The following is a 213,190-nucleotide window of genomic DNA, read 5'->3' as shown; positions in this document are numbered from 1 at the left end:
CTGAGTGGGGCCAGCGGACAGAGCCCCAGACCGCTCAGCCTGCTGCCAGTCTGGGGCTCTGTCCGCTGGCTCCTGCCAGCCAGGGTCCCGGCCGCTGGCCCCGCTCAGCCAGCTGCCATGCTTGCGATACCACAGCAAGCAGGGAGCCTGTTGAGCTCACCGTCACCATACGTCTCCTTGGTGTTGTTGGCAGACGCGGTACTGCATTGCTCCACAGCAGCAGCTTCTTGCCTTCGCGGCAGATGGTGCAGTAGGACTGATAGCCGTTGTACATCTCCTGGGTGCTCCTGGCAGACCTCGGTGAGGTCGATCGGGGCACCTGGATACACATGGCTATCCTCCTCTTAAAGCACCAAATGGGAGTGACTCCAGGTCATTCTCTTCTTTAAGTTTCGTCTCATGGAGATTCAGTCCTGCCTGGAATATGATGCGAGCTGGAGGCTCGGTCGCACCTACCCAAGCCTGCCCCTTGCTCCCATGGCTCATGAAGCCTGGACAGTAGTAAGGAGTAGTTCAACTTGTGGAATGACAAATCCAGAACGAAGGATTGCACTCTGTGGGCCACGTTAACATTATTTCAGAGTCCTAGATAGCATTTAGTTCCTATAAAAAGGCTTCATGAAAATTTTCCCCTGCCCCTAATAAAAATGTTAATTTATCAGAGCAGCTGAAAGGGTAAGGAACCCGGGACTATAACTTAGAGAGAGCTTCCATATTATTTAATTCATAATTGATATAATTCAAACTAAAATTTCACAGCGCGGTCTGTTCTAAGACTAAAAATGCCGGAGGGGAGTCAGAAAAGGGAACAGGGACCTGTTTCCGCCCAGTTTCAAACAGGAACCTTTCATGTGTTAGGTGAATGTGATAACCACTACACTACAGAAACCCAGCTTGAATGTATCCCTCACGTGGTCCCTATTATACTTTATGTAACATGTGGTTGTGTATTATTAATAGTTTGGTGTGTCACGGGGCTTCTCTTTTTTTGCCAAGGACTTTGCCGAATGCACAGGAATGTTTTCTCTAGCTACAGAAGCTACCTAATGCAATGTCTATATCTATGGCCTTCCTGCTCACAAAGTGGTCATGCCCCCGCCCGAGGCTGGCACAGCGCAGAGTGCATGTGACACAGTGACCTGGCTCGGGAAGGATCGCTAACAAGTTAACTTTGGCTGTTAAGCAAACACAGCAACTCTTTCCTGGCCTCTGCCACTGAATGCCTCCATGCATTAAGCTGTGCCCTATCAGTGCGGGAGGACTGCATGAGCTCGGAAAACATGTCATCACAAGTGCGGTTTTTTCGCCTTCTAATCTGCAATAACCTCAGGGATGGAGATGACAGGAAACATCCTGGGGGGACTGCATGGTCACCTGTGCTGCTGAGTGCTGCTGAGTTTGCCACGCTGGCCAAACAGGAAATGAAATTCAAAAGTTCCTGGGGCTTTTCCTGTGTACCTGGCTAGTGCATCTGAGTTCAAAGTGCTGTCGAGAGCAGTCACAATGGAGCACTCTGGGCTAGCTCCCGGAGGCCAATACTGTTGATTGCATCCACACTACCCCAGATTCGACCAGGCAAAGTCGATCTCAGCACTAATCAATCCCCTTGTTGGGGAGGAGTATAGAAATTGATTTTAAGAGCCCTTTAAGTCGACAAAAATAGCTTCGTTGTGTGGACAGGTGCAGGGTTAAATCGATCTAACGCTGCTAAATTCGACCTAAACTCGTAGTGTAGACCACAGCATTTATTTCCCTTTACTTCTCACATTATTTGTTGCTTTGTTTTTCATAGCCCTGGTCTACATTAGGAGTTGAGGTCGAATTTAGCAGCGTTAAATCGATTTAACCCTGCACCCGTCTGTTAGGATGTAGATATTCAGGCCTGTCTGTAAAGACCTATACTCTAAGAATGTAGGTATATGTTTTTCATTTAGCTAGTAATAGAGGTATACAAGAAAGAATCTGTGTAAGGGCCTTCTCTCACTGTGATGTATACCTCTATTACTAGCTAAATGATAAACATATACCTACATTCTTGGAGTATAGGCCTTTACAGACAGGCCTGAATATCTATATCCTAACACCGTCCACACGACGAAGCCCTTTTTTTCGACTTAAAGGGCTCTTAAAATCGATTTCCTTACTCCACCCCCGACAAGGGGATTAGCGCTGAAATCAGCCTTGCTGGGTTGAATTTGGGGTACCGTGGACACAATTAGACGGTATTGACCTCTGTGAGCTATCCCAGAGTGCTCCATTGTGACCGCTCTGGACAGCACTCTCAACTCAGATGCACTGGCCAGGTAGACAGGAAAAGGCCCGCGAACTTTTGAATTTCAATTTCCTGTTTGGCCAGCATGGCAAGCTGCAGGTGACCATGCAGAGCTCATCAGCAGAGGTGACTATGATGGAGTCCCAGAATCGCAAAAGAGCTCCAGCATGGACTGAACGGGAGGTACGGGATCTGATCGCTGTATGAGGAGAGGAATCCGTGCTATCAGAACTACGTTCCAGTTTTTGAAATGCCAAAACATTTGTCAAAATCTCCCAGGGCATGAAGGACAGAGGCCATAACAGGGACCCGAATCAGTGCCACGTGAAACTTAAGGAGCTGAGGCAAGCCTACCAGAAAACCAGAGAGGCGAACGGCCACTCCGGGTCAGAGCCCAAAACATGCCGCTTCTATGATGAGCTTCATGCCATTTTAGCCACCACTACCCCAGCCATGTTGTTGGACTCCTTCAATGAAGATGGAGGCAACACGGAAGCAGGTTTTGGGGACGAGGAAGATGATGATGATGAGGTTGTAGATCACAGCAAGCAAGCAGAGAAACCGGTTTTTCCAACAGCCAGGAACTGTTTCTCACCCTGGACCTGGAGCCAGTACCTCCTGAACCCACCCAAGGCTGCCTCCTGGACCCACCAGTTGGAGAAGGGACCTCTGGTGAGTGTACCTTTTAAAATACTATACATGGTTTAAAAGCAAGCATGTTTAATGATTTAATTTGCCCTGGCATCTGCGGCTCTCCTGGATGTACTCCCAAAGCCTTTGCAAAAGGTTTCTGGGGAGGGCAGCCTTATTCCATCCACCATGGTAGGACACTTTAACACTCCAGGCCAGTAGCACGTACTTGGGAATCACTGAAGAACAAAGCATTGCAGTGTATGTTTGCTGGCGTTCAAACAACATCCGTTCTTTATCTCTCTGTGTTATCCTCAGGAGAGCGATATCATTCATGGTCACCTGCTTGAAATAGGGTTTTTTTCTTAAGGGGACATTCAGAGGTGCCAGTTCCTGCTGGGCTGTTTGCCTGTGGCTGAACAGAAATGTTCCCCGCTGTTAGCCACGGGGAGGGGGGGGAGAGGGGCTAGCCATGCGCTGCGGGGAGGCAAAATGAGACCTTGGAACGAAAGCACATGTGCTATGTATGTAATGTTGACAGCAAGGTTTACCGTGAAAGAGTGTACCCATTATTCTCTAAAATGTGTCTTTTTAAATACCACTGTCCCTTTTTTTGCTTCACCAGCTGCATGTGTTTCAAGGATCACAGGATCTTCTCCTTCCCAGAGGCTAGCAAAGATTAGAAGGCGAAAAAAAAGCACTCGCAATGAAATGTTCTCTGAGCTCATGCTGTCCTCCCACACTGACAGAGCACAGACGAATGCATGGAGGCAGACAATGTCAGAGTGCAGGAAAGCACAAAATGACCGGAAGGAGAGGTGGCGGGCTGAAGAGAGTAAGTGGCGGGCTGAAGAGAGGGCTGAAGCTGAAAGGTGGCGGCAGCATGATGAGAGGAGGCAGGATTCGATGCTGAGGCTGCTGGAGGATCAAACTAATATGCTCCAGCGTATGGTTGAGCTGCAGAAAAGGCAGCAGGAGCACAGACTGCCACTACAGCCCCTGTGTAACCAACCACCCTCCTCCCCAAGTTCCATAGCCTCCTCAACCAGACGCCCAAAAACACGGTGTGGGGGACCTCCGGCCACCCAGCCACTCAACCCCAGACAATTGCCCAAGCAACAGAAGGCTGATATTCAATAAGTTTTAAACTTTTAAACTTTTAAGGTGCTGTGTGGCCTTGTCCTTCCCTCCTCCACCACCCCTCCTGGTGCTTCTCTCCTCCACCACCCCTCCTGGGCTACCTTGGTAGTTATCCCCCTATTTGTGTGATGAATTAATAAAGAATGCATGAATGTGAAGCAACAATGACTTTATTGCCTCTGCAAGCGGTGAACAAAGGGAGGAGGGGAGGGTGGTTAGCTTACAGGGAAGTAGAGTGAACCAAGGGGCGGGGGGTTTCATCAAGGAGAAACAAAGAGAACTTTCACACCGTAGCCTGGCCAGTCATGAAACTGGTTTTCAAAGCTTCTCTGATGCGCACCGCGCCCTCCTGTGCTCTTCTAACCGCCCTGGTGTCTGGCTGTGCATAACCAGCAGCCAGGCGATTTGCCTCAACCTCCCACCCCGCCATAAACATCTCCCTCTTACTCTCACAGATATTGTGGAGCGCACAGCAAGCAGTAATAACAGTGGGAATATTGGTTTTGCTGAGGTCTAACCGAGTCAGTAAACTGCACCAGCGCGCTTTTAAACGTCCAAATGCACATTCTACCACCATTCTGCACTTGCTCAGCCTGTAGTTGAACAGCTCCTGACTACTGTCCAGGCTGCCTGTGTATGGCTTCATGAGCCATGGCATTAAGGGGTAGGGGCTTTATACTTATCCCCAAGGATAACTATAGGCATTTCAACATTCCCAACGGTTATTTTCTGGTCTGGGAATAAAGTCCATTCCTGCAGCTTTTGAAACAGACCAGAGTTCCTGAAGATGCGAGCGTCATGTACCTTTCCCGGCCATCCCACGCTGATGTTGGTGAAATGTCCCTTGTGATCCACCAGTGCTTGCAGCACTATTGAAAAGTACCCCTTGCAGTTTATGTACTCGCCGACTTGGTGCTCCGGTGCCAAGATAGGGATATGGGTTCCGTCTATGGCCCCACCACAGTTAGGGAATCCCATTGCAGCAAAGCCATCCACTATGACCTGCACATTTCCCAGGGTCACTACCCTTGATATCAGCAGATCTTTGATTGCGTTGGCTACTTGCATCACAGCAGCCCCCACAGTAGATTTGCCCACTCCAAATTGATTTCCGACTGACCGGTAGCTGTCTGGCGTTGCAAGCTTCCACTGGGCTATTGCCGCTCGCTTCTCAACTGTGAGGGCTGCTCTCATCTTGATATTCTTGCGCCTCAGAGCAGAGGAAAACAAGTCACAAAGTTCCATGAAAGTGCCCTTACGCATGTGAAAGTTTCGCAGCCACTGGGAATCGTCCCAGACCTGCAACACTATGCGGTCCCACCCGTCTGTGCTTGTTTCCCGAGCCCAGAATCGGCGTTCCACCGCATGAACCTGCCCCATTAGCACCATGATGCCCACATTTGAGAGAAGTCTGTGTCCATGTCCTCATCACTCTTGTCACCACACTGCTGTCGCCTACTCGCCCGGTTTCACTTTGCCAGGTTCTGGTGCTGCATATACTGCTGGATAACGTGTGTGGTGTTTAACATGCTCCTAATTGCCAAAGTGATCGGAGCGGACTCCATGCTTGCTGTGGTATGGCGTCTGCACAGAAAAAAGGCTTGGAATGATTGTCTGCCGTTGCCCTGATGGAGGGAGGGGTGACTGACGACATGGCTTACAGGGTTGGCTTACAGGGAATTAAAATCAACAAAGGGGGTGGCTTTGCGAGAAACTGAATGGCCCCCTCAAGGAAGGAACTCAAAACCTCAAGGATAGAACTCAAAACTGGGTTTAGCAGGCCGTTGATTTCACGGAGGGAGGGAGGGAGGAGAAAATGAATACAAAACAAATCTCGTCTATTTCTTGTTTTTAGTCACTTCATCTATCTTTATACATCCTGCTGGCAGCAGACTGTGCAGTACGACCGCTAGCCATCGTTATCTCCTGGGTGCTCGGCAGAAGACGGTGCAGTCTGACTGCTGGCCATCATCTTCTGCTGGCTGCTGATTAAAAGACAGTGCACTGCCGGTAGGACCCAATTGTCATGAGACGAAACTTAAAAGGGAAATGACCTGGCTGAGTCACTCTCATGTTTGCCCAGGCGCCCCTGACCTCATCGAGGTTGGTTAATAGAGCACCCAGGACTACATCGACGACCGCTACCAGTCATACTGCACTGTCTGCTGCCAAATGGCAATAAACTGCTGCTGTGTAGCAATGCAGTACTGCGTCTGCCAGCACCCAGGAGACATACGGTGACGGTTAGCTGAACGGGCTCCATGCTTGCCGTGGTATGGCGTCTGCACAGGTAACTCAAGAAAAAAGGCACAAAACAATTGTCTGCCCTTGCTTTCACAGAAGGAGATAGGGAAGGGGGGTGTGAAGATATGTACCCAGAACCACCTGTGAAAATGTTTTAGCCCCATCAGGCACTGGGATTTCTACCCAGAATGCAAATGGACGGTGGAGACTGCGGGAACTGTGGGATTGCTACCCACAGTGCAACGCTCCGGAAGTCGACGGTTGCCTCGGTACTGTGGACGCACTCCGCCAACTACTTAGAACATTTGTGTGGGGACACGCACAATCGACTGTATAAAAACGCTTTCTACAAAACTGACAAAACTCTACAAAACTCTATAAATTTGACCTAATTTCGTAGTGTAGACATACCCATATTCTATGTTTGTGTGAATGTACACTTGAATTACATTTTTGCAGATATAGGTTATGTGATAACATATCATATACTGCTTGTAACTCTCCCCAAACCCCTCTTCCCTCAGAACCCTCTTTTTGTCCCAGCTAACTCATATGTGGATTAGATATCTGTAATGTACTGCCCTCCTTTCTTCCCTATTCCATTTCTAACCTCTAGTAAGCTACCCTGATGCTGTTATTCTGGTTTAGTATTTCAACCAAAATCTTCACTGGTAAATCTTTAGTGGTAAGATCCATTATTCTGCCTATTAAGAAAGCTCTAAGGATTTAAGTAATTGGATACCTAGATACTATTTGTCCACTAACCAGTGGCTTTTATTTTTATATTTTGGCACAAATGACTCACTTCAGGATTCCTGTTTCCTTGATTTCACAAAGCAGATAAGATTATGTAGCTCTGTCACATACAGATCTGTCGGACAGATTAAACTGAAATTGCTGATCACTTATTCAGGGCCCAATTTTGCTCCCAACTAAGTTGATGGTTAAACTCCCAGTGACCTCAGTAAGACTAGGCTAAGATCCTTCCTTGAAAATGTATCCTTATGACTTATTCTAGTTCCTTACTAAATGGCAACTGAATCCTTTTTTATGCCTTTTTAAACCTAGATTTGATATTTTTCAATGCACTGTACTTGGAATCAAGTGTGCAATTTAAGCTATTGTACCTCTAGTTCTTATACTGGAAAGATATTATGATTTCTTGGACACAACTAAGACTTCTTCTCAGGTCACACTCTGAGAATTACTGAAAGTGTATATAAAAATTGGTCTGCTTTTCTTTTTTTGGCTTCCTGAAGCACGTTAGCTTTAGAATGTAGTTTTAAATATAAAATGATATAAACCAAGAGGGATTTATTTAAGCAACTTCATCCATATTATTTGTTTATACTAATTGCTCTGTTCCACCTTATAGGCCCTGGGGGAAACTTCTAGACAACTTTAAAATTACAGTCTCTAAAAGCTCTCCTCCTTAACTGCAAAATTCTCTTTTAGATTAAGAACTGGGGAACTTGATATTTTCATGTCAGTTTTAAGACATTCTGAATTTTATGTCAAATTATATTTTGCTGATACTTTCTCCAATATCCAGTACTGCTTGATCAAACTCGTTAGTAGAAAAATACTTTCTTATTCAGTCTTGCAAAAGGAGGAGATTGGGGCTCCATCTTGTGGGCTTAGATTGTATATCATTTGATTATCAGGTCAGCTATTTAAGTGCCTTTCAAGAACTCGTTCTCACAAAATTTCTTTTTTATTAATCTAATGAAAGTCATAACTCACCACTACACATGCAAAACTTTGGTTTTTTTTATTCAGATGCCAAAATAAATAATCTGAAAATTAATTTGAGAGCTCAGTCCATTACAGCAGGCTGATTTAAAGTTTCATCTCACTTCAGTCAACATACATTTATACTAAAACTCTTTTAATACTTGATTATTTTGACAAATGATGTGAACATGGTGTACTTGTATCTCTGTCTAAAATAAAATTCTAGTCTCAGCCCACTCGCACTCCATATGTTTATGGAAATATGCTTATGAGTGTAAAGGTAATGTAACTGGAATATGCTTTATGCAAAAGGTCTCTTGTAAGGTATCATTACAAAGCTTACAGAGTAACAGCCGTGTTAGTCTGTATTCGCAAAAAGAAAAGGAGTACTTCTGGCACCTTAGAGACTAACCAATTTATTTGAGCATAAGCTTTCGTGAGCTACAGCTCACTTCATCGGATGCATCTTATTTTCTTTTTCTTATTACAAAGCTTATAATCTACTGACATCAGGAATCATAACATTCAAAAACCAGTAAGAGAACACTTCAACATCTCTGGCCACTCAGTAACGCATCATCAAAGATTTACAACCTATCCTGAAAAATGATCCCTCACTCTCACAGATCTTGGGGGACAGACCAGTCCTCACTTACAGACAGCCCCCCAACCTGAAGCAAATACTCTCCAGCAACCACACACCACACAACAAAAACACTAACCCAGGAACCTATCCTTGCAACAAAGCCTGATGCCAACTCTGTCCACATATTTATTCAAGTGACACCATCATAGGACCTAATCACATTAGCCACGCCATCAGGGGCTCGTTCACCTGCACATCTACCAATGTGATATATGCCATCATGTGCCAGCAATGCCCGTCTGCCATGTACATTGGCCAAACCGGACAGTCTCTACGCAAAAGAATAAATGGACAGAAATCTGACATCAGGAATCATAACATTCAAAAACGGGTAGGAGAACACTTCATCCTCTCTGGCCACTCAGTAATCCATGAAAGCTTATGCTCTAATAAATTTGTTAGTCTCTAAGGTGCCACAAGTACTCCTGTTCTTTTTGTGGATACAGACTAACACGGCTGCTACTCTGAAATCTACTGAGTGTGTTCATCCTATCTGTATGAATGTATCATTCTTGTATATGAAGCTAGAAATATGAAGTATTACTCTGAAGTCCCATTATAACTATGCAAAGTGTCGGCCATTAATGGTGGTTTAGAATCTTGATGGCTCCCATTAACCAGGCCAATTGGTTGTAAATGGCTCTGTTTACTTGTAAGCCTTCCTGTGTTTATGTGAATCAGGCCGGAAAGAATGGAGGCTTGGGGTCTCACAGGACATCTGACCATGTCACCTGGTACTGGAATCCATCTTAAACCTGGTGCTTTTCCATTTAGAAGGAGGGGCGGGGACCCAGAGAGACAAAAGATTTCCTCCTTGTGCCAAAGCCATAAAAGAGCTGGAGGGAGGGACAGACAGAACAAAGGGGCTGCCAGTCACGAGAAATCCCCTAGTTACCACCTGAGCTGGAACTAAGAGAACTGTACCGGGGAAAGGATTGGGCCCAGACTAGGAAGGAGCCTAGTCTGTGAAAGAAGATTATTGGAACATCTCTGAGGGTGAGATTTTCCAGTATTCAGTTTCTTAAATATATTAGGCTTAGACTTGCGTGTTTTGTTTTATTTTGCTTGGTAACTTACTTTGTTCTGTCTGTTATTACTTGAAACCACTTAAATCCTACTTTTTACACTTAATAAAATCACTTTTGTTTATTAATTAACCCAGAGTAAGTGATTAACACCTGTGGGAACAAACAGCAGTGCATATCTCTCTATCAGTGCTATAGAGGGCGGACAATTTATGAGTTTACCCTGTATAAGCTTTATACCGAGTAAAATGGATTTATTTGGTGTTTGGATCCCATTGGGAACTGGGTGTCTGGATGCTGGAGATAAGTGACTTGCTGAGCAGTTTTTGGTTAAAGTCTGCAGCTTTGGGGGTGTGGACCAGACCTGGGTCTGTGTTGCAGCAGACTAGTATGTCTGGCTCAACAAGGCAGGGTTCTGGAGTCCTAAGCTGGCAGTGGAAAACGGGCTTAGACGTAATTCCAGCACGTCAGGTGACAGTCCCAAGGGGGTCTCTGTGACCGAACCAGTCACAGGCCCATATTGTCCAGCTGACCTTGGAGAACCAGCTATTGCAGGAGCAAGTCATGCAGTTGCAGGCTGAAAAATGCGGCATTTAAGACATGGCTTGCACAACCCTGTTCCCCGATACCACTGCCAGAATGGTGAGGTGGTAAATCATTAGTGATTCCAGGATTTTATAGTGCCACCTCCTGTTCATGATGCACCCTCAGTTCTATGCTACTGTTCACGCAAAGGTGAGCCTGGTTATCCGCTTGCAGTCAAGGGAAGCATTAGACTGGGCGTCCTCTTTCTTGGAATGTGACAGCCCAGTACTGTTAAACTGGGAGGGCAGAAAGATCAGGGTGAGCCACTAGTGATATTAAAAAAGAAAAAGTTGAAATCAAATCTTCATTCATTAGTCGTATGACATTCCACTGTGGGTTCAAATTCTCTATTCTGTTCTGATCACATGGCAGCCCCGTTGCTGGTAGTGCCTCACTCCACTCAGCTGTCCATGTTTTATAAGATAGGCATCTGTAAATGCTACACAGAGACTGAGTAGAATCCAGAAGTTGCTGTTGTAGATTTGTAAGAATTAAGTCTGTGTACTTTTTCAGCTGGCTTAACAAACATTTCTTTGTCATCTTCACTTAAGGATTCAATGTAAGTGCCTTCATTGGTCAACTTTTGGACTGAAGTCTTTGCATATTCCAGTACATTTTTAATTGATATCTCTCTGATTGATCCAAGTGTAGCTTGTATTGCTGGACAAAGATCTACTACTGTATAGCGGATGCCTGGATGACATTGTTCAATGACCCAAGTGGTTTCAACAGTAGACTTACAAGAGAGAGAATGGTGATTGTCTTCTCTAAACGTAGTAGTAAAAATAGTCCACCAACCTTACTACTTAGATCCGTTCCGTCTTGGTAGATGCTTTCCAAAGCCAGCAATAATGGTTGCAGTAACTTTAAGACAACAGTCAAGGATTGCTCATGAGAAAGCCAGGGGTTTTTCGCAGGTTGGACTAATTTAAACTTCAGTTCCAGAGCATCATCTATTTTTTCCACGATGTTCAGTCTTTTTGGACTCTTCTTGAAAAAAGTCTGTAACAAAGACATTAAATGTATGGCTTTTTAAATGTCTTTTGAAGATTCTGCAGCTCGTACTAGTGCGAGTTGGAGTAGATGTCCTTTGCAGTGTGTATAGGAGAGATTAGGGTTACACTTTTCTCTGAGCAAAGCTTATTCTCCATGTCTTCCAGATAAGTTTGCAGCTCCATCAAATGTATAAGCAGACATCTGTTTGGGGTCCAATTTACAAGCATTTAATTCTTCTAAGATGTGGGTTGTCACAGATGCAGCCAATGTGTCTTCTATAACCTGAACATCTAGAAACGCATCTACTGGCCTACCACTGACATCAGGATAACATATGCAATGATTTAATACTTGATGCCCATTTGCATTGGTGCATTCATCAGCCAGATATGCACATTTTCTGAATGTGGTGAGAGAGTGCTTCACTTTTTCAACTGCTGAGTCTTTCATTGTTGCATCACATGCTTCTAACCAGTCAGCTGAGTTTTTTGCAGAAAGATAGTGAGCATTTGCTAGTCTTGTTTGGAACCAGTGTCCAACTTCAGGGCTAACAAGTGACAATGAACTTAATATTGGCCTCCAGTTTGTAGTGTGTGGTATCTTTTGCTTAAATAGAAAGTATGATACGACAGCCATGTTGTTTATAAGGCTTCCTGCATGTCAGTGCACTCCAGAGACTTGGTATTTTGCAGCTTTTTCACATAGTTTGTCAGCACTGGCTTTGCTGATCAGTTTGGCAAACCAAGCTCCTCCAGTTTTACCAACTGTAGCAGTGGGAAGCTTTCCTTCTTTTTTGCAAGAGGTACACCAGTAACCATCTTTTGTAACATCAATAAATGGGAAAAGTTTGACTGACAAAATCAAGAACTGCCTTTAGATTGTGGAGACACTGTTTCTTTAGTAGATAGCTGTATTTGTGCTTCGGGCTGTTCAGATGTAGATACACCACTAGAACCTTCAGATAACATGTTGGCATATTCTTAGTTCTTGGTATGTTCTTCATCTTGGTTGTCTTTTGAGGCCTTTGAGTGGAAAAACTGTTGGTTTTTGTCTTTTCATTTTGACCTGCAACATATAAAACAGATATGAATAAATTAAATGTTTTGATAGGATAATGAAAATTAAACCTAAACACATAAATTTTAGATTTCTAAAACCAAAAATATTTAAAAAATTAAAAATTAATGTAATTTAAATTGACTTGAAACAATTATAATATAATATAATACAAATGTTTAGTACAGAAACTCCCTGAGAGAATGACCTCTTGAGATAGTGACGATGCAAGATAACAACCTTGGCAAATAATGCATTTTTAAAATCTTGGCGTACTAGGAAACATATATTTATATAAGTGTTCCAGTCACAAATCCAGCATTCTGGAGCAAACTCACTAAAACATACTAAATCAAGTTGTTCCAAGAATGAGAAAGTATATTAATTACTTCTATATATGTATAAACTTTCATATAAAGAAGAGGAGCGAAACTTACTATGGCTGCCCAGTTGCCGTAATCAAGTTTCATATGTTTTCATTGGCAAGGCGATTTGGTGCTAACTCTCAGCCCCACATTTTAAACATTAAAAACTACCAATAAACATTAGCTTTTGAATTTGATGATTTACTGTTGTTTATAAATCATAATTTGAAAATTAGGCCAACCAACATCGCTGAATCGAATGCGCCGTTGTGCTAACAAATGCAGCTGTGTGAAGAAGCTAGACTTTGTTCAGACTTTTCAAAACTACTATGCTTTTTCAGATACAAGTATTTTATCATATATATGCTTTTAAAATATGTATTAATGTTTCAATTTTAATTAAAATTTCCAACCAAGAACTAAATGGATTTTTTTTCCAACTACAAATTTTTTAAAACAATTAGACCTAGTTGGGATGGAGAAGTTCAGGTGGCATGCACACCGTACAGGGAAATCACTGCATGGTAGGGAAGAGACTCATTCTTGCAAAGAAAGTGGGAAGCACAGAGAAATACTGGGACTATTGAATCTGTGATGCTGTATGGAATACGGGTGACCATTTATAATATTATTGATACCAATATTACAAAATTCAAGGAACCTTATACGAGATATGCCATGTAAGGTATCAGTGGAAAAGGTATGATATTGCTAAATATAATAAGCTTGTTTATATGTACGTATCATTTTTGTATCATGAGTTATAAATACATGTGGTATATTGATATCTCAAACTTGTGTTGTGTATCTGGGTGATACCGTCAGACAGATTGGCATCAGCACTACCCAGCCCGCTTGATGGCCCATCAAGGACAATCAGCTGTACAATGAACCCATTGAAAGAAGCCAGGGGCTACACCTGTGAGTCAGCATAACATATAGGGACATGCCTATGGACAAGGTGTGATGAGAGAATTTTGCCTCAGTTGCCCAGAATACCTTATTGAGCTCTGAATGGGGAAAATCTGCAGAAAAGCCTTGGAAGGGGTTTAAATTTGCTGAAACTATAAAAATTGCTTAAATGAACATAAAAGGAGTGGTGATGGTGTCAGGACCCTTTGATATACTTAAAACAGTAATTAGTTTTAAGAATAAGGCTTTAATGAAATAAAAATTACTAATAGTTTAAATTAGAAAATACAGTAATGGCAGCCATAGGATTATGTAATATAGTAGAAAATCCCATAGTAATACATGGCAGTTCATAGAAAGGAATAGGGATGATGCAATCTAGACAAGCATTACATCACTTCCACTGGGGAATGACTCAGCAAAATTCCATAGAAATACACTGTAGCTCATAGAAACCAATGGGACCTCCAGATAGAAAATGGCTAGAGTTCATCTAAAGGTCAGCTGAAAACCCCCATTGGAATGCATTGAGCCCATAGAAGTATATGGGACAGGGGAGTAGCTTTCTATACAAGTGACTAATTAGCATACACTAATTAATCATTAACATATGCTAATATCTGGAAGCTGGCTGAGGTGGAAAGTCACCTCAGTACACATGACATAAAATAGAATATGCAAATCCTTAAAAACTGATTGGCTGAATTACAATAATAAATTAATAGTTAATGAGCTAAAACTATATAAAGGCAGTAATTGGCAGGCTAAAGTATTAAGTGTTAATCAATATATTGTTCTATGTATTTAAATTGATACATTGTTATAAAGTATGGTGTTAACTGAATAATTGTATTGTTATATTGTTGTATGTGATAGTTAAAATTGTCATTGTAGTACTGTCTTTATTTCTTGTGCCGCTTCCTTTATATTGTGTCTGTAACTTTTACTGTTTGATTTTTGCCTCTCTCTCTTCTTTTATTGTAATCCTTCACTTCTAAATAAATTTTGTTGTTGAAGAATTTACTGCTTCCTGCCTATTCTTGATCAGAGGGCTGTATCCACGTCCTTCAAGGGGAAAGTTAGTTGGCCTTGCTCAGCGGCTTTTCTCTGGAAGGTCCATAGGGCAGGTCACAACCTTAATATCAGAATAAAGGGTTTAAATTAAAAGCAAATCTTCTGGGTACAAGGGGCCTCCAAATAATTTTCCATGCCCGTGTGCTGTGAGCTTGCATTTGGGACAAGGAATGTACAATTTACATGGCAGAGTCAGATAATCTAAAAAGGCAACTGCATCACCTCCATTTCATCTTCAGTCCCGCTTCTTTCCTCTGGAGAAACTTCTTTCCAAACTGAAGCTCTGAACAAAGGACTGATAGACCCATCTAAGCTTTCCACGTGTTCCAGACAGACTTTACAAGACAGCAAACTCACCAATGCTGCAAACAACCTGACATGGACTCTGAAGTCATATGTATGTATCTGATTGCTTTGCCAATATAACACCTCTCCTCTCGTTTTCTTTTCTTTTTAAATAAATCTTTGATTTTAGAAACTAAAGGACTGGCTGGCGGTGCGGTATTTTGAGTAAGATCCGGACAAGTAGCGATCTGGTCACGTGGATGGCCCCTAAGGGGTCAGCGAAGAACATTGTGTTTAGCGACTGGAGTTTTAAGTAACTTCTCACTTTACTGGACTAGGTGCTGATTGGGAGCCAGAGACTGGAATACAAAAGACGGGGCTGTATGAGGGAGCGGCTAGCGGCGGGGGCAGGGGGTCCCGCTACCTCCTCCCCTCGGCCCACGAAGCAAACCGGCTGCCCGAGGTGCTGCGCTAAGTGGCTGGTGGCGATGTGGGGCCGCGGCCCCTCGTGCACGTCCCCCATGTGGAGCAGTCTCGAGGCTCGCGCCGCGCTCTCCCCCACCGGCCACAGCTCCCCTTGAGCGGCGGGAAACCAGCACTTCCGCTCTCCAACAAGCCCAGCAGTCGCCCTAGCAACAGGGGAGACATCGAGGCGGGGCTTCCTCTCAGGCCGCCAATCGAACGGGACAAAATCCGGTACCGACGCCCTGGTGACGTAGGCAAACGGCGCTTCTCACTGTGTACGAATCGGAGGGCGCTTGTGGCCTCTATGGGGGCGGCCCAGAGATCGAACCCGGAAGCAAAGGCGCCAGTGGCAGCGTCAGGCGGTGTCGTGGTTCGGTTCGGGAGCGCGTCTGAGGCGGGAACGCGGTGAGTGAGCGGAGTGGGGCTGAGCCTTCCCCGCAGCGCGCCACAGGGTGGGTTCCAGAAACGCGCACTTTGCTCAGGGGAGAAGGCAGATTTCTTCAAAGTGATACACAGAGCGAGTGTTTCTGAGGAGGGAAAGCGACAAAAAAAATCTTCCCAGTCAGGTTCTTTGTAGCCGAGTAATAGTAGGTGGGAATTAATGTTTGATGAAGTCCAGTTCTGTGTAAAAAAAACTGTACTGAATCTCTTTGTATTGTAAAACATTAATCGGCAAAACGGAAATAAATTAGCTGCTTGAGAGTTTTGTAAGTGTCCTTGGCAATCTCATAATATGTGTATGTGCTCCTAGTACTATAGCCTGTATATGAGTTGGTTTCTTTTAAGTGTTTTTAATGAGACATTACATTTTTGCAAGTTGGCATGGCATTCTCCCTTTCTTGCCACAGAGAAGACATCGGTGCTTTGACAGGAGGTTTTTTTGTATTGCTACATGAGATGAACTTTAGTCTGAGATTGTGCGGTGCTGTGATACCTCAGTGCTCACGGTAGTGTAGTAAAGGAAGAATATTCATAGAGGGTTCGTATACACGGGAAATCCTGTTGTCAGTTGAAAGAAGGCTAGCTGGATATTTTTTCTCAGTAGATATATCAATAACAGACAGAAGAGGGTTGCGAGTGTAAAGTTCTCTCCCATTGCCCCAAGGTTCCAATCTCAGCTTAAGTATAGGTGTTTTGAATGTTTGCTTTGGAAATAACTCAAGACCTTGGCCTAGTTTTAATTTAAAGATGAGTTAGACAACTAAAGAATGAATATAAAAATCTGTGTTCACTAAAACCATTACAATTCCTTTCTTAACAGTATCCCTATGAATGGACATCACCTGAGTCTTCCTACAGAAATTTTAAATCACTTGGATTGATTTGTAGTTGCAAACATGAGTGGCTCCAAACCTGATATTCTCTGGGCTCCACACCATGTTGATAGATTTGTTGTATGTGACTCAGAACTGAGCCTCTATCACATTGAGTCTGCTGTGAGTTCAGAACTCAAAGCAGGATCTTTGCGATTATCAGAAGAAACTACAGCTACATTATTGTCAATAAATTCAGACACGCCATACATGAAATGTGTGGCCTGGTATCCTAAATATGATCCTGAATGTCTTCTAGCCGTTGGACAAGCAAATGGTCGAGTTGTCCTTACCAGTCTGGGCCAGGATCACAACTCAAAGTCCAAAGAGTTGATAGGAAAAGAATTTGTTCCAAAACATGCACGGCAATGTAATACCTTAGCGTGGAATCCATTGGACAGCAATTGGCTTGCTGCTGGCCTAGATAAACATCGGGCTGACTTTTCAGTATTGATCTGGGATATAAGTAGCAAATACACCACAGAGAGTGCAGTTGCCACAGAGAAAGTGAGACTTTCAGCTGGAGATACTGAAGCTGGGCTGGTAGTGACGAAGCCGCTTTATGAATTAGGACAAAATGATGCTTGTCTTTCTCTTTGCTGGCTTCCACGGGACCAGAAACTTCTTTTAGCTGGAATGCACCGAAACTTGGCTATCTTTGACCTTAGAAATACAAGCCAAAAAATGTTTGTAAATACCAAGGCGGTTCAGGGAGTGACTGTAGACCCATACTTTCATGATCGTGTGGCTTCCTTCTATGAAGGTCAGGTTGCCATATGGGATCTCAGAAAATTTGAAAAGCCTGTTTTGACTCTGACAGAGCAACCAAAGCCCCTAACAAAAGTAGCTTGGTGTCCAACAAGAACTGGACTGCTAGCTACTTTAACTAGGGATAGTAATATTATTAGATTGTATGATATGCAGCATACTCCCACACCTATTGGAGATGAAACTGAACCTACAATAATTGAACGAAGTGTGCAGCCATGTGAAAATTATATTGCTTCCTTTGCATGGCATCCCACAAGTCAAAATCGAATGGTAGTTGTGACTCCCAACAGAACTATGTCTGACTTCACAGTTTTTGAAAGGATTTCTCTGGCATGGAGTCCAGTTACATCTCTTATGTGGGCTTGTGGCCGACACTTGTACGAATGCACAGAGGAAGGAAAGGCTAGTTCCTTTGAAAAAGACATAGCAACCAAAATGCGTCTCAGGGCTCTATCCAGGTATGGCCTTGATACTGAGCAGGTCTGGAGAAACCATCTTCTAGCTGGAAATGAAGATTCTCAGCTGAAGTCACTTTGGTACACTCTGCACTATATCCTTTAAAATGTAAAGCAATGTAAAATAAGAAAAGTTGTAAAGCACCTTATATACAGATCTGTGTCTATGTAGACCATGTTTATTTCATATTCAAAGTGTAAAGAGCTTATAATGTAAATACTTTCTGAATATTAAACATAGGAGTTGAAATTCTACTTTTCCAAATCCCAGGGGAAAAAATAATGGAGGAAAAAACATATCCTAGTATTTTTCTTTCCAGACATCTGTTTATGGCCTTCTTCTCACCAAGACATTTCAAAATACACTTACAGAGGTAGTCCAGTATCCATTTGCAAGATCAGGGTAGTGTTTACATTAAATATGGTGGGTTTTTTTTTTTTTTGTAAATGTATTTTAGGAAATGTTTCATTGTTGCAAGTGAAGGATCTACTTTTCAGGCTGTATTGTAAGGAGGAACTAATGTTTGTAAAGAACTTTAAAGATTAAAAGTATGTAAGTGCTAAAAATTTTGTTTTTATGCATGATTGCATAGGACTCCAAAAATCTACCTGAATAGTTCCAAACCATTTAGACACTTTTCCTGATTTATGGCCTAGTCACATTTACAAACCTGGAGGCAGAGTTAAATATGTCAGAACGTAGAAGTATCCCCTCCTCCCCTTCCCCCTCCCCTCCCCCCCCCCCCTTGCTTAGTGAAAACTTGGTCCATTTCATGCTATATCCCTGGCTACCATTTGGGTGAAAAGCAAAACACATCTGTGGACAGACTGTAAAAAGCAGTCACCTTTTGCTCCCTGCACACTTTCACTAAGGGCTTGTCTACATGGGAAAATTTACCAGCATAGTTATACCATTATAATTATACCTGTAAATTTCCCCATGTAGATAAGTCCTAATATTTACAGGCTATGGACTTGTCTACACATATAGTTATTCAGGAACAGCTCTTCCAGAATATTTCTTCTTTCTGTTTAGCTACATCCATTTTCAGAGTGAGTTAAGATAAACAGGAACAAGGCACTTTTGGGATAGGAGTGTCTACACATGGACTTATTCAGCAATAATTTCATGTATAGAAAAGCCCTAAATGTTGAGGTCTCTGACACTTTTGGATGTTGGGTAGGCACTTAAGGGGAGAATCCATTAAGTTTCTTGTTGAAGAGACTTGACCTTTCTCTTTTCACCCTTTCCCCAAGTTGAGTCCCTTTTAGATTGTTGCTTATGTAGACTGTACCTGCCCTTCATTTTAGTGGGGACTGCTATTCAGAACCCTAGTGAGTGAGCTGGTGCTAGCAAACGCATAAACAAATTAGCAAGTAAGGAAATCTTTGACAGCAGTGCATGGTACCATTTTCTTTATCATGTTATTTTTATGAAAAATTAGTAGTTCATTTTGCTTACAATGTTCTATTAGTGTGGTGATCTGTGGGTGAGCATCCTATTGTGGAGAGGCTGGTACGTAAGACTAGTTGTATAGAAGCACATTTGAAAAAATGGGGTCTTTCTCCTGTAATTAAACATGAAGACTTTTTTTCATATTTCCTATACGTGTGAATACTTATGAAGCAATATACTGAAGATATGGATCAGAAGCTTACAGGAAACAAAGGGTCCTTAGTTTATGCAGGCATTAAATCAATTGTGAAGTCATCTTTGGGTAAGAACATTACTACTTTGATAATTATACTGTAGCATGTTTACAAAAACTTAGGGGAGGCCAGTATGGTTTTTGTCACGTACAAAATTGTTAACTTGTTAGAACGCACGTTCAATTAAATGGAAAAAATGAATATGCAGAAAGATGATGCAGAAGCACAAGAAAACATTCGTTTCTAATTGGCTCTTGGATAAATAATTTGAAACTAAACATATTTTTTCCTGCAATAGCACCCAGGATTTCTGGTTTGCTTTGAAAGTCTGTTAATGTAGTGCAAGATGGGTTTCAACTTATTTGAAAGGTCTTGATTTATTTTAAACGTTGCTTATCCTGATGTTATATAAAAGCTTGAAAATGATTAATTCTTTTTCTGTAACCATTGGACAATATAGTTTTTTTTTTTTTTCTGTATAAGAATGCAGCAGCAGCCATATAGACTTTGTGCTGGATACTTCTTTGTATATGTCATATATAATCAGTGATGTAAACAAAAATACTGAGTAAATCCTCCATGTGTGTGAAAGAGAGGTGTGTGTATATTAAAAAAAAAAAACTAAATCACCCTCTTATCTACATGCCGTGTGCTTGCTTAGCTGAATAAAAAGATGTTTCACTTATCTCAGTCTTGCTTCAAGGAGCTTTTAGAAGGTGTGGCTAAGCCCCTTGAAGCAAGAATCTTGTCTTTTTGTTCTGGGAGGCACCTGGAATGTGTTTGGCTGCTGAGAGAAATAATGAACCCTAGAATACTAGTAATAACAGAAGCATGTACTGTTCTGTCACCTCATTCCTTTTTAAGCTTAATTTTTGCTTTTCTAAATCTGAAAATTTTGTTACAAAGTTCATAGGAGCAATGAAGTTTCCAGAATGTTGTGTTGGTAAGAAGACTTGATTGGAAATAAATATCAGTTTGATGTACATGCTAAGAAGCCATGTATTTACAACAAATTCTATTCTATACTAATGCTAAAACAAAGGTTTAGTAAATGTTCTTTTGTAAAACTAACTTTGTTTTCAATGAAGCTTGAAATTAAAATGTTGCAAATTCTGTCTGTCAAATGATTTAAATTGTCTTCCCTCTTAGGAACAACAGAGAATCTGAGGCATAGCAGGAGTGGGTCCGATAGGCAGGCAGATATTATTCAGTATCTAAGTGAGGAGAGGTCTTTGGCCTTGCAGCTCTGTGGGTGGATAAAGAAGGGAACTGATTTAGATGTGGAACCCTTTCTAAATTCTTTGGAACAAGAAGGAGACTGGGAGAGAGCTGCTGCTGTTGCACTTTTCAACTTGGACATACGGCGAGCAATACAGATCCTAAATAAAGGAGCTTCTTCTGAAAAAGGTATTTTGTACCTTCTGATTTTTATTTTTTATTTTTTTGGTTGTGGATATTTTGCCTTAATATTACTAGATCAGTTTTCCCTTCCATAGAAACCCCATCAGGGCATTAATGGCAGCAAGTGAACACACCCACCCTTGATACAACAACCACTTAATTCAGGAGGGTTGGATTGGGCCCCATGTTAGTTTTTAACAAGTTCTAATCTGTCACTCCCTTCTTTAATGCATCATTGGTCTTAGTCTCTGAAAAGAGCAAGGGATGATCTCATGCCCTGTACAAAATATACCCACTAGAACCCTAGAAATGCTGATATCTGGTCAAAAACCCAAGACCAATCTTTTATGGAGGTGTTTCAGTTTTATATTACGTAAATGGATTGCTTTTCATTAGTTTTTAACGTTTAGTGATGCAGGGAGTGAGGAAGGCATGTCTGAATGTTGGCATATGTGGGCTATTTCAGATTATTGTAAAGTTCTTATTGGACAAGTTCTTCTAAATTTTTATCCCTATACTTGGTGGTTTTTGTTAATCAGGTGATCTGAACCTCAACGTAGTAGCAATGGCTTTATCAGGATATACAGATGAGAAGAACTCCCTTTGGAGAGAAATGTGCAGCACTCTAAGATTACAATTAAACAACCCCTACTTGTGTGCCATGTTTGCTTTTCTGACAAGTGAATCTGGTTCATATGATGGAGTTCTGGTAAGCAAATTTTTGCCACACTAAACCTCCTTTAAATGAATATATACAGAGGCCTATACATGAATTCTTTGAATTTAATTCAAACTAGAATTTATTATTGTTTACGTCCTCCTGATGCTTGTCGTTTTCTCGTGAATATTTCCTTTAAAAAATCGTAAAATATTCATGAATAATCTATAAAAGATGGAATAAAATTCTAGCTAAAAATGTCAGTTCTCTCGTCATAGTAAAACTTAAAGTTCATTTAGGTTTTTTTCTGTAATCGTAAACTCGTTGTAAAACTATACAAAACTACATGAATAACCCTTTAAAATTATAGTTGGGGTCGTCTCTCTTTCAAACACTAAAAGACAATGTTAAGAAAATACTTAACCAGGTATGAAAGCAAATGAGTGAGAAGATGGCAAAAGGGGGGAGGGAAGGGAAAGTAGAGAAGAGGAATAAATTCATCAAATTTCCTCCCATGTTTTTCCTGAAGTGAGCATTCCAATTCACTCAATTGTCGTCTTTGTTGTTTTTTAAAATTTGCTAGAAAATGGATGTTTTTTAAATATTTAAAAGAAAGCATAAGTAAGGTAGTCAGTCTTCTGGAAAAACAAATCAAAATGTCTTAAAACAGCTGGCATAGTAGAATAGGGTAATCCTATGCATAGCGCCCTACCAAATTCACAGCCATGAAAAATGCATCACGGATCGTGAAATCTGGTCTCCTCCCGTGAAATCTGGTCTGTTGTGTGCTCTTGCCCTATACTGTACAGATAAAAGGAAGGATAATAAATGGTAATTTTTTAAATAAAAGGTATACTTGAAACTAAAGAGTCTTGAGTTTTTTCCCAGTGGTGGTTTTTTTTTTTTTTTTTTTTTTTAATAGGTAAAGACAGGTTGGGATTTCCAATGAAAGATATTCTCTTTGCTGTCCTGAAAATCTCAGGACCTAAGAGTGACAGCAGGATTTTTAAAAGAAGCATCTGAGCGTAGATACTCCATTAGAATGAAGCTCAAAGAGAATGATTTGATTGTGGCCAGAGCTTTGTAACAGAAGAAAAAAAGCAGAAAGCAAATAGTTGCCTTGACAGATGTTAGTTTGTCAAATGTATTAAAGAGAAAGCTGTATTCTGTATTTTCTGTGTTACAATTTTACCTTATAATTAGGGCTGTCAAGCAATTCAAAAAATTAATTGCAATCTGACTGTTGTTAATAGAATACTGTTTAAATATTTTGGGATGTTTTCTACATTTTCAAATATATTGATTTCAATTGCAACAATACAAAGTGTACAGTGCTCACTTTATATTTTTGATTAAATATATTTGTGCTGTAAAAACAAAATAAATAGTATTTTTCAGTGCAATCTCTATCATGAACGTTGAAATTACAAATGTAGAATTATGTACATAATATAACTACATTCAAAAATAAAACAAAGTCCACTCAGTCCTACTTCTTGTTCAGCCAATCATTCAGACAAACAAGTTTGCAGGAGATAGTGCTGCCCCTTCTTGTTCACAGTGTCACCTGAAAGTGAGAAGGCATTCTTATGGCATTATTGTGGCTGGCGTCGCAAGATTTTTAAATGCCAGATGCGCTAAAATATTAATATGTCCCTTCATGGTTCAACCACCATTCCAGAGTACATGCTTCATGCTGATGACGAGTTCTGCTCGAGAACAATCCAAAGCAGTGCAGACCGATGCAAGTTCATTTTCATCATTGGAGTCAGATGCCACCAGCAGAAGGCCGATTTTTTTTTTTTTTTTTTTTTTTTTTGGTGGTGGTGGTGGTGGTGGTTAACGTTCTGTAGTTTCCGCATCGGAGTGTTTCTTTTACGACTTTTGAAAGCATGCTCCACACCTCTTCCCTCTCAGATTTTAGAAGGGACTTCAGATTCTTAAACCTTGGGTCAAATGCTGTAGCTATCTTTAGAAATCTCACATTGGTTCCTTCTTTGTGTTTAGTGTTCTAAAGAAAGTGTTCTTAAAATGAACATGTGCTGAGTCATCATCTGAGACTACTATAATATGAAATATATGGCAGATAAAATAGAGCAGGATTCATTTTTTTTTTTTAGTTTATCGCGTGAGTTAACTGCGATTAATCGACAGCCCTACTTGTAATGTGTGACTGTAGAAAGCAATTGTATGGTTATCCTCTGATTGTGTGGCTAGTATTGATACCTTCGCAATTGTTCTCTGAACCTGTCTAGGAGATAAACTTGGTTTAACTGTTCGGTGTTCCACAGAATGCTTATAGGTTAATGTGAACTGTTAAGAGTTCTAACTTTAGGTTTTTGGTCTGTATGGATGAAAGATTAGAGGAGCTGTAAGATAATTGAATATTTGTACCCTTAAGCCAACAGCTAGAAAGAGATCTATCTTGTTTAAATAGACTGTAAGTTCTTTGGGGCAGAGTCTCTTACCCTGTTTGTTCAGTGTCCAGTACAATGGGCACTAGTCTCATTTGAGGTCTCTAGTGCTACTATAATACCAATAATAAAAAGAATTATTGAGGTTTATTTTAATGTCTTTAATTTTTTTTTTCAAGAAAGACCATTTTAATATCACTGTCTACTTTTCCTCTTCACCTCACCATCCCCTCCTATCTTTCTTCTCTCACTAGCACATGTTTTCCAGCCTTCTCCTTTTTTCACCCTGCATGTATCCCTGCTGCTTGGATGTATTCTCCACTATACATGCTGGAAGCACTATGGACCAGCACTGTGACTTGCCAGCTTTCCTTAGACTGAAGTGCAACTTATTGGGTCTCAGAGTAACAGCCGTGTTAGTCTGTATTCGCAAAAAGAAAAGGAGTACTTGTGGCACCTTAGAGACTAACCAATTTATTTGAGCATAAGCTTTCGTGAGCTGCATCCGATGAAGTGAGCTGTAGCTCACGAAAGCTTATGCTCAAATAAATTGGTTAGTCTCTAAGGTGCCACAAGTACTCCTTTTCTTATTGGGTCTGACTCTCTTGCCATTGTGGTAGATTGCCCTGGTAATGGTTTTGTGACTAAGTCCAAGCATAAAAAGGCACCTGGTACTTAACATCACAATATGAGGACGCCTCTTATTCATGTGCATAATGAAATTCATGGTATTAGTTATACAATAAGTCTAGTGTTCTGTTTAGAAGCAATGAGTGATTTGGAAATTTTGAGCTTGTTTTACCATATATGTCTGTCTTTCCCCACAGTATGAGAATAAGGTAGCAGTACGAGACAGAGTGGCATTTGCTTGTAAATTCCTCAATGATGCACAGGTGAGTGTGATTTGAATATTCGCATAAGCTGATATGCCATCCTGTATTTTTAATCAGAACCTTTTTATAGAAAATTCTGAAAGTGTGAATAATGGAAGTAATGATACAATATGTTCCTTTCCTGAAAAAGGAATAAATTATCAGATTATACCTTCAGTCTGATTTCCAGTTGTGATAATTAGGGTCAATATTAATACTTTCACTATTTTATAGCATGTTACTATGTTAATAGTTGTATGGTATTAACGGTATATGTATCCTATTAGAAATACTTGAAGATGAGCAGATGTTGGACAGCATAATTCTGAAATACTATGAAATTTGTATATAAATTTAGATATGCTAATATTCTATATCAGGGATTATAACAAATATCTTTACTAGCAGCCTTATAATTATAGGCTCTTATTCCACAACTGATTCTGCATAGGTGATTGCCCATTTACTTCAGTGGAGCTTCATGCTGACACAGAGTTCTGCTTGCATGGTGTCAGTGGCTGGATCAGGACCAAACAGCGTAGAGGAAGTTTTTACAATCTGTCTCTTGGTTGCCCTTTCTTCTTTGTCTGGCTCACATACACATACGTGGTCAGGTTAGCAAACAAAAAATAAGCATCCTTCAATTAGTGATCTTATCTAGGCATGTGCATTTGTTCAATCTGTTTTCAAGGGAAATGTTGGTTAAACACTCTTTTACATGCCTGTAACAAACTAATCTGATTAAGCTACACAAAATGTTTCTTTGCTGTTTAAATGCTCCTTAAATTGTTGTCTAATTGTGAAGACGCTCTTTCAAAGAGTGTGTGTTAATCTCTAAGACTTGACTTCAGAGCATGTGTTGTACCGGTAGAACAGCAAACACTTATATTCCAGATTAAGTTAAGAAAAATCAAATAGGTTGTTTGACAGTAGGAAAGTGTGTTTTTAAATTACTGAAACAGTTGCTCATCTTTTGTTTTCCCACCATGTGAGGAAACTTGAGTACGTTTGCCAGGATCTTGACTTTGATGCAATGAAGTGGATGTTTCTGTATTTTACACTCATTTTTCTGCATAAATTCCAGCAGATACCTCTTTAGTTGAAATAATCTCTTAGGGAGAAAATTTAATAAAAAAGTTGAAGTGTTGGCATGTGCTAAATTGGTCACATTAAAAGGTCATGAGCAGAAAATGAAGGGGGAAATCCTTTATTTTTGTAGCTGAATAGATTCATTGAAAAGCTGACAAATGAATTGAAAGATGCTGGGAACTTGGAAGGAATTCTGCTGACAGGACTGACAAAAGATGGAGTGGACTTAATGGAAAGTTATGTTGATAGAACCGGGGATGTCCAGACAGCAAGCTATTGTATGCTCCAGGTTAGTATTTCTCTCCTGAAATAATTTCAGGTTACTCCATTATTCTTCAGCACTATAGTAATATATCTTATATAGCGAACTGAAAAGTGCTTCTTAGCATGTATTAAAAAATGAGATGATAGACTGTACATGGTGTAATCTACTTTACTTTCAGTGTTTCATTTGGCACCTTAGAAGCAGAGGTTCTCATTGCTCTTTCTGAGGCAAGACATGGAATACTCCTTTCCTCTTCCACTAGCTGGGCTGGGCACACCTAGCTATGGTCTGATACTGATTGAGCTCCCAAGCAGGATCCAGGGATGTTGCTCTGGTAAATGTACCAGAACTGGTGGCAGAGGAAGTTGGATTCTTACCATGTCTTTGCGTCTGGATTGTGTTTGGCAGAGTTGCTGTCACCACCACCATTGACTTTTTTTCATACTTACCTTTTGGATAGTGAGTTTAGTCTTCTGATGTCTGGTCTACTTTTAAAGCCCTGAGGGTCTGGGTTGTTAAGGGATATCAGAGTGCAAGTGTTTTCAACCTGATAAGAAGACTTAAGCTTGGGGTAAGTATCTGATACACTTTTCAAGCTCTGCACCAGTGTATGTGACTGAATGTATCCTATCATATCATTACACCCCTTCTGCTTTGCTGTGTTCTAAATTTTTGTCCATCCTGATCCGGTACACATGCTAGCTCCCTCTCCCCTTCAGATCTCTCCTCAATTCTGCCTTTTCCCATGTTCCCTCCCTTGTATAATACACACAATGAAAATACCAGTTAAAAAAACCCACCCAACATTGTGTACCATGTTACTATAGCAACTGCGTGAAAGCACAGCTTTTTCACACACTTGTTTTTACATGCTCCTCCCCATCCTGATGTTATACCTCCGTGTCCTGTCTGTCTTATTTGCTTAAATTGCAAGCTCTTTTGAGTGGGGCTCATGTTTGTGTAAAGTGCTATGCACTGCAAAGCACTATGTAGAAATGTAAACAATAAAACTTTGTTAATCATCTGTGAATTAAAATATTGAATATTTGGACAATATGCATATCATGCTTGGTACATTTATAAGATACATGGGTTTCTGAACAGTACTAAAGTGTATATATTGCATTATAGTTCATGTTTGCTGAATTTTTATTTAATAGATAATTTTGAATGTTTGTTTTTCCTTTAGTCATAATACATTGTATTGCTTCAGATATCTTTTACCACATCATATGAAACCCTCTGAAGAAATAAGTTGTATTGTGTAGAGATGTAAAATATTTAAGTTAACTGATAAGTATTAGTCTTTCTGTTAATATATTGCAGTTAGTGCTTAAAACAAATTAGTGGCAGCCCCAGACCCTGACTCCCATCGTGTTAATGATTAAATGGTTAACCAATATAATTTGAATAGTTTGAACGGGTACTTTTAAAAACAATATTTAAATCCCTAGTATTGTGTATGTTGGTGGTTTATTTCATGCTTTAGGGTTCTCCGTCCGATGTACTTAAGGATGAGAAGGTTCAATACTGGATTGAGAACTACAGGAATTTGTTGGATGCTTGGAGGTTCTGGCATAAACGAGCAGAATTTGACATCCATAGGAGTAAGCTGGATCCCAGTTCAAAACCTTTAGCACAGGTAAACATGAATTTTATATTTTTGTGAGCATTTAATAAGGTAAAAAGTTAGTCCTTCAGCACCTCATCCATCGGTTTTCCTTTCCCACGTTCATCACAGCATCCACTCAGACCTAGCACAGCCTTATGTGCCTTCAGTAGGCCCAGTCCTTCCAACCTTTTCTAAATGATTTGGGACCTTCTTGGACCCAGGGATCCTGTCCATTTGCTGGGGAAGAAGGCTCTGAGGCCTTTTAAAACCAGGCTGTTTATCTAAAATTCCTGTCTTTCTGTTGGTCCCTGGAAAACCGAGTGTGAACTGTGTGTGTGTGTGTGTGTGTCTACGTGTACGCCTCTCTAGAGGGTAGCTTCAAAGGGCTGACAACGGAGGAGTTGCATTAGCATCCCTACGAGAGAGGGTACATACTGTTACAGTAACACATACACAATTGCCTTTTTAATGCAATGTACCCCAAAAGTATTCAATTAGTATTTGATAAGGTTTAACTTAATTCATAAGATTTGTTCAGGATATTGTCGGTCTGTCACACATGCACAGAGAAATGAGGCACGTGCTCATTGTTAGCTACATCTTGGCCTCCACCTGCAGAAAGGGAGGCCTGGTTTAAGGCCATGCTGAAAATGTTGCTGCAAGAGCCTGTTAAATATACCTAGGGCAGGCAGGGTGGTGGTGGTCTGACAAAAAGCTGCAATCTTGATTTGTTAGATGATGGAAAATAGTACTGAAAAAATCCAGTTTCCCCTTACGAAACAGTGGAAATAAGCTGTCAAGTCTTTTATTAAAGTAAGCTCGTTTTTGTTCAGTGTTTGTCTTGTTTTTTTTAAGCAGGTGTTTATATAATTATTTTTATAAGTAGAGTAAAAACATGCCTTTCAACAACTTTGATTTCCAGCACTTTCTATGGTGAAAGCAGGTTCCTTCATCCTTCGCTAAAAAGAATCATTCAAACTGCAGCAGCCCATTGAGCTCTACACTTTGTCCCGTTCACTGTAAGAAAATACTGACCGATACGGTGACAAATATTGATTAAAATGTGCCTGGTTGTTTTGTGTTTTTTTTTTTTGGTGTTTAAGATATAAAATACCTTAGATGGCTAAAGACACAAGAATCAATTTTTCCTTAAAATAGTGTCCTGTAGAGTCCTACAGCCTTGTATCTCTAAAGATTCTAAACTTTGTTATCTGTTTACCTTCGTGTTCTGTTTAGAACCTCAGATAGGCACTCCTGTGTATATTTTACAAATGCAAATAAATAGGTTGCTGTTATTGACTTAAGGTGTTTTTGTTTTTTATTCTGTAGCTGGTTGCGAACTGTCTATTTTGGATGAGATTTTTGCTTTTTATCTTAAATCACAAAGCAAAAACATCTCAATTCATGAATATAACTGGATTATTGGTTGTACCCTATTGCAAGTATCTCATTCCTATTATTAGTTTTGGCTCTTGTCTGTGGTTTTTTTGTAGGTATTTGTGAGTTGCAATTTCTGTGGGAAATCAATCTCTTATAGCTGTTCAGCCATTCCTCATCAGGGCCGAGGTTTTAGTCAATATGGAGTAAGTGGCTCACCAACCAAGTCAAAGGTTACAAGCTGTCCTGGTTGTCGGAAACCCCTTCCTCGCTGTGCACTTTGCCTAATAAATATGGGGACTCCAGTTTCCAGCTGCCCTGGTATGGCACAATTTTAAGAAACTCCTTTTTAATCTTAAAATGCAGTACTATTTAAAGGCACATAATTAGTGGCTCCTGTTTAATGACATTGCATTTGTAACTCTTTCTAGTCTTACAATTATTTTGAAAAACTTCTCTCACTGAGTGAAAGATTCACTGGTTCAAATCCCACCCAGTTCAATGATGAGATCCCTGATTAGTTGTTTGATGTCTGACAGTATGGAAATGAGTTGTTCCTGACCTTTTGCCTGTAAGGTACCAACTCCCTCAGTAAACATGGAGGTTATCCTCTCACTGCTAGAGAGTAGGCTCTCCCAAGTAGATGAGGTACTTTCTGCATTGTAGCCCAGCGCTCTTCTCTTGCTGCTACTGCCCAAGAAGATGTATGTATCCTATGGCTCAAGACTTCAGTCTTCTGGAGTCTATTCACACATGGGAGAAGTGTGAATTTAGTAGTCGGAACACAGGACAGGGAAGAACTAAGAATTCCTGATTTCTAATCCTGACTCTACCGTTTTCCTTTATGAATTTGGGCAAGTGACTTGACCTCTCTGCTTCAGTAAAATGAGAATAAAACTTAGTTACGTACTTCACAGGATTGTTGGGATTAATTTGATGTTTGTAAAGTGATCTCAAGATGGAAATATACTATAGAATTGCTAAGAATTTCATGCTATAAACAAAAAGTAGGTAAAATAATACAATAACACCATTTACTAAAGTTGTAAATTACTTGTTGACATAAGTGTAGGGTGAAAAACAAAGGCAATGGCTGCCAGTTAAAGCCATTAAATATATCTAAGAGAATATGCACTTCTTACTTTAAGTGTGGAGACTTATTACATGTACCTTAGAAAGTTTAGCCAACTGTTTCCATTTTACTGCAACATGAAACGTGAATAAGATTAATCCATGCCTTGAAATTAAAATTTAAAAAGCACTTTACATTTCCAAAATGTAATTATAATAAAACTTTTTTCCTCTTCCCTGTGACAGCGATGTGTCCTTGATCATGTCCCCTTTTGACCCTGCAACTCCCTCTTGGTGCTTGCAATCTCTCACTCACCTGGTAGTGAGAACAAGATACACCCGACCCCAGCTTGTGGGGGCTCGTTAACTTTTTTTAACACAGAGTACAAAAACCTCATTGTTAGTTCCTCAAGTCCACCCCTACTTCTGGTGCTGTGGTTAATTATGACAAATGTCTTTTCCCAAGTTCAGGGGTCAACAGCCACTCTTCCTGGAGCAGAGTTGTAGCTCAAATGGCTCTCTTCTTTAAATCAAGAGTCCACAGCTTTCCTGTTGCTGGGTTGTATTTCAAAACAGGTTCACTCTCCTTAGGTCAGGTTTCAGAGTAGTAGCCGTGTTCGTCTGTATCCACAAAAAGAAAAGGAGGACTTGTGGCACCTTAGACTAACCAATTTATTTGAGCATAAGCTTTCGTGAGCTACAGCTTACTTCATTGGATGCATTCAGTGGAAAATACAGTGGGGAGATTTATATACACAGAGAACATGAAACAATGGGTGTTACCATACACACTGTAATGAGAGTGATCAGGTAAGGTGAGCTATTGCTGGGGGGCGGAGGAGGGGGATTTGTGTCCATTTATTCTTTTACGTAGAGACTGTCCAGTTTGGCCAATGTACATGGCAGAGGGGCGTTGCTGGCACATGATGGCATATATCACATTGATAGATGTGCAGATGAACGAGCCTCTGATAGTGTGGCTGATGTGAGTAGGCCCTATGATGGTGTCCCCTGAATAGATATGTGGACACGGTTGGAAACGGGCTTTGTTGCAAGGATAGGTTCCTGGGTTAGTGGTTCTGTTGTGTGGTGTGTAGTTGCTGGTGAGTATTTGCTTCAGGTTGGGGGGCTGTCTGTAAGCAAGGACTGGCCTGTCTCCCAAGATCTGTGAGAGTGATGGGTCATCCTTCAGGATAGGTTGTAGATCCTTGATGCGTTGGAGAGGTTTTAGTTGGGGGCTGAAGGTGATGGCTAGTGGCGTTCTGTTGTTTTCTTTGTTGGGTCGGTCCTGTAGTAGGTAACTTCTGGGTACTCTTCTGACTCTGTCAGTCTGTTTTCTTCACTTCAGCAGGTGGGTATTGTAGTTGTAAGAACGCTTGATAGAGATCTTGTAGGTGTTTGTCTCTGTCTGAGGGGTTGGAGCAAATGCGTTTGTATTGTAGAGCTTGGCTGTAGACAATGGATCGTGTGGTGAGGCTCATTCACCTGCACATCTACCAATGTGATGTGCCAGCAATGCCCCTCTGCCATGTACATTGGCCAAACTGGACAGTCTCTACGTAAAAGAATAAATGGACACAAATCAGATGTCAAGAATTACAACATTCAAAAATCAGTCGGAGAACACTTCAATCTCTTTGTTCACTCGATTACAGACCTAAAAGTGGCAATTCTTCAATAAAAAAAAACTTCAAAAACAGACTCCGAAAGACTGCTGAATTGGAATTAATTTGCAAACTGGATACAATTAACTTAGGCTTGAATAAAGATTGGGAGTGGATGTGTCATTACACAAAGTAAAACTATTTCCCCATGTTTATTTCCCTCCCCCATCTGTTCCTCAGACATTCTTGTCAACTGCTGGAAATGGCCCACCTTGATTATCACTACAAAAGGTGTGTCTCCCCCCCCCCAACCCGGTAATAGCTCACCTTACCTGATCACTCTCGTTATAGTGTGTATGGTAACGCCCATTGTTTCATGTTCTTTGTGTATATAAATCTCCCCACTGTATTTTTCCACTGAATGCATCTGATGAAGTAAGCTGTAGCTCACAAAAGCTTATGCTCAAATAAATTTGTTAGTCTCTAAGGTGCCACAGGTACTCCTTTTCTTTCTCCTTAGGTCAGGAATTCCCCACTGTTGTCCTGGAACTGGGGTAGAGTTCAGTCTAGCTTCTCCCCAGCTGGCCCCTCTTTACTCAGTCCTTTCACTTGTCACCTTGGAGAGGTTAGCAGGCAAGCAGCTCTCCTGCTAGTCTCTGGGAGCACCTCTCTCCAAGAGCACCCTTCTCCAACCGAGCTCTGGTAGCCTCCTGTCAGGTTCAGGGGCTCATTAGTCGCCAACCACACCCCCATGGCAGTTAATTGCTTACAGATGGGCTCTTTCTCCTTAAAGAAGCCTGTCATGGATAGACTGGGTTCTGACTCCCCATAAGGGCCAGCCACCCTGTGATGCTCCCCCATACGTGTAATATCTGTTGCAAAAATTTTATTGCTAACTAGCCAACTAATATGTCCTCAGCTGTGCTGTCATGAGGTTTATTTCATAGCTGTAATATCCTTGAGTCTTACTGGTTAAATTCTATACAAGTTGTGTTGAAGCTCTCTCACTAACAATGCTTATAGTTCAGTATTGTGATATTACAGACAGGGAGTATAGTATTGTGTTGTCATACACACATCTTTTCCAACTGTTTCACCAGCTTATTTTAAGATTTCTTTATTGCAGTTGTTTCCATTTATAGCTTATTGATATGTTACTATGAGGTTCTGGAGTAACACACTTCCAAAGCAGAAAAGAAATCCTCACAATGAAATAGGTAACATTAGAAAATGTAGCAGTTATTGCAAAAGAAATAGTGTGAAATGAAGCTATTAATAGGCAAGAAATTACTGAGACAGTAAGAGCTAAAACAGTAGCTTAGCAATAAAATTCTATTGCTTGTTTTATTCTTCCTGTTATATTAGCAAAATTAATAAACAAGTGAAAATGTTAATTACCTCTGTTAGGGGTGGAAGTGATTGTTATAAAATCTCAAAATAGAAATGTATTGCAAATACTCTCATATCTTCTGGCTTCTCAGTAGGTTTCATAAGATCTCAGTAGCTTTGGGAGTACCAAAAAGTCATGTCAAATACACACATGGTAACACTAATATTTTAAAATATTTGTGCTCAAATGAGAAATACCATATTAGTTAGTTATTTAATAAATTATTCTAATTTTCATTTATTTTGGGGTGATAACTTTTTCTTAATCTATCAGTGTATTTCTGGTTCCAAATCAAGCTCCTAATTTGAATTTTAAGTTCTTTAATACTCCAGTATAGCACAGATATTGACTGAAAGTTTCTTACCTATCCATAGGAGTATCAAAGTCAGATGAAAAGGTGGATCTTAGCAAGGACAAGAAATTAGCCCAGTTCAACAACTGGTTTACATGGTGCCATAACTGCAGGCATGGTGGTCATGCTGGACACATGCTCAGCTGGTTCAGGTAAACTGACACAATTAAACATGTAGGCTCTCACATAAATTATGTCTAATGTGCCATATCAGACACATACTTCCTTGGCTGTAGTCTTTATTATATATTGTATTTACTTGTCTGGTATTACATAAAATATAATTTAAGGCATATGCACAAGTGAACGAAGCTTGAGTTTGAGATTTCAGCTTTAACTCTGCATCTCCTGATTTTTGAATCCTTCATCTCCAAGTATTAATATTGCATTAACGCTAGCTTTTGCGTGGAATGTATATGTCAGCAGAGCCAAATTTCTGCTATCATCCCACAGTGGAGAGTCTGAGCATTTGCTTGAGATTCAAGACAGTTGTGTGTGATTACAAGACACAATATAAACAGTAATGGCCAGTCGTCCAATTAACCCCTCTGCCATTGTGCTGAAAGCCATGACCTACCTAGAAACTGCTGTAAACGTGAACAAACTTTCTCTTTTCCTTGACTGCCTTGGCATACTGGTACTGCTTGATGGTTTTATTTGGAAAGATGTAGGGGAGATCTGTCCTGACATAGGAATCAAAGAAATGGAGAATTCCTGTGGGGGACAACCATTGTTAGGGGTGTTCCAACAGAAAGGGAAGCAGACTGCCCGTGGAAGCAGTCTGACAGAGTGGAGAACTTGCCAATTGGACAAAAGGCTGCTGTTTATCATGGTACTGGGGGTCAGTATTGCTTTGGATCTAGGACAGTGTGTTAATTTCACAAATGTAAATAGTGATTTCACTTTGACAGTCCTGAGGTTTTGTCTTGTCGTTGTTTGTGGTGTGTTTTTTTTTTTTTTTTTTTTTTTTTAATAATTTTGATGTACTGTGTTGAAAACATATTCCTTTCTATTTTCTCACGTTATGTTGTGAGGACAGTTGTCAAATGTCAGGTTCATTGGACTTGTATTCTGACAGTTTAGCAGCATAGCTAGGATTAGTTTCTAGGTTGCCTCATGATTTATTGCAAGATGTAGCATGTTGCCCATTAACTATTCTGTGTCATGCACAGTAAGTAGCTTTTTATCCCATTAAACTGTAGGATTTATTAAATTAGGGTCTCCTCTCTCTAGATGTCATGTTATGCCTCCTGCAGCTGGTGCCTACTGCTGGGGATATTTGAGCCCAATTTGTCACACTATATTAAACTCCCTGTCTTGAATTTAAACTTTGAATGTCACAATTTTACATATGAGAGAGAGCATTTTCAAAGATGTAGACAGAACAAGAGAGAGAGTGTCATTTTAATTTTATCTACTTCAGGTTGACAGTGTGAAACTTACTTTCTGAGCTTCTATGTCCTTTCTGCCTATATTTTCATATAGTTAAAAGGGCCGATCTTCTGCTTTCAGATAACTTATTGCTGATTTATCCTGTATGCTTTATTACTATTTTCAAATTATGTTCAGCTATTGATTTCTCTTTGGTCATGTTGCTGCACAGATTTACATTTTGGGACATACAGGACTGAGATTACAAAGCTGTTCCTTTTACAGTGTTATAATTCCCAGTTGTTTTTTTTTCTCATCCAGGGACCATACTGAGTGTCCAGTTTCTGCGTGTTCATGTAAATGTATGCAGCTGGATACTACAGGGAATCTCATCCCAGCAGAGACTGTTCAGCCATAAAACAACCGAGTTTCAAAATGTGGAGCTAACAGATGTCCTTCACAGCCTAAATACATACCTCAGAACAAGTAACTCATGACTCACCCATAGTAGAAAAATAAATCCTTCTGTTCGATCAGCAATTTTGGTGTGTAAAATAGTTTAGATGTGCTTCATAGAGCCAGGCGTTGCTGGAATGAGCCTTTCAAGTGTGCCATGTGGACTATAGTTAGTGGGTTGAAGCAGATCCTTTTAGAAATACTTCCGCAGGCTTTGTTGAAATTCAAAGCACCCTTCAAGAAGATTTTTCAGAGTAACACTGAACAATCCTTGAATCTGCCATCCAAGATGAGCCAGTGTTGCATGCTGGTTTTAGTATGAGTTCTGGGCTTTCAAAATAGATAATTGAAGACTGTTGTTGAGAAAATCCTGAGTTATGCTGTAGCTTTCTATTTTCATTCATCGCTGCTCATTATATGCAAAGGAAAGAATTTCAAAGAAAAGTATCAAGAGTCCAGCTATTAAAACATTTAATTTCCCCCTATGGATTTTTCTTGAAGGAAAAGTTGCATTCATGTAATTTTTTTTCTGTATTAACATTTTGTTAATACTAAGACTATTTCAGTGCAAGTTTAGCTACATATCTTGCTGTTTTGAATGTAAAATCTTTCATTCAAGTTTTTTCCTAACAAGAAACAGTTTGAAGAATTATTTCATAAAAAGCGGAATATCCACTTCAAAACGGAATACAAATAAATCCTGATTTTTTTTTTTAATGAAGGACTCTGTGTGCATGCAAAATATTATCAAAACTGGCATTTTGTAAAAATTAATCAGATTCAATTCAAATTATGATAACCTGAAGATTTGAATATTCAGTGTTTACCTGCTCTTGTGAAATGCACCAATTCAAATTATGCTACAGATTACCAGTGGACATTGGCCCTCCTCATAAAATTGCACAATTTTTAAAGTTTCTGGTCAAGAGCAGTTTCATAACCTGTTGCTAGTCAGGAATAAAATTTCTTAGTGGAGCACTGAGTGTCATTTGGCCACACTATACTTGGCTCTAGTGAGTGTTTGTCCTTAATTTTTTATAAACAACAAAATTCACACATTTAGAAGAAACTGCTTTAAGGTATGTGACAATAACATCAGTTTATTTGGTGTGTGTGTGTGTGTGTGTGTGGTTTTTTTTTAACTGGTGAATAAAAATTGATACTTAACACTTATGTATCGTCACTCAAAAAAACCCCAAATGTTAGAAGATGGAACACTAGCAATAAATGCTATCTTATTGCCAGTATTGTGAAAAATTTGGTCTTTAAAAAATAGAACATACTGTAAGATACAACTGGTTACCAGCATTCCACTGTATTGGCAATAAAGTAGAAGCCAAATGTAAATTATGTATATGATGCATCACCAGCGACAGTGGGTTTTTTTTCCTGATTAAACCAATTTAATGTTTTAATACATTTATTACTTTACCCTACCCTAAAATTGTTATCTAATTGGTAGTCTTATTTTTAAACTAAATTGTAAAAGGTACTTGATATTTGATTATTTGTACAAAGGCTTACTTGGAAGAGGAAAAATTTTTGTCTTATTAGCAGGAAATATTTATTTCTAGCTACCCATTTATATTTTGCACGCTTTGTTTTGATGTTGTCAGGGGTTTCTGCCAGTCTGAAATATATGCCATTTAATAAATGTAATTTTGAAGTTAATGCATAAGGTATTGTTCTAATGATATAGTGCAGGCAATGTAATATTTAGGCTTCAGTTTCACAGGAATCTGGATTTTTCGAATGTCAAGAATTTTTTATTTTGAATTCTCCCCCTCCCCCCCCCCCCCCGAATATTCAGTATGTACAACAGCATGACTACTTATTGTCATCTTTCCCTCATGTAAAAGTGTTCTCATTTTGAATTGTCAGATCCTATTATCATGAAATTAGAAGCTTACTTTGATTTTCTTCGTGTCTTTAAATCCTGAGAGTTAAGAATGTTTGTTTGTATATTCTGATACAGCATAAGCACATGTAGTCCGTGCTCAAGCTTTCAGGTAGATACATTATATTTTAACACTCCTTTCAGTATAACACGAGAAGTGTAATGTCTTCAACATTTTAAACTTGTTAATCCATTATCACTGTTTTCTCCTGTGCTGGTTTTAAAATAATAAAGTTGTAGTTTGTCTGTCTGATTTGCTGCTTTAACCTGAATTGCTTCTTTGTGGTTTTTATTTTCATGGTCTCTTAGCATTCTACTGATGCCACAGTCCATGAAGGTAGAAGTACAGTAAAGAATAAATGTACATGCAATTTCTGTTAATGAAATGTTTTTTCAATATTTTTGGTTTATTTAGGTTTCTATACTGGATTCATATCCATTTGATACCAAATGGGAATATTTATATCTCACTAGAAATTCCTATAATTAACATGGGATGGGATTGCAATTTGTGTGGAGTCTGTGACAACAATGATACTCAAATAGGGAGGGAAAAATCTTTGCCTCAGTCCTCAGAAAAAGACACTAAATACAGGAGCCGGGGAGGGAAGATGCAAAGAAACAGTTTGCAATGCCACATCTGGGTGGCCATTCCTATCCCTGGCATACTTTAGAGTGGCCTCAATGCTGGCTATAGCTCAAAGTGCCAGCCAGTACAGTGTGCTCTGCCTAGGCCCCTTCTCTCCCACAGCCATATACCTTCAGCTAATTGTGCGTAACTATAACAAGGCTGCTGTTCTACCAGATGTTTTGCTGTGGTTACAGCTTTAGTGGTTACTCTTCCTGAGGTTGGAAACAGCGGTGTCTGATTATTTGTTTGTATTTATCATATGATTTTGGAAATATAAATGGTTGCTGCTATTACCTAACCCCCTCTGTTTCTGCCATTTTCTTTCTAGGCCTCCTTTTTATGTATATAAACATTGAACACACACATCTTTAATGTTTATAAGTGGACACTAACAAAATCTAAACAGGTAGTATAAAATGGCTTTTAAAAATAGCAGACAAGGTTTTGAATCTGCAAACGGGTTTGCCTGGAATGCTTTTGAATGGTGTGTGGCTGGTATATATAACTTACAACAGGCATATATTCCTAAATTCTGCGCACCTAAATTGTCAATTAAATACATTTTACCCATGAACTGGTGTCACATCGATTTTATAACAGATTTGATTGACAAGTAAGTTTCATCTCTAGGCTCTAACTGTCAAAGCTGTGGATAGCAAATGTTTTTGGCTGACAGTTTTGACAGTAGTAGTAGTAGTGTTTCATCCTTTGAAGATAAATACAGAATTCATTATGTCTTTTTAGAGTGCCTTAGTCCCTTCACAGAAATAAAACAGGTCCCTGACCCTGCAAACACTTGCACCTACTTAACTTTTAGTCTCATAAATAGTCCCATTAAAAACTTATTCATGTGGAGTCAAACAGTTGGCAGAAACCACAAGGCCTAAATGATGGTTTGACAAGACAACGGAGGCTATAATGTATATATGTACAGTGAAGGACATGTTACAAAACTGAGTATGTGATAACTCACTTTAGGTTTCCACAGTATGCATCCGATGAAGCGAGCTGTAGCTCACGAAAGCTCATGCTCAGATAAATTGGTTAGTCTCTAAGGTGCCACAAGTCCTCCTTTTCTTTTTGCGAATACAGACTAACATGGCTGTTACTCTGAAACCTGTCACTTTAGGTAGACACCAAACTGTTAATATTAAGCAATAAAACTTTCCTACAAAAATGCCATTCCTTACTGGTGCTCTATCAATCCTGGCTGCTAATTACAAGTTCTAAGTTGAAAAGTAAAGACTAGATCCTCCCTCTGCTTTTTGGGTGAGCTAGAGCTGGGAGGATAAACATCAGCAGGCTGTTCCTCTCCCTTCTTCCAGAACCTCCTCCCAGTACAGTAGCGGTGACTGACACTTTATGCAATATCCTGAATGAATGTTGTTGAATTAAATTAATACATTCAGGGTCCCTTGTATTAAAAATGCAGTTGTATATGTTATTGTGGAATTGAAGATTATTTCTATGGGAAGGGTAAATAGGAGAACAGCAGGGGCTGATTAGGCAAATTCACTCAGTTTGTAACATCCCCAGAGCAACCACCCTCCTGGAGAGGTAGGCATATACTAGTTCAGTCTGGATTCAGACAAAGCAAGGGTTTTTGGATAAATAGTCTGGGTTTAAACTGGCTCATGGCTACCTTCCTGATCAACAGAGAGCCCCAATCCTTAGGGGAGGGTTGGAAGGACTGGGACTGCCAGAATTCATGTTAGGGTTTGGGTTAATTCTGGTAGGCTTAAAAGCCAATGCATATGCTAATATTTTTAATGTTACTGGTGGGGGAATTCTGTGCCACTGTGCACATGCAGAATTCATGTGGCATGCAGAATTTGTATTTTCTGCTCCTCCCCCTCCCCCCCCCAAAAAAAAAACTGCCAGAAAGGTGCTGTAATTCCCCATTTTGCCCATGAGGGGCCACAGTGGAGCCAGAACAGAGAGCAGCTCCCAGCAGGAGCAGTCCCAGCTGCAGCTAGGGAAGAGAAAGATACTGTCTTCCTCACAACACCCTTCCTGTGGGGCCAGATCAGAGGCATGGGATATGGGGACACAGGGGTCTGCTGGAGGGTCACAGATGGGTTCAGAAGGGCTAGTGAGGGGGACAGACTGGGACAGGAGCTGAATAGGAGTGCAGGTGCACAGACACATGAGGGGAGTGGGTCTGCCTCTTCCGTGCACTATTTGAACACAAGGGTAGAATCCCAGAATTCAGCTGTTACATTTCAGGGCAACTGTACCTGTATTTCCCCTCCATGATTCAGCAAGGGTACCTACTCTCAGGTTTCAGCTCTCCAGCCATTTTCTTTTTGGGGGGAGATCTAGGTCTCTCCCTTCTGAGCAGGACATTTCCAGGCTGAACAAATCTCTGCCTTCACTTTGTATTTCCCAGCACAGAGAAGTTGCTCAAAGACATCTGCTTGCTTTCTCTTCATATAAATTACCACACAGCACTTCCTATGCAAGCCTATTTTATTCTTAAGGTAAAAAGCATTACAGAGAAAAATCTTATACTCATGGAGGAATTTTGCACCAAAAAAAAAATTGACAAATTAGAAATTCTGCACGCTATTTTTAAACTGTATTTTATTTGTCAAAATAACATATAATCATGATTTTCAATTATTTTGGTAATTTATTTCAAAATACCTGTCAGCAAGTATGTCTGTAACAATACAGACGACAAAAGAGATTCAGGAAATGTTTTTGACAAATTCTTTCCTATGCATATTAATAAACTCAGTTGTGACATTACACCCCATATTCTTCATAAATTGATATGAATGGCATAATTAAGATATACTTTATTAAAGATGGCTCATGTAAGATATCACTGGAAAGGTTATGATTTACTGAATGTGTTTATCCAATTTGTATGCATGTATCATTTCTGTATCTGACAGTAGGAATATTGACTATGTAACAATTACAATTACAGCGTGGACTTGGGGAAATGCCCACCAGACAGTAAGCAATCAGACTTAATGGGCCATTTGAAAAAGACAATGAGTCTTGGAAGATGTGGATCTCCCATCTGCCTGGAGTTCCCTCCTGTGGACATTGCAAATAAACCTGGTTTCATAGTTGCTTTGACACTGCAATGTCAGGTGATACAAAACACCACCTTGAACACTGCTGGTACTTTTTCTCTGTAGGAGGATGGGGATCAAACAAAGGTTTTCCCGCCTTAGGTAAGTCCTTTAAGGCTGGGAAGGGGGTTAATCTGGACTCTCCTCCATTGCCTACCCAAGAAGAAGGATTGCTGAAAGTATCTGAAGGGACAAAGGAACTAATCTGAGAGGAAAGGCAGGGGTGAGTCCAGACTGAGATGGGTCCAGTCTGTAAGAAGAAATAACTGGAACTCTAAGCTACAGAAATTCTACAACTTGCCTAAAACAACATTTAGGGTGAGAAATTACTTCTTGAAACCAGTCTCTAAGATCTGAAGCTTTGTATTTGCTTTATTTGCTCAGTAATCTGTTCTGTTTGCTATCCCTTATCTGCCTTTTATAGTTAATAAATTTGTTTATTATTAAACCCCCAGATTGTGCAATTTCTAATGGGGGGAGGGGGCAGGATGTTGTGAATATCTCTCCTCACATTGACAGAGAGGGTAAATTTTTATGAGCTTGCGCTGTGCAGATCTTTCTATACAGAGCAAAACAGTATTATTTTGGGTTTATTTCCCAAAGGGGGTGTGCACGTGAGGGCTGGGTGAATCCTCTTACACAAATCTGACTGCAGTCTGTGTCTGCAGCTCGGTGTGTGCTGGAAAGGGGCTTGAAAGCCTGGCACAGTAACCCAGTGCAAGGAAAACCCAGGCTGGCACGGCTGGAGGGCTGAGTGGCACTCCAGCACATCAGGTGGCACCCCAGAAGTGGATCCAAACCGTCACAGTGGCATAGTCAGCAGGAAAATGTGCACAGCTTATTGTTCTGAGACACTGGTGGTGATTTAAGTGAGTTTTAAGTGTGTTGATTGGAGAATAGACAAAGTGGTTACTGGTTTGTAATTTTTTGTTTGCTTATTTCGGGTAAGGGAAGTAGGGACAAGAAAAAGTGAAGCCACCAAAAAGTTGGAGCTCCACAGGTTGCAAGTAGGAGAGAGAGAGAGAGAATTAAAACAGATGGATGTTCAGCCTTTTACCTGATTTCTTCTACTTTAATTTCCGAGAACCATGGAACTGAGATAGCTGGAGGCTGTGGGTGTGCAAGTGCTCCATGCACCTGGAGTTGGAGAATTCTTGCAAGCAGTGTTTGTTGGTCTGTGCTTGTACCCTTGCTCTCATGCCCCATACCAAGGGCATAAAGGGCAGAGCAGACTGACTACCTCTAGTTCCTTCTCTACTGCAAATCCAGGAATAATGCAAAGCAGAAGGGAAGGAGGGCAGGTAGTGGAATACAGATAGGGACCATACATCTGGAAAACCCTCCAGTTACTATAAGGTAAGTAACTTATTCTTCTTTGAGTGCTAGTCCCCACATGTATTTGTGTGTGACTGACAAGCAGTATTCAAATAGGAGGAGGGTGCAAGGATGCAGATTGCAGAGCCCTCTGAAGGACTGCTGTCCTAAAAGATACATCAGTGGAGGTGTCCTGTATTAGAGAATACTGTGATGGAACACCACATATCTGCCTTGCAAATGTCAAGTAGAGGTACTTCCTAAAGAGATGCTACTGATGTCATTTGTGTTCTTGTAGAATGAGACCTTATCCCATAAAGGGGAGGAAGATATGACAGCTGGTGGTAGAGCAGGATACAGTCTGAGATCCATTTACAGATCTGGGAAGATGCAGCTTGACCTTGGAATTCGGCTCTGGAGAGAAACAGTCTCAGAGATTTTCTGATTGATTTTGTCCTCGTACACATTAAGGCTGAAAGGGACCATCATGATCATCCAGTCTGACCTCATACACATCGCAGGCCACAGAACCTTGCCTACCCACTCCTTCGTAGGTGAAGAACCAAGGCTCGTCACATGTTGAGGGAACTAAGTCTCCTCATCTCTTAAGATCAACGTGGTTTCATCAAAAACAGGTAAGTGGATTGACTCAAGTGGAACTCTGAAAGTACCTTGGGGTGAACTTCTAATGTAGTTGTAATGAGACTTTGTCTTTATAGAATATAGTGCATGGCAGATCCACCATTAGGGCTCCAAGCTCACCTGTCCTTCTGGCTGAGGTGATGGCCACAAGGAATTCGACTTTTATCAGTAAGTGATACAGGGAACATATGGCTAGGTGTTTAAAGGAAGGCTTAATGAGTGCTAAAAGTACAAGGTTTATGTCCCAGTGAGGGGTAGGCTTCCTTACTAGTAGGAAGGTTCTGATTAGACCTTTCAAGAATCTGTCAGTCAATGGGTGAGTGAAAACTGACTAACCATCTGACAGTAGATGGCAGCAGGCGGATTCAAACAGAACTGAGAGAGCTCAGCCATTTTGAGAGAGAGAAAGAAGATAGCAAATATTTCCCTTATTCTGGACTGACTCAGAAGTTACATGTTTCAGTTGAGCCCACATGGAAAAACACTTCCACTTGGTTGAACAGCATTTCTTAATGGCCTCTTTTTTTTTTTTTTTTTGCTGTTAAAGATGGTACAGCTTAAGAGCAGGAGTGTTCCTGGGTAAACACCCATCAAAAACCAAGCCATGAGATGAAGTGCTTCAGGGTTGGGATTTTGATCCTTCCATTCTCCCGAGTTAAGATATCGGGAAAGGACTGGATGTTGATCAGAAGATATTAGAAGATTTGTAAACCAAAATTCTCTGGGCCAATTGGAGGTAAGGAGAATGACTTCTGCCCTGTCCTGTCAAATTTTCTGTAGGATGCAAGGCAGGACTAGTAGAGGAGGAAAGGCATATGTCAGATGTCCTGACCAGGGGAGAAGAGCATTGCCCTGAAATTATAGAGTCGGAGCTCCTCTGGAACAGTAGATATTGCATTTCCTGTTTTTGTTTTGGAAGCAAACAGCTCCTAGATGGGGGGTCCCCACTGAGAGAACATACTGTTCACTGCCAAATCACACAGCTCCCACTTGTGATTGATGCTGAAATGCCTGCTGAGGGTGTCTGCAAACACATTCTGAGTTCCTGGAAGGTAAACTACCAACAAGGTGATTCGATTCCTGATACACTAATTCCATAGGGTGACTGCTTCTACACACAGTGGGGTCTTGACCTTCCTTGTTTGTTGATGAAAAAGATGGTACTTTTATTGTTTGACAAAATCAGATAAATTGCTGAAAGGCCTTGCAAGCTTCTCAGACTGCTTGAAGTTCCAGAAGATTGATGTGCATCCTTGTCCTCTTGGGGAGTCCAAGTGCACGGGAGGCAGCTGTAATAACTTTTGTCCAGTGTGGGAATAGGAAGGGAGTGCACGTACATACTTGATGGAGATCCTTCTACCACATTAGAGATAATGTTCCTCTGGAAGAAACTGTCAGTATGATAGTCATGATGTGTTTGGTTGATAAATACACTATTTGGAGCCATGCCTGTAGGCAATGTAAGCTGAATCTGGTGAATGGGGTAACATAAGTGCATGAAACCACATGACCCAGAAGGGAAAGACAAGTCTTGACTGGTGTTTGAGAGACCAGGTTACACGTAACAATCATGTCACTGATGGTGCTAAACTAGTCCTGTGGTAGATAAGCTAGGATAACATAGATAAACATAGTAAGAGGACCAAAAAAGTGCCACTGTGGCTAAGTAAAAGAAGCAGTGGGAGGCAAAAAAGCATCCTTTAAAAAGTGGAACTTAAACTGTAGTGAGGAAAATAAAAAGGAGCATAAACTTTGGCCAATGAAGTATAAAGATATAATTCAGAAGGCCAAAAAAGAATTTGGCTAGTTGTTCTTCAAGACTCAAAAAGTAATAGCAAAATTTTTTTAAGTACATAAGAAGCAGGAAGCCTGCTAAACAACCAGTGGGGCCACTGGATGATCGAGCTGTTCTTATCAGGAAGTTCCTGAGGAGGGTGGCATGGCCTAATGGGAGCACTCTGAATTGGAAGTGGTTGGGGCCTGCCATGAATCTGAGCAAATACCTGCGGCCAGTGTGAATGTCCATGTGAAGGTATGCACCATTCATATAGAGTGCGGTAATCCAAATGTTCTTTTCTAGGGATGGGAATTATTGATGTCAATGTGAACATGCAAAATTTCAGCTGGCAAATAAAGCATTTGAAATTGTGGAGATCGATAGTGGGTTTCCAACCATCCTTCTTTTTGGGTACGAGGAAGTACACTGAGTAAAAAGCCTGTTCCCTGGTGTTGGAGAGGAACATGCTCTATTGCTCTTTGCTGAAAGGGGGACTCCACCTCCTGCCTGAGAATCCTCTCATGAGAATGGTCCCTGGAAAAAGGATAGTTTTGAAGGAGGTAGGGAAATATTCTATTGCATAGTCAGATTGGATATCTAATACCCATTTGTCCATTGCCACTGCACTCCAGTTGTGCAAAAAGAGTGCTGAACAACCTCCAAAGGATATGTGGGGATCAAGTAGTGGTGGCATAATTTAAAATCTCTTTTATATTGGAGATGGTGTTGAGATTGTTGTCACGTTCCAGGGTGCAATCCAGACCAGTGAGAGGTTGTGTCACCACCTGCCCTGTAACCCTGGGTTCCTCACAATGCTTTGCCGTTGTAGCTCCCAACCTGGGCCACTCACAAGCAGCCTAACAGCATGCAGGTCACACCCTGAGGGTTGGTGTATAGCTAGAGTCCTGGCCCACCGGCTCTGACGTCAGCAGCCTGTCAGCAATGCTCTAGTCACACGCTGGCTTCCACCAGCCTTGCTTACTATTTGGAGGGAGGGCCAACATATACACAATCCCAGATTTTCCCAAAAACGTGTTTGCTGCACTGTCCATCCCGCTCCTGGGCAGTTCAGTTAAAATAGAAAACTGTTGAATATTGACCTCTTACAGGGGCAACGGACCTCTAACATCTGGAGTTTACCAGTTTAAACTGAACTCTGGATTAGTTTTGATTTAAAAATAAAACAAATCTACTGAACTACGAAGAGGTAGATTTTCAGTGAGTACAAGTATAAGGTGTTAAAGTCAGAAATGGCTACAAGAGAAATAAAGATAAAAAGCTGTCTAGTAGTTAAAACTTAAAACTAGACCTGTTTCAAGGTAAAATCCTTACCACATGTTCCCATGTGACTGATTTCTGTTACCAATCTGCCTGAGGCGTCAGTTGATCAGGTTCAGGCTACAGGATTGACATAACATACCAGATGACATAACACACCAAGTGTCTAAATGAGCAGGGTTGCTCAAGTTAGGCAGAACTGTAATGGTCACCTTCAAAGCAGACTTAAAGGGGGTGTTCCCTATTTTCCTGATGAGAGTCTGTAGATATGGATTCCCTTTCACCAGTCACACTTCATGGCAGGAAACCCACTTCATGTTTGGAATTATCCATTTTTATTTATGGCTTCATTACTTGAGACAAGATCTTTGGAATATGCCTCAAAAGTTTAAAATAGAGTTAGGAAAACGTCCATTTCACATTCTATGCATTTACTATGAAGGCACCAATTGCAGCTCTATAGTTAAGGTTTGCACTAAAAATCTGTTTGGAATAGCCTCAGCACCAATAGTCTCTTTGATCTGTTTTCCAAGCATCTAATCTTCTCTTCAGATTAGCAGGTCTGAGTTAAGGTTATTTGGGTGCTGGAACTGTACACATCCATACCTGAATGTGTTTAGATTTTCTTTAAGTTTAACCTCAAGTCTGAATTTTCTGGGTTCATAATACTTGGTTGGGGATATTATGTCAACTTTGTAATGTACTTTACCCTATATTAGTTATGTACTAAACTTTAATTTTGTTATAAATTTGTCCGAATACAAATTGTGACAGGGCCGGGCCAGATGGCTACAGGAGAGTAACAGAAGGCAGATATATTAGCCCCAGGTGACCTTTACATGAAATGGACTAAATTAGTAAATGGAACACATTTCCACCTCCCCCACCCTTATATAGTTAACTGTTTGCAGGTAGCTTGTTAAACTGTTGAGTGGTTACAGAGTAGCACACTTACAGCCATGGCTATGTAAGTTATTATTTTTAAGAAACAGGAGTGCCCTAGCAAAAATGTGTAAATTCATTTGCAAGGCATGTTTACTGTTTGCATTTCCTGATGGGGTGGGGTGAGCCAAGTCAATGGTGGCATATAATCCACCATTAAGAACATAAGAGTGGCCATACTGGTTGGACCAAAGGTCCATCTAGCCCAGTATCCGGTCTTCCAACAGTGGACAATGCCAGGTGCTTCAGAGGGAATGAGCAGAACAGGTAATCATTAAGTGATCCATCCCCTGCCGCCCATTCCCAGCTTCTGGCAAACAGAGGCTAGGGACACCATCCCTGCCCATCCTGGCTAATAGCCATTGATGAACCTATCCTCCGTGAATTTATCGAACCCTTTTTTTGAACCCTGTTATAGTCTTGGCCTTCACAACATCCTCTGGAACGAGTTCCACAAGTTCACTGTGCGCTGTGTGAAAAAATACTTCCTTTTGTTTGTTTTAAACCGGCTGCCTATTAATTTCATTTGGTGACCCCAGTTTTTGGGTAATGAGAAGGAGTAAATAACACTTTGACAGGGTCGGGCCAGATGGCTATAGGAGAATAATAGAAGGCATATATATTAGCCCCAGGCTAAGTAGGTCCCTTTCCCCTGGGTAAGGTAACAGGGAAGCTTCCAGAACAATCAGGAACCTTCTGGAGACAATTAAGACAGGCTGATTAGAACACCTGCAGCCAATCAAGAAGCTGCTAGAATCAATTAAGGCAGGCTAATCAGGGCACCTGGGTTTTAAAAAGGAGCTCACTTCAGTTTGTGGTGTGCATGTGAGGAGCTGGGAGCAAGAGGCACTAGGAGCTGAGAGTGAGAACGCGGACTGTTGGAGGATTGAGGTGTACAAGCATTATCAGACACCAGGAGGAAGGTCCTATGGTGAGGATAAAGAAGGTGTTGGGAGGAGGCCATGGGGAAGTAGCCCAGGGAGTTGTAGCTGTCACACAGCTGTTCCAGGAGGCACTCTAGACAGCTGCATTCCACAGGGCCCAGGGTTGGAACCCGGAGTAGAGGGCGGGCCCTGGTTCCCCCCAAATCCTCCCAACTCCTGGTCAGACACAAGAGGAGTTGACCTGGAATGTGGGTTCAGAAAAACGGACAAGCTGAGGGCTGCCGTGAAGCTCCAAGGCGAGCAAATCCGCCAATAAGCACAAGACCCACCAAGGTAGGGGAGGAACTTTGGCACAAAATATATAAAGGAACTTGAGAGGAATTCGGAAGCAGTATAATACACATCCTGTATTCTTTAAACTGTCATGCAAGTTTAACAAAGTAGAAATACATATTTTCTAAATGGAAAAGGACACGTTAGCAACTGGAATACCTGCAGAATGTCTACTAGCTAAATTGTAAAAGAAGGGTGATAATTGTATCTTCAAAGAAACTTGAAGTTCTGTATGTTTTTATGCATGAAATTTGAGAAATGGTATTTTTCTCATTTCAGCGAACAATGCTCACCTGCACCACCCTATCAAAAAAAATGAACACATTCATCTAAATGATGGATAGTCAGCTCATTAATCATTCATACTTTTTCAATGTTCCAAATGATAGTGGCTTCAATAGATTATAGAAGACATCAGTATCATTACTGAAATTGATTTTGCCATGGTGAGTCTGAACTAGAAGTGGTTAGCATTTTAATAAGGCATTGACAGGTCCTTTTAAAAAAAAAAATAAAAGCACTACAAAGTCACAGTATGTAGTGCCCGTCTAGGACCATGACATTAAATAGGCATAGTTTAAAAAAAACCAAAAATCTGCCTATACTGAGTACTACAGAGACAAGAGGGATGAAGTAATATCTTTTCTTGGACCAACTTCTGTTGGAGAGAGACGAGATGTTGCTCAGGGCTGGAATTTAGGGTGGGTGTTTTATATTCTGTGCTGCGCGTGGCTTATTTCATCATTCCATGGGATTGCTACTAGTTCCTCCATTTATTGTGATTTTAAATCATTACTGAAATACCAAAGAACACGAGAGAACGAGAAAAGGCATCTTACACTTCTAATTAAATAAATTCTATGCAGTGGAATGCTAGTTTTGTTTTCATTGCTCAGTGAGGGAAGGGACAAAGCTAAGAAGAGGTATAGAGAAGGGGAACTAAGAAAATATGGTGAGACAATAGAGCGGGAGTAGGGTTACTTAGTCTGGAAAGTAGTAAACCAAAGGTGCTTGGTTGAAGTACTTAAAATCACAAAGGGTATAGGAAAAACAGGTAAGTCTTTTTTAACCCCTCCACATAATACAAGTAGAAGGGGCAGTCAGTGAAATTAAAAATCAGTAAACTTAAATCTCATAACAAAGTACTTCTCTATACACAATTTATAGTCTTCAGCACATGATATTCACTGCAACTGAAAGTTGCTGAGATACTATGCCTGGATTATAAAAAGGAACTAGTGGTGTCTCTAATGGTTAAAGCAGGAAACTAGGATTCAGAACTCAGTGACTTTTCCTAAATCTGTTGCTGATTCATTGTTGTTTACAGTGTTGTTGTGGCCATGTTGGTCCTAGAATATGAAAGACAAGATAGTTGAGATAATAGCTTTTATTAGTCCAATAAAAGCTTATACCTTGCCTACCTTATCTCATTGATTCATTGTGATTTTATGTAATCTTAGCTTCTGTGCCTCCATTTACCCATACATATAGTGGCTATATCATACTTAACTATCTCAGTTATATTTATATGTTACTTATATATGCAAGATGCTTTACAGGGCCAATAAAGCACAGTGTCAGACCCCCAAAAATTATACTTTAATTTGAGACAATACAAGAAGACGAAGGATGAGGGTTACAAAAGCATCAGGTGTGAATATGAATGTGTGTACAGTACCTTGGAAAGGAAGATGTAAAGTAACTATTAAATATGATTGATTACTGTCCACTTCAGCAGTTTGTTTTAAGACTGCTACTTATAGTCACTGTAGGAGTACCTTCCATGTAAAATCAACAAAAGCAGCCAAATCCCTAATGGACAACTCTCTCTAGAACTTCTCCCTTGTTGGGATAAAAACTCTGCATGAGGTTGATTCTATTAACTTTAAGGTTGATTATTTTTTTTAGGCAGAAAGGATGAACTACTGCTAAAGTTTATAGCTATACAAAACAGGATAAAAGTAAATCTGAAAATTCAGGGAATAAGATGACCATTTAAAAGAGTCAGGAATTTTTTCAACCAATTTTTCCTCCCCTCGATAATGCTCTCCAATAATCAAGGAAGTGTACATGAAGAGGCAAGAGGGCAGGTGATTCTCCATGCTCAATTCATGGCACGATTTTCAGATGCCAAAAGGTCCAGTTATTAGCAACAGTTGCAATGAATTTTGTATATCAACAATTTTTCTTCTAGAAACTAGATTAAGACCAAATATTTCATCTAAAACAAACAAACATGTTTATCTGACCTAGGCATGATTCAAAACAAAAACAAGGTAGCAGTGAAAGGCTCCGTATCAGTTATCTAATGTCCAAGGTGTCAGTCCTCTCCCAAAAACGGTGATCTCACTACTAGATTAGTGGTCGTCTTCATAATCCCTAAAATATTAATTGCATTTAGTAACAAACTATTTGAATCTATAAAATATTTTGAGCCACTAAAGTATTATTTGATCATAATGCTGAAGAGAACATTATCCACATACCTCAACTGCAATGTTTACTTTTCCCTACTGTTGGCTAAATGTGTGACAAACCAATCCAAGTAACATACAAGTTGCGATTTGGTATCCTAAGGAAGATTTAGTTCCATGGCTGAGGCATGCAGCCACACCCAGCTCTCAGGAAAGTGTATTTCTGTACTAAAGTAGCCAAGGCAACAGTGGTTCCCTGTATTGTGTATGAAATGCGGTCATCATATAGCAGTGGCAGGTGCCATTTACTTTGTTCAGTATTTTAGTTCTGCATACCTGTTCTCATGTAAAGTGTACTGAAAGATCAGACTTTTGCATTATCTGTTCAGATGTCTTTATCTATTGCTGTAGTACAGTATACACATATATAACAAAGATCCGCTCCCAAGCTTTGCAGATAATATAAGAAACAGGACTCTCAGATGCCCACAGAAAGAAATACAGTAGTGAAGGCAAGAATATCAGAGATTTCTTTTGCACTCTTGAAAGTGGTTGACAAAAAGTTGCTGGACACTAAAGAGCTACAGCAATGAGAGTGGTAGAGCCAGCTTTTCTGCATTGCCCTAGATGGCTGATCCCTGACCTAGAAGAACCATCTCAGGGATTGAAAACAGTTTACTGTCCATTCTAGGGATGTAAAAGTTTAATTAACGGAGAAGCTTGATGCTTATCATCTGTTTCTATTAACGATTAAACTCCGCCCGGGATCAAGGCTGCCGCCCCGCGCAAAACCCTGGGCCGGCAGCTGGGACCCCAGGATGTCGGGTGCGGGGCCAGCAGCAGAGCCCCACCTAAAATGTGGGGGTGCTGCAGCACACTCCTAGTTCCCTGGTTAAACGTTTAACAGAGAATTTTAATTAGTTACGCGGTTAATGTTATTTACATCCCTAGTCCATTCATTCCTTGATCTCTCTGTTAAGAGTCTCTCCAATTGTATTAACTGAAGTAGTTTGAGGTGGCCCTTGTCCACTAGGGATTGTGTTACCCTGGATTTGAGGCTGGGGGGGGGGGGGTACCCCAGAACGTGATCAAGCTAATTTCAACCATATTATGCGCATTCAGCCACCATGGATTAATAAAATAGAACACCACATAGTTAAGGATTAATTTGAGTAAACAGGCTGTTGAAGGCCAAGTCAAATATAGCTGCCAGTTTCTGCCAAGCAGAATGGGAGGAGGGGAGAGAAAAAGTCAACAATTGAGACAAAGAAAGTAAGTGGATGGAGAACCTTGAATTTTGGCGCCTTTGATATAGAAGTATTATTATAAGATTGTTAGGAATGTTTGTTGTTACGTAGTTAATCACTTTTCCTAACTTTTGATAATTTAGTAGGTGTTACTATGACTTATGTGTTTTTAGAAGTTAGTTATAAAAGATTAAGTGTATTTTGGAGCAGTCCTCTGAAGCCATCTTAAGAGAGATTTTTCCTGACACCTTTTCTCCCTGGCAGGTGAACAACTGGCCACTGCGAACTTGCTGTTTAAAATCTGGAATGGTATTGGGTAATTAGTTAAATATTTAGGATGTTCTAAACCTATTGCTCATGTCTGTGTGTGCTTAAAGCTAATAAACTGCAGTTTTAGATAGAGCATGCTTACTTGCATTAATCTTTCATCAGATGGAATTGCTGTGTTCCTGATGATTTATACTTGACACCTTATGGAGTGAAACAGTAAAGTTACTTCTGCTGTGGGTTCTGAAAAGCCTGGGTAACAACTGAACCAGGATGGATTCATTTCTCACAGGTGACTTAAGAACTCTCAGATGGCAGTAACTTTGATTGCTGATTTGGGCTGGATTTGAACTAGCAGTCTACAGGTGAAGAGAGTGTTCAGTCTTATCTCAGTGAGCTACTCTCTCCAGATACATAATTTTAATTAAAATTAACAGCACAGCTTCTGATGATTACTATATGGTTTGAAGATTCAAACCGAGTGACTAGCCCCTGAAAAAGCAGCAGCTGTCTTTGAAAACAAATTTTTTTACCTAAAATGAAAATACTGCAAAATGTTTAAACATACCTCTTGCAGGTGGGAAGTAGCCATAAAAATTGGCAAATTTTAATCTGTATAGAGCACTAAAAAATTAGTAAAGGTTGCATACGAAATATTATTCATCACAGACACACTTTAACAAGGTTTGTTAACCAAAACGAGAAGTCTCTGAAGCAATGAATTAGGGAGCAGACTATACAAAGTGTCAGATTTTTTCCCTTTGAGACTTTGTTCCTGAAAGCATGCTAACTTAAAAGCTCTGAAGACTGTTGATTCACAAAACATATAGGTAGTGGCAGTGCAAACCTTTCCTACCCATGTTAGTCTCAGGGCCACCTTTAGCAATTAAAATAATACAGTCTCATATCTTTTCAGTCCTTGATGCTTGTGATTAGATTGCCAACAAGAGTGCAAGCTGTGGTAGGTTTAACTCCTTTGGAAATTAGCAAAGACAACTAGAAACACTATTTTAAAAATTGTTTATCAACACAGTTATTAGGTATCTTATAGGTGCTCTGACTGGTTTGTGTTGGAGAGTTAAATTACATTACATTACATTACATGAGGCAGCAGCTGAACGTGATTTATTTAGTTATCACTAAGAAATGGTTGTTAAAAATAGACAAGTCTTAGCATTTAATTCAAGTCAGGTTTGAGGCTTTATTGCCAAGCTAAGGAAAGTGACTTTCCAAGACTTAAGAACTCGAATCCAAGCTTACATAATCTAAGTTTAAAGATACTGTTTAAAGGTACAGCCCATAGAATGTCTTAGCAGGAAATGTCTATTTAAAATTAAGTATTGTACAGAACACCTGATACATGCGGTATGGGGGGAAGCATACAGAAACTTAAACACCGATTTTTTTTCTTTTAAAAACAAACCAATTTGCTTACTAAAACATTCCTCTGGATACACAAATATTACATATATATATAAAAAATGCCTCAAAAACAGTCAAAATAATATTTTACTGAAAAGATCTCAATTCCAACAAAACTGCGTTTTTTTCATTGGCTGCACTTAGGATTGTTAGTAAAGACGCAAGTACGAAATAAAAGTCAGTAGTACCTTGCCATGGTGTCCAGTTCAAATTACAGTTGGCTAACAGACATCTCTTGAGCACCTCCACTAGAAATAATTTCAGCCTCCTTGCTCAACAATAAGATTACACCATGCAGTTATTGTTTACTCTGAAGTTGGAAGGTGTGTGCCAAGAAGTGTCAATTATTCCTTGTAACACCAAATGGGAAGTACTCAGGAAATTCATGGATAATTTTCAGTGCTTCATTGTAAAGCGCAAGATCTGAAAGAGGGACAGAAAATATTAAGACATTGTGACAAATGGATTAAAATGCTAACTAGCCCAGTATTCTCTACTTTCACATTACGGAGTTTGAGGAAGTTCTTCCTCATCGTTCAGCTGAGTCTCACAATTTGTAGGCCTCTTTAGCTATAATTTCCATTGACAGGTGAAAACAAGTATTTAGAAGAGGTTGTAGTCCAGAGTGCATGTTAGTACTTAGATGATGGGAACCAAAAGGTAATTCCTTAGCAGCTATGCTGGTACTCCATGGTTTGGAAGAATATTGTATTCTTCTTGCTAACCTTCAGAACCTTGTATTATGAAAGTGGGTGCTATTGTTTATCCACTTTCTCTACAACATCTGTTTATTTACCTGCCTCATATTGCTTCTTGGGTCTCCTCTCAAAACTATGTTTTTTGTTTTTCTTTTTAAGAGCTCTCTTCTCTTGGGAAATCCTTGTCATTTCTGTTGCCCTCTCTCTGCCTGATCTATTTCTTTAGAGAGTTGGGGGATGTGTGACCAAATGTAATTCTTCTGATGTTATTCACAATCCTCTAGTCTTCACTAACCTATGTTATCCATAAATTTTGCTACCTCAATATTCACCCTTCTATCAAGTCATTTATTTACTGCCACCAAACCCAATACAGGGTGGGGGCCCTCTTAGGCTCCTTCCAAGTCCAATGATACAGACCAACACATGAACCATATAGTCCTGCTGTCTCTCAAATTTCTAATCCATGAGAAAAATCTCATTATCTGACTACTGTTTCTTGACTAGCCTCTTGTGAAGGACTTTACCAAAGGCTTTCAAAAAACAAAAATAAAAACCAACAAATACAAGTCTATTGATTTTCCTTTATCAACCAACTGGAGACATTCTCTTTCTGAAAGCCATGCAGGTTTATACTTATGTCATAAGTATCTAGGTGTTTTATAATTAAGAAGTAATCTTTGTAAATTCCTTTGTCCTTCAGCCTCACTTCCCCACACCATCAAAACACTATCCAATGAATGGAGGATTGAGAGATAGTACTCTGTGTACACATAGCAGGTGTGCTCTGTGCTCAGAAACCAATGACAGGAGCAGTACAAATGATCTACATAAGAATACTCTTTTTGGCTTGAACCAACTCTTGCATAGGGATATTAACATTACTGTATTTTTATCTTTCTGCTTTCTTTTGTGTTTAAGGTTCTGTAATTAAGACAGGTTATTTATGTAGCCTCCATGTCTAAGGACTTTTAGGGCTTTTTAGCAACTTTCTTGTTTAGGTTCTAATTAGCTTTCTCTAACTTCCTTTCTGCACCCAAAGTTCAATACCACAGTACTGCAGTTTGGTATGATCTTTCCTCTGAGGATGTTGCATGTAATTGCATTATGGTCACTAACTCTGGAACAAAGTTCTGGCACTGCATGGAAGCCTCTATATCAGTAGCAGAGATTTCTGGAAGCAGCTTGTGAACGTGTAGAAAGAGCTCCACTCATCATACTGGCAACTCCCAGACGGACCTGACTTATGAGAAAGTTTTAGCAGACATGCCCCTTCCTTCACTGAGGAAATGTTTATAATCTAAAAAGTTATGTACAGTTGTAAGGCTTATCTTTTACTTACCAAAAGCGCTTTTATCTTCTCTGAACTGGACATATGACATGCACATGATGGTTGCCTGATTTGTAACTCTTCCCACTACTTCAATGACACCAGAGAGCTCTTCATCTAACTAGTGAACACATAGAAATTAAATAGTCACCAGATTAGGGTTTACTATTTTCTGCATGTCACTAGTTACACACACAGCTGCAGTTTAGGAGACAATGTTTGTTACTATAATTTGTCTGTTCCATTTCACACAATACAGTACTACTGAAAAATGAGTCTACAACCTAATTCGTTATTTAAAAGATCTACAGCTTTATAACCAAGAAAGGATTTAGTATTGTCTGGAACACACATAGATTAGCAGCAACCCATAGGAATCTTGGGGGGGTTGTGTCCTTTTCAGTACATCTAGCTCATACTGCAGGCTGGTGCAAGGGGCACGTAGGTGCCATGCTTACCACAGGTGCAGCAGGAGAAGAGTTTTTGTACTCTGAGTGCGCTGCTACAGTTGCGACAGGCTTTTGCCCAGACTGCGAAAGGAGTGCTCTTCACGTGTTTCAGCCATAGGTGCCTATGCAGGAGTCACAATGTAGACCCTATGTTTAGGCACCTAAAAATTAGTAGCTTCAGCCCAGGTAATGAAGATTAAAAATATAAAAACGAAAATCATCATAAAAATTGTCAATCCAAAGGTAAGTGCTTTCTTAAGCTATTTCATTATTTCTGAACATCTAGAATTTATTTCCAACCTACCAATGAATCGCCAATGAAAACAGGACTTTTTTTCCAGAAGGATAGATTACCTTAGGGGCCTCTCTTTATATATGGTTTCAGAGTAACAGCCGTGTTAGTCTGTATTCGCAAAAAGAAAAGGAGTACTTGTGGCACCTTAGAGACTAACCAATTTATTTGAGCATAAGCTTTCATGAGCTACAGCTCACTTCATCGGATGCATACTGTGGAAATTGCAGAAGACATTATAATATAAACAGACACCATGAAACAATACCTCCTCCCACCGCACTCTCCTGGGGAGTTCTAGTACACTAGGGAATAATGGAATCTGTCAAAGGTAATATATGAGAGTGTTTATATAAAACATATATGGCCCTACCAAATTCGTGGCCATGAAAAATGTGTGATGGACCATGAAATCTGTATAGTATAGGGTAAAAAGCACACAAGACCAGATTTCACGGGGAGACCAACATTTCTCAAATTGGGGATCCTGACCCAAAAGGGAGTTGGGGGAATGTTGCAAGGTTGGGGGGGCGGGGGCGGCATGGTATTGCCATCCTTACTTCTGTGCTGCCTTCAGAGCTGGGTGGTCAGAGAGTGACTGAGGGCCCAGCTCTGCAGGCAGCTGTGCAGAAGTAAGAGTGGCAATAACATACCATACCATGCCATCCTTATTTCTGCGCTGCTGCTGGTGGCAGCTCTGCCTTCAGAGCTGGGCTCCCAGCCAGCAGTCATCACTCTCAAGCGAATGGTTTCCAAAAAGCAGCAGGCCTCAGCTCCCTCTAGGCATTTATTGCCTTTTCAGTACATGATCGGGGGAAAGAAAAAAAAGTTAGGACAGGTAATGGTAACTTCCAAAACGACACTTAAACTTACAGGCTCGCTCAGTTCAACAGTTGTATTTTTTCCTTCTCCATCCGAAAGGATGAAAAGTTTCCCAGATGGGTGAATCTACAAAAAGATTATTAAGTCTTTAAGTACATATCTTCAAACTATCAAAGCAAATTTCTTCTAAATTATAACTGGATTCTGTACTGTACATATCACACATTCAAGAACAGTAAAAGTGTGTAAATTTAATTATTCCCCGTGGCAGCTTAAAAATATTTTTAAAATCAAAATTCTTACTTTTTACCACCAGTTTACTTTTTTTTTTTCCTTTCTGTCAGAATGGCCAACTAAAAAGCATCACTTATTTTTAGCTACTTTCAGGCTATATCTACACTATGAGTTAGGGCAGCGGTTCTCAAACTAGGGCCGCTGCCTGTTCAGGGAAAGCCCCTGGCAGGCCGGGTCGGTTTGTTTACCTTCCGCGTCCACAGGTTCGGCCAATCGCGGCTCCCACTGGCCACGGTTTGCCACTCCAGGCCAATGGGGGCTGTGGGAAGCAGCGCAGGCCGAGGGATGTTCTGGTTGCCCTTCCTGCAGCCCCCGCTGGCCTGGAGCCGCAAACTGCAGCCAGTGGGAGCCGCGATCGGCCAAACCTGAGGACGTGGCAAGTAAACAAACCGGCCCAGTCCGCCAGGGGCTTTCCCTGAACAAGCTTCAGCTCTAGTTTGAAAGCCACTGAATTACGATGTGATTCCCCTGATTGTGTACACGTACTCATGCTAATTCTTATCAAGCTAGCACAAGCATAAACAGCAGTGTAGCCATGGTAATATGAGTAATGACAGCAGAGGCATAGCTGAGTTGTGCTGAGTACATACCCAACGGTTTCAGGCAGGTTTGTACTCAGCACAGCTCAGCCATGCTTCTGCTATTGCAACCACTGCTACTGTGGCTACACTGCCATTTATACTCACGCTAGCATAATGAGAGCTAATGCAAGTATGTGTACATGAGGAGAGGAATCACACACAACTAGCTTGTAGTGTAGACATAGCCTCATTTCTTAAAAAGTACAGTGCTTGTGTTGCAAACGTAACGGAACATTATTTTTAAAAGTATGGTAGTCACTAAACTTTTTTTTTTTTAAAAAGTCAAAGTTAGGCTCTGTAAAACCCTTTTAAACAAAATCAAAATGATGACCGATATAACAGAATAGCTTTAGATCCATATGTAGCAAACAGTTCGTTGTTAATGTAAGAAATGTAAGAGATGTTTTTGCTTTATTTACAAAATTGTTATAATAAGGCCATCTAACAGTACTAAATAATTTTTATTGTCTTTGCTAAAAAAGTGACCTTTTAAATGCTAATTAAGAATTGGAAATTTTTCATTTTTCACCTTATATATTCATTGAAAACCACCAGTAGTGATCACATTTTCTAACTTTAAGAAAAACCCCCAACTCATGTTGAAACATAAGCTATCCATTCTTAGATCTTTTTGTTTCTGTATGAAACATGCCTTATGTTTTAAAAACACAATACAAGGATCGTGCTCTGAAGGTCAGCACACCTGGGTTCTATCCAACCAACAAGGTAATAAATACCAGAGTGGAGAGGGTGCCACTGAGAACTTCAGACACAGCCTGATGTTCAACTTTTATCAGCTGCTGAGTGCCTCCACTAACCTTAAAAAGTCAGACTATTTGATTTAAAAAGAAAACAAAAAAAAACAAAAAAAACCTAAACACAGATGACAGTCCCTAACATTACTACAACTAAAAATATTAAAGTATTCCCCCCCCCCCCTTTCCCCTCACCCTGTGCACTGAACTTCTTTCATTGCTTCTTTATAGACAGGTTTCACACAGCACCAGGGGAGAGTGTCATTTTAATAAGCAACTACATCTTCCAGTAAGACAACAAAAGTTAGCAAGGGGTTATGGTGTAGTCATGGAAGTTTTCATGGCAATCAGGTCATTCATCTGTGACTGACCCCTACCCTTTCTGGATGGAGTAAAGGATATCTAAGCAGGGTGGATAAAAAGCAATGTTTTAAATTTTTCATGTTGACCTGGCTGACATAGTCGATTCAATTTTTGTTTTTTAAATATTTCCATTTAACTATTTTAGTTAAAAACAATTTTAACAAAAACAAACCTGATTTTAAGAAACTTGAATGTTTAACTAAATTCAAAAATTCATATGCTTGTTTTGCTAAAATACGTTTGCTGTTGAATATATAACGTTGTTGTTGTTTTAGTTAAATGAAACAATTTAAATGTCTGTCTGGTGATGTTCTCCTCCTAATACAGCATGGCAAGAAAATCCTCCAAATATTAATGATTAACCTGTTGAATTGGAGATAGTTCACCTCCCAATGACTTCATAAATATCTGTTTCAATTACCTTCAGTAAATGAAATAGCCAAACAATCATTCTTTTTTTTGATATAGCTGTAAAACTAATCTAAAAAGTTTTCAAAATAAATCACTTTAAAAATGTATAGTGCATACCTTCTAAAAATGAAACCTACATTTATCTCTGAGTTGTGAAGAATATGTATTATGTTATAACAACCACCAAGAATGCACTTTTGTGTAGAAATCCATGATTAAACAGAGTCGTCCTGACTAAAACAAAACCAAGGAGTCCTTGTGGCACCTAACCCATGAAAGCTTATGCCCAAATAAATTTGTTAGTTTCTCAGGTGCCACAAGGACTTCTCGTTGTTTTTGCTGATACAGATTAACACAGCCACCACTCTGTCTTCCTGACTAGTGATTTAAATCAAATCCACCCTCTATATAAGACCACACTTACAGATTTTAAAACTTCCTTTGATGAACCAAATGTTTCACCTATCCTCAAACATGCAATATTTGACTTATACTAAAGAAACCTTCAGTCATGAACTATCCTCCAGCATACAACATCCCTTTTCTAAACAAGCTAATTTAGAAGCTGGGGAAAAAACAGTTTCAAACACTAGCTGTCAGCATCCTGAACCTGTCAGGCTTCAAAGCAGGGCATACAAGAGACACAGCACTTGTTGCACTGGTGGAGGACTTCTTGTGTCCATATTCAAAGGAAGCACATTCATACTTGTCATGTTTGACATCTTTGGGCCACTTCATATGGCTGATCACCAGATACTTCTGCTTGACTCCAAAAAATTACAGGGGTTGGGGATAGACCAGAAATTCCCTGAAATGGCTCAAGTCTTTCCTTTCAGAGTTAAATCTGAAGAATTGCCAATAACAACTTCTCCTCCACAGTGTTTGATTTTATATGAAGCCTTTGGACGAGCTAAGGCGACAATGCAGGCTGAAGTGCCAACAATATGCAGACTATGCTCAAGTTGACATCGCATTTACATCAAACTTAAAAACAGCATCTCCTTCCAGTTCTCTCAATGCTTAGACCAAGTCAGTCTCCGGATGAAGAGCAGCCGGCTAAACATGAACCCAGGCTAAACCAATTTGATGCTGATAGGAAGAAAGAAGTACTTCAGAACCAATCTCTTCAATAAATACTCCCATTATCAAAGGTCCTTGATTATTAAGTTGGTCCACAGCATGGGGTCCTTTGAACAGCTCCATGAATTTGGATACCCAAATAGCTAGAGCAGCAAAAAAATACTAACTTTCATCTGTGACTGGCCAGAAGATTATGCCTTGTCTTTTTGAGACCAGCATTCATGACTTCCAGTCTTGGTTACTGTAAATTATACCTACGAATGAAGCCAAATGCTAAATCTGACTGGTACAAAAATGCAGTAGCCTGTCTGCCTAGCTAGGAATACATCACCTGGCTCCTAGCTCTCTATCTCCAGTTAAAAGTCCAGTCTGGATATTCAAAGCCCTCCAGGAGTCTGACCCTCTTTACCTACGGGATTGTTTCTCCCTCCACAACCTCCCTCAATAAAACCTTGTCTACATTTAAAAGTTTTCGCACTTTAATTATTATGGTATAGTTCAAGTGGCAACTCCCACCCCCAGCATAGATGCATTTATACCAGTGATAGTACTTCCACCTTATCACAATTTGGTGAAGCAAACCAAGCTACACTAGTATAAAATACTTTACACTGGTTTAAATGTCTATGCTAGGGCGCTGACTGGCAAAACTATGTTGGTAAAAACACCCAGCTTACCACCATAGTTCTCCAAGTAAAAAATTATGTCAAGATCAAGCTTAGCATAACACTGAAAGCAAACAAGCCACATGGGGTACTTGTGGCACCATAGAGACTAACAAATTTATTTGAGCATAAGCTTTCGTGAACTACAGCTCACTTCATCGGATGCATTCAGTGGAGCCACAAGGAGAGACTCATTCTTGGAGAGAGAGCAGGAGAACAGAGAAACACTGACATTGTTATTTCTATTTGGGTATACTTAACAGATGCAACAGCATGGGACTGTGTAAATATCGTAGCACTAGGCAGATACAATTTGAACTACCTGCAATTCATTTTTAAAGACACACTAGATCCGAATTTGCTGCTGTCCCCTTACCCACGGTAAAGCGGCGCAGCCAGCCGGGAGAGGAGCCACAGGCAGCGGGCGGGTAAGCGGTGCAGAGCACAGCGCTGGCGCGGGGGAGGCCGCGCGGCTGGTGCTGCCGTGCGGGGTCCCCGGGGGTGGAGATGCGGCACGGAGCTACACCGGGCGCTGGGTCTGCGACACCCCGGGCCAGGCCCGGTGCTGCCTAGCTCTGAGGTGTGGGTCCCCAGCAAGGGCTGTGGGGGGACCCATAGGCGCCCCCTCCCGCCCAGCGAAGCCGAACCTGCGATGGAGAGGAGCCGCGCAGCCCGGAGCCTCACACTGCCCTCGAGCAGAGTCCAGCAGCGGCCGATAGCTCCTCAGAGCCTGGACCCCGGGGACACGCAGGGAGGCAGCGGGCTCCAAACCCTCCGGCCTGAGGAGTCAGAGGACCCGGGCAGGGAGCGGCTAGCGGCGGGGGCAGAGCCTGTGTAAAGTCGGGGGTCCCGTTACCTTCTCCACTCGGCCCACGAAGCAAACCGGCTGCCCGAGGTGCTGCGCTAAGTGGCTGGTGGCGATGCGGGGCCGCGGCCCCTCGTGCACGTCCCCCATGTGGAGCGGTCCCGAGGCTCGCGCCGCGCTCTCCCCCACCGGCCACAGCTCCCCTTGAGCGGCGGGAAACCAGCACTTCCGCTCTCCGAGCCCGGCAATCGCCCTGGCAACAGGGGCGGCATCGGGGCGGGGCTTCCTCTCAGGCCGCCAATCGAACGGGACAAAATCCGGTACCGACGCCCTAGTGACGTGGTAAACGGCGCTTCTCACTGCGTACGAATCGGAGGGCGCTTGTGGCTTTTTTGTCGGGAGTGAGGATCAGGTGGGGGCGGCTCGGAGATTGAACCCGGAAGCGGAGGCGCCAGTGGCAGCGTCAGGCGGTGCTGTGGTTCGGTTCGGGAGCGAGTCTGAGGCGGGAACGCGGTGAGTGAGCGGAGTGGGGCTGAGGGGGAGCCGCTTGGGGTCGCCCCTGCCCCACACCCTGGAGTGCTGAGTGCGCAGAGGTGCTAGGGGGTGACTGGTCTCGTCTCCTCCTGCTCTATCCTGGCTGATAGCCATTGATGCATCTATCCTCCATGAATTCATCTAGTGTTTTTTTTTTTTTAACCTTGTTATAGTCTTGGCCTTCACAACACCCTCTGGCAAGGAGTTCCACATGTTGACTGCGTGTTGTGTTGAAAAATACTTCCTTTTGTTTGTTTTAAACCTGCTGCCTGTTGATTTCATTTGGTGGCCCCCTAGTTCTTGTGTTATGAGGAGGAGTAAATTACACTTTCTTATTTACTTTCTCCACACCTGTCATGATTTTATAGACCTCTATCATATCCCCCCCTTAGTTGTTTCTTTTCCAAGCTGAAAATACCAGTTTCTGTAATCTCTCTTCATATGGAAGCTGTTCCATACCCCTGATCGTTTTAGTCGCTCTTCTGTACCTTTTCCGACTCCAATATATCTGCACGCAGTATTCAAGATGTGAAGATACCATGGATTTGTATAGAGGCAATGTGATATTTTCTGTCTTATTATCTATCCCTTTCTTAATTATTCCCAACATTCTCTTTGCTTTTTTGACTGGCGCTGCACATTGAGTGGATGTTTTCACTTGAAATTATTTCAGTATAGCTTAAGTTGCTCGGAGGTGTGAATAAGACCCCCTCCGAGCCATGTAAGTTATACCAACCTAAGCGCTGGTGTAGACAGTGCCATGTTGATGGGAGAGCTTCTCTCTCCAACCTAGCTCCTGCCACTTATGGGGGCTGGAGTTAAGGTCTTGTCTACACTACTGCAGTTAGTCAACCTAAGTTATGCTACTGCACCTTAGATTGACTCACTGTGGTGTCTACACTGTGCTGCATCTCCCATCAACTTATCTTACTCCTCTCGTTTGGGCAGAATACTGGAGTTGACCGGAGAGCGCTCTGCGGTGATTTAGTGGGTCTTCACTAGACCCGCTAAATCAATCCCCGCTGCACAGATTGCTGCAGTGTTGATCCCTGGTAAGTGTAGACATGCCTTAAATCAGCGGTTCTCAAACTGTGGGTTGGGACCCAGTTTTAATGTGGTTGCCAGGGCTGGCTTAGACTTGCTGGGGCCTGAGGGCTTCAGTCCTGGGTGGTGTGGCTCAGGTTAAAGGCCCTCTGCCTGGGGCTGAAGCCCTTGGGCTTCAGCTTTGAGCCTCCTACCTGGGGTGGTGGGGTCAGGCTTTGGCCCCCACATCTAGGGTGGTGGGATTTGGGTGGGCTCAGGCTTCAGCCCCACAGGTCATGTACATTTGTTATAAGGGGGTCATGGTGCAATGAAGTTTGAGAACCCCTGGACGTTGCTGCAGCTGCGCCAATGTCGCACTTCTAGTGTAGATGTAGCCTCTATATCCAGCCAGAAGGAAGCCTTTGAACCTAGGGTTCATATGGTGCTTACCAGACATTTGCGGTTTCTTTGCCAGAGCCCCCTGTTGGGCAGGGCTCTTACTGTTGTTCCTTCACAGTGGTGCAGTAAATTTGACTCCAGTGGTGTAATGTCACAAGGGGGTGAAAGTTCAGGCACCTAAACAAGTGTGGCCTGAGCACCCAAGGCACCAAAGCTCCCACTGTTGAGAGCGCTTTCCTGTCTGGAGTGTAGTGCCTCACCTGGATTTGGAAGTGTGAATTGATAAAGGCTGTTGGTGGATAAGGCCGAAAGTGGAATTAGATCTTCAGAGACAAACTTTACTCCCTACTGATGGAGATAAGTTGGTTCATTCTGTGAAGACATTATTTTAAAGGATAAGGGCTAACCACTTTAAAAACATAAACTGCTTTTTTCTTTTACATTTTGAGGTTTTCTAATTTAAGAGGGGAAATCAATGGTCAGTATGGACCTCCAAAGGCCAGCTCTGTGAGCTGCTCCCCATACTGTACTCTAAAAGTGGCTTTCTGCAGTGCTTCGGTCTCTTTTACCCAAGGAGTGTGGCTGCTATTCTCAGGGTCTGTGGGTGCAATTGGCTTTTCCTGCTGCCTCACCCATTGGGGACACCCAGTGCCAGGTCTCTTTTCCCCTTCATTGTCCAGTGTGCAAAATTGGGCCTGCCCCTTCACCTTGACTGACTTTTCTCCCACTGTAGTCAACCTTCCACCATCACTGAAGTTGTCCTTGTAGTTGCTAAGGATCCTTGTTCCATGTTAATTCTAGTCAGCATTTCTTTCTGCCTCTGACACCATCAACCATCCAATTCTCCTTGAGTTCTTCTCCTACTTGAGACTTTGAGTGTTCTTTCCTTGCTCATCTCTGAGCTTGTTGACTGCTACTTTCTGTTGGTGCTCCCCAGGGGCTTTGGTCCCCCATCCTTTTGTGTGTCTGCACGCCTGAGTATCTTCATCCGCTCCTTTGCACTCCCATCTTTGTTGATGATCTGCCTTTCTACCCCTGACATTTTCTTGTCTGTCCATGACTGCGTCTCTCATATCACACTGACATATCTTTGCTAAACTCGCCCTTGACTATCCTTTCCAGCACTCAGACTTACGATCTTATTTGTCTGTGAACCTGCCATTTCCTCAAATCCAGGCTCTCATCAGATCTTGTCCTTATTTGGTCTTCTGTTTTCTATGACACTTCTATACTCTGCTGCATTTGTACCCATCTCCATGTGCCAAATTTCTGATTTCAGACAGTGATTCTTTCTCACTTGGACTACAGTGATTTCTTCATTTCCAGCCTCTAGCTACCTACTCTCCAATCTATCAGATATGCTACAGACAAAGTTGTTTTTCTTTGTCCATGTTCTCCATCCTTACACTAGTTCCATGTCTCTTACCAAATTCAAACTACTTGTTCTTTTAAGGTATTTGTCGCAGGATACAAATGCAGCACAGGTACGCAGGGCATCAGGTTTGGGGGTATCAAAGTGGAGATTTAGCATCCCTCGTGGCTTGCCTCCTTTGTGGCCACAGCTTCCCTAGCCCCCAAAGCAGTGCAGTCCAGTGGCCAGAATCAGTGCAGTCTCCCTTTGGTGCAGGGCGGCACGGCCAAGTGGTTAATGTCAGTACAGCAGTGCTACTGCATAGTTTGCCCCTCCGGGCATCAGGGCCCTAGGGAACTGGTGCTTCCACAACCAGTCTCAGTCACCCGGTACCTTGGTCCTGCTCCCTGGGTCACTTCCTACCTTTCTTTCCAAGGCTGGGAGTCTCGTAACCTCCACTGTCTCTCCTCCATCGTCGTTGGCGGTCAGCTGAGGTGGTCTGTTGGAGCCTCAGCGCACGTGGCTTCTGGGTCCTGGAGCTCTAGCAGTCTCCTTCTAAAAGCCTGCAATACACATCTGCTTTTGTTGGAGCTGGAGCATGTCCAGTAGGGGCGAGGGGATGTGGCTTCCTTGGCCGACAGAGCATGGTTAACCCCTTCGGAACCATTGTGGGTTAGGCACACCCTGTCACCGTATTCTTGTTTTTCTTAGTGTACTTGAACTTTCAGAAAGCCTTTGACAAGGACCTTCACCAAAGACTCTTATCCTATGACTACTTACTTTGGTTAAGAGGGAAGGTTCTTTCATGGATCAGTAACTGGTTAAAAGACAGGAAACAAAACATAGGAATAAGTGGTCAGTTTGCAGAATGGAGAGAAGTAAATAGCTGGGGTCTCCCAAAGATCTTTACTGGGGCCAGTGCTGTTCAACATATTCATAAATTATCTGGAAAAGAGGGGTAAACAGTGAGGTGGCAGAGGTTTCAGACAATACAGAATTACTGAAGATAGTTAATGCCAAAGCAGACTGCAAAGCGTTACTCACCAAATTGGATGACTGGGCAACAAAATGGCCGATGAAATTCAACGTTGATAAATGCAGAGTAATGCACACTGGAAAACATAATCCCAACTCTACGTACAAAATATGGGATCTAAATTAGCTATTACCGCTCAAGAAAGAGATCTTGGAATCATTGTGGATAGTTCTCTGAAAACATCTGCTCAGTGTGGACCGGCAATCGAAAAAGCTAACCGAATGTTAGGAGCCAAGAAGAGGGTAGATAGCAACAAGGCAGTAAATATCATAATGCTACTATATAAATCCATTGTACACCCACACCTTGAATATTGCATGCAAAAGTTCTTGTTGTCTCATTTAAAAAAAAAAAAAAAGATATAGTGAATGGCAACAAAAATGATTAGGGGGTATGATCAGCTTCCATATGAGGAGAGATTTAAAAAGACTGGGACTGTTCAGCTTGGAAGAGAGAATTATTGGGGGATTTGATACCCTATATAAAATCATGAATGGTGTGGAGAAAGGGAATGAGGAAATGTTATTTACCCTTTCACATAACACAAGAATCAGGAGTCACCCACTGAAATGAACAGGCAGGAGGTTTAAATCAAACTTCAGGAAGTACTTCTTCACACAAGGCATAGTCAACCTCTGCAACTTGTTGCTAGGGAATGTTGTGAAGACCAAAAGTATAACTGGGTTCAAGAAATAATTCAGTTCATAGAGGATGGCATGTCAATAGCTATTAGCCAAGATGGTCAGGGATTCAATAGATATGTAAAATATTAAATGGTTAAACAGTAAGCATTAGTCTTTCCAGTTAATCCACCTCAACCACTAACCCCTGCCCTGGGCAGGCCAGCCGGAGTGGCCCCAGCCACTTACCTATAAACCTAATATCTATATCTATATGTACTTGCCTATAGTTTACAATTCAAGGCTATATTTTACCATGCTGGCAGCAGTATTCCAGAAAGTGAATGATTATGCTTTATGTAAAATGTTTCATGATCTGTATTATGGTTACATCTAATAATTCAGAAATAACTGAAAACAATGATTTGGGCTGACAAAATGAGAGAGATGGAGGCCTTTAACTAGGTGATCAGAGCAGCAGAATTCAACTAAAGACCATCTTCACCCAACATCTTAGATATTTATGTGCATGGCAGTCACCTAACAGTGTGACAGAGAATCAAATCGACTCTGTAATGATACAGTAACTCTGGAGATATAGTACAAGTGTACAAAGACTTTACTGAGTGCAGATTGAGGCATGCAGATTGAGGCTAGCAGCTGATCATCTGACCCACAAACACAAAAAACTAAAACTTAAAAAGATGTGGCATTTGACAGGTCCACTGCCTTTAGATTTGTCCAGAATCAACTACAATTATATAACTTCTGTTGAGAATGCGTTTGAGGCATTGGCACAGTGAAAGAAGAGAACAACCTCAACGAATTTTGGAATAAAATGAAAACTTATGCTTGAAACCACCAGAGTACATGTTCTGAAAAGTCAGTGTTGGATCACACACCATGGTTAACTGAAAAGATGTTTGACCTGGCAGGAAGACAGTGCAGAGGGAAAGAGAATGGTTTGAAGATGGAAGAACGTAGGAGAGGCTATAAGAAACTGATCAGACAGATTCAAAGGCAGACTGGATGAGATAAGTGAATATATAAGGGCAAAGTGGATGACCCTTGAGAACTGTAAAGAAAGTAACCATAAAAAAAAGTTATGCTCACAGTGGTAAGAGTTTTTCTAAAAGGTTTTCCCTGCAAGCAAACATAATAAAAGATCTTGATGAGAGTCCTCACTGAGAATGATGTTGAACGGAGGTGGAGAAATTAACACTGTAATCAGTAAGCTTCAGAAAAGCCACTCATAATAGAGTACAACAGAAGAGAGTACGAAGCTAGAGTCATCAAACCTGTGAGAGTGGTGCTTGCTATTATGAAAATGAAGCTTGGAAAGCACCAGGGACAGATAACGTGCACACAGTATTGTTAAAAGTGATTGAGGAACACCAATACTGATCTTGTGTGGAAAATTTGTAATTATGGATGACTAGAAATTGGCTGGAGGACTGGATGGAGGGAATTTTACTGACATTTCCAACGCAGAGAGATGTAAGAGTACGATAGTTGGGTGACTATCCCCATGATGCACATGAGCAAAGTTCTGCTCTTCTTAATCCAGGATCGCATTAAACGAAAGCAGAACTAAGGCACACATGACAGATCATGAATATCTGTCATATCACCTAAAAATGTAGAGTACAGTCAGACATTGATTCTTTGTTTCATTGACTAATCAAAAGCATTTGATACCATTCAACATGACGACTATCTTTGTAGGATTCTGGCTGGCAAGGATTCCAAAGCATTCTATTGAATTCACTGCCGTCTCTGCCAACAGACTAGAATGTGAACAGTAGGTGACAGTAAGTGGTTTTCCATTGCTGCCCAATGTGTGAGACAAATTTTGGCCCAAGCCTCTTTAACCTATATGTAGAATTTATTCTGAGACAAGGCTTGGGAAGTTTTGACAAAGTGGAAGGAGCTGGGATTTCCATTGGTGAACATCACTTAACCAAGCTCAGATATGCTGATAACACAATACTCTTTGCTACAACCCCTGATGCAATGCAACAAATGTTGGGATCTGTAAAAACCAGTTAGTGAGGAATATGGACTATTCCCAACTGAATACAACTGGACTGAAACAAAATAGTTGTGTCAATGTACATGCAACAAAAAGAGGACTTAAGCTGAAATCATGATTAATGGACCAGTTGTAGATGAATTTAGTTATCTGGGATCATATATAGCCAAACAAGGCAGCTGTTCCAAAGAAATTGGAAGAAGGGTAGGGTGGTTTGCTCAGCCATGGCCTCATTTGTGGAAAAACCTTGGCATCTTAAAGTACAAAGGTACAACTGGTGAAATACATAATTTTTTTCCATAGCGATTTATGAATGTGTATGGTGGGAAGCTGATGTTACTGACAAGAAGAAAATTGAAGCATTTGAAATGTGGTGCTGATGGAAGAAAAGACAAATGCCTGTGTTAGAAATATTGGAGAGAAGCAGAGCATTTATGTTGGAAATCAACTGATGCAAACTTATTTACTCTGGTCACATTAGGCATAGACATGGAAATAGCCTTGAGAAAATTATGTAAAGAAATGATGGAGGGTCTTCATAGTGCAGGATAATCAGTGAGGAGGTGGATGGATGATGTGTGGCAGATCACTAGGAAGATCAGCTGTTGAATGTTCAAAGTTAACAATGGATTGTGAAAGCTTTAGAAAATTCTGCTATATCACCAATATTCGAACATGAATACCTATATTTGGTTAATAATTCAATAACAGCGGAATTAGGCAGTTCCTATATGGTGAATAACTAGCACTTGTTCAATAAATCATCTAGGAAACTAGCCAGAGCATACAGACTTTGCTAATGCTACTGAAAAATGTTGTAGAAGTTGGAAAGAACACCTAAAAATAATTAACTCAGTATTTCCTTCAAACACTTGTTTTGGTAGTCCCCCCACTAAACTTTCACTTGTTCCACCACTGTATGTTCTTTTCCAAAGATGTTCCCAAATTTAACTTTATCTAAAGTAATAGAATGAAAACCTATATACCTGGGATTAGAGGAGAAGAACCTAATCAATCCAACTTCTTTATAGACTGTTTTATTGTAAGTTTGAAAAATGGCGAAACTGTATTCAATGGAAAGTAGAGCAATTTAGGCAGAAAGGAAAAGCAAAGTAGATAATGCAACACCTTTTCAGTGGACCACAAAATAACTTGAACATGTACATACAAGCTTTTGGGATCCCAAATGTGTCTTGCATGTCAAAGGACTATGCTTTAATAGTTTTGCACACAACTTCTTACAATAAATGGAGAATTGAAGCCACATGTTAATAAACTCTTAATTTTGGTTTTTTCCATAAAATTAAGAAAATATACTAAAAGGGAAATCTGTTTAGATTTACTATTGTAACTGTTGAAGACATACTAGATGGTGATTCACAGCCATTGAACTTAATTGCCCAGCTATATTGGAAGAAGCTCAGGAGACACCTGGATGTGGTTTAATTATGCTGCAGTTTTTATTAGCTGTTTGCATAAAATGTGGTACAGTCATTTTGCAAAGGCTGGTGGAACTTGCAGTCTCTTGCTTTCCATTACACAGTGTCCTTCTATAGTAAGTGCACCAAAATTGCTGCTTATCATGGGTGGTGGGGGAGTTCATACTTTTATTGGAATCCCACCTTCCAGAAGGGGGAAAAAACCACATTTTTATTGGATTCCTACTTCTGAACATGGAATAAATTATACATATAACTTGATTTCAACGGTTCTGTGCTGTAAGTGTATGCTGTTTATTAGTCATGTAGACAGCATTTGAATTGATACTGTATATATCTTTTTGTTTTGTTAGCTGGTAGCTTGATTAAAAATGAAATTAAGAAAGACAGATTGCATCTACACTTCTTTTCACAAAAGATGCGAGAGAACATTTTAAATATTTGGACGGCAGAAAAGGTTACTTTTTTTTTTTCCTTCTGTCAAAAAAATCTCCTAAACCAGGCTGTTCCTCAGAACAAAGTAAATTGGGATGATAAGGAGGGAGAGCTTGTGGACATTGTTCAAATGAATGTCATCCTGAGATGACTTCTAGTTTGGGTTGAAAACTTTGGAAAAGTGAGGGGTTTTTTTTCCCCTCATGAACCTTTTGTTCTGTGTCATGAAATCATTTTTGATAGTGTTTTCATAGCACATTAAGCTTCAGGCAATGTATTAGTTAGATAAAAGTTGATGAGATGACCAAAGGGTACATTATAATGAATAGAGATGTGAAGAGCTGTCCAGGATTCAGTTCTGTATATGACTATAGTGGCTATTCAAAATTGCTGAGATTGTACTGGTTGGAAATTGCAAAGCTGGGATGGTAATTTGGGTATCACCTGTTGCTGTGCAAATCATTTATTCCACTACTAGCATGTCTAGCTGGCTTGTTTTTAAATGGGACAAACTGGCCAAGAATGGTCAGTCTATGTTTTCTTTTGGTGAGACAATAACCATGCTAGGCTTGCTTGCTTAGTTTCTTAACAAAATGTACACTAGCCTAACTAAGAATTACCAGTCATCTGCTATTCACCATATTTGAAAATTATATTTAGAAGCTGCTGGAAAAGGTACACCGGTACTTTACTGTTCTCTAGGAATGTAAGCTCTGAAAAACTGAAACTTTGTATTGTGAATACCTAGTGTATGTTTTCAAAAATTCATAACTTGGGGCCCAGTTGTGCAAACACGTGTAACTTTCATGACGGTAATTCAGTTGACTTCAATAGAGATATCTGTGCGAATGAAGTAATATGTGTAAGTTTCTATGGGATTGGGCCATTGGTTAACTTGCAGCAAAATTTGTTCCAACTTGGTGACAAGTATACTTGCTGTATTTCAAGTTTCAAAGTTCAGCTAGTTTTGGATTAACTCTGTCTGGGTCTGGTGAGTTAGGGAGGGCATAGCAATTTTTCATTGGCAAAATGGGCGTGAGAGAATGTGAAAACATGCATCAAAAACAGTCAAAGGGATTTCCTTCAACTTTATGAAGGAAAAGTAAAACATGGAAACTTGCAGAAAAATTGTCTGTTTGGACTGAGAGTTATTAGTGAGGGAAGGTGAATAATTTTGTACCTCTATCTGTAGTGTTGACTTTCTCAACAAAGTATTTCAATCCATTCGACACAAGGAAATCTGATTTTTCAAATCTAGAGATACATTTTCAGAGTTAATATATATATAATGTACTATCTTTTTGGTAATTTTTCTAAGCTAAATTGTATTGTTCATACTTATTTAACAATGTTTTCCTGTTAGAGAGAGGCTTGGAGAAAAGAAGATATGTTCAACTTTTTCCGAAAAAGCCAGGACTCTAAGAAGGTGCCATTGCCAGAAATAGAAGCAGATGGATTTGTTCTTGTGGGTAAGTGATACTATAAAACAGTATTGCATTAAAGTGTTTTAACAATATTACTTCTGTCAATTTGGTAAGTTTTAATTTTTACATGAGAACAGAATGAGGAACAGAAATTGGTCCATGATGGATATGAAATAAGTCAAAACACTGAACATGTGCACACAATTCTATTTCTTTAAACAAGCTTGTAGTTGTTGCTTTCATTTCATATATTTATATATATATATATATATATATATATTCATATATTGTAATAAAGAGAAACATGGGTACTTTAAGCTAAATACTAAAGCTCTTAGCTGGTTGCTCGATGAAAGAGGAAAAATAAGAACGCTCTGTTGCTGAAAAACATGAATAACTTCAGCACTTTCTTTGCCGATCAAAAGGGAGAACTACTCTTCTTAAGCACTTATTTGTTATAAACTCAGTTGCTACCAAAGTTTTCCACATATTAACTAGGAAATGCCTGCGTGTTACATATGTTATTTACAGTCACATATGAAATGTAGGTCTTCTCTCTCAGAATCTGGCACTTTGGTGAAAATTTAAGCAGTTAGTAATGATTTAGTTTCCTAAAATGTCAGTTGTTATAAATGAGACTTTTCCAGAAATTAAAATGGAATTCTGCTCATTTTAATCTATGAATTTGTCAAACTTTTTTTTTTAATCAAGTCTTTCATGGTCGTGTAAGAGGGATGAAATGTGAAGAAAATCAAGATTTTTATTACCCTTGTATTGCAAATGATTTTTTATTTCTTATTGCAATTAATTCCATCCTCGTGTAAATCTGTCATTATAAATATTCTGATGCCCTCATTATCCTGATTTACTGATTTGTTCTTGCCAGAGGTCTTCCACCTCTCTATTTGAGGCTGACTTTTTCCTACTAATTCTCAGTATTTGTTACTGTGGATGTATTTAAGAGTTTCTTCCACTTGTGCTGATGCTAACCTTTTCAGAGAGGTTCACTGTGGAGGTAATGGGTCTTTTCACTGGAACAATTAGGAAATTTCATAACAGAAGAAATTTTTTAACAGAAGTGTTAAGTAGTAGCTTCTGGAACAACTGTTTTCCTGCATACCAATAGGTGCCCCAACTACTTACAAGTTATTAGGGCAAGTCTGATTTCAAGGATTTAATTTTTACTTTTGTAATATTCTGTTTAACAGTTGCCTCTCAGTAAGCTTACTTGATCTGCTACAGCCCTGTATCCACGAACTCCAGTTTTGGTAGCTAAATCTATTAACTCTGGCACCTGCATTTAAAAAAAGAAAAAAAATCTCTTCAAAAGCTTGTGAAAAGCACTTCAGAAGTAATGACTATATTGTTTGAGGCAGTCCCAGAGCCAGTGCTGGAATGCCAGGCTTGAAGAGTTGTAGGCAGAAGTGTCTTGCGTATCACACAAATCCTGGTGGTGACTGTAATTTTTGTTCAGTGTTTTGTTTTAAACTAACACAGTTGTTAACCTTGCAAATTACTTCAAAATAGATTGCCATATAATTATTCCTTTCCCTTGTAAAGGAATGTCCAGTAGTGCTGACAGTGGAAGGTATCATTCCCTTATAGACGGAAGCAGTTACAAAACTCTCAAATTCAGGGGAATGTGTCTCAGGAAGGACTGCCTTCTTCAGGAAGTCGTTAGCAGTGCTGTCTCCATTTATCCCAGAGCAGCAGCAGTTTAAAAAACTTTAGCTACCTCTGTGGTTTTAATTTGGTGGGGTTTTTTTCTTAATTTTTTTTTTCCAGATTTGGTAGTAAAGTACTTCAGAGTTTACAGAACCTTAACACCTGGTGTCTTTTTTTTAAAATTTTTTTATCAGTGCAGTCTGGATTTTAATGAAGGTATACAAGTGTAAATAACTCAAGAAATGAAGTCTCTTTCCAACTCCTTAGCCAACGGAGGAAGGATAGTTCTTTCAGTACTGGGGAAAAAGGAGGAAGAGCCCCAGGGCAAATGTGATACTGTGGTCAGGAGAGTTTCTGTCGCCATAAGTCTTCAGCTAAATTCTGTAGATGGTGAAAATTCAGTCATCCTCATACAGTACTTCTGAATGGGGCTTTAAAAGGAAAGGATGATTCCCAGTACACAAATTTATAGAGGAAATTATTAATTCTTCTTTGTGCTAAGGTCCACAGATCTGTTGCAACAGATTACTTAGTCTGTTTGCGAGTTGGAGACAGAAACAGACTTGTCAGTTGCTGGCTGCAAGGGAATGCCCCACCTTCTGAAGTTCCCCTCCAGTCTTCTCTGCTTCCATAGTGGCGAGTGGCTCAGCAATTCTTCTCTGTTGCATAGCTTTTCTGAGAGAAATTCTAAACTTGATTTCAAATTTTTAGACTAACGCTTTGGCTCTGTGTCTGTCTCGGAGCTGAGTTTGGCTCTCATCTGCAGGGTTTTTGCTGAGGTTCAATTGCCCTGATAAGGGATTTTTACAGAAGATGAAGAGTGCCCCAGAAGAAATAGGTGGGTGCAGGATTCTAGTCAGTGCTACAAAGGAATGAGTGCCAACATAGCATAAGCTTTCATCATGCTGATTTGGGTTCAGGGAAAACCAGTTACTGGGAATCACCAAATAAACCCCACCCCCTTCCCTCATTCCTGTTCCTATTCCCTCTCCTCTCCTCTCACCATGCTTTCCTAAAGGCCAAACAAAGTTAAAAAATTGTGGGTGAATGTATACACATGGATATAATTAGACTTCTTGTTGGGTAGTAATTGAGAGTTTCCATCTCTCAGTTTTGCCCATTACATTACCTCTCTAGAGGTGAGCACCTTCCACAGGTAGTTGTGGATGTGAGATTTGTTAGCTAGCAAGTTAAAGAAGTCCTCAACACTCCTTCCCATGAGGCACATTGCTGTATGCATCACAAAAACACAATTGGCTTGTGGCTATCTCTGGAGAAAGAGAGTGAGAAGTCTATTCTGACCATGTGTCTGTGGAATTAAAAAAAAAAAAAAAGTATATTGCTGCATGTTGTCTTGTGCTAAGAACACCACCCTTGCATATACACTTCTATATTGTGGTGATCTCTCACAATAAAATTGTTAAATGAACACTGAAGGCTCACAGTAAAGAGTGGTAAGTGATAAAATAAGTGTTTTGGAAGCTGTTTTATACCAGTAGTTCTATTCTCCCTGTTTGTAACACAAGAACAAGGGAATATTCGATTAAACAGAATGGTGGCAAATTCAAAACTAATAAAGGACATTCTTTTTCATATAATGCATAATCAGGAACGTGGAATTCATTTCTGCAGCATGGTAAGGCCAAGAATTTACCAAGATCCAAAGAGGGATTAGATATGTATTGAATAACAAGAATATCCAGAGTTATAATAGTTAATGTTTCCAAATCTTGGAAGAGAGAACTTCCTGTTTTTAGGCTTTAAGCCAATCTCTGTTAGGGATGAGATCTTTGTTTGGGACAAAGGGTGTAACACATTATCCCTCATCTGCCAACTGTGGTTGTATCTTGTGCAGGATACTGGGCTGGGTGGACCATGAGTAAGGCTAAGATTTTTGTCTAGGTAAAGTCACGGATAGGTCATGGGGCAATAAACAAAAATATACAGACCCCGTACCTATCCGTGACTTTACTAAAAGTAACCGGGGGTAGGGCTAAATAGGGGGCAGGAATGGAGTCCCATGGGTTGGGGGGGAACTGACAAGCCAAGACCCCCGCCATGGCTGGGGACACAGCCCCAGCTCCAGCGGTGGGCGTGGCCACCGGGGGGGGGTGGCGCAGCCACAGGGGGGCACACAGCCCCGTGCTCCGGAGCTGTCCGCAGCTGCAGGACAGGGGTGTGCAGCCCCAGCTGCAGCCTGCTAAGCCCTGGCTGCAGCCAAGAGGGGGCGCATGGCCCTGGCTGCAGCCCCCAGCGGAAGCTGCATGGCTGGGGCACAGCAGGGAGAGCAGCCACAGGGCACACAGCCCCCGCTCTAGAGCTGGCCACAGGTGCGGGACAGGGGTGCACAGCCTGGCTGCAGTTCCTCCCCACCCGCTGAAAACCACAGAGCAGGGGCTGCAGAGTCCTGATTCCAGCCCCAGTTGCAGCAGGGTGGAGGCACACAATCCTGCCGCCAGCCCCCACTTCCGCTGCTGACAGCTGAAGCGGAAGAGGTCACTGAGGTTTGGTAAAGTCACGAAATCCATGACTGCCATGATCTCTGTAACTAAATCATAGCCTTAACTGTGAGTCTGATTCACTATGGTAATTCCTATGTTAAAGGTCAAATGTAGTTCACTTCAGTCATTGATATCCTAGCATACAGCAACTGGTTTGTCTACAATGGTGTACAGCAGATTGCAATTCTCAAAAAAACTAAATATTCAGTTTTGTTGCAGAAAACATTTTAAAATCTCTTGAATCCACTGAAGTTCTTCCATATGAAGGAAAAAATACAACATGAGTCAGTTTTCTGTCCAGAAAATATTGACTTTGTCCTTAGAAAAAGCTAAGTATTTTTTCCTCACCTTTATTTTCCTACAGAGTATTCTAGATCTACAAGTGCCTGAGGTATTGTGTGCAGTGAAAGGAAGAACTGGATACACTACAAATTGGAATTAGTGGGGCTGTGTAGCTTTCCTTTAAAAATAGAGAATAATTAGGGCCTGGTGTAAATCATGATTGACTTTTTTAATATTAATTTTTTATAAGATTCATAATAGTGTAAAGGGCAAAGCATTGAATTTCACAGAGTTTTCATGGAATGAATTTTACAGGTTAATATACTCCCAGGACAGAATGAGTTTAGTAGACTAAATTTAGCTGTAAAATTCATTGTGTTGTGTAGTTGAGTTGTGTTGTGTTGCATGCACGCAGCAGTCTACTCTTCCACAAAAATGTGCAAACAGTACTGTAAGCTAAGGTAATCTTTTGCATTAAAGACTTTGTAGACATTTTTAAATAGTGTTGGTTTTTTTTGTTTTTTTTTTTGTTTGAGAAGATCACAGTTTGGGGGCATTTTCATGACTTCCATGCCGTCTCTGAAATCAAGATTTATACAAAGCTAGACGTGTAATATATGCCTTGCAACATTAAAGACCCAAAACGATGAAGGCAATTGGAAAGTGACGGAAGTAGATTTTGTTTAAAAAGTTTTGTAAGCTATTCTGTAGTGTTTGGTTGAAACCACCAATATGTAATGGGACCCTATTTCCCAGATATTGTGTTTATTTTGATCAGAATTTGCCAATGAGAAGAAATACATGCATTTTAAATATCCTTTTGTTCAAACAAATGTATTCTGAAAAGTAAAAGTCCAAAAAAAAATTACTTCTATTCTAGTAATAGTTCTAGTACAACAGCATAACTGATCATTTCACAATATTTGTACAATTGGATTTATTAGTGCAACTTTGTTTTTACTTGGAAGATCAATGGTGTGGTGAGAAGTGTTAGCTCTTGATGCTGTTGCTTGTTTTCTGGGACTTGCTAATATATGTGCAGAAGAACCGTGTCAATATTGACAATATTTTCTCTCTTGAAGGGGCTCTGAATGGTGCTAATAAGCAAGCGTTAGCGGTACTGGTTTATTGTATTTTAAGAAAAAGTATATCAAACACACTAGGCAGGATGACAGTTGGGCATGTGCTTCTCTCATCCAAAGTCCCTTGTGACTTTCCCCATAATGAAGCTGCAACATCCATTGTGTGTTTCTTGTTTCTACCACTGCCCTCCCCAAAAAAGCAAATGGCTACTTCATCTCCATAAAATTGTTTTATAATAAAATGAGTGGTGTAGTCTACAAAATAAAAAGCACTATCTGAATAGTACACCATTAAGTAAAAGCCTGTGCCCATGCAAAGTCTGGTCAAAATTTTTGACAATAGAAGTTTTTTAATCTCTTGATGTGTAATTCACGATACTAAGCTACTAGTCCTGTTAGGTGTCTAATACTACAGTCCGAGTTTACTGAGCAAGGAGGAGGGAACAGGCCCAGGAAAATAACAACCGTCTCCTCTGTATTTCTAGTCGCATAAGGAGGTAATGGCTACCTCTTCATTCAGTAATGAAGTCAAAGTAATCCTCTTGGGTACTTGTTTCACACAAAAACAAACTGCAGTTTGCACTTGTATCACTAGGTGGTGGTTTTTCCTTGCATTCTGCTGCTGCTGTAAAAAATCAGTGGAGTACAGTACAGTAATTATAGTATACCATTTTTATTAGACTTTAGGTTATAATCATAACTTCAAACATTTTGTACCGTTAAATTTATCACTGCAGTGGCACTTTAATAGTAAAAAATGAAATCTGAAATGTTGATAGTTATTATCTAGATGTTGGCTTGTAATTCCTTTCAAGAGAGATCTGTTGAGGGTCATGAGACCTACATAACACAAAGGAATGAATTTGCATATTTTTATAGCAGAAAATAACAGAATGCAACAATATGAATAATTGGGAGCACAAGCTTCATGCTATATTAATACTGTTGAAAAGCATGTGTTGATTGTACTCTTAAAATCAGTTTTTTTGGTTGAGTGAACTTGGTCAGCATCTCTTATGTAGATTAAAGGAATTAGGTTACAGAACAACATAAATTCATTATGTTTTGCAGTATAAGCAGGTGTATTTCTTAAAAGCAGTATATAAGTACTGTTTTTTCTTTCTAGATTTGATACAGCACGGGAAATAGAGATCTACATTTCAGTGTAACTCGGATGTGTTTGACTTTTTTAATGTCTGTGATCAGAACATACCACTTCATTGGCTGTGGAATGCACACTAGGAAAATTTCTTGTATATCTTTAGGGTGGTATTTAAAAGAAAAAAAAAATTCTCCGCAGTCAAAATTCAAACCCTAAAAGCTTTTTAGCTCATTAATATACATGACTAAGTAATATTTTTCTAGTCCCCCTGCCTCTTACTTTCTAGGGTTTGATCTGTCAGGTCATATTGCGACATACCTTGTAGCACGCATGCTTCATAATTGTTTTTTAGCTTTAAAATGTTAATGTGCATAATCAAGTTCATTTGACATGTCTGTAGTAGCTCCTATTGATTTTAACATAATATAAACAATATATTGTAAAGAACAGCTGTTGTTTATAGTGCTGGGTGGACTAGATGTAGCTGTTAGCCCTTAATCCTAATTCTTTAAAAAAAGATACCAGAATATTAACTGTAACAACCAGGACTCCTATTTTTAACTGCTTGTGATTTTAATTTCAGAAGAATGTAATGTAACATGTTGGAACCCAAGAGAATAAGTTGTTTTAGGACTTTCAGGCAAACATATGTACTTTCCTTTCACTGTCCCTTTTGAAAAGTCTCCTTGGTCCGTCCAGTGTAATAAACATTTTAACATGTTGTTCAAAATATTTGTTAAGCATTGTAGATGCTACAAACATTTTCCAGAATTGAGTTATTACAGAATGCATCTTTATGGATGTTTCAATATAGAAATTCTCCAACATGAAAATTCTCTAAACATTGCTTAGTTGACATGCCCACACTTGAGCATGGGAGTATTTGACATTGCTCTACTAAGTCTTGTAAATAAGGAGTGATGAAAGTAAAACATGTTGAAAAACTGTTTTGATAACTATTCAAAAATAAATGATAAAGAATTCCTTGGTCATAATGACAAGTATTCTGCAACATTGATTGTTATACACTTTATGTATTTTTATTTCTTAGTTCTGATTGTTTGTTTGTTTTTTTCACTTCTGCTTATAGTGTTCAAATGGTCTCTCAGCAGCTATATTCTGCTAGCCTTGCTCACGTTCAGTAGTATCTTACTCCCCAAGTAATATCATCTAGCTCATATGTGGCACTTATCAGTGCATCTCAAAGCATTATAGAAAGGATGTAAGAAGTAGTCCTGTTTATTTACAGTGAAAATGAGACTAGTAGAATTTAGACTAATGAAAGTGTAATGTTTTTATGTGGGTTTTTTTGTTTATATTTTCGGGGTGGGGCATGGGTGGAGAAGGGATAAATATAGTCTGTAATATTTTTTCCATTAAATGTATGGTCCACTGAATCTCAGTGGCACTATATAAACTTGTTTTGATTATAGAACAAGTGTATTTTGGCCTAAAATACCATGAGCCCACTTGTCCTGTATAAAATGAATCTTTGATTTAATTATTCATACTCTAAAAACATGGTCATTTTCTTCAAGTATATACACCATGAAGGTGTAAGTAACATTCTGTGATTCACTAATGCTATAACTTATTAGCATTCAGCTCAGCTATTGTATAGCATTATTTCAGAGTATCATTCATAACATTTAGGATAAGTGTACATTAAATGGTGGCGTGTAGAGTGCAGACACTAAGCCCAGCTAGCGTGCATATAAATGACAATGTAGATGGTGAGGCACTGCTTGGGCAGGTTGAGTAGAGTGCCCTCCACACCTATATGGGAGCTCCCACTGCTATTTTTAGTCTCTGGCTGCCTGCTCACTACTGGAGCCTTTCCCCACCACGGGAAGGACTATGGTGAAAGACTATGGCAGTTGGGAAAGTCTCTAGCTGAGAGGAGGCAGTGGAGACAGGCTCTGGCAGGGAGGAGCTGCCAGAGCCTTTCTTCATTGCCTCCTGCCAGAGCCTTGATTGCCCCATGTAGCTTGTCATAAATATAAAGGGAGGGGTAACCACCTTTCTGTATACAGTGCTATAAAATCCCTCCTGGCCAGAGGCAACATCCTGTTACCTGTAAAGGGTTAAGAAGCTCAGCTAGCTTGGCTAGCACCTGACCCAAAGGACCAATAAGGAGACAGATACTTTCAAATCTTGGGGAGGGGAAGAGTTGTGTTTGTGCTCTTTGTTTACGTAGTTCTCTCTTGGGACTGAGAGAGGCCAGACAGAAATCCATCTTCTCCAACCCATCCTAATCCAAGTCTTCAATATTGCAACCAGTATAGGTAAGCCAGGCAAGACAGATTAGTTTATCTTTTGTTTTATGTGAATTTTCCCTGTGTTAAGAGGGAAGTTTATTCCTGTTTTCTGTAACTTTAAGGTTTTGCCCAGAGGGGGATTGTGTTTTTGAATCTGAATACCCTGTAAAGTATTTTCCATCCTGATTTTATAGAGAGGATTCTTTTACCTTTTCTTTAATTAAAATTCTTCTTTTTAAGAACCTGATTGATTTTTCATTGTTCTTAAGATCCAAGGGTTTGGGTCTGTGTTCACCTGTACAAATTGGTAAGGATTATTATCAAGCCTTCCCCAGGAGAGGGGGTGTAGGGATTCGGGGGATATTTTGGGGGAAGACATCTCCAAGTGGTCTCTTTCCCTGTTCTTTGCCTTGTCCTTGAACAGTATGCTGCCACCACCAAGCGTTTTAAACAAAGTTTGTACCTTGGGGAAGTTTTTAACCTAAGCTGGTAAGAATAAGCTTAGGGGGTCTTTCATGCGGGTTCCCACATCTGTACCCTAGAGTTCAGATTGGGGGAAGGAACCCTGACATAGCTATATACCTAAAAGAAGCCTGTTTTTGGGAGGGGGGAACATGCTGAGCATCCGCCCTCTAAAAATCAAGCTCATTTCAGGAGTCTGGGCACCCAAAATCCCTAATGCCTTTTATATAAAATATTGGGCTTACTTTTTTCTAATCTGTAAAATGTGTTATTTTAACAGCTAGCCTTGTTTGCGGTCATTATTTTCCTTGTATGCTAGCCAAAATCGTTCCATCTAAGCTTGAAGAAAAAGCACCAACAGGGAAGATGTGCTATCCAGTCAGTCATTCTCTTTGGTGATTGCTACTATAGTACATTCCTAGTGGTTGTCAAAGATGTGACTTTTCTGGTCTTCCCTCGCACACTTGTTTCAGTTTAATTGATATTATTTCTAACTCCTTGGGCTCCTAACAACAGCACTCCAAAATACTGAAGTCAGTTCTAAAATCAGTCTCTTATTCAACCCCTTTCTTCCAACAGAGGATAAATATTCACTCGTTCTGGGAAATGTATTGACCTAGTCTGGCTAAGGGAGACGTATACTGTATCCTTTATCTACCATCTTGTGAAATGACCACCATGTAGCACTTTACGGTTTTATGTGTCTTTTAGCAAGTAAGCTTGCCAGCTATTACTAAAGATTTTGTCTTCTGGAAAAGGAATGGCAGGGAAAGGAAAATTGAATGAATACACCAACTTTGTATGAAAGCAGTGGTCGATACAAAGACTACACACTTCCCCAAGCATACAAAAACAAAAAATTTGAAAGTTTATCAATAGGTACCTTCTTATACTCCATCTTCAGGAGTATCACCTGGTACCATAGAACACTCATGATAAACTTAACTCTGCCCGTTGTTAGGGGGCTTATTCCTTCACTCTCCCACTTCCCTGGTCCTTCTCGCATGAACAGAGAGCAACAATACCCGAAGTCCGAAGGTGCAAACAATTCGATGTTTATTGGGGTGAACTTCCAGCAAGCTTAAATACAAGTTCCTTTTTCCTTAGTATCCTCCTTCCCAGCTCTGACACCACAGAGCCTTACACCTGTGTCCCTGTTCCCATTTCTCCCTTTAGCCAAACAGGATTCCAGTTTCCCCACTCCCATTCCCTGTTCCCATCTCCCCCTTTAGCAAAACATGGTTCCAATTTCCTTACCCCTATTCCCTGTTCCCATTTTCCCCACACACACCCACCCAGGCCCACTCACTTCCTCATTGACTACAGATTATATAGTAAAACTTCAGTTCTGCTTAGCTATACCTTAACCAATCATTTTCCTGAAATTTAACTAACCAATCCTAATATATTGTAACATGGTTATGTAACCAATTATATCCCACCACCTTAATTAGTTTGCACCCAGCAAAATTAATTATACAGCAGACAGGAACAATCACAGAACCAGACAGAGATTATACAGACAAACAATAACAAAGTGGGAACTATAATGACAAAACAATACAGAAGTGAGGATTTCACATCCCAGTATTGATAAGTGAGTTCTTGCCAGACAGGATGCTGTTTCCTTTTACATTTTCTAGGCACTTCCCTTTCTCTGGAGGTGGTAGGCATTATCAGGACAGGATTGTATTCCTAACAGCCCAATAGCACCTTCTTTCAATGTGACTAGTTTGGAATGTGAGGATGTGACCGGTCCCTTCCTAGCTTATGGCTGCCTCTGCTGCTTAGCCAAAGGTCTTAGCCTAAGCACAGGGCCTCAGACTGTCACAGTAAGAGAAGGCCCTTACACCAGCAGACAGTGATTTTGATTCTTTCTTTTATACTTCTAGAACTAGCCAAGTGATAAGAATACCCCTAAATTCTTTTGTTCTAAACGCACCCCTTTCTAGAGTGTCCCTTCCACTCCCCGAATTTAGTAGTTGAAGGATGTTTGGTATAATTGTTGTTTGTGTAGGGGGAGCATGGTTGTTTGTGTAGGGGGAGCATGATTGTATGTAGAAGATGGTTAAAAGGGGTGATGTAAGGCTGGCATCCCTCAGTTAAGGTTGTAGTTTGTGGTTTGCCTTAGTTGTAATGGAAAAGTGTGGTTGTGGGTGGAAGAATAGAGGCTAAGTACTAGTAAAGGGCATATCTTTCATTTTCTTGCTTTTGTGGGGGCAGTGTCAGGTTTGTACATGCTTGTGGGTAGGGGTGGAGGTAACCCTATTATCAGAAACCTTGTGTATTCATTTTCCTTAAGGATTTTAGTTCTTAATTGGGGATGGGAATTACATAAACGGGTGGACCTCTGGGCATAGAAGAGTAGCTGCTAATGGAGATTTATTTTATCCATCTGTAATGGTGTATGAGTCCTTCTCCGTTGTAGGATAGAACACACTTTGGGGTGGGGATTTTTTTTGTCTCTATATAATGCCTAGAACAGTAGTGACTGTGGCTCCTAAACACTATTGCAATACAAATAATAAATACCCTGGTAGCATTGCACTTGATGGAGAAGATCTTATGCACATGTGACCTGTATCAACCAAACAAACTTTTGTGAGCTTAGCCCCGATCAAACTGCCTTGTATGCACAATGCATGAACTTTCAGTTATAACATGAAAAATGGCTGAAAAATTACCTTGTATCAATGTTTTAAAACCTCTTCCCACTGCATCAAATCTTCTCAGGATTCACCTCCCTCTCCCCACCCCCACCCCACGTTTTATGCAGATAGACAATGCATTCAAGAGATATTGGTCAACGATAAAAATAGGACTGCCAAAGAAAAACTGCAGTTTGAACCCAAGTTCAAAGATATATTAAAACTTTAATGAGAAACTGAACAAAAACAACACAGAAAATTCAAAAGACATAAAAGCTAACCTTGGGTAAAATTTCATACCAACTGAAAACTTGTTTCTTTCTGAAAGTGAATATATACCCCATTTTGGAACACAACCTTAACTTCAGGTAGCTGTGTTAGTCTGTATTAGCAAAAAAAACGAGGAGTACTTGTGGCACCTTCGTAGGTGTCTCCTTACTGAGATGTTTTGAGGGGGAGGAACAAGGTGGGAATGAAGAAGTTTTGATTTAGTGATGCATTAGCATAGCTAATGCCTGCTGCTTTCTGTCATATAATTTTAAAAATATTGGAATAAGCTGGTACATGCCTTTTCATCAGAAAAAAATGTTTTTAAGGGTGTGAGGGATGTTGCTACAGTTCATGAAAACAGTTCTGTTAATCCTATCATTTAGGTGAGGTACATTCAACCTAAGAAATAAAACTCTTTACAAATTGAGTAACGTAATAGATTAAATCATGCTTTATTTTAAAGGAAGTGGTATCTTCAGTCAGAGGTGATGCGTTGAGGGGGATCCACGTGGGGTCATGTCTTCTTCCCCCCCCCCCCCCCCCCCCCCGGATTTGCCTACCACTTAGCAATGGTTAAATGTTCCGAGGGGACCTATCCAGAGGGCCATTGCGCGTGGGCATGGGCAAGGCCTTGGGCCACCTCTCACTGGGATGCCCAGCAGCAAAAAGGTAGCGGTTCCCCCTGGCAGCAGCACTCATTGTATGCCCATGCAGGACTGGGAGGAAAGAAGCAACAGGATGGCTGGCTGTGGGCTGAGCCCCTACCCCCTCAATACATGGGGCTGCTTCTCCTTCTCTCCTGCCGGAGTCCCAGCACTTCGCGGACTGCTGTGGGGTGAATGCCATGTGCCTGTTCCTAGGGCAGAGGCTGCTCTCCCATTCCTATAGCAGGGGGTCTACCCAGGGGAAACTGCTCCCCTCACACTGCAGCAGGGCTTTCCCTGTCTTCCATTTAGCAACCGCTTTGATCCAGAGGTGATGTGTGGGGCAGTCACGTATCACCCCCCCAGCTTTTAAATTGTGCCCCCCACCCTCAGTCAACAGTTATGTGTCGCCTCTGTCTTCAGTTGAAAACACTGATTTTTATTTGCTTCATCAAATCCTAGTCTTGGTTTACTGTCCTATGAACCACATATTTTGAGGATCCAGTAATCTTGCTGACAATACAGTATATCTAACCAGTACTTCATGCAATGTTAAGTTTTTTAAGTAGCAACATGACACTTTTCATAGAATAGATTTTTCGTCAATAGTACTAAATTTTCTTTTGTGGTCTTTTGCATTAATTTTACACTTCCTAAATGGATAAATTTCCTTCAAGGAAAAAAAACATCATGAAAAATGGTTGAGGATAATATTTTCTTTTAAACTTATTTTTGACTATTCAATGGATTCTAAATATCTTTTTTTTTTTTTTTTGAGGGGAAAAAAAAACAAACCCCGTTTTGCTGCTGAGAAGTGTGTGTTGGAGAGGGGAGCCATTAGTTCTGAGGGACATAGACGAAAGTTGTTTTAGTCTCATGCTCCCTCTGTGACAATTGGCACATACCAGTCCTAGAGGGGGCTGCTATCATTGACAACACTGCTTCATAGGAGAGGATCTGGGTCCCTTTTTTATTACAAAGAAGGATAACATTGGAAGGCACATCTTAATTCTGGGTTTTTAAGATTGCTACAAATCACAAATACTTGAAAGTTTATTAAAATGTCATCTTAGTATTGTCAAAGCTTCAGCAACGAAACAGTCAAGTGAATTTAACTCCAGAGTTCAAGTATTGTCTTGGTAAGTCTACCATAAACCTACCACATGTAACAGGGTTTTGTTGGCGCTTTTTTTTTTTTTTTTTTTTTTGGCCCCTTTATTCTCTCCATGTCCTACCTACATTTTACATATAAATCTATGTAGTTTAAAAGAGAGGGAGGGAAAAGTGCATTTTTAAAAAATTGCACATTTGTTCCTCTTTCTGGAATTGAAAGAATTTTTCTACAGAACTAGTCTCCAGATTCCTTTTGTCCATTAAATAAGTTATTAAGCATGCCCAAACTGACTGAAGTGATTGTTTTGTTTTGTTTTCTTTCAGGTGTACATTATATACACAGTTTTTTTTAAATGTCTAGTCTAGAGCAAGAAACCATTGCTCTTCAAACTGCTTGACTCTAGTGGCTGTGATATATACAGTTGCTGATAGTGACTCCAGGAAATAGAAAGGACCGAAGAGATCCAGAGTAAAGAGAGAGCTTGCTTTCTGTGTATCCTCATTGTGAAGATTCATTTTTAGTACTTTGAATGTATTGAGCATCTCTTCCACTTAAGTTAGGAAGTACTGTGATATATTTCTTAAAGAAGTCATGCTTCCAATTAAGGATTTCTCTGTGCATTTTACATCCATTGACTTTAGCCTCAAAAGACACCTTATATCAGCCATGTGAGGTAGGTAAGCGTTCTATTTTACAAATAAGGAAATTGAATTACAGATTAACTGACTTGTCTGAAGGCACCCATGAAATGTGCCAGAGCTGACTCCCACTGCTGTGTCTTTGAACACCAAATCACTTTTCTTTCTGGTTCTACTTAACTCTGTCTTCATAGGTGGTTGTCAGGACTGCTGGAATACTTGTCTTATACCAGCACAAGTTGTGGCAGAATTTAGTGTTAGCTATTTTAATGGGCATCAGTGTAGATTTTCAGAACTAGAGCTCTCATTTTAAGGCTAAAGTCAATGGATGTAAAATGCACAGAGAAATCCTTAATTGGAAGCATGACTTCTTTAAGAAATATATCACAGTACTTCCTAACCTAAGTGGAAGAGATACTCAATACATTCAAAGTACTAAAAATGAATCTTCACACTGAGGATACACAGAAAGCAAGCTCTCTCTTTACTCTGGATCTCTTCGGTCCTTTCTATTTCCTGGAGTCACGATCAGCAACTGTAAGATTTAAAAGGTGGGGGGGGGGAGAATCAAGAATAGACAGTGTCATAGTGCTAAAAAAGTAGGTCAATAACTGTGGTGATTGAAGAAATTACAAATAAACCAAGAAGAATTTAAGGGTAAAGGGACTAGATAGAGAGAGAAGACCTGGGATACAGATAGCAATGGGCCACTTCTAGAGAAAACAGGAACAGAGACTATCCACTGTGAACGCAGGAAATTGAACAGAGCTATTAGAATTAGTCAAGCAGGCACCTGAATAATATGATAGAGTTTCTCAGAAACTTAAGAACGGCCATACTGGGTCAGACCAAAGGTCCATCTAGCCCAGTATCCTGTCTTCTGACAGTGGCCAATGCCAGGTGCCCCAGAGGGAATGAACAGAACAGGTAATCATCAAGAGATCCATCCCTTGTCGCCCATTCCCAGTTCATGGCAAACAGAGACTAGGGACGCCATCCCTGCCCATCCTGGCAATAGCCATTGATGGACCTATCCTCCATGAACTTACCTAGTTCTTTTTTTGAACCCTGTTATAGTCTTGGTGTTCCACAGGTTGACTGTATGTTGTGTGGAAAAAAATACTTCCTTTTATTTGTTTTAAACATGTTGCCTATTAATTTCATTTGGTGACCTGTAGTTCTTATGTGAAGGAGTAAATAACACTTCCTTATTTACTTTCTCCACACCAGTCATGATTTTAACCTCATTCATATCCCCCTCCTTAGTCGTCTCTTTTCAAAGATGGAAAAATCCCAGTCTTATTAATCTCTTCTCATATGGCTCTTATATATTGCACCCAGAAATAAACTGAAACTCAGAGTAGACCCTGAGACTCTCAGTCCCTCTGAGAAATGGTGCTAATGCTGAATTGTAGATGTGTGAAGGTGACAAGGATAACTTGACAAATTCTCATCTAATTAGAAAGGCTTTGTCATAAAAAACCAAGCATGGATGAGAGCAAAAGCACCCTTGGCTAATGCTGCTTTCTTGTATAAAAGCAGCCTGGGTTTGGTACCTAAGACAAGTTGTGTATTTATGTAATGCAGGCAAATTCCATTTATAGGAGATAGCTATGAATCCTGCAGTCGTGTTTACTCCTTCTAGGAGTTTAGCAACCTTAATTCCATATTAAAAAAGTTTTGTGCTTTTTGAATTTTTATTTCTTGGAAACAGATTCTGATTTTATTTTTTATTTTATTTATATTTATACTTTTGTAGTCTGGTGCCAAGAAACTTGGTGGGGTGGCTGGGATGGCACTGGGGACAGAAGTTGAGCGCCTAGATATGTTCACAGCAATTTATATTGCTTCATGTTTCTGGACTGTCTGTGCACTGAACAAGTCTCCTACTTATATCAGAGCCGTGGTTAGGCTGCTGTAAATTTATGCTAGTTTTTGGGTCTCTGTGTTTAGAGAGAGAAGAATATTGTGTAGTCGTGCATCAAAGCAAAAGATAACTTACAGGTTACCTAATCTGCAGTCACATCTTTACATTTCCTTCATGGTAATATCTCAGATTTTAAAGGAAACAATAAATCCGGGTAAATTCTTAGACCTTCTAAATCCCTCTGCAAAAATATTCTGCTGTGACTACAGTTTTGGCTTAATTAAAAGTCAAAGCAAAATTTCAGTTTAATTTATCATTTTTATGTTGCTATGAGTTTGCCTGGGTTTTGGTAGTATATTATTTTAAGCTATACCAATTGAATACAGTGTGAAAATTTTGCTTTAAAATATCTGAGTTTAATCTTTTGGACACTTTTTTTTTTTTTTGTGCAGGGACATATTTTGCAAATATATATGGTTGTTGACAATTGAAACAATTTCAAGGTCAGATCTTGATAAAACTTCCCTTCTCCAAAGTAAACTCCTCAACATAAGTGAAGAAATTGTTGGGAGAAAACAGCTTGTATGTGTTTTAATTTCTGCATTACTGTGAATTCAAAGTTGATTAAATCTATTCTATACACTGCAATATGCATCTCAATGCTTAAAATGAAAACCAAAAACCATAGTATTGAATTTAGTATGACTGAACCATTCCAGATAATTCAGGAAAATACCTTTTAACTTCCCTGTATTCTGAACTTTCTAATCTACATTATTTTTTGATGACCAGTCTTTCTGGAAGGGCACTTAAAAACAACAAAGCATGTGGTGAGTGGCTAAACTTAAAACCAGGAAATGCAAAGTTACACTACATACCATCTCCACAACACAACCTTAATTGTGGCCTCTAACTGGCTATTGGGAATGGGTCAATACAGGTGACGCAAATGTTATAGGATGTAGTGAAAACTAAACTTTATATTCTATGCAACAAATCCAAAGTACTGCCAGTGGCTGTAGTGGCTCAGGCATTGTACTGAAGAAATAAATGTCCCTCTTGTCCAAGATAAATCAGATTTATTAAATTCACAGATATTTAGAGTGGTATGAAATTTAAGCATCCTCAGTAGTGAACACACAAGATATAAGGTTTCTGCATTTAATGTGTGGGATATTTAAAATTATCACCCTTATTTATTTTTTCATTTTAGTAGAAGTTGATCAGATGTGAACTAAAAGGAATTTTGCAATACCATAATTCATTAAACATGTAACTCAGGTGAACTATTGGATAAAAGCTCCATATAGATGATGTGGTACTTGAAGATCACATCTAGTCAATCGGTGCATTTTACACACTTTTACAAGATGAATAATTCTGGTACTTAGTAAAAAGTAAATCTTAGAGGGATAGGATGCAGTGATGCATAACTCATACCATCAGGGGGTAGCCAGGTTAGTCTGTGCCACCAGACTCCTTATAACTCATACTACTTCTGAAAGGAGAAACTTTTAAAGAAAAGAAAAATATAGTCATATAGAATATGGATTGTTCTCTTTTTGATGTTTTTATAACTTTTCTCCCTGAATAGCCTTCTTCTGATTCTTATTTTTACATTTCTCTATAAAATGTTTCTCATATGGTATGTTTTTTTTGTTTGTTTTTTGTTTTTAAAGAAGTTTTTGTGTATTAAGAAGAAAGCATGAAGTTTATTTTTGGGGAAGAGGTTAAGAAATACACTGAATAGAACACATGCCTGTCATCAGTTCATTTTATCATTCTTTCCCTGTTGCTTGGAATAAAACTTTCTTAAATATGAACATGTGGGTCAGTTGAGCATGTGCTCTTTTATTGGTATACCAGTGTTTTAATTTTTCTTGTGTGTGGGCAACACATGTTAGTTTATATAACTTTGAACTTGTGTAGAGCACTTTTTCTTCTCCATACTACTTTGTGTTGAATTCAGGCTCTTGTCATGGTATTCCTGTCATTAGATTAATATTCCTGCTTCTCCTTTTCCATGTGATTATAGGCGGAGTACTATCTGATTGGGAGCAGCATTATTCGTATATTCATGCTATATGCAGGATGCAAAGGGTATCTAGAGAGGTGCTGTCTCCCAAGAAAAATACTGGATTGCCACACCAGACCATGAATCCAATTAAATCTCAGAATATCACACAGCCTCTATATACGGAACAGGTGTACCATGGTTAGTGGCACTGCAAGCTTTCTCTCCCCCCTCCACCTGTGTGCGTGCTCCACCTGATCTAGATTAACACCTTTCTCTGTAGAAATGAAAGATTGAAGTCTCCAGAACCAGTTAGCCAATGTGCTGAAACTTTCAAGCTTTGTTCCTTCAGTAGAAAGACAAAAGATGATAGTAACAGTTGGAATTGTGTTTTAAAACATTTCCTGGATAGTTATGGCATGGGACTTAAATTCTGTGTGCTGTAGTTTGCTCAGATTCAACCTGTGCTAAAGCATGATAGGAGAGAGCTATATCTGTCCTAGGTAATCTCTGTTTCACACCCTGGAGGCACATTGCTACAAAAATCGCATTGTAATGGATTTGTGGGGTTTAGCATTAACAAGAATTGGCAAATTTATCCATGCTTTCCATGAAAATTTCTTTTCTTTGAGTAATAAGGTCCCTGGTTCATCCATAATAGAAGCGAAAATTAACATCCAAAGATTTGTCTTGGCAGTAGATGGATTTTACCATGCTCTGCAATAGGAGAAATTGGTGGGGTTGTTTGTTTTTTTTTTCCTTTAAAAATCCGTAATACAATCTGTAATTAAGAAAATAGTTTGGAATTATCCTTAGAATAGAAACTCTCACCTGGAGGGAACTTCAGGAGGCAGGACATTTCCTAGCCCCCAGGACTGACCGGTCTAGTTCTGCTCCCAAGCTGCAATGGATCTGTTGGCCCTCATTACCGAACTGAAAATTTTCAGGTTTGCACCAATACATTTTTCTATTACTATCATAGTCTGTAAAAGGATGAGAGGTTTTTATTGCTGTATTGTAATGAGGACACTTTAAAAGTTATTGACATTAGGGCTTTGGCTGCATCCATTTTGCTCCTAATACGTAAGTTATTACATGCTGAAAATAGACAGCTAGTGTCAGTCCAGAAATTTGGTCAGTTTTCTTCCCTCCCCCGCCCTATTTAAAAAATAAAACAAAACATGACAGGCTAACTAGAGTTTATGTGAGTGGAGAAATCTACTAGTTTAGAAAATTGAGATATTCTGAAGTTCAATAATATTTAGGGCTATAGCTGGTAGCTTAAAATACTATATATTATTATTATTATTTATTTTTTAAAATTCCATTCTTGGTTGTTAAATTTGGTGGGTTGGGTAGGTTTCAGATTTTTGTATATTTGACTTTATCAGTAAATGTGTCTGGCTGTGGCTGGAGAAGGCTTACTGAAATTTGATTGGGCATGTGGGAGATCCTGAAAGATATTTCTTATTTTTTCATCTCTTGCTAAACAAATTTTCTTTCAGACAAATGGCGTGGGCATACTGTAGTGAAGATATTGTACAATACATATTTAAGAGCTTGATTAACAGTAATTGAAACCTAACCTGTATACTGCAGAATCGTAGAAATGTAGGATTGGAAGGGACCTCAGTAGGTCAACTAGTCCAGTGCCTCTCAACCTTTCCAGACTACTATATCCATTTCAAGAGTCTGATTTGTCTTGCATATCCCCAGTTTCACCTCACTTAAAAATACTTACTTACAAAATCAGACATAAAAATACCAAAGTATCACAGCACACTGTTACTGAAAAATTGCTTACTCTCTCCTCTTTATCTTTAATTATAAAATAAATCAATTGGAATATAAACCTTGTACTTACATTTCAGAGTATAGTATATAGGGCAGTATAAACAAGTCATTGTATGAAATTTTAGTTTGTACTGACTTCGCTACTGCTTTTTACATAGTCTGTTTGTAAAACTAGACAAATAACTAGATGAGTTGATATACCCCTTGGAAGACCTCCTGAGTATCCCCATTGAGAACCACTGATCTAGTGGTTGTGCTGAGGCAGGACTAAGTATGATCTAGTGTTTTTCAAAGTTTGGGTTGCGACCCACTACTGGGTCGCGGTGTGTAAGGCACTGGGTCGCTCCGGTCAGCACTGCTGACGGTGACGTTAAAATTCACATTGGTGGTGCTGCCCAGCTAAGGCAGGCTAGTGCCTACCTGTTCCGACACCACACTGTACCCTGGAAGTGGCCAGCAGCGGGTCTGGCTTCTGGGTAGGGGGGCCACAGAGCTCCACATGCTGCCCCTGCCCCGAGCACCAGCTCCGCGCTACCATTGGCTGGTTCCCAGCCAATGGGAGCTGGTGGGGGCCCGCTGCCCGCAAGCGAGAGCCAGGCGGAGCCGCTTGCGTGCCTCCGCCTAGAAGCCAGACCTGCTGCTGGTCGGGGCACAGTGCGGTTCGTGCTGCCAGGACGGGCAGGAAGCCTGCCTCCGCACAGGGCTGCGTCGCTGACCGGGAGCCGCCAGAAGTAAGTCAGCACCCCAATCCTCTGCCCCAGCCCTGAGCCCCCCAGAACCTGGAGCCCCTTCCTGCACCCCAAACACCTCATCCCCAGCCCCAACCCAGAGCCCTGACCCCCTCCCTCACGCCAACCCCCTGCCCAGCCCAGAGCTCCCTCCCAGACCCTGAACCCTGCATTCCCAGTCCCACCCCGCAGCCCTCAGCCCTGCACCACAATCCTCTGCCCCGGCCCTGAGCCTCTCCCAAACCCCTCATCCCCAGCTCCATTGGGTCATAGGCATCAACAATTTTTTTTTTTTTTTTAAACCGGATCCCCAGGAAAAGAAAGTTTTTGAAAACGACTGATCTAGTTGTTCGTCTAACCTGTTCTTAAAAACTTCCAATGACAGAGATTCCACTGCTTTCCTAGGTAATTTGTTACAGTGCTTTAATTACCCTTACAGTTAGGAAGTTTTTCCTAATGTGTAACCTAAATCTTCCTTGCTGCAATTTTAAGCGCCATTACTTCTTGTCCTGCCCTCGGTGGATAAGGAGAATAATTTATAACAACCTTTTACATACTTCAAGACTTTTATCGTGTCCCTCCTCAGCCTTCTCTTCTTGACACTAAACATACCTAATTTTTTCCATCTTTCCTCATAGATCATATTTTCTATAATTATTTTTGTTGCTCTCCTCTGGACTTTCTCCAATTTGTCCCATTTTCCCAAAGTGTGGTGCCCAGAACTGGACACACTATTCCCGTTGAGGCTTTCAGTGCTGAGGAGAGTGATAAAATTACCTCTTGTGTCTTGTTTACAATACTCCTGCTAATATAGGTTTGTGTGGTGAGTTTTTTTCTGTAGTACTTCTTCCTATGCAGTCATTTCCCATTTTGTATTTGTGCAATTGATTATTCTTTCCTAAGTGTAGTACTTCGCATTGTCCTTCTTGAATTTCACCGTGTTTATTTCAGACCACTTCACCAGTTTGTCAGAATCATTTTGAATTTTAAACCTATCCTCCCAACTGTTTGCAACCCTACCAATTTGGTATCGCCCGCAAACTTTGAAAGTATACTCTCCGTGTCATTATCCAAATCATTTACATTCTGTACTCTTAAAAAGAAAAGGAGTACTTGTGGCACCTTAGAGACTAACCAATTTATTTGAGCATAAGCTTTCGTGAGCTACAGCTCACTTCATCGGATGCATACTGTGGAAAGTGTAGAAGATCTCTTTTATATACACACAAAGCATGAAAAAATACCTCCCCCCACCCCACTCTCCTGCTGGTAATAGCTTATCTAAAGTGATCACTCTCTTTACAATGTGTATGATAATCAAGTTGGGCCATTTCCAGCACAAATCCAGAATCAGACTTCAAATATTTTATGTAGATTCAAATGAAAATTTCATCCACTTTCTCCAAAGATTTCCTTACTATGAAATATCATATAAGCTTTTTGGGGCTGAATACAGGAGGAAGAGTGACAAAATACTTGATTGATCATCCCCTAGCTTTTAACTTCAGAATGTTGCTGTCTTACAACCTGATCTCTTACAATTTTACAACTATTCTGCAGATTTAAACTTCAATCAATTTGGAACCTATGTTTTTCAATATTGATAAATGGCTGAACACAAAGTGGCTCTCAACTACTTTTCAAATTCATCCCTTTTGTGCTTGGTAGGTTCAAGACCTAAAGATGCAGTAAACTTAATTTGGGTTGGTCTGGATGGATACTTCTTACTAGATTAACATTATTGTCATGAAGCGTGCCAGTTGAGAAGGTGCCTCCTGAGAAACGGACACTTGGGATCTGGACTTGCATCACCTGATGTCAGATAGAGCAAACATCCACTCAGAAAGTGGTAACCTTCTGCTTGGAAAATGGTGACCAAGAAAGGAAAATAAAACAAAAAATTCTTGCACCAGTATTAATCTCTGATATACAAAAACATTTTATAGTTTAATGGTGTTTGAAAAGATAAGAAAAAACCCACTTATTAGACCAACAGTTCTATAACCAAATAGATTTTTGTGCCAGGACTGGGAAGTTTTCACAAGATGACTGTAAGGCTTATGCAGAATATATGAATAAGTAGATTATAACTTTCTGCTGTTGTCACCTTTGTAAGTTTATTGTTAACAGTTTCTTCATGGTTTGTAGTTGTACACAAATGCTAGCATATATGATAAGGCTGTGAGTCTGTCACGGATTCCGTGACTTCTGCAGCAGCCCGGGCGGCTGGCCTGGTGGCTGCCTGAGCAGCTCAGGCAGCTCCTGGGTCAGCTGCATGGGATGCTGCTGGGGCAGTCTCAGGTCACTTCACCTCCTCCCCCCCACTGCTTCCCCAGCAGCAGTGGTGGTCGTGGGCTGCTACAACACCCAGCAGCAGCAGGAGTCTTAGGACACTGTGCCCCCACTTCCATCCCAGCAGCAGCGGGGGGCTCTGCCCTCCCTTCCCCCAAGAGTACCCACCACGCCACTAGGCTGCCCCCTGCCTCACAGCACCGAAGGTTTAGTCAAGGGTATATAGTGCAGGTAATGGACAGGTCACGGGCCCTGAATTTTTGTTCACTGCCTGTGACCTGTCCATGATTTTTAGTCACAAGTATTTTTAGTAAAATGTAGCCTTATCTGACTCTTAATTGTTAATCTCAAATGTGTGTTATATTTTTTTTGTTTTCAAATGCAGTAGAATGGAAAATTTAGAGATAATGTACATTTCTTGGTCAAAAAACTTCCATGGGAAACATTGCTATTTTTCATCACAATTTCAAAATTTTTGAAAATTTCCAATTAGTTTTATTAATAATCTAGGTTACATAGGAGGACATTACTTTAGGCAGTGGTGAGATCAGCGGGATTGATTTTAAATCAAAGAAATTTAAAGAACTGATTTTAATCATAGAATCATAGAATATCGGGGTTGGAAGGGACCTCAGGAGGGCATCTAGTCCGACCCCCTGCTCAAAGCAGGACCAATCCCCAACTAAATCATCCCAGCCAGGGCTTTGTCAAGCCTAAACCTATCATGATTTAAATCCGCAAGCAGAAAACCATTATTTAAATTATCAGTGTTAATTGTTTTGCATTTGTACTTTAGCTATTTTTTCTAATTTTTTTTCATTGGTTGGTAACCATCAAAACATGCTTATATACGAGCATCAAGTGCTTATATACGAATGCACAAAGCCTTGGAAACAAGCAGGGAGAACTGGAGGTCCTGGTGATGTCAGGGAATTATGACGTGATTGGAATAACAGAGACTTGGTGGGATAACTCGCATGACTGGAGTACTGTCATGGATGGTTATAAACTGTTCAGGAAGGACAGGCAGGGCAGAAAATGTCCAGTTTTGGGCCCCACACTACAAGAAGGATGTGGATAAATTGGAGAGAGTCCAGCGAAGGGCAACAAAAATGATTAGGGGTCTGGAACACATGACTTATGAGGAGAGGCTGAGGGAACTGGGATTGTTTAGTCTGCAGAAGAGAAGAATGAGGGGGGATTTGATAGCTGCTTTCAACTACCTGAGAGGTGGTTCCAAAGAGGATGGTTCTAGACTATTCTCAGTGGTAGAAGATGACAGGACAAGGAGTAATGGTCTCAAGTTGCAGTGGGGGAGGTTTAGGTTGGATATTAGGAAAAACTTTTTCACTAGGAAGGTGGTGAAACACTGGAATGCGTTACCTAGGGAGGTGGTAGAATCTCCTTCCTTAGAAGTTTTTAAGGTCAGGCTTGACAAAGCCCTGGCTGGGATGATTTAATTGGGGATTGGTCCTGCTTTAAGCAGGGGGTTGGACTAGATGACCTCCTGAGGTCCCTTCCAACCCTGATATTCTATGCTGATTTGGAACTAATTATAACCTTTGTTTAATTTGGTGTTTCTCCTTACAAACCAGGAGAATACACTAGATCTATACACATTCATTTAAACAATTATATAGCTTAACTTACATTTATTGAGATTTAATTTTTACCTTTTTTTTCATGTTAGTAAAAGATGAATATGCATTTCTTATTTATTAGAACAGTGGCTCTCAACCTGTGGTCTGAAGACCATCATCAGTCCTGACCATGGGAACACCCTGAGCTCTGGGGAAGACAGAAAGTTTACATCTCCCCAAGTACCTTTTCCACAGACTCATTTTTGGTCCAACCCTACTGAGACATCATGATTTCAGAGAAAGAAACCTCCTTGAATAGGAGGGAGTATTCCCCTATTTCATCTAGCTGGAGCATTTCTTCTATGGTACCGACAGCTCTGATGGTTAAATGGGAACCTACCTTCTCTACTGCCAATTTAGAGACTCCAGATAGAACATCACCTGGTAACCATCACAAGGAGGCTTGCCCAGGCAGAGGCACCTGAAGGTCTGTTGTCTGTCATTATGACTATCCGGGGAACCAATGGTACCCAGTGCCATCGTGTTCCCCTCTACCTTCATACTGGCATTGTATGGGATCCTTACTTGGGACACCCTGGATCTGTGCATGAATGCCACCTACCCTCTCCTAGCAGACACCAACTAGCTCCATCGAAGTATGAGGGAGAAGAAATTGAGCCAGGCCTGCTGGGACCAATGGATGTATCCTCCTCACCAGATGAGGTGGTTGCCCCACCTTCCCCACCCGATGACTACAGGAAGTATCAAGAGCTCCTGAAGAGGGTGGTGACTGAGTTCCAGATCCAACTCAGGGAGGTACAGGATAGTCAGACTAGGCTCCTGAACATTCTGCAACCTTCTGGTCCAGGTTGGGTGGTCCTTCCTGTGAATGAGGCCATTATGGAACCAAGCAGGGTAGTTTGGCATACTCCCTGCATCCCCAAAAAGGGCTGATAAGCATTATTTTTTACCAGTGAAGGGAGTGGAGTTTCTGTTGACACATCCAGCATACACTTTTCTGATGGTGCAGGCAGCCACTGGGAAGTCCTAGGTTTCAGCATTTGATGGCAACACCCACTGATAATGGTACTAAACAGCTGGACTTCATAGGGAAGAAGATATCTTTTTATCTACCAACCGTCAGTTTTGAATTGCCAACTACTAGGCTTTGTTAGCAAAGTATGATTTCACCAGTTGATTCGCATTCTTGGACTTTAAGAACAAGCTCCCTCAGAAGGACAGCACCTGATTCCAAGTCTTTATCGAAGGCAAATTGGTAGCTAAAACATCTCTTTAGGCTGCAGTTGATGCCACTGACATTGCTTCATGACAGTTGCTGTAACTGTTCCTCTTTAAGAACAGGTCTTGGTTTCACTGTGTTTCTTTTGATAGGATATTGCAGAACTGTGTTCCTCTAGTGATGCCATCTTACATTGTCCCCTAAACTTTTGGTGTCTCCCTCATTCACTTCACTCACAACTGAGGGGCAATAACAATAGACAAGTGGGTGCTCGAGATCATTCACTCTGGCTACATGATCAAGTCACAAGGAGTTCTCCATCAGGAGGTGGACACTCTTCAGTGAGGGGCTATAGAGCATGTGCCATCTCAACATCAAGGGGAAGGTTTCTACTCCTCATGTTTCTTAGTTCCCAAGAAAAACAGAGGATGGAGACCAATCCTCAATTTATATCAACTTAATTTCTTTATTTGAAAATCAGAATTCTACATTGTCTCATGGGCCACAGGTTGCCCACCATTGATTTATGCCAGACAGGGTAATCCGCTGGCGGGCCACGAGACAGTTTGTTTACATTGACCATCCACAGGCATGACCACAGAGCATAGACTAATCAGAGTGACTTTAGACTCAACCACAGCAAGGGCTTTACTTCCCTATGGAAAGATTCCATGCTCTGAACAAGTCACCCTCAGACCAGTCTGTCTTTCCCTATTAGTCTGCATGGCCTCCCCTACTTACATAATGCTATTTAGCATGCTCCTCCTCTGTTGTCTACAGGCCTTTTTCTGGTGTTTACTCACCAAGCAGAGAAAACATGAATACCAGGGTAACAATTCCCACCAAGGTTACAGCTTCTCTTGTTTTGGGGGATGAACCCAGAACAAGTGCATGTGAGAGTCTTTCTTTTACACCCACATCTGACACAACTGTTATCATGGATGCATCCCTCTTAGGATGGAGAGCCAACATAGACAATCACACCACACAAAGCGCTTGGACTCCTTGGGAGCCAAGGATGCATATCAGCCTGCTAGAATTGAGAGCAGTCCATCTAGCCAGCAGTGCATTCCTTTCATGCATTCAGTCCTGCCATTTCCAGATACTAGAGACACATGGTGCGAGAGGTAATATCTTTTTTTTTTTTTTTTTTTTTTTTTGGACCAACTTCTGTTGGTGTGAGAGAAGATTTCGAGCTTACACCGACCTGAAGAAGAGCTCTGTGTAAGCTTGAAATCTTCTGTCACACCTACAGAAGTTAGTCCAGTGAAAGGTATTGTCTCACCCACCTTGTCTCTCTCATAATCCTAGGACTGACACAACCACAACATCACTGCATATCTAGATAAGACCGATATCTGTTTTCTCCATAAATAAACAGGGTGGAGCAAAATCCTTTCTCTGCAGTAGCAGTCAGCTTATGGAACTGGTGCATGAGAAACACACCGCACTCTCAGCAACATACCTACCAGGTGTTCAGAACTCTTTGGTAGACAATCTTAACAGACACTTTCTCACAGATGTGAGACACCCAATTCTGTTCTGAACAAGAGCTTCAGCCAATGGTGAACAACATCCTGGGACCAGTTCACTTCCCAAATGAACAAGATGTTTCCCTTGTCCTTCTCTAGAGTATCTCTGGGCCGGGACTCCGGTCGTGATGCCCTTCTGCTGCCCTCGACACATTACTTCAGGCTTGCTAGTCCTCCCATCCCACTGATACCATAAGTTATACGTATGACTCAGAACAACAAAGGTCAGGTCATTCTCATCCTGCCCAGCTGGCCCAGGTGACTTTGGTTTTTAGATTTTCTGTGAATGCCAACCTGACCTTTCATCAGCATACAACCCTTTCTTGAGTCACTAAATCTAGAGAGCAGCCTGACCAGACATCCCAATCCAGGCCCTCTTCATCTCATGGCCTGGTATTTGGATGGGCTTTAGACCCAAAGCATTCCTGTTCAGAGGCTGCTAAATCTATTCTCACTCAGAGCAGAAAGAACTCTACCAGAAAATGCTATCTGGCCAAATAGAGGTGTTTCTTAACATGGATGGTATAGAATAAATTATCCCTAATTCAACAGGAATTCCTCTTATTTTAGACTACCTCCTCACCTTCAAGATGTCAGGTGTTTCAGTAATGCTGCAAGGTGGATCCGCAGCAACAGTCAGCACCTTCCATCCTCCAGTTGAAGGTATGCTGTTTTTACTCATCCAATGACCATTGAATTCCTGAAGGTCCTTACTAGAATTTTCCCACTGGTGGTGAAACCAACAATGCATTGGGCTCTTAATCTTGTTCTTTCAATACTTATCAGTCTGCCCTTGAACTGTTAGCCACCTGCTCCATGTCCTGCCTTTCCATCACACCAGTTCCAATTATTTTTGGTCATTTATTTCAAAATACCTGTCAGCGAGTATACCTGTAACAATAAAGACAGCAAAAAAAATTCAGGAAATGTTTTTTGACAAATAGACTGCTTACTAGGCATATTAATACAGAACTCTGAGTAGTAATTAATTTTAAACTACGCTACAGAACCGTATTTCCTGCGCCCCTCAGAAGCAGTGTAAAGGCTTGGGGGAGTCTGGGGTAATGGATGAGCTAAGGGAATGGGAAGTAATTGCTGGGAAGGGGCCTGGGTGTGAACTTGGAGGGTTGTTGGGTATGGGTGGAGGAAGTATGAAGCAGGGTTTTTTTTGGAGGGGGGCACAAGGGGTTGTTAGGGAGCTTCCCCCATGCAGGCCCTGGCTGACCCCTAGCCTCTCCCATTCAGTCAAGCACATCTGCCCCTGTCCCAGATGTTCCTGCACCCCCATATGACCTTGCACTCCCTGTCCACATGTATCTCTGTGCCCCCACCCAGCCACTCCCCTGTCCCTGTGTGTCCCAGTATCCCCTCTTCCGGTCCCCAGATGTCTGTGGCCTCACCCAGCCACTCCCCTGCCCCAATGTAGCTCTGCATTCCCTCCCCAGTCACCATGTGGCCCTACCCCTCCCTCCTCTCTGTGGCCTTGTGCCTCTACTCCCATTCAGTCCCTACCCCCGTCTGTCCTCCCACACTAGCCCTTATGAGCCCCTGTCTGACTCCCTTCCCCCCACCCCCCAGTACCCCACACTGTCCGTCTCCCCTTAGCCCCTGTCTCCTGACCTGGCCTGACAGGGACTGTGAAGAAGGCAGGCTCATTCTCTTCCCTTGCTGGCCTGGAGCTGCTGCTGTTTTCTATCACCACAGCGTCCTCTGGTGGGCAAAAGGTAGAACTTCAGAAGTTATTTTCTGCTGGAAGCTGCTGCTGTTCTTGCTCCACAGCACCCTCTGGTGGTCAAAATGTGGAACTGCAGCAACATTTCAGCAGAAGCTTTTTTTCTGTGCAAAAATTTTAAAATATGCACAGCTCATTAATTATGTGCACATGCAGTAGCGCAGAATTCCCCCAGGAGTAACCTCCACATCTGATTTTCTCACACCTCATTTGTATTCCTAGACTGGATGAGGAGAATTAGCTTTCCTGGTTTTTCAACTCCAGTTGGCTTCTTAACTTTGAACTAGTCATTCAACTCAAGTAGTTGAATAAACTGAAATGAAGAACATATTCTCTCTGCACCTGCAGAAGAGGCTGCTACTGTCAAAAGCTGCTTTAGCACTTCAGGGCACTCTGGTTTCAGGTGCTAGCTAGTGACTTCAATGACTTCAGCGGTTTGACTTTCTTTAATATCTGGAAGCTAACGTGTACTGCTTAATATTATTTTTTATTTAAATTAAATTATTTTAATAGGTTATGATTTTAGGCCTTAACAAAGTTGTCGGTTTCAAATTTTAATTTTTCACGATAAACTTGTATTTAATTTAAATTAAATTAAAAAATCCAGTTTAAATTTTAAAACTGATTTTTTTTTTATCCACAGTTGTTTTATACAAGTGAGGTTACTTCTTTTCACACAGTATGCATTGACAAAGTTCTGTATCTGAACTTTCAAGAGTGTGTGTGTGTGTGTGTGTGTGAGAGAGAGGGAAAAAATGAATATGTGAATGGACACAGATGCAACCTTACTGCTGGCATTTCCTTACCTTTAGAGTGTTTGACTTTTCACCTTAATATTCATAATGTAGTTTTTATATAATTTGCTAAGTTTTTAAAAAAGCAAACTGAAAAAACAGCAATTCCATGATGTGGAACCATACTAATTCCCACATAAGTCATTAGCACGGCTGGGGACCTTTAGATCCACAGCATGGTGCTCTACCGTTTGAACTAATTGCGTAACTGGTGGTGGTAATGTATCCTGTTTGTGGACCAACCACTACAGGGGGAGGAAAAAACCAAACATTTTTGCCAGTTGGATTCACAAATATTAGACTGTAGAACAGAGGTGGGCAAACTTTTTTGCCTGAGGGCCACATCTGGGTATGGAAATTGTATGGAGGGCCATGAATGCTCACACAATTGGAGTTTGGGTGCAGGAGTGGGAGAGGGCTCTGGCTGGGGGTGTGGGCTCTGGGGTGGGGCAGAAATCAGGGGATGAGGGCTCCAGATGGGTGGAGGCTCTTGGGTGGGGCTGGGGATGAGGGGTTTGGGGTGCAGGAGGGTGCTCCAGGCTGGGACTGAGGAGTTCTGAGGACGGGAGGGGGATCAGGGCTGGGGCAGGGGGTTGGAGTGCAGGCTCTGGGTGGCGGCTTACCTCAACCAGCTCCTGGAAGCAGCAGCTTGTTCCCCTTCTGGCTGCTGCGCAGCCAGGCGGCTCTGTTGCCTGCTGCCCCGTCCGCAGGTGCTGCCCCTGCAGCTTTCATTGGCTGTGATTCCCGGCCAATAGGAGCTGTGGGTGTGGCACTTGGAGTGGTGGCAGCGTGTGGAGCTGAGCCCCCTGGCTGTCTCTCTGCATAGGAGGTGGAGGGGGGATATGCTGCTGCTTCTGGGAGCCGCGCAAAGCGGCCCCAGACCCTGCTTCCCATCTGGAGCGCCGGAGCTGGGCAAGCTTCAGACCCCTCTCCCCAGCGGGAGCTCGAGGGCTGAATTAAAACATCTGGGGGGCCGGAGATGGCCTGCGGGCCGTAATTTATCCACCCTTGCTGTAGAAGAATGTTGGGACTCATGACTCCTGGGTTCAGTTTGAGGTTTTAGAGAGGAATGTTCTCAGGTAGCTATACATCCTTTCCCCTTTTCATTCCAGTCAAGCAGCTTCCTCTTTATCCTCCATGTTGCCTGGCTGTTAGTAGTGGGGTAATGGAGAGTACAGAAGAGACAGTCTCCCTGGTCTCCGTGATGGTGCTTCATGCCACTGGCAGCCAGGATGAGAAACTGTGGGGAAAAGTCTTGCTTGACCCTTGCAACATTGGGATAGAGAATGCTCAGTTGATCAGTGGGAATGGTATATGTGCGGTCTGGTCAGACCTGTAAGGATGGAGTATGCTCAGTGCAAATAGAGGCTGGCAGCATTACTCTCTAAAGATTCAAACAAATCTCTACTGAGCATATGCAAACGGAGATTTTTCATAAGTTTATAACATGGCCAGATTTGAGCAGGTTTTCATGGGGATGACAAAAGGCAGCAGCTCCCTGATGGTAAGAGAATACCTTTATGTAATTTCAAGTCCCTGCTTCAGCACATGGAGGCACTATAGCTCATCAATGAACTTTTTGTAAGTATTTTTTTAATTTGTGCAAAACAGTGCATCTCTCTAGATCTCATTTTATGAAGCAGCTGAAATGTTTTTACTGAAACTTTCAAAAAAACCCTCCTACTGAGGCAGACACCTGGCATGGAAAATTTCAGCCTCAACAGTTGAAATTTGGCTAAGCTTTATAAGCAAGTGAAAACAGGGTCTTATAGTGGAAAGTGTTAAGATGCTCTAACGTACATATATGTGTGTGTGTAAGTAATATTAAAAACAAGCACGCAGGTTGTTTTAACAAGACTAAGATGACTAGTCCAGTCATTGTTGGATTGGAGATGTACCTTTCTAAAAAATAGTAATTAATGAATGGGTTTTTCTATAGTTACTAAAACACTGTTACGCATGCCTGTGCATGAATTCGGTACGTGAGAGAGATAAGAGCCTTAGACCTTTTGTTTCTTTTTCATAACTGTCATTTTTGCTGCTGTTTTTGCTTATCTTTATCTCATATGTTAAGGTTATGTTAGTGTTGCTTCCTTTTAAGTCTGCTAATGTTGGTAGATAAACTGAAATGGAGGTTGGGAATATAATCTTCATTAGTATTTGCCTTATCACATGGAATGCGAAACCTAACTTTATTGTGCCTAGTATAGTATAGCTGGCAGAGTCTTACTGTCATGCTTCAGCAGTAATAAAAATAATAGTGAATTACACTTGCAAGGAGATGAGTGCTACTAGCTGATGTGTTTTATTTGTATAATAGATCTTGTCATTTGTAAAACAGAATTAAGTTAATTTTTTAAAAAATAATCTCTAATTCACTTATCCTTTTTAATGTTCTCCTATGTACGTCCATAAAAGGTCCAATAAAATCTACATTTAACGGAAATGACAAAGATTAAGATGTCATTGAAAGCAGAAATTAAGACTTCTCAGAGAATCACTACTGGAATATTTAAATATTCAAGAATATGCAAACACTGTACTTGAGGGATTAGTTGCCTGTTTTGCTATAACCTGGAACTGAACCTTACTATTTCTGTACATTTTAGTAGTAGCAATTTTAAGAATTACTGTTAATAAAACACACAATTGCAAAATACCATGCATATATGGGGGGGAGGGAAACGAAGTTTGAGTTATGTTTTGAGTGTGTAATGGCAGCATTGGTTTCATGGACTTGATATAGGACAGTGGCTCAGTAAAGCTAACACTATTGTAATCTAGTTTGCTGGTCTGATTGTATTTCAGTGTCTTATGTTCCACTACAGTAGAACCAGCAGGCAAAACTAGAGAGGAAACTTAAACCAGGATCCTGCAGTAAACTGTGCACAGATGGATCCCTGTGTTCATGTGGAATCCATTGACTTCATTAGGGTTCTGTACAGGTGCAAGTATCTGTCCATGCACCGAATAGGGCAAGATCTTCCCCTTTGTTGCAAGATTTTAAAAGTATCACAGTTTGGACAAGTGACTAATAGTGAGGTGGTGAATCTGGAGAGAGTTTTGATTCCTTCATAAAACAATATGGGGGCTGAAAAATCCTCCTGAGTCATCTAGTCCAATTCCTTGACTTATATGGTAGATTAAAGTGGTTTAGAATGTGAATAATTAGCAATAGCTTGTGTGCAGATTTTTTTACGATAGATTTTTAAAAAACTTGTTTAGTGTTAATTTTTTAACAAATTTGCTAATAATTCAACTATGGGCATTTAATTATGATTAAAAACAAAAAAACTTTCATTAATGCAGAGTTAAGGGTGCCCCGTGGTATCTCATGGTCCTCTAGAATGTCAAATTCAGCTATTCTCAAACCTCTGAAAACCAGGAAATATAGACTGTTAATAACCCCTTAGTCTTGCTGCTCATTCATATTTCATTCTCTTTCGCTAAAGCTCACATGGAGTTCTAAACATAATCATGAATAACTTCTGCAGTGTAACGCCCCTTCCCCCAAAGGGGCAATGGGTGCTGTGCACTAACGAATATAAGTCCTAAGCACCTGAGGAGGTTTTGGGAGGATTAGAGCCATAGTTTGAGCGCCAGGTGTACACAAAAAAGTCAGAAGAACCAAGTGATTTTGTAAAATGCTTTTTGCTTCTTGGGAACTCCTGGCTCAAATGAGCCCAGATTTGGACCACTAATCCCTACCCTGCGCTCCCATGAGGCGCAGCATATTTCGAGACAATCCAAGTCAGCATGTGGATTTTAGAGCACTTAGAATAGTCCTCTTTTAAAGAGTAAGTGACTCTCAATGTTCACTTTAGCAGGGCTTCTGCTCTACTATAATGTAATTTTAACTCTGATGCAGAATTAATTCCAAAACCACTTAGTCATCTGTAAGAGTTGTGCACACCTGTTTAAAACACACTTGTTGTTACCATTCTTCTTTATTAACTTGCACATTTATTTAAAAGTATAAGTTAAAGCACCCAGTAAAGAAAACTGAGCAAGAATTTAATTCTTACAAGTAAATGCATAACTGCAGTAGATTAGAAAATGAATGAAAAAGAAAACTCAGATTAATGTAAATGTTCCTTAAATGCCAGGAAAGATGCTTTCTTTGTCTAAGGATATAACGCATATGTTTTAGTTTTTTAATGTATTATTTGTGTTGCAGTGTAAACAGGGGACTTTTTGGGAAACCTGATGAGAGCTGCTGTGTGTTTATTTTGCAGGCCATTCTTTATTTTTTTTAATTGATATTCTGCCTGGTTAATTTTGATTTGATTATGGTAGTGAGAACAACTGTGGGATGTGCTAATTTATATGGACTTCTGTCTTTAATATTTGTGAGTCTACAGCACTGGATAGGGTTTTTTTCTTAATATTAAGTGAAAATAATTATCATTCCTTAAATAAAACTTTTTCTTTTGAGGTGACATATATGGAATGTGCTACTTTAATGAATCCGTATAAATCTCTGGGCTTCAGTCCAGTCTTGCTTTCTGAAATCTGGAATTTGAATGCTCTGTTCATAAATCTTTCAAGGGGGAACATCCACATGCCAGCTGAAAATAATTTCAGGCAGCGTTATTTCCCTTGTATCATCACCATTCAATATTTAGAAATGGTGTTTATCTAAACACCATTTCTATATTATTGTATGCATTGTTGTTGTAGCCATGTTGCTCCTAGGATATTAGAGACGCAAGATGGATGAGGTATTATCTTTTATTGGACCAGTTGCTGCTCATGACAGACAAACTTTTGAGCTTACACAGAGGCTAGACCTGAAGAAAAGCTCTTCAGATATTACTTCACCCACCTGGTCTCTCTAATATCCTAGGACCAACACAGCTACAACAGTACTGCATACAACAGTGGAAGATCCAGACTTTGCCATCTGAAATGGAAACTCCACAACATAAAGAAAAAGGAAGCAAAACTTAACAGCAACATCTACTTCCCGAGCAAATGGAAGAAGCAAAACAGCATCCCCAGAGGTCTCACCATCTGTAACTCTCTGGCTATTACACGCATATCTAGACCTGAATAAGAGCTCTGTGTAAGCTCGAAAGCTTGTCTCTCTCACCAACAGAAGTTGGTCTAATAGAAGATACTACCTTATCCAGCTTCTCTCTAGTAATCAGTTATTGTGATTTCCTTTTTTGTTTTTGAAAACCTGACAAAATTGTTAGCTCATTACGAAATATAAAACAGTATATGTGAAAGATGCATGCTTTAAGAAATTTTTTAAGTAGCTTGCATTGTTCAGAAGCTTAACTGAATATGCAATGTCCTTTCATGGCATAGGTCAAACAATAAATCTTGATGTTTATTTTGTGTCAAAGTTTTGTAAACATATGGCCAGTTCATAACCATTTTTCTTTATAGTTTCAATTACGGCACTATCACTATCCACAGAATTGATGGCATATTAAATTACTCCCAGAAGTAGACCAAATAAATTACAGTTTAATGCAATAGTGTGGGGCATAGTGTAGGAGTGATTACACCTTACATGAGTACTCCTGCTGGGTAGTCAATAGAAGCATTGACATTGGATTACTTTGACAGCCCAGTCCTGAAATCCTTACTTAAGTAAAACACCTGTTCAGGATTTTGTGTCTTATAACAAAGAACATTGTCTGTGGTGGAAACAGTCCATTAGAGAGAAATAGAGGTAAAAAATAACAACCTGAATTATTTCTCTCAATGGACATTGTTATATTAGAGCCCTAAGCAGGACTGTTGCCTGAATGGTAGTTTTCTAAAGGTAGTAAATAGATTCAGAAAATGTGTTGCAAAATCTTTATTACAATAATTGCATTCCTCTTCCCCTCTCCTTAACCCTGTTTGTAATAAAAGCTATTTGTCAACCTTCACTTCAGCAGGATTGCTCATGGTAGTCAGTGCTATACTTGCTATTATTATTGTTTAACATTTGTATAGTGATAATGCCTAGAGGCCAGCCAAGTCAGGGCACCGTTGTGCTAGTGTGAGACAGGGAGTCCCTCAGTGCCCAGTGGCTGAGGGACTACTGCACCATACCATAACTCACATCAGGCCTGTCACACTCATTGCCCCAATACATTCTGTCATAATCTGTATCTCAAAGGGATCGTGTAAGGTATCGTATGCAAACTAGTAATACATTAGTCATTAATATTGTGTGATTTTTGTAAGGGTGGTGTATGAAGAATTATAGATGTGCTGAAAATATGTTCTTAAAGGGTATCTTGCAAACAGTGCATAAGCTCAGCTTGTCCTAAACAAAGGAATGTTGTGCCTGTTTTCCTGCAATGTAAATGGAGCCAGGTAATACCTCAGAGGACAGTGGAAAAATACATTGACATATAAGGTAAACTCAGCTATCAAGCTAACCAGTGAGGGAGGAGAAGACCGCTTAACAATCATGTCAGGGGATGAAGCCTTCCTGACTCTTGAAACAGAGACAAAAGGAAACAGAAACAAAAGGAGAAAGCCATTTTAGCATCCATCACATAAGGGACAAAGGGGAAGGAGCACCTTTTGAGCTAATGAAAAGTAGCTCCTCTTGGCCTAAAACCCTCTGAGATGTTTATTTGTTTTTTATACGATAAACAGGAGCCAAAAAAGCATTTTGTGCCCCCCCCCCCCCACACACACATACACTTTTCAGGTGACATTTAACCTGCTGCTTCTTGCACCTACCTAGTCATCTTCCCTTGTGCTCCTGTATTGTGGAGATTTTTAGATAATATTTTCTGAGGTTTAAAAGTGATTTAAGGCATTAAAGCAGTTTGTCAGTCTCAGATTAAATTACTAAAGCCTTAAATTTAAATTGCACAATGCTAATGCTGCCTTTTCTCCATACACATTACAACAGAGACTCTAATTCATGTTCACAGGTTCTCAGTGTGAGAAAAGGTTTCTTATCTTTCCAGTGTCAGCACGTTGCCGTGCCTCAGTTTCCCTGCTGGTACATAGTTTCCCCCACTTCTGGGTTGTTTGCTTTGTAATGCCCTTGTATATAAGTTTGTAAAAAATTCTTCGAATTTTTAAAAATATTTTCAAAGCAGATAGTCGTTATGCAATTTTTAGTTCAAAGTCTGTCTGTCTTCTAATTGAACATGTATAAAAATGGAGGTATTGAGTGTTCATGTTCGCCAGCATTCTGACGTAACCATGCTCATATATTATCCTATGCCATATCTTCCCTCTACCTCTCAAAGGAACACTGTTGGATGGAATTGCAGTGGCAGCCTTAATTGTATGCCATTTATGTAATCATCAGGCCACCTCTGCCTCCTTTATTATCTTTATCCGGTTTGGAAGGTTGTACTTCAGAACCATCTCCTGGTTTTCTGGTCCATTAGCAGGGGGAGTCCTACTTTGTTTTCATGCTTTTGTTTAATGTAACGTAGGTGTGGTGTTAATAAAAATGGCTTAAATCAGTTTCGTATTATTTTTATCTACACTTCCAATATGCACTCATTTGCCTTTCTGTAGTTAACAAATCCTTTGTATATCCACCCACACAGGACTCTAGTCAGAGCTTCCTCCTTCCCTCCTCCCCCTTTTCCTCACCCAGGTGAAACAACAACAAAAAACAAGACTCCAGTTCATCTTTCAGCAATCTAGCAGCATATTCTCTTACAGAACCATAGACTATCAGGGTTGGAAGGGACCTGAGGAGGTCATCTAGTCCAACCCCCTGCTCAAAGCAGTACCAATCCCCAACTTCTCCCAGATATGTGTATTCCTCCACAAATTATAATCTTTCCTCCCTGTTTTTCCTGGCATTTTACCATGGAAACAAGCCTGGATCCCTCTTTCTTCCTTCTCACTTTTGTAAGAACTTTTTTCCTAGTCTCAGGAATTCCAGATACCTCGTCTCCAGCCCCATATTTTTAATAAAACAAGAAATGTACAATGAATATAAAGATTAGCAGAGAATAAGATAAGTAGAATTAATAGACTCCAGCCTTATTCATATATTTTTATTAAATACATTGAAGTTGATCACTTGTTAATTTTTCTGTATATATTCAACTGTAAATAATTTATTTTTATTGTGCACCCTACTCCATGATATTGAATGACCATTTTGTGTGTAACACAATTCTGGTACTTATTCTCCCTATCATGTTGAACTTGTTTTTAACCAAACTAGTTGAAGTAATATCGTGAATTAATTGGGACTAATGCCCATGGGATGATATTTTATGTCACTAATGGGACCCACATGCAGTATGCATTAAAATACCTGTTTTTACACTTGAAAACAAGTTAGAAAGTTGTGCATATTTAAGTGTCAGCCCAGTTTAATTTTTCATGCTTCATACCAACATGCAGTACTGCATGTATGCTTGTTAAATGTATGTGAATAATTGGCTTGGAAACAACACAATCATATCTGCTCTGTTAGGTTAAGACAATATGAGCACAAATGCACATTCTTACAAATAAGCTGCCCTAAACTACAAAGTGGAAAAATAAATGTAGTGTGAAATGTTATGTAAAACGCAGGCACAGCATAATTAGCAAAGGACAGTAGAAATGCTATTTGTTAAGACCTGAATAGTAACAGTCAATTAATTTCTCACAATGGGAAACAGCAAAGTAGTTAACAAAGGAACATAATCTGTCAACTACAGTGTGAAGACTATACAAAGAATCACAAAACTGAAGCAATTCATGGAGTATAATCCATGAATTAAAAACCTACACAACAGTAGAGGTGACTGTTGGTTTATACTGCTTTGCAACTGACTGAGTCATTTACAAACACATCTCATGTCTTAGTGAAGTACTTAGTGAAGCATAATAACAATGCATTACATCCATTTTGGCCAGTGTTCTATGTGGGCTGTTATGAGGTTAGATGAGTATATTATACATATTTGCATATATAGAAAAAAAGTAGTTAGAAATTGTCTAATTTTTTTAAAATATGAGACTGTTCATTTAAAAAGAAAACAAGGGAGATTTTCCATCTGTGTGATAGTACAATCTCTTAGGATATGTGTATGCTAAAGATTTTTAACTTGAGTTAACTGATTTGTGAACTTGAGTTCATGCTAGTCTGGATGCTCCAGGAATGTTTGTTCCCGGATTCACATCTTTTTGGAAACTCTTTGAAGCCTTCTCTTCTCACAAAAATTGAAGTTTTGTGGATGAAAGTGTTAAGGGTACAGATGTGGGGACCTGCATGAAAACCTCCTAAACTTATTTTTACCAGCTTAGGTTAAAACTTCCCCAAGGTACAAAACTATTTTCCTTTTTCCCTTGGACTTTATTGCTGCCACCACCAAGCGTCTAACAGATAGATATATAACCAGGAAAGAGCCCGCTTGGAAATGTCTTTCCCCCCAAAATCCTCCCCAAACCCACACCCCCTTTCCTGGGGAAGGCTTGATAAAAATGCTCACCAATTTGCATAGGTGAACACAGACCCAAACCCTTGGATCTTAAGAACAATAAAAAAAGCAATCAGGTTCTTAAAAGAAGAATTTTAATAGAAGAAAAAGTAAAAGAATCACCTCTGTAAAATCAGGATGGTAAATACTTTACAGGGTAATCGGATTCAAAACCTAGAGAATCCCTCTAGGCAAAACCTTAAGTTACAAAAAGACACAAAAACAGGTATATACATTCCATTCAGCACAGCCATTTAAATAAAACAGAATCTAACGCATATCTAGCTAGATGACTTACTAAGTTCTAAGACGCCATTCCTGTTCTGTTCCCAGCAAAAGCACACAGACAGACAGAGTTTGTTTCTCCCCCCCTCCAGCTTTGAAAGCATCTTGTCTCCTCATTGGTCATTTTGGTCAGGTGCCAGCGAGCCTAGCTTCTTAACCCTTTACAGGTGAAAGGGTTTTTCCTCTGGCCAGGAGGGATTTTAAAGGGTTTACCCTTCCTTTTATATTTATGACACGCCCCCCAAATCACAGATAGGGTAAAACGCTGGCTGTTATTTCTTCCTGCAGCTCTAGAAGGAAACAGAGTTAATAAGACACATGCACCTGTAAATATACTACCAAGTATATAAAGACTAACAATATTTTCCGCATCTCAAGGATGATTTTAACCAGTTGATTCTGGGAAACTTTCATGGGAGAGTGCATCAGCCACTTTGTAGAAGTTCCTGAGATGTGTTGGATGTCGAAATCAAAATCTTGGAGAGCTAAACTCCACCGAAGAAGATTTTGTTATTACCCGTGGCGGTATGAAGCCACCGTAGCGCAGCATGGTCGGTTTGCAGGTGGAAACGCCGTCCCCAAACATATGGGTGTAGCTTTTCCAGAGCATAGACAATGGCGTAACATTCTTTTTCACTGACTGACCAGTTGCTTTCCCTCTCAGACAGCTTCTTGCTGAGAGACACTACAGGGTGGAATTCTTGATCCGGTCCTTCCTGCATTAAAACTGCTTCTACACCACGCTCGGATGCATCTGTGGTTACTAGGAACGGTTTGTCAAAGTCTGGGGCCCTTAGTACAGGGTCAGACATGAGTGTCACTTTAAGCTGGTTAAAGGCCTTCTGACACTCTTCAGTCCACTGAACGGCATTTGGCTGTTTCTTTTTGGTTAGGTCTGTCAGTGGGGCGGCGATTTGGCTGTATTGCGGTACAAATGGCCTGTAATATCCGGCCAAGCTCCCTAAGAAGGATTGAACCTGTTTCTTTGACTTTGGGACAGGCCACTTTTGGATAGCCTCCACTTTGGCCTGTAGGGGGTTGATAGTTCCTTGACCCACCTGGTGTCCAAGGTAAGTCACTCTGTTTAGGGCTGTTTGACACTTCTTAGCCTTAACCGTTAGTCCTGCCTCTCTTATGCGCTCGAAGAGTTTTTGTAGATGTTCCAGGTGTTCTGCCCAGGAATCCGAAAATATGGCCACATCGTCAAGGTAGACGACTGCATATTCTCCTAATCCCTCTAGGAGACCATCTACAAGTTTTTGGAAGGTGGCGGGTGCATTCCGCAGCCTGAAAGGGAGTACATTAAATTCATACAGCCCAACGTGTGGTGAAGGCTGACCTTTCCTTGGCGGATTCATCTAGCGGTACCGCCATACCCCTTGGTTAAGTCCAAGGTAGAAACGAACTGGGCCCGTCCCAGTTTCTCTCATAGTTCATCTGTGCATGGCACTGGATAGTTGTCTGGGCGAGTTACAGCGTTTAGCTTACAGTAGTCCATGCAAAAACGTATCTCCCCATCTGGTTTGGGAAATAGAACCACTGGAGATGTCCATGCACTGCCAGAGGGGCGGATTACACCCATCTGTAACATATCCTGGATCTCCCGTTCTATAGCAGTTTTAGCTTGAGGAGACACCCGGTAAGGTTGGGTTCTAATTTGGGTGAGCATTACCTGTGTCAATGGCGTGGTATGCCCGTTCAGTCAGTCCTGGGGTGGCTGAGAACGTTGGCGTATAGCTAGTGCACAGCACCTGGATCTGCTGTCGTTGCATACGCCCAAGGGTCATGGAGAGGTTCGCCTCTTCCACGCCACCAGCACTTTTCCCTTCATAGTAGACACCTTCAGGCCACTCAGCGTCATCTCCTCCCTGGGCTGTAAACTGACAAACCTTTAATTCTCTGGAATAAAAAGGCTTTAGAGAATTAATATGGTACACCTTAGGCTTTCGGTTGGAGGTGGGGAAGGCTATGAGATAATTAACAGCTCCCAGGCGCTCCTGGACCGTGAATGGCCCTTCCCACGATGCTTCCATTTTATGGGCCAGGAACGCCTTTAAGACAATGACCTGGTCTCCTACTTTAAAGGAACTCTCTCTGGCATGTTTATCATACCAGGCTTTTTGCTCTCTTTGAGCATCCTGTAGGTTTTCTTTAGCAAGGGCTAGAGAGGTTCGGAGGATGTTGTGTAGGTTGGTTACAAAGTCCAGAATGTTAGTTCCTGGAGAAGGTGTAAACCCCTCCCATTGCTGCTTCACCAACTGTAATGGCCCCTTAACCTCACGGCCATATACAAGTTCAAATGGTGAAAACCCTAAACTGGGATGTGGTACAGCTCTGTAGGCAAAGAGCAACTGCTGAAAAACACTAGGTCCCAATCATTGGAGTGCTTATTTACGAATTTACATATCATAGCCCCCGAAGTTCCATTAAACTTCTCCACCATGCTATTTGTTTGATGGTGGTAAGGAGTGGCAACGAAGTGATTTACCCCATGAGCTTCCCAAAGGCTTTCCATAGTTCCTGCCAGGAAATTAGCTCCTGCATCTGTGAGGATGTCAGAGTTACCCTGGCAAAAATGTCTGTTAGTGTCTGGCACACACTTTTAGCCCTGGTGTTGCTTAGAGCTACTGCTTCCGGCCATCGGGTGGCAAAATCCATGAAAGTCAGTATGTACTGCTTTCCTCTGGGTGTCTTTTTTTGGAAAAGGACCCAGAATATCCACAGCTACTCGCTGAAATGGAACTTCAGTGATGGGGAGTGGCTGGAGAGGGGCTTTGACCTGGTCTTGGGGTTTTCCCACTCTTTGGCATACCTCACAAGACCGGACATAGGCAGAAACATCCTTGCCCATTCCCTCCCACTGGAATGACCTCCCCAAACGGTCTTTGGTCCTCTTCACCCCAGCATGGCCACTAGGATGATTGTGGGCTAAGCTCAAGAGATTGACCGGTACTTAGTTGGAACTACCAACTGTCTCTGAGGATGCCAGTCTTCCTGGTGTCCACCAGAAAGAGTTTCCTTGTATAAAAGTCCACTTTCTACAACAAACCTTGATCAATTAGAAGAGCTGAGCGGCAGTGGGTTGCTCCGTGCTGCCGTCCAAGCTCTCTGGAGGCTTTCATCTGCTTCCTGTTCGGCCTGGAACTGTTCCCTTGATGCTGGAGACATCAGTTCCTCATTGGATTGTGGACCTATGCTTGGTCCCTCTGGAAGCAATGTAGGGGATGGGGCTGTTTCTGTTGACTGTGAACCGCTCTCCGCTGGGGCACTATGTTGGGGTTCAGGCTCTGGCTGAGCCTCTTGTGTAGGGTTATCGGCTGCTGCTAGTTCAGGTTCGGTGGGGCGCTCTGGTGTTGGGGTTGCAAGTACTGGATTCAGTGCTGGCAAGGGGTCTGGTGCTAGTTGTTCCGCCGGTTCTGGTTCTGGGACTGGCTCTGTGTGGGTCTCTGGGACTGGATCTACTACTGCTGTTGCAGACATTGGCCTGGGGTCCGGGTCCATCACCTCTGACCAGGTCCTGGTAGAAGTTTCCGGAACAGAGCTAGGCGTGACAGCTTGTTTAGCCTGGCTGCGGGTGACCATTCCCACCCTCTTGGCTAGCTTCACATGATTGGCCAAGTCTTCCCCCAACAGCATGGGGATGGGATAATCATCATAGACTGCAAAAGTCCACGTTCCTGACCAGCCCTTGTACTGGACCGGCAACTTGGCTGTAGGCAAATTGAAAGAGTTGGACTTGAAGGGTTGAATCGTCACTTGGATCTCTGGGTCGATTAAATTGGGGTCCACTAAGGAAGCATGGATAGCTGACACTTGCGCTCCGGTGTCCCTCCACGCGGTGACCTTCTTTCCACCCACACTCACAGTTTCCCTCCGCTCCGAGGGTATCTGGGAGGTATCTGGGCCTGAGGACCTCTGGTGTGATTCCGGTGCAATGAACTGTAATCTGTTGGGGTTCTTGGGGCAGTTGGCCTTTACATGCCCCGGCTCGTTACATTTAAAACATCGTCCAGCTAACGGGTCACTGGGGTGAGGTGGGTTGCTGGAGAATGGTGTGGCGGGACAATAAGCTGTCCGGAGGGTTCCTTTGGGGGCAGCTCAAGGCCCCAACTACCCCCCGTAGTAGGGTGTGGTCTGAGGTTGTCCCTTCTGGTATCCGTTCCAACTGCTACCAGTTTTTTTCTTTTCTGCCACCTCCACCCATTTGGCTCCAATCTCCCCCGCCTCGATTACAGTTTTGGGCTTTCCATCTAGGATGTACCTTTCTATTTCCTCAGGAACACCCTCTAAGAACTGCTCCATTTGCATTAGGAAGGGCAAATCTTCCGGAGATTTAACACTTGCTCCTGATATCCAGGCATCCCAATGTTTCACAGTGTGGTAGGCATGTTGGGTAAATGACACGTCTGGTTTCCACATTAGGGCTCTGAACCGCCGACGGGAATGCTCGGGTGTTAGCCCCATTCTGACTCTCGCCTTGGTTTTAAACAGTTCATACTTGTTCATGTGTTCCTTAGGCATTTCAGCCGCCACCTCAGCTAAGGGTCCACTGAGCTGCAGCCTCAGCTCTACCATGTACTGGTCTGTAGAGATGCTGTACCCAAGGCAGGCCCTTTCAAAGTTTTCTAAGAAGGCCTCGGTATCATCACCTGCTTTGTAGGTGGGGAACTTTCTGGGGTGAGAAGTGGTACCTGGAGAAGGATTGCTAGGGTTTTTTGGTATATTCTGCTGAGCCTTTGCCTTCTCCACCTCCAGTGCATGCTTCCTCTCTTTTTCCTTCTCCTCCAGTTCTTTGTCCCTTGCCTCCATTTCTCTCCTGTGGGCAGCCTCCATTTCTTTTTCTTTGGCCGCTTGTGCATCCATCTCCATCTGTCTGAGTTCTACCCATCTTTCATGTTCCTTTTGTCTTTCCTCAGCCTCAAATCTGGCTAATTTCAGCTTCTGTTGAACAGTGCAGTCTGTCCTCGTAACCTCTCTGTTTTTAGCTAGCTTTACACCCGAGAGTTAGGAAGAAAAAAAAAACCAAAACTTGGCTTGTAAAATTTTGCTGTGCTGTCCAGATACCTATGTTCTCTGATAGTGATTTTCAGCTTACAGAAAAATCCTTAAAAAAAAAACTTAACACTTTGTCTCCAGGTAAATAGGCAGAAAACCCCTCTATTTGCTCTTAGGTAAAAAAAACACTTCTTCAGGTCTGTGAAGACTTATGAATTTCCCTGCAGGAGGTTAACTACCCTGCCTTTAGGTAGAGAAAACTCCAGCTCACAAAAGACAATCCCCTTTTGTCTCTGCTCTGGCCCCAAACCAGAGAAAAAACACCCTCTAACTGCTTTCAGCTTAAAACCTGCTTTCCAGAAGCCCAAAGGGGGAAAAAAAAATTCCTTTTAAAAACTGTGCTTCTGGTTCAAAAAATCTCAAATTGATCTCAAAATGATTTCAAGTTAATCCCACTGCTCTACCACCATGTCAAGGTTCCTTCCCCACTCTGAACTCTAGGGTACAGATGTGGGGACCTGCATGAAAACCTCCTAAGCTTATTTTTACCAGCTTAGTTTTGTACCTTGGGGAAGTTTTAACCTATTTTCCTTTTTCCCTTGGACTTTATTGCTGCCACCACCAAGCGTCTAACAGATATATAACCGGGAAAGAGCCCGCTTGGAAACGTCTTTCCCCCCAAAATCCTCCCCAAACCCTACACCCCTTTCCTGGGGAAGGCTTGACAATAATCCTCACCAATTGGTACAGGTGAACACAGACCCAAACCCTTGGATCTTAAGAACAATAAAAAAAGCAATCAGGTTCTTAAAAGAAGAATTTTAATAGAAGAAAAAGTAAAAGAATCACCTCTGTAAAATCAGGATGGTAAATACTTTACAGGGTAATCAGATTCAAAACCTAGAGAATCCCTCTAGGCAGAACCTTAAGTTACAAAAAGACGCAAAAACAGGAATATACATTCCTTTCAGCACAGCTATTTTATCAGCCATTTAACGCATATCTAGCTAGATTACTTACTAAGTTCTAAGACCCCGTTCCTGTTCTGTTCCCGGCAAAAGCATCACACAGACAGACAGACAGAGAGTTTTTCTCCCTCCCTCCAGCTTTTGAAAGTATCTTGTCTCCTCATTGGTCATTTTGGTCAGGAGCCAGCGAGGTTATCCTAGCTTCTTAACCCTTTACAGGTGAAAGGGTTTTTCCTCTGGCCAGGAGGGATTTTAAAGGTGTTTACCCTTCCCTTTATATTTATGACATTCTTTGAAGAAGGAACAGCCTTCTCGTGTCACAAAAATTGAAGTTTTGTGGATGAAAGTGTTAAATGTAAAAATCAGTGTTTAAACTTTGATCATAGTAATTTTGTGTAATAAAAGAAACAGCAACATTAAAAAAACAAGTATCAGTTTTAAGGGACAATCCTGGAGGTTAAAAAGACATGTCCAATTATGCATGTCATGGCACATAATGTAGAGAATGAAATCCTAGTCTTGAATATTCATGGAACAACCTATATCTCTGTTCCACACTAACCACAGGGTCCCAGTTGTGCCATTTTATAGTTAGTAAGCAAGGAGACACTGAACACTTCCACCTTCCTTTCTTCTAAGTTTGGTGGCTGTAATCTTTTCCATGGGATTTTTAAAGGCATACATTTTCATGCATATTTTCGCTCTCATCACATACATTTTAGATAATTTCAGTTCACAGCTGTGTGCTATTTGCTCGAGTCAAATTGAAATACTCAAGTAGGCTAGTCAATGGCTCGTGTGGATGGTTACCACCTTGTAGAGCAGTTACCAGAGCTACAGTGAAATATAACAACAAAGGTAAAAGCCTTTTACTTTCCCGGAGGAAGAATCAGAAACACATGAGACAAACAAACGAGAAACTATCTAGTGTCAAAAGTAGTGTTGCCAACACAAATGGCCTGTGCTTGGGTGGCTTTGCACTTTCAGCTCTTTCTAGACATCTTGTCTAAAGGTCTTTTGGATGGATGGAGATATATATCTCCATAGTGCTGCATTATCTTCCTGCATCTACAATGGACCTGATCTTGCACCTTTAAAGTTAACGAGTTGAATGGGAACAGGATCAAGCCAAAAGACAGGATATCCATGCCTTATATATCACTGTTGTTACGGGTAGTGTGGGGGAAGAATGGGGACAAAAATACATTCATCTGATTTTTTTTTCTTTTCTAGTTTTGAATCTTCTAATGCAGGGTTCTCAAACTGTGGGTCGGGACCCCATTTTAATGGGGTCGCCAGGGCTGGCTTAGACTTGCCTAGAACAATGGGGCCCAGCGCTAGAGTAGAGTAGTACACAGTCCTTTCACCTAAGAGCTTACAATCTAAGCAGACAGGACCGACACAGGGAGGGTGAAGAACACACAGAGTGCACAATGTGATGCCAGCAAACGGCAGCAAATGTTAGTTCCGCAATGAATTTTTTTAAGGTGGTTTTAAGGAGGGGATCAGCTAAGTGGGAAGGGAGAGGGACAGGGCAGGAGAAAAGAGGGTTGTAGGGGTATGCGTGAGTGAAGCTGAGGTAAGAGACTATTGGGGGGGGTTGGGGGAACGCGTTGGAACAAGTAGCCAAGCCTTGATCTGGTGCATTCTACATGCTGTGACCTGGGCCTGTTAGTGAACGACAAGAAATCTACCCTTGTACCAGTGCAACGAATAGAGTTCATTGGGGTGGTCTTCGATTCCAGGCGGGCAAGGGCATTCCTTCAGGAGGCCTGCTTCCGAGCCATGTCGGACATAATCTCCTGTGTAAGGGACCACCTGCTCACGACCACCCTCACTTGCCTAAGGTTGCTAGGTCACATCGCTGCCTGTACTTAACTTCTGGCCACTGCAGGCGTGGTTGGCGTCAGTCTACATCCCCAACAGGCACAACCTGGAAGTTGTAGTCAAGGTGCCAGACCACATCCGGTCATCACTGGTGTGGTGGTTGGACCCCACATCGGTGTTGCAGGGAGTCCACTTCATGGCTCTACCCCCGTCGCTAACTCTGGTGTCTAATGCCTTGGACCTGAGCTGGGGAGCCCACCCGGGCGAGCTCAGTACACAAGACCGCTGGTCGGAGGTCGACGCTCCCTCCACATAAATCTCAGGGAGCTCAGGGCAGTTCATCTGGCCTGTCAGATGAACCTTTTCGGTCCCACTTGCAAGGCACTATAAGCGCTGACTCTGTGGGTGCCCCAGGGCTGGAGAACCCATGGAAAAAAATTAGCGGGTGCTTAGCACCCACTGGCAACCAGCTCCTCCCCTCCCCCCACCAGTGGTTGCCGGTGGCCCAGGCAGTCAACTCCTCCCCATCCCTCCCAGTGCCTCCTGACCACCGCAATCAGCTGTTTTGCAGTGTGCAGGAGGCTCTGAGAGGAAGGGTGAGGAGCAGGAATGGGGTGCACTTCGGGAAGGGGGTGAAACTGGGCAGGAAGAGGCAAGGTGGGGTGGGGCCTTGGGCGGTGCGGGAAGAGGCTTGATGGGGTGGGTAGGGGCGGAGTGGGGGTTTGAGCAGGAGGAAGCTGGTGCCTGTGACTGCCACAATGTTTTATATCAACAAACAGGGTGGGGCCAGGTCATCAGCCCTCTGCCAGGAAGCCCTCCAGCCCTGGGACTTCTGTGTGCAGCATGCCATTCATCTCTTGGCAGCGCACCTCCCTGGAATCGGGAACATATTGGCAAATCGCCTCAGCAGAGCCTTCTCGTCTCACCATGAATGGTCACTCCACCCCGAGGTGGTCAACAAGATCTTCCAAAGATGGGTGTCTCCCCAGGTAGACTTGTTCGTGTCTCATCAGAACAGGAAGTGTCACCTGTTCTGCTCATTTCGGGGAGTCAATAGGGGCTCCTTGTGGATGCCTTCCTACTTCCATAGTTGGGGGCTCTGATGTATGCTTTCCTGCCGGTGCCATTGCTTCACAGAGTCCTTATGAAGTTCAAGCAGGATAGGGCCAGGGTTATCGTGATAGTCTCGCCTTGGCCTCGCCAGCACTGGTTAAGCATCCTGATGGACCTGTTGGTGACGACCCCAATGCAGCTGCCCTTCTGGCTGGATCTCCTGTTGCAGAATCACGGCAGGCTCCTGCACCCGAATCTGGTAGCGCAGCAACTCACAGTTTGGTTGCTCCATGATTAACTACTGATGACCAGGAGTGCTCGGCCCAAGTCCAGCAGGTCCTACTGAGTAATAGAAAGCCCTCCACTGGAGCGACCTACCTGGCCAGATGAAAATGATTCATGTGTTGGGCCTCAGCCCAAGAGGTTAGACCTGAACAGGCCTTGCTTACCTTATGGACTACCTTATGCATCTCAAGCTCCAGGCTTGTCCGTTTCATAAATTAAGGTCCACTTGGCTGCTATGTCAACCTTTCATCCTCTGTTCAGGGCAGGGCAGGTCGGTCGTCGCTCAGAACATGACGGTCCGGTTCTTAAAAGGTCTGGAGCGGCTCTACCCCCAAGTTCGGGACCCAGTCCCTCCATGGGACCTGAATCTGGTGCTCGAGTGGCCATGAAAGCCCCCTTCAAGCCCTTGGCATGCTGTTCCCTTCTTCTGCTCTCCTGGAAGGTGGTGTTCGTGGTGACAACTTCTGCCCAAAGGGTCTCTGAGATTAGGGCACTTACATTGGATCTGCCCTATACAGTGTTCTTCACGGACGAGGTCCAGCTGCAGCTGCATCCAGCTTTCCTGCCTAAGGTGGTTTTGTAATTTCACACGAGACAGGACATATTCTTCAGTCTTCTTCCCAGAACCTCATAAGTCTGAGGAAGAACATATGTTGCACTCCCTTGATGTCAGGAGAGCGCTAGCCTTCTACATTGAGAGGACCAACCCATTTCACAGGTTGACGCAGTTGTTTGTTGTGGTAGCAAAGAGGATGAAAGGTCATCCAGTGTCCACCCAGAGACTTTCATCACCGCCTGTGTCCAATTCTGCTATGATCACCTCCACCGGCGATTGTAGCTGCCCACTCAAATAGAGCGCAAACCTCGGCGGCAGCCTTCCTAAGCCACGTGCCAATTCCTGATATATGCAGGGCTGCCACCTCGTTGCCCATCCATATGTTCACGTCTCACTATGTGCTTACCCAGCAAGCCCGAGACGACGCTGGCTTTGGTAGAGCAGTGTTACAAGCTGCACATCTGTGAACTCTGAGCCAGCCTCCAGGGATACTGCTTGTGAGTCACATAGAATGGAATCGACATGAGCAAGCACTTGAAGAAAAAAGAGTTACCTACCTTTCATAACTGTTGTTCTGCGAGATGTGTTGCTCATGTCCATTCCACTACCCTCTGTTGGAATTGCCAGCAATAAGGAACTGAGAGGGCGTAGGGCCGGCGGCTCCTGATATACCAATGCAAGAGCGTGGCACTCAAAGTGGCGCCACAGCTGACCCTAGGGATACCGCTAACGCAAAAGTCTCCGACAACTGTGCATGTGGGCGTCAACACACCTAGAATAGAATGGATATGAGCAACACATCTCGAAGTATAGCAGTTACAAAAGGCAGATAACTGTTTTATATTTTAGGTCTTCCGCAGCAGAGAAGATGGCCCGATCCTTAGAACTGATGTAATTTTGTTGTACGTTATCTGTGCTTTGATTGCACAGTTCTTAAATGCATAACTCCCTGCTCCCTTCCCCGCCACCGCCCCCATCTTAATGAGCAGAAGAGCAGTAGGAACATCTCTTTACCAGATCTTTTGTAATAATTCAGGAAATTATTAAATGAAATAGTAGCTAAATTACATTGTGTGTGCATGTGCAATGCACCTGTTTTTAGTTGTGTGGTTTTTGAGTTTGAGAAAAGTAATACAGAATCCACTGAACATAAACAAAATGGATGTTTTTTTTATGTTTTCAAAATCTCCTAACCTATTTCAGCAAAGCATTTGACGGTACTTCTCTATTTCTTAGTTACTTCTCAATACGGTCTATTTCTGTGTCAGAAATCAACTTTTAAAGCTGTAGAGCTATTTAAGGAAACTGTCAGTTTTTAGATGGTTAAAAACTAAAGGGTGGGATTTTCCAAAGCACCTAAGTTTTAAATATCTAGGTGATTTTGAAAATCTACTCCGTTTATATATATATATATTATACACACACAGTATAAAATGACTGACCTCCAATACCAAAAAAAAGGACCTTTGTGACTTGAGTACTTGAATATTAAGTTGGATACATTTTGTTTTAGTTGAGTGTAATGTTGTATACTTTGTCCACTCATTACATTTTTCTTCTTGTGTGAAGGGAGGAAGGATAATTTATGAGTAACGCAGAGAGTGACCTCGTATATTTAACTTCAAAGGTTTGCCACTTAGGAATGACTGCACAACACACAACTTGCAAAAATAAACAACTTGTAGAAATAAAAGTAAAAGCCATGCAACTCCAGGGGAAAAAAACTTTGTATAATGTGAAATGAGAGGGAGATGCCATGCAGTGCTTATATTTCTAGAGTTATACTAGGAGAATTCAGTAATTTTACTGCTATTAGATGAGTAACAGTGGGAGACATAAAGCACTAATGAGACTTCAGCGTGGGGAGCAGCATTGTTGTTGAGGGAGAGAGTGTAATAGAAACTGGCCATGGTGTAGAGAAAGTGAGAGACAGATGAAGGGGAAACTGAGAAGAGAAGACAGTAATCAGAGAAGTAGATAACTAACAGCCACAAGAGATGACTTGTTTGGTTACGAACAGTGCCCATCATCAAAGACGAGTAGTACTGCCTTTAGGAAAAGCCAGTTGATTAGTGAGAAGTGGTAGGAGTGATGGGGTATGACCTTTCTGAAGGTTGATTCCTTTTTTTTTTTTTTTTTTTTTTTTGGTCCCCATCATTGATAGGACAAAGTCCCCAATTAAAAAAAGCCTAAATGGACTCTAGTAGTGCTATATATGGTATGTTCTCTACTTTGTTAAATAATGTTATGTTCCTGGAATTTAAAAAATTGAGATTACAATTTCAATTACATTGGCAGAATTTGCTGTCCTTTAATGTGAAGTTCGGTGACCTTAAAATAGGGTGTGGGTGTTTGCATAACTTCCTTTGGATTTAGAGTACTTACACATAGATGGCTCACTGACTAAATGTTTTACTAGTTAAAAGGAATCCTGCAGCCAGTTAAAGAGTGAGTCTATGGACTAAGGTCATAATTTTGTTCTCTTATTACCCCAAGCCTTATCCCCAATCTCATTTTTGTTGTTATGAAAGTGTTGAGTGACTGACCGCATGCTTGGCTCTTTCCAATGCTGTGAACATATCCTGGTCAAGATTCCATCTTCGTAAGTTTACAAACATACTTGTATATTGAGCTACAAAAAACCCCCTGCTTTTTCCATATCTGGCTTGGTGGTTCTTCAAGTGGCCTGATCGTCTTGTGAATAGCGTCCATTGGGGCCTTTCACCCTTTCTCTTCATCCCCTCATGGAGAGGTCTGAGGCTATAAAAGGGGAGTAGCCCAACATGCCCTTCTGAGCCTTTCACTGATTTGAGAAGTTTTAACAAAAGACTCCGAAATAATGGGGAAAGTGTTGAGAAGCATGAATATGCAGAGGCTATTTTCTAACAACTCCAGTTAATGATAAATAACCATTCTCTTTCAGCATCCTCTACGTATTAATTTAGCATGCAGTACAACAACAGGGAGGTACACTGAGGAGGCACAAATGAATAAGGGCAGCAGAGCTGCCAAAATTATGTGCTCTGGATGCCATGTCAACAGCATATTAGAAGTGACCACACCTCTTTTCTCCTGAATAAAGACTCAGAGAAATTTGGCGAAAGAATGTACAGAATTGCAAGCAACAGCTATGCATGAATGTCTTCATCACAGATTGATGCAATGTGAAGACATACTATGGAAGCTGCCTTAGGCCTGGTTGAGAACACTTAGACAACTGTGGTTGATTGCCCATCAAGTCAAAGAGTTGTGAAACATAGTCTGATCATTTGGACCCCCTATATGCCCCAAATGTCCGGGGAACTCATTGGATAGGTTTGAGTCCCACATAGAGAGGAATGGGAGAAAGGTGTGAATTCCCCAGTTGACACGGCTCCCCAGAATATGACTGTTTGGCAGGCTTCCTGCATCTGAGGTACGTATTTAAAAAAAAACAAACAAAAAAACTGGAAGAACAAAAGGCATGCAAAAGGTGATTCAAATAGAAAAGTAGAAAATTTTATTATATGTTGTCATATACTGTTTCACATGCTAACATTTTGAAAATTAAATATTATTAAGTACTGAACAGTTGAATATGCATGTTTGTGTATAAGTGTTATACTCACTAATGTTTTGGGGGGCAGAGGGCTCACAATAAAAACCTGCACTGGACCCCATCTTTCTGTTTCCCCACCACTGCCTCTCTCTCTGAGTTTCCAACTGATTATTGCTTTAGGCTGTAAACTTGGGGCTTCAACCATACAACACGGAATACACTGGTGTTAATAACAAACCAGGGGATGGGGTAGGGATTTAGATAATTATACAGTATCTTGTCACAGAACTTCTTTTACTATATTTGTCATTACTTCAGTCTAATTGCATTAGCTTCAGTAGTGTTAAGACAAACTATCACCTCATGAAATTATGGTCCTCTCTCAAATGGTCCAACATAGAAATATTTTTGTAAAGTTATAAGGGATTTTTATAATGGAAAATTACATTCTGACATTTGAATTTGTGAGACTGTTGTACTTTGTCAAATAACCGATGCCAGCATTATATGTATTCAAATTAGAGTAAAAGGCAAAGTGCAGATTATTGAGAAAAAAGTCTTCCATATGCTTTAAATAACCATGTTTAACAATAAATTTGAATTCTGGACCCTTTTAAAAAAAAAATCAAAATGAGACTGTAGGATTCCTTCCCCACTCTGAACTCTAGGGTACAGATGTGGAGACCCGCATGAAAGGCCACCTAAGCTTATTTTTACCATCTTAGGTTAAAAACTTTCTTGAGGCACAAACTTCAACTTGTCTTTGAACAGTATGCTGCCACCATCAAGTGATTTAGACAAAGAACAGGGAAAGGACCACTTGGAGTTCCTATTTCCCCAAAATATTCCCCCAAGCCCTTACCCCCCCTTTCCTGTGGAGGCTTGAGAATAAACAAGATGAGCACAGACCAGCCTTGGATTTTTAACACCCAGAAAACCCAATCAGATTCTTAAAAAACAGAACTTTATTAGAAGAACAAAAAAAGATAAGGGAATAACTCTGTAAGATCAGAATGGAAGATAATCTTACAGGCAGTCAGATTCAAAACCTAGAGAATCCCTCTAGGCAAAATCTTAAAGTTTCAAAAAGACACAAAAACAGGAATACACATTTCCTCCAGCACAGCGAATTTCACAAGCCAAAACAAAGAAAACCTAACACATTTTCTCTCTAGATTACTTACTAACTTTACAGGAGTTGGAGGGCTTGCATCCTTGATGTGTTCCCGGCAAAGGTATCACACAGACAGACAAAAGCCTTTTCTCCCGCTCCAGATTTGAAAGTATCTTGTCCCCTCATTGGTCATTTTGGGTCAGGTGCCAGCCAGGTTATCTGAGCTTCTTAACCCTTTACAGGTAAAAGGACTTTGCCTCTGGCCAGGAGGGATTTTATAGCACTGTATATAGAAAAGTGGTTATCCTTCCCTTTATATTTATGACAGAGACCATTTTGTAATATAGCATCAATAAGGAGAGGATGGGACCCTGAAAAGCAGAATTTTTCCTCATAAACAACGAATGCTTTACAGTGGTTAGGTATTCCTTCAGAATTTACTTCATATGAAAGCTCATCAAAGTATCCAATTGACTCAGCCTGGGTATTTTGTCTCAGTGGAAGTTGAATCCAAAGACATTTTATCTTGTTGAAATACTTTCTGCCAGCTCTGCTTATTTCTGACTTACCATCTAGACTTCAGCATGTCGTGCCTTGTACTTTGTTAACAAATCCCTATAAATCTGAAATAGATGAGATTTCAGAAAAAGTATTTTGTGTCCTTGTGACATCCAAGATAAAATTTCTTCAGACCCCACATCTGATTATTATATGTGATACATTTTGGTGTTCCAGTAGGTATATTGAGCTTTACCAATTTTCAGTATTAATTTCTTCCCTGTGTCTGAAGCAAGTCAGCAAAATACATTGCTTTCATTGATAGTTATTTCATGAAGAACTTATTTTTTGAATCTTGACCTCATTTTAAATGCTCTTTATAAGCTTCCTTTCTGAGCCTTTAAGGAATGTCACCTGACTTTTCTTACTAATATTGCTCTAATGCCTGGATCTCATATGTGAGTTAATTGGAAATTCTTATCAAATGGAAAAAAAAATCTGAAAAGGCTATTTCCTAATACTGTGCAATGCTTAAAGCTAAAGAGAGCTTGTTTAATTTACATCCTTCACTTGTACTCAAAATCTTCACTTGTACTCAAAATCTCCAGGGGGAGAGGGATATGAGTAAAAAACAGCTATTACGATATTAAAGTATAAAGTGATATCTTAACCTTTTCCTTCCCCTCAAATCAAAAGTGTCCAACCTCCAAAAGAACAGTTCCTCCTGTATAAAAATTGTCATTGATTACAGAGAGAGAGAATTCGGATCAGATGAGTCTTTAAATCAAAATCTAGATTATAGATGTACACGTGTGTATAGATTTTTCTACTGTTCATGAATTAAAGGATTCTTCTTCGAGTGGTGGTCCCTATTGCATTCAACTGAGAGTTATGTGCCTGAGCCTGGAGCTTTTGAAAGTAGTACAGTTGGATGGTCTGCACATGCATCCCTGCATTGCTTTGTGGTTTTGGCCACAGGTGTCTCAAGTTCCTTCTCACCTTCGCATGGTTTGAGTTGCAGCTTCTACTATCCTCTTGTTCTTGGTGACTCATTTTCCAAATCTTTTAGAAAACCTGTTTTTATAATTGTTGATAGTTAAGATTGTATTGTTTTGTTCTAAATTTTCTAGTTTCAAGTTGTTTTTATAGGATTAAGGGCTTGGGATTCTGCTTCAGCGGTTTTCCTTCCAAACACTGCCCTTGCTTGTTTTCCATTAGTGACAAGCACCAGCACTGTTTATACTGCTTGGGGGAATTCCACATCATGTCTAGGTGCAGTATCTGCCTCCCCTCCCTGCCCGTACATGAGAAAACTGTGCTCTCCGTCTCAAGAAGCACCTCACAGAGGATGCCATGGGACTGGCATCAGATCCTGGCCGGGGAACCCGCCCCCCGTACATTAGCCTAAGCAAGTGAAGAGCTGTCCTCCTACCGCAGAGCCTCCATCAGGTTCCGCACCATCAGGACCCTGCACCAGGGCCTAGCCATGGGCCAAAGAAGCATACGCATAAGAATGGCAGTAAGTCTTCCAAGTCCAAGAAGGACTTGGCACCCTCCACAAGTTCCAGCCACGAAGGAACTACATGTTCCAAGGCCCACAAGAGTGAGAAAAGGCTGCACCGATCACCAGATCCATCGGTACTGAACACAGATCCTGGTACTCTGCCTACTTCGGCTCCACCAGGGTACTGTGAACAGTCAGTCCCAAGACAAATGCTTCTACCAGTACCAATCCTGCTAGCAAACCAGATACCAATGACCCCAGGGAGATTCAGAATTGCTCTGGGTCCCCACAAGCTGTTTGCATTGTAAGGACTGAGGTCGCCATGAGCCCCAATCCACTCACCCACTCAGAGGGCTCCCTCTCCTTCTATGTTCCTGCCACCCCCCATTCCGGTGGGTCCACCATTCATGGAGGTCTCTTATTCCTCCGATTTCGATGACATGAATGTTCAACACAGCCCACTGCTCCCATTCCAGAAGCACAACTACTGCAAGGTTCCGACCGCACTGTGACAGTTCCCCACCTTGCCTTACCTGCAGAGCTGGTACCCGGCCCCCTGGACACATGCTCAACAACAGCAGGATCAACCGGGTTAGTCATACTGGAGCTTATGGCCACAGTAGTCACTTCTGGAATGGTCCTGCTTGGTTCAGGAGGAGTCCCCCACGTCACCACCCGCAATCCTCGTCAGGTAGATGCTCAGACATAGCATTAGATATTCACCCATCAGCCCATCTCTGACTGATCCGGAGAGGCTCCCATCATCTTTCCCAGATATGGACGTCTCATCAACCCTTTCTTCTCCCCCAGGTGACTATCACCAGTTCCAGGAGCTGCTGTAGAGAATAACCAACACTCTTGAGATCCCATTAGAGGAGGTACAGAAGTGTCAACACCAGCTACTTGACATCTGACACACATCAGTACCAGGGAGGTTGACACTCCCAATCAACGATGCCATCTTTCTACTGGCATGCACTAAATGGCACACCTCGGCCATATGCATACCCACGCCGAAAGGAGCTGAGAAGAGGTTCTGCGTGTTCCTCCCCTCTCTTCCCCCAGGGGTCAGAGTTTCTATTCTCTCATCCTCCATCCAACTCAGTAATCGTCCAGGCGGCATCAGAGCTGTCCAAGCAACACCTGCGCTCCACCTCAACAGATAGGGAGGGCAAGAGACTGGACCTCTTGGACAGAAAGGTCTTCTCCTTGCTGCACTCCAATTCCATATCTCCAACTACTTATCCTTGATGGCCAAGTTTTGACTTTATCAACTATGGATAGATGGCTGGGTTCACCAGCAGTTACCTCTTCAAGACTGCAACCAGTTCCAGGCAGTTTTAAAGCAAGGCACGCTGCTTTCCAGGTCCATGCTTCAAGCTGCAGTGTGTTCAATAGGCATGGTTTCGCATTTGATGGCAACAGGAATTGTCCTGAGTAGGGAATCCTGGTTACACTCCTCAGGTTTCCCCAGGGATGTGGAGAACACAATTGAGGATCTTCCCTTTGACGAATCACGTCTTCAGCCAGAAGATGGATGATTCTCTGTACTCCCTGAAGGACTGCAGAGCCACATTAAGATCTTTGGGCATTCATACACCAGCACCAAAGAGAGTTTTTTCCACGCACCACCATCACAATGCTACAGAGCCCCACAAGTTTACCATCAACATAGCTATGAATCTCCTCAAAAATGCCGTAAGGCAGCATTTCTCAAATGCAGCCACCAGGGGCTTTTCTTGCAGCCACAGCCTCCTGGGTGGTGATATGGGGGCGGGGAGTAACCCTCCCCCAGGGCCTCCAGTAGGGGCTGGTCTCTGTCCCCTGGAGCCACAAACACTGTAGGAGCAGGCAGGCAGCGTGAGTTCCTCACCTATCTGGGGACAGTGGGGCTCGGGCTTCAGGCTTAAGCCCTGGGATGGTGAGCAACAGACTCTGGCCGTGTGGAAGCAGGCTCCATCCCCCAGCCGCAGGGATCTAGGCTCCGGACTCACCCCCTGCACATCACCCCGACCCTCGTTGCTGCCTCCAGTCCCCATCTGTGCACCAGGGCCCCAGGCTCTCGCTCTAGGCTCACCTCTCCCATCTCCCCTGACTCCCATCTATCCCCCTATCACGCTTTGGCCCTCCTACCCCCCTCTCCTCCAGGGCTTAATTTGTCCCACAGCTTTCCAGGGCTGAGTAAGTCTGCTGTGAAAAGTGATATTAACAAATATACAAAATGTCACTTTTCACTGCAGACTTACTAGCTAGCAAGTCTTTATTTAAAAAAAAAAAAAAAAAAAGCAACCCTTCCCCTAAAAAGCAAGACAAAAAAAAGCATCTGCTCAAGGTTATTTGACATGGGACAGATTCCAGACACTGCGAGAAACGGTAACTTTGACTGCCACACCCTTCGATCTCGGCCAGGACCTGCCTTTCCCTCTTGGGGCACATGGCGGCATGCACATATGTCATGCCCTTCACTCAACTATACCTGCATTGTCTACAACTATGACTATAAAGAGTCTACTCCTTTATGCACCAACCTATGCCCATCTTGCTCAGCATCCCGCCAAAAGTTCTCTTCACTAAAATGGCGGACAGACCCATTACAAATCTGCTCAGGGATGATCTTCCTTCCATCCTTGCTGAGTGTGAGGATCATAATGGATGTGTCTGTCATGAACTAAGGCACCCACATGGGAGACCACATGATACAAGGCACCTGGACCCCACAAGAGACAAGGATGCACATAAACATATTGGAACTCTGGTCACTGTGCAGAGCTTGCTGCATGTTCCTACCCAGCCATTCATAGCCGTCATGTCCTCATCATATCAGACAATACAACCAGGGTCTACTACACAAAAAAAAAAAAGATGACATGAGGTCCCGAGCCCTGTGTGCAGAAACAATATGCCTATGGGAATGGTGCATTGCACATCATATCCTTTTGACAGCAGCCTACCTACCAGGGAACCAGAATGTAATTGCTGATCCTCTCAGCAGGAACTTTGCAACCTGCCATGAATAGGAGTTGTATGACATGGTAATCAGGGACATCTTTGGTCAATGAGGGACCCCAATAAGAGACCTTTTCACACCCCACACCAACACCAAATACACCCAGTATTGCTCAAGGGGAAGACTTGAGGCTCACTTGCAGGGTGACACTCTGGTCGTTGACCAGTCAGACCGATGAACTACTCTTCTCCCTCAACCCCCATGCACTTAGACTATTTCCTCTATCTAAAGAAATTTGGGACTTGCCCTCCGCTCCATCAATGTGCACGCAGTTGCCATTAGCACTTTCCACCCTCCAGTGGAAGGCCATTTTATTTTTACCGACCCCTTGACTGTCCGTTCTGGAAATACCCACCCATTCAGCCTACCACTCCCAAGTGAGACCTCAGCCTAATTCTCACCTCATTAATAAATGCTCCATTTGAACTTCTAGCCTCCTGCTCTCTGTCCCTACCCTCCATGAAATTTGCTTTCCTCGTTGCCATTACATCAGTAAGGAGGATTGGTGAACTGGGAATCATGATGACTAATTCCCCTTTCACCACCTTTCATAAAGACACAGTCTCATTATGGCTGCACCCCAAGTTCCTACCAAAGGTGGTTTCCCCATTCCACCTCAATCCATACATTCTGCCTCCTTCCTCACGCCTCACAGCTCTAATGAGGAACGATGACTTCACTCGCTAGATGTTTGCAGATCTTCTATCTAGAACGGACAAAGCTGTTCCAGAAATCTCCCAGACTATTCATAGCCATAGCAGAGAGAAGTAGAGGACAAGCCATTTCTACCCAGAAGATCATTAAATGGGTCTCAAGATGCATTATGTGCTGCTACCAATTGTCGGGAATATCCCCACCAGATGGGATTTGGGCCCACTCCAAAGCTGCACTCCACAACATGCCCTTTGCAAACATATGCAAGGTGACCATGTGGAGTTCAGTACACATCTTTTCCTCACACTGTGCCCTAGTGCATGATTCCATGACAGATGCCTCATTCGGAGTCGCAGTCTTCCGATCCACAGTCCTGTCATTCTCCTTGCACTCTCCTCCTACATAGGTACTACTTGTTAATCACCCTCAGTGGATTACAGTAGGGACCATCACTCGAAGAAGAAAATGAAGTTACTTACCTATAACCGGAAGTTCTTTGAGATGTGTGGTCCCTATCTGTATTCCAAACTCACGCTCCTACCCCTCTGCTATGGGTCTGATAGGTCTGTGGTGGAGAAGACACTGGAGACACCAGCAGCCCAGCCCACCCCACCCTTTATCGTATCAGGCAAAACCATGAGGCAATGCAGGGACGCATGCACGGACTGCCAAACAGTACTTCTGTCAAAAGTTCTGACTCGGGGTGCATGGTGCATGCACACAATCCTCCTTGGAATACAGATAGGAACCACATATCTCAAAGAACTTCTGGTTACAAGTAAGTGACCTCGTTTTATCACACTTGAAAATGTTTACATGGACAGTAGCCCCATCAGTGATTGAAAGTGGTCTTAAATGGTGATTTGCTAGTAAAACTGTGTATTGGACTATTTGAAAAAAAATATTTTCTCAGATGCCAGAATGAGAAATGACAAAATGGCCAATGGTAGTCTGAAGAATTCAGCAGAATTTCTACTTGTAGCCAACGTGGGAAGCAATGACAATATGAATATCAAGAGACTTGTAAAATAAGGGATGATTTGAGGAAGAATTTGGGAAGAGACCTAAACAGAGATTTGACAAATATGATTTTTCCAGAGATATTTTCAGTGCCATGGGCAAAGAGAAAAAACTAATGCTGGAAACCAATTGATGTGATGATGGGGTAGAAGAGAGGTGATTTCTTGAATACCTCTGAGTTGGAAACTACTGTACCAGATACTGGACTCAGAGGAAATTCAACTACACAGACATCCATTGGGTGACATACAGTTGAACATGCATCATGAATATTTTTAAACTTTACAGAGGAAATTTTCTTAATACAGAAAGTAGAAAATTAAACCAGAGAAGATGCTCGATCTCCTCATCCTATCATCTGCTCTCTGTTCCTCCCCTGTCTCCTCTCCTTCTCCCCCTTGCCTTCCTCTACCCCACTAAAAGAGAGGAAGTAATCTGCACTAGTCATATACTGGAAACAGATTACTTTCTATAGAAAGCCAGTGAAGCTGCATTGGCTGGCATATTTGGGGAGTGGAGGAGTCAAGGCTCTGTCAAGTAGCAGCCAAGCAGAGGCTGCTCCTCTGCTCCACTGAGAAACTTCTGCAGAAAGAAATATTTCCATCCCAACTGATCATTCATGTTTGGTTTCTGAATACACAGAACTGAAAATACAGTGCATTCTTGGTAAAATAGGTAGCTTGTACAGAAAGAATAAAAGTTTACATTAAATTACCAGAAGAATACTAACAACCTAAACTTTGAAAGGCGAATTACAGGTTCATGTAACTCCTCTTTTGTTGTCTCTCTTGGCTTCAGATTCCTGGTATAGAGTCTGTATTTTTTTACCTTCTTTTTCAAAAAAATAAAATAGAGTTTTACATGTGCTGGGGGAGAACCATTTTTTTCTCTCTTCACCAGTACTTGAGGTATATAAATAAAATATAGAAACCAGTAAATGTAAAACTGAAATGTTAACTCTTGTTGCTAGAACTAAACTTTCCCATACATAAGTACTTTGTGCAAAATAACGGTAATTAACGTGAAAATTCTATACTGAGATTGCTCTGACGCATAAGAAAGGTGAAACCAGTAGAAGTGTTTTTTGAATTTCTTAAAGGAAGGCTTTAAATCAACTGTCTCAAGACATGAACTTAATTTTGTGTAAGAGAGTTTTGAGAGCAGCATAATGACACCATTCATGTCATTAAAGTTAGGTCAGCACTTCTGTTGTCAATCCTGTTTTTCAGGGGTTCAGAACTTTTCCATAAAAGTTGATTGAGGTTGAAACTTTTGAGTATAAGGTTTCAATGTGGCAGCAATGTTGCTTTTTTTTTTTTTTTTTTTTTTTTTTTTACTAATTTAAATAAATTTGTGGTTTTAAGTTATATAGGTGAAAAGAAATTGAAAGTTTATATATTCTAACATGTTTTTGTTTTTTTACATCAAAGCAGTTTAAGATTAAAAGTGAAATTAAGCAAATAATTCCTATTATCATGTATAATGAGGTTTTTCAATTGACTTCTTTGTATACATAATAGTTTTTTCTCTGACAAAATATTTTGATATATATTTTCCAAATGAACATTAAAGTTAATAGATATCAAATGTTGGTGAGAGGATAATGTATTATTCAGTAAATTCAGCTGCATAAATGGAAAAAAACAAATATGCACTGATGGACTGAATTTACCCAATGGTACATGAGGAAGCAGCTCTCTTGAAGTTAAGGTACCTATTCCTTCTTACATGGCAGGCTGTGTTTGGAAATTTGTACTAGTGCGTGGCAAACCACTTTGACACAATTGACTGTAATGGTTACCAAGAGAGTTATTTGCAGATAATAAAGATTTATGTAAGAAAGTAAAATATTTAGAATAAATGTTTTTGATTGTATCAATATTACAGCAGGATGGAAAGTGGTTCAGATCTGACACTATCATCTCATAGTGCCAGTAGACCTGATCCAACTCCTACTGAAGTCAGTGAAAAGACTCTCATTTACTTCAGTGGGAGTTGGATTGGGCTTATTGTCAGTTTATAGGGTGGCTTCAGCAGAAGAGTCCGGAAATGTTAAATTAAATTAAAAGTATTGGTTTCAAAATGGACTTCACATTGTACATAGAATTACATCTTGCTTCTTGACATATTATCTGTCCCAAACACTTTGCTGAGCAAACTAAGTACTGATCTTTCAGTTCCTTCAGAACTCACTTTTAGACTGTTTAAAGGATTATGGTAGTTCAAAATTTAAAACATACTGGTCAGTAATGGGGTGCAAAATCAAGAATGAAAAAAAAGACTAACTTTGGCAGTTAAGTGGAAAAAAGGGTCTAATGCCAAAAATGGCACACTTAACGTTCCAAGGCAATGTGTAAGCAACCTGGTATTCATCATCCATCTCAAATGTCACTATTATGGTAGATGAAGGGGAGAAATTAATGATATGAATACTGAGAAAATAATTACTTTTAATGGGCATCATCCTGCAAGGAACTTAACACTTTCTCAGACTGTCATGGGAGATGAAGGCATTCAGTGGCTTGCAGGACTAGGCTCTAAATTTTGGGTTATAGTTGATATTAGTTTAGAGAAAAAAAAAAACAAATCTTTCCACTATGTTAAAATGAAAAGTGTTTCTGCTACATAAAAATATTTCTGGTCGCTACTACCCTTTTTATTTATTTTTTTCTCTCTGATTACATATTTAGTTGTAATTTTGTTATAGCCATTCATACTGTTCTTAGAATATAGAAATTAATCCCGTTGTGAAGGGTTTCCTGATAATACATTGCCTTGCTCCACAAGAAGGTGGTAATAGGATAATGAAGATCCACTATGAGAATCATTATTCCTCTAAAATGGCAGAAATCAGTTTTAAGAAAAAAAATTTTTCCAGTAGATTGTGACTTTTTTTATGTTTCATGCCTTTCTGTTCTACTGTTGATGCATTATTAGTAAATGCATCTGCACATCAGTGCTGCCACAGGTCATAATGAAATTATTTTATATGAAATAAAATACATACAAAAGTAATTCATTCCAGATTTTACTAAATATGGCTCCAGTCCTGCAAAGATTTAAACATATCCGCACATTGTAGAGCAGTCCCACAGAAGTCAATGTGTGAAGTTAAGCACGTGTGTAAGTCTCTACAGAATTGGAGCCTATGCTTGGGACAAAACACTGAATAATTAAGAAATTGCAAAAAAAAAAATAATTTGTGAGATACTACATACTAATAGTAAGATTTTCATGAGTTCTCCTATAAGCCAACACAATCATACTTTTCAGTTAGTCAAAGACTAAGCTGCTAAATAGTAGCCTGTTTTAAATTAGCCAGTATAGTTTCTGTCTAGTACATCTGGTAAGTTAATATAAACGGTCACTATGAGTATCCTGCAGGGACCTGTTTTTGCATGCATACAGGAACGTTTATGTAGAAATAAAAGGCTGTGAATCAAAAGAAAACACTTGTTTCCAGTATACTGCAGACTTTTTAAAAAAATGGCTTTGAAAAATTGAAAGTATTGTGGTTTGTTTTTATTGTGGAACCTATCAGGGAGAACAATTTACAGTCAGTGCCATTCTTCACAGCTGAATGGAGAAGAGGTGCTTGCTTAGTGAAATAGAGCAGCTGCACTAGTTTTAGCTCGGCTCACAAAAACATTTGCTCTTTAATCAAGAAGTTCAGATTTTGTGGTATAGTTTGTTTTCATGATGGAAGGTAGTCAGTTGGGCCGTGCAAGACAGCTGTAGTATAATTGAGAGAGTATGTGAAAAAAAATTTAAATACTTTAAAATAAATTTAGTTCTGAAAAGCAGAATATTCACTAAAACTATGTAAACGAATTCTTAAAACAATTAGATGTAACATGAAAAGTTTATATATTTAGCTTATTAGTGATCATTTGCTGTTGTCACAGATGTTGTGCTGTGATGGTAAAATAATTTTTATAGAGGTCTGTTTATCTTGAACACTTTTTCAGGACAGCAGTTTATTACAAATGTTTTTGATAATCCAGTATTTTGGGAAATTGATTAACATGTTTCAATTTCCCCAAAATATGTAATTACAAAAATATTGGAAGTCTGTTTTTCTCCTTTTTTTTTTTTTTAAATCACTTGGGATACAAACAGCAATGTTTGTCTGAGCTAAGAATAGAAATACCTTGATTCACATCACAAATCACAATCCAGAAAGTGCTGTCTGGATGTTTTAAAGGGTTGTCTTGGTTTTTTAAAAAAAATTTATGGTCAAAGCTAATAACTATTCTGAATTTGGAGCTGTATGCCTCATGCTGAACTCTGCAATCTTTATATGCATGACAGATTTGCTGGGTCCACTGTTGATCTCTATAGGTTAGAACAGCAGTTCTCAAACTGCAGGTCGGGACCCCAAAGTGGGTCACAACCCCATTTTAAAGTGGTTGCCAGGGCTGGCTTAGAATTGCTGGGGCCCAGGGCTGAAGCCCAAGCCCTACCACCTGCCTGACTTTAATCCTCCCAGTGTTGTGTAGTAATTTTTGTTGTCAGAAGGGGGTCCTGGAGCAATGAAGTTGGAGAACCCCTAGGTTAGAATGTTACACTCTTCCTAGACCAGCTCTGCCACTTCAGTTCTCTTGCTGACCGCTACATATTGCTCTTCTTTCTGCTGCTAGCAGCCATGAATCCAGGTTAATTGAAAGAATTTCCCTCAAGGAGTTCCTGAAGATACCAGTTCCTTGGACATGCTTTACCATGCTATTATGAAAGAATTTTCTTTGTTTTTAGCACTGTCCTGTCTTATCTTCCTCATAAGTGTAGTTCCAACATGGCTTTGACAATGATTTAGGGGAGATTTCAGGGAACAGAGGAATATAAGAGGGTAAACTCACAGCACTGGTATTAATGTATCCCTACTACTATGACTTTTCTGGTCCACTGAGTGCTATCTACCCATTAGTATAGGTGTCAGAGTTTGTGGGAATAGTAATCACTTGAGGCAGATGAGAGAAGATCTGACAAATGATGTACAGTTTTGTGGAGAGCAGGTTGGAAGTGTGATATTCACCCCTGTATTAAGATGCAGAATTTAGATGAGAACAGCCTGATCACAGATTAATATAAGTAAGACATATCTAAGTCACGTGGGTTGAGATGAGAGAGAAATTCTGTTCCCTGATTGGACTTCTGGGCTGAGGGACTCATTGGGAGGATTGATAGTGCTGGGTTATAATTTCAAACTGATCACACATGGCAGATGTCAGTTGGGGGTATGCCAGATTGTCCTCTGCATTCTCTTCTATGGTTCACTACTTCAGATACCAGCTCTGTTAGATGTGCTCTTCTGAGATCTACGTATTATGACCTAAAAAGTGAAAGAACTCTGCTTGTAGCTACAAAGGGGTAGCCATGTTAGTCTGGATCTGTAAAAGCAGCAAAGAGGCCTGTGGCACCTTATAGATTAACAGACATATTGGAGCATGAGCTTTCGTGGGTGAATACCCGCTTCGTCGGATGCAGCCGATGAAGTGGGTATTCACCCATGAAAGCTCATGCTCCAATATGTCTGTTAGTCTATAAGGTGCCACAGGCCTCTTTGCTGCTTGTAGCTGCTTGTAGCTGCTTGTAGCATCAGGAGAGTTTAAATAATTAGGAGTTGACACCAATTAGGAGTTGAGACCCCTCATATTTCTATCACAAAAGGCATGGGAAAGTGAGGCCAGAGAAGATCAGTGGCCAGATAGCAACATAGTGGTAGATATTTCTGATCTTTTAGTGTTTCCTGAGCTTTTAACTCATGATTCTGGGACGGTGTAAGCGGAGACCCTAATCTATGGTTTATTCTTTCAGTACACAATTGGTTGTGACTAAGACTATAGGCCAGTGGGCTGATCTACCATGCAAGGAAGGTGAAATCGTGCTCCAAGCAATTGCACAATTCCATTTCCTTTTCTCAGGGTTTTCTGTATTAATTTATAAACAAAAAATCAAAACAAACCAAAGCAACCTAAAACAACCTCACAGGGTCTTGTCTTAGCCCTTCTTCCACAGCTTCACAACTTTTCCCATCTGAAGTTTCTCCCTAGCCAGCTCCTGTTCCATTCAGGAGTCCCTGCAGGTCTTCCACCTGACAGATGCAGAGTACCCCAAACAAGTCCCTCCCTGCCCTTAAATCTGTCCTGTCTTCTCTGTTTCCCAAGAGTCAGTAAGCCATATATGCGGTTTTCACACCCTCCTGTCCAGTCACCATCTTTGGATGGATGGATACCAGTCCATTGTGTGTCCATTAACAGCTGGATCCCACATGCTTCTAAGCCCACCTGGGTCTGGGTAATGACTGGTTACTGTTCCTAGCTCTGGATCTCTCAGGCATGCTCCCAAGTGCAGATCCCCTGTCTGACATCTTTCTTGGGCAGTGGGATTCCCACTGTTTTATTGCCTTACACTCTGGAACTAGTACCACACCCCTTCCAATCCCTCAGTTGCTTAGATAATTTCCCCAGAGTCTAGCTAGCAGTGGGAGCTCTCTGGTAAACCCTTTGGGACAACAAGGAACCCAAGTTTAGCAAAATAATTTCTTAACCATGAAGCACAGTAGAGGGTTACAGATCTTTGAAAAACAGCAAATTATGAACACACCTCCCCATGTCCCCCACAAGTCCGATCTCAAACCCTCCGGAGAATCCTGAGTTTGGTCAGCATTCTTATGCTATGTAGCCCTTCCTGTCTTCTTTAGCTTGGTCTTCTTGCATGTGGCAGTAGTCACCTCTTCCTTTGAAAAACAAACAAACCTTGTCTCCTTTTTGCCCATGTGCTTCCTCTGGGAGAGTTCCAGTCTCCATTTCTGCCCATCAACTTCTGTGTAGAGAGTCATTCAAAATCAATGGCTTCAGTGGTAAAAGACCCCTTATTCCAGTAGGGGAGAGTCATTCAACATTATGGCCTTTGATTGCTCTGTTATAGCCGTGATGGGTTCCCCCCGGGATGCCAGCTGGAACTGGGGTACCACTGAGCCCTCTGACTCACCAGCCTGGGCTCCGTCTCAGCACTGTGCTGCTGTGACAAGCTATAGACCACTCTTGGTCCTACGCTTCCACCAGCATTCACAGATTCAGGGACACACCCAGCTGCAGTTATATAACGGGTTTCAGAGTAACAGCCGTGTTAGTCTGTATTCGCAAAAAGAAAAGGAGTACTTGTGGCACCTTAGAGACTAACCAATTTATTTGAGCATAAGCTTTCGTGAGCTACAGCATCCGATGAAGTGAGCTACAGCATCCGATGAAGTGAGCTGTAGCTCATGAAAGCTTATGCTCAAATAAATTGGTTAGTCTCTAAGGTGCCACAAGTACTTCTTTTCTTTTAGTTATATAACACTGACCAGCCACTGCATGAACCAACAGTAGAGAGACTACAGCCAAAATAACCCACAGCCTAGGACCCCGGGCTGTACTATTCTGCCCTGATGGAAACCACAACCAGTGTGAATTTATTACTCAGTTCACCTCTCCCTCAATGTGGAGAAGAATATGCACAATAAACTTGTGTTAAATGAAGCTGAGATTTTCCACAGACACTTCAGTCAAAGGCACACTGGGTTAGATTAAAACATAAAACAAGTTTATTAACTACAAAAAGATAGATTAAATGATTATAAGTGATAAACAGATCAAAACAGATTACCTAGTAAATAAATAAAACCGCAAACTAAGCCTATAATACTAGAAAGATTGGATATGAATTAGCAGTTTCTTACCCTGACTGATGATACAAGCAGGCCTGCAGATTCTCAAGGCACAAGCTGCATTTGCTTTGCAGCTTGGGATCTCCATCCCCGTTCAAAGTCCTTTTCTTTCGGAGCTTCTGTCAGGTGTTCAGTTGTGGGGGAAGGAAGAACCCCAGATGATGTCACTCCCTGCCTTATATAGTTTCTCCATATGGCAGGAACCCTTTGTTTCAAACTTGGTTTCCAGACTGGTTTGTGGAAAAATACAGGTACCCAAAATGGGGATCAGTGTCATGTGGTCTGGTCACATGCCCTTGCACGCCATACTGAGTCATAGCAGCCATTACTTACAGGCTGTCTGGAGCGTTCTCAGGAAGGCTCACCAGGTGGGGGATAAGCTTCTTCTAAGGCCCGTTGTTTCCCAACCAGCTGTCTAGACTAGAAGCATCTTGCCTAGTGGATGTGACCTAGGTATAATTACATTTGAAATACATATACATAGTCAATATTCTTAACTTTAGATACAAAAATGATACATGCACACAAATAAGATAATCATATTCAGCAAATCATTACCTTTCCCTTTATATTTATGACATAAGGTATCACTGGAAAAGTTAACACCTTTAAATCCCTCCTGGCCAGAGGAAATCTCCTCTCACCTGTAAAGGGTTAAGAAGCTAAAGGTAACCTCGCTGGCACCTGACCAAAATGACCAATGAGGAGACAAGATACTTTCAAAGCTGGAGCTGGGGGGAACAAAGGGTTCTCTCTGTCTGTGTGTTGCTTTTGCTGGGACCAGAGCAGGAATGCAGGTCAGAACTCCTGTAAAAAGTCAGTAAGCAATCTAGTTAGATATGCGTTAGATTCTGATTTGTTTAAATGGCTGATAAAATAAGTTGTGCTGAATGGAATGTATATTCCTGTTTTTGTGTCTTTTGTAACTTAAGGTTTAGCCGAGAGGGATTCTCTGTGTTTTGAATCTGATTACCCTATAAGGTATTTACCATCCTGATTTTACAGAAGTGATTCTTTTACCTTTTTTTTTTAATTAAAATTCTTCTATTAAGAACCTGATTGCTTTTTCATTGTTCTTAAGATCCAAGGTTTTGGGTCTGTGTTCACCTATGCAAATTGGTGAGGATTTTTATCAAGCCTTCCCCAGGAAAGGGGGTGTAGAGCTTGGGGGGAATTTTGGGGGAAAGATGTTTCCAAGTGGGCTCTTTCCCTGTTATATTTGTTAGACGCTTGGTGGTGGCAGCAATAAGGTCCAGGGACAAAAGGTAAAATAGTTTGTACCTTGGGGAAGTTTTAACCTAAGCTGGTAAAAATAAGCTTAGGGGGGGTTTCATGCAGGTCCCCACATCTGTACCCTAGAGTTCAGAGTGGGGAAGGAACCTTGACACCTTATATGACCCATCTTGTACAAAATGTGTCATAATCTTGCCATAATTATATCATAATCATGCAACTATGAAGAGTATCTGGCGCAATGTCACAATATCTTCTCAGACATAGTCTTTCTACTTGATATTAAGTCTCCACTTGATATTAAGTCTCCAAACTAGATGTTCTAATCCAGAGACACTCAACCTTTCCATGCATCCAATGAAGTGGATATTCACCCACAAAAGCTTATGCTCCAATACGTCTATTAGTCTATAAGGTGCCACAGGACTCTTTGCCGCTTTTACAGATCCAGACTAACACGGCTACCCCTCTGATACTCAACCTTTCCAGACTACTATTCCCCTTTCAGGAGTCTGATTTTTCTTGCATACCCCAAGTTTCACCTCACTTAAAAACTACTTGCTTACAAAATCAGACATAAAAATAGAAAAGTGGTACAGCCACTATTATTGAAATATTGCTTAGTTTCTCATTTTGACCATAGAATTATAAGAGAAAGATCAATTGGAATATAAATATTGTACTTATATTTCAGTGTATAGTATATAGAGCAGTATAAACAAGTCATTGTCTGTATTAAATTTTAGTTTGTACTGACTTCGCTAGTACTTTTTTATGTAGCCTGTTGTAACACTAGGTAACTATCTAGATGAGTTGATGTATCCTCAGGGGTATGGGTACCCCTGGTAGAGAACCACTGCTCTAATCCATAAAGGAGGTTGGCAACTAGACTAGACCGGTCCCTTCTCACCCTATGGTTCTATGATTCTATGGTCATACCCCAAAATGAAAGTTACAGTATAAACTAGAGCCCTTGAACAAAAATCATACTCGCAACACGAGATGGAGTTCACAATTGGGCACAGACCTATCCATCTATCACAGTAATTTCTTCTGGGGAACATGACTAGAAGTTGGCATGTGACCTAGAACTTCGGGTTCCAGTTTTAAAGGACCATAACAGGTGGACTAGAATATGCACATGCACCCCAGGTCTCAATATCATTTTACATAGACCTCCATCTTTCAGTTGTGGACATGATGCCCAACGTAGCTTGTACTACAGAGACATGATTGGATGGCAGTTTTTGGCCTATTTTGACGATCCTTTGTCCAGCTAGATACTAAGTTCAGAATAAAGGAAGGGAGATGTGTATGACCATGCTTTCTCCTTCTGGTCTTACTTGTAAAAGGTGCCCACTCTACAGATATTCATTTGAGTGTATCCGTTTCTATCTGTGTAGGTATCTTTTATAGTACTCCTCTTTGCACTGAAGGTCATCTCCTCTTTCCGTTTCTTTTCTTTTCTTTTTTCTTTCCTTCTGTTGTGGTCTGCTCTCAGACCCAAATGAAATGGTACTCCCAGGTAAACTGATTGCTTTGATCAAGAGGAACACTTTGCTTATAGTGACCCTTACAGTAGGCTTCTGGAAGACCTGAAACAATTTTTTCAAAATTAATGTTCTTTCTTAAAGTGCAAATGGTTGGCCCTTTTAGGGTTGAGATCTGTCTCACTGTGGTAGTGGTTGTGGGTTTGACTAAGTGTATTGCAGTTTCTTGATATTACCAAATATACTTAGGAGGATGACTAAGAATACGAGAATTCAGAAGCTTTGTGGAGTAATGGAATGTTCAGTTTTGGGATGCAGGGCTCTTTGAGATTTGAGAAACTTAGAAACTTTTCTGTCAACTGCTGTACTGGGTAATGTGAACAGTAAAACAGAATTGCAACTGTTTAATCTCATTTTGTACAAATTGGCCAGGAGCACTTCTCTAAAGTTAGCTGTTTCATTTGGTAGTGTAGCTTTAATTGTTTAAACAGGCTGATGAATCAGTATCAAAAATATCATTGTGGTAAACGTTATAGTGTAGTGCAGATTCTATTTTTATGTTTTTATTTTGTAACATGATAGGTGTGGCTAAAACAATGGCCATCTAGCCACATACAAAATAAACAACAAAGAGTTTGTTAAACTTGTTTTGTTTAAAATGTTAGTAATAAAATATGATATTGTTTAAGATAACGATCAAGCAATGTATTTATGGTATCGTCCTATAACATCTTGCAGAGAAAATGAAAAGAGAGAAGAATCACAAGCAAAGGTTTAAGGTTGAAGAACTGTAATCAGGGGCTTAGTGTGTTTGATCTTCTGACATATTTATAGGAACAAAGAGAGCGTTGGGGGCTGGGGGGAAGAAACAATCTATAAAGATTCTACATTATATGAATTTACTAAAACTCAGTCTGAATTCCCGGTACTACCATCTCTGTAGTTTCAATGCTATTAATGACTGAGAGAAGGAAGTGAACAATGTTAAGTGTCCCACAAGATAGCAAGGAGAAAAATACTAGTTTGCTCCCAAATGAACAACCAAAATTTAAAGCTGTCAGTTGTTCCTTGCATTTAAGGAATGAACTGGAAACTCCAAACCTCCCATGCATTTCTATTAAAAGTTAAATACCACGAAATAGACGATGGTCTGAATGTTTCTTCCAGTGCACTCACTTGAAGCAGTGAAATACTTTAATTCATATCATGCATTTCCTCTATCCTTCAGTTGCATGCAAGTGAATTGTCTGTCAACATCAGTTTTGGTTACGGATTACAGATCCACAGTATTAATTCCTGATGTGGTGTATGGCATGAGATGTGATGTATAGTATAAGATCCTCTGATTTACTATATAATAATGTCATATGCAAACCAATAGCATATTTCATGGCTCTAAACTATGAAACCACCTAATCTTTCACTTTTTGAGAGCATAAGGAAATAAATTGTTGAATGTTATGGTGGTAGAATTTTCTTTAAAAATAATGTTTTTGTTTAAATGAGTGCAAATCCCTGCATGGTTAAACATAAATTAGTTTAAAAACTGGTAGTGTCCTGTTTACTTTGTACTTGTAATTTACTAACACAGATTAAATCAGTATAAACCAAGTTTAAGTGTACTTTAAGACTGTCCATATACAATGTTGTGTTGGTTTAATTGAACTGGTTTAAAATCAAACCTTGAAATTATTGCAACTAAAATCAGGCCTAATTTAAATATATAGAAGAAGACTTTCTTCCAGAGACCAGGTTTAGAGATGACAGAGAAACAATCTTTCTATCCTGTGAAAAGGCTCATATTTTGGAGAAAAAACATTTGTACCAAATTGTGATGAAAAGTCTTTTTTTTTTTTTTTTTTAATTGGACCTTCCATCTTTAGGGAAAACCAAAACAGAAATCTTTTGGCTTCCTCCTTGGGCTGCTCAGGGAGTCCTGGCTAACTGGCATTTCACCAGATGGGCTGCCAGGGAACTGGCCAGCCTGGGAGCCTGTGAAGCTGGCCAGCCAGCCTGCCAAGCAGCCCCTAGAATCTGGGAGCCCGAGGTCCATAGCATCCTGCCAGCTGGTCATCTTAGGACCACCGCAGTCTGGAGAGGGGAGGAGCAGAGCCTGGCAGCCAGGAGCCTGCCTAGTGGTTGCCCACAGGCAGGCTGCCAGGGAGTTTGGGAGCCCTCGCTTTGGCTGCTGAGGAGCTGCAGATCCTGCTGAACTAGAAGCCCTGTAAACCCAGTCTGCTGAAGAGCCATGGAGCCCGAGAGCCCTGTCTCCCTGCTAGCTCATCAGATGGGCTATGAAACAGCCAGGAGTCTGAAAGCCCTAGGAGCTTCTACTCAGTTTCAGCCCGCCAGGTACTTTGTAGAGGAACTTGGACTCTCCAATAGCCTGCCAGGCATTCTGCCCAACAGCCTGGGAGCCAGGAAATTGGAGGCTCCCATGCGTCCCAGGAGTGTGGAGCCTGGATGCTCAGGCTTTTCAGCAAAGCATGCTGCTGAGGAGCTAGGAGCTTGGAAGCCTTGTCAGTCTGGGAAGGTAGGATAGGTGAACTGGCAGGAAATTAGGCAGATTTCCTCATAAGTTTAATTGAAATCAGCACATTCCAGCAATGTTTTGATTTTGATGAATTGGCATTTTCTGACTGAAAGCATTCCATCAGAAAATTTCCAACTGACTCTGCTCAGGTTCTTTGTGGTCATTACACTTCATTGTAATATAAGTGTTTGATGATTTGCAGTTATGATAGTTTTTCATTTTGTCCACAAATGATGCAAGTAATAAAGCTTTTGGTGGTTGTAACTTTGCTATATCTGTTTATGCAGTATCCAAACAATCCATAAATGCATTTGTTTTGTAGTATGAACTCTGTGTTGCTAAAGCTATGAATAAATACAACTCATATTTTGTGGTATTTTTGTTTCACATTTACACAGCTGAAAAGGTGCCTGTATTTCACATAAATACATGGATTTTTAGTGTACTAGCCTTCTAAATGAAAGATTATGATCATTCACCTTGATTTTCTGCCTAAATTATAGCTTGTCTATGGTAATGGTGTAGTTGCAGAGAAATTATTATAAATTTTCCTTGATTCTGTTAAGAAGCACCTGCTTGTTTTTATCATTGTATGATTTCCATTAAAATGATCAGCAGATTTGCGTAAAATCCCAATATTTAAATGTCAGAGTTTTTTCTAAGGAAGTCGTACTGTTATATTTCAAAGTATAACAAGAAAATAAAAAGAATGAATCAACAGTTAGCAAGTTTCTTATGTATCAAAGTGAGAAATATTCTCTAATTCTACTAAATGTTTTTTTTAAAAACTCTTAGATTATAAAATTAAATTGATATAAATTTATTTACATGTTGTTTGTTAGAAGATAAAAGTAAATCAGGAGTTCCCTAGTTCAGAGTCTCCTTTACAAAACTGGCCTTAAAGTGAAGTTCTTAGAAATATTAAACCATTTTAAAGCACAAAATTAGTGAAAATAACACTAATCCCAGTTAATCCACATTATTGACCAATTTGCTCTTTTAAAAAAATGTAGCCCTTAATCTTTCGTTGTGTGGAGCTGGTTATGCAGGAAAGACGTCTGATCCAGAGATTAGCTATTCTGTTGGTTTTGGATGTTGTTTTCACTGTTTCTGACGACAGGTTGGACACACACGTTTAATTTGTGTGAAAAACTGGCTATTTTCCCCTATTTTCATCACCAGAATTAAAGTACATCAGGTCACTAAAGTTAGTAAGTGTATTACTACTGTTAATTTTATTGTGGAGACCAAGGCTAGTGTTTGTTAGCTGTTGAAATATATATATTTTTTGATACTGTGGAAAGGTTATTTATGCCCTCTCACTGTCTAGTAAAATTGTCTTTGGTTCTGAATTCCTTTTTTCATATGTTGTCATTGTGTAATGGTTTCATGTTACTGTATACCATTTAGGACATACAGGAGTTTTCAGGAGATTATTATTGGGGGAAGAAGTAAATTAGATTATTGTTCATTACTGTGTGTTAGAAGAAAATAACCTGCTTTTCCTTAGGGTTCTAAACATGGGAGTAACATTTGATATTCCCACAAAGAAAGTCGTGATGGAATGCAAATGCTGCAATGGGTGCAACATAAACCTTCCATTAGAATCTTAGATCTCTGGATTCACCACTGCAATCCTATGATTTTGAAAGAGGCTGCTATTTAGAGAGAGATTGTATTAAGTTATAGGTAAGGAGGGACACAAAATTTCTTGATCTACAAGTATTAGTAATTCTTGCCTGGGAATTGTAGACAACAGACCTGGTTTACAGGCTGTATTGGATCAGTTTTTAAATTGCTTTTTCCAAAGCTTATTGGGTTATTTTTTTTGTGGGGTGTGTATGGAGAGGTAGCTGTAGGGTAGAAGAGTTCTTTTCAAATTACAGTTGATAATTACTGTGGAGAGAGAGTTTTTATACAGTTATTTCGTATAAAAATATTGCCTAACTATTTAGAAGATTCATTCTTCATTCTCATCCCTCAGTTTGATTGAATTATGCTGTTGTACATTCTTCTCCTACTTCCAGATATATCATTATGTTGTTAATTTTAAAATGTCTAAAAATTATCTATCATACTTTCATGTAGTTGCTTAACTTTTTCCTTTAATCTATTAATACACAATCAAATGCAGATCTGTGCAAGTATCTCCTTGTGGTGGTGCAAAGCCGCCCCAGCTTGTTGGTCTGATGAATGTACAAGTGGTCAGTGAGAGCTTTAAAAAAGACCTGGCTAGGGTGTCTAAATAGATAGCTGATTCTACCAAAGTTGTATCCCTTCTTAGTTTCATTAGTCCATGTTCTTTCCCATGTTTTGTGCAATGTTTACAACACGCACATCCATTTTTCCCTTTTGTTCTTTTTTTTTTTTTTTTTTTTTTTTTTTTTCAGAACATGGGTCAACCTAGGGAACCACAAACAGGTGTTAGGTGGTCGCTACTATCTTTTCCTTCCCATACTCCTAAAAGAAGTGTCCTGGAGGCCCTGATTTGGAAAAGGTTGAGAACCACTACTTTAGGTTTTCTTGTCTGGGGGAAGGGGGGTACGTGTGTGGTGGTGTGTTTTTTTTTTTTTAATTACAAAAAAAAACCTTCCTCTCTTAGTTTGTCTTTCCTTTAAACTCATTGCTGTTCCTTCTTGCTGTTTTTTTTTTCTTTCTCTTTCTTATTTTCCTGCTTCTTTGATGCTATCTAATCCACAAACAAGCTAAGCACTTCATAATTTGTAACACAGGCAAGGAAAGTGTTTTTAAAATGCATTGTAATTTATGTCTAACTTCATAATAATTCACACTTATGTAGCTCCTTTCATATGAAAATTTCAAAATACTTTATAAATATAACATTTTTAGAACATTATTGTTTGATAGGTAACTCATTTTTGTGCACATTTACAGAAAACAGCAGAGAAAGGTTAAATGATTGGCCTAGGTAACAAAGTGACTCATAACAGAACCAAGGATAGAAACCAAGAATTCTGATCTTCGATGGTACAAGAATTCTGATCTGATCAGATGGTACTACGAAAGTACCATCCCATCCGTATGAAAATGTATACTGTAGTGATTTAATTTTTGATAAGAATATCATGATTGTGAGCCTCAGAATTCCCACTTTCAGAGTTCAGTCACAAACTGAACTGTATATTTGTTTACAGATATTGCCATCCATAAATATTATGTCAGTGAGGCTTTGAGAGCCTTTCCATGTGTATATGTCATTGTCCTTTGGATTCAGTTTTAGGTTGAACTTTAAAATGAAATTTTTGAGAATTACTCATTGTATATTGGGGGAGACAGCAATTTGCACAGATGGAGAGAGAGATCCAAAAGATGTGAACAGTAAGTTTTTCTGCTGCATTAGGATTAAATTCAGTTTAGTGCAGAGTTGGCAAAGTCCATGCTGTCTCAGCTGGTGATAATATACAAAAATGTAGTTTCTGTGGAATAGAAATCTTGCTGGTTGATCAGTTGATTTGTCTTGCAGTTGAATTAATCACCTAGAAAGTGACTTCATAAAAGCAAAAAATCTGTACTGTTGAATTTTGTAGAAATTGTTGTCTTGTGGTGACACAGAGTTGTATGATGATAACCTATATTCTTTGCTGAACATCTGTGCCTTGTAAACTAAGATAGGGCTGTAGAACTCTCTAATTTAAAACAATATTGAATTAGAGAAAATGAGAAATCACAAAATGGTAAAACTAAAAAGTAAATAGAAGGGGATATTGTTCACAGATAATACTCTGTTGTTGTCATTTCTCCTACTGGAAGACAGTAAGAGTAAAGCATTGAGTCCCATTCTTCCCATCAACTTTTCCCCCTTACCTGGAATTGAGGCAAAGGGTTTTTGTGATGATGAGCTCAGTATATCAGCCCCTCCTCTCTTCTGTGAGATACTGTATTGCCAAAGCAGAATGAGAGACTAGAGAGGCCAAAACAGTGTCGCCCTTCATGAAAGGTGAGGAGGATCCCTGAGTGCTATTTTTTAAAAAAACATATTGCCAGTGAGAAATAGTCATCATGTAACCCTCTCTCCAACCCTCTGGAAAAAAAAGTAGAGATGATTGACAGGTGAAGAGGGCTTACCTTAAAGTGCTGCATGTAGTGCCTTTTGCCCAAAGGGGGTATTCTGCACAGACAGAAGGTCCAGCTGATGAGACTTAATGGTGTGTGGGGAAGTCCATATGATAACCTTACACATTTCTACAACGGATGCCTCAGTCCTTACTGCCCAGGAACCAGAGAATGCTTCTAGAGGAATGATCCCTGACAATAAGATTGATCATAGGTTAGACAAATGCTTAGACTGTATATCAGTGGGGGTCTTAGAAATTGCTTTTCCATATTGGTGATTATCCAACAGACAAATAACTTTCCTAAACTCCTGAGAACGAGATGGAAAAAATAAACAAACAAAACCTTGAGTTCAGACCCAGATAATTCAGTTGCCTGTTCTAAAGGGTTGGGATAGAAGGTCAGCGTAACAATAAAACTCAGTACTCAGTTTAGGAATAATTTAGGTGTAATTTAACCTTACAGTATCTGGAAAAACTGCATATATGGTGGCAAGATAATAAGGTGCCTCAATTCTCCATCCATTGGGCTGAAGTTATTAACTCTAGTAAGGTGAACTTCAGAGTGAGCAGTTTTAAAGAGACCTGACCTTTTGATTCAACGAGCTGTGCTAAAGTACTGGAAGAAGAAGGGAGCGATTCAGTTGAGGAGCAACTGGTTAAAATAAGGTTCTGTGCAGTAATAAGAAGTAACCATAAGTAGCACTCATAAGCTAATTAAGTTTAACTTCTATGGGGGGTGGAAGAGGATACCAAAGAAACCCATACAGTAGCATATAACTTCAAAAGGAGAACTACACAAAAATGAGGAAACGAGTTAAACGGAAATTAAAGGGAACAGTCACAATAGTGAAATACCAGCAAACTGCATTTTAAAAATGCCATAACAGAGGTTCAAACTATATGTATAACGCCCAAATTTAAAAAAAACAGTAAGAGGACCAAAAATGAGTAGAAGAGGTGGTTAGAGACAAAAAGACATCCTTTAAAAATTGGAAGTCAAATACTATAGAGGAAGATATAAAGGAGCATAAACTCTGGCGAATCAAATGTGAAAATATAGTTAGCCAAATAAGAATTTGAGGAGCAACTAGCAAAAGACACGCAATCTAATAGCAAAAAAAATAAAAATATAAGTACTGTACGTCAGAAGCAGGAAGACTTCCAAACAATTAGTGGGACCACTGGACAGTCGAGGTGCAAAAGGATTACTCAAGGAAGACAAGACCATTGCAGAGAAGCTAAGTGAATTCTCTGTATCAGTCTTCACTGAATAGGATGTGAGGGAAATTCCCACACCTGAGCCATTCTTTTTAGGTAACAGATCTGTGACAATGTGTTCCAGCTAATCCCCATCCCTCTGCCAATTTCCCACCATCCCTGGCCACTTCTGCTGCCCCCAAGCCAGGCTCCAGTCCTCCGCAGCTCAGCCCAGCTCTGCTCCCCAGCGGTCCTGTTACCTGCTCTACCCCTTACCCCCAGCCATCCCTACCTACCTCTGCCCCACCCCCGGTGCAGCTGGCCTGACTCACCCTCCCCTAGCCCCAGCACTGTCTGGCGGGATGACAGGAGCCAGACAGGATCTTTAAATTATTTTTTAACAAACCACAGGAGTCCACGTGCATGTCAAATCGCCCCGCCTGCATATTACCATGCACAGGCACGCAGGCGACGTAGCAGCTGGAGCCAAATTCCAATCACCATTCAAGCTTTCCGATTGGCTGGGCCTGGGGGCAGGCCAGGGGCGGGAGCCAATAAAAAAAAAAAAGCAACAACAACAAGCCCAAAAACTAGCCAACACGCAAAGAGTTACAAAGGGATCTCACCAAACTGGGTAACAAAATGGCAGATGAAATTCAGTGTTGATAAATGCAAAGTAATGCACATTGGGAAAACATCATCCCCAACTAAACATACAAAATGATGTGCTCTAAATTAGCTGTTACCACTCAAGAAATAGATCTTGGAGTCATTTCGGATAGTGCTCTGATATGGCCCAATATCTAAACAAATACTTTGCCTCAGTCTTTAAGGCTAAAGAGGATCTTAGGGATAATGGTAGCATGACAAATGGGAATGAGGATATAGAGGTAGATATTATCATATCCGAGGTAGAAGCCAAACTCAAACAGCTTAATGGGACTAAATCGGGGGGCCCAGATAATCTTCATCCAAGAATATTAAAGGAATTGGCACCCAAAATTGCAAGCCCATTAGCAATAATTTTTAATGAGTCTGTAAACTCAGGGGTTGTACCGTATGATTGGAGAATTACTAACATAGTTCCGATTTTTAAGAAAGGGAAAAAAGGTGATCCGGGTAACCATAGGCCTGTTAGTTTGACATCTGTAGTATGCAAGGTCTTGGAAAAAATTTTGAAGGAGAAAGTAGTTAAGGACATTGAGGTCAGTGGTAAATGGGACAAAATACAACATGGTTTTACAAAAGGTAGATTGTGCCAAACCAACCTGATCTCCTTCTTTGAGAAAGTAACAGATTTTTTAGACAAAGGAAACAGTGGATCTAATTTACCTAGATTTCAGTAAGGCGTTTGATACCGTGCCACATGGGGAATTATTAGTTAAATTGGAAAAGATGGGGATCAATATGAAAATTGAAAGGTGGATAAAGAATTGGTTAAAGGGGAGACTACAACAGGCCATACTGAAAGGTGAACTGTCAGGCTGGAGGGAGGTTACCAGTGGAGTTCCTCAAGGATCGGTTTTGGGACCAATTCTATTTAACCTTTTTATTACTGACCTCGGCACAAAAAGTGAGTGTGCTAATAAAGTTTGCAGATGATACAAAGCTGGGAGGTATTGCCAATTTAGAGGAGGACAGGGGTATCCTACAGGAGGATCTGGATGACCTTGTAAACTGGAGTAATAGTAATAGGATGAAATTTAATAGTGAGAAGTGTAAGGTCGTGCATTTAGGGATTAATAACAAGAATTTTAGTTATAAGCTGGGGACGCATCAATTAGAAGTAACTGAGGAGGAGAAGGACCTTGGAGTATTGGTTGATCATAGGATGACTATGAGCCGCCAATGTGATTTGGCTGTAAAAAAAGCTAATGCGGTCTTGGGATGCATCAGGAGAGGTATTTCCAGTAGGGATAAGGGGGCTTTAGTACCGTTATACAAGGCACTGGTGAGACCTCACCTGGAATACTGTGTGCAGTTCTGGTCTCCCATGTTTAAGAAGGATGAATTTAAACTGGAACAGGTACAGAGAAGGGCTACTAGGATGATCCGAGGAATGGAAAACTTGTCTTATGAAAGGAGACTTAAGGAGCTTGGCTTGTTTAGCCTAACTAAAAGAAGGTTGAGGGGAGATATTATTGCTCTCTATAAATATATAAAAGGGATTAATACCGGAGAAGGAGAGGAATTATTTAAGCTCAGTACCAATGTGGACACAAGAACTAATGGATATAAACTGGCCACCAGGAAGTTTAGACTTGAAATTAGACAAAGGTTTCTAACCATCAGAGGAGTGTAGTTCTGGAACAGCCTTCCAAGGGAAGCAGTGGGGGCAAAAGATCTATCTGGATTTAAGATTAAACTCGATAAGTTTATGGAGGAGATGGTATGATGGGATAACATGGTTTTGGTAATTAAATATGGTAAATAGGCCTAATGGCCTGTGATGGGATGTTAGATGGGGTGGGATCTGAGTTACCCAGGAAAGAATCTTCTGTAGTATCTGGCTGGTGAATCTTGCCCATATGCTCAGGGTTTAGCTGATCGCCATATATGGGGTCGGGAAGGAATTTTCCTCCAGGGCAGACTGAAAGAGGCCCTGGAGGTTTTTCGCCTTCCTCTGTAGCATGGGGCACGGGTCACTTGCTGGAGGATTCTCTGCTCCTTGAAGCCTTTAAACCATGATTTGAGGACTTCAATAGCTCAGACATAGGTGAGAGGTTTTTCGCAGAAGTGGGTGGGTGAAATTCTGTGGCCTGCGTTGTGCAGGAGGTCAGACTAGATGATCATAATGGTCCCTTCTGACCTTAGTATCTATGAAAACGTCTGCTCAATGTGCCGTGGTAGTCCAAAAAATTAACACAACGTTAGGAGCCATTAGGAAAGGGACAGATAATAAGACAGAAAATATCATGATGCCACTATACAAATCCCTGATATGCCCACACCTTAAATACCGTGAGCAGTTCTGGTTGTCACATCTCAAAATAGATATATTATAATTGGAAGCAGCACAGAGAAGGGCAATAAAAATGAATAGGGGAATGGAACAGTTTCCAAAAGAAGAGAGAATAATAAGACTGGGACTTTTCAACTTGGAAAAGAGACAACTAACGGAGGAAATGATGGCAGACTATAAAATCATGAATGGTGTGGAAAAAGTGAATAAGGAAGTGTTCATGTAACACGTGAACCAGGAGTCACCCAATGAAATTAATAGGCAGCAGGTTTAAAACAAACATAAGGAAGTACTACTTCACACAATACACAATCAACCTGTGGAACTCCTTTCCAGGAGATGTTGTGAAGGCCAAAAGTACAACTGAGTTTAAAAAAAGAATTAGATAAGTTCATTCAGGATAGGTCCATCAATGGTTATTAGCTCAGATGGTCAGGGACGCAACCCCATGCTCTGGGTGTCCCCAAAATCTCTAACTGCTTGAAGCTGGGACTTGACTACAAGGGATAGATCACTTGATAAATTGCCTTTTTTGTTCATTCCTTCTGAAGCATCTGTCACTGGCCACTGTTGAAAGACTGGATACAAGGCTAGATATACCATTGGTCTGAGCCAGTATGGCTATTCTTATGTTCATATGCTATTTAGATAATTGGGAGTATACGGGATAATCTGACTAAAATAATTTTTGCACCTTTCCAAATTATCTGCTCACCACTATTTTATATTGTTTGTTAAAATTATTATTTGTACTTTTGCTACTCAAGATCAATTCAAGTTCATGGTCTTTAGAATTTTACTATGATTTTGCCTGCTACAGCTGTGGCATCCACCACATCTTTTTGAAGACAACTGTCTGGTGCATGCTTTTTAACTGCGTATGTGATGTGCTTAAGCTCCAGATCCCCACTTTGCTGCTGCCTCTCAAAGGCTGACAGCATTTTTGCTTTTTCCAGAATGGCTCTGCTGGAATATTCCCAGAACACTGTAAAACAAGGGTTCTAGATTTTTTCATAGTTTGGGTCTCATCTTAATGTGTTATCTCACAGACCACCACCAATTATGATTGTGTGGACTGCTTCCCAAAATGCATGTGTATATGGTTTTTTCCTTGAATTCAAGCTGGAAAATATAAATGTGGAAATAACATATGTAGACTTAATTCTCCCTTGTACAGTGAATCATATAATTAGAGATTAGTACTCCAGAAATTGATTTACTAGTTTGTGTGGAAAATGGAAAACCTTACACTAAAATAAATTTCTTTTTTTGCTTTGATAGGTGATACAATTAATGAACAGAGAAGAGCATCTAAAGATAAAAATTCATTTCCTGAGACAGGACCTACATACAATCAACCTGTTCAGGTAAGAGAGACTACATTTCCTTAATGACAGGTTTCAGAGTAACAGCCGTGTTAGTCTGTATTCGCAAAAAGAAAAGGAGTACTTGTGGCACCTTAGAGACTAACCAATTTATTTGAGCATAAGCTTTCGTGAGAACCTTAGATTGATATAAAGAAAAGGAGTATTTTCCACTGCATGCATCCGATGAAGTGAGCTGTAGCTCACGAAAGCTTATGCTCAAATAAATTGGTTAGTCTCTAAGGTGCCACAAGTACTCCTTTTCTTTTTGTGGATACAGACTAACACGGCTGCTACTCTGAAACCTTAGACTGATAGAGAAAGGCTTGAATGCAACAGCGCTATTACAGTTGTGTTTCTCTACCATACTGACTTTTCTTTGACGCTCAGCAGGACCTCAGTTTATTTAGATTAAAAAATTCAATCACATCTATGCCTTTGTCTGCAAAGCCAGACCAAAATCTACTACCTAATATCCTTAGAAATCTCTGGAATAGCAGCAGTTTATTCAATAATCTTCTGCTAAGAAATGTCACCAAAGACACTTAAGGAAATGTAAAAAGAAAAGGAGTACTTGTGGCACCTTAGAGACTAACCAATTTATTTGAGCATAAGCTTTCGTGAGCTACAGCTCACTTCATCGGATGCATGCAGTGGAAAATACTCCTTTTCTTTCTATCAATCTAAGGTTCTTATATAGCCTGCATTAGCATAGCATCTGAGTGCTGCTTAATCTGAAATGTTTGTATCCTCACAAAGGAGTTGTAAAGTAATAGTCCAATTTACAGATGGAGAACTGAGGCACAGAGAAAGTGACTTGATCGTGGTCACACATGAATTGCCAAAGTAGGGAATTGTACCTGAGTCTCCCAAATTCCAGGCTAACACCCAAACCATTGAACTATCTGTGACCAGGGGTGCCTGGGGCAGCCCTCACTAGAAATGCCAAGGGCAGGCTGCGAAAGGGAAAGCAGATACCCACCAGTTTTGGAAGTAACACTGAAGTTAAACTCCCCCAACCAGTCACAACTGCACTTCTGATCTCCCACACTGGTTATCAAGAAGCAAAAAAGAAATCACACAGCCCCCTTTACCCCCCATTGCATTTCAGTCTCTGGCTTCCAATCAGCACCTAGATCCAGTACAGTGAGAAGTTATTTTAAACTCTGTTCACATATACAAAATGTTCTTCTGATCCCAAAGGGTCAGCCACATTACCAGGTCACTATAGGTTTGGATCTTACCCAAAATGCAACATTGTCAGCCAATTCTTTAGTGTCTAAAATTAAAGGTTTATTATAAAGAAAAAAGAAAGAACAAGAAGAGAGATGCTAAATGGTAAAGCAGTCACATACATACAAAAACTTCAAAGTCCATATATCTGGTTCCTAGCAGTACTGGTGAGTTTGCTGGCTCGAAAGTCCCTCTGGAACACATCCACAGCTTGGATGGGTCATTCAGTCCTTTGTTCAGAGCTTCAGTTTGTAGCAAAGTTCCTCCAGAGGTAAGAAGCAGGATTGAAGACAAAACGGAGAAGATGCAGCTGCCTTTTATAGTCTTTTGCCATGTGGCCTGTGCTTCCTTTGTTTCAAACACAAGCTGCCCAACATATGGCTGTAAAGCCTTAGAGTTCTGTCCATAGGCATGCCCCTGCATGCCTTGCTGAGTCATAAGGTGTATCTGCCTTCCCTCAATGGGTCAGTTGTATAGTTGATGGTCCTCAGTGGGCCAGCAAGCAGGGTAGGCAGAGCTGATGGCCAAACTATCTGGGGGTGTCACCCAGAAGCATAGTACAAGTTTGAAATACAGACATACATACATATCTTTAACACATAATACAAAGGTGATACAAACACATAAATGAGATGATCATATCTGGCAAATTATAACATTTTTGCAGATACCTTACATGGCCTATCTGGCATAACTTATTACAATTTTAAAATATTGATATTCATAATATCCTCAAGTGTCCCCCAGATTCCATACAGCACCACACCATCCTCTTCTCTAAAATCAGAGAAGAAAGTTCTTCCTATAACTTTAAAAAGTAAAGCTCTTTTCTCCAAAATCCCTATTTCAGAAGACTTCCACACATGCAGCCATTGTCCTATCCACAAATTTGACAAGAACTCCCTTAATCCTACACCAGAGGGTTTGTAACTTTGAGCTAACTGAAACTTTCTAGTATTCTCAGTCTTCCAAATCACATGAAGGTCAAGGAGAAGGTGTTTTCTGTTAGGATGACAACGTTCATTTTGGAAACTGAGATCTGGTTAGAGGTGGTCTCCCTTCATCCACTTAAAGGAAATATCATCTGGTATTCTTGACCGGAAGGAGTTGAGCCTTTGGTGACCAATAGGGCCTACTGGTCCATAGGGATGTGGTAGATTCAGCCCTTGAGGATCCCTTGAACTAAATGTCCAAAGTGAAACCACTACGAATTTTACAGCATCACACCAACAGTAGTGAATAGATGGCTGACAAGGGCGAGGGATCCTGAATGAACCTTAGAGTCTGTCTCAGATGGCAGTGAGGATGATTCTGGGAGCACCTGGATCACATGGTATGATAGTGTAAGATGTGAAAAGGGGATGCAATAGCAAGTTGCCTCCTAAAAGCTGCAGAAGACGGTATTGACAAAGCCATTAAAATGGAGGTACAGATAGGTCTAGCACCAAAAAAAAATTGACTTTGGATAAAAGGAGTAGACAGTACCTAAATAATTGATGCCCTGGCATGACCCTCCAGTGCCAGGGAGACTGAGGCTAAGGCACTGGACACTGAGTGAAAAGCTGTGAGCTTCTGACTCAATAGACTGGCCTGAATGTTAACTTCTCCAGACAATCTGTACTAAGTGATAATACCCACCATGACCACCTGCAAGCTCACCATTGTGACTGAAGATTCCTACTTTTCAATGAGAGGATCTTTTGTTGTCTGCGGCTTTGCAAATCCTAGAAAGTGCTATGCTAGAATTCACAGCAATGAAAGTCAGTACTGGTCCTTATGTCCAAAAACTTATTCTTAAGCATGGCAAATTTAAAGGAATAAATATTTCTCAGTCCTTAAAAGCAAAGTGTGATCAAATAAAATTTTATCTCTGTTTTGTAACTGTCGTTGAATATCTGGGTGCTAGCTTCACCAGGCTGAAGCAACCATTTTTTGAATGGTTTCGATGTCCCGACTCCACATGGTAGGTAAATGATTTAAAAAATAAATCATCCTACTAGATAGTGGACAGATTGACAATTTGCTAAACTACGTAAGTGTTGAGTGAGAAAGAAAAGAGGAATGTTTTGCATCAGTGGTACATCTAAAAGTTTATGTAAGTACCACCAAATCCTCAACAAATGATAGTGCAAGTAAAGGTTTAACAAAGCTTTCACATTATATAGCCCTTGATGCAAATATTGTTTTCATTGTCCTAAATCCCACAATGATAGAATGTGAGTTTTTCAAAATGAACTTAATCAAAACAAACTCGCCCCCACATATACAGCAAAGCACACTCCAGGACATTATGCATTATAAGTGAATGGCCCAAGTGTAGATGTTTTCCAGCCCCAGCTGGTTATATGGTACTGACTTGAAGATGGACCCAGAGCACCATGTATTTTATGAACCCAGTCACAGCGTGAACACTTGACAGCAACAGCAGGCAACACTAGCGAAGGACTAATCTAGTACAGCTTGGTATGATCAGTTTTTTATTTCAAACCTATTAGACATTATACATGGTATTAGGTATTGAAGCTTTTTACTTGAATTTGAAATAAATTATTATGTCATAATAGTTCTGACTCTGTCTCAGACTGTTGGTAGCAGTGGAAATTTAATCTATACAATAGTGAAGACTAAACAAAATATTTAAGATCAAGTAAGGTTTACATAAGCAAAAATAATAAAATAAAAATGAGAAATTCTAGGACAGTAATCAAGAACAAGAAGAATGCAGAGAACTCTAACAGGTTTTGTTTTTTGGTTTTTTTTTTTTTTGTCAATCAAATTTGAAATCTTAGCCACATGTAGACAAGTAATCAGAAGATCTTTCCCACTAACTTTGTCAGCTGTGGAATATGAAAGTGTGTCAGTTGTCATTTTAGCTAACACATTAAGAATTGAATCAGAGACCCCTAGAACTGAAAGCCTGAGCATCTAAAGTTTAAGCTGAACAAATGAGCTCTATAGAGAAGAGCTGTAACAGACTCGTATCCTCTGTGATTGGTCATAAATTTTCAGCCCTTACCTGTTTTCCCAGCTTGAAAAGAATGTTACTACTAATAATTACATGGAGACCTAGCTAAGACTGTGATATTGTGTTCAGCATGCACTCCAGTATTGATTTTGAAAGGGAACAATTTAGGAAAGTTTAAATATGGGTCTCTGGTAATGGTATGGTACAAGTTGTAAATATGTTGGTGTAATGAATTATGATGAGTTAAGTTAGGCATTGAAACAGAAGCAATTACAGATAAACAAGATGAACCTATCCATATGTCATGTTAATGCATTTGCACCCCAAAAATGTTGTACATGGTATGCACACAAGCACTTCAATTTTCCCCCTCAAAAATAAATGATGTTTTTCTAAACATGAACCTACTCTGCATAGTCCCATCGTTTTACATATATGCAGTACCACAATGAAATGGCAGGTTTCAGAGTAACAACCGTGTTAGTCTGTATTCGCAAAAAGAAAAGGAGTACTTGTGGCACCTTAGAGACTAACCAATTTATTTGAGCATGAGCTTTCGTGAGCTACAGCTCACTTCATCGGATGCATACTGTGGAAAATTAAAAATCTTAAATGAATCCACATGTTCCATAGAGAGTTAGGATAAAGTATGGGCCAGATCAGACGAGAAACATTCACATAAAGAATTTGACACATCAGAAAAGGGAAGACAAACAGTGACAAGTTTTTAAAGTGCTTGTACACAAATGCTAGAAGTCTAAATAATAAGATGGGTAAATTAGAGTGCCTTGTGTTAAAGTAGGATATTGATATAATAGGCATCACAGAAACCTGGTGGAGTGAGGACAATCAATGGGACACAGTCATTCCGGGATACAAAATATTATAGGAAAGACAGAACAGGTCGTGCGGGGATGGGGGTAGAGTGGCACTATATGTGAAAGAAAATGTAGACTCAAATGAAATAAAAATCTTAAATGAATCCACATGTTCCATAGAGTCTCTATGAATAGTAATTCCATGCTCTAATAAGAATATAACAGTAGAGATCTATTATCGACCATCTGACCAGAACAGTGATAGTGACAATGAAATGCTAAGGGAGATTAGAGAGGCTATCAAAATAAAGAACTCAGTCATAGTGGGGGATTTCAATTATTTCAAGGATTTCACCTCAGGATGAAATGCAGAGACAAAATTTCTCGATACTTTAAAAGACTGCTTCTTGGAGCAGCTGTTACAGGAACCCACAAGGCGAGAGGCAGCTCTCGATCTAGTCCTGAGTGGAGCGCAGGATCTGGTCCAAGAGGTAACTATAACAGGACCGCTTGGAAATAGTGACCATAATATAGCAACATTTAACATTCTTGTGGTGGGAAGAACACCTCAACAGCCCAACACTGTGGCATTTAATTTCAGAAAGGAGAACTATGCAAAAATGAGGAGGTTAGTAAAGCAGAAATTAAAAGGTACAGTGACTAGAGTGAAATCCCTGCAAGCTGCATGGACACTTTTCAAAGACACAATAATAGAGGCTCAAATTAAAAAACACAGTAAAAGAACTAAAAAAGAGCCACCGTGGCTTAACAACCATGTAAAAGAAGAAGTGAGAGATAAAAGGCATCTTTTAAAAAGTGGAAGTCAAATCCTAGTGAGGTAAATAGAAAGGAGCATAAACACTGCCAAATTAAATGTAAAAATGTAATAAGAAAAGCCAAAAAGGAGTTTGAAGAACAGCTAACCAAAATCTCAAAAGGTAATAACAAAATGTTTTTTAAGTACATCAGAAGCAGGAAGCCTTCTAAATAATCAGTGGGGCCCCTGGACGATCGAGATACAAAAGGAGCACTTAAAGACAATAAAGTCATCGCAGAGAAACTAAATGAATTCTTTGCTTCAGTCTTCACGGCTGAGGATGTTAGGGAGATTCCCAAACCTGAGCCGTCTTTTGTAGGTGACAAATCTGAGGAATTGTAACAGATTGAAGTGTCACTAGAGGTGGTTTTGGAATTAATTGAGAAACTTAACAGTAACAAGTTCACCTTTCAGTGAATTCTTACTCCCTCTCTATTAAAACAATGGAATCTTACTTCCTGAGTGTACACATCTGCCCTGGCTTGATTATTCTCTCTGCAATTTGCTCATTGGAATGTTCTTCATCTCCCTTTATGCTATAGATGCTATCTGTATGATCTATTGTGATGTATATAGTTTATCTGTGTATTTTAAGTGCACATTTTTATTTAGTTTGGCCATTGGAGGAAGAGGGAGTTGTCTTTAAACGAAAACATAGTCCGGCTCTTGTCAATGGTCAGAATAAAACCAAATAGAATGGTCCCATCTCAGGTTAGGATTCTCTGTGACAACTGACAAAGAAAAGCAGTGTATAAAACTGTATGTATTTGAAATATCTGTTATCTTTTAACATAATTTCTACTAGACAAGGGTTGGACTCTATATACCTCATTGTTGGGCTCTATTTCTGATCTCAGAGTCATGCAAATCGTCTGAGCATGATGTTGGGAAAATTACCTTTAGCATGAAATTCATCCCTGTGAAGAAGGGCAGCCCGAGACCTATGCATCACTTTAGTTCCTAAATGGAACAACACATATTAAAGGTGAAATTCATCTTTTTTGCAGGGATCCCTCAAAACAGGGTTTAAGTGGAACTTATGTGCCAACAATCACCACAGTATCTGAGTTTCTAGGTCAAATGCACAATGTTGTCACCATTGGAGAAGATTCAGTAAATTATGGCTGGGATGTGAGAAAACAGACGTTCCTGAAGTTTGACAATGGCTGACAACATAGCTCTTCATAAACGATGTAAAATGTACTTTTGATCTTGCATTGTTTCAAAGTGTTTTACGTGTTCAGAGGAAGAAGGGGAGAAGTTTCCACAATTAAATATTGGATTTTACTTGGGGAGTAAATCTTTTATTTTATTTTTAAATATTAAGGCGTAGAGATGTTCAAAGTGTTTGTCACATGGAAACATCATGTTGGGGGTGCCTAAATCATAACTGGCTACATGCATGCAAATTAAGATATGGAATTGGTGTCCATAAATTAGGCGCATGCAGATATTTGCACCCATGTAATTGAGTATTTGGCCATTCACCAAACAGTTTTTAAAACCTCAATATACTAAAACAAACACAAGAATAATGCACACATTTCAATTCCTATGGAAGGAAGATGGATAATTTTGGATATCAGTAAACTGGGATTCCAATCTTGCGGGCACATATATGTATGTATGTGTGTGTGTGTGTGTGTGTTTTCATTTGTAATTCAAGGAGAAATCACAAGGATATAAAAAAAACACAATAAAACTATTAGGGCTGTCGATTAATCTCAGTTTTAATCACACTGTTAAGCAATAGAATACCAAATGAAAGTTATTAAATACCTTTAGATGTTTTTCTACATTTTCAAATATATTGATTTAAATTACAATATAGAATGCAAAGTGTATAATGCTCACTTTATATTTTTATTTTTATTACAAATATATGCACTCTAAAATGATAAAAGAAATAGTATTTTTCAATTCACCTCATACAAATACTGTAGTGCAATCTTTTTATCATGAAAGTGCAACTTGCAAATGTAGATTTTTTTTTTTGTTACATAACTGCACTCAAAAACAAAACAGTGTAAAACTTTAGAGCTTCCAAGTTCACCCAGTCCTACTTCTTGTTCAGCCAATCGTGAAGACAAACAAGTTTGTTTACATTTACCGGACATAATGCTGCCTGCTTATTATTTACAATGTCGCCTGAAAGTGAGAACAGGCATTCACAGTGCACTTTTGTAGCTGGCACTGCAAGGTATTTACGTGCCAGGTATGCTAAACATTCATATGCCCCTTCGTGCTTTGGCCACCATTCTAGAGGATATGCTTCTATGATGATGACACTCACTAAAAAAATAATGCATGAATTAAATTTGTGACTGAACTCCTTGGAGGGAGAATTGTATGTCTCCTGCTGTTTTACCCACATTCTGCCATATATTTCATGTTATAGCAATCTTGTATGATGACCCAGCACACATTTGTTTTAAGAAAATTTTCACTGCAGATTTGACAAAATGCAAAAAAGGTACCAATGTGAGATTTCTAAAGATAGCTACAGCACTCGACCCAAGGTTTAAGAATCTGAAGTGCCATCCAAAATCTGAGGACGAGGTATGGAGCATGCTTTCAGAGATCTTAAAAGAGCAATACTCGGATGCGGAAACTATAGAACCCGAACCACCAAAAAAGAAAATCAACCTTTTGCTGGTGGCATCTGACTCAGATGATGAAAATGAACATGTGTCGGGCCGCACTTCTCTGGATGTTATCGAGCAGCATCTGTCATCAGCATGGACGCATGTCTTCTGGAATGGTGGTTGAAGCATGAAGGGACATATGAATCTTTAGGGCATTTGACACGTACATATCTTGTGACGCTGGCTACAACAGTGCCATGTGAACGTCTGGTCTCATTTTCAGGTGATATTATAAACAAGAAGCGGGCAACATCATCTCCGGTAAATGTAACCAACTTTGTTTGTCTGATCTATTGGTTGAAGTAGGACTGAGTCGACTTGTAGGCGCTAAAGTTTTACATTGTTTTCTTTTTGAATGAAGGTTGTTGTTTTTTACATAATTCTACATTTGTAAATTCAACTTTCATGATGAAGAGATTGCATTACAGTACTTGCAATGGGGGAATTGAAAAATACTATGTTTTTTACAGTGCAAATGTTTATAATAAACAATAAATAAAAACTGCACTATACACTTAGTATTCTGTGTTGTAATTGAAATCAATATATTTGAAAATGTAAAAAACATCCAAAAATATTTAAATAAATGGTATTCTGTTACTGTTTAACAGCGCAATTAATCGTGTGATTAATCGTGATTGTTTTTAATCGTTTGACAGCCCTAAAAACTATACAATTGTTGTATTTAACTTTGTACTGCAGATTGCCATCTTATATACTTAATGTGTTGTTAGTGAGAGACACAATATTACACAACTGGTTTACTCGTGCATTAATAGTAGCACACGAATTCGAAGAATATTCTGCAAAGATATTGCAATTTATTTAAAGCTATTTGTCAGTTAAACCACAATGGGCATCAAATATTTGTTGTGCATAATTGACCAGGAGTGTTCAGTTGTTTTAAAGGAATCAAAGCCTTATTTTCTCATTGCAAACTGGCTTTTATTTTTAAACACAATCTGATTTAGAATTTAAAATATGTGGGCTTTGTAATTGGGGAACAGGGAAAATGGTGATCAAAAATAATTTTCATGTCATTTTCCATAGGTAACTTGCTTATTCAGATGAGAAACTATGAAAAGTTTGGTTCTTGAAGCAAATACCTTCTTCAGTATTCTCCATTAATTTTGTCTTTTTTGCTTTTCCTTCTCCTCTTAGATATTACTGGATTTGTTTCTCTGTGTGTGTCTTTCTAAATCATGAGGGAAACCAGCTGGGTGAGGTAATATCTTTTATTGGATCAGCTTCTGTTGGTGAAAGAGACAAGCTTTTGAGCTCCACAGAGCTATCCTTCAGATCTTGTTTCTCTCACTAGCAGAGGTTGGTCCAACAAAAGATATTACCTAACCGCCACATCTCTGTCAGATCCTGGGAACACTATGGTGCAACACTGCAAATTCCTAAATCATGTCAGTTAAATGATATTCACTTTACATAGTTCTTGCTTAACTTAATATAAAACTTAATTGCATAGTGCATAAGTGAGAGCTAAATAAAAACAACCATCTTGATAACTATTTTCTGTCCTTTTCAACATATCACAAGGAAACTTGTTTAGATTTCAGCAATTCCCAGTCTCCACTATTCTGAAGTGGCATAACACTATGTAAAATGCAGCCAGAGGAATTTCAAGTATACGGACATGACTCTGCAAGGTACTGAGCACTCTGGTTCCAATTCATCCTGTGTAGTCTCACTGAAGTCACTTCAGTGGGACTATTCACATACCTCAAGTTGAACACATTCCTAAATGCTGTGCTTTGGATAAGGGCCAGAGTTCTCAGAATTTTTCAGGACTGAACCCATAAAATAATCTTGGCTTCTGAAACATGAAGCTTCTAGTTTAGTTGCAATATTACAGTGATAGGAAATACCATGGTTTTATCAGTTTTCACAGTACTTCAGTTTGTAGCTTTTGCATTTTTATTACACAATTTGTCAATATTCAGTCTTAACTTATTTTCATTAGGATTCTAAAATTAAGATTATAATGCATCCTAGCATCAGCATTGTTGTTAGACGATTTAGATACATTAATAGTATTTTGAAGCTTTGGTAATATTTTCCTTTAATTTCATGTAGTTCACCATTCCATTGGCAGGGAAAGGTAGTAAAATTATATTTTTTGCCCCTCTTTGACAACTATGTTAGTATATACTTGTGGAGAATAAAATATTATTTAACAGATGGTATGGTTGTCAATTAGGATTTATAAAGATTACTCTCTGTCTGTGGTGTTGAGGACACCCTGGGGTTAAATTGATACAAGAAACAAAAGAGATATTTATAGTAATAACTTTGGTTCTTCGTATCTCCCTACTGTCATCTTGTAAAGCTGCTCATGTCTTGTTTAATATTGCACTTCTTATTGATGACCAATATGCCCTCTTTACCCAACAGATGTCATCACATTTAATAGGCAGAAGCTGTAGTAACAGTAATTGTATTAAAATAAACTACTAAAAGTTAAGCTATGTTGGGTTTGTAAATTAAAGGAATTTTGCTTATTAATTTTATACTGTTTGTTCTGGTGATTCCACGTTCGTGGTCCTCATACTCCCCTCAAATACTTAGTGGCTATTCCCCTGTGTCTGGAGAGCTTCTTGTACGTTTTTATGGGGAGAGGGGAGGGGAATGAGTCCCTCGGGATTGCTTAATCCCTAGTTATCCAATTTATATGTTGTGTTAGACATTTTTAATTATTTACCTTTGTAAGATACTTATAATCATAATTATGACTAGGTACCACAATTCATGTGGAAGACTATGGTATGGCTCAATGGAACTTCCTTGGAGTATTTGGTACAGCAGACTATGGAAATGGCAGAGACAAAAAGCCTCTCTGATCTGGAACAAGTGGAAAACTGTCTGTCTAGTTTTGTGTGTCAAGTGCTGGTAATGCAATGTGCAACATTTCTGGGAACATATGCTATCACTAGGAAAACTTCTGCAAAACAAGACAGTATTATAAAAAACATATTTAGCTGAGCTCTTTGTCAGCTCTGTGATCTTCCAGGATTCTGAGACTTCTGTAAACAGTGCTTGCTTATCTGGCTTAAACAAATCTGGCTTAAACTAAATCATAAACAAATATGATTTAGTTTCTGCTGGATGTCATGAGACCCAAAAAGGACAAAGTGAGATTTTTGTTGTTAACGTCCATTTTATTTGGATCTTAAGGGTAATAGCAATGTTGTTTAAGTTGATAGACTTTCACATTTGCTTGAGCTGGTCAACTTTTTAATCATTTGTTTGACTTAAACTCAGAAGCTGGACAGTGCTATCATTCTCTCTCCTGTTTGTTTTTAGCAATGAGACTGGGCTGTCAGATTGCCCAAATGATATATCCAAGTTTGGCTGTCTGGATTATCTTTTTAATGAGTTAATGACAAAAACAAGAGCTATTGCCTGTAGGATCTAGGTGTCTAGATTCAGCCATTCAATTCTTAGCCTACTTTTTTGGAAGCTCTATTATACGAGTAAGGATAAAGGATTATGTTCTCACCAATGTATAAACATTCACATACTTGGGCAGCACCATCAGCCAGGACAGTGGAACAAGCCAGGACATCCAGAACAAAATCAATAAAGCCAGGAACATCTTCAGGAGCTTAAATACAGTCTGGAAATCATCAACGTACAAAACCAAACTCAAGATTTATCAGTGCTACGTACTTTCAACATTACTTTATAGTGCAGAATGTTGGGGAATAAGAAAGTATGACATGTCCAAACTATCTTCATTCCATACAACCTGCCTCAGGAAAAATCCTCCGTATCTTTTGGCCCAGAACAATCTCAAACCAAGATCTATTAACACAGTGCAGCCAAGAGATATGAGCACCATCATTGCCAGGAGGCATTGGAGATGGATTGGCCATGTGCTTTGGATGGAAACTGATTCCATCACCAGAGTAGCAGTAAAATGGACACCTGAAGGAAAGGGAAAACAAGGCTACTTGAAAACAATATGGCAAAGAGCTGTTGAAACTGAGCTGAAAAACCTGGGGCACAGCTGGGGAACCATTGAAAGACTTGCCAGAATCAGACAGGAGTGGAGGAGCTTCGTCGCTGCCCTAAACGCCAGAGGCATAATGGGAACATGATGATGATTATACAGCCTATTTCTATGGTTAAACTTTAAGATGAAAGTCCTAGGCTGGACGTGCTGTAACATTTTAATAATAGACATCTGTTCCGTTTAAATACGTTGTTTACCATCTGAGGACTACTGTCTGATGTCCTTCTTTGTTTTGCCCCATTGTAGACAACTGTAATGGCTTCTTTGCTACTACCCATACAAACACAATTAATTGACTTAAGATGATAGAAAGTAGTGTGCTTGGATTCTGTCTGGTACAAGCATGATTGAGCATATAATGGAATTCTGTTTCTGGCTAGGTTACACTACTAGCTAGTCATATGCCATATTAACTTTTAGGGCTTCTCTTGACCTACAAAGTCCTTCAGAATGTTGGTCCAAATTGTCTATTCTTTGGTTATTCCTTACACCACAAACTACATGCTGAAGTCATCTGCTATTAGAATGGGCTGAATTGGGCCTACCTGCTGCAGCTCAGTGAGCTAGTATTTTTCTTTGGATGGTATCATGTTGTGAATCGGAATCACAGCTTTCTTTTTAAAATTATAGGGCCTGATCATAAGATGCTGTAAATTGGCATATTGCCATTGCCTTCAATGAAGCCTTGCTGATTTACACCAGCTGAGGATTTGTCCCGCTGTCTTTTTTTTTGTATGGTTGTGAGAATAGCTTTCAAAATATGAGGCGAATGTAAGCCAATGCAGTCATGTGTCTATCATTCTGCTGCCAGTCTTCTACTATATCTTTGAGAGGTAAGAACTCGTGTTTGTTCCTATGTAGTATTAACTATTAATCTTAATGATAATTTAAATATGTGCCTTATTACCTATTTTACTGTTGATCAAACTATGCAAGAAAGAGGGACATTCATATTATGAAGATCAACAAAATCTATTGACCAATCAATTGATCTTAGGAAAGTAAAACCATTTATTTTTTTCAGTCTGACATGGATGTTAGACTGCTTATTTCACTAGTAACAACACATGCTACACTGTTGCCTCAGTCAGTTAGCAACCCTTCTCTGAAGCTCCTTATGTAGTGATGTAAAGCATGCTACCATCCATTAAGTATTTTATGGGAAGCAACATAGTCTAAGAGAGAGGGCACCGGATTGGCAGTCAGGAGATCTGTGTTTGTATTTTGGTTTCATCACTGACCTGCTCTGTGTCCCTAGTGAGGTGAAGTGACTTGCCTATCTATAAAATGAAGATAATGACAATTCTCCTTTTTGCAAAGCTCTTGTGTTCTGCATAAATGTGAAATATTATTATTATTATTATTTATTATTTATATCAAAATTTAAGATTCACTTGTTTATCCTTTGCTTCCAGTCATTCGATTGACTGCAGACTGTGTTAAACTTTTGGACTCTTTCCTGGAAGGGTCTTGAGCGCCCTTTATCTAGTTAGGTGATTTATAAATTGAAACTGTATAAAAAGGAAAAGAGAAGCATGTCAGAGAGAGACTGACACTAATTACTTCACCAGTGGTTATGCCACTGGACCTGTGAGACCGCTCCAGAGTTGATATTCCGGGATAGGTTTGAGCCATGGGGGACTATTGGACTGCACTACTACTTAGAGGAGACAAATGGTTTTTTTTTTTATTGTTTTGGCTGGTACACTGTGCCTATCAACGTATTTCTATGTGTATATATTAAACACACACAGTAGTAATTAACCTGATAGGTAGCTGTCATCAAAGAGTGTTCAGTTCTCTGACAAAACAGGTATTGTGAAGGCTGAATTTGAACAGCGGAATAGATGTGCTAAAAATGATGAACAAAAGTTCTAGAATATTACATTCAAAGGTTCAAACATATCTTGCCCACTTCATTCCCAAGTGCATCCGCACAAATGACCCACTATGAATCTAAATAGTTATATAACTATGCAAATTACTGTGCATGCTTATTTGTAGTTATTGAGCACCCAAATTATTAATGTATAATTCTACAAATTTGATCCAGAACCTTCTCTGCCTTTTGCCATCTCTTTGGAAACTTCCAGTTAAATTAATCACCAAATAGGATTAATTCCTCATTATCAGTAGTTTCTTTTTTCTCCAAAATATGGATTGTAGTATTCCTCACCTTTGAGATGCAACCTAGTAGTGCTGGCTCACTGTCCTGCTACAGATCAGTCAGGTTGTTACCCATCCTGATTTTGTGAGTGAATCTTGAAAGTCCCCGCAAGGCTTTCCAAATGTTTCAACTGTCTTGAAATACCATACATGCTGTTACTATCATCACAGCCTGATGTCATGATACAACGTCGTGTTACAATGACCTTTGCAATATGACACATCTGCATAAAATGGTGACTGAAAGACAACCCTAAACAGAAATTGAACAACAGAATCACAATGTTTACTTCAGTTTTCCCTCAACTGGCAGCAGAAGGAAGCAGCACTGCTCATTCCACTGCATCAGGAAGGAAAAGGCAATTCAGTGAGAACTTGACATGTTTCAATCCAAAACATCCATATGGTGTTGGTAAACCAGGAGTATGAGTTTTCTACTCTTGTATGCAGTCTGTTGCTGTCAGAAACCCAGCCCAGCCAACATGCTGTTTCTGCAGCTCTGCCAGGAAAAAAGAAAAAGTTGATATGACTGTGTATCAGTCTACAGTCTGTCAAAAAGTCTTATAAGAACACCATCAAAGTTCTGAGTCTAGTCAGAGTTGTAAAGGACTTTGTATTGTGTGGAACTTTTCACACTTTAACACTTCTTTGTTAGATGAAGGAGTAATTTTCAAGTAACTTTTTGGTTTATTTTAATGACCACATTATTAGAAATTGAATGCAAGATATTTTAATGTTTAATAAATATTGTATTTATATTTTCTGGATAAAATAAACGTCAGTGCCACAGGGGAAAAGATGCTTCTGTTCTCTCTCCATGGTTCAGTAGTCTACATTTCAAATTAGAGAACCAGTAGGCTGAGAGAGATACCTATAGGTTGAGCAACTGATTTATTCTAATCCCGTGTTCATTAATTATTTCCAAAATCACCGTATTTGTACTCCTTTGGCTCCTAAGTCTAAATTGTAAAGCCTGTGAACAACGGTCTTTATATTGAAAATGTTTGATTGTTAATCTTACAGTTTGGCTTCTGGGAGTCTGTTTGCTGCAGGTATGCTGTATTCTCCCTCCGTTTACCTATACATAGGGTAGGGAGGAAATGGAACAGGTTTCTACCTGGTTGACTTGGCAATGTGTGAGCGTTCTTTGTTTTATTTCATCTAAGTAGTCGCCCTGTGTATGCTTGCAGTTAACTAACAGCATGTGCCCTTTTCAGTTTACACAATGAGAATTCCTCCAATCCTTACTCACATTTGCTGTCTCATTGACTCCAGTGGGATTATGCACATGAGTAAGGGCTGCAAGATCAGGTCTCTATTTAGCAGGATACAGACTATATCTAGACAAATGTAAGCTTTTTGTTACATATGGCTTGCCCCAGCACTCACTGGTCTTTACAGAAATGCTGATACCAGTTTAAAAGGATAGCTTTTTTGGTTGTTTTTCTACTCTTATTTAAAATGGATTTTTCTCTTCTGTGGTAGCTTTTTAGCATTGACTCTAGTCTCACTGATGAAAATCTCCCAACACACACACGTACTCAAATTCTCTTTTATATATCTCCCCTCTGGTATTATTTTATAGTAATAGTCTTGAAAATACATGCATTAGTGCCAAGTAAAATAATCAAAACGTTGTAGTCTCACACTATCTCATAAACATCCTGATTAGTTTGAAATAACGTGTATTTTTAATAAAGTAATGGCAGGTCATGTTGTTTTATAACTCCTTGCTTCACAAGCAGAGCAAAAACAAAACAAAAAACCAACCCACCCCACGCCTACCCCCAACATAGTATTGGTCTGTAGAATTCATCTGCCAACAAAATTATGCTTGGCAATGGACTACAGGTCAGATTTTCAAAGGTATTTAGGTGCCTATAGGTATTTCAAAAACATCTAGACACCTAACTCTCATTGACTTCAAAAAGTTTAATTTTCCTTTTGTCATATTCCAAAATGGCTGAAATGTTTGATCAAACATCCAAAATATTCACCTTCAGACAGAAATCAAGCTTAGAAAATTTCATCCCTAAAGTTTAGTTCTGGAAAGTTATGAGCAAATGAAAACTGAGAGCTATAAAGAAAATGTGTGAAAAATCTGAACAATGCCTTCAAATATTACAAGAATGTAGAGTCATGTGCTTTGCTCAGAAATAATAACTGGCAGTTTTCTTAATGCTTTTCACTTCAGCAAATATTTTGTATGTCTTGAATTGGAAAAAGTAGAAACCTCAATTTGTGGGGGTTAATCTCTTAAAGCTAATCGATAAAGGAATCTATAACTCCAGTCCTTAGGTGGTACTTGCAAGTTGTCTCTATTCAATACTAGCTCATGTGACACAGACTTAATCTCTAAGGAGTATCTTTGTGGTATCCTTAAGATATAGCCTTTTAGGATTGAGGTTTGAAGGTGCTCAACTAATCAAATTTCAGAAGTGTCTAAGCCTGCAACCAGCCAACAGATGTCATGACAGCTCTATACCCTTGTATTTTGGATTTAAAACTGCTAAATGAAATCCTAGCTTAAAACATTTAGAAAAGCATCTCTCTATTCATGTTCCCTCTTCAGAGAACTATTTAATGATTTCCAGACTGACTGGAAGTATTGTCAGGAAAATGGCGTTATAGTAGGTAATCTTCTTTTCTAATAGAAAAAAATATCTAAAGAAGGTCTGGAAAATGGTTGTTTTTCTGATGTAACCATAAGATAACTAAGCTGCTTTTTCCTCCTTTTTGTCCTTTCTGAACATATTTAGTTTTCCTTGGAAACTTATTTTCATCCATAGTTCATAGACTGGAGATGATTGTTCACTGAATATCTCTTGAGGAAGCCTTTCCTTGATTCAAAGGAGTCAACATAGTCTGTAAATCACTCCAAGCTTATAAGCACTTTGGAAAAGTCCAAGACACTTTTCCTGTTTCCTCTAACTTTATCTTTGTTCTTGATAGAGATATTACAAATTTTACCAATATGTCTGTGACTGTCAGTGTAATGAGCGATTTCTGATAGTCACATTCCACAGTGAGAGACCCAAATAGATGTTGTTCATTAGTTTATAATTTGCTGTCTAGATTAGATCATTCAGGAGAAATTTTGTTCTTTTCTTGAAACCATAACTTCTAACCTCTAGTTTAAGCTGACTTTCCACGTGGTACAGTTGCTAAAGGATTTGTTGATTTTTTTTTTAATTAATTTTTTCTCCACCCCCTATCTTAAATCATTTTAACTAAAAGATTTTCCTCTTACTGTATTGTGAAATTGTTTTTACTTACATAGTTCTTTTCTCAAATAATCAGCCTTCTTTTTCTGTACAGTCCAAATACAGAACTTTTTACTGTCCAGTGGAATGAAGGTGAGAATTCTGGATACATAACTCTTTAGCTCCCCTTTCCAATAACTGGACATAGAATAGATTTACAGTTTCAGAGAAGATTTTCTGCTTTTCCTGCCACAACAGTTAGTGCTATGTTGTAGCTTCAGCACAGATTAGGAAGGGGAGATTGAAAGGGTGGGTGAAACTCCAGTTATTCCAAGTGGACAGATCTGCTCTCTTGTGGTGGTGATTCACCTTCCGAAAAGCCACTTGGCATAGGCCATTGGTTGGAACAATGCGGTTAAGTAAGCACCATTTTTTTGATACACAGTATTCTCTTGAACAGATATAGCCACTGGATGCCAATATATCACACTTGGATGCTGTTGATAAATTCACCAATAAAATCTAATAGAAAATTCTGTTCTTCTTCGAGTGCTTGTTCATGTCAGTTCCAATCAGGTGTGTGTGTGTGCATGCGCGCACGGCAGCCAGAAGATTTTTCCCATAGCAGCATCCATTGGGTCGGCCAGGGCGCTCCCTGGTGTTGTGTCTTCCTGGCATTCAGTATAAAGCCCTGCCGACCCACTACCCCTCGGTTCCTTCTTACCGCCAGTGACGGTTAGCTGGAACATCCCATAGCTCTTGCTTTCACAAGAGCCTCTATCTGTGTCATTTGTTTATAGTTCTGTAGTTAGTAGTAGTTTACAGTTAGTTTAGAGTGTGTTGGGGTTCTCCCCCCCCCCCCCGACTCCCTGGAGCCGTGGTATGCCACGGTCCCCAGTGTTCAAAAAGTGTGAGGTCTGCGCCAAGCAGAATCTGCCGCAGGTTTCACCCCAGAACTTTGAAAGAGAGGAAGCAGTGGCTCAAAGTTCTGCTCACTGACAGCGACACCGATGCCTATAGTGGCGCCAACAGCGCCACCTACAGCCCCGGCATGGGTGTCATCTCTCCTAGCACCAAGGGGCATGGCACTGTTTGGGTTGTCACCAGCCCGGGATCCCCACGATTCGCAGGACCCCTTGGGTGCTGACAGAATGGAACAGCCACCCTTTTCAGGGGCTTCTTCCTCTGCTTCGCCAGATGAGGCGCTGGCGGGCACTGCTATAGCCTCAGCCCTCGGAGACAACAGGGTGTTGCAGCAGTTGCTGTGGCGAGTTGCCCAGGGCTTGGGTATTCAGGAGGTAGTGGAGGACACAGATCCCGTGGTGGATATCCTCGCCCCCTCCAGACCTGCACTCATTGCCCTGCCACTTACCAAGACCATATCGGACATGACCAAAACTTTATGGCAGACCCCATCTTCGTTGCCCCCCACAGCTAAGCACAACAGAAGATGCTATTTTGTGCCATCTAGGGGCTATGAGCATCTGTACTCGCACCTGCCGCCTGATTCCCTTGTCGTGGACACTGCCAATCAGTGTGAGCAGCAAGGCTACCAGGGACCATCCCCCAAGAACAGGGAGGCGAAAAGACTCCTCCTTTTTGGGAGGAAGGTCTATTCTACAGATGGGTTGCAGCTTCACATTTCAAATCAGCAGGCCATTGTTGGCCTTGGTCAAGGAGGGTGAGCTCATTTTCCGAGCTTCCCTGCAGGCTGCTCTGGATGGAGCTGATCCAGCCGTGAGGGTGATGGCTATGGGGGTGGCCAAGAGAAGGGGCTCCTGATCTCCTTTACGAGGTCCAACAGACAATATAGGACTTTCCCTTTGAGGGTGTGACTCTGTTTTCCAAAAAGACAGACAAAAGGCTTCACAGCCTGAAGGACTCAAGAGACACCCTCAAGTCCTTGGGCCTTCACATTCTCGCCATGCAGGAGAAACAATTTAGGCTGCAATCTTTGCTATGGTTCTACCAACAACAGAACCAGCAGGACGGTTCCAGGAGGAAGAATAGGAGCTGCAGGAAGAGGCCACACCCATCCTCAGGCAAGGGCTTTGGTCAATCCAAACCACCTTTGGGCCCGAAACAGTCCTTTTGAAGGTGCGATCGAGGACGGTATACCAGTGCAAGGACTGGATCCACGCTGCCCTTACCTTTTTGTCCCGATTATCCCCTTTCTACCCTGCTTGGTCCTGCATCACATTGGACCGTTGGGTGCTCCACACAGTAGACGGAATATTCCATCCAATTCTGTGGTCTATCCCACCCTTTCACCCCCCCTTCCCTATCCCTCTTTAGGAACCCCTCTCACGAGCAACTCCTTGTACAGGAGGTGCACTTGCTTCTATCGCTAGGGGCCATGGAAGAGGTTCCTCAGGAGCAGAAGGGCAAGGGCTTCTGTTCCTGGTGTTTCCCAATACCAAAAGCCAAAGGCAGGCTCAGGCCCATCCTAGACCTGCGGGAGCTCAACAAGTTCATGAAGAAACTCAAGTTCCGCATGATCTTCGGCCTCCATCATCCCTTCCTTGGATCCAGGGAACTGGTATGCTGCCCTTAATTTGAAGGACGCATATTTTCATATTGCAATCATTCCATCCCACAGAAGGTACCTCAGGTTTGTGGTGAACAACAACCACTATCAGTTCACAGTCCTCCTGTTCGGCCTGTCAGCAGCACCTTGAGTGTTCACCAGGTGCATGGCAGTCATGGCTGCGTTCCTGTGCAGGCGGCAGATACAGGTATTCCCATACCTCGACGTCTGGCTCATCAAGGGCTGCTCCAGGGCTCAAGTGGAGGCACAAGTTGACTTCATAAGAACGAAGTTCAACAAACTGGGCCTTCTCTTGAATGTGGCGAAATCTACACTGTCCCTGGTTCAGTGGATAGAATTTATAGGGGTGGTGCTCTAAACAGGCCAGGGCATATTTCCCAGAAGTATGACATCATTTGATATCTCAGGCAGTTCACCACCACCACCACAGCAAGGAATTGCCTGAAACTTCTAGGACACATGGCCGGTTGTACCTATGTAGTGCAGCATGCCAGACTCAGATTTCTACCTCTTCAGTTGTGGCTAGCGTCAGTGTATCAGCCAGTCCAGGACAGCTTGGACAGGATTGTGACCCTGCCTCGCCAGGTCCTCAACTCCCTCCAGTGGTGTCTTGACCCTCATGTACTGTGTGCAGGGGTCCCCTTCACCAGCCCTCAGCTGTCTCTCTCGCTAGTGATGGATGCGTCAGCACTGGGCTGGGGAGCACATCTGGGAGATCTCAGAACTCGAGGCCTCTGATCTCGGGAGGAGTTCACTCTCCACATCAGTGTCAAGGAGCTGAGAGCAGTGCGCCTAGCATGCCAGACTTTCTGAACCCACAGAACAGGGAAATGTGCGTCAGTAATGACAGACAACACCACGGCGACGTTCTATATCAACAAACAGGAGGGTGCACGCTCCACTCCCCTGTGCCAGGAAGCCGTCATGTTGTGGGACTTCTGCGTAGAACATTCAATGCACCTGAAAGCATTGTACCTCCCCGGGGTACAGAACGAGTTGGCGGACTATCTCAGCAGGTCATTCCACGGCAACGAGCTGTCCTTATGCTAGGGCGTCGTGAACTCAAACTTCCACCTGTGGGGCTTTCCCCAGATAGACCTGTTCGCCACACGATGCAACAAGAAGTGTCAGCAGTTTTGTTCCTTCCTGAATCACAGCCCAGCCTCTATCGCAGATGCGTTTCTCCTCCCATGGGGAGGCCATTTCCTATACATGTTTCCGTCCATTCCGCTCATTGACAAGTACTGTTCCAAATACAAAGGGAACAAGCCTCAGTGATATTGACAGCTTCAGCTTGACCTCGCCAGCACTGGTACACATTGCTCCTGGAAATGCCCATGGAAGCCCCAGCCACCTTGCCGCTGTTCCTGGACTTATTGACCCAGGATCAGGGGCATCTCCAGCACCTGGACCTCGAGTCGCTACAGCTCACAGCATGAAGCTCGATGGCTGAACCCGATGGAGCTTTCCTGAAAGCCCTCCACCAGGGCTACCTACCTGGCCAAGTGGAAGAGATTCTCAATCTGGTTGACGCAACATGGTTCATCACCCACCCTCTCCTCTCTACCGCATATATTCGACACAGGGGTTCCCTTTGTACAGAACCCTCCAACAATGATGATAACTACGGATGCTTCCCTACTAGGTTGGGGGACATACTTAAACACCCATACTGTCCAGAGCTGTTGGTCCTGGGTGCAGTTTCTCCTTCATATAAATCTACTGGAGCAACTATTAGTTTGCAATGCATGCTCCCCTTTTCTACCAATGATCAAGCAAAAACCATAAAGATCCTCACAGACAACATCACCTGCATGTTCTATCTAAACCAACAAGGGGTGGGGTCACACTCACACTCCCTGTGCACAGAGATCGTGCTACTTTGGACCTGGTGCATCAGTCACAACATCGACACCTCAGCCGCATATTTACTACGATGCGAGAACACTGCTGGGCAGATGCATTAAGCAGAAAATTTTCCCAGGACCACAAGTGGGAAATGGACCCTCGAGTACCAAGGAATATATTCAAACAGTGCGGGTTTTCAGTCATAAACCCCTTTGTGGTGGCACAAAACACCAAATGTCCTCAGTTCTATTCCAGAGCAGGATTGGGTCCACAATCGTTGGGCAGTGCCTTTCTCATCAGATGGGATGCACCTTTGCTCTACGCCTTCCCCCGACCCCTCTTCTATCACAAGTGATATACAAAATCAAAATGGACAATTCCAGTCATCCTAATTACCCCCACGTGGCCCCAGCAACCATGGTTTCCTTACCTTCCAAATAAGTCTGTGTGTCCACCATGCACTCTCCCTTTTCTGCCTCATCTCCTCGCACAAGATGCGGATCAGGTTCAGCATCCCAACCTCACAAGACTTCATCTCAAAGCATGGCTTCTCCATGGCCCCAAGAAGCTGAAATGACCTGCTTACAGGAAGTAGAAGACAGTCTGTTAATTAGTCGTAGACCAACTGCACGACAGACAAACTTACAAAAATGAAGACGATTCACTCGTGCTGCCAAAATAAACAAATCACAGCTGTCTCATCTCCCCTACCTGGCGTACTGGACTATGTATTAGAACTCAAGAAATCGGGCTTCTCCACAAGCTCCATTAGAGTACACCTTGCAGCCATCACAATGTTCCATCATAAGGTGGATGAGTTATCCATTTTTGCTCACCCAATCACCACGCGTTTTCTTAAGGGCCTTTGTAACATACACCCAGAAATACAACCCCCTACACCAGTGTGGGACCTTAATCTAGTGCAGCCTTATCAGACCACTGTTTGAACCATTGGTGACATGCTCATTACTCTACCTTTCCATGAAGGTAGCCTTTCTTCTCACCATCACATCTGCCTGATGGGTGGGGGAGCTAGCTGCCTTCATGGTACATCCACCATGCATGCCATTTTTCAAAAATAAAGTTACCTTGAAACCACATCCCAAGTTCTGACCAAAGATTCCATCATCATTCCACCTGAACCAACTCACCCATCTCCTGTCATTCTTCCCAGAACCCCATGGGAATAAACGAGAAGCGGTACTCCACAAAAGGCCTTTCAAAAGTCACCGAAATTATTCATCTCCATCACAGAACACTGATAAGGTGAAGCGTCTCTAGGGACTGTCAAAATGGATCTCCAGATGCATCCACTTCTTCTACCACCACCAAGAACTGCAACGCCCATGAAGTTACATGCACACTCCACTGAAACCCTACCTGCCTTGTTAGCATTCCTCAACAATGTCCACATTATGGACATCTGCAAAGCAGCAATCTGGGCGTCAGCCCACACATTCACACAGCATTATGAATTGGAACAACATTAATCCTCAGATGCTATATTTGGATTTACCATCTTATCATCAGCCACAAATACAATTCCAAAGATCCCTCCTTCCACTGAGGGACACTGCTATACAGTCACCTAAAGTGGAGCACCCACAGGGACACTCCTCAAAGAAGAAGAGAGGGTTACTCACCTGGTGCAAAAAGAAAAGGAGTACTTGTGGCACCTTAGAGACTAACAAATTTATTTGAGCATAAGATTTCGTGAGCTACAGCTCACTTCATCGGTATGCATCCGATGAAGTGAGCTGTAGTTCACGAAAACTCATGCTCAGATAAATTTGTTAGTCTGTAAGGTGCCACAAGTACTCCTTTTCTTTTTGCGAACACAGACTAACGTGGCTGCTACTCTGAAACTTGTCACCAGGTGCAGTTACTGAGGTTCCTCAAGATGGTTGTCTCGGTAGGTGCTCCACTACCCTCCCTCCTCCCCCCTACTTTGGAGTTTCTGCTGGGAGCTTTGCGATAGAGAAGGAACCAAGAGGGGGTTGGCCACATGGTGCTATGTAATCACCTCAGGCAGTGCGAGATAGGGGCAGCGCATGCACGACCTAACCGGGCACTACTACTACTACAAATCTCTGATTACAAGTGCCGGGGCGCATGAACACCGAAAGTGGAGCACCCACAGGGACAACCATCTCGAAGAACCTCAGTTACTGCACCAGGTGAGTAACCCTCTCTTAACTTTCTTTACTGGAAACACCTCCCCTAATGCATCCTAGGATTGCATTAGCCTTTTTCACAGTCGCATCACATTTAGCAGCTTATAGTCATCCCGTGGTCGATCAGTACAGCTCTGTCTTTCTGCTCCTCGTTTGTTTCCAACTGGTAAATCCCCAGCTTACAGCAAAAATTCTTGTTAATAATCCTTAAATGCATAACCTTTGCACTTTGCATTTTTAAATTCCTTCCCATTTCTATTACTCCAGATTTCAAGGTTGTCCGCATTTTCTTGTATTATATTCTGGTCCTCCTTATTGGCAATATCTTCCAACTTTGTATCATCAACACATTTTTTTAAGCACTTTTTGTGCCAAAATCATTAATAAAAATGTAAAATAAGATTGGACCCAATACTGATCCTTGAACTCCACTGGTAACTTGCCTCCACCCTGAGAGTTCACCTTTCAGTATGACGTTTTGAAATCTCCCCTTTAACCAGTTCCTTACCCACCTTTCAATTCATGCATTAATTCCTACCTTTTCCAATTCAACTAGTAACTTCTTATATAGAACTGTATGAAATACTTTACTGAAATCTAGATAGAACAGATCTACTGCATTTCCTTTCTCAAGAAAATCTGCTATCTTCTCAAAGAAAGAGATTGGGTTGGTCTGGCATGAGCTACATTTTTTAAAACTATATTGTATTTTATCCCAATTAGCATTTACAGAATGCTAATTAATTAGCTGTAGTTTCCTGGATCACTTTTTTTTCCTTTCTTAAATATTGGTACTTGTCAAGGTTCCTTCCCCACTCTGAACTCTAGGGTATAGATGTGGGGACCTGCATGAAAGACCCCCTAAGCTTATTCTTACTAGCTTAGGTTAAAAACTTCCCCAAGGTACAAACTTTGCCTTGTCCTTGAACCCTATGCTGCCACCATCAAGCATGTTAAACAAAGAACAGGGAAAGAGCCCATTGGAGATGTCTTCCCCCAAAATATTCCCCCCAAGCCCTACACCCACTTTCCTGGAGAAGGCTTGATAAAAATCCTCACCAATTTGTACTGGTGAACGCAGACCCAAACCCTTGGATCTTAAGAACAATGAAAAATCAATCAGGTTCTTAAAAGAATAATTCTAATTAAAGAAAAGGCAAAAGAATCCCCCCTCCCCCCCAGCTTCGAAAGTATCTTGTCTCCTCATTGGTCATTTTGGTCAGGTGCCAGCGAGGTTATCTTAGCTTCTTCACCCTTTACAGGTGAAAGGGTTTTGCCTGTGGCCAGGAGGGATTTTATAGCACTGTATACAGAAAGGTGGTTACCCTTCCCTTTATTTTTATCACAGTACTATATTTGCAATTCTCCAGGAATAGGATACAACCCCCAAGATTACAGACTCATTAAAAGTCCTTGCTATTTGGTTTGCAATTTCGTGTGAAAGTTCCCTTAATATTCTTGGAGATTATCGGAAGCCCCCAGGTTGTTCCCTTTAAGATGTATACGAGTTTGGCTTCCGCCTCAGATGTGGTAATTTCTACTTCCATATCCTTGTTCCCATTAGCCACCCTGCCACTGCACCCAAATTCCTTATTAAAAACGGAGGCAAAGTAGTTGTATAGATGTTGGGCCATACCCAGATTATCTTTAATTTCCATCCTACCCTCGGTACTTAGGGATCCCACTTCTTCTTTCCTTGTTTTCTTTGTATTTATATGGCTACAGAGCCATTTACTGTTGGTTTTAATTTCCTTTGCAAGGTCCAACTCTGCTTGGCTTTAGGCAGTTCTCATTTTATCCTTATGCTTTCTGACGTTGAATAGGTCTCTTTCCTTATTGATCCATCCTATCTTCCGTTCCTTGTTAGCTCTCTGCTTTCTCTTAATAACCTCTTTGAGATTTTTGTTCATCCAGTTTGGTTTTCAATCCTTCTCTACGTGTTTTTTCCCCTCCCTTGTTCGTGGTGTAGGCTCCAGATAATTTCTGCAACTTTGCTTAAAATAATACCAAGCCTCTCCCACATTCAGATCCTTGCGTTCTTCAATCCAGTCCGCTTCTCTAATTCCCTTAATTTTTTTAAGTTTCCCTATTTGAAATCAAGGCCCCTAGTTGCAAACTTATTTTGTTTATCCTTCCATTTAGTTAAAACTGAGGTTAACTCATGATCATCAAACCAAAGTTGTCCTCTGCAACCAATACTTCTATGAGGTTCTCCCTACTTATCCATTTCTGATTTAGGCAAGTCTTGGGTATCACCTCTTGTCGGTCTGGTGACTACTTGATCAAGAAATCTATTGAATATCAGATCCAGGGATATCTGGACCCCCTACCATTATTAGTTGCATTTATCCTCCAATCTATATCTGGGAAGTTAAAGTCTCCCATAATCACACAATTTCCTGCTAGTAGTATTTATTTAATTAAAAAATATTAAAGAGGTCTGTACCCATATCCAAATAGGATCCTGGGGTTCTGTAGCAGACCCCAAGCACTATCTCAGTGGAGCCTCTGTTACCATTCTCCCCCAAACAGATTCCATTTTATCCATTTCACTACTTCTTATTTTTTGTCTGCCTTGTCATTAGTATACAATGCTGCTCCACCACCACCAGTCCTCTGTCCGTGAATGCCTCCCAGTGGTCAAACATCCCAAAGCCCTTCTTATAGCACCATTGCCAGAGCCACCAATTGATCATTATAGTCTTATCTCATCTTCACTCTCCTCCTCTAGGGACAGGGAGAATCCCATTGAAGATCACCTGAGCCTCCATTTCTTTAGGCATCTTCCCCAGCCTGGTGTAGTCTTCCTTGTTGCTTCCCAGCAAGAATCTAGCAGGATCATTTGTTTCTGCATGAAACACGAAGGACAATCAGAAAAGGAGTACTTGTGGCACCTTAGAGACTAACAATCAGTGATTCTTTCCTGCTCCCCTTAGGATCCTCTTCAGCATCAGGTCCACGTTGCATATCTTAGCTCCTGGAAGAAAACACACCCTTCTATCCTCCAAATCAGGTGACAAGCTTGTCTGTTCTTCTAAGTAGGGAGTTCCCAATTACGTAGACCTGTCTCTTCCTCGTGTTCATGCAATTCTCGGGCCTGTTCTTTCTGGCTGCATGTCTTCTTGTCTTCTGTTCTCACTTAGAATCTTCTGTGAGTCATCCTCTATCTTCCTGGGTTTCCAAACTCTACCTATCTCCATTGTTTCTTCCCTCTTCTTGTAGGACTCACTGCTTTTCTCTTCTTCCTTTCCTTCCCATCTTTTCTTACTGCCTGCCTCTCTCCTTCATTTTGCAACTCAGCAAATTTCTTCCTCAGCTCTATTTCTCCTTCACTAGCGGGTCTTTTCCTCTGCCTTGTTCTTATAGACACATGCTTCCATGGACCATTTTCTTCATCCAGCAGTCTTACCCTCACAGTTTTCTTATCCAGCATTCATCGCAAGTCTTGGGTTTTCCCTTCAGTTGCCTCTTTCCTTTCTTCCATCTGCTCAAATCTTCTTCTAAATTCAGGTATAATTTCTAGCTGCATCTCCATACCTCAGATTTTCTCTTCCATCAGTTCTAGCAGGTGGCACCTCATTCGGATGAAGCACTTGTCAGGTACCGCTCTAGAATAATGTACATCCCATAGCTTCCACAATCCAGTCATCTTCAGTGTCTCTTCCATTCTTCGGGTCACTACCACTGCTGCCTCTGTAGCTGTCATAGTTTTCCCTCCTAAACTCCTGACATGAAAAAACACAACACACATCCTCCCGCAAACACCTCTGAAAACAGGCCAGTGACATTGACCACAAACATTCTTTCCTCTAAACAGTTATGAAAGGATAAAGCACCTGGTCTTGACAGTATTGCATCAGAATTGTTAGAGTGGAAATCCAGATTTCGTTCACTGTCTTCAGAGCATTGTCTTAAGTTTGAGAAACCAGTCACATTCCAGAAGATTGGAAAAAGGGATGCATCATCCTTTTTTTTTTTTTTTTTTTTTTTTTTAAGGAGACCATTCATCATGCTCCAATTATAGGTGAATGATGCTGCTATCTGTCCCAAGGAAGATGTTTATGTTTATACTACTGAACCAAGTGAAGCACTGTCTCATTTTTGGGTTGAGAGCTAACCAGTGTGGTTTCTGCACTGGTCACTTACAGAATTTTATTGAAAAACGATTAGAGCAGCAAAAGGAGGAAGGTAACATCGCATTTATGGATTTTATGGCCGCTTTTTACTCAGTGCATCAATCAGCACTGTGGATACTGCTACCCCTAGTATGGGGTGCCTGAGAACTTAATGTGCCTAGTGGAGGAAATGTTCCATGGTACATTTAGGTGTGTGCAGGTGTAGCACCTGCCTGCACATCACAGAAACTGTCTCTGATTCTATTGGTAGTGTATCCACCATGCTATTTATTTTAGTTCCCTCCATCGACACGTTTACAGTCCTGTGCAACAGTACTATTTTACAGTGTCAAGTGTGCTTTAGGCCTTCTTCTCTGGACCTCAGAGGAGCAGAGGTCTTTTCTTCCCTGAAGCCTCTGTGAGACTGGGCTCAGCTAGCCCTGTTACTTTCCCCCTTGGCGCTTCCTTCCTGTGTCTTTTCATCAGTCTTGAGGTGAGTGGCTAATTGGCTCATTAGCTCACCAAGCCCACCAGCCTGATTAGCTAATTACCTTTCATTACCCCAGTCAGCTTTATCTGGGGAAACTAATTGGTGTCAGAGTGATCAGAGTGCAGGCTCACCTGTTAACTCCCTGCACTGTGCCAAAGAGGTTCAACAGTTGTATTACAGACTGGTTTTCAGTAGAATCAGGAATATGCCAGAGATGTTTTCTCTGACCTACATTATTTAATGTTCTAATAAACTCTCTGATGACAAAGCTGACTGAGGCCAAAGTAGGAGTTGTGACATTTAAATATTCATCTTTAGAGAATCTTGAGTATTCAGATGATATTGTCTTACTTGGAGAGACTACTGACCCACTACACCTATTGCTGGAAGAGCTGCAAAAAACTGCAGAACCTAGGGCACTTAAGATCAAAGGTGATAGAAAAAATGCTATGCGTGCCTCCTATAAAATAGGAACAAATGACCTGCAAACTCTGCCTGTAGATAGCAATGATATTGAATGGGTAAATAGTTTTATCTGTCTGAGGAGTAGTTGGTTGACAGCTGGAGATTCAAAGCAGTCAAATGTCGGATCAGTCTTGTGTCAGTGTTGTTTCAGCATCTTCAAAGGCCTTTGTTCAGGTGGCAGCATGTCTGTGTGACAACTAAGATATGAGTGTTCAAAGTCGTAGTGATGACAACTCTGTTATATGGAACAGAAATGTGGCTGTTAAAAACAGTGGAGGAGAGGAAACTGAACAGTTTTTGGTGTCAGAAGTTGCGGTGTATTCTTAACATTAGTTGGTTTGACTTTGTCATCAACAAGGTGATACTTAGATGATCCTGGGAAGTTGTTGTCTTGCATCGGTTGAGAACAATATAACTGCAATGGTGAGGTCAAGTCCAACATGCAGAAGAAGATACACTTTTATAGAAGGTTTATAGAGTTGAGATGGAAAGAAGTAGAGCATGAGGTAAACCGAATTTGCAAATGCATTTTTTGAGGGATTTAAGAAATCTAAATCCTCCTATTCTGATTCTTGCAGAAGGAAGACTTGCAAGGGATTGTGCAAGATGGAGATCCATTCTGTGCACCACCATGGCTCTAGCATAGCCATGTGAATCTGCCGCTGCAGATCTTTAAATTTAATTTGGAATGGATTTATTTTGTTTTCTTTTTATGCCCTTAATTTTAATTGTTAGCATTCCTCACGGGGGGTTGCCTTATAGTTTTGTCTCTCCCTCTAAGTTGCAGCAAGGACTGAGACTTTTGTGTCTGTTATATTATGGATTTATGTTGCCATTTTTAATAATGTTTTTGGTGTAAATCCCAGACATGATGGCATGAATCCTAAAACAGTATCTATCAGTACCTATCAAATAATCTTATGATATCATCTGCCTTTCTTTTGGCCTCATGCAGCTCAAATTCTCAAAATTTTGATTCATATAACCAAATAGATATCAGATAATGCTGAATATACTTACTTTTCAAAAAGATCTAATATTGCTTGATGGGCTGTTCTTATACTAAACAACATCATGAACCCAAATTGATCAGGAGTCAGCCAGTTAGATCTGTCAGAACGTGGTGGCTACTCGTTATATAAAACTGGCATATTTCTGGGTACTAAATAGTCTCAAGCCTCTATTTTTTTAAATTGCCTAAATAATTGAAAATGAAATAGAAATCAAATTAACCACTATGTGTCTTAGGCATCTAACATTTCAGGCCTCTCATTTTGACCAACAAACTGATCACACCTTCTTTCATATTTAATATTTATCTAAATTGGGGAGGGCCAAATCAGTGGCGGAACTGGAAATAGAACCCAAATCTCTTGACCCACCTAAGCCACAATTCCTCTTACTTGAAGAATGTTTGTTTGATCATATGCCTATTCCCTCATTGTACACTCTGGTGTTCAGATGTCAACGCCAAGTAGAGGATTTATTCTAACTCCAAAGGTTATTCAGTTCAAACATCTGTGAAACAGATGTTAGTTGAGGTGCAATAGAATTTGTTTGGTGGAATATTGAAGACTTCTCTGTGTTGGTCATTCTCTTCCAACTCCCTTTATGTTGCCACTTGCTGCACCTTTTCTCCCAGCACACACTTGTACTTTGTGTTGCATCTCTCCCCTTTTATGACATCACTCTTTCACACTCCTCCTTGCATTGCCTCTCTTACCTGTATATGGCTAACCTTTTTGCATTTTAATTCAGAGTAATTTAAATTGTGGTTCTAATCTACAGTGACTAAACACAGTAACATGGGAAGGTTCCATTTTTATTTTATCTTATTGATTCCATAACAGATTTGCTGAGTTTACAAATGAAATGTTTCTTCAAACCTCCTGAATCTTCATATTGGCAATTATGCATTACAGGGAAAGGACCCAGTTTAGCTCTGATTCCAGCTCGAGTGTACAGGACTGGTAGGTAAAAGGAAAACATCTTTTTTATGTTTAAAATGAGTAAATATGGCATAGAATCAGTGAGATTCCCTAAGCGTGGAACCTCGTGATGCTATGGATTTACACAGTGCTTTATGAAAAGGAGCTCTTCTTTTCCTTTTGCGTATACAGACTAACACGGCTGCTACTCTGAAAACAGTGCATTATGATATTTTCTGTGTTATTATTTGTCCCTTTCCTAATGGTTCCTAACATTGTGTAAGCTTTTTTGACTGTTGCTGCACATTGAGTGGATGTTTTCAGAGAACTATTCACAATAACTCCAAGATCTCTTTCTTGTGTAGTAACAACTAATTTAGACACCATCATTTTGTATGTGTAGTTGGGATTATGTTTTCCAATGTGCATTACTTTGCATTTATCAGTATTGAAGTTCGTCTCCTATTTTGTTGCCCAGTTACCCAGTTTTGTGAGATCTTTTTGTAACTCTTTGAAGTCTGCTTTGGACTTAACTATTTTGAGTAATTTTTTACTCTATGCAAACTTTGCCCCTCAGCTTTTTCCAGGTTATTTATGAATGTGTTGAATAAACCTAAATTCATCATCTGAACACGTTTGTCTCATCTGTGCGTTGACACTCTGCAGTTCTGCCTGTGAAAATGGCCTTGCATGTGGAACTGAAAGCATTTCAGAGAATATCATGGAGGTCCTAGTATATAGTCTCTTACCTAGCAGCCTAAATTTGGCCTTCAGGACCTCTCTCCTATCTTTCTATATGTCACTGGCAACTGGCTCTTCCTCAACCCTATACATAAGTCTGTCTAGATGTCTTGAGAGGTCCGCAACCTTTGCACCCATTTGGTAATTCATTATGCGGTTCTCCCAGTCATCACAAACCCAACTATCTGTATTTCTGTAATAAATCCCCCATTACTTTTACCTGTCTCTTCCTAATATCAAGGGTCCAGTCCCCCCAGAGAGGTATCCTTAGTGTGAGAGGATACCATGACATCATCTGGAAGGAGGGTCCCAACTATGGGATTGTTTTCCTCTGCTCCAGTTTGACAGTCTCCTTCCCTGAGACTTTCATCCTCCCCAGCAGCACAGAGGCTGTCAGATTGGGGGTGGGACCACTCTGCTGTGTCCCAGAAAGTTTGTTTGTGTACATTTCTGTCTCCCTTAGCTGCTCTAGTTCAGCCTCTCTGGTCTGAAGGGCCCATACAGTGTCTCTGAGGGCCATGAGCTGCTTGCACTGAATGCACTTATATGCTACCTGACCACATACACGCTGCATTCAGTGTAATAAACTGGATAGCCGCCATTCTGCTGCTCGACTTCTTCCTGCATTATTTATACTCTTGCAGTGGTTTTTGTTGTATATATTTGCTCCGTGTGTGTTTTGTTGTTTTTTGGCAGGGGAACCATTATTGGCCTAAGCTTAAAGAATGTTTATTGGGTGTATCTGTCTCTCACACTCCCTCTCTAAACTTGCCTGCAAAACTCCCCTGTTTTGCTTACTCCTTTGGTTGCTTATGAGCTGGCTTTTTAAACCCCTGTTCTCCCTAAGTTACACCCAACCCCTTGTTAAGTTAAATAGCATGAATATCTATGTAATATGGAAATACCTGACAAGGTGGATTTGGTGAATGAAAATTGTGGGGATTGGGAGTATGGTGGAAATGGGGGTTTAAGAGTAAAATACTGCCAATTTATTTTCCTCCTAATCCAACCACTGGTTGAAGTAAATTTGCAGTCCTTTTTTATTTTTTTTAAATCTTGCACTAACATTTCCAGTGCTACCAATTTGCACCTTTCACAGGCATGAAATTTATTACATGGAAGAGGGGATATGTAATTGTCTTTCTGTGTACCACATGCCTGTATATTTTCATCTTATTTTAAACTAATTTCAGCACATAATGTTCTAATTTGCATTGTAAATTGAATTCATCCACTTTGTGGGCCAATTAGGATGTAAACAGGTGTTCTTAACAGTATAGTCTTCCAAACAAACGTAAGAGTCTAGTGATTTCTAATTATCATGTAGGTCATAGGATCAGGACAGCAAATGGGGGGGCTCATTTTTCCTTAGAAAGGTGAGAAAAAAATGTTATCTGAAGACCCGTTATAACCAAACTCTTACAATACCACCTTTTCCTAACCTCCATTTACTGTGCTCTGACTCAGATCTGTGCTTGCCAGCATGAGGCTGATGTAATGCAAGCAGATACCAGCACCTCTAAAAAAGCTCAAATAGGATAGTTATCTGGAGAGATAAAGTGACTGTGATGCTTGTGCAGGGTACAGTTTAAAGATAAACATGCCTTTTTATTTAGATGTTAGAAATTAAAGGTACAGATACCTGGTCTTTTATTGCTCCTTTTCTAAATTAAACTGAATTGTTAAACTAGTCTGCTTCCTTCTGATAATCAAAGTTCTCAGAAAAGAAAGTGTCTATATAGGCAGGATAGTTTTATTTCAGTATGAATTCTTTTATCATACAGAGCTTGGAAATCCACTTTCCTGTTTGCTCTCAGCAAGTAGGAAGCTTTCCCTGTGAGATAAACTGCCGTATAATCTAAGTTTCCTTTTATAAAAAAAATGTTGCTGGCCTTGATAATTGCAAAGATAACCATCCAAACTTGAATGGAGTATAAACCAGTGCAAGAATGTCTTCCTGAGCTTGCAGATATACAGCTCCATTGTCTCAGCTGTTCCTTGCAGCTTTGGAAACCTTCAGCAGAGTTAAAATTGTTACTCTTTTTTTATCCATTTTCACTGCTGTCACTTAGATCCCGGAGGCAAAAGTAAAGAAACTGACCAGGACCCTGTCTGTTTCATTCTGCTAATCCTTTTCAAAACTATAAGCAACTGCGCAAGCAAGTACTGGAGCTACTCACAAGAATGCAGAACTCAGAAAGGGAGGCTGGGGATGGGATGAAGAATAAAAGAAGCACATCCATTGTAGCATCTAGAACGGGGTTCTCAAACTGGGCGTCGGGACCCCTCAAGAGGTTGTGAGGTTATTACATGGGGGGTTGCGAGCTGTCAGCCTCCACCCCAAATCGTGCTTTGACTCCAACATTTATAATGATGTTAAATATATAAAAAAGTGTTTTTAACTTATTGGGGGGGGGGGTCACACTCAGAGGCTTGCTATGTGAAAAGAGTCACCAGTACAAAAGTTTTGAGAACCACTGATCTAGAAAGCAGAGGGAAGAGTTGAGTAGCAGACACACACAAAACCCATATTGCAACGGGCTGGCTGAGGATCTGTTAGACTAGCAGAAACCCAACCATACACATATTCTGTTGACAGGAGGCTCTAGAATGTATATGAAGAGAGAGAATATTCCTTCTTTTCAAGGAGATAGGGCCTTCAACTTTGACACCAGAGGCTGGTATGAAAGAGGGAGACCACAACCTGAGTTCAAAGGTAGCCACCTAGAGTGAATCCCAGCAGCTGGGTGGGAGGTTCTTTTTTCACCTGGGCATTGCCTATTGACAGTGGAACACCATCTTTTGTATCTATTCTGGCTACTAAGTTTGTTCACCTGGATATTAGATATCTTGTAAAATTTCCAAACCCAAGGTGAGTGGTAATATGAATTCTGTGATTGTGGATTTTGTGCAGTAGATCCTAAGCTTTAAATTTCTAGCCTTTATCATTGTAAAGAAAGCCTTCCAAATGCAAACCAAATGTAAATGATGGACTACTGCCTTCCTTATTCTGAAACAGTAGTTCTGAGAGGTCAGCATTTCCTTATTAATCTCAGAAGTGTGATGACTCTAAAACCTAATGAATTGTAAATGTTAATGTTAACTCTTTCACTGCAGATCATTTTAGTAGACAGTTATCTAATGTTTCTTTATCCATCATTACTAGATGAGAGGCATCTATTTGCTATCAGATTGCTTTCAAGACATCTCCAGTCCTGCCCACAAGGGGAAAATGCCACCCCTCCCCTTCCCCTTGCCAAAAGACTCAACTGCCTCTTATGATTTCCCTGGAACCAAAATCCCAAACTATCCCCTGCCAAGCAGCCACAACCCTTAGCTTCTCCACAAGAACTATAGTTACGTGTAGTTGACACAGAAATCTAGCATTGCTCATCTTAGCTTTATGATTCCCTTTAAAGTTAATGGGAGTCATGCATCTAAAAACTTGTCCAACTTTTTGAAAATTTATGTTCACGCTGATCGTAGAATTTTACAGTAGAACTTTAAGGAAGCTTAGTAATAAAAATATTCTTTGGGTTTTTCTGTATTTGCATTTACTTGTATATGAGAGTGGTTTAAAGGAGTAAACACGGGGCTGGGAATCGGGAATTTCTGAGTTCTGTTCCATGCTCTGCCATTATTCCCTAACTGGATTTGAACAAGTCACTTAACATCTCTATGTATGTTTGCTCTTTTATAGAATGGAGATACAGTAATCACTTACCTCGCAGAGATGCTGTGAATTATTAATCAAATGTGTGTACAGTGCTTGAAAGATATAAATAGCAATATAATATTTATCTCCTGTAGAGTATTTTTCATCCATAGATCTGAAGTGCTTTACAAAGGAAGGAGGGTTTAGTGTCTGTTTTAAATATGGCAAAACTATAGGATAGAGCAGTGGTTTTCAAACTTTTCAAGTGGTCCGCAAAAAAAAAAAAAAAAAATTGCTGAGGGTCTCAGAGGACCACTTAATGATCTTTCCAAATGTTGTTTGTACTGTTAGCTAACTATTGCAAAGTGTTTTGGATAAAAGCGCTATATTAAAAAAAAGCTTAATAATAATTAATTTTTTTTTGTTTTACAAATAAAAGCACACAACTAATATTTTAATATCAGTAGTCTTACCTTTCTAATGTGGTGGATGTCCCCTCTCTCCCCCGCCACAGCAGCCCCAGAGCTGGGGCTGGGGCTGGGAAAGAGAGGAGGTCTCTTCTTCTCTCCCCCCACCATGGCAGCCCCTGAGCTGGGGCTGGGAATGAAGGTTGTCTCTCCCCTGCAGCCCCAGCCCTGGAGCTGGGAAAAGTCACCTCTTTCTCTGGCCGCCACAACCCCGCATGTCCTAAATTCTCCCCACCCCCTCTTCTCACCCTACTTCCCCCCTCCCACCTACCCCATATTCCCCCCAAGGCCACCACCTCACCTTACAAGTGCTTCTTCTCCAGGGTCCAGGCACCTAATTAGTGGAGCCACACCAGCGCAGCTGCACTAATTAGGTGGGTGGCCCTTCATTCTCTCATGTGCGGCTTCCCAGGTGCGCACCTTAGAGGGAACTATCCGTGGACCACCTGAATGGAGCTCGTGGACCACAGTTTGAGAACCTTTGGGATAGAGATTGTGATTTATCCAATGTCACACAGCAGCTCAGGACTCAAATCTCCCCTAATCCAGTACCCTATCTAATGGACTATATAATTTGTTTAATTTGCATAGCAGGATTTTGAAGTAAACTGCCCAGCTTTTTCTTTTTAGCAGTGCTTGTTCAATAATCTCCGATGGTTACATTGTGCAAAAACTGTGTTTTTTCTTGTTACATGCACTATCACTTTATGTGGTAATTACAGGCACACCCAACCAGTTGAGCAATTTCAGTTTCAAATTAGAAGTATACATTGGTATATTTGTCAATCAGTGTTCACAATTGTATAGTAGGATTATGTGGCCAGAAAAACTGCCATTATTCATTCAGAAAAATCCTTACAGCCTTGGCTAAACTAAGCTTGACTCAAAGAATTGTCATGTTATGCATTAAGAATTTCAATTGTAGTCTACTCCAACCAAACACCACTACTGCATATTATAAATAGGTCACAGTGTTTTCAAGTGTGAAGCTTAGACTTCATAATCTGTATTGTCTAAATTATTGTTCCTTTGTTTTCTTTAGCCAAATACAGAAAAACATTCACATTTGACTGTGGTGGGTGCTGAGGAGGGAAATGAGACAAGTCAACGTTTGGAAAACAATCATTTCATGTCAGAGCTCCTCAATGATGTACCCTTCACCCTAGCAGCCCATGTGCTAGCAGTACAGAACACCTCTAATGGCCTTCCAGACCAGCTGCTCTCCTACAACATCAATGATAATTTATCAAGATTTTGGTATGATTTTACACTTGAAAATTCAGTGCTTTGTGATTTGTAATATGTCTTTATCTTTCTGTCCCTTTGAATGTGCACCTTGACAACTTGAAGATAATTACACAAATATTTTGTTTTGTAACTTAACTGCTTAAATGTTCTTGTGGTATGCCATCTATATAACACGTGCATAAAAACTAAAATAATTAAGGAATAAAACACAGTATGAGATTTTAACATATCATCTTACATTACACTTAAGTAACTAATCTGAAATGCTGAATTTGTTGTTAAAATAGTCAAGCAGAACTATTAGTTTTGCTTAATCCTGTGTAAGAGATCCATCTGTTAATACATTAATTGGTGACTGTCAATAAGTGGACTGTAAATGCACACATTTCATTATTCTTACCTCTGATGTCATGGACTTATGCAGCATTTGATATTTTACTCTGATGCCACAAATGCAAAGCCTATTGTGCATATTTCTTTTTAGACTATCTTTGCTTTTTCCAGGAATGGAAATGTATGCTGATTGTAAATAAAATCATGCTATTTTGCATTATAATAGGCAACCGATGCTCCAGTCTCAAATGCCACTTTTTAAACTTCTGAAGAAAGTTTACAGGTTTAACTTTGTTAGTATGATTGAGTAGATTTTACCACACTCAAAATGCAAAGCTAGTCAGCTTCTCCTTTTTCCAGTAGACCTTGCTGTTCATCTTACCATGTCACTTCGGTGTCTCTCTCTCTCTCTCTCTCTCTCTCTGTCTTTCTCAAGAGTTTTCTCTCTAACTGCCCTGCATTTGCTGTTTTTTCTCATTGCCACATGTGTTCCTGGTTTATGCCTAGATCAGTTTTTCCTTTTTAACCTTTGTGCCCCCAAAGAAGGAAATCTCAGGATATGTACTTTTAATGGTCATACCCTTGTTTTTTTAATTGTGGCCCAAAGATACAGATGGCAGTGTTTAACTACTACAAAACATTATATTGTTCCATACCTAAACATTCATTTCAAGCCTTTTATATGCATATTTTATTATAGCTAAAACCTAACTAAATTGCTGTTGCCCAATGAATTGCTCACTGAAGTCTTTTGTGATGTGTGTGAATAATTTTCTGTGCCATATGCAAGATAAAATTTGTTTTGACTATCAGTAAAAAGTATACATACTGTGCCAACTGTAAGTGGGTATTTTCATAAGAAATGTGTGACATATGATATTTAAAAACATACATACAGATTTTCAGATTTATGTGCTTTTAAGATGTTTGGGATAATAAATACCACAAATGATAGAGAAGCTATGTTGTAATTACATTTTGATTTGTTAAAATGATCCTGTTTTCTCAGATTTTTTTCTGGAAAACCTATGCATTTCATTAGTTTGTTTGCAGTCTATATCTGTTAAGTTTATAAATATGCTTTGAGCTACCTGTTTTCAGGGAAAGTATCCATATTGCACTTAAATAAAAGCTGTGATTACATAATATGTTAACATGGGGGGGGGCTTTCTTTTTAAACATATAAGAGAATGCCATTATTATCTAATGCTTATATATATATTACTGTCAGGATTCTCCCAACAATAGGGGGGATACTGAATAAGTTTAGATAACCAAGAGAATTTTCAGTGTCACTAATAAATATATGGGATATGACCCTCTTTTTTTTTTTTTTTTAAACAAAATGGAGTTTCACATAAGGGACATTATTCATAATCTAGTTTATACTATATTTTCTGTGTTTGTGCCCATAGAGTGCAGTGGCACATCTGGCATTGAGGACGCTGTATTCCGAGGTTACCTTTTGTGATCCAAGAAGTGCTAAGATTTTGCACAGAGGGAAAACAGATTTTTAATAAGTTGGTTAGAACCTATTTCTGTGCTGAATTCCCTGGCTAGTGGGGATGTTAATTAAGTTCTGGTTTTCAGTGCTAAACTCAATTCTCATGTTTCTTTTGCATTTAACCTTTAAACTTTTACCTATTTTGAAAATGGCATATTCCTGTTCAGATTGTTTTTCATCCCATAACTGATATTTGTCCCCAGCTCAGCCATTCCAAGAGCAGAATTGCAAAACAGAGATGAGTGTCCAACAAACCCACAGAACTGGTTCTTTCCACATGAGTAGACTTGTAAATATACTTCTTCCACTCGCCTATAAGATATTTTATTAAATTAAAACATACCTTACTAGAATCCTGCTCTCAAATGCTCACAGACCAGTAAGCCTCTATATGCATAGGAAAAGAGCAAATGAGCACAGGAGAGGAAAGTACACAACCACGACATGAAATACAGTTAGTAGGTCAAACATTTCACCTACAGCCATAACAGTATCTCTTTGGAAGGGTAAAATTTACATACAACAAACCTGCTAGCAATATTCCTCATCATTACCCTCTCTCTAAAAAGCCTAAGGGCTCAAATCACTCTCTTGCTTGACGTGATCCATAAAGAGCGTATACAGAATCCTAATGGTATCCAGATAGTCAAAGTGAATTTTCCCAGTGGGAGATGGAAAATACACCCCCCAAAAAATCTATTAGGAAATAATTCAATTTATGTCCATTAGCTCCTGAGCACTTGTCCACTACTAACATTATGACAACATTACATCATTAGAAAATTAAAGGCTTTAGAATATAGCCATTCAAACCTTAGTCTGAAGAGAGTGATACGTATTTATGTATGTGTTTAATGACCATATGTGTTAAATGGTTAGTAGATGGATGTATATACATTGGAATACATTTGTATTTGTCACTGGTTTGTCAATTTAACAAATACCGAACTGTTTATACAGTGTGGCTTGAATATTTATTTGGCCATAAATGAAGAAATTTAATTTAAAGCAGCATACGAAAATAATCATTTTAATCATTTCTAAGCGGAGATGGTTAATATTAACATTTTAAGTGTCATAAGGTATCATAGTTGCTCTGTTACACGTTCAGTATAAAAAATTCTGGAACAATTCAAAATGATGTTTTCTGTGTATTATGTATCTGAGACAATTTTTTGATAGCTTTGAAGTTTTTCAGTTACAGTACAAAATTGAGTTGTCATCTCAAAAGCTAATGTTTATAGACATTTAGGGTCTGATCCTGTTTCATTGGAGAAAATGGAAGCTTTGCCATTCACTTCAGTAGGTGCAGTAACAGGCCTTTATTTTTTAATAAACAGTTTACCCAGACAGAGTCCCTTTTGGTTTTTTCAGGAGAGGCTTTAAGTGTCATCTATGGTTAACAAAACCTCATTTTGCAAGGGATGTCCTCTATAATGTGTGATGGCTTCCTTATGAATATTTTGTTTAAATCAAACTTAACAAAACATCTTTTATTTCGTCTGAAAAAGATGACTAAATCTTCGGAAAGGCCTAATTTTAAAATGCAGAAGAAAGAGCAAAGTCCACATGTTCAGTGGTAAATCAAAGAATAATTGCATCCAGAACAGCCCGACAGCAGGCTGATCATGAACCAGCCCCTACAAACAGCTCTTTAGCGACAAGCAAAACCAGAAATGGAACTAGATAATAGGATGTACAAGAAATCTGCCAAGGAGACAGCCATAGACACAGTTGCTGCTATTTCCTGGAAAGTACAATCTGAAGCTTGACATCTCAGTGCTGCAGTTTCCAAGTTTACACTTTGTGTGACTACAGGTGTAGGCTTTGGTCCTGGAACAAATATAAAAGGAAGAAGGTAACGAGCATATACAAGAGCATAATTACTGGTGTTTCAAACTCATATACAATTTATATAGAGTTTATTTTTTAACTTCATGGATCCCAGGCAAATTGATGAAGAAAATGTAAATTCTTAAAAGAGCTACAAGGTTTTTATCCAGGAGGACTGTGCTGTTTGCACAAAAGACTAGAATGTATATCAGAGAAACAACTTTTTATGAATTAAACCATCTGATCATCATGCTTTGGGCTTTTTCTTCTCTCTACACCTAGTAGGGGGAAGAATCAGACCTGAAACTATGGGGGTATAAGTCCTTTTCTTCATAGGAAGCTACAGATTGTTCCACCCATTTAACAGCAACAAAGCAATTCCAAATTCCTAGGGTTTTTTTGGCAGGAGTGGGGGAAAGTTCCTGCCCCCTCCTGCACCTGAGCATTGCCAGATATTGTATTATTACATTAGCAAGGTAGCAAAATTTAAAAAATAACTTTAAGTTCTTGAGATATTGACCAAACTATTGAAGAGGAACTTCCCCCTTTATAAACCATTTCAAAGGAAGGTTCTTCTAGCATGCTTTAGCAGGGACAAAGGCTTAACAGGGATAAGCAAAGGACTACAAAAATCAAAGCATGTTCAATGCCTCTCCAGTCCTGTATCTATCCTAGGTCCTTAGGCTGAACATTCTGAAGGTACATGTGGCAACTTTGAATAGTATACTAGAATTAGGCAGGCAGGGTCTGATTTACTCTTGTTAATATATAAAAAGATTCCTTGAAGTGGCTGAGTTTGTCTTCTTCCTTATTTCCCCACTATTTCCACCATTAATCTTACATGTTCCTTACCTGGTGATTAAGTCTGGTAACTATCCCCTTCCTTTGAATCACCTCTGAAGAATTTCAGAATTGAGGACCTTGTCAGTGAGCCACAACTCAGCATCTTTCACAGTGACAAGGTCTCCTTCAGGACTGAGACCCATCCCAGCCTTCATTCCTCCAAAAGATCCATTTGCACAGACCCCACGTTACTGTTTTGCCTTTCTTTTGTCTGAATCTAAAACAAAGAAGAAAGATGTGAACTTTATGGGGAAGCAAATATGCATATCGGAAGGGGGGCAAATTCTCTGTTCAGATTCCCTTTGTACTGCCAGTCAGTTATAGGGATGATGTTTCTAAATTATTGATATTCAAAATGAAGATGTGTGTTTCAGAAGCAGACAAGGTCAGAGGCAAATCTGGTCCTCCAGGAATTACAGTTCATTCAGCCAGGTCACTGGCTATTTCTGGGGCACAGAGATCTCATGAAATCTTTGTCGGTATTTGTAAGGCTGCTCTTCTGCTCACACTTATGTGAGGCTAAAGGCAAAACAGCATTTTCATTCTTCTACACTTTCATGTCTGACAGTCCTACTGAAGAAGCAGTGAGATCCAAAGCACTACCAAATAGATGATGGCCTCTGTGGACACAACTTTTGTTAGAAGAACTCTGCAATGGGCAGTGCCTTCAGTAGTATAGTCCCTTATCCAGATTTACTCTACCAAAAACAACTGGTTTGCTCTGAATTTTTCTCTCCTTTAGAGCTTCACTAATTCTTAAATCCTTTAGTGGGAGTGTCTGAAACTTCTAATTTCGTTTCTCCTACTGTCGTGTCTGAGAATCTACCTTACTTTAGTTATGGGTTCTGGGATATCCTTAGATATATTTATTATTTTTTTCCATTCACTCACTTTCAGGATATTAAAATGTTGTTTGGTTCTTTACAAATAGTTATGAATTAATTCCATGTTTAACAGTTAATAAGTGTTGTTACAGCTTTGAGAGCAAGGCTTTCTCCTGCACCTTTTGTTCTGTCCTTTAGCTGCACGGGAAAGGAGGATGCACAGTAGGAGTGTCAGACGATAGGAGAAAAGAAATTAAAGATAAGACACAATTTTCATTGCATATCATTTTGCTGTAGAAGACCTAACTAACCAAAACTGAAATGTACAAATGAAATGAAGTGCAGTCAGACAGAACGTGGCATATGGGAAGTTAAAGTCAGAAAATAATTGGGGCATTTGTCCCCTCCTCATTCTGTGAACAAGATCTTGAAGGCTTTTTCAAAGAGAAAATTAGCAATATCAGCTATAGCCTCCCTTCTATCATCCTCCTGTTCACTATACCAAAACTGCTCTTGCCACAGTTTCTGTCTAGACCTTCAGGACAGGGACAGTTTCTTTATGTATTTGCACCATACCTAGCACAAAGAGCTCCTGATCCTGGCTAGGGCCTCTGGGCAGTACTGTAATGTAAATAATAGGAGAGTCATGGAGTTAACATTTAATTGATTGCATACATCCTGTCAACATCTGAAAGCAGAGTTTTTGGTTATTTTGTTTTTATCTTTAGCCTTCTCTATTGCAGGCCTGTGGTCTGAACGCTTTCAACATACCAAAACATGAAGGTAAATATTCTAATAAGGTTTACTACTTACCCGTCAAATAGTATGAGGGAGTAGCTCAAAGATAGTTAGATTTTCCTTAACCCTGGTACATAGTAGACACAAATCTGACAGATTCTTTCAGAGAAGCAAAGGCTTATGGGCAGCCCAGAATTGTGTTGTTTTTTTTTTTTTAAATAAACAAGCAGTTGTGAAGATTTCAGTATGTAGTCTAGCTTATGTGGACAAATTGGAAAGACCTTTCCTAGTTCTACAACAAAATGCAGCATCCGGTGGTGTCAGTGGAAGTTGTGATATCCCCAGAACGAGGCAGTAGTTGTAGTGCAGAGAAAAGAGGGCTTAGTTCAGCCAGCCAGTTCAATTCAGTTTTATCTTTGTTGCAAAGATAAAATAAACTCTTGAGATCAAAGATCTTACTTGCAAGGATGTCCTGTTAAGTCAGTTGACACATACACATCAGTATTAAGACATAAAAGAAACTGCTTATAAGTAAGCAACAAATATATGAACCTCAGTAATTAACATCTCACATGCAACTATTTGTAGAAATCATCATTACACATTCAGTGCATCCATTCAAACTCAAATGTTTATATAGCAGTTTGTAAAGGTCAGTTCTGGGCATTCGTCTAAATCCACTGGAAAAGAATTCCAAAAAAGATGAAGTACAGCATTCAAAGAATCTTAGCCTAGACAGACCAAGCAAAAAGGCCTCCAGAAGTGGTATGGAAAATATTTTATTTAAAGAGACAGGTGTTTTATTAGAAATAAAGAATTGTAAAAGGTGCATAAAGTAGATATAAGGTCATGTACTAGGGTCCTCGTAAGAGACTATTACCCACCCAGTTATTATTTCTGCTGGACTAGCTATTGCATGATCATTTTAACAAGAATAATCCCACTGGTCCTTTCCCTCAAGCAAGTTGCACAATATGTGATGCTTTTGGTTTGTGCCATACTTTCCTTCCTTTCAGCTGCCATTATGAGCTACTAATGTATCAGCATAAATTGTTGTTCTCGCCCAAAGATTTGAGACAGTTTTGGTTGCCCCACTAACTTTTTAGATAGACTTTTTCCCGCAAAGGTTTAATATTTAACTTGCTGGCTAAGTGGTACTGTGGATCTTTCTATTGTTACTTGTTTTGCTTTTTCTCTCTTCCATAATGTCAAAATATAGTTCACCCTTGTTCGATCTTACCTTCCGTTAAATTAATATTGCTTAATGTTAAACTACATATAGCCTCCTTTTTAAATGGTAGTGTGGAGTAGATTTAAATATTATAAAAAGGAAAGCCAGATTTTTAAAACACGATGTCATTTTACTCTTATGTAATTTTACAGAATAATTTATAGATGTCAGATTCTGATGTTACTCATGTAATTTAGACTAGAATCTGGCCCACGTTTTTAATCCTGTATCTGTATTATTTAATTTTAATGTTCTGGGAGGGGGGGGAATTGTGGCAACAGATGTGGCATTAAGGAAGGAATTTAAAATACCTTCCTAGATTTTGTGTTTCTGGAGTTAGAATAACTGGGAGAAAAATCCTCCCTCACACTATAGGCATTTCTGTATTTTATTTTATGTTGCATGTACTGTGCAATAGATGCATCCATTTTTCCCACAGATAAAGTAAACAAAGTAACAGATTTATGGAGACTAAAAGTGATTTTTAAAAGTTGCGATCACCTTTTTTTTCCCCCCAATGTGAGAATAATAGATGTTACTGTTGGTTAGTAAAATTGCCATTTTGAGTATAGACCTTAAATGCTTTATACCACTAAAAAGTAATAAAAGCTGTCATTAGACATAAGAATTTCAACAAAAATAATCTCCATAATTTAAAAAGAAAGTTTTAAATCTTTATTACTTCTATATACATGATTAAAATATTACGTTAGATGAGCAAAGGTGATCAATGAGCTTTTTTAATTAAAAGAATACCTAGTGAAACTATTTCTACCCTCGTTAAATTTACCACCACAATAACTTAATCTGACTAGAAATTTCCCTAGCTGTTAATTTGTACATACCTAAAAACAACTCTAGGAATAAAACCTTTGCTCACCCAAAATTGTCTTTTTGCTCTAAATTATTTCCATTCACACTTATGAAGCAATCTAAATTATTTCCATTCACACTTATGAAGCAATCAGTAGTTCTTGTACAGTTTTTTTTTAAATTATTTCTTATATGCAACATTCAGCCTATCCAGTCTTTGCATCTTCAGTAGGGTAACTAGCATAAGAAGAGTAGCTACTGTAAGGTGCAATCCTGCATTCTCAGGGAAAGGCACTGGGGAATCTAAATAGAACTTTTGCATTTCTACCTTTTGGGCTTCTGTGAAATTAACGGTGCCCCCTAATTCAGTGTTCTTCTCTATCATCTTCATGGGCAACAATTTTAGCCACAGGTTTTCTCCTCTATGTTGGTGGCAGACCACATGGCAGATCCTCAGATGGTAAAAACTGTCGTGGCTCCACTGAAATAACTGACAAGTTACACCAGCTGAGGCTCTCTCCTCATACCTGTTGCCTTGGCTAGGGCATAAGATTTTGCCTTCTAAGCCTTTCCCAGATTACTCTGCCTAAGGAGTGTGAACAGCAGGCTACAGACTTCCATCATGAAGCTTTTTCAGTCACCCCTGCTCTTATTTTAACTTTAACTACCTTATTTCAGTTGGGACTTCAGTTCCATTAAAGAGAATCAGCAAACTTATTCCTTGGAGCTTTGGAAAAGATGTTTTACTAAGGCATTCTCCTGTTGCCAATCTTGCTCCTGGGCCAAATATGTCTATGAAGGAGACAAGGGGGAGAAACAAGGACAGGAAATGCAGTGTGTGCTCAGTTCACCTACACCTGTCACAGAAAGCTGGCTTGTCTACTTGCCAAGATCTCCAGTAGCAGGGAGGAGAGTCCAGATCACATAGGAGAGCTGATTCTTACAAAGCAATGCTGGGGAAGGATTCTCTCAGTGTCTAAAAGGGGTCTGTGAATCCACCCTCCGTTTGGCATATGAAGGTGGCATAATGGGAGTTTCCCAGTAGGTCCATAACACCCAGCCAGCTGCTCCAGAGATTTTCCATTGTACCAAAGAACAAGAGATTCCAAAGTTGGAAGCAGCAGCACCTCACTAATCAGACAGTAATTCCAGTGGAGGGTGAGTTCTTGCCTAGAGATCCTGCAGATAGGAAGATAATTGTGTCTCTGGGCAGACGATGAGGTAATTGCATCAGCTCCTTTTGGCCTCCACTGCATTATTGTGTTTGAAATAGCTGTCATGGTTTGGACAAACTGACAGTCTCCCTCCCCAATTTACAATAAAAATGAAGGCAATGATGAAAAATATCTTCTTTGAAGCATCATTTGCAACAGATATATCCCTGGACTCTGAAGTTAGTGACTTATTCACTGGCCTCCAAACCAGTAGCCCACTGTGTTTGAGAGACCATTCAAAACTGATATCTGGGCAAGAAACCCTATAAGACTACCACAGCGATCTGGATCAATGTTTGAATCATGAGCCCATACAAGGCAAAAGTAGCAGCTCCACACAACAACATCACAGCTCATTAAACTGGGGGATCTGAAACATCATTAGCAGCAATGTCAAATGCTTTGCATGAAAACAAATGGAAGGCAGCAACTTGACTTTCTGTCCACATGTCTGAGACACTGCAAAGTAGGTATCCTGTGGATTCAGCATCTGTCAGGAGAGTCAAGTAGTGGTAGCTCCATAATCCCTTGGCTGCTTCTGCGCTGTCATTATTGTACATAACTATTGATCCTATCCTTTTCTGACCCAGATATGGCCTTTAGTGCTGTGAACATGTCATTGTTAGAATGATGGGACATGAAGGGAACAGAGAGGAGAGAATATTTTTTACCTGAGAATTTTCTTGCTTAGACCCTCCATATCCTAGAATCAGATTCCCACAGAGAATTATTTCTGAATAGTTGTAGAATTAATGTCCATGTCTTCAGGCCTGTTATTGATAATGAAAGGCCCTATTAGAAATGGAAATTAGTTTAATTTATAATTAAGTATTTTGATAAGAAGTTTAGTATTTTGTACACTTGAAAACTACAATTCTGGGAAAGCATGGTGGGATGCTCTTCTGCCCTCAATAGGGTAAAAGGCCTGGTCTGTTGCCAGCTACCTAGAAGGGAGGAGAAAATCAGTCAAACACTGTTCCAAGAAAATAAATTCTCAAATAAAACAAATTTTCCATTTATTCATGCTATACACTCAAAGTGCAGTGGACAACACTAAAAGGTGGAATGGTTTGGAGGAAGACTAATTCCTAATGATCTACATCTCTGAAATGGACTCATATGAAAGAGATTTGCATTACTGTGTGTAACTGAAAGACAATAAAACCAACCAACTAGTATTTGCAGTTTAGTGTCCGGATTTTTTTTTCAAAGATGCTGAGCGCTCACAAGTCCCATTTATGTGACTAGAGCTGGGTTTGCTCAGTATTTTCTGAAAATCATGTAAAAGGTTCCTGCATCTTTTTTTCACTCTAGAGGAGATCTTTTGAGATAGAGGAGCAACTCCAAAAGGGCAAAACATTCTAGCTCAAATTTTGACTTCAGCAGATTTGCTCCAAATTTACACTTGTTTAACTGAGGACAGAATTTGGCACCAAATGTTTAGATCTCTTGCCGTTGACTAAAGTAGTTAAATTAACATTTCTAAAAGAATTTCTCATTTTAAAGACAATACCTCTTAGTATGGGTGCTTTATAAAAATGTGTAATATTGATTTTATACTGAAAAAAGGTTGACCTCACGAAAATGCAAAAAAATGCAAAACTATCAATTTATGCCAGTGTGTGGAGCAGGGACACTTCTCTACCAAGGAATGAAGTTGATCACTGAGGGGTAAATTCTGCCACCTTTACTAACATTCTGTAATAGTTTGTTCTTCTTCCTGCACCACTGAAATCAATGGGACTACTCAGAGTGAGTAAAAGTTGCAGAATCTGGCCAGGGATACAGTGCTCACTAATTAATGGCAGGACTAGGAGCACTGCCTATTATTAAGGTTTTTGGTTGCACTTTTCCCCTCACCTTCTTATCTATGCACTCCCTATCCATGGCCCCACAAAGTCATGGGACCTCCTGGTCAGCCTCCTCCTGGCCCTGGCTAAAATGGCCATCTATAAAACCAGGGAGAGGAGGTTGGTCAGTGGGGTCTCCTGTGACTGTGGGGCCTATTTCCGATCGTCCGCTCACGCATCCGGGCAGAGTTCCTCTGGGTGGCGTCCACTGGCTCCCTTGACGCCTTTGAGGAGCAGTGGGTGCTGTCCAGGGTTCTCTGCTTGGTGTCCCCGTCAGGTTCCCTTTGTTTGACCCTTTGACCTCACTCCTGTCCCTGTTATTTCATTAGTTGTCCCCCGGAATCACTTGACTTCCAGGTCCTGTGGATCCTCTCCTTAGGCAGATGGGGGGTCCTTTAGCAGTGGGCGGGCTTCTGCCCACCCACTTCCTGGATCCCAATAGGATTAAGGTTGCCCAACACTTCCCATTATAAAACCCTGTTTTCAGTTGCTTATTACATTGCCAAACTTTAACCATTTGGGCTGAAGTTTTCCATGATAAGTATTTGTCTTAGGCTGAATGTGTTGGAAAATTCAGCCAAAATGGTTCCACTATTTCCAAGAATGAAGCTAGGAGAAAAGTACATAGTTTTGCCCATTTAAAAAAAATTCTGATTACCATTTCTTTAAAAAGCTCTCGTCTCCCCCTCTCCCTCCCCCCCCCCCCCATTTTGGAACAGGGATTTAAAATTTGTCAGGATGGCAGCCTTTGTGTCAGGGATGTGGCTTCTGCTGTCCCCATGACAATCTGCCCAAATTTTGCTTAATTGTAAGCTTTTGAAAAATCACAATTTGCACATGGTCAGTAGAGACTTAAATTTTTACAACTAAATTCCTTGAAGATTCCATGTGTATAACTATGCACCAGCCCAGGGCTGAGCAGGACTTTTTCTGCAACTGCAGTTTTGGGCTGCCACAGGCCTTGCCATATCTGGGTTTGAGCATCTGAACTTAGGGAAGGAATGCTCTTTCCTGTTTTCTGAGTAGCCCCCTCGTAGGCCCATGCAGCACAGAGGATGAAGCTGCCTGATCTAAATGCAGAGAATACAAGAGCCAGATGTGCAGGTGAGAGGAAGGAGTAGACTAGAGGGGGAGGCAGAAATTAAGATTAGAGACTGATGAGCGGAAAGGGAGGAGAGACAGAGACTGATTGGGAAAGGAGATTGGGACGAAAACCAGTGGGGCAGGGGTAGGAGGTAAGGGAGAGGCATGGGTGGGGATGGAGAATTGTGACTGACTGGGCAAAAAAATTGGAACAAGGAGCCCAGGAAGGGATATTGGGACAGGGAGCCAGTGGAATGGGGAAATGTAGAGGTCAATTGGAAGTGAAGGCAGGGAGGAGAGAAATCAAATAAGAAGTCTGGAGAGGGGGGACCTAGGCCTGGCTGGCAAGGAGCTGGGGAATGTGGGGAGGAGAGAGATGGGAATGGTTGGGCAGTGGGATTGAGAATGTAGACAGGTGACACTGGGAGTGGGATGAGAAGCCCGAGGAGTGGAGACTGGGACTGGCTAGGTGAGGAGAAGGAGGCTGGAAAGAGGAGACCGACATGGGGGAAAGATGAATCTGGGACAACTACAGGTTGGAGGGGGGCAGGGAAGAAGGGTCACAGCTGTGGGAATGGACAGAAGAATCTGTGTCCACTAGGGAACATTCCCCTCCATAGCCTGCTGTTAGTAAGTATTTGTGAAACACACTAGCAAAGTGTCCCATCCCCCTCTAGTGCTGCTCCACATAGAGGATGACAACCTGCTACTGCTGTCAGTCACTCAAGTCTGTACAACTGCTCTTAATGGTTCCAACCCTGCCTATGATTCATGTGGGTGTCAATATGATGCCGCATGATGGAATATCTCTTTTTTGTTTGTTTTTTATAAAAACTGAAAAATTACATACAAATAAATTACATTAAAAAGATTATTAAGGTTGCAAAGTCAAGTAGTCAAAAGTTAGGAAATGTCAGAATTATGGTTGCCTGTGCAACCATAATTTGCCCCCCTTGTGCAAATGAATTATGATGCAGTCTTTAATCATATGATTCACATACTGTTTTTTCAGGACCCCTGCCTCATTCATTGCACAGAATGGACGGTGTTCACTTAATGAACACTTTTTTTCTCCTAATTGTTCAGTGTGTAGCTCCCATGCCTTGTTTACTGCATATTAGTCCAACTATTCAATGTGGGAATCTCTCCAATGACTTTAGTGGTCTTTGGATTAGGCCCATTTAAGAAATCACTGAGCAATCCCACAAGAACAATAATAATTATAGGGGTCATGAGAAGGTGTGTGGGGTTGTAGACAACGATAAAATACTTTTAAAAAATCATCCTCTCAAATAAAACAAATGGAAGGGTGTAAGAGAAGGGAAGGATAAAAAGAGAAATTCTGCAAAAGAAGTATGCATAAATTGTAAGCTCCTTGGGGCAAGGACTGTCTTTTTGTTCTGTTCGTACAGTGCCTAGCACAATGGGGTCCTGGCCCATGATGGGGGCTCCTGGGTGCTATGGAAATACAAATAATAATAATTATAGTCAAAAATATCTTCAGAAAACAAAAGTTTCCTAGTGTTGCTTAAAAATGAAGAATGGACGGAGGCTGTTGCTATGGTCAGGCAAGTTCTGCATGCTGGGGGTCACCATGATAACAGTGCAATGGCCTTAATATTTCTGGCAAACAGTGGAAACTCTGAATAGTGTAAGAAATACCCCTCAGCAGGAGGCTCAAGAAGGAGACTTCGCATCTATCCAGGGCCAACCCCATGAAGCACTTTAAAAGTCAGGAAGACCAATTTAAAAATCAATCTGCCGCTTAAAAGGCCAACAAGTAAGAGAGGGCAGGATAGGTGTAATATAACCACAGTCGCTTAACCCACTGACCAAATGTGCAACAGCATTCTGTACAAGTGGCAAATGATGGAGAAGCACTATTCAAAAACCTGTGGGGAAGGCATTAAAATAATCAAGGCACATGGTCCCACAGACACATGTTGCTGTTACGAGACTGTCAAAAGATAATAAGGGTATTGCCTGGGAAAGTGAAAAACTCAGACCTCATCCAGCATGTCTTTCTATGGAAAGGGTGTGGCTGAAGTTGATGCCACGATTCTTTCCCTGGTTCACTACTTTAGAACATTTCCCATAATGTATTGATGCTTCTCAGCCTGAGGATACTTGGAAGATAGGATCAAACTTCGAGAGATGCTGAATGCTAATTTTATGTCATCACCAGTTAACACTTGTCCCCCAGGTAAGGAAGAACAGATATGACAGGGCAATAACCCCATTAAAGCTATTCCAGAACACTGTCTAGGTCTTCCAAGGTATTCCAGACCCCATCTCATTCCTTGTATTATTCCATACTATTTACAGATCTACAAAATAACTCCAATAACTTGCCTTGAAATAACTCCTAATCTCTAAATAGTTCACCTTTATACTCGCAACTAGAGCTGAATGGGAACCAGATTTTCTGTTTCACAGGAAATCCTATAAATTTAAAGAAAGTTTCCATTCTGGAACAAAACAAAAAGTTCAAAATTTCCCACAAAACAAAATTAATTAGGATGGATAGAAATGTTTTGTTTCAGTCAAATCAAAACACTTTGTTCCACCTTTGACATCTTAAATTTTTTATAAAAGAAATTTCTGTACAAAAAGTCATTTTGAAACAAACGTTGAAATATTCCCTTCCATTAATATGAAAATGCCATTGAACTGACATAATTGAAATGCTTCATGTCTTCTTTTTTTTTACAATGGAAATTTGTCTAAATCAACACACTTTCAATTTATTGGCATTTTCATATGGAAAAATGTTGTTGGAAAATTCCTGACTGGCTCTACTCACACCATGTTTACGCCTTCATTTGAAAGAACCCACTGAACATGTTCAAAGAGAAAAGCACCTATACAACTTAAAACTTTCTCCAGGCTTTTCCTAATTCTCAACTCAGGTACTGTCAAATTCAGGGTAGCTGCTACATCTACAGACACTCAGAAGGAATTTTCACTCAGATGACAAAAGGGATGCTCTTGACTAGGTATGGCAGCACCTGCTTTCTTTTTTCCAGGCCACTTGGGACACAGGTAACACATTGCATAGCAGAACCTATTAAGAGTTTCAGTTCACTGTATTTCAGTTAGTTGTAACCTTACCCTTTCATTCTCCTTCTATTGCCCTTTAAAACAGATTCATACTCTACATATTGTAAATTTCCATGTTGTACCGAACAAACAATGCTATTAATGGCTGTGCAACCACCAGTAGGAAAGTACTGTAAAGTATATTTTAACTTCAGGAAATAGGACTGATTTCACAGTAGATGCTAAGTGTTGCCTGTATCACTCTCACCTGTGTTTCTCTAGCTCTTCACCAGGAAACTTTTAGAAAACAACATATAGGCTATGGAAATTTTTTTTTAAATAGTGTTCTCTTTTGGAACATTAATCTCTATGCTTACTAGGCCTCTCAAGTTTTGGCTTAGTTCCTGTATAATTAAACCTTTCAGCTCAGTTAATTCTGTGAAGGACAAGTTGAATAAGCCTGTGAGCATAAACAGATTGGTGGAAGGAATTTTTCTCCAGCATACAACATTGAACGATTGCTAATGGTGTATTCTGTGTGTGTAATGGGTGAGGAGAATGTGTGCATTTCTCTCAAATATCACTGACCCTTGCCAGAGGCAAGATACTGACTTGATGGATCAAGTCCATGTTCCTAAGCCCATGTTTTTTTATATTCGCTGTCTTCCTATCATAGATCTTTTCAGAGCTGGCTTCCTGTGTTGTGGTTCTTGGGACTTCTAAGGGCACCATCAACTGGAAATTCATGGTGGGTACTACATCTACAGGGCCTCACTAGAATGATTTTTTCACAGGGAAGGTGAAAGAGAGATGAATTATGCTCTTGATTAGATAAGAGAGCAGCTGCTTTTTCTTTTCTAGGCCAGTCAGTTTCTAAAAATGAACTAAGGCCCAGAGCCATAACACGGCTGATACTCTGAAAGGTACTTCGGAAGCTAAGTCCCACTTTTAGGCACCACTGTGATCCACAAAACCCCACTCAGCTGCCACCTAACCCTGTAGTCGCCTAAACTTACTTGACATCTAAATTTCCATTGTTAAAGTTCCTTAAGTGCCCTTGTTTCTGCTTCTGGGCATGCACGATGCTGCCTAATGCTGGATATTTGGACACATATCTCGCATCCAAAGCCCAGAATGATCCACATACCAGGGGAAGATAAGCAAAGGAGTGCCTATCTCACCTATCGGGCCCTATTGGGTGGGTGTGCTTAGCACCGCCTACGAACTGGGTCTGATTCAAAATCTGGCAGCAGGAGGAGGGGTGGAGGTGCCCACTTATAAATTTTAGTCCAGTGGCTAGAGCTATCACTTGGGATGTAGGAGGTTCAATAACCCTCTCTGCCTGAGGAGGAGAAGGGAGACCCCCTGTTCAAATCCTACCTCTCAAGGGAGTGCTCTAATTATTGAGCTGTGGGCTATTCTGATGTGGGCCTTCCGCAACCTCTTCTGTTGAAGCAGTTCCACTATGTATAAGTACTTAGAGCCAAAGAGAGTGTGAGAATGATGCTGTAGCCTGGTGGGTAGGAGACCCAGTATCCAGTTCCCCTGCTCCAGACACTCTTTATTTATTTATTTATTTATTTATTCACAGTGCAATTGCTTCAACAGAAGAGACTGAGGGAGACCCATATTTAGACTATCTTGTAGGGCACTCTGGTGGGGATTGGGAGACCCCTGTACAAGTTCTTTCTCCCCAGGGAGGGGGAACTGAACCTGTGTATTTTCACATCCCAGGTGATTGCTCTAACCACTGGGCTAAAAGTTATAAGGTGGACACCACCTCCTCTGACTACTGTATGTGGAGTTAGACAGGCACCTAACCTGTTCTCACAAGAAATTACTTAGATGATTAAGCCACGTGACTCCAGGAGAAGGGATCTGGTTGTGGATTGATAGCAAAGATAGATGCCTCCTTGCAGCCCAGACTTAAGCATCTAACTTCATGAGAGGGGCAGGGCTTAGGACATGCCCTCTTATCAGCATCTCCCATTGGCCAGCTTAGGCAGCTCCCTACCAACCTTGCTGACTTCTGTGGATAGCGTTCTTAGGTGCCTGTCTCTCTTCATTCATTGTATAGGGAGCCTAAGTGCCTAACAGATTTTGTGGATCACGTTGTTCCAGTGATTTTCTAAGTGCCTAAAAGTTAGTCGTTTCAATGCTCAGTTTCATCATCCAAATCCCTTTGTGGATCTGGGACTAATTCTGCCTCTGAAATACTCTGCCAACTTTTGTGGTTGTACAATCACATTTTCCTATGATTGTTTTTTATTTCTTCTTTATTGCTGTGTGAAAGACCCACAAAGACAACAGAGGAAACTGAGTGATTATAAAGAAGAAACAATGAAACTATCTTAGATAGTTAAATGCTCAAAGTAAAGAGACTGAAAAAATAGAGAAATATTTTGGATCTGATATTTTAGTTACAGTAATCTCAAGTGTTACTTGGATCAGCTACATAAAGTTTTCAGACAGAAGTGTAATTAAGTTGATGTTATGTCGAATCATTCTTTAGAACTAATCTGAAGTTGTGTTTCCTTTTGCCAGTTACTTCCTAGGGCCAAATTTTTAAAGGTATTTAAGTGCCTAGCAATGCAGATAGGTGCCTGTCTGCATCTTTAGACAACTGTTTTTGGAAAACAAAAATAGAACTGACAAAGTTTTCCAATATTTTGTCCCTATCAGCCTGTTTCTGAGAGAGTAATAGAAATACAGAGGCTTCTGTACATAAAAAAGCCAAAATTATTAAATGGAGAAGCCAAGTGCTACTCTAGCCAAGTAAGGACCCTAATTAGCAAATTAAAGGGGTTCAGTGTCAAAGGCACAGAAATGCATACAAGGCTGCAGAAACCGTGGTTTATAAGTATGGAAGGTGGATTTGTGTGTGTATGTATTTTGTTAAATCCTAAGGCTGGTGAAAATAAAGGGAGAATTAAATGAGTTACAGGGCTTTGTTTGAAAGGTATTTTTATAAAACAAAATAACAGTAATATTCAGGCACATAAACATGAGAGCTTTAAATATTGCTACTGTCAATAACTACCCCCCTCTTCTTCCTGCCCCCAAAAAGAAAAAAAGCAGCAACGAAGTAAATGTGTCAGTGAGGAATAAAAGTGATAAATAGTTTGTAAAGTGAAGTCAAGTGGAAAATTACCCGGAGAAATATATCAAAAATGTGTTCAATAATCTGGTTTAAGAAATCAAAAAGTCTATTTTGACCTTCAAGTGATTCTTTCCTAACTAAGAATAATAGGTTGTAAAATGTGCAAGGCTGGATAAGATTAAAGAAATCTAAATTGTTACATGTTACACATTTAGACATTAAACTGTTTGCAAGATAGGGCTTTAGAATGTAGGTTTCAATTCCCACTTTTATAAAGTTTTGTCAGCATAGCGTCCTCTAGCCAAATGACTTATTCTTTCAAAGCTGATATTTTTTTCCCAAAAATATTTAATTCTTTTAACACTGCTAGTAAATTTATATGCTGACATTTTGTTGAGGTTGTTGAAATGCACTGCTAAAGATCATTCCAATTTTCCCTCGATTTCATGTTCGTGTTTCCATAGTGTATTGACTGTTTTACACTCTTAATTTTTTCCCATTACAGGCTTAGTCACATGGGCCTTTATACAAATTACCATAAATTAATATAAGTCTTCATCAGAAAGAATGACCTATGGAGATGAGTAAAGGTAGTATGAATTATTAAATTGTTTATAGAGATCACATCTAAAAGCAAGATTGAACCAACAGGAGTGTGCCTAGAGAAAACAACTATAACACTATGTAGATTGAGAAACTAAATCCTTCCTCTTACCAGCAACTAGTCTTAATACATAACCATTATAATACACCTTTCTCAAAATTCCTGAAGCTGCTAAACTAGAGGAAGATTATTGTTCTTGGTAACACAATGCAACAGCATCAGACGGAGGAGGCAGTCTCCAGGGAAAGGAAAGAATAGGAACCTCTGAGGGAAGTCTAAGGCAGTGATAGGTCATGTTGAATTTAACTTCTACCTCCACAACTGGTAGGGTCCAGATGCCTGAGAACAGTATTCTTTTTTTACTGTGTCCTCAGATGAGGGGTTTGGAAGCATGGGTGCAATTGCTTCATGTTCTGATTCTCTAAACCAATTCACCTGTCATTTCTAGTGTTCCTTTTTGCTCATCAACAACAAAACTTTAATTAACTACCAAAGCTAAATGCTATTTTCATTTGCAACCTGTGCAACCCCACTGAAAACAAAGGAGTGGCACAGGTGTAACTGAGTTGGAATTTAAGACTGTACATTGCACAGGTGTAATT

General features: G+C 40.6%; 3 protein-coding genes across 5 annotated transcripts; 2 read left to right on the top strand and 1 right to left on the bottom strand.

Moving 5' to 3' along the window:
* The first annotated feature begins 15,759 nt into the window (after positions 1-15,759).
* Positions 15,760-37,339, top strand: MIOS (meiosis regulator for oocyte development). The gene is made up of 11 exons (XM_074945861.1): positions 15,760-15,834; positions 16,691-18,063; positions 19,588-19,686; positions 20,768-21,025; positions 21,559-21,728; positions 24,919-24,984; positions 26,183-26,341; positions 27,807-27,959; positions 29,423-29,627; positions 33,746-33,875; positions 35,416-37,339. The coding sequence occupies exons 2-11, from the start codon at positions 16,767-16,769 to the stop codon at positions 35,510-35,512; spliced, it is 2,634 nt and encodes an 877-aa protein (XP_074801962.1). The 5' UTR covers positions 15,760-15,834; positions 16,691-16,766; the 3' UTR covers positions 35,513-37,339.
* Positions 15,797-197,417, top strand: UMAD1 (UBAP1-MVB12-associated (UMA) domain containing 1). Of its 3 annotated transcripts, none has more exons than XM_074945864.1 (4): positions 15,797-15,834; positions 72,462-72,567; positions 155,947-156,032; positions 193,374-197,417. In XM_074945864.1, exons 2-4 carry the CDS (start codon positions 72,486-72,488, stop codon positions 193,629-193,631), a joined length of 426 nt encoding a protein of 141 aa, XP_074801965.1. In that variant the 5' UTR covers positions 15,797-15,834; positions 72,462-72,485; the 3' UTR covers positions 193,632-197,417. The 3 variants fall into 3 exon arrangements, with proteins under 3 accessions (XP_074801965.1, XP_074801963.1, XP_074801964.1); XM_074945862.1 differs by lacking the exon at positions 15,797-15,834 and adding an exon at positions 62,374-62,742 and having other exon boundaries at positions 193,374-197,414; XM_074945863.1 differs by lacking the exon at positions 15,797-15,834 and adding an exon at positions 72,098-72,262.
* On the bottom strand, positions 53,174-62,506 carry RPA3 (replication protein A3). The gene is made up of 4 exons (XM_074945865.1): positions 62,281-62,506; positions 57,327-57,401; positions 55,725-55,833; positions 53,174-54,107 (listed from the first exon to the last, which is right to left on the bottom strand). Exons 1-4 carry the CDS (start codon positions 62,377-62,379, stop codon positions 54,025-54,027), a joined length of 366 nt encoding a protein of 121 aa, XP_074801966.1. The 5' UTR covers positions 62,380-62,506; the 3' UTR covers positions 53,174-54,024.
* Positions 197,418-213,190: the final 15,773 nt, after the last annotated feature.

This window comes from Natator depressus, chromosome 2 (genome assembly GCF_965152275.1).
Source record: "Natator depressus isolate rNatDep1 chromosome 2, rNatDep2.hap1, whole genome shotgun sequence".
In the NCBI taxonomy this organism is placed as follows: domain Eukaryota; kingdom Metazoa; phylum Chordata; order Testudines; family Cheloniidae; genus Natator; species Natator depressus.
This window is presented reverse-complemented; position numbering and strand designations above follow the sequence as displayed.

Coding starts and splice junctions, on each gene's coding strand:
- RPA3 (XM_074945865.1), bottom strand. CDS start 62,379: ATGGGGGACGTGCACGAGGGGCCGCGGCCCCGCATCGCCACCAGCCAC. Junction 57,402..62,280: donor TCGTGGGCCGAGTGGAGAAG/GTAACGGGACCC, acceptor ATCTTTTTGTAG/ATTCACCCATCTGGGAAACT. Junction 54,108..55,724: donor AGAAGATAAAAGCGCTTTTG/GTAAGTAAAAGA, acceptor TCCCTCTTTCAG/ATCTTGCGCTTTACAATGAA.
- MIOS (XM_074945861.1), top strand. CDS start 16,767: ATGAGTGGCTCCAAACCTGATATTCTCTGGGCTCCACACCATGTTGAT. Junction 21,729..24,918: donor GTTCATATGATGGAGTTCTG/GTAAGCAAATTT, acceptor CTTTCCCCACAG/TATGAGAATAAGGTAGCAGT. Junction 24,985..26,182: donor AATTCCTCAATGATGCACAG/GTGAGTGTGATT, acceptor TTATTTTTGTAG/CTGAATAGATTCATTGAAAA.
- UMAD1 (XM_074945864.1), top strand. CDS start 72,486: ATGTTCAACTTTTTCCGAAAAAGCCAGGACTCTAAGAAGGTGCCATTG. Junction 72,568..155,946: donor AGATGGATTTGTTCTTGTGG/GTAAGTGATACT, acceptor TTGCTTTGATAG/GTGATACAATTAATGAACAG. Junction 156,033..193,373: donor CATACAATCAACCTGTTCAG/GTAAGAGAGACT, acceptor TGTTTTCTTTAG/CCAAATACAGAAAAACATTC.